Genomic DNA, 288,358 nt, shown 5'->3' with positions numbered 1-288,358 from the left:
GTCCTCAAGCTCCTGGAAAGCTATCTAAGCTATTTCCATCACAGCATCTGGACTCCCCTGAAAAGGTAATACAGAACAGCTCACAGTGCTGCAGCCACAGTTGTGATGACTTCTTAACAAAGCACTAAGCTGTGACAAATGAACCCCTGCTGTGTTTCATCAGGTAGTAAAGATTGTTTCTTCACTCTATTGTGGCAGACTTCTTTTTACTTCATATCACACCCTCCGGCACCACTTCTTCATTTATTTCGGTCAAATCCCCCTGGCTGATACTTTGAGGGTTTACAGCTTTACCTAACAGCAGATCTGGAAATTCAAGCTTGTTTTTTGAGCAAGAACTGTATCTTTGAATGAGGCTCCCACGCGCAAGATAAGGATTTTTCCAGTAGTGCACTAAAACTCTCGAGTATCATTTCTAGGTATTCCCACTGGAAGATCTGAAACAGCCAACTGCACAGGATGTAACTGCTGTCGGATGCTAGCGGTCTGCTTTCTGCAGAGCTCCCGACGTCCTGCCAACAGCTGCCCAGGCAGAGTTCAGGCTGTGCATCATGCCCAGCAGGTTCAGCAGCTGAGCGGGCGTTTTCTAATGGGATAGTTGGGGAACATCATTCACACCAGCAGAAACACTTACTCTTCTTACCAGACCGATAATTTGTTACTGAGCTGAGTTCAGACTGGTCACCTACCTTTTCACAGATTCTGAAATGAGCTCCTGAAGCGTGGGCCTCCAGCAAAAGCGCGAGTGGGAAACTAACATGGTGAAGTACTAGACTGGGACTCTGGAGGGCGATGCTCCATTCCCAGCTCTCCCGTAGACTCCTCAGAGATCTCAGCTAAGTCTCGGCTCCCGACTATGATCCCTCCATATTTCCCCAAGAAAAATACTGTTTTCAACCCTCTGCCTTTTTTCATTTCCTTAGATGTAAGCTTTTAGAAACAGATACAACTTCTTACAGCAGGATTTTACAGCATCAGATGCATAGAGGTTTGCAGGTACTAATGGAAAGTAAGTAATAACATAATGCTGCCTTCACGAACAGCCTTTGTGGTAGTGGACTCTGCCACATAGGAGATCACCGATCACCCTGCAATAACATTGCCTATATTGACATAGTATCACATGTGTAATAAGTTATTTGGAAGTGAATTTCTTAAATTACATCTTTTCAGTTTGTTCTCTTCAGCCACGAAGAAGGTACATACGTATTTTTAGAGAGAGCATGCATATATGGTTTAACCACACCTACCAACAAGCTTGGAGTACAGGTCTGCATTGCTGTTGTATGTTTTCCACAGAACTCTGTGCTCTGAAGAGTACCTCACAGAGATGGAAAACTTTTATATGCAGGTTGAAGCAGCATAAACTTGCTGGTCTCAATCCCACTTAAGCTTTGAGATTCCCTTAAATGACCTAATTTATATATGCCCCTCTTCCTTCCACCTTTGCAAAAGGCGAGATAAAGTCAACCTTCAACAGAGGTAAGGAGGCATTAATCAAAATTATATGATATACTTACCCAAAGTTCTAGTCTTTGGGCCACCCCTTCTTTAAAGCTGAATTCGGACTCCATGTTTTCCTAAACCTGTATTTTTTGGCTCACTGGATGAAGAAGTACATCAAATAATGCCATCTGTGACAGTTGCTTTGTGGATTATGGATTTACTGACTAGGAACTGGGCTTGAGTCATTCAGTCCAATTGCAGAAGCCCTACAATAAGCCCTGGGGTGACAGCAGTGGTGGTTTTCCTGGTGACTTGGATTAGATCTGAATTGTGAGCTAGAGCTGAAAAGGTTTCCCCTCATGCCATGGCTCTCACGAAAGGCTGTTTCTGCCCAGGCATCTGTGTGCTGCTGAACTGCACGTGGAAGGGGCGGAAGGTGCTGTAACTGTTGAGCAATTTCTGTTAAACTGAAAAGGGAAGTGTTGCTCACATCATTGGCCATGAGATTATCAGCTTTTATGGTCACAAGTAATTGAATGTCCAACCCAGGATGCTGGGGGCACATTGCTACAATACACAGTTTATTGAGCAAACCAAAAGCAAGCAAGCAGAATTTAGCAATAACTTAAGAGCCTAATCATTTAACTCCTTTCTTTCTTCCACTGCAATGATGCTAACACAGATCATATCAGCTTGGTTCAACAGGAAAGAATACCACTCTTGCCTCCAAGCTGGAGAAATCAGATATTTGGAAACAGAGAACAGTAATAAGCAAATTATAAACTGTGTTATCTCAGAAATTAATCTTTCAGTTAAACCAGCCAAAGTCAGAGCCAAGATGAGGTTAGATAATCTCTTTGCGTGATACACAGTACTGCAACGTGTTAACAACCAGGACAGGGGAAACGAGCAAAAAGGCAATCTCTGCAGAGTACTTAACGTGGGCCCCCTGCACTGACGTCTTTGGAAGAGGCTAAGCGAAACTCAGCTCAGCTTTTAGTTGTAGCTGTACCAGAGAACTGGAAGAAATCTGCTTCAGAGCCAGTCTTCCCCTCTTGCAGGCAACCATCCCACAGCATCTCTTTTGGAAACAATCAAGCTTTATCCTAAAAGCTATTTACAATTCTTGTCGTCATTGATGCTACTGCTTCAGAATCTTACTCAAATGACGGTTTGAAATTTTTCCTCATATCTGGACTAAAGTTACTAACAGGACAGTTTTTACCTAATTACCCTTCAGCCAACATCACCCTTTCACGTAGTTTCCCCCCCTATGCTTTGCCCTATTACTTCACGTTACCTTTACAAACAAACCAGCTTCCATGATTTTCATTTTCATCCAATCGCCTCTGTACCAGATTGAGTTTGTTATTTTTATCAATCTATCTATCTAAAAGAAGATTAACAAAATTCAGTGCAATGCTATGAGTTGTTACATGTCTATGGTAAAAATATATTGTCCAAAACATCATAGGATTATACTTTCTGACAGCCACATCTTATTCTTGGCTCCTGTTTATCCTGTGTTCAGCTAAAACTCCAGCTATACTGCTTTGTCACTTTCAACAGATGAGCTCTTAGAGTGCCTTCTTATGAATTCAGAACTATATGATCTTGCACATCATACTATGAAATTTACTCCCCCACCTTTTTTTTAACTCCAGTCCTTAACTCCGATACATTCTTGCATAATCCTTCTTATTGCTTCTGTAAGTTTATTACATGCCTAATTCTCATGCTACCATCACTACTGCAAATATAAACAGGTGTACAGCCCCCACTGTGAAGAATTTTCCTATAAAACTTCTTCCACTCTGACAGCTTTTCTTTGTTTCCCTTGTCTCAGTTCGAGTTATTACCCTTTTTCTTCCCGTATTGTATACTTTACTGATTTACAGGTAGGCTGGATCTGCCACATTTCTCCTGGCTATGAAATCAGTTATCACAAATATATAGCTCTGAGAAATAAACTCACATTATATTTTATCTAGTTTTGTGAAAAAGGATAAGTTTTCTATTACGGAAATAACACAAAGAGCACATGCGTGTGAAGTCTCAAGTAAGCAATTTTAGAAAGCACAGCAGCTTTCAGCTAACTCTAAGGAGTCTGGGCCTCAGGCGATCAGTTCAACAATTTCACTGTTCAAAAGGCAAAATAGGAAACGCAAGCAAAAGACACAAATGCGCTAGACTTCCTGGAAAAGCCAAATACAGGAAAAGGCTTAAAGCTATTTTTATTTTGTTTCTTAAAGGAGAAGACTCACATATGAAAGTATCAAAGCCCCATTATGATCACACCAGGCTCAAAAAAGCTGAGCTTGCTGAAGATAAGCTCGAAAGTAAGCTATGAGGCACACACATAATTTAAATTCCTCATATGACACTCTGCATCCAGCACAAGTTAATGCTACTGCAGAGCTTGCTTCCCGCTCTGCACTTACCACAAACAGGCAGGGAGCCCCTGTGAGGAACAGGAATGGCTTTTCTGAGACCAAGCAGGAACATGCTTTAGCATGTTAAGAGCCCAGAAGTATTCAAAAAATGCTCAGTAGTAGTTCATTTTTGGAGAAAGCAGTGATTGAACTGATGCAGAGAGGCACTATAAAAGCCTTCTCTAAGTATCAGGACAGATTTGCAGCTTGGCTCACACATGTCCAAGCTGTACATTGCTGAGAAGAGCTGGAGGTCTTTTGAGAGGCAGTACACAACACAGCTGACATACACAAACCAAATAAAATCTCAATTTAGTGATGCAACCAATAGCTCTTTAGGCCACCCAGAACTCAGTAGTCAGTCCCAGTCCTATTTTAAGTCATCTATGTACAGCTGATTTTGTTCTAAACTGACAACACGCTTGTTTGAGTTGTACATACTGGCTTTCTGATGTTGCTGCTTTTCATTGCTGAACATCCCTCTCTGTGATCCTTAAAGTCATTTGAAATTCATTCCCATCTTCACGTGAGCTTTATGCATCTGCAAGACACTTCTCAAGAACAGTTCTATAGAGAAGTGCACAACCCCATACTTACAGCTGGGCCAGGGACCAGAACGGGAGCCAGGGAAACGCCACGCACAGCTCAAGGAAGGAGGCAGCCCCTTCCCAGATGCGTAAGATGAAGGACCTATGTTTCAAGAAGTAAGATCCTACATAAATAACAATATTGTGTGCAGTATCTTTTTAAAAATCCTTTGTGAAGACATTTCAAACTGGGTTTTGTAGTGCCAACCTTCTAAATAATACAGTAGTTTCCATTCATGTGTATATTACTACTAGCAGAATATGAAGAGGACACTCCTAAAAGAAACAAATCCAAGGTTTAATAAATTTTTTGCCTATGACAGCTCATTGTCCAGATGGGAAGGTAACAGATATTACAAATCTGTGAACTGCAACGCTAGAATGGTTTTGCAAATTTTTGCTGTTAATAAAATCATTGAAGCAGGAAGACATGAACAAAGATAATCATCACAATGTACGGCACTAAACTTTAAATTTTTCAGTGGAGTGCGTCAGTGCTTTTTACAGTAATAATGGCACGGACTCTTGTGCCAGTGTACATCTTCGCTACAGTAAGCTCCATTTCTCATCCTCAAGATAAAATGCTTTTCAGAGTTCAGCAATGAAACAATGTTGATTCAGAAACACACAGAAGACACCCACAGGCATTCAGCTGGCATCCCATGCTAGCTGCTGAAACACAGCCGCCCCTCGGAAACAGGCCGTAGCACAGCGCTTCAGACAACTGTAAGACATATGGAAACCCCAGGATGTCCCGGGAGGTGGAATGAGAAGTGTTACTTGAAGACTCATTGTGTTTTCATTTTACAAAAGAATAGTTCAAATGCTACTTCTTTATTTGAGAAACTATTCTATGTATTCGTTATAAAAAACCCGAAAGGAGAAAGGCAGAAGCCTACGCTTAGTTTGTTTTTAAAGTTTGGAGTCTGTTTTATTTTAGTCCATGCAACTACACACTTGGCAAAGGACTCCTCCTGAGCCATCAGTCAGAAATCTAGGCAAAGACTTTACAGTCCCATAAAGAGCCAAAATTATCCTTGCCCAGGCACAGAGACAGAGGAGAGGCACCGTGTGACTCCCCTGTTTAGGGTCACTGGAGATGCAGGTGACTTCCATCACGAAACATATTAGGCCTTCGAAACAGCGCTCTCATGAGAGAGTCCCAAGGGGCTTTTTCCTGGAATGCAGAAAAGCCAGAATGCAGGTTTGCTTCAAACCCGCCATGGCGTAAGCCTCGCTGGAAACGCACCTTGGATCCCAGGCTGACACAGAGGCGACACGAGGACATTTTTCTGGGCAGGACTAGAAAGGGCAGGACCGCTGCCCTCTACCCCCTGTCAACAGCAGCATCTAACGAGCTTTCAGCAGGACCGACAATGGGATTGAATAAAAACATATCGCAAAAATGTCAAGATGGAAAATGTCATAGCTCAACACTACTCAGGAGATAAAAATTAATGTTCATTGAATACAAACATGAAAAAATCCACTAGGCATGTAGCAAATAAATCATTAACAGTGCTGAAAGTGGAGGGGAGGAAAGATTTCACTACTTCAGTGTTTGACAGGAAACTCCAAAACCCCTTTACTTCTTATCAGATCCCGTGACAGTTAAACGTCTTAATTCTGGCACACTTATTCATGACTTTGTGTTACAGGGAAGGTTATTGCAGGCTGAAAACCCCCTTTGAATCTTCACAGTGATTTTGCAGAGAAGGGGTTCTGGACGGATTCTTAAAGGAGAACAAGGGGACAAGACCAGTTAAAGCAGGACCAAGAGCTGTGCCGGGGGGTGGAACATGCTCCTTCCATTACGATTTGAATTTGGCCCCGGGGACTTTGTCCGAAAGCAGTACTATCAGGCGCGCAGGACAAATTCTTCCTTTAGGGACTCCTACAGTGGGGGTTATTTAGGATGCTGCAGCAAGCCCAGATAAGCTCAGTCAGAAACCTGCTTTTAAATGTTGCTCATCAAAACAAGTAAAAAGAAACAACATATATAACGATACAGAAGCAGAGCTGATTTTGAGTTAAATGGTTTCCGAGTTTCCCCAGGAGATCTCTGAAGCACTTAGGAAGGAAAAAGCAGCCTGCGCTACCACTGCACTGGAAGCAAGTGCCTTCTATCTGGGAATAGCTACTTTTTTTTTTTTCCTCCACTGTCTGTATTACACAGGGATTTGGAGGGGAAAAAATAAAGGTGACAATCAGGAAGCTTTCAGAAAAGATGGGAGAAGGGTAGCGTCAAAAAGGATCCGTGCTACCAGTCTCAAAATTTAAGTGGAGGATTTAAAAATACATTTAATAATAATAATAATAATAATAATAATAATAATAATAATAATAATAATAATTATTATTATTATTATTATTATTATTATTATTATTTAGTAACAACGGAAGAACAGAGCATTCATGGCGGAGCAGAGTTACTCATGAAGACCTGAATTCTTTTTACGGTGTCTTTGGCTTATTTTCTAGAGTTCCTTGCAAAACACTGTCATTACAACACATGGCTTAGTCTCCTGGGAAACTGCAGCATAGCCACCACTGCACAAGTAAATTCTATTAATCTCAAGCTTTAACTATACTTTAAAACCTACCTGCTTCTTAGCACAGAAATCCCCCCAGCTGGTAAAGCCCAGCTGACAAGACAGGCAGGTCTCAACAATGACAAAACCCATGCTGATTGCAGGGTAAAAACACTAAATCGTCCAACAGTCCCATCTCCACTGAGCTATATATGCATAGCAAGGCACAGACTCTCCCCAAAACGTATGTTTTTTAAAAAAAAAAAATCTAGGTTAATGCATTAGAACAAGAAAAAATAGAGACTGTGAAGGAAAGCTAAAAAAGGGCTTGTTAACAGCAATTTGTATGTACCTGTTGAAGACCTTGGGATAAGAATTTGTTAACTAAGAGCCAAGTTAACTCCATTGCTAACAGAGCTCAGCCAAATACTTTCTTATCTCTCTAATCACAGATGGAATGAAGAAACTAGGAATCAAAATGAAAAAAAAATTTATGCAAACATTTGCATGCCTTTGGTTCTCCTAAGTATCAAAAACTGGCAATAGACTCTTAAATCTTTTTTCCTCTCTGCAACAGGAAGATTCACAGAGAGACTTACTGAAGTAAGCTTAAAGGCATAGAAATGTTTGTTCTCTCAGGAAAACTGCATCATCACGCTTTTCCTAATCTTATTAGGAGGAGGACCTGACCGCAATATGCCGGAGTATATTTCTTTAGCAAGAAGCGAAGGACAGTTACGTGGGTGCTCAGCTGTGTGGAGACAGGCAGAGTCTGTTTAGCAGCAGACAGAGAAGGTCCCGAGCTCAAGGGACTGAAATGCCTGAGGAAATTAGACACTTGGCTAATGTCAGCTCTCGCTAAGCACCTAACAAGAGGCATGAATGCAGAAAGTGACAGCAAAGGAACTGCTGGAGACCTGCTTTAAGGCTTTGTGACACCGGGCCAGGTAGCACTAAAGACACACCAGTCTCTCTCTCCCTGTGACCTGCCATCCTGTATGCACGGGCTGTCTTCACCCCCACTGGTAACAGCTATTGACAGAGGAGCCGCTTTCGAGAACTTTGGACTGGTATTAACAGCTTTTAGAAAGAACTATGAATGAAAGAATGATTTAAAAGGATAACCAGGTAAAATGTTCAAAATAAGGAATTAACAAGCCAAAGTACTTAAGATCTCAAAACTCATTCAAGTCAAGAAGAGAGTTCTCAAATGTCTGACACTCTACAGAACAGGATTTTAGTTGCCAAAGGATTTTCCTTACCTAATAATTCATCTCCTTGCTACAGACTTCTTGTACCTGGGAAATATGTTCCAGCTAGCTTGAGGAAGATCGCTACATTAGAAAACAGAGAATGTATTTGTGAATTAGGACAGAAAAATGGTCACTTTCTGCCCCCCATTCTGGACAGCATGCAAACCCGTCTCTTGTACCTTCGTCACCCACACATTGATTAGCAGCTTCTTCCTCTATGAAGAAGCCCTCGACAGTTTGCCAGTGGCTTATTTGGCTCTCTTCTCACATACATTAATTAAACCCGCATCCGAATGAGGACAGGAAGATGAGCCCTTTTCCCTTGTAATGCTTTAAAACGCAATTAACTGTAAATGGTATGTCTAAAATATGCCTAGACAGACACAGGTTCCAGAAGCAGAAACATTTGCTGCAAGCAATGTTCGTTCTGGACACAAGGTGATGCACCAGGGCAAGCCAAGAAACAATTGGGCTTAATTAACTTACATTTAATGAACGTAAGACCTAGACACCATACTCCGTAACAGCTCTGTCTCAAACACTGTCCGATCAAATCCCTTGGGCTGTGGTGTAACAGTCCTTCCCCTTCCATGCCACTCGGACTCCTGCTGTTTCAGTGATGCCTGGGGCTGGGCAAGATGTATTCCCCAGCACTCTGGTAGCCTGCTGTACCCTGGGAAGGAGCCAGTTCACCTGAAGCTGCACCAAAACCAGCTCCTGTCATCAGAAGGGCTTTATCCAGTGGCATCCCTCCTGCCACTTGGGGTGAGGGGGAGTTGTTTTCAATAAATTCTTTGGGAAAAAGGATATATTATCTCAGCTGCTTCACTTCCGTATTAATTGGAAAATATATATAAGCTGGGGCAGATATAAATACTTCTGACAACTGCATACAAGACACAAGAACATTATCTGGATAGTACAAGGCTAAAATTTTGTAAGACTACAAGCTTGCACACAAGTTAAAAACACTCTTGTAAGTCCAATTCCCCTTTCCCATTCTCATCCCCTTTTGGTTCCTCTGTGTAAAACAGAGCTGATGAAAGCTCAGTTTCTTCAGAATGAGTGCAGAAGGAATATTGATGATTTTAGAGACATTTGGAGACATCTCAGAAGAAACTGAGGGGTTGGCAGGAGTTAAGGGAAGTTAGCAGTCTACCTGCCTGTATAAGCTTGAAACAACCCTAAGCCACATGCTGCTTGACCCATCTAGTCTCAAAATCCTGGTGCCAATCTACCAACAGTTCTTTTTACTCTACACGTTTGCAACACTCCCTTGGACCTTTGGCAACTGCAAATCACAGTTTGGTAACCATCATCTGAAACAACAGATAAGCACTGTAAAAAAGAAGTGACTACCCAACATATGCATATTTTTTAAAATCCTCTCTCTAATTTCCTCCCCTCTGGCGTTAAGCAGGCACACAGTAAAACAAACAAAACATCCAACTGAAAAAAGATTTTCTGTCTAGGTAGCTTTTAAGAAGACTGAATGATGAAAAAGCCCAAACCCTTGGCACAGAGAGAGCCTGTTCTAGTGAACAGTCGTAGAGAAGGCAACGCTACAGAGTGAAAGGAGCAAAGTACAAAGGGGATGAAGCTGTCAGTTCTGGCAGATGGGAGAGGCTAAGAAATAAACTTCCAAAACCTAGAGTAAAGTTCAGGATGGAAAGAATCAAACAGAGTCAAAGCCAGGTTGTTCCTGAATTTGCATGCAGCCTATAAAAGGCCTGACCAAGATAATTTATCAGAAATAAAACCTGTGAGCCTTACTTGTGCAAAAGCACCACTATGAGTTTGAAGGACCAAAATTCAACTTGCTACTTTTAGAAAACCTATACTGCTTAACTCACTGTGCATCCTGAGCAATACAGATACATTTAAGTGTCCCTTGGATCTGGCAGAACGAACACCCTTCTGATCTGCAGAAAAAAGAATGAACAGTTTGAAGTGGATTTGTTTGGAACCATATGCTGTTCTATGCATATTTAAAAAAAAACAAACAAAAACTCCCAAACCTTTCTGTGGCACACCAATTGTCACTTTAAAGGATTTTTTACACCCCTGACCACATCTGGTTCCTTCAGAGGCTGCTCTGGATGCAAAATAGGTATGCTGTGGAGTAAAAGCTACTTTACACCATAATGTTGCCATTATTTGTTAACATCTAGCTCTACTACTTTTTTTTTTAACTCAGCGTAACTTGCTGCACACTCAACCATAGAGACCTGATGCAGTTTATTCAGCTCCTGTACTGCAGCTATTTCTCCACTAGCTGCAAATTAACTGATTTCAGTGGGTATCTGAACACTGCGCCATTTCATCTGGGCCTACCATGAAATTTTGAAAGGAGTCAAGTAACCTTGAACAAAGCACCACAAAGAATTCACAGTTCTCATGATGACAATACTTTTTATTAGAAAGAATAACAAAGTGCTTTCCATAGGATTAATACAGAATTTTTAAGAAATATGATTTTTCCTTTTTATATGGACAGTTTCGACGTGATGATTTTTCAGTGCAAACAGAGTTCTCCAAGATTCTCCTACATGTAGAGTTTCTTCTCTGTACACAGTAGTTCAAACATTTATGCCTTTGGTGGGTGTGAACCAGTACTGAAGAGTCCATCCTTTAAAAAACAGAGGTTATGTAAAAAGCTTTCAGTATGTTACACTGACCAACAGGAATTACATCATTTGTTGTTTAACACAGGTTTAAGGGACGTAATTCCTTCATACAGTCCTACGCACAGATGCATAAAGGTGCTTTCGGTTCTATCAAGAATAATAATCATATATACCAATATAAATTACATTATCAATTTTTACTATATAGACAAAAGTGAAATTGTCTTTTTTTTTTTTTAAATTAACCTTCTGCTTTTTAGCTAGAGACATCCTTTGAACGCTTGGTGCTTCCTCTGCCTTGGAACTACATCTGGATGGAAGGAAGAAGACAATGCAAGGACTGTTCACCCATTCCCCCCTCACTTTTGGCACACATTTACAATCAGATTTCTTTTGACACATACATGCATCATTTTCATGCATTCCATCTCCCACTCTTTATGTCTGAATCTATCCCAGTCCCCGTTTTTCCTTAACTCCTCCTTCCTTTCCTGCAAATGACAGGGAGATAGTATAGCAATAGCACAGAACTGGGACAGATGATGCGGTGCTAATTCTTATATATAATGGAATGTAAGAAACCAAACAGGCGAGGGCTATCTTCCATGCAATACATTATTTTTCTTTTTCATTTTCGGTCAACCTAACTCCATTAGGAGGGATATTTTTTCAGATTTTTAAAAATGAAAAACTTCTATGAAGGACAAGACGTCGTAAGTTACCCTTAAGAGAAACCATATAAAACATTCACCATACACAATCTTAGTCCAAAAGCTACATTTCCCTAGAGTACATGTATACAAACATGAACATCAAAAGAACTGAAATGACTTCATGAGTGAAACAGTCATAGTTATGCACATAGTAAAAGGTTACATGCATATAAACAATTTCCTTACTGAACTTGGCAGTCACACCCTTGGTTTATTGTTCCCTATTCCTTACGTACAGAGCAAAATCACCACTTCAGAAATACTACACGCCATCTCACAGCACAGTGTCTTTACACAAGAGTACTACTGCAACAAGGATATCACAGAGACACTTTTTCCTACAGGACAAAAGGAATTGGACGAGATCCTCTGAACAGTAACTTGACTGTGGGAAGAAAGGATTTTTTTTTTTTTTTTTAATGACAAGATGCTTTTGTAGTACAGCCCTTATACAGGAGAATACACGTAAACCCACCATTATATTTATACAAATATGCAAAGGTGTAAAAGATGTTCTGCTTTCTAAGGGGCTTGAAACAAACCCAAAGTTTACCCCTAGGCACTTGCGAGTACAGAGCTCCTGCCTCCGAGTTCAGCCCATGCTTGCTGTTTGCTTTGGGACTTCCAGCTGTGAATAACAAACCCCTGTATCCAGGAACACCTTCTGTTGTCAAACGTTCCCCTGCCATCAGCATAACTATTTAACTAGGTGCCAATCAACCCCGGTTGCCATCTAAACACACAGCCAGGCCTCAGTCCCACTCCTCTGCAGTCCTGCTGGTTCAGCAGAGCCTCTCGGATCCACAGTCAAGGCCATGTGAAGATCTGGAGAGGAGACATGGCTCCTCAGAAAGTAACTACGCATTCATTAGAAAAGTACAGAGACATGTCTACAGATGGCATTTAGGCACATAAAGACTTTAAAGGAGCTGGGCCTTCATGTTCACTGCCCTAAATAACAATTATTTCACTAATAGGAAAGTCTGTAAGGACTGGGGCCAAGGGTCCTGGAAATAGAGCCCAGCAACCAACATGATCCACGTAGGCATAAAATCGGCCTTCAGAATCCAGTTGCAGGACTGGGACCACAGAGAAGCTCCCCTTAACTTGAAAAGTCTCTGGATAAGACAGCATTTTCAACTAATCTACTGTTGATCTCTGCTAGTATAAAAACGTTTAGGAAAAAAGTCACTGCAAAAGGTTAAGCAGTTTTCTGTAAATTTCACATCTTCCATTACATTTCTTTAAGTAAATGTATAATTTCACACTACCATAGATGAAGTCAATTTTGCAATTAAGTTTCTTACTAAAAGTAATGTACAGCAAATATTAAATTGGTAGCCTATTTAGTAAAGATTCTGTCTCATTTTACTGTTTTTCTTTAAATGAGCACATTCAACTTGGAAATATTCAATACACCCTTGGTGTGGCTCCTGGGAAGCCAGAGTGAATTTTGCACTTACTCTTGAATGTATATATCCTATTCTCCGATTTGTGTTGCCCATGACATGCACCTATAGATACGCATTTTTGTTGCCTAGCGTGGAAATTAATCAGTTAAGACTACTAAATAAAATGACCACCTGATTTCAACTACATTCTTGCCTTGCATGAGGAAACAGGTCTGATTTGCTTACGTACACAAAGCTTCTAGCTCATGTTGGGTCCACACTGCAGCAAATTAGGGAAGCGTTGAGAGATCTGGTCTGATATCTTTCTGGCTGTTCAGACACTTCACACACGACCCAGGGGAAGCAGACAATATTTTAGCATTGCCATCTGGAATGGCAACTGTCCAACACTGCAGCTGTAACTACCTACAAAGTCCATGAATTATCCAAATGTTTATCTTCAGAAGGAAGGCTGGGGGAGAGAGCAAGTATTAAAAAAAAAAAAGAAGGAAAAATAGCAGCAGGAGCCGAGTACATTTCCATAAACAAGGTAGAGCTACGTTAGACCATTTGGCCAATATAGGACTGCAATTCCTCCTAAACAACAGCTGAAGCCTTGTGTGAAGTCACTAACATTAGTATAAAAGCATTTTGCTGGCATAGCTTGTTTCCTGCGGGAAAGCTTGCTATAAACTACATTAACCAAAGATGCTTTTGTGTTGGGAAGTTGTATTCACCTTATGAACGTTTGTCATTGTAGGTTTGTTAGCAAACCTCCCTTGTGCAGATTTAGCTTTTCAGCAAAAAAACCAGCAAATTATGCACATTCAGGGAACAAACAGCACATGAGCCCCCCCAACAGTGAAACAGGACACTCACATCAAGTGTCCTCTTAAAACCAGACAGGAAATTTTCACTATACAAAGCAAGAACATTGGCAGGGGGGACAAAAAGCCAATCCTTGGACTAAGGCCCCAAGAGTGCAGAAAACAGTACATTGGACACCATTATATTACAGACATCTCCTTTTTTGCCCTTCAAAGATGTAGTAGGACATTGCTGACTTTGCTTAAAATGCATAATTTTAGTCCCCGTCACCCCAAACATTGGAAGTTCAGCAAAATGCAGTTCAAAGCGTTGCAGCTTTTGATATGCCACCCTTTTACTTAAACACATAAATCCACTGGCATAGTGACGGTGTTGAAATACATCATCCAAACAGCATCTATAAAATTTTACTGTTGTACATAAATAATGACAAGGCACAGAACAGCAACCAGTCCAAGAGCTTGTAGGCCAAGAAACCAGAGCATAACCCAGAAGAATATAATTATTACAGGTTCTACTATCCGTTCTCCAAAGTACATCCTTGTGAAGCCTATTCTGATAAGGCTTTTGTTTAGTTCGCCAAAGAGAGTCCCCATCTTTTTATAGTCATCTATTACAGGTTCTGTGGTGTGGTTTCTTTGTTCTTGCTGGACCTGCACACAGAAGACAAAATTAGGAAATATGTTGTACAATCGGTTCTTATTACTGTGATTCTGAACAAGTCTCAGCTGTTTCCATTTGAATGTGTAAAAATAAGATATACATGCAATAAAGCTACTCCTTAAATCGAGAAATTGAAAATGTTACATAGCTTGTGACTTTGGTACAGCGTTAAGGATGACACTCACTTGTCCAAACTTGGGACATCTGAAGTGATACTACAAACACATGACAGCCTGTCTCCCCTCCAGATGCCAATCTAGAGGGGTAAAGCTCTCCTGTAGGTCATACATGTTACCTGTCTGTGCAACGTGGATGTCAGGGCAACCCAAATGGAATTGGATGCCTGTAATTTCAGGGAGGGGATTTGACTTAAGTAGATTTGTTATAAATTATTTCCAGAATACTTTCAGAACCACAAAAATGATACAAAACTATTAAGCACGAACTATAAAGTATTTTGCACCAAAGCACAGGGAGCTGAAAAGCTACTATCACCACTGAAAGAGGGGCACTGGATTCGACCAGAAGGCAAACATCCATCCTGATGTTGGCATAGAAAGCCGTGCAAGTCAGGCAAAGAAGACAGACCCAAGGACCGCACAGACGCAAAGCAGCAAAGGTGAGGGGAAACAAGTTCTGCACTTTTTCCCAAAAGAAAAATGATGGGGCAAATGCATAGGAAGGCAGACGCACATCTTTAGATGAAGATACCATGTTTAAATATCGCTACAGAAAATATGCGACTGTGTCAACATGTAAACTGTAACTAGATTAGAGCTTGAAATCCCATCTCTCCTTCCCCAGTGTCCAGAGATCCATTGCACAAAACCTTATTGCCTTGTATTTGGGTACGACAGGGCGAACACGCTTTCAAGGTGATGAACATGAGTTTTCTAATCCTTCCATTAAGCAGCAATGAAAACACATGCAGCAGCTACTCATCAATATTTCAGTCAACAGATCAATAGGTCCAGTAGATTGCCTGCAAACTCTTATGTGCAATAAGTCTACTCCTGGATTCAAAGCAAACATCTATCTTTAGTTCTGTCTTCAAGGATGAAAGCTATTCTGCATCCCTGGTTACATGGCATGGTCTCGGTGGAGAAACAAAAATTCCTTCCCACAGCAGTGCCAGGCTCTCCATTAGACAGCAAGTAATAAAGTGAATTCCCATTCCCACAGAAAAACATCCAGCAGAGAGCAAAGGAAGCCAATATTTTTTTTCTAGGCCAGACTTTAGGCCACGATGAAGAACCTTCTGACTGACTGAAGGTTGGGTAAAGCACCACAGCTGCTACTGAAAAAAAAAAACAACAAAACCCCTACAGTCCTTCAGCTGTGTGTGCATGGGTATTTTTTTATTGGCTTATTCATAAAGATTTTGGTTTAAGCTTCAGTACTGAATCCCAGAAAGGGAGGGGTGCAGGAAGCCTAAATAGTAATGAATATTGTATTCAATTTTTTTGTGGTTCTACAGAAGAGCCTGAACTTGGAGAACTGCAGTATTGGAGGTTATGTACTGACAGCCACCGCCCTGTCTGTTTTCAGCCTGCTTCTCAGGCCCAGGTTGTTTTCTCCCCCTCACTGGATACAGAAACCCCAGTTTTCAGCATTTTGGTTTAACTGTGCTTTATTTATTCAAATAAATGTTGACTCCTCTTTAATTCCAGTGTTTCAAGATTAGTCTCTTCAAGAAAGGCAGAGCCTCTTGCGAGCCCCTGCAGACTTGGCAGGGCGGGGTGCTTGCCATCCCGGGAACACAATGTTGTTACACGAACTCTCATCCCTCTATTCCCAGAGCACAGGGAGACAAACAATTAGCCTAAGTAGTATATTGATCACAACAATTAGGGAAAAGAGAAAGGATGTGCTGGAAAGGGAAAACATATTTGCTTCCTGCATGCAGAGATCACAGGGTGCATGTGCCTAACGGGATGATGGCAGAGGGATCAGAGCGCAGCTCACATCAGGCGGCGCAGAGACCACTTGTGAGAGAAGCAGTTAACACGTGCAGGAGAAATCACTAAATTTTCTAGCAAAGTAGCTTAGGCTTTGAGCCAGTGGCTGGTGCAACCAGGCGGGGGAAAACAAATGAATCACTTCTTTGCCTCTGGATTATTAATTGTACTCAGCACAGAGCAAGCAGACTGCAGCACTTGCAAGGAGGCCGCCAGCAGGCACATCTCCACGAGCTCTGTCTCACCGGGCCAGCTAAGCACGTGAACTGTACGTGTCCACACTGACGTCTCTCCTGGTATGAGGCAGCTGTAAGACACGGGATTTCCCTAGCAGCCCCATTCTGCTTGGATAAGCTAACAGCAAGAAGTTGTACACAGTCTCTTAAGCAGGGTACAAAGTAAATTCCACCTTACTTAGGCTGTCCAGGTCTTTTTTATTTATGGGGTGATTTTTTTTTTTTTTTTTTTAAGCAAGACTATCTCACCCTCTCCTTCTCAAACAAGGGTAGATTTATGAATCCCTACAGCGATTACGCAAAGCAAGCTTCTAGGTGCTGAGACTGACAAGTGTGTGTTTAATTACAAAACAAGTGTCAAGTTATTTTTCCAAATATTTTCAAGAGCTTACAAAACCTTTCAGAACAATCATGGAAATTCTCAAGATTTCAAAGTCTGCTTCAGTTAATTCAGGCTGAGTATGTCTTGCTTCAGGCGACTCAGCAAAAAACAAGTGAAGCTGAAAACAGACGATCAGCCATAACACACAGACGGCATATTTTTCTTTACTATTGCATAATATTTCACATGCTGGACAAATACGTTTCTTCAGAGGTATAGCCAAAATAAAGCCAGTAGGGCAAACACCAGTAATGTTACAATGCTCCAAATGGCTAAAAAATATTAAATAAGCTTTAACATTGCAGCTAGAAGTTCTCTCACTAATTTTCAGGGTGACAGTCAAACAGCATACAGTCCTGCATATGTGCCAGTAGCTCTCAAACCATATCCTTAGAACCAAATACTACTTCCCCCCCCCCCCCCAAAAGTACTTTTCTACACATTTTTAGAAATTGGCTATCTTCAGCAAGCACACAGTTCCCAGCTGACTCTTAATTTCCACAGGACTATTTTCATACTAAATCTTGCTGAATCAGCCTGAAGCTAGACAGACACTACCGTAACAGAAAACCACTGAAAGAGAAATGTACCCATTCTGAGCAGCACACCCCCCCAACAAAACAGAGCTTCCTCATTTAAAAGCCAAAGAAGTTTCTGTTTCAAAGTTGCTAGTTTTAAAAATCAACAACCCAGAGGACACCAAGTTGGACGGGAGTGTTGATCTGCTTGAGGGTAGGAAGGCTCTGCAGAGGGACCTGGACAGGCTGGATCGATGGGCCGAGGCCAACTGTATGAGGTTCAACAAGGCCAAGTGCCGGGTCCTGCACTTTGGCCACAACAACCCCATGCAGCGCTACAGGCTTGGGGAAGAGTGGCTGGAAAGCTGCCTGGCAGAAAAGGACCTGGGGGTGCTGGTCGACAGCTGGCTGAACATGAGCCGGCAGTGTGCCCAGGCGGCCAAGAAGGCCAATGGCATCCTGGCCTGTATCAGAAATAGTGTGGACAGCAGGAGTAGGGAAGTGATCGTGCCCCTGTACTCGGCACTGGTGAGGCCGCACCTCGAATACTGTGTTCAGTTTTGGGCCCCTCACTACAAGAAGGATGTTGAGGTGCTGGAGTGTGTCCAGAGAAGGGCAACGAGGCTGGTGAGGGGTCTGGAGAACAAGTCTTATGAGGAGCGGCTGAGGGAACTGGGGTTGTTTAGCCTGGAGAAGAGGAGGCTCAGGGGAGACCTCATCGCTCTCTACAACTACCTGGAAGGAGGTTGTAGCGAGGTGGGTGTTGGTCTCTTCTCCCAAGTAACTAGCGATAGGACGAGAGGAAACAGCCTCAAGTTGCGCCAGGAGAGGTTTAGATTGGATGTAAGGAAAAATTTCTTTAGTGAAAGAGTGGTGAAACATTGGAACAGGCTGCCCAGGGAAGTGGTTGAGTCCCCATCCCTGGAGGTATTTAAAAGACGAGTAGATGAGGCACTTAGGGACATGGTTTAGTGGGTGGTGGTGTTGGGTCGACGGTTGGATTCGATGATCTTAGAGGTCTTTTCCAACCTCAATGATTCTATAAATGAGCCTTGGCTTCATAACTTTTAAGAATTTTTTGTGTATCAAGAGGGAGCAGAGGGAATTTCTTTACCTGCACTAGCCCCAGAGAAAGCATGCTTTCAAGGCCTTTACAGCAGCTCTTCTCCTCATAGCTAGTATGTGCTATGCAGGGGACACCCCCAGACTTCATTTGCCACAGTGCAGGAGGGAACGTAAGAGAGGTCTACTTCATCTACAGTAATTTGTTTGCCTTTCCTCACTCTTTGAAAGACAGGAGCGATGAAGAAATTCAGAGGGGCCAGGGGAGCATTTGTTTCCTAACCTAATGTTTCTTATCAAATTGCTGTAATGAATTACTCCTTACTGTAATTTAATTTTAAATCTAAGTGGTTTTTTTTTTTTTAGACATACTGGGATCATCAATGCCCTTAAAGCAAATTACGCTAGCAGATTCCTTTACAAATGTACAACCACTGTGTATGACTTCATTGCCTCAATTTCCTTTTCATTTTATATTCCTTAAATGCTTTCATATAGTGTAATAATTTTTTTCATTTAAAAAAGTATTTCATAGAATCATAGAAGCATAGAACAGTTTGGGTTGGAAGGGACTTTTAAAGGTCATCTAGTCCAACCCCCCTGCAATGAGCAGGGACATCTTCAACCAGATCAGGTTGCTCAGAGCCCCGTCCAACGTGACCTTGAATGTTTCCAGGGATGGGGCATCCACCACCTCTCTGGGCAACCTGCTCCAGTGTTTCACCACCCTCATCGTAAAAGATTTCTTCCTTTTGTCTGGTCTGAATCTACCCTCTTTTAGTTTAAAACCATTACCCCTTGTCCTGTCACAACAGGCCCTGCTAAAAACTCTGTCCCCATCTTTCTTATAAGCCCCCTTTAAGTACTGATAGGCTGCAATAAGGTCTCCCCAGAGCCTTCTCTTCTCTAGGCTGAACAACCCCAACTCTCTCAGCCTTTCTTCATAGGAGAGGTGTTCCATCCCCCTGATCATTGTTGTGTCCCTCCTGTGGACCCGCTCCAACAGGTCTGTGTCTTTCCTGTGCTGGGGACTCCAGAGCTGGACATAGTACTCCATACTCCATTTCATATTTAGTTTCTATTTTTGACTTTAAATTATTTAAAATTAAAAATAGAGTTATCACATGGAACACAAGGGGAAGTGCCTGATCTATCCTATTGCTCAGCATGTATGCACAATGTTCTTCACAAGCCTATTGCAGTACCCGAAGGTTCCTACAAGCACCCAGTTTTCTCTTGTCTTTTCAGATATTTGGTGCTATAAAATTTCCCTCCCTATTCAAAACAGCATATTTTCATCAGCAAAGCTGTTGCCTGCTGTCTCCCACTGTTTACTGGCAGAAAGTCAGCACTTGAAGATCCAAACTCTGAAGAACTTTACTACAGAAACTTTATAACCAAATTTACCCAGCTGTTATGGCCAAATGGCTGAGGGGCTTGCACACTTTAAGGAGAACCATGACGTGCCTTCTCAGGTGCAGGATGCCATAAAAGGACCTTTTTTCAGAATGAAGGCCTCCAAGGAGGTCGCAGAGGAGATACTAAGCACAAGTTCTGTCCACTTCCAGCACAGCTGGTGCTCCTACATCCTTGAAGTGCTTCTGAAAAAAAATATCCCATGTAATTGAATGTTTTCCTGGACTAGCTTTAAAACAACAGAGAAGGTAAAGTCAACTCAGCCTACTGAACCCAGCGAACATCTGGCTGTGGCTTTACCAGTTATGTTCTTCATCAACATAACATACAAAGTTACGTGTGTTCTGACCACTAACTACCCTTGCTTATGGCAAAATTCCACCACATTCACTGAAACTCACTGCTGCCTAAATTCAGGAAAGCACACGGTAAGTCATGATTGGAAGCCACTCCACACCAGTCTGACAGCAGGAACTTTTTCTTGCTTACCCCCTTCCCATCAAGGGTGTTTTGACCATGCAGAGAAACATGAGATCCCATCAGAACACCCACCACCCCAAAGAAACCATCTTTGCAATGATTCACATGCTACTTACTAGGAGAGAAGGATAAAGTTAGCACTGAACTTCTCACAATCGCTTAAGGCTGATCCCTGTCTGCACCTCCTACATATAATGTAGCCAGTTCAAGGTCTTTTCCCCACAAATTGCTGGGAGCACACAGTCCCTGCCCCTGACCATTTACAGATCGTACCAAGTAACTTTGCCAAGCCCTCAGAGGATGTAGAACACAAATGGATCCGAAGGGGACACAAACCTACCCAACACGCTTGGGAAGTTACTTTCTTGTGGCTAATCAAAGAGAGCATGGAAGCACAGCTTTAGCATTTCTTTTTTCTGCTATCAGCAACACTAGCTCACTGAAGGACAGTATCAATGATGTCCTTACACAAAGACTAGATGTCCTTACACAGCATCACCAACAAGCTCTGCCTGGAAGTCCCTGCAGGGGCACAGCATGGCTGCTGGTGCAGCACTTTCCTCGGCAAGCGATGGAGCCCGGTGCCCACGCTCAGGACACCCCACACTTGCTGGACGTGGCAGATTTGCTGGCCATGCGCAGATCACACGCGACAAACTACTGCAACATCTGCATGCAGGTGTGCTCAGGGTTGCCGCCCCTGCCAGAACAACTTGGGCCTCCTGGGGCTCATCCCTGGAAAGAAGAAAGTGGTCTGAAAGGAGTGACCCAAGCTGCTCCGGCAGCTGGAGCCAGTGCCTCCTGCCAGCCTCCTGGAAGAAGGACAGCCCTGCCTCATCACATACCCACCTGCCTCAAGGCTGGCGCGATGGGTGAGGCGCTACGGGGCCACCAGAAAGGCAGCAGTGGGCTGGATGAATTGCCTGGGAGGACCACAAACTGAATGGCTCTAAAGTGACTGCAACATTTCTCAGTCCTGTAGCCTCACCACTGCACTAGCTGTGAGGAGAACAGGCGTAGTTATGGTCTTGCCTTCCAGGCGTTTCATCTGCTGACGCAGCAGCTTGGTCCAGAGTTTTCCACACTTAGCCTACGGATCTTGAGATGGTTTGTTTGGTTTGAGAATTTTTTTTCCACACATGCAAAAAAATCCAAGTAACCGACTTGAGTGAAATAATTGGATGAAGTTCAACAGCCTTCGTTCTGTGGGAGGAGGGAGTGGATGAACATAAGGAACCTGCTCCACTTCACGATTCAGGATAAAAAAAAAACGAAAAAAAATTCCATTCAACTACTCTGAAGGTACAAGATTCTTCAAAACAAACCAAATAACATCCCTCTTCTTATTTTTCATTATTAATGAATTGAAGAAACCCCAACAGTCTTCTGTTGCTCAGACAGCTTGAAAAATTCCTACCCCGCACTCAACTTGACAACAGCACCGGGCCGAGTACAAGTCTATCAGTTTCTCTTTTCTTGCATCAACTGCCCAAAAGGACATTACACAAACATGAACTCCGGCAACGGAGGAGAAAAGTCCAATGGATTGGGAAAAAAACTGCTCTCCATGTAAAAGTTTGTGATTTTACAGTCAAAAAAACACTGCTGGGCAAAGAGAGAGGTGAGTAGGAAACAGGTATCCCCTAGGTTTGTCTCCAACACAGAAAAGCAGCAGTGTCTCCAAATTGTTTGTAACATGCCTCAGATCACAACTGGTCACATTCACAGTTATAAAAGAAAGAAAAAGAGATGGCATATTTAAGAGAATTATTTCCACATTAGATAGAAAAGAAAACCATTTTAAGTTTAGTAACAAACACATGTTTAACAACATCTAAATGATACATTAAAAAAAGTGTAATAAAGAAATGCAGGGATATCACATTTACATACCCACCTGCACGTTTTCCTTTTTTCAAGTAAAAAGTTTCCTCTTCAGTATTTAACTGCTCACTATCTATTTTACTCCAGTCATGGTTATTTTTACTCCAGGGAACAGGTGGTGTGTCTGATAGCTGAAGCCCATAGACACTTAAATGTCAAAAAAGCCACCGAGATGTGACTTTAGGAACATGCTTACTTACTGAAAAATATTCCTGTATTTTTGAAAGCTGGAACATTAACGTTCAGAAGAGAGCCTCACGACGTCATCTCTTTTTAGAGGATGCAAACTAAAACTGAAAATACTTCAAGCTCAATCTTACAGAAAAAATATGAGAAGAAAGCGAGCAGATGACAGAGACCACGACGGAAGAAACCACCAGTTCCCTCCCCTCCAAAATAAGAGACCAACTTCTGTTGGGTGCAGACGGGAACACATACCAGCCAGCACACAGATACAGATATTTGATAGTTAGGTAGCCAGCAATGTAAGTCCCGGAGGAATAAATTACCCCACCTTGCCGGTACTCAGCCATCTGACCGCCCAGTGTATTGCCATGGACAGGCTTTGGAGATCTGCAGCGAACGGCAAGTTCCCAGGTCGTGGCCTCCTCTTCCTCCGAACCACAGCCTCACCCCATCGCAGGGCACCAGCACGAAACCCTGTGATGCATGGTTTGGCCGGGCGCAGGCTTTCTGCCTCCTGCTCCTCCACATATGCAAACTGGACAGTTTCGTTACTAGTAACACCTGGCACATGACCAGGATTTCACTCTGCTTTCTCATCCTTAAAAAGGTCTCTTACATTTAATTAAGAGAAAGTGAAATTTGCCCAAGAAGGGCAAATAGTTTTATTGGAGATGTTTCTGATTTTCTTCCTCTCCTACCATAGCAGGAAGAGAACGGTATCCCTTTGCATCCTTTGCTAGCATGAAACTAATGATTAGTATTTGACCTTGTAAATGTAAGCAGTAAAAAGATCTTGATACTCAGCCAACAGACTATTAAGACAACAAAATTAATTTCAACTGTCTGGAGAAGAAAAAAAAAAAAACCCCAGGTTCATTTCTCTAGGCTAATTTTAATCTGATATTTAAATATGAAAAGATTAATAGATTAGGAAATGAGAAAAAAATCATACCTCACTTCCAGATGAAAAACAAGACAGAGAAAAACTAAGTTCAACTTGTTCCTCTGGGAAAAAAAATGCAAATGCAAGAAAATTAGAAAAATTCTTAATACCAAAATACTTTACAACAGCTACCAATAAAAGTGACATACTTAGAGGGAGTTTAAATTAAAAATTGCAAAACAAAGATTGGGTTAACGTTCATTTCATAGCAAGAATCTAGACACCATTTATAAAATAGAAACAAGATGTTTCTATAGAAACAAGCAACAACATAAAAAAAAGCAACTGCACTGTATTCCCTTTACTCAGCTTTTACAGCAACTCAAGTTTAGTATCAACAGTTGCTGGAACAAACTTTGAAATACGAGGAGCAGTTTTGTGTTAAGGAGATGAAAAGGCTTTTCCAGATACTGAACTTGTGCGCGTGCAGAGCAGAGAAGGCTTCAAGAGCAACAGAGGCTTCCCTCGATAAGCTGTGTTTGAGTCCCATAATTTCAGGAGTAAATTTCCCCACTACTATGGCACCAGATGAGAAAGTGTCACAGACAAGAACCCAGCACGGGAGGGTCCAAGGGAGAGGAAGCCTGCCCGCCCCCATGTTAAGATCTGCTGCCTCTCTCACCCATTTTAGGCTGCTGTCTGCATTCTTCCTTACACTCCTACTACTGTCCCACCCATGCTGCAATTTTACATAGAAACTAGATCAAAGCAATTTCTAATCCATCTTTTCCTTACACCTGCAACACTTAATTTCCATAGGATTTTGTTTATCAAGGTTCCCCCACTAAAACTGGTCAGCTTGACCCAGCAAAAGGCTTGCAATCCACCATATGTTCAGCATGGTATCAATGCATCGGCTTGCTGAAAAGCAACAGCTGTTAATTTTGCCTTTTAAGGAGAAGAAATTTCTATTCGCTTCTATCTCCAGAATACTTTTTTAAGAAAATGGGATCTTCACATTATTCAAGCAGAGCACGCTATCCTATCTATTGTAGGTGCTACAGGTATGTCTGAAGGGGCTTTTTTTTGTGTTTTTCTTCAAATGCTGTCAAGCCTCAGAAAACCCACTAATGCTTTTTATAAAGTTATTACCACGTATTATTACGCAGCTATGAACCTCTGCAGCAGAGTTAAATCACTTGTAGAGCCAGAGCAAATTTGGGATTAAGCCCTCCCTGTCAGGTATTACTATTTTCAGTTCGGAAACAAATCGCAACAACTGCAAGCAGGAGAACCCTCCAATTTTCAGATTATCTCAGTGTGGAATAAATTAGAACTAGGTTTCCAGCCTTAGGCACCACAGTTTCCACACATAGAAGGTTACTTCAAAACATTCTTGGCCTCTACTGACTTATGACTGAAATGACACCATTCCAGGCAACACGGCCACATCCATCCTACAGTCCAATGAATAGTGAAACATTTACATGAGGGATACCACAAGTCTGTCGGCATTATCCTCTAGCTTTGTTTCTCCTCATTCTTTCCATGCTGGAGAAATACTAGTGATATCGGAAACTTACTCAAAAAGTTCAGGACTTGAACTTGGCTAAGACACCCATACCTCTTCAACATAACTCTCAATGGGAAACACCAAAACCCTTTTGTAGTAGCTTCTCTAAATCTGAACCCGTCTATTAGAAGATAAAATACTCCACTTATAGAGATAGAACACCGTTCAAAATAATAATAAAACACCCCAAAGGGTTACAAACTCAGGTTGATGAAAAGGTGATTGTCTAAGCTAATCTATCTACTTGCAAATACACATATCACATATTAACTCTGCATTTAGACATTTTCTAGGAGAAGCGTTGGTTTTAGCCTAGCTGTCGGACAGCACTTTGGATTCTGTGTATCCTAAACCAGCACTGGGTGGAGATCCTGGCCTCACTGAAGCAACTGGGAATTTTGCCATTGCCTTCAACTTAGATTACAAGAGACTAAACCCCATTACAGACCAGACAGACAATTTTCCGTACAGAAGAGAGCCACAGTGCCACAGCGCTCAGGAACTCTGTCTGCTGTAACACAGCTTGGCTTCAAGGTCCCTATGGATGGACCTGCTAACACCACCTCATGCCCTACTGCAATGCAGGACTTTTGCCTCACCTTTTATTATTGCACGCTCGCATGCATTCCACCTTTCTATTCTTATTTCATGGTTTAATTTATAGGCGTTGATGAGATTTAGACTGTAGTAATATGACAAAGGCTAACCTATTTTAGAAAGTGGGTTAGGGAAGGAGATTTGAGGTCCTTAACTCTAGCGATATTGAAAACACAAGGACAACTTGTGCGCCTGACTAACTATCAACAGTTAGGAAAAAACTGTGAACGTGCAGGGTGACGCAACAACCTACTCCCATGGCTTCAGGAGCCGCTGAATCTTTCGGTGCCTTCACATACCGCTTGTGAACACCAGCAATGCAATACAGCAGAGGTAGAACAAACTACCCAGGTTCTGCAGCACTTCGAAGACTAAAGTAAGGGTAATTATTCTCATCTTTGCATGCAAACCTACAAAGGATATTAATCACATTATCATCCAGTTCAGCTTTTAAATCTAATCACTGAAGTAGGTAATTCTACAGTCTATTGCAATAATGAATTCCAAAGGCTAGGTATAACATTTAGTAACATATCTTTCTATTCTTTTAAAAATGTACCTGTCAGGAGTTTCATTAAGCACGTCCTTGCTGACATAATAATAAGCTTCAATAGAAAATTAAAGCCAGAGGGTTTGGCATTAAACAAATAGATGTATTTCCTACAGAGTACTCTCATTTAAAAAAAACATTAAAGGGTGCATACATTATTATTTAAGTCCTGCTTGTCAGGAAGGTATTCTTTTAGCATTATGTTACTAGGTATGATCTTACACAAACTGAGTTTATTTTGGAGGAAATGGGAAAAAGCAAATCACACCCAGGTTACCAGCCCCAGATTCTCACCTAAAAAAAGCTCTCAAAAAAGGCCAAAGGATTTGCTCTCACGCAGGCTTTACTTTATACCAGCTGAGAGAAGTAAGAATTTACACCATCATCAAAGCAGGTTTTGACTCGTTTCTTTCGCATCGCACGTAACACTAAGGTGGCGTGCATATTTATACTTCAGAAGAGAACACGAAACAGGAAGACACAGGCTGAAGACCAGCAGTTACCTTAACAGTGGCACACACCCTCAGCAAACAGCAACAACGCTAGGCCTCCACAAGGGACCCCAGGTAAGGACCCAGCCTGGAAACAGGATTCCTGCCTGCTGGAACAGCAGGGTTCAGCAAGAGCCCCTCCATGAGAGCAGAAAGGGCAGGGGGAACCAATCGTTTTGAGAGAAAGCTGGACACATGCATGAAAGCAGAAAAAACGACAGCACGTCACTAGGCTTGATGACCCAGGAGCCCCTCCAAATCAAGCTACATGTCTGTGCTTCTCTTGAGCAAGAGAATCTGGGACCTTCTGTCAAAGTTTGCAGCAAGTGTAGGTACCGCTAAATCCTCACCTAGCTTTAGTCTTCCCTACACATAATAAAAATAAAATACTCCTATTTATCAAAGTATGATTATTTTTACTATTATATACATATTAAATGTGAATATTGTATATTAAATAAAGGCAACTGATATTCCTTATTTCCAAATCTAGTTTATTATTTGTCCAGCTGCTGGCACCTCAGTATGCAGAAAAAATACTCCACGCTATGACAGTGAAACATTTCCAGTAAACAGGAAGGATTTTCTCTTTCTTCCTCATGGCCTATTTAAAATTTCTGCTTTGCTATCCTAACATTATGCCCCAACTTGTCAGAAAGGGCCACGATCACTACCTGTGCCTGAGCAGAGCAGGAAGAGAGTTTCTCTGCCAAGTGTGCCTGTGGCCACCCAAGGGGTACCTTTACCAACGTCATTTTAAAATGTGTTTAGGCAACACTGGAAAGCAGTTCTTCAGCCCACACCACCCCCTGAAACCACACCAACACGCTGGTCACCAAGAGAGCAGCAGTGGTAACCTGCAGGGAGCTCCGTCCTTAGTGAGGAGTTACAACCAGTTTGACAGCAGTAACATCCGAGATGATCTGATGCCGCTTTTTCACCTCTCTTGAGGGAAGGAAGACAGCAGCTAGAACCAGGGAATATTTCTGAGTCTCCTCCTGCAATACCCTGCAGAAGGGCTCGTGGACACGGAGAGGGGAACTGCTGTAGCTCTCAGAGCATCCGGCCTTACCCTACGTTTGGGTACGTGCCCTGCTCTGCCCCATTTTTTTGTTAGAGAAAGGGACACGGAAGATGCACCAACTTACGTAAATGGTCACCGAGTGAATTGTCAAGTACCAGTATCTTGCAGAAGTGGCCTGCTTCCAGCTGTAACGTCAGGCAAGTACTACCAGACGCTTTCAAATATTAAGCTATTCTAGCTGTGAAAGGGCTCGCTTATGGTTGAGTGCAGTCACAACCATCTTATAAGAGTTTTCAACATTAATAATTAACAAATTAAACAAAACTGTCTGGAAGTTACTTTGGGATGTACTCCAGCAGCTCTGTTTGCCCCTGTGCAGTTATCAGTGCTAGTGCATTTCTCTTACTTAATCGCTCAAGGCATTCAGACCCGATCATTACATTTAAGTATCAAATACAAAAAAAGGTTGTGTTTTTTCTTTAAATGAAACATCAACACATGTGCATTAAGAACACTGCCTTTGTCTAAGCACGGGGACAAGGCTGTCCACAAAACAAAGAGTGCGTGGAAAGACATTTTACAATTAACAACAGGGGAATGTACACGGCTCCTTTCATTTCCCAAGTGAAAAGCCCACTTCCATCCAGCATGCCATAAAAATGCATACCCTAAAGAAAGCAGACAAGTCAAAAAAGGAGTCGGTATTTTTCTCCAATTACAATACATTCAATTTCGTAAGTAATAGACTGGAAGCTTAAAATATTTAAGTGAACAGGCTAAGTCTTCGAAAGAAAGACCGAGGGCTGAACCACTGGGGAATTCCGGGGATGGCAACAACAGCACCCCAATTATTTCCAGGAAGATGTTCACCACGTGGACGCTGTGCAGGGACCACCCTTGTGCAGCTGCTCCCATCCTCTTCCACGGGGACCGAGCGTCTCGGAGGGAAGAAGGAGGGCCGGAGGTGGGGGTGGTACACCGGGGGTTACTCCGGCATCACGCGGGGGCAGCCCCACGCAGCTCGGCTGGGTTGCGTAAGCCCCGCCGCAATGGAGCGCTACCCGGGAGCGGCTCGCACCACCGGCGGGCTGTAACAGCAACGCCACGGAAGGTGAATCAAAAGGCGTTTACGGTTTTCTCTTGCCTGACGGCAGGGGCAGCCCCGGCGACGGGACGGGACGCCGGGAGGGGGGCAGTCTCCCCCCCCCGGCGTCCCGTCCCGTCGCCGGGGCAGCGGCCCGCCCTACCAGCCCCCCTCACCCGCTGACACCCACCTGCTCCTCCGGGCGCCGCCGGTGCCGGGCGGACGCCACCCCCGCTTCCCGCTCGCATTCCCCGAGCGGCGGCGGCGGCGGCGGCAGCAGCTCCGCCGCCGAGCCCATGGCTCCTCCGCGCCGAGCCAAGCCGCGCCGCGCCGCACGCTCCCCGCCGCTGCCGCCTGGCGGGGCGGGACCGTCACGGGGTCCGGGGGAGCGGCGGGAGGGCGGCGCCGCGGGGAGCGAGGAGGCGGCCCCTGGCACCGGCCCCGCAGCGGGGTTGCGAGGGGGCCCGGGAAAGGGAGTCTCCTGTTGCTGGGTCCCGCCTCAAGCGAGAGCCGCCGAGGGCCTTCGGCCGGAGAAACGCTTTGCTGCTAATGAAAGCAAAAAAACCCCAAACCCGCCAACAGCCCCATTTCCCAAGCTTTTATTAAAACCAGGAAACTCCAGGTGTTAACAAAGCGTTAACTTTAGCACCACTCCTTGTTGGTGTGTCTCTGAGGAGGAACGCCTGACTGGCAGCCTCTTGGCAGCACGAGATGCGGCATTTGCTGTTCTTCTCCAGAGAAAGAGGAAACACTGGCCTCGCTCTTCTGAAGCTCTCTGAACCTGGTCCTCTTTTCTTTAAAACAAGCTAGCACACACGAGGAAGAAGGAAATGCAACGGCAAACCCAGAAGATAAGACTTAGTGTCCAGCAAAGCTCTGGGGGGGTATGGAGGAGTGAAAAGTTAACGAGGACGTGCCACCGCACAGGGGTGTGCCTGGCTCCCGCTCCCCGTGGTGGAGCGCCCCTATACCTCTGCAGAGAGAGGCCTCACTTCTGCCAGCCCTGCACGCGTTATCAATGCTGGCCACCCCAGTACAGCACAGCGAGGAGTGGGCCTGAAAGTGTGGCTGGATTTCAGTGCGTGGCATTCCCAGGCTGTGGTGGGACCACTGGCGGCACCCGCACGCATCTTCTCTCCTCATCCAGAAGCCAGTTCATACATTAATTGTGGCAAGTCTGATTCTGCAAGGCTTGGCTCACTTTTGTTTCCACAGGCAATTATCGGAGGCAGGTTGTGTGACAGTAGGATTCTGTGGAAATCAGACATTTCGTATGAATTTTATATGGCTTTCTGGTGGTTGGGTGTGGGTCCCACTGTTACTTGGAGGGAATTCTACCTGCTTTTTGCTTTTCCTGTCATTACTGTTGCGCAAAGAACAGCAGTAGCTGTAGCAAACCTAAAACCATCACAAAGAAACACTCAGCATATTGTGGGGTACTCACACCTTCAGGCTATGAGCAAGTATTTTTTAAAAATGCAGAACAATACACAAGCCACACCAATTGTCAGGCCCCTCGGTTTGGCCGCCGGGGCTGAGGGCCGGCACAGGGACAGCTGGGACGGGGCACTTGTTGACAGGGCCACTGCTGCTGCCCGCCTTGCTGTGCTCGGCTGTGGCTCCCCTTCCTGGCGGAGCAGCTGGCCCCGGCTGCTCCCCGAGGTGCAGGGTGGCCAAGAGCAGTTTGCCCTGATGACTTGACTAATTGCTTGCCCAGAGTTCTGGTCCATGATCCATTTGTTAGTAGCATGGGGACAGGCTTGGAGGAATATCAAGCTGTTGAAACAGGGCCCATAAACCATTGCAATCATGCCGGCATGGGGAAATACTGGGCAACAGGAAAAATCCTATGGACTTCACCACTGCGGGCCGTGGGGATATATTTCCGCGCACAATGCGACTGCTCCGTAGCAGCTCTGTAAAACATCCCTGAGGCTCTCTGCTCCTGAGGTGATTTGTGAAGAAATGAAGTGTCACACATAGTACTGGCATTCAGTGAACTCTCTCTGGAAAAGAGGTCCTAAGTAAAGCATTGATTAGGTGTCCCTTTCAGTGAGCTTTTTAGTACACTTAAATCCATAAACCTTTGCTGGTTTGTGGATCACAAAAACATGTATTAGAATTTTTTTTAGAAAAAGTTGATGCTGAAGCCACCGTTGTTCTTTACAGCGCGGTCTCTGATCCTTGCTGCCTCTTGGGGACCGGTGACCATTGTGCCAGGGGTACTATAACGTGTGCTGGCTGGCTTGGTGCTACGGTTTCCTCCTCACCTATCTGCAGTCCTACTGGTTTGATGTTGATGTCCCCGTAGAGGAAGATTCTTCCATAGCTTCTGCAGTGAAGCAAAGCTAATTGTATTTCAAAAAAAGCCACACTCCTCCCTGCTGCAGCTATCAGCCTTTGGCTGCCTCTTCGCACCCTGAGCAACAGCCAGACGCTCAGTGCACGGGGACTGCCTCCGGCTCCCCGGCACTCTCTGTGTGGGGAAGCACCTCCAGGGGCAATAGCCTCAGTGCCCAGGGGAAGAACAGGGACTCAGAAGCCGTCACTGAGATTTCTTAGGATGCAGACACCATTAGAGCCTGTGCAACTTCAGTAACCTCAAAGAAACCCGTTCCCCTTTATAGGAAACACTCATAGAAAAGGCAATGCCACAATCACATCACAATCTCTAGGCTCTCCTTACAATCAGCTTTCCTAGGCTTCATGTGCTCTGAGCACTGGTGCCTGGGCCTGTGCATGTAGCTGAGCTGCTGCAGAACTGCTTTGAGTGACTGATGTTTTGACTTTGTCTTACTGAAATCAGGATTCTTTCCAAATATTCACAAGCATGTAGTAGCTTCATAAGGATTTAATCACAGGAACGAGTTGAAGGATTTATGTCACCAAAAGACATCCCCACAACATAGCAACTTTCCTTTCAAGATCACTATCTGAGTGAAATTTCCCACACTCCAAGTCCTCCGGACTTGACTGACTTTCTGCCCATGGTGCCTTCTCCCAGACTCAATAATTTCAGAAAATGCCAGGATAAATCCCAGCATGACTTAGTCATAGGCAAAAAAGCCATGTGCCAAAGAAAGTGCAGAGATGCAAGTTAAAGGGCAGATTCTGCAAAAGAATTCTTTGTTTTGCATGGGGCAACTTGTGGCCAATTTGTAATAAATGTACAGACAAAATATTTCCCAAGAGGTAAAGAGAGATCTTCTTGCACGACTCTATCATTTGGGGGTCACTAAGGAGAGTCGGAACCTCATGATAAAAGTCTGTAATTAAAGGGTTTTCTGGAAAAACAGCTGGTTGCAGTAGGAGGAAGACTGAATGCTGCAGCTTTGCTCAGAGCTAGGACAGGCTAAGCGCAGTGGCCTTTCTGAAACCCTCTCTGGACCGCAAAACATAGAAACAGCTGGATGGAGTGAGACTAAAACTCCCTCTAGATGGGTATCTGCTCTCTAACCGTAGCCAATAGTAGGTGCTGGGAAAAGAGTAACAGATGCTGCAGCAATACTTCTTGAGAGTATTCTTTTGGCTTCCAGTGATCAGAGGTTGAAAGACTTCCTGAGCCCAGGCGCCGAGTTGGATAGTGAGGGCAGTATTTCAGTGGTGGGATCAAAGGCAGCCGAGGGAAGGCATGCTACCACGGGGATCAAATGCAGCCAAGTCATACAGAGTGCTTATACTGGTCTTGTTGCCCCGGGGAATGTATCCCTTTCATCCTGCACTTTTTTTTCCATGTCCCTGGCATTCACTAGTGCCTCCTTAGACTGCTGTCAAGGCTGGGGCAGTGAGCCCCCCCTCCAGGGATGTCAGCTGCTCCTGCCCACAGGACTTTCCCATCCCAGCTACCCACCTTTTCCATGAAGGCAAAGACGAAGCCTGCCAGAATGCAGGCTGTGGTTTGAAGGTACGATAAAACCAGTTTTAGGCCATTTAATTGCAGATTGAAAAGGCCATAGCCGTGTAACACAGAGACACCTTGCTGGTTCAAACAGGTCAAAAATTATTTGATTGGTTAGCCCTGCGTATACAGGTCTTATGCCAGAGCGGGTGCTGTGTGTCCTCTCTCTCAGCTGGCAGAAAGCTGACGCGAACACCTACCACCAGCTTAAAACTGGGCCTTGTATGCTAGCCAGTTCAACAGGTACATGACTGTGTGCCTGCATCTGCTCCAGACCAAGCTGGGCCTTTGGGGTTATTCTCAACACAAAACTTACCCTTGTGGGGACTCAGAAAGGACAGAGACAGGATACAGTGGATGTGCTGAGTTCTCACCTGCTTGCTACCTGCTATTTCCTATCGGTGGCAACTCAGCTAACTTCCTCTAATAAGCATGTGGTTAAGGACTTCAGAAAAAAAAAAAAAGGACTATTTTTTTTTCCTCTTTATATGCATCTAACAGATCTAACTGACTTCAATATGAGATTCACTCAGATTGCTGAGTGCACAGTTTAATCCCGAATCTTTCCAAACTCGAGAGTTCATCTAAATATTAAAAGGCTTGGAAAAAACAGAGGTTCTTTAAACCTCTGGTAATGGAAACTTTTGTCATAACTGGGAAGAGGTCAGTGTGGTTTTGTACAGTATAATGGATTTACTGATGAATGGAACATTTCAAACTCTCTGATGGGTTTTATCTACTTTACATTCCAGATGTTAATATAAGTAAATTCTCTAAACTCTCAGACAATTTGTCCAGTATGACCATGCAGCTTATGGTGGCCATTGGAGCTCTTACACGGATTTCTGAAGTAAAGCTGTTAAATTCTGTAATTTTCTTAGATCCTTCAAGCCTATTAAGAAATACAAGAAATGGCTTTTCCAACACTGGATACAAAGTGAACTGGGAGAAACTGGAATTCAAAACATGAAAATATATTAGAGTATACTGAGTAAAAATGAAATAAAACAATTAATTTGGTTCCTTTTTCTTCTGTATATAATGACAAAAGGACATTGAAGATCAGCCCCCATTAGCAATCCCTATTCTCCAATAGTTGGTATATATCATGCAATCTCATTTAAGGGCCAAAGCAAAAATATACATGGGCTCATACATACGGGCTCAGAAAGAGAGAAACAAAACAGTAATGGAGAAGTTCTATTACAAGAGGTCACCTGGAGCACTCCCAGGCATCGGAGGGTAGTTTTCTGCGGTAGCTTTTCTAATGCACTCGCCAGTCTAATTTTTTTTTTTTTTTAATGTCTCAAGTGAATTCTGCCATTTCCCTTGGATATTATTTCACAGTATAAAAAAATCTGACAAAAGGCTTCCCCCTGGCTATCAAGTCTAAATTTTCCCTTTTTTATTTCATTCTATTATTAGGTTAAGTTAATTTATCATCCTTGATGAAAGCCTGATTTTCTGCACAGCCTGCTTGCATGATCAATATTTACCTCTAACCCTATTAGGATTAGTAGCTTTGCAAAACAGAACCTTAATTTTGCTTACTTCAATCGCTCTGATCTTTCTTAATTTATGACTGTTCTTATTGGCTACCATTTGAGAAGAGTTTTGATTTTTTTTCTTGCCATGAGCCTTTTATAAGCATTTACTCCACTGTAGTATAAGCTCAAAGCAGGCAAAAAAATGCTTTAAAAATGTATAGACAGTCCAAATTCACGGCAGTGTATTTATTTATTTGTTTATTGCTGCAGGACACTGGAAGCGTGGGTCCAATTTGCTGCTTGCTGCCACTCACAAAGCTCTTGTGCTTCCAGCAGTTCTCCACAGTAATACAGCCTTTTCTCTTTGCAGTCCTCTTTGCTGTGTTCAATAGCAATAAAATTGTTCTCTGAGTTCATCTGTAAGTTGAAATAAGTCTGACAGGTTACTAATATGATGCTTCGTCTTTACAGTGCAAACCCATTTGCGTGCCATACCAGTTTCACCAGTCCCTCCCTGCCTCTCCCTTCCTCATCCACCCTGGTGGCCCGTTGCCCTCCCACGGCTGTTCCTGCAGGCTGCACAGGGGTCCGTGCTGGGGGCCTGGGCAGAAATATGTCGGCCAAGTATTATAAAGGGCTCGTGATCATTCCTAGCCTAGTCCCATGAACAGTTTTGTTGCCACTAAACCAGGATGGTGCTTTGAGTCATAGGAACAGAAACAAATGGCTTGAGGCATGAGAAAGAGAAGGGAGAGGGAAACTCCTTAATAAGACACTGGTGCTGAACACTTCACATCATGGATCTATGGCCTCATCCCTAACGTTTAATTATGCTGCTTCTCCTCCACCGCGAATCTCTTTGTGTTTACATGAAACAAATGCGTCTTTTTTTTTTTCATTTTGAGGACAAGGATATTTAGGCTATGGGCACTTTAACAAGTATGGGCTTGTAATGCAAAATTTGTTAGGCTAAAATAAAACCCAGGCTTTCCTTAATGGTGCACCTTGTGTTGTCATTTGTCCAAGTAAGGACAGGCCAGAATAGCAGGGTACTGTATGGGGGGGTTTGTGTGTGCGTGTGTGTTAAATCTCATGTGGACAAATGAATTATGGTTTTAAGTAATTCTGAGTTTATAAAACTTAACTACAAAAAAACCAAAGGGGATGCTAGATATGTGGCAGCAGAAAAGGTCTTTTTGTTAAAACTGGGAAAGATTACATTAATTCCTGATTAAAATCCTGAGCATCCAGGCAAGCAAAAGGGATTGCGGTAACCCAATACTCTCCAAGAAATAGCAATGAATTTATATGAGCACGAGGTAGACAGGCTAAAATGAAGAGGAATGGCCTTACTCAAAGTACTTAATTGAGAAGGCTTCCTGGCACCCCAGAGTGGGCAGATGAACAGACATTGGGAGAAAGACTGACAAAACCCCCACACAATTCGTGTTTTGTTTTCAGCCTGGCTGGGCCTTTTATTTTTGTCTGCAGTAGAGACAGTATTTTATTTTCTGACAATAGCAGCCTGTGAGAAAGCTCTGTGTGTGTGTGCACGTGTGGAAGACTCAAGCTAGGCCTGAGGAGTCAGGGCTATGCTTGGTGATGACTTCAGTTTACGTGGCCCCAGTTTCATTTTCTGCAATTAATTTAACATAACTACAAAACTGATAAAGTTCATCCAAGTGAATGAGTTATTAAAGACTCAGAAAGGCCTCAGCGATATGCTTTAAACTTAATTTTTTTTTTTTTTAACAAAGCCCAGTTATTTGAAGCTCTGACGTACTCTTGTGCTTCAGGGAAGGGAGTAATAAATAATGATCTTTATCTTGCACTAATTTAAAGTTTTCCATAAAATTACGTGAATAATTCATAATGGATAATTTATCTGATGAATTTTACCTCTCTTCTTTGCTAATTGTCCCTAAGCAGAGCAAGTTTTCCTCAAATGTGTTGTTCTTGAAAGTTATTTGTTAAGTCTTTCATTTAAATAAAGTTCTGAGTCTGCAGCTCATCCATGAATAAACCCCTGTGAATGTCTGACAGTCATCTTGTGAGACAGGAAGGTGGAGCAGGGTATGTTTTCCTGACCGGGGTCTCTTGTTTACTGAGTGCCCAAGTCCCTCAGGTGGGGACCCCAGTCGGAGTGCTCCGGGGTCTCTTCTGGCTCGTGCGCCCGTATTTCCTTCTCAGAGGAACCAGATGTGGCGAGGAAAAAGGTAAAGTGATAAAAAACTCATCTTGTCAGCCTGAGAATGTACCTGGGAAGTGATCTGCATCCCATTGACTATTTGGATAAAATGTCCGTTACGAAAGGTAAAGATTGTGAATTCAGCGGCTGTTTCTGGGGTATATGCCAAAATAGCTGCCTAACGTTTGCCTTGCTTAACACTGCAGTACCCTTGGAAAGAGGATGCAAGGGTCAAGAACATAGCTGAAGAGTGTTTAGACACCTCAGGATGCAGATAATGCCACACCGGGATTTTTAAAAGTGGCCTGAGATGTTTGTGAAAATCCCAGGGAACACCTACTTGTACCTTTGGGCACCTAAATAACCTTTGAATCTGGTTAAAAGTAATAAGAACCATCATCCTTTGAAATTCTCCTGCTGTTTCTTCAAGCCCTAGCTATCTACATTTCAATACGACTGAACCAGGCACTTCCTAAGGGCCAAATTATAACAGTTCTTGGACAAGAAGAAATTATTACAGATCAAGTCTTTAATAATTTAAACTGTAGAGAGTGCTAAAATCTCAGAATTCTCTGCTGGATTGAAAAAACAATACAAAGCAATGCAGCAGAGACCTGTTGTGATGACAGGCTATACTTTGACTAAATGGCAAGACTTAATTAACACTGCCCCAGCCTGGGTTCAGAGTAAACTAAAGCCTACTATATGATTAAGTCCTTTGTGCTTTAGTAAGAGAAAGGGACATTGCAAATGGAAGCATCTGGCGCCTTTCAGAATTTAATTAAAGAAATGCAAAGAAACTACTATTGCTACTACAATTTCTCCTCGAGGCAACGTAAGACAGAGTAAGTGGGAAAGGAGAAACTCGGAAATGTGAAGGAAAAACCCCCAAACAAATCCCAAATAATTGAGTTTTTCATGGCTGTCAAGCCTTCTGTTCCTCATCTCCAGAGCAAATTGGTTTAAATATTATCTCTTAAGATACTGAGAATACTGAATGAGTTCTGCTTTGAAATGACTACAATTTTTTTTTTACTTTGTTTTTCCTTCCACATCAGTGTTGGAGAGCTAGTATAAAAGATTATTATGAACTTACATTAGAGAAACAGCTGTTAAGTCTTTAAGAGCCACTCAGGGATTGTGATTCGGCTTCCGTAGAGGTTGTACTTAGACACAACGAAAAGACTTACCATGCCTAGATGACTTATCGTCTAATTATGGAGAGCTGAAGTAGTTCATTAAAAAACTAACTGAAGCCTTTTAGCTTTTAAAATACCCTAGGATTTGTTGCCTTTTCAGATTATTTTTGTACTTCATATTCAGGGGAGACATCCAAACAGAATGGAGCATATTTATTGCTACCAAAGAACTGTAAGTCTGCTCCAGTGCTGCATGTCTATTTTACTTGTTAAAAAAAGGAAATAAAATGACTAATTCCAAGGGGAAAAACAATGGAAAAGGAAGTTACTGAAAAGCTTTTCTAAAAGCCAAGTTTCATGTTCTTGTTCATGTCCTCATTCCTCCCTTTTTAATTACTAAAACTACATAGGTCTTTAACTCTAAAAATATCAGAATATACTAGTACTGGAGTAAAGCTATTTTATTTACTTTTAATAGGGTTTCCACTCTGGACAGCTGTCCTGGAACATTCATGGTAAGATAGCTTATTCTAGTCCATGCCTGTTGTTAATCCAAAGTTCTGTTTAAACTGTATGATGACCTTCTTGGACACATTTAGCACCCTGTAGCCTTTCCTTCTAAGTGTGGTTCCAGTGTGACCCGAAAGCCAGCTGCCAGGAAGAAATGTGCTGCTCATGCTCAATGTGGCTAGAGCAATAGCAATCAGAGGAGTAGCAGGCAACAGCACCGTATTTTGAGGCTTGAAGGAAATGTTTGGTGCGTGATTGTTAGGGAGGAGAGCTGACACTAAAAGCTACAGACGTGACACAAGTCTAATGTGACATTACAGCCTTTGACACTGCAACTGATCATTTGAAAAGTGCTACTTTACCTGCAATACTACATATGGAACCTCAGCCTGAATTCACTGACTGTAGAACTTCCCAGTCGGCTTCATCACTGTCATATGAGTGAGGGTATGACCAAGCAAAAGAGTAAGGAGAACCTGTGTTGCTCCAAAGCAGCAAAGCCTGTCTGTATAAATGAAAAATCCTTATTTTGGAAGTATTTTTGTAATGAGAAAATGTCAGAAATTTTAAGAAATGGTTATGCTGAAATGTTCCTAAATATATTATCTAATAAAGCTTCTGATCTTTACATTTGGAAAGGCAAGTGCTGTGAAATTAAACTAAATGCCGTTTAAATTCAAATTACTTGCTCAATTCAATGCCTTTCCTGCTTTTCTCCTTCATTTTGAATTTCTTATGAAGTTTTTCAGTTGAAATTCCCTGTCCTTCCTACCTGATTGGCTTTTTTCTCTTGATGTCAGCTGAAAGATTTTGTAACTTGATGAACTTTATAAAGAGAGGCACTTCTGCAAACCACGGTATAAAATTACGAGGTTGTGTGCTAAAAAGCTGCACTGAACTTTGACTATGGCTTTCATTGTTTTATGCAATTGTTTAGTAGTGGCTATCGTACACGTGTGATTCTATGAAACACCACTGAATCCTTTAAAATAGCAATCAAATAGTGCATACCACTGTAAGAAACCCTTTACTGATCAAAGCAGCCAAAAATACAGACATTATGAGACTTACTGTTGTATCGAGTTCACAAATGCGCAATACTGACACACACACGTTAAAAATGTGTGTAAGCTTAAACTTTGCTTTTAGTCCATGACTTGGCATGGAGAATGTGAAAAAATACATTGTCATTTGCAGCTCTGGGTTTGAAGGCAGAACCAAGTGTTCACCCATCTCTTTCCTTTGAAGTGAGGTCTGGAAGGGAATATATGTGCCTGGAGCAATATGTCAAGGAAATTGGTCTATGACTCCTTAGCAGTGTTGTTCCTCTGAGATCCTGGGTCAAGAGTCTGGCACTGGGTGGCATCAGGAGGAGTCCCAAAACATTAAGGGGACTGCCTGCTTCTCATCAACTTAAAATGATGTTTCTGAGTGTCCATGTCTTAGCCTCATCCTTAGCCTATTTTGTCACCTATCCCTCCTTTCTGAGTAGGAGCACATTCTCATCCCTGCCCTTTTTTTTTCTTTCCTCTTTGGAGATCCAGTCATAAAACTCTCAAACATTTAACTTATTTCCTCTTTCATGGCTCACAGATTTGTTTGGTGTTCTGCAGTTAATCAGACCCCTGCTCAGGGACCAAGTTCTTTGACATATCAGAAGTACAGGCTGAGGGAGCTAAAAAAAAGGTTACTGTCCTAGTTTTGATCACCATGGCAACAATGATAAAGTATAGTCTAGTCTCAGTTTTAGAGTGCCGTTCCTGTAGTACTTTTTGGACTCAATTTGTTAAAGGTAAGAAATTTTCCCCTTTAATTCCTTTTGTAAAGCATTCCAATATTAATTCTGGGTTGAGGGAGAAGAATAAGTAGGGTGGAACTAGCAGGATGGGAGGTATGAAGGGAGGTGGAGATGACAGCAAAGAGAAGGTTAGAAATTGTTCCTTTGCAGAAAGGTTTTACATCAGGAGATGTTCCCCTGGGATATATAATGAAGATCCGGGCAGAGGCCCTCAAACACTTTCAGTGTGGCCTGATATTTAGAGTAATACAACTTGAGGATCTTGAGGATCTAAGGCATAGCAGATAGAGCAAATTTTAAGGGAAGTAGCCTATCTCTGTAGGCAAGACCCAAGTGTCAGTTTTCATTTCAGTATTTGTTTTTAACAACTCAGCTAAAACTCATCATGAGAACACTAGCGAAGTGTTTCAGATCAGAAATAGCAACAGCATGATTCCAGTATGCTGTTATGTTTCTGGGAATTGCTTATTACTTGAGCTGCTTATTTCTACAACTGTACACTAATTGGACCTATCATTTCCAGTTCAGCGTCTGCTCCTAGTGACAGTACAGGGTCAGGCAGATTCCTACCGCATAGCGTAGATTAACACACAATTGCACTTCTTTGTAGAAAAGCTGATTTAAGCAAATGTCCTGGAAACAGTTCTCCTTAACAGAAACAAATTGGTCATAGTAAATGGGACTTTTATGCCAGTTTTGTGCATCGACAAGATGAAGCCTTTTATTTTTTCTAAGAAAGAGAACTAGGTTATCTGGATACCTTAGATACTGTTTTCTTGTAGGTGCTCTTACAATCATTACTCATCCACCCAAAGCCTTTTCCAGCTCACTTATGAGCTATTGATATTAAAATGTGCTTTTTCAGTAGAACAACACTAGCCAGGGTTCAGGAAACGTTCAATAATTGTACATGTATTGCACTAAGGAGACAAAAACTTTCATTATTTTAACAAGCAGTAATGTATACAGAAGTGCTTTCAGCAGCCTCTGAGAAGCCTGGAAAGTAGATGGAGTAGCAAAGCACAAATGGTTCTAAATCACCCTTGATGCAAATGAACAGAAATATAAGGCCATAATGTGGACTGGCTAGTCAGGAAATGAAACCTCTTCTCCAGTTCCATGTCATCAATATGATATTCCCTAATTTCCAGGTGAGACAGTGTCAGAGACCTGTCCTAGTACAAAGGCCTTGGCAGATCTTCTCTCTGATCTCACTGTATTGCTTCTGGGAAAGCCATTACTGTCAGAGCTTGTCGTGGTTTAACCTCAGTCGGCAACTGAGCACCACGCAGCCGCTCGCTCACTCCCCCCCGGCCCCGGTGGGATGGGGGAGAGAATCGCAAGAGTAAAAGTGAGAAAACTCGTGGGTTGAGATAAAAGCAGTTTAATAATTGAAATAGAATAAAATACTACTACTACCACCAATAATAATAATAGTAATAATAATAATACACAAAGCAAGTGATGCACAGTACAATTGCTCACCACCTGCTGACCGATGCCCAGCCAGTCCCCGAGCAGCGGCCCCCCCCGACCAGCTTTCCCCAGTTTATGTACTGAGCATGACGTCACATGGTATGGAACGTCCCTTTGGCCAGTTTGGCTGTGCCCCCTCCCAGCTTCTTGTGCACCTCCAGCCTTCTCAGTCGGTAGAGCATGGGAAGCTGGAAAGTCCTTGGCTAGTGTAAGCATTACGTAGCAACAACTAAAACATCGGTGTGTTATCAACATTGTTCTCATCCTAAATCCAAAGCACAGCACTGTACCAGCTATAGGAAAGAAATTAACTCTATCCCTGCCGAAACCAGGACAGAGCTGCTGCGGAAAGAGAGGAAAGGATTGACAAGGGTCTAGAGGTAAGGCTTGAAGTCGCCTTTCTGGAATCGTATTGGTTGGGGATACTGGGGTGCACTGACTGCTGCCACATGAGGTGGATCTATTCCACTAGGGAAACAGTTTCAGCTTCTATCAGCGTATTGCACATCACATACACCTTACATTCCTACATTTACCTAAACATACTCACACATAATAATGCAAACTGGTCAGAATAAAATGTTTTTAAACAACATTAAATTACAGTTTTTGCACAGATGACTGTTAAAAGGACAGTTTCCAAACTCAAACTGTGCTGCCCTCACCAGAGAGAATTTTCTTCCTCATTTACACTATACTAATGTCTGCAGCTTAACTTCCAGCTGGTATGGTGGAAAAGGACCATCAGAGGATGTGTGTGTTGGACTAAAACTGCATCAAAATAAAGGTTTACAAGTTCTATACTAGGATGTTTTCCATCAGGGCAGGAAGCTCTTGCAGAATGAATTGTACTGCCTGTTTGGCTTATTCGTCGTCCAAAATTCTGAGTTCGTGCAACTCAGTGATTGTCCCCTTTTCCATTTCCCTTCTCTGTTGCATTAGATATAAATCACTCACCATCACTCATAAGCTCTTCTAACAAATCAGAGAGAAGAAAAATAGTCTGTCCTGCACGCTGCAAATAGATTGTGTTTCCCTAACGCTTCTACCTAATTGAGGCCAAATGGCTTTTCTTTTAAGTCAACGACAGAAATCCCATTCCCTTCATGAAGATCAAAATCCCCTTTCCAGAAAAGATCTGGGTAGATTACGTTTCTAGGAACAGACAGGACCTTGCTCAATAATACTTTACACCTCACATAATCATAATCTAAAGCCTGTTTTGCCCTCCAGGTGAGCTTTTAAACATAGAAGCCCGATGACGAAGTGCCACCTGGTGGACAAAATGACATTGGGTTTTTTTTCTGTTCCACACCTAACTGCGTACTAAAATTTCTCCTTCCAGCAAGACCTGAGCTACAGAAGCCCCTAGGGAGGAGACCTAAATCAATTAATTTTAAATTTCTCTATCTATAGCTAGCTCTACATATAGAGATGTTGGTTTTAAAAAAAATTTTAGAAGTAGTCAAGGTGCACATCTATTTCTCCTTGCTACTATAACTCCTGCCGTCACAAAGAGTGCTGAGTTGTAGTAGGAGGAGCTTCTGCGGCAGGCATGCAAAATGCCAAGAATTAAAAGTCATGTAGCGTGAGTACCTGGAAACTCATCTTCCTGAGGAGGAATCCTTTCCTCCAACTAGCTGTTGTCACTGTCAGCTGCAGAAGTAGTTTTTACTGCTGGTGTTTTCCTCTAAGCTTCTGCAAGAGCTTGATTTTTTGCTAAGTTGTATATTGCTGCTAGAATCCATGGCATGGGGTTTAGAGGAAACAGGAAAACCTGGAATTCCTGAATGATTTACACTTGTTCAAGCTCAATACGCTCATGGGCTTGATTTTGTGAACTTAGCCAGGTACAGGAACTACAGCAATGAATGGGAAATAGATGCCTGAGGGCTTACTGTGTCTGAATCCGTTACACTGAGCAAGATAAACTCTATTCACCACTAAGCCCATGAATGTTTGGGCCACAAGAGCTTTGTAGGAAGATGCAAGAAACTCCTCACTGGACATTTATAACATAATCTACCCCAAGAATGTTTCTTTCTAACGATTAGAACTGATAGATATCTCAAACACGATGACTGAAGTCCTTCTCTACAGTTCATTTTTAAAGTAATTCTATCTCAAACCATAACTATGATAAAATGGAGATCCTGTTGACATTAAGACTGCACTCAATCACTAGTAGTGCTCAACATGAATATTAGTGTCCTTCAACATGGAAATTTCTCTGGTCCTGTGTTTGGCAACACTGTTACTGTGTGGACATAATATACATAATATGGTTTCTAAAAATGAATGAAAATAATATTATAACATACATAACTACTATATATCTGTATCCATATATAAAACATAGTGAAGCTGTACAGCAACTCATTTAGATCTTAGCCACTAGGCGGTAGTATAAGATTAAGTCATGTAAAAATAACCAATAGTTTTATATTCATTTTGTAGCAAACTTCAAAACACATGCCCGCTCCATAAGAAATTTTGTAAAACATTTTCATGCTTCTTTATCAAATCAGCAAGACACTTTGAATAAAAATATGTCTCACAAGATTCCACAATGGGTTAAGTGCATTATTTGAAGCCAATTAACCACAAGGACAAAGGGTACATAAAACCCCCCGTCTTTTTCCTTCACCTTACCTGTTTGTGATTAGTAAGGTTCAAAAAATGCAGTTTAACCATTTTGGAATCTTATTTAGATTAAAGAACTACAGTATTATCAGCTTTGTTACACTGTGCCATCAGTCTTACACTGGAGCTGAACTAGATGGACTAACTATAGGGTAAGTTCCTCTTTTCACATGGCTGAGGCTGGAAGACGTCTCTGGAGGTCATCTAGTCCATGCCTCCTGCTCAAGCACGGCCACCTAGAGCAGGTTGCCCAGGACCATGTCCAGCTGGGTTTTTAATATCTCCAAGGATGGAGACTGCACAACCTCCCTGGGCAACCTGTGCTAGTTTGACCACCCTCCGAGTGAAAAAGGTTTTTCTTGCGTTTAGACTTCATGTTTTTTAATCTGGGTCCATTGCCTCTTGTTCTGTCAATATGCATGACTGAAAAGAGCCTGGCTCCCTCTTCTTTATTCCCTCCATCAGGTGTTTATACATATTGATAAGATCCCCTTTAGTTTCTTAATTTCATTTTTGCTAGTGTTTCAGATGAATATGGAAATTTCAATTTGGGTCTAATATGACAATTTTATAGGGTTAGAAGCATAAAAAGGAAGATTATATGACTACAGGATGTTTTAATAGCAGAATGCAATACTGAGTACATTTTGGGAAACTCCCAGCTGTAATAGAGTAAGTCAGCCTGGTTCACTTCCTCTGCTGTGTTTGACTTCAGCACGGTCATGTAATAATGTGGTTGATTGCCTTCATTGACTGCTAAAAAGGTTATGCCAAAGTGAATTTGGGTAAGTAACAAAAAGGCTAGGTATGCAGCATTTTGGCTCTTTTTCACACAAATGAAACAATCAGATCTTTCTGCAGTACCACCTGGGAGACCTGAATTCATGTTTTTTTCAGATCCTCATCTAATGTTCTTTGTTCTACCAGGTATGTATGGTGCCTTCTAAAATATCTGGGCTATTGTTTATTGTAGCACTGTACTGCACTATCTCTGTTGGATTTATTTTTTATTGATGGGTGAATGCAGGGAGATCAGCAGGAAGAAAGCCCTTTTTAGATTTTCATAATTTAAAAAAATTTTCTCTGGTGGGAAGGGGAATACAGTACATTATTAGGAAGACAAAAAAGTTTTCCTCAATTTATACTTATTTTGCTGAGAAAAGACTGACTTTCCTTTGCAGTGTATTTTTCAGAAGGTTTTGGGGTTTTTTTAATGGTTGCCAACATCCTTATCAATGTGCATTTTGTAGAGTGCTGTGTGGATTCAGAGTATTGTAAAATGAATTTTAAACCAAGACTGGACATAAGCCATGAAGTCCAAAGTGAAACAGTAAGGTGTTTTAATCTCAGGGTTTGCTTTAGCCTGTTACACAGAGAGGAGCCAAAAGCTACATGAGATTGTGGGCTCACCCTTTTTGAAGAATAAATTCTATAAATGTTCTCATTTGACTGGAGTTCTGCCCTTTAAATACAAACAAATTCATGAAAGCTCATGCTCTTTAATTCTGAAGTCTATATATTGGTACGCATAACCTAGCGATCATGAAAAGTGTAATTATACTCCAACTAAAACTACCTCAGACTTACAAAACCTTTCCCACAGATACTAATTTCTACTAGCTTATTTTTGACCTAAATTTGAACCATCCTTGATGAATGTTTGCAAAATCAACCAGGGTTCTGTCCATTTTTATTTTGGCACAATATTTTTGAATTGTGGGACCTGATCCCTCAAGGAAAATGGAAAGACTCACAGCACCTCTAATAGTACAGGATGAGATCATACAGACTAATATGGAAAAGACTTTTTTCCATCTCCTTTCATCCATTTTAAGCCTGATGTAAGTCATGAATCCTCAAGACCCATTTCCTTTTTCTTTTCTATTATTTTTGGAGAAGCTTCATCCCATCTCCTCCTCTCTCTCTGTTGAACCGTAACATGAAGATAGATATTGCGGTAAGTACTGTGGTGGAGGGGAATTAAAAAAAAAAAAAAAAGCTGTCATTTGCTTTTCTGTTTTTCTCATGAAGAAATTTTAATAAGCATAGGTCATGGTGTGAACAACAAATATGTGATGCTGCAGTTCCCTTTGCAGTATGATAGTATAGCTATTTCCTGGTTTTGTGGGTATTGACATACTACATTAAAAGGCTTGAGGTAATTTCCATAAAATAATAACATGAAACCCTTGCATCTTAATATATTACCTTGAAAACTCAAAGAGTCAATAGTTATTTTAGGAGGCTATCCAAAGGTTAACCAGATAAATCTAAAATTATGGTCATAAATAATCCAAACAATGACCAGCCGTAGAAACAGATGGTGCTTCTGGAAGGGCCCAAACCATTTCCACCCTTAATTCAATGTAAACCTCCTGTTTGGAGCTCTGCAGTTGAGGTCTTTCGTGCCTGCCTTTAAATGCATTGTTTCTTCAAAGGTGAGATTTGTGATACAATGCGTGAAGCTTCTTTAACCAGAAACAGTGCTAAGCCCCTGCACGCGTGATTGACAGAAGAATTTGGATAGTTCTCCTGAAATCAGAGAGACTGTTTATGTAACTACAGTTACACAAATTGCAACCGAAAATTACAAGCCCAGTCAGCCTTAGTTTCTACTGCTGTTTGCTTACCATTTGTAGCACCGATCAGTGTCTGTTAATGGCACTGAATTGTCTTAGTTTAACTTATTAGTACAGATTACTCCATGACTGAAAACAATAAATTTTGATACCCACTTTTGATCTTTCCCTAGTTTTGTTCTAGTACTGCTTCATTTACTTCGGTTACCGGATTTGTCAGAATCAGATGTGTGGTGCTTGAAAGATACCAAATTACTTCGGGGAATGCTCTGAAATAGTCAGCTAAGTAAAATAAGTTAAATAACACAACCAACCCCAGCCAGGGGTTGGTTTCTTAGACAACATTCGAGTTAGCTGAATGAGGATGAACCCATACCCAAAGGATTATGCGGATCAGGCAGCGGTGGTGTCCTCCAGCAGACCTACTTCTAGTTATAGGGCTTTTTTTTGCCAGTTCCTGTCGGGGGGGAAAAAAAAAGTGGGTGTAGGCTTAATGCTAGGATGTGTTCACTGGGCAAGTTCTTGCCAAAAGCCCTCTTTATGGAACAAAAAAATCATTACATCATAATAATTTTAAAGAATTATGTGAAATATGTGCAGGATATGTTCACTCCATGTAATTTATTAGTTCCTGTGCTTCATCAATCTTTCAGTCTCTTCTGCAACAGCTTATTTTTTACTTCCATGGTACTGAGGTCTGCCATTCCAAAAGGAGGTAAAGTTAGCCAAAGTGGGAAAAAGTGTCTGGGAATTTATGAACTAGATACATGGAGACATAAAAAATCATAAAAAGATTAAATCCAAAGAAGTGGTGCAATAATTACAACTCTGGGGCAGCATAAGGTAGGAATTAAAAGCACTTCCTCCTTTTTTAAACATATATTGGAACAAAAATTTAAGAGTCAGTTGCATAAACTTACTCTTGTCTAAAGTGGTTGATTATGGTTGTCTTTGATCTCATTCAAGAGCCAGGAATCAGCTGTATTTATTTATTTGATTGGCTTGTACCCATTCAGGATATTTATAACCATCGATAAAATATGTAAGTCAGTGGATGGAGATATTTCATACAGAATAATGCCTAATGAGTCACTGAAAAAGAGGGAAAAATCTTTTTTGCAACCCCTTATAGTGTCAAGGTAACATAGCAACATTTGCAGCTCCAAAGACTAGATAATGTTTAATTCATGTAGCTGTGGAGTTTCAGGACCGTCTCTTGAATAAGTTAAAAGTAAATACCTTTCAGGACAAAGAAGTTAATATGTTTTACAGAACATGGGCAGTGGGAGGAGCAGAGAAAGAGAGAGAGAAAGAAAGCATATGTGAAGGGAATAAATCTGTCTAGACCCCTGGAGTACTCCAGAGGAGATAAGTTTTAAAAGCTCTCATAAGAACAGCTTCCAAATACTTGTGTAAAAGGCCTCTGTCACTAAGGCATCTGAACTTTAAAACAATACTAAGTAAATATACCTTCACAATATTTTAAAAGAGGAGGAACTGAGCTACAGGAACACTAAAAGCCTGATTTCCCTTTCCCTTCAAGTAGGCTTACACCATTACAGAGCCATCGATGTGAGAAAAAGCACTTCATGTTCGCAGCAAGATGAGCGGGAGATGCAAGCAGCCCCCAGCCCGTGCCTGGCCCTAGTTCTTTTGGGGGGCAGCTGAGAGTGCCAGAAATGGGACCCAGTGTTGTGTACGTGGAAACCATTGTGCCCCTCAAAGCCTGAGCTGCCGAGCGACGTTTCTCTGTTACCCCACACGTGCTTATCAGCTTCTATTGGCCAAGTATTATCCATCGCTGTTGTAGTTCTTGTCACTTACATCACTGTTCATTATTATCTTTTTATGAATTAGTGATGCAAATTACATCCAGCATACAGCAAGGAATACTTGTTGTCCCTTTGAGGCAACATCTCTAGATGAAAACCGGACTGATCTCGTGGTGGCTGTGCGGACAGTGAGTTCCTCTGAGAACTGAATGAGGTGGATTTTCTCTACAAGAATTATTAACTCCCAAATGCTTCAGGGCAAAATGCGATTGCTGTGTCTCAGTGCACATCTCGGAGCTTAATGAGGCATTTGGTGTTCGGAGGATGAGTAATTTCTGTTACAGCAGCGACTTTGCTGAGAGCTCTCTAAACTGATGCGAGCTTTACTAGGCGGTCAGTATGCTATTCCTAAGTTCGCTTTAGAGCCTTGCACAGTAGTGCCTTACCTCGAGTTGTGCTCCTGTGCACTACTGTAATATAAATATTTCCTAACAATATAGTGGTAAGTCAGGATGATTCAGAGCATTGCTGGCGTTCAGAGGCAGGCCCAGGCACTTCAGCATTTTCTCTGTCTGTATCGTGGCAGCTGGTCCTGAGAGAGCACATGGTCTGGTTTGCCTGAGTTGCCTTCAGAGCCTGTTAATTCTCCTGTGCTTTGGGGTTCTCTTGTTCCTGATGGTTACTCAGCATAGTTGATCCAGAGAAGTGAATTTTAGTTACTGATGATTGTTTTCTTTTGCAAGGTTACTTATACATAGATAAGTTTATACATAAATTTAAACACATATATGTATTTATAAAAATATGTAAATGTACATATGTAGAAATATAGATATATATCTGTTTCTCCAATGGCCAAAGGAAAAGGAGAAGGAATACGAAGAAGAAATAATGGAAGAAGCACAAAAATGTCAAAGAATGATGAAAGATCAGTTTCTGGTTTAGCGAAGGTCAACTTTATCTTGATGACAGTTAAGACTTTGCAGTAGCAGGAAACACCAGGCTTTTGTCTCATTGAATGAGTGACTATAGTTTAAAGATTTTATATAGCACATTTTCCTAGATACTCTTCTAACACCGAGGTAAGCCCGACAAACAGGCCAGTAAGAAAAGTGTTAGCATTTCTATGCAGGAAGAGAACTGTGTGCTACTTTCAACCTTATCTTTCCACTAGCCAGTCCAAGAAGCAGCAGCTTAGAGAGTTTTCAGTATCAGCACATCACTCCTGCATCTCCCTAGCTATTAGTATTACTGAAAATATTTAATTGTTACTGCTACTTCCACACAAAATGTGAAAATGACTGTTCTTTTCATTAAAATGGAAAAAATTTGAACAAAGACCAAGCAGAGACAGTTTTTGCCAAGTAGGAAAGCTTAAAATATGTTAAGCAGACTTGTTTTCAAAAAATTATTCCAGCTTTAATCCCGTGCTAGTTTCAGTGCTGTTTTTCACAAACACTTGTGCCAGCTTTCTCACAAATAATCTTATGTGTCAATCCTGTTTTCTGACAAACAATGACCACAGGACTACCTCAAAGGTATTTGAGTTCTCCTCCTGCTTATAAATATTTCTATCACCTAAGCAAGGACTGCAGAATACGATAGAGGTGTCAGGTTAGCATGAGCATTTACAGATGCAGCCAGTACAGCTATCTCACGATTATCTTTGGTTAAAAATATAAAAAGAAAGACCCAGTTGAAAATTAGACCAGAAAAGAATTTTCTTCTAGCGTGGCTTCATTAATTCAATGGAATTACATTGAAATTAGTAAGTTCAGCCCAATCATCATACAGCTGGAACAGAAATCACACTTCCCACACTTCTGCCGGTGTCAGGGTTACAGCTGAAACAATTACTGCATGAGATGATTTTTAACTTCCACGAAAGCTGTGCTTACTGATTCAGCACTACATTTTAAGTTTACAAATCCAGTGTCAGAAATCAATGGCATAATGTTCTTATGGTAATCTAGGGAAAAGCCTTTTCTAAACCTAATGTACATTGTATTTATTCCTGAAATCTCATCAGCTAATCCCTTAGAAATAAACTGTTGTGCTATAAATGTCATGTATTTTCCTGTCTGTGTTTTCAATTCAAATGAATGTTTCCTTTTCTGAATTCTCCCACAGAGTATCTTTTACCTTGCTGGAGCCAAAGAAAAAGCGTTAATCTTCCAGGAAGATGGAAGACTCCTATGCAGAGTTCATAATGAAAAGTATGTATGCAGGTATTACACACCTTCAGCTGGGTAGATGTTGCGCACAGATCATGTAAGTTGTTGACAACAGACTTACGCTGGGGAGCCAGTCTGCTATAGAAAGTCCAGTTCTATGTGGTACAAAAGCAACCCTAAACCATATGGAATTAATCTGGCATGGATTCTATTTGTGTAGCTCAATGGAGTTTCAATTTGTTTGTACAAGATTCGACAGAAAACCCCGATTAAAAAATAGATATATCTTCTTCATTGCACTGTTCCTGAGAAGAGAATGGGCAAGCATTAACCCTAGTATCATTTTAACCCAAATCACTAACAATATCTTTTATATATGTGCATAAGCTTTCTATTGCAAACACTTGCCACTTATTTTTTGTGCTGAAGATTGCTGCCATCTATTACCACAAAGGACCTATTTTTTTCCTAGTGCAACTACGTCTCGGTCACCACTTTATTTCATGGGTGAGTCTGGGACAATTAAAATTGCTCAAGTCAGACAAGGAACAGGTTTACAGATGGCTACACTTCCACAGAAATGATCTGAAGGTATTTTGAAAACTATATATGTGTGCGTGCACACACACACACCCAGAGTCATGCAAACCTTTTCATTTTTGGACTCTGCAAGGAAACTCCCAGCAATCCTCAGGGATGATGCATTTGCACGCCTTGCCTCTCAATGCCCAAGCATTAACTGGCCCTCCGGCTGGCCTTTCGGTAGCGCAAGCTCTCACCCTAGCTGTTAAGCTACCGTAGCTCTCAGGAAGGCAGGATCTACCACAACACATCAGATGATTTTTCCATCAAGGCTGGTATTTTTCACTTGCAAGTAGTAAATATTCAATGTCCCAGAGAAAAGTGGACAATCCCATCAGACTAATATGGTGTAGAAATAGAAGAACATACCAGACTGATGCTGAAATTTGACTACCTTTCTAAGTGTGCTAAACTCTGTAATTACAGACAATTGGATTGGTCAATTCTTCTGAAAATTTCGTTATACAGCTTAGCCAATGGACTCCTCATGGGAACAACCTCACTGAGATTTTCTCAGAAATGGCAAAGATGATCTACCATTCCCTTTGTCACCTATCAACTGCAGAAACAAATTCAGATTCAGCTGCTAAAACTTTATTCCTTGATTAATGGGCATTCAAATCCAGAATTTTGGTTTGGGCACATCTCTAAACAGAAAAGTTATTCAAACAACTAGTACCCCGCTGAAGAGTCATCAGTGCAATAACTGTGTTGAATAACAGTGCTTCACAGAGCTGCTTCACCGTCCACCATCAGCTGTGAGAGCCTGCCTTTAAAAATGACTTTGCGTCACTGATCTAAAACCCTACAGGAACCAATGGGAATTGAAGATTTAGTGCAAGAAATCGTATTCTTCATTGTTTGACAGTAAAATGGCACTTGGCTCTAATAATTTTCCTAATGGCTTAACTTGCCAGTTGTAGTGCGTTACAAAACTAAACTACCCAGAGAGTGATTGCCAAAATTAACAAACTATGAGATCACTCACTTTTGAAAGAGAGAATTGAAATTCCGTTTGCAGTAGAAGTTCAGACAATTAAAATGTGCATTCCAGATAGGACCACAACATTAGCGTCGCTTCTTTGTGCTAGCTTAGAAGCCTATCTTTTAAAATAAATTATGTATCCATAAGAGGAGTCGGTTCTGAACCTTGTTCCACTTTTAAATTCCTCTCTATCAGGCAGCTCAGAAGCCTGAATGCTCTCATTTCAGATTTGGCCAAAAATAATGAAAATACAACAGATAAAATAAAGCTTAGTGGTATATTTGAGTATAAAATGGCCTCATATAAAATAAGGTCAGCTTGGCTTATGTTATACTCAGAGCATAAGCGAACATGCTGAACTTTTTTAGTTGTTCTTTTTGCATGCTGTTCTTTATATAGTATGAAAGGCATTTGTGATATATATTGTCATTTCAAGTATCCTTGCCAAGCAGTTTCTTAGTCTTTTCATAAATTTAAAGAAACTTTATAACAGTTCAGCACATTTAATAAACATACTTTATATGGAAATAACTTTTTGGATAGTAGCAAGATAGAGTTTATCTTAGAAAGTTCTGCCTTAGCTTTACAAAAGCAAGCTAATCATAATCTGATTTAAGACCTTTTGCTAATGATAACTTAAATGCAAATGCAAGCATAAATTGTCTGCACTGATAGTCCCTTACTGCACTTTAAAGACTGCAGATAAATCTGGAATGTGCTCAGAGACAATGTTTTAGTGAGAACTGAGAAATATTAAAAAAAAATCTAAGTTTGTAACAGTGATGGGCTAAAAGTATACTTTGCTGCCATGGGACACAGAATATAAGATGATTCAGACAAAGAAAAGAAATATGGCGTGCCGCGCAGTAGGGGAAAAAGAAGTACACTCACTTCAATTCCCAGCTTGCAACAGAACTCTTGAGCACTCTTTGGTGAAAAGAAATGTAAGTGTCTATTTGCCACAGAATTTCATGGGAATGAAATTCACCCAGTTTGCAGTGGGTGAGATAGCTCAGCTACATGCAAGAAGGCCTGACAGAGAGAGCAGCGGTGGCGAGGTCTCACACCATGCTGGCTGTCTTCTCAAAGCCCCGTGCAGCAATGCTTCTGCGGGGAATGATTTCTCGGCATTGCTGCTCCCGCAGCAAGATCGAAGCTCTCACCCTGTGACTGCTGTGACCCTGGAGCTGCCTCCTCGTGGGATGCTCTCTGAAGGGGATCACTCACAAAATGGGACAGAAGCTATGAAATGTCAGCAGAAGGAACAAAGCTGCATATTCCAGACTGACTGTTGCTAGGAAAGGATCAGAGAAGATGGAAACAACAAAGACTCGTAGCTCTCCTCCTCTTTAGCAATAAATGCAATTGTTACTTATTATTTACATGATGGGCCAAAGTATACTGGGCATTGTACCCTAGATGTGCCACATTCTTATGTCTTCTTTTAATCTGCTGCAATTTATTTTGAAGTGTCATGTTCAAGTATTACTCCATGATTTGCCTCCTGCCTTGTTGCATTTCCAAGGCTTGATTAAGCAGGTTATAATCCTTAAGAAGATGTCTACTCAAGGCTTAGTGAATGCCACAACATCTTGCTTTCTTACGTACTCATGCAATGCTTGCACATTTCTAATATTTATTTTCTAACCGCCAGCAAAAAGTATTAAGTGCTTTTTCTGGATCAGACTTCCTCTCACCCCTTCCCTCCCAGACCTTTTGTGAAAAATCTCTTTACAAGAGGGTACTGGGCATTCATCCAGGCTTAGCTATACTTCTTTGTGAACTTGATAAAAGGGAAGTGAGGGCTTTATAGTATGCACCACTGCAAAACATTCTGCTGTGCGATTTTGATACACCTTAATTAATCAACACTCTTGGTTAGAAATTAAGCAAAATCTAACGGTTATTCAGAATATACTACTTCCATAGGGATTTGTATCCTACTGCTTCAAGTAGGAAATTGCCTTGCTGAATTTTTACAAAGACCCCCCACCAGATGTCCCCCTTTCCCCACCAAAGTGATGACAAAAGACTGACTGGCAGTTTAAACCCCTCCGTAGTAATTCAGTTCTTCATTATGCTGTATATCCTGTAAAATTAGTTACCGTACTTGCACTTTGACACAAATAGTAGCTGCTTTTATGCATGATGTAGTAAGAGCCTCAGCCTGTAGGAAGAGTACGTGATCTCAAAGTACGCTTTACATTTAGAGAGCTTGAGCCAGGCAGAGCAGATACCTCCCTGCCTATCTCACAGCGCATGGGAAATGATGGGATACTTCAGGTGCCTGTTTTCCAGCACTGGCAATTACATGCAAACTGACTGGGATTGATTTTAGTCACATATTTTTAGGGAAGTGAAAGAAAGATGAAGGGTACGTTTTAATCTTTTGGCCTACTCATTAGGAAGTTTTGATTTCTGCACAGAAAAATGCAAAAAGTGGGCTGAGCTTATGCATCTTTACATAGTTTTAAAAAGCTGAATAAGAAATAAGAAATGAAATCTCAGGGGCAGAACTATCATCTTTGATACTTCACAGGAGTACTACTTGGAATATTTATTCTAATTTGTCATTGTCATTTGTTAGGATGGCAGTTAATCAAAGGTCATGTTTTAGCATTTACTGTACCACTGAATATGACAAGCTAGTTGCTATTCTTACTTATCCCCTTGCTAGCATAAAGTGGGCTTTCTGATCTTAAAAGAAAATGCTTTCTGACCATTAAGAGAGCAATGCAGAAATGAGAGAATACAGACTGAGGACAGAGAGGTGTAAAGTTTGATATAACAATGCCAAAATATTTCAGAGACTCTTCAAGAAGTAATAATATGTAACTGAAATGGGCATTGCCATGAGGGGAGAATTTTTGAAGTGCCCTTTTATTAACATGCTTGCTGGCACATATGTCACTAGCCATGATGGTGCACAAATGAGCCTGAAAAATTTTGGTTGCACTTCTCAGCCAGATTTAATTTCATCCATGGCTGCAACAATCAAAATCACTCTTTCAGATATAGCCATCTTTCTTTCTCTGCATACACCTGTTTCCACTCATTCTGACAGTTTGTACTTAATGTGGAAAGGGCAGCAGGGCCCGACCATAAGATCATGCTTACATTCCACAGAGTCCGAGCCGAACAGGAGAAATGAGTCCATGACACCTATTTCATAACGCACGCAGAATAATGGGATGTTTCTGGTGCTTGAGTTCTAGACGTTGACAATTAAACGTGAACTCTCATAAGAAGTGTGCTTATTTGATATCTTGCCAACTAAACTGTGAGGCAAGATGCAGTGGATTTATTCTTCTGGCACTGCTAGGCACAATGTGAGCCAAACTCAGAACCTCAGTATCACATGGGGTAAATTGGTTTAAGGGAGTTGAGAGCCCATGATGAACTTCACCACTTTTTAGACACAGTTGGGAACACAATAATATGTGCAAGCCACAGATGGTGGATTAACCCATTTTTCTTATTTTCCTATAAGCTGGAACCTCTGTGTTCCAGGTGGGATCAACACTGTAAATACACCGCCCCCCCAAAAAACCCCCAAACCCCAACCCAACCCCCCCCCAAAACCCAACCCCAAAAATCTGGGAGCATGAAGACAGTGAAGTATCTTTACTTTGTCTGTACCCCAGCTGTTTATGTATATAGCAGAATTAAGGATATTTCTTTCATCCCACCTTTTCTCACATTTACACTGTCCTTGTACATCCCTTAACACAGAGGAGGTCTCCATCTGATAAACACATTGGATGGTTCAAGTAATAGTAATAACAAACAGTGGGGACAGCTTGACTGACATAATCTATTTACAGACTCAAGGTGTAAGGAGCAATCTTGCAGGGTGCTTATCTGCCAAATCAATGGCCAATGGCACTGGGCATAGACAGTATTTTGCAGGCTTAACCTCGTAGTTCCCTTCTCACTTTCTTCATGCAGAATTCTGTCGTGTAAAATCTGACTAAACTCAAAAGGCTACGAGGAATAAAAAGGGGAAATCTGGTTAATAAAAGGATTTACTTCAGCTATTAAAAATAAATAAATTCCCAAACCTCCACTGCAATTGAAATGGACATTTCAAATATTCTAAGATAGACAACTACTCAGTTATAGCTCTAATGATTATGATATGAGCTTATGATTTGTATAAAAAGTGGCATAATTACTGTGAATATCCTACTGGATTTTGCAATAAGGAAAGAAGGAATTTTCATGCTTTCTAGGTTAAGGATAAACATAATTGATTTATGATTAACATGAAGGTCTAGGCTTATCTTCCAAATATATTGTATTTCACAGAGAAATGAGGATAAAGGCATTTTTCTCATTTATATTGAAACAGGGTATTTGCAAGCCAGAGCAGCTAGAAGCAATACTGGTGAGAGGTCCTACTAGATGAAGACTTGACATCGTTCATGCTAGATTCAAGTCCATCTGTTGTATGGCAGGAGAAAGATGAATAGGAGGTCAAAAGTCTAAGGAATAACATGAACAAGGTTTTTAAAGGACATATTTATAAAGTAACACAATTAGGAGAAAACAGGTCCACATCTTCCTGTCAGTTCACTACAAATTAATTAAGCAACACTGATCACTAGGCATTTCTTGGGAACTAGTGGGAGTCAGAGGTTAATAGTCCAAGCTTGTGCCCTAGACCACCAGTTCTTGCCAACTTCGCATGCCACTGACGTGCCCCAGACTAAGGCTCTCATTGTAGTTTAGGTTAAAAAACAAAAAGGGTGCAAATATATTCTAATTTTGGGAAAGCTGTATCAATCATGGAGCAATAGTTATTCCTAAAGGGATGTAGGTCTGATCCTGAGAAACATCATACCAGTTCCCATCAATCCCTCTGGAACTCTGTTCCTCAGCGGCTGACAGAGGTTCTGGCAAGTCTCACTGAATCACACCCTCAATTTCATGACTTTAGTAATCCAGTTCAGATAATAACACAGAAGATGACAACATCTTCAGGCATTTCAGGCATCCTCAACCACCATGAGTACTGCAATCAAATCACAGCAGTGGGTCAAATTTGGCACTCTGCACTCATTTCCAGAAACTCTTGCATTACAGGCAACCCTCTCCAAAAAGGTCTCTTGCAAGGCCACGCAAAATCAGACTGCTTCAGAGAAAGTAAAGAAAAAGTTCCAGAGACCTGGTGAGTGCTGGAAAAGGCCTGTTCCCTCATTAAACCCGGTGGCTTACATTTTAAACATCTCTCTGGAGTACTGAATAATTTTGCAGCATCCTGCCTTGTTCAGCAGCACGGACGACTCCTTGCAGGCATAAGATGGATGAAAAAATATGTGTGAATCCACTGTTAGAGAAGGATAAATATGATTCTGACCATCCCATGTGACAGGATGCAAAAAGCAACTAGTTGTCGTCTCTGTGTACGTCTGATCCCTTACTCTCTCCAAAGGTTAGACATGTTAACTGTGGCAGGATAGCCACTCCATGTCTGTATGGCTGGCTGAAGTGCCACTCAGCTACAGAGGTCCCTGGCATTAACGCTTTGTCTTCAGGAGTGTCCAAATTCCAGACACTAGTTTAACCCTGACTAAACTACCAGTCTGACTCTCACTGGCGTTGATGACAGCATTAGCTACGGCTCATTTCTTTAAGACTTCCTCGGAAGCTTCCCTGCTCCCCCCCTACCCTGGGATGATTCCTGGCAGTGTATAGAAACCAGCGATTTCACAAGGTTGTTTTAAACACTAGTCCTTATATTTAAAATCTCTCTCTTGTTAGCTTTGCTAAAACGCATAGCACTCGAGTCCTGGGTGCCTTCTAAATGGCTATCAATGGACTCTGCACTTAAAGGGCAAATGTAAAAAGAACAAACTGAACACATATATCATATACCTTTTAGGGCTGAGACATTAAAAAGCAGAAGCCTAATCTTTGGAATTTTTTGGTATAAATAACTGAGCCTGTTTATTCAACTCCTGAAAATGTCTTCCACACTCTTACGTGAAATCTTCTCTAGCTCGTGCTTTGAGGGAAAAAAGGTCTCAACTTTCCACGCTATCATTTTCGCTGTTTTCAATTTATCAAAAGCAAATGTAGCCTATTAAGAAGTTACTCCAGTGTATTGCTCTGTTTTAAAACACAAGTAGAAATACAAGGCACAGTGAGAGAACATTCTTCTTTCTTGAAAAATTAATTCTTTGGTACAATTCATCTTGTCCATAGTTGTTGTTTTTATTAAGAATGACCTTCCTGACTTCTCCAGTTTGACATAAAAAAATCAAGATGGTAGCCACAAAATACCACAGAGATGGTGGCAGCCTGCTCTGTCTGTTCCTTATCTCCAGAAGAATTGAAATTATGGCCAATGAATAAGGGTAAAAAGCCATATGTAATGCACTTTACTGAACGTTGATCTCTGCATATTTTTCAGATGTCACTAGACAATGCTTGCACAGTGTTTTAAGCGTGCAAAGTGTGGTTTGAAAAGTTGATAGTATTTATTAAGTGCTAAGACCTTCTCTAAGCTAGTATACAATGAAACGGAGAAACTCTGTCTTTAGAAGAGTTGTGCATGTATTCAATTTTAAGAGCAGAGTAGACATACTAAAATATGTGTGATTATTTAAACATTTCTAGTTAATGATGTTGCCCTACAGAATAACAGGGAAGGAGACTTTATAAACTGCAAGGTAGAGCCAGTCAACTGCGTGTACTCCACAGTTTACAGCCTCTTTATTGATTAATAAGATACATAGGCCTTAACCTACATTCTTACTTAAGCCAAGCTCCATGGCATTTTGGTTGAATATATACTGCAAGGTTGCATCCCAAACACAGAGAACACTTGTCCTTGGGCATTGCTCCTACTACTGCAAGTGGGCCTTGCTGACCATCAGTGGTGTAACTCAGCCAGGTAGAGCTGAGTCTGCCTGTGCTTGCAGAAAAATTCTAAAATGCTGCTGAAGATAAACCTAATTTTTCTTTAACTTTGCAGGCGTCAGGGAATTTTCTGAGCAAAGGAGATGCGTCCCTTCAGTTGGCAACTCAATACAAGGGATATGACCATAGCTGCTCCAAACACCAGTAACAGCCAACCTCAAATGAGCATGGAGAGAGCCAAGGGAGCTGGCTTTTGTGAATGCCTCTCACACCACATAGTCAAGTGTGAAGAATGACAGATAGTTGTACTCCCAGCTGAAGTGAGCTTCACGCAACTGCCAGTGAGGATACTTTCATGTGATTTCTGAAGTATTGAATATTTCATTCTGGAGTATGCACTTGTTAGTAAAACTTGGTAGAAAGAGAATAAAAACTGTTAAAATATAAAAATGGAATAGGTCAGATTTGGGTTTCCCTTCTACTTCCATGGTTAATGTAAGCTAAACAGTAATGTTATGGTTTTCAGCTTAATAAATGCATTGACATGCGAAGTTTGTAAAAGATGAATGTGTTATATGTTCTCATATGCAGCAGGGTGAATATTCTTTAAAGCTGCTGGTACATAGTCTATGATTTTGCCCTAGGAAAGAAGATGTGAAGTAGCAAGAGAAATAAGGGATGACTTTGGGCTTGTAATAATCCTGTAAATTCTAACACCAGTGGGTGTTATGCTTTTCTTTGCTACTCATACTCCTGAAGAAAACTCTTTGTTATTCAAAATATTGTGCCATGGTTTAGCATGAATGATAGATTTATTACTCATTGCTCATTTTGTCTTTTTTTGGGATGAAATTCTAATTCTTCCCTTATTATTAGAAAGTGCGGCCAGGAATCTGAGGAAGGACTGGTGCCCAGGAACTGAATTAGAATTAGGATTCTGTGCCTATGACTTCTTTCCTCTTCTATCTATGCCTTTAGGGGAATCTCTACTTTACTTTCCCTATGCATAAAAGCCTACATATCTGCAAATTTTAATTAGATGGAGTACAACACCTTCAGGATTGTAAGTGCCAAGCATTATTATAATCTATGACCTTCAGCTAATGAAGGAGTGCCCTGCTTTCACGTAAAGCATGTCAGCTATTAGATCGTGATACTGTTTGAGCGCTCTGTCCTTCTGGCACAAGCTGTGCGTGACCTGCTGTGTTGGTAAATCCTTGCAACACACATATGCAACACCATCGAATTTTGTCAAGATACAGTGTTTGGTGCAAGTCAAGGATGTGCATGTTGTAATGTTTATATTCAGCTTATGCAAAATCAAAGCCTTTTACAAGAAGCCCTGTAACAGATTTCAAAGTAAAGGAGTATGATAACCTCTAATTTAACATATCTCAAATTACAAGATCAAATGCAGATTCGGACATGTTGGAAGAGAAGTTCTGCACTGCTGATGATAGCTAAAAGAATTTAAAACATGTGCTCTGATATGGCCTTGGGACCTCTTACAATTTCCATGGAGAGTAACTAATTTTTCTTTATTTCTGTCACTTTTTCATAGTTAAAAGATTTTTTCCCTTCTCCCCTAAAGCTCATAATGTGGTAAAGAAGCTGTCGGGAACAGTTAAATCAGTGTATAAATCCCCATGAGAAAGAGTCCATCACACATTTTGCATATCTCAGGGGTTCAAGGACAGTGGGCAGGAATCTGATCTGTGTTACAATAATTTAAAACCAGTCTAATTTCATTGAACTCACTGGCGTTCCTCCAGATGTCAGTTAGAATAACAGAGAGCAGAGTGTGGCTCAGGAAGTGAAAAATAAAACAGAAGACCTGTGTCTTTCACCATAGATGCTCTAACTTGTGACAGAAACCTTCTCTGAAGCAGCGATGTGCTGGTGTTCCAACCATGCTGAATTCATTTACTTTGGCAGTTTCTTGATTGTTCCACTGTCTATTTATTTGAAATGGAAACCAAGTCATGTTGCCTGCTCCTTCTCCCAGCATATGATTACACAATACATCTTCCATTTTTTGCAATCAATCACTTCCAGTGCTATTTTCCCATTGTGTACCACAGTACCTGGCTTTTGGAGAGGTTTCCATTTGAACATGAGTGTAAAGGAAAAACTTAAAAATAAGAGAAAGTGTCTATGCATTTGCAGTGTGTGAAGAATGTCTACGTTGTTCCATGCATTTGCTCGGTCATTTAATGACAGCTGATTTGGAACATATGCTTCTCAGACATTCAGTGTGCTTCTCAATTTTGGGTGTCAGAGCCAGAGATTTTAGTGTCAGATAAGCAAACTTTGTTTTTCAGAAAGAGTCAGGACCTGTCATTATTATAGACAGCTCCTAGTTGGCTAGGCACAACCCCCATAATGTGGCTGTTCAATATCAGAGACATATGAACCAAATGTTTGGTATTCTCTGGATTCTAGTCAAATTGTTCTGCAGTCAAATAAAGTAAAAACTAAAACAAGGCCGGTAAGAGACAAGTCACATCTAATGAATTATACACAACACTTGTTAAAATGCATTTCAAATGGAAAGGAAATGCATTAGAAGATTGTTTTGATTTTTAAAACGGTATTTTAATCTATTTAAAATATTTTTTCTCTCTTTTAAGTTCAGAGGTCCCACATGTTGGTTGATAGAGCATCCTTAGACAAGTTATTTTATGCTTATTATACAGATGTAGAAACTGAGGTATGTAGATAAAAAAAATGCCCAAGATCAACCAGCAGGCCAGTGGAAGAGCAAGGAATAAAATTTGAGAGACAGGAATAAAACTGAATAAAGGCCATATTTGAAACCAAGAAAGGTCTCAGATAGTGGAAATATGTGTTGCAGGTGGCCACTGGCTTCATCCAAATGCTGACAAAGTTCCCTTCCCTGTTGAGGCACAGCTATGTCTGCCAACATCTAAGGAAGGGCACGGATTCTGTCAGCAACTGATCTACCTTGGGCTAGTGCTTCATCCATCTATACAAAAGCTGCAGTAAATTGATCAACTAATCACTCAGGAAAAGCGCTTCTGTCACCAAGAGTCTGTCATTCTCAAAGGGTTGGGATTTCCTCTCTTACCCCACTAAATCTCTCTTCTCTGTCTCCTCGATGGCTGGTGTTTCTCCCCACTGGCCATGCTGACCTTTTGGTCCTTTCATGACACAGTATCTGCCAGTGTCCCTTCCCTGTCACCCGCTCCTTGTGCCTCTTTGTTGTCTGGACTCCTACCACTGACTCAAGCTGCTGTTACCGTCTCCTCTTTCTTGACCTGTTTCATTAACATAGGGACTGACCCTACAGCACCATTGTTTGTTCTCTGCATTTTACTTAGTCCCTCTGTACCTCCACTTATTTTGCTGGTAGAGAACTGATGCTTTAAGAGAGGAGCACTGCCCGATTTCAAAGCTCTTGGGGACTGCCATTGTATGGAGGCACTGTTCAGTGCCTCAGACGGGGCAATGGAGGCTTCTTGCATCATTCACCTCTGCGTACAGTGGCCACAACCTGGTCTCTGGCTGCAGACTCATCAAACCTTCATAAGTGTTGCAATCACAAATTACTAAAGAGCTAATTTTTCTAAAGCTGGGCCCACATCCAACAGCTCTCTTCTTTGACAGTTACAATTGCAGGGATTGCACATGTACATGTACTCCAACTGTGGGCGTAAAGGGCACCACAGACAGAACAAGTGAGATTTTTTCTGGAGACTACAAATCGTACAGACTTGAATGGAGCAACCTGGCAGACACCTGACCCATGCACACGGCTCATCGGGCTTAGAAGAAAAGATTTGCAGTTTTGTTGCCCGACTTCCTGAAAATGAAAGGACAGAGCCTGGGCAAATGTAACTTGGGACAGTGTTGTTGCAATGGTGAGAGCGACGTTATCATGCTTCCCAGAGGAGCTAGTTTTATGTCTTCACTGTAGTGTTAAACCAGGTGAGCAAGTCAAATGAATAAAATGAGAACTTTAAAAGGAAAACTAACCAACCAAGAGGATGAACTATTTTAAAATGGGTTTGTGGTTAATCCCTTCTATGCTATTACCAGGGAAGACTGCCACAGCTGCAGGGTATGTACATCTCAACCCACTGACATGCTTAACTGGAAGTGAAAAAGCAAGGGGTGAAACCTCCACTGAACTGGCATCTAAATTACACCTTATTAAACAGAAAGGTGACATGTGGAGCATATGAGTTGGGGCTTGCTTTTTTCAGCATCTGAACATTCATTTGTAAAACTGGTTCTCTCGTTATTGTGTCAAAATGAGAGATTCCCAGCAGGCTGGTTGACAGGTTAGACAAAGAGTCCTGTTCGGTAATAAAATAGTTATGCAGGTGTTCTCCAGTTTTCCCTCCAGCATTTGTACAGAGCATATGAACTGTGCTCGGGCCTGATACACTCTTGTTCTATCTAGGATTTTATAATTATTGCTATGGAAGTTGAGAAGAAGAGATGTTTGGACTAGCACTACAATATGTGAAAGAAAATAAGAGGGTCAATAATATTTTGCTTCTCAGGAAGGCTGGTGACATGTTCACTGTATCCATTTGTTGCAGTAAATGCTGGTAATGTTTTCTGCATTAAGCACTGACTTCAGAGATTCAGTCTATTAGAAAGATCATTTTTCTTGAGAAACATCACGTGCCATAGGTACAGGCCAGAACTAAACTAGGGATGGCATGGAGACAAGTGCAGACCATCCACAGCCAAAGCTGTTCCCTTCTTTTATGTCCTCCTCCTACTTGGTAAGTGTTGCTTGTAGCCTTATTTTCTTTCACATAAGTACAAGCCACACCTAGCGCAGACAAGAATTTGGCTTACTTAAGGCATATTGCAGTTAAAGTTGCAGGCTCCCTGAGATGGGCTTTGGAAATAACCATTTCTTGGGATAAGCATTCAGCTGAAGAAGTTCTAAAAAAACAGTCTGAAGTTCCCTGATGTGTGAGTTTCATCAGTTCTTGGGTTCTTTGAGAGTACTGTGCACTGTTACAGCAAATTATTCAAAGCCATTCTCAAAGCAATGTAGAAGAGTAATAACTTGACTGACATGGATGGAGCTATCCAGGAGCAAAACAGGCATACAAGAAGTGGACCAGTTGGTGTTACATGGAACAACTTATGTTTAAAAGAAACCTCAACTTGAACAAAATACTGAACAAGGCCCTGAGTAAATTGAGCTAGTCTGTTTTGCTTTGAATAGTGCATTTGATGAGGTGACTCTAGAGGTCCCTGCTACCTAAATTATTCTAGGATTCTGTGAAAAGTATGCTACGTGTTAGAGACAGAAGATGATGTTGCTGTTCTTCACTGATACAATACAAAGCTGCATCTGTTAGCATCCTGCTTCACAGACACCTTTGGAACTGTTACCAAGTTACTAAATACAGTTAGATTTTTTTTTTTTTTAATCAGTAATATCTTGTGCTTATTAGCCATTTATTCAGTAAACAATAGCTTCTCAGTCCAGTTAGTCTGCACATATACGCAGCCAAAGCACTAGGTCTTTCCAGCAAGCAAATCCCTTATGATGTGTTGCCCGTACTGGTGTCTAGCATAGTGTGGTGCAGCCCAAGTACGAGTTCACACTCTGTGATTATTTGGAAGGCAACTGTGAAACAGTCAGTCAGTAAAGATGGAAAGTGCATTGTTTATCAAATCACTGGTGTCATCTCATAGAAACACTTTGGGGAAGGGAGAAGCTTCCTATCCTCCTCTGCTTTCATCCAAATGCTTCTTTTTATATATTACCAAATAGTTCATTCCTTTCTCCTCACCTTGTTGATGACTATACATCTTTTACAGACTTAGGATGATTCCTCCTTTCCTCTGTCTCTCTCTCTCTTATCCACAGCTCTCCAGTGGCCCTAAAATTTCGCCATTAATACTCGGCCAAGCAAGGCCTACACTGACTAGCAAGACCATCGCAAAACCAGCCAGAGCAAATAACCACAATGTAGTAATCAGGAATTAAAAATTGCAAGCTTTTTAGCTTCTCCTGTCCTCATCAGTCCAGGATATGGGAAAAAGCCTGGCCACATGACTTTGGTTCAGACCTGCAGGACAGACCATAGCCACAGAAAGTAAAGCAATTCACTGGGAAGACCTTTGTCTTTGTATCTCGTGTGTTTTGAATTTCATTGCTTTTGGTGTTTGTCACTCTGCTGAAGATGCAGTTCTGTAAAAAGGGAATGCCGACTAACACACCAAGAGCATAGGTGGCCTACCAGTAATACAGTAGAAACCAAAAGGCGACCTTATAACTATGTCACATTCTTCTGAGAAATGTCAAATATGATGCTTTTGCAAGCACTCTTAGATTATGACACTACCCAAAGCTCTTTCTTACCCGATACCATTCTCTAATAGAGATAGCTACAACCAAATGATACATCATTTCTGTCTGAAAAAAAATCTGGTGTTTGCTGTGCAAAAACTACCAGTAATGGGACAGACATTCTCACATACAATTTGAAATGGAAAAGGGAAGAAATTGCTCATTCTTGCTTTCAAAACCTATATTTATATTGCATTTATATTTGCAACCCTATCAGCTCAGGTAGCGAGAAACATAACTCTCCCTGAATATCTGCAGGGGAATACTTATCTGTATTTGAGATCACAGGACTGGGAATGCCAACACTTACTTTCTCAAATGCCAAGAACCTTTAACTGTGAGCAAAGCAAATAAAATAAATCATACATGTGTGCTGGAGGTGTGGTATGTAAGGGAGAAATGGATATAGTGATTATAGTTCATACTGGAAACAATGGTAAATCTGGATGCACGACTGACAGAATTTGTGAAAACATTTCATCTTCTTTGCTACACTTCTCCCCCAGCATACAAGGCCAGCTAGCCAAGAGGAAAAATGGGGACTCAATACACAGTGTAAAGAGACAGGAAAGTATCTTGATATAATGCTGGAGAACTTGTGGTGCTCCACCTAACCAAAGTAAAGCCAGACCTGCATCTGAGGTAATTGGCAAAGATTGGGAAGTACATAACCAGCAGCTGGGAGAAGACCAACATATAGTGACAATTCCAGGAGAACAAAGACATTTGTTAGACATTAATGGGATTGCTATAATTTAACAGGTGGTAATAAAAGTTCAGACAGAAGGTACAAATGCCCGGGGGGAGGAGCAGTTGATGAAGAATTACAGTGTAGTAGCCACCAATGTCTTGTGCATTGGTGCACATCACAGTGTACAAAGGACAAGCTGCAATAATTTCACAGAAATGAGCCCAAATTCATTTAAAGAATTTAATGAAGTCCTAGACAGTCACAAAGCAAAAAGTTATGAAAGTAAATGGTGATGGATGAAAGAACAATCTAAGACAGAGACAGAATGGTAAATTTTCCACATTGCAAGATACCAAGCAATGGGATGTATCAAGGATTTAATCTGATGAATTTAGTAAGGATTTACTTTCCATTTCTATGAACACAAAGAATCATAGGGCCACTGATACTGCTTATATGCCCAATTAAACATCAGGCTAGAAAACATAATCATACAGACATCTGGTGAGAAATTTTTAAGTACTCAGTAATGGTTTAAACCCTGTGTAACCATTGCTGATCTTTGACTAAAATGAAACAAGCCAGCTCTGAAGACTTTTAAACTGGCGTCAATCACACCCACAGCTACTGCAAAACCCCACACAACCCCCCTCCAAAAATTGTTGGTACAAAATTAGACACTAGTTATGACCAATCTGAAAAATCAGAACCTAGTTATATGTTTTCATAACTTTCAGCTATAAAAATCTACAATTATTCCATGTACCCATTCACTGCTGTTACTAATTTTAAATATATAAATTGCCCCCCCCCAAATAACAGTTACCTGAAGATAAATAACAGCATCACTGACAAGACACTGTGTACTTTTTTCAAGGACATTTATTGCATATTTTAGGAATAAAATGCTTCCCTGTTTCTAAATATTTGTTCCACATTGGGCTATAACACAAAACGCTATATGGGCATAAACCATAGCTTTGATATAAAATTAATTAGTTCATAAAATTCAGGTATGGTTTATTATTGCAGCTGAAGTGTCTGCCTAAAGGAAAACTAATATATTAAATATTTTTCCATAGAATAGTCTCCATAAACTAGGATTGTTTGAAATAAGCCTGATCCTAAGGAGATGTGAAGGAGGTGCTATTTTTAACATGAGAAGCAAATCATAGCTTCCAGTGTTTGACTTCCCAAATCCCTTTTAAGTTCCTCATTGAGTTTCAGATTGGTCTGTTTACTAGATCTTTTTCTCAATAAACCCGTATTTTATATATTTGGTGTGTTTGTGACATGACTTTCTGATCTTTCTTAATTCCAGTCCAAACCGGTGAGGCATTCTGGCAACTTGAAAATGAATTTAAATGATCCTTGCCTTCATTTATATGAGTATTGTAAACAAATATTTATGTCTTGATAAAACAAGGCACTTAACTACGTGCATAATTTAATCACATCCCTATTTCCTGAAATATAAACTCTCGACTACATGGAAAGGATCTGAGACTGTTTTCCCAAGTCGCTTTTAGCTGTTTCTTTTGTTACTTTGATATTTACGCATGTACTGGAAAACATTCACAAAAAAGTTCAACACGTGGACTTCACGGGGTGATCCACAGAGTGACAGCATAGTGCTGCTATGGACACCTTGAAGAGACAAGTCTAGTGCATTTGCACAGCTCTGAACAGCAGTGAGGGGAGATTATTGCAGATAATTGTGCCTCTCCCCAGACTGGGGAGCAGCAACTAAGCCCTGGGCCTGAATTTAGCTGCGTACACAAGTATTTGAGTTTCCTTCCGCTGGTTGACTATTGTCAACGTTGAGTTACAAGCCCGTTTCCTCTCTGCAGTACCAGCTCATGGCTTTCCTTTTATGTTTGTGCTGCCTTGCTAGGGAACACCTGTCTGTGCCGCTTTCCTCATTTCCTTTAAAATGGGACTAATAGATAGCAGCCTGCCTCTGAGGTGCACTGCAGGACGTTCCTCTTTGTACAATGCTTAGATCTTGTAAAAGCCTGATTTAATGCCGTCAGACCCAACAGAACCCATTCCCGTTAACGTTTGTAGTGTCTTGGAACATATGACAGAAAAAGTGCTGTCTCAGCCCCACCGGTGCTATTGCCGAACCTCTCTGCTAACAGTAGCACAACAGCTCTGCATTTAGACCCACTAGTTAAGAGCAGGAAACAAGAGTATTTGTTTGTTGCCTGAGCCTCCACTGTTTCTATTTCCAAAACTCATGGGAGAGTGTGATCTGGCCAAAAGTGTCTTTAAGAAAAACCTGGTACCCCAGGATTCCAAATTTAACAAAAATATGACAATTTTCATTGTGATAAAGCGCTCAGATCTCCAACAGTAGTTTAGTCATGCACAGTTTTTGTTACCTTCCAACACAGATGCATTAAGAGGTCTGTATCTGATCTAATACAATATTTGGAGAATATGATATGCTGGCAAAGAAGCAATTTTCTGCTAAGATTGATGCCAGACTATCAAATATTTAGATTATTCATCCTTTTAGAAGTATACAACAGTACATATGCATCTGATGTCAGAACTAAAGCATAAGTTATGCAAAGCACAATAGCTTTGAAAATATATTGCCTACTATTAAGAAAAAGAATAACCCTACATAATTTCAGAGACCTTTTTTCTACAAACCTTAAAAAAAATTCTGGACAAATTGCCAAGTTTACAAATATGCACACACATTCCACATATGGATATACTTTAGTAATCATCTTTACAAACCTTTTAGGCTACACATGGCTCTAATAAATAACCCATTCACAAACAATATATTATCATCTAAAAAAAAGGAAAAACCCCAAACCCTTTTCATATACAGCCCAACAGTTCTAGCCTTCACTTTCAACCCCCAGCTTCATGATCAATCATTACGTCAGTGTTCATTTTTCATGGTTTGGTGTTGAACAATAAATGGAAAAGAAAATGACTGAAATAATTAATATTGTCTCTGACAATGAGCAAAGCTCAAGAAAGAGCTCGCGAGCGACAGCTGAGGACAGTCTGCCCTCTGTAAGTTGCAAATGTAATAAAATCTTAACTTTTTTTCTCTTTTCTTTTTGAACAAAGTTCACATGGGCCAAACTGCATGATGGGAAGGCTCACATGTCAGTCCCTTTCTGTAAATAGTAAACAGCTGCAGTTAAATGTTTTACCCCTTGAAGGACAATACTTATTAGCTCAAGGTTAAGAGCCTTGCAGAAGGTCAGCCTAGCTACTGCAGAGATGTGAAATATCATCCTTCGGCTATCTGCTGACACACAGTCAAGGGCTAAGTTATGCGATATGGGCAACGCAAGCTTCATTGCTCAGAAGACGACAAAAAGTTGTGTTCCCCAACCCCCAGATTACTGGGGCAGAAACTGCTTCTGACTGGTAAGACCCTTTCTCATCCTTGATCCCATGAGTTTTCTCCACTCCCAGGTCTCACTGGATTCAGTTACTTCTATCACAAATGTATGCTTCTTGTGTACATGACAGCCAGACAAAGACCTTTTGTCTATGCGGCCTGTTTTGTGCAGGGATGGATGCAAGCCAGGAGGAGCGGCAGAAGAGTCCAGGAGAACATATGACCAAGTGGCTCAAGTTGTTCTCTCCCTGTGTGTGAGATCCTGCGTATCAATCCAGACACAGGCAGGCCTCGTAACAGGGAAAGACAGTCGTGCTAACAGCAGCTGGGTAGTTATGCCTTTCTGGATGTTCTTTTTTGAAACTGGGGTGCCCTTATGGGAGGGACTAACAAAGCCTTTCCGTACTGTGGATGTGGCGCGGAAGCAGGAGACACTGGGCAGTGCGGTGCTGGGACGGAGGGAGGTGAGGGCCGTAGGAGAGCAAGTGCTCTTGACAGCTCTCAGGACCAGTTGCCTGAGCTGGGAGGTAACGGCATGATCTTGACGGCGCTGTCTCCATTTGCCCCAGTGCGGTGATGCAGGTGGTGGGGAGAGAGAGGTGACGCACTCCCCCACCTTTCTCCATTTAAATCTGTGCCTGGTATATCTAGCCAAAGTGCAATATATCATTTGTTCATGGCCTGTGTTAATACTCCTTCTTCTACTAAATCGCACATTAAAATAATAGAGGGGCATAATCTGGCTAATTTTTTTCCCTCATGATTATGTTTCTTACGTTTAATGAGGATTCTGACTTCTCAGATTTGTCAGAGTTAACAAGAATATGCACTTTTTCCTTGTCATGTAGGACTCAAACTTCTCATCTTAGTCTAAACATGCCCAAAAATTTTTGTTTTCTTCTAATACCAACACATTAGACATCCAGCCTATCCCAAGATATGGAAGATGTATTTACCTTGGCAAAGAAACCGTTCTGAGCCTGACTGATGCCAGACCCTAGGCAGTACTGATTATTTCTCTTTTTGGTGGTATGCAAAAGTCTTTCATCAAAATTAAGGCCCAGGGCATTCAAATCCTGATATATTTTAGCTGAATGTGACCATAGTTATGTTTCTGGCACACTGAGCAGCTTTTGTCACAAAAATAAAATGTTTTCTGTGGCTCTGTTTTCAGTCTGTATCATCACTGTTTATCTAGTGCCTAACAACAGAGTATACCCGCCTATGAAACTCAGTATGCTTCAGGGTACAGAGACCATTTTGGCTTTCTGCAGGTTGTTGCAAACTACTCCAGTACTCATTTCATGTACAAATGCTACTTGTTTGATTGATGAAATACACCTCTGAATGCGGAAGGCAGGTACGCAATAAAAACAATAAATTACTAAAATTCTAAAAAAAACATCTCCACCGTAACTCTTCCTATCTCAAATCTGACTGCACAACACCATTTCCCAGGCAAAAGAGGAAGTAAAAAGGTGTCTTGAGCTGCCAACAGGTATCAGTTCCCTTGGACTAACACCATCCTGATGCTCCTCCTCTAAGAACATCTCGGATTTAGACTGGGGTCCTGAGCACTGCAGCTGATCTCATCTTTCTCCCAACAAAAAGAATTAGTGTCTAATCCAAACCAACTTCTAGAGAGTGAATCAAAGCACAAAGGATGAGTTTTTGTCAATGGGTGAGTAGTACCAACCCCTTGTGTAAGTTTGACAGGGATGATAAAGGACGTCCTTATTGCCAGCAGTTACAGCAGGTTCTCCTTTTCCTCCACAAAAAGAGGTTTTAAGGGTCTGGTCTCAAGTTCTGATTTTCATAAGTGGCACTGCAATAACTGTAGATAGTCTCCTACTACTGGTCCCGTGAGAAATAACCCCAGCAAACCCCGCAGCACTGAGCCCTGTAGCACTTAACTGGAGTAAGGCTAGAAGGGAACCGGGCCCTCTGCCTGTTGCTTGCAGTGCATGAGCTCATGCAGTTCGGAGACACAGAACAACATGCTCCCTGAAGCTAACAGCACCGAGCAGGTGGGCAGCCACATGTCGCACTAGCCTACATTTCCAAGTGACCTTCACTAGCAGCCCTGTGCACAACATATTGCATTAATCCTTTCTGGAGGTCACAAAATCATGGCTAAGTGTGCTGCGGTACAGATCCAAGAGAAACAGTTGCAAATGCCTAGCCAGATGCAGACGGAAAAATGTGCTTTTCATGTAGCCTGTTCAGAAGACTGAATAATTTATTAGTGCATCACATGCTATTTTTCGAAACTATGCCACTTTGAAGGAAATCATATATTTTAAATTATAAGCAGGTCCTACTAACAAAGTGAATCACAAATGCCAAAGCAGACAAACCATTGTGTGTCCGCCAATTCCATGTCAAGTGACTTTGATTACATCATTGCCAATGGATAGCTTAGAGAGAAACAGCACATCACAGTAATGAAACAATTACTGCTGCTCAGTTCAAACATAACTTGGTGCTCTCAAACCTCGATATAGAGGCCTTGAGGTAACCCTTCCCGGAGTGCCCCCAGTACCTCCACCCAGCCTCTCAGTTATAGACTATCAAAGGCTGCATAGTGGATTAATTCCAGTGGCTTTTCTGGAGTTGAGCGAGGCTGACAAATGAAATACAGTTTGCCTGTCTCAGTGTGGGTATTGTTTTCTGCACTGTAATGCAGCACAGGTGTTGCAGGCCAGGAAGGAGACGCGCTGGCAGAAGTGCGATACGGAAACTCGCGAAGAAAACCGTGCCACGGAAAGTTGGGGAGAGGAGGCGAGGCGAAGGGCCCCCCGGCCCCCGAGGGTACTGCTGGGCCCTGGCATTCCCCCAAGACTCACAGCGTATCTCTAGGTACCATATGGTTTGAGGATGAACTTCCTGTGCTTCTAAGGGGTGGAAGAGAAGGAGGAAACGTCTACGTACGGGGAGAATAATTGCTTCCCTCTTCCGCTCCTTCTCCCCCTGTGCCCCGAGCATCAACTTTACACCACCATAAGGACGAGGTGCGGTCTGATCTGCAAGGAGGCATTTGTAGATAAAACCTTGACTAAAATGCATGGGAGAGCAGAGAGTAAAAAGAAGACAGGATAGCACCCTGAAAGCACATGATGTATCTCACAACAGCAACAGCCTTACTGGCATTTCTTGGTAAAATGGACCGTGGTTCAGAGGGCCCCAGATCATCAGGAGCAGTTTTATTCTGGTTTCAAGAAGGGTCTGTCCTATGTTTGCACCACGCTGGTTTTGTAGTCATGCAGGAATCTGTGCTTTTGTGGCCATACATGCAGTGACAGAAGATTTGTTACTATCTGCAGCCCAGCCTGCCTTATCATACAGTTTTATTGCACAGAACCACGTCAGAAAATCTGACAGTCCTCACCAAATATTATTATAGTACATGATGAGCATCATTTGTGATTGGAGCAGGATGTGAAAAATGGAGGCAATGTTGTTGTGATGTGTAAGGATCTGTGTTATTTCTATTAAGTTAGTTAGAATTCAATTAAATTTTCAGTAGTGAGGACCGGGAACTACGTAAAAAAAAAAAAAAAAGAGAAAGTAAAGGTGAAAGGGCTTGAAGTCTGCAAATGCACTAGTCTATGGAAACTCCACCTAGAGGCAGATTTTCACACACATCTGCCAAAAAAAGCAACACAATATAGGCTCAGTTGTGGCAGTGGCATGGGTAACAAAGGCACTCAGTACATGCACAGGTTGATACATTGCTCCCTACCCTCATTATAACCTTAGTCTCCAGATTACTTATGCGACTCCAGACAACATTTTTTCATTAGCAATCTGGATATGGTTACACAGAGAGCTTTAGCCATGTGCTAATGAAAAACAAAGAAACCCTGCTGGTGGTCAAAAGTAAACTGCTTCTCAGGAAATTAGAAATTATATGCAGTAGTGTCTGTGTCACATGCTTGTCTAACTTCTCCGAAGAAACTTCTTATTGACAAGCACAGGTGTAGCTCTCTCGTGTGGTCATTTTTTCTTGATACCAGAGCCAGAATCATACTCAGAAGGTTGTTGTTAGTCTCTAGTTTGAGCTGAACTGGCAGGATCTGGCCCTTATTCTAGGACAAATGTCTTTATTTGAAGTGATGATCATTCATTCCTTTATATCTGTAGGGAACTTGAAACGTGGAATGACAATTTTAAAATCCTATCTCAATGAATACATTCAATCAAATTACCTTAAACTTAAAACTAATAAAATTATCCCTATCAAATAGTATCTCATAAAAAAAGGTTATATCATTTTACATATTTTGATACAGAATTAGCAATTCAATCTCAAGGTTTGAACTCATCTTTTCACAAAAGCTGCCGTAGGATAGCTCAGCTATTTTGGTGTGCTTGCAATGTCACTGGAGGTGATCTTTCTGGGTCAGATTTTTAGAGCTGTTCAAATGCTTAATTTCCAATGAAATCAATCTTCAAAAAGCTGTCCCACCTTTTTCCAAATTAAAGTGGGGGAAAAAAAAGAAAGAAAAAAAGAGAAGCTTATTTGAGAAGTGTTTAAATGTCAAATGAAACATGGTAACGCAGACCATAGATCTCTTCCTCTTCTCTTCGACTGCTCTATTTCAGTGTTCTGCCCTAGATGACAACCTTAGCCTTGGCTAGGTTGGCAGAAGGCTGCTCCCTTCTTTCCTCTGAACAGGACTATCTGCTCAAGCTTTCACCAGTGTGCTGGGTTTCACTCACACCACTTGCCTACCCCTCCAGTTAAAAAGTTGGACTTCAACAAAAAAGTCACACCTTAGCAAAGGTGTGACTGCATGTATTCTGTGCGGCATACTTAAATATACATATCCCAATTAGTCTTTTGCTTTGCTTTTACATTAATATAAGTCAGAGGATTTCTTTGAAGTCCCACCAGAGTCAGTCAAGAGTAAGAGGAGTTAAGCTCTTCATCCATACCTGGTACAAAGCAGGTTTTGTATCAGATCAGGAAAAACAGACTCATAGGAAAGACAGTGTAGTAAATCCGTAATGCATTTTCAGTTTTTGTTTTGATTTTCCTTTTTTTGCCTTCTTTCAGCTCCTCTAAGAGCCATACCAAGCCCCTTCCATTGACATCTGTGGAACTTATTGCAGAAATCAAAGTAAATCTGTGGCCCACAAAGGACAATTGTCATCTGAAGGGCATTTTCCAGCATATCCCAATTAACAGAACTGTGAACTTAACAGTTCTCCAAACTTTACTATGTCAAGCTGATGAAAGGAAATCCCTCTTCCTACTTGATCTTCTACATATTTCTGTGCAAAGCATTTTACGGCAAGGAAACATTTCTAAGCTAGATGCACGTAAACTTTTAAACACAAGGGATTAAAAAATTAACAGTTACGTCCTTATAAAATACCACTGTTTTTTATATTGATTTCCTATGTCTTTTCCTTCCTCCTCCCTTTCTTTGTCATCCTGTTTTCCTGATTATTCGGGAGACTGAACATAAAGGATTTTTATAGAATCATCGGGTATGTCACAGATTCACTGTATTATTGGCAAAAGCCACATTGAAAAGGACTTTGAAAAATAACTCCTTTCCAGTGGATTCAACTTTCCAAATTCCAAATGTTCACATCTCTATTTACTGTTACTTTAAATAGTTTCATTTCTGTGGATGGCTGATGAGCTTCCCAGATGGAATATAAAACTTCATGTAGCTCTTGAGGTGCTCCTTTTGCTCGTTATGAAGAATAAAGGAAGAAAAATACCTTTCAACTGGTAGGATTTTATGAAAAATAACTGTTCAGAAAATGGAAATATTTTCAAACTGACCAGCTGAAGATTTTTGGCTGTAAAATATTTGGTTTGCTTTGATGAAAGTTTTTAATTAAGGATCAGACTATTTTTGTGCACAAAGAAAAGTAGCAGCATGATAGTACCTGATGGATTAAATGAGTGCATAGTATGCTCTGTTGCTTCACTGTTTTTTCTTAAATCACTTAAAGCACAGCTGCTGCATGCCTAAGAGTTGTGAGGAACATGCTCTGCCCTTGCAAACATATTATTTTCATTCTTAAACAGCAAGGAAAAAAAAAAAAAAGTCATGTTTCTCCTCTATTCCAGCAGCTTTTGATTGAAGAGCTAGAAAAATAATTTGTCATTGCAGCTTTGGCTGCAACCCAAGCATTGAAGTCAATGGAAACACTCGCAGAAGTCCAGCCTGTGATTCCACCCCCCATTATAAGGGCCCTCCTTTTACAAATTGGGGTTTTGGGTAGATTGTCTTTGGAGAGTTCTAAAGATTTCCTGAAATTCTTGAAGAAATTTAAAAGTGAGAAGTGAAGAACTGCATCAAGGTGGAGTGTTTGTCTTTTAGTTCAGATAGAGCAACTAAGTCAGAAAGATGTCATCTGGCTAAAAGCTGTGTTTAAGTGTCATGGTTAAAGGGCTTGCTCCAAAGACCACTGAAGTTAAAAAAAAAACCCTCTTAGTGTCTTCAGTGCAGTTTGGAGCAGGACCCAAGCATGAGGAAAAATACTAGAGTTGCAGACTAATCTTCTGTTCACATTTGGGATTAAACTCTGCTCCATATGAGACTGCTCAGGTCCATAATAAATAGTTAGAGGCTACCACAGAGATGGGAAAGCAAGGGAGATTAGGGGCACTCATTTTTATTTCATTTGTTCGTAGCACAGTCTGCAAGACAACAGAAAGGGGAAACAACTTCGTATTTATTATTATGGCTGAGCTGCATGTAATAAATTATGGAAGAAAAAAGACTGAGGGATAATTGACTGAAAAAACAAATGTCAGTTAAAGTAAACACAGCAGTTTCCACTGAACCTATTTGTAAAAATGTCAAAGGAGTTGAGTTGTTTTCCTTCACAATATTTGTGCTGGTATAAAGGGACTGTGGTTTAATTAAATTTCCCCACAGAGACTAGGTATTCCACTAGATGTCACTTTGAGACTTTGCTAAGATGAAGGACAGCATCCTGATGAGTGGATGCAGCATCCCTCACTGAAAGGAGGATGGGCTGAGAGCTGTCTTGCAGCAGGAGCCCCTGATTGGGAATGTAATACTGGGGTATATTAAGCACAATGAGGCTGATTACAGATACTTAACCACCTGCCAGAAGAGCTGCCATCTAGAAACGTGTACTAGCAAAGATTATCCAGCAGGTAGAAACTTTTTGCACTGCTCTCAAGGGAAGGAGTGAGGAGACCACTGTCTTTGCCAACAATCCACCCCGTCCTCCCTGCAGCGACACAGTGGGAACAGGGTCAGGCTTGGTAGGAAGGGGGATGGCTCTTGGGCAGCGCCCCTGAGCTTCCACGGGAGATTTGATGGATCTAAGCAAAGCGCTGATCCAGCAACCGCCCCAAACATCTCTCATCCCTCAGCAACAGGAACAAGGTCCTGGTCCTGATGTGGACATTTCTTCCCAGAGCACCTTACAGGCAATACGAAGCAAATTAAAACCACCTCCAAAAAAGGGAAGTAGATGACTGAACCTTGTTTTGGAACTGCCCTGTTCTTTTGGCAATCAACTGTTATTTAATACACCAAAAAAAGGATGTCAAGGTTTCTCTAAATATCATATTCTGAATATTGAATAACAATAGGGAAAGTAAAATATAGCATGCTTGTTCTTTTAAAGGCAGGTGAAAAGTGAATGACGTGTCTCTGTTCCCAGTAAGGCAATAAAAGAGTCATCACAGTGGCAGAATTCTGCCTTTTTAGCCCAGTCTAAAGAGGCTTAATATTAATCAAAAAAGGGAGAGCAAACCAAAACAAAACCCAGTTCATACCCTCTAACAATGCTGGCACACAGATGTCTCTGCGTGGAGCAAGACCTTGTGTTTGCACCTACACTCAGCTGTGATAATCACACAGAATAGGCCGCTGGGACACAAAAATCCAGGAAATGTTAAAAAAAAAAAAAGAAAAAGGCAAAAAGCACAAAGAAATATGTCTGCGCATTAAATACGCTCTACCACATCTACTGCCAAGGGTGCCTGCCCAAAGCTCCAGCAAGCTGCATACTGTTTGTGTTGTCAACAAGCAGCAGCTTTTGTACCTACGCAAGTTTGTTTACTAAATATATGAAAACAATGGAGCTCAATTAAAAGTAGATTAGCCACACATGTACCAAAGGAATGTGTACTTAACTGGCTGTGGTGAATCTGGCTCCAATTCAATCCCCTGGAGAGGCTGCTCTGGCATGTCTGCTGAGGCCTTATTGGTATCCCATCTAGGCACAGCGGTGGTTATGGCTCCTCTAGAATATATTAAATGAATTGTATAATAACCGTTGGGCAGATGTTGCAATAGCAGAAGTTTGCTGCAAACGCGCAGATGGGGCGGCAGATTATCCTGGGAAGGGAACCATGAGTTGATGGGTTCATTTCCATTATTGCCTGGCAACGCACCCCACGCGTCACCAGACAGGCTGGAAAACCCCTTTCAAGGAACCAAAACGAAAGCTTACACGGGGAGATGATTTATAAAGGAATACTGTCAACTGTGCAAGCCTATGGAGAGAATGTCCAAGGGGATTTCTACTTCTGACTTTATTAATGAGAAGGAAAGAGAGTGCAAGCAAGCAAAACAGCAGGCTACGAAAGTATATCTGAAAAATTATAGAATTAAATACATCTCCTGCCAAAGACTTCAGGTCCTCAGTAACTCTGAGTCCTTCTAAGCAATAATCTGAATTAGAGCTGTGTTCAACCCAGCCCCTTTGATCTAAGCAATTCCTTCTGTCAGAATATTCTAAATTAAAGATTTTCAAATAAATCCAAGCTTTATGCTGACTTTGGTCAAAATCTTTCCATAGTTACTGATGGAAGTCTGATTTAAGATTAGCAACTACTGGTTTGAGATAGACAAAAGCCACTTCAGTGATTGTTTTTTCAGATTCTCTTGCAAAGGGCTCAGAGAAGAGTTATATCCCACTTTCTTTTTTTTAAAATTCAAATATATGGAAGAATATTCAGGTTATTTTAGAATTCTTTTACTCACCAAACCAACAACTTTTATTACTCAGAAATATATGATTAGGATAATAATTTCAGCGACACATTGATATAAAAATTACAGAAACTGTATATGAATTAGATAATCATCTCACAAAAAGGTTTTTCCTTTTTTTTAAAAAAAGAAAGATTTCTTGAGGAGCTGACTTCACATGTGAAAAAGTTTTGTCAGCCATAATTAATTGCTTTGTTGCTTCTGCTGATGAGCACAGTTTCCTAAATGATCATGGGGCCACAGATTTGTGTAGCACTGCAGAAGTATTTCTGGTATGTGACAGCTGGTTTGCTGGGGAACCCATCCCATTTTTTTGACAATAATATTACAACACATATCTGCAATGCTACATTTGAAGCATTCTACAAAGAATTAACTAACCAGTTTAGCAACCCTACCACAATTGTTTTTATTTGTCCACCCAAGTAAAGCAGATGAGTCAAGGAGAAGCTAGGGGATACTCCCCAAAAGAACAATTCAGTGGTAGTTAGATGTATAATCAGAAACTCATACTACTGGTATCCTTTTCTAATGACTAAAATGAATTCTCTTTTCTTATTGAGGTAACTTAACTAAACTCCAATATTTTAACTTAACTAAGCTCCAATAAACTCCAATAGTTATCCAATACTTGTTCTAATAAAAGCTAATATAATTCTGCCATTACCTTTGGTAAAAGTCCTGTAGGCTCTATAAAGAAAGAAATAAACGTGTTTTGGAAAAAACCAAACCCCACCTTTCAATGACATGCTCAGTTATCCCATCAGTGTAGTTACAGAAGTACTTTCATCCTCTAAAATTCAATAGCTTTGGTTAGCATTTCTACAATACAGCAAGAAAATGATGTGGAGGAAATCCAGGCTCCATTTAAGCCACTGGAAATTTACAGGCTTCAGTGGAGACAGGATTTTACCATGCTAGGTTTTGGAATAACATCTCTAGGCGTGTATTAAATTTGCATACGGATTGTTGGGTCCACATCCTGTACCTTCTGTAGTACTTTCCTATAAACACTCAGTTTCCTTGGCTTTTGGCACAAAACGAAGATACAGTATTTTGTGGTGTGGTGTGTGTGGGAAATATAGCACATTTATTTAGTAAGCTATACAAACATGTTCCTATTTTCAGATTAGAAATAGACCCATTAATTTGATAGGACTGGCTATGTATGTATAGAGAAGGTGAAACTAGAACCTTTATGAAATGAAGGAAAAAGTTTCTTTGTGCATTACCATTTTTAGAGAAGCAATGCATGTATCTTCTGCGGTATCTTTTGTGTTCTCAGTTACTGAAGAGATTGATCAAGCTCCCATTGGAATCTAAAGGTAAAGGACTGGACCCTAAATCAGGTCTGGGCTTTTCTGAAATAGTTAAAAATGTCAGCGAACAACTTGCACTTATTTCTCTGAAGTACGTCTGTAGCAATGATGGTATGCTTTCAACTCAGTTTATTCCATTACATAGATGTTCTGTATAAAATTCAAGATTCCATACTACGTTTTTGTGCACAGCTTCTTTCTATCATCATATCAAAATGATAGTATAAAAAATAGCATTTCTTTTCATACAGTGGGAGATAAAGCGGATGAACTGAATGCACTTTTACAAATCTGCTTTTCCCCCTTTCTCTTCCTCTTCCCATCAAGGGCTGCATATTATTCCAGTGTTCAACTGAATAAATGTACAACTATGAATAAATTTACAGTCACATGGATTCCTTCCATATTACTCAGAATAAAGGCCTAATACAACTCTACTACCGTTAAACCTACAGCTAATTAAGTCTTTGCTACCTCTAGTATCTTCTGCAGCATAAATACATCTTTGGGCACAGAGAGATGAAGGGTTAAAATAAAAAACCCCACTTACTTCAGGTAAACCTAGTGGGATTATGACCAGCTCAGAAAAGCATCAAATACTCCGAAGTTCTTAGATAGCTAATTTTCAAATGGATAGGAAACAAACACCAAAAACTTGCCTTAAGTACAAAAGCTCTGGTCAAATTACATTGCTGTCAAAGTTGGTCAAAGTTGGTCAAATTTACGCAATGAGTATAATTTTAAGGTGTATATATTAGCAGAGTTACAGCTATTTGTCAAATAAATTGTTGGATGAATGCTTGCTGTATTTGTTGTAATACTTTATTAACAAGCATTTGGAAAACTTTACTGATCATTTTTAGGTCTAAATCTTATAACTGGACAAGAAAAAAACCCCAAACTTTTAACCAAGTAAGAAAATGACACCTACTTATATGTTCTAAAAGGACTAGTGATAGATTTATTGAAAAGATTTTTATCTATCTTATGTCTGGTCGGTGGAGAAAATGACAACTTATACAAAAGGACCTTTCACATATACCTACACACACAGAGAAGCAGATCACATACATCTACTTAATACGCAAACACACATATAGCAGTTCAGAATAACAGTGATCTGATCAGCAGGCTTAATAGAAAATAATTGTGAAGACAAAAGACTGTATTTTCAAATGCCAAACATACTGATATTTGGCAGCCTAATATATTCAGTTTAGTTTATGATTCTAGAAATGATCATATTATCCACTACCAAATATCCTGTTACGTAAACAGAGATCCCTTCTGGAGACTCTAGAGGCAAACTATATCCCAAAGTGTTTTGAAATTAAAAAATCAATTATTTCAAACATATTACAGAAGAAAAAAAAAAATCTATTCCCAGATCCATTTCACTGGTTTATTCAGGCACTGCCACTGAGAAGAAAAACACCCATCGGACAACAGAATTCCACTCTCCTCAGTATCCGAGGAACACCTACCTCATTTACACTCCTGCCAGCATATGAAATTACATCTTTCATTCTCACACTGAATGATAGTCAAAAGGCCATTCTGCAGGCCTGATTTTGGGAGATGTACCCTCTCCAAGATTTTTAGATATTTCTTCTCCTGCATGTTAACATTTTCTCAGTGCTGCTCTCTCATTTTACTCATTTTTGTTTAGCCACACATGCATTTTAAAAATTGATTTGACTTGAGCACTTTGGGGTCTATCTGCTGACAGAAAGACATTCTAGTGGTTGCAATGCAGTTTCAGTCTAATTTAGATATAGGTAAATGTACTCTTGTCATACATCTACTCTGCCATTGCCCTACCAGGATTCATTTGTTAGACACTTGGTTCAATCCCAATGATTTTCTTTCAACTTAATATATGGGGGAAGTGGTTATATAAGACCATTACATTGGTTTAAGAGATAAAAATTAGTGTAAATGGTAAAACGCTAGCAGGTCTTTGAAAGCTTGTGGTAGATACAATTGTTGCCTTTTTCTTTTTTAGCACAGGGAATGATGCCTGAAGATGGAGCTGTTTACAAACTTCTGTAGGACAAAAGGGAACATAGCTATTTGCAACACAAACTTCACTGAAACAAGCACTGTAGTTATTTTTATTATGTATAAATAGATCTGCAGGTTTCCTAAACACTGTAATAAATTTATAAAGTAGGGATATTCCATACATGCATTTTTTCCACAAGTACTTATAAAATGTTTCATTCCAGAAGTGAAGAAGTTAATGAAACATTAAATGAATGTTAACTGACAAGAGGCTTGTATTGTTACCAATACAATATTTATGTATGATTTCTAATAGTGCTCAAAGTCTCCAATCTGAGTTCTTTATTTTTTCATATTTTATGCCTATGTGTGGTCATACGGATTAGATTTTGTCATCATGTCATATTCATAGCTGACCTCTTTCCATTAATCATGCCAGAAAAGCTGTTATGCGCAGCTACAGATGTCAATCTTTTCTTGCCTTCTGCAAATCCAAGTTTATCCCCATGAGGGAGAATTTTCAAAGCTGGTTCAATGTAGCCACAAAGCAGTATGCTTGTATAGGATTTCTTTTTTCAGCATGGCCACTGGTGCAAGACCTACACTCTTTTTTGGTGGCCTTTCATAATCCTTCAGTGTGCACAAATGATTCACATGCTGAAGTTAAGCAGTGCATAAATACTGGAAGAATCAGGGCCTAAGTAATCATAAAAGCTGTCCAAGTACACATATAAACATGTTATATGCATATTCAACATATATAGTCTCTACTATGGTTTACAGTATCTGCAAGAGCACACATACCTTCCTAGAAACTTGAAAAAGGGTTTGCCCGGGTCCCTGTGTTTGCTTCACTGACAGCCATTATTATCACCTTAGCTTTTCATGTGGTTCTCACCTTCCTTCCGACAAAACATGCAATGTAAGCACTGCCTGAAGGTGCTCAATCCATTACTTACTTTAAATGGATTATCTACCCAGATTATCTACCTAGCTGATGTACAATTATTATTTTTTGTTGTGCTGTTAGACAAAGTTTTGGCTTTGTAATAAACTGTCCTATTCTCACACAAGCATACGTACACACACAATCACATGCTGCCTTTTTCTTTCAGTTGCACCAGTTTAATTAAGAGATTTTAATCAAGCTCCAGTGCTGTCATCAAAAAATTTAATCTTACCCACCTATCTGAATATAAGCAAGCTGTCAGCTAATTTTTTATCTAACTTTTTAAAGAGCACTGCATAAATAATTCAAAATACCATCTACACCTTGTCTAATTACCAGACTTAAATCCTGAAGCTTCATCAAGTCTCAAAACAAAAACAAAAGCGGAAACAATACCCAGGGTGTACTTTACTCTTTAGGGTAACTAGCATCAAACATACCTACAAATACTTTTTATTTTGGACCACGGCCCTATCTTTTGTACACAGAACCAAGAAAGCCCAGCGGTCATTACTGACATTTGGAATAGCCAGTGAATATAAAAGGTTAATTTGGTCAAAGGATTGTCAGCATTCACAAAGAAAATTCTGAATTCAGATCTGTGCGAGACCACATAGACTAAGTTTATGATTGTACCCTTGCCTTTTCTGGGCCAATGTCCTTCATAAAAAATCTGGCGGCAGCTCCCTACTCTCATTTCAATATTCAATATTCAACTCATTGTCAATACCAAGACGTATAACAACAATAGAGACACTGCAGTACAGCGACAGGAATGACTGCTGGATAAAACACAATTAACTGCTTAGGGTCTATTGAGAGAAGACAGACAGTACAGAAATCAGAGAACTGGTACCACATGATACGGCAGCACTGAGCAGCAGCCTCCTTGTTTTCCATGGTGTCTCAATTTTGCGCATAGAGCTAAGGTAGAGTCATGCAGCGCACTCTGTGGGAATCCATTCTTAAAGACAATGAAGATACAGAACACAGCAGCAAGATCTATGTCTGAAAGGAAACGTTTCACCACTTCTTCTTCCCTGTCATTCCCAATGTTCTCAAGGAAGTTTACAAGCCTTAGCTTTACCTTTGGGTGGAGGCAATGAGATAATTTCTCTGCATGTTTTAATAAGTCTTGCAGATTTTTGCTCGTCTCTCACCACTGAGATAGTTTGCTCTGATTCATTCAGTTGATGAGTGAAACAGTGGTTATATGGATTTACTGAAGAGACAACATCAGCAATCTACTGTGGCTCTTTCTTTTTGGCTTGTTCGTTTTTTCTTTCTTCTTTTTTTTTTTACATTTTCTTATTTCAAAATAGTCCTGAAAAATCTCATTTGCTCCATCATCATATCTTTTGTAATTCTACAAAACCTCTTCAGTCACTGGTATCTTGAGGTTTGACTAACTATTGTCCTTAGGAGATTATAGGTGGTGAGAGAGAAAAAGGAAAGGGAAGAAATGACTGTTTATAGCATACCAGAAATCTGAGTAATTGAAAATATCTCCATAGATTTCTTTGGTTATATGGTCAACAGAACTGTAAGATTTTCTGGTAATTATAAAGAGAAAACAAATGCTATTGTACTCAGGATCTCTGACCAACTGTTTATCTTGACTGCATGTGATTTCCCTTCTCTGCCTTTGTGAATATTTATCAGATAAACATTAAGATAAACAATTTGTGCAACACTCTTAGCTACTGATGGCTTGCTTGGGAGTAACTGATTGCAAGTTGAACTATGTGTTGTGAGCCTTCTAACAGGGTCAAGGTCAACGGCGTTACCGTAGGCAAAGATTGTTGTTAGCTGAATGAACCACTAAAGAAAATGGTGTGGTGTCATCCAACATCACTGATAAACCTGTATTCAGACTTATGACATATAATAGCCCCGGTAACTTTTCTACTTTGCTTCTCCCTTTTTTTAAAGCAAGCAGTAGGTAGTTTCGGTGGGTTCATGATATGCGTTAACATGCACTAAAATCAGAAGATCAACTGAAAATTTCATCTGGAGTTTTTTAAATTGATGCCATATTGTACAGACTTCCTCCTTGCGAGATTTATGTTGCAATTCAGACATAGAGGTCTCTAACAAAAATATCTTTGGAAAAATATTTGGATCCATAGTTCAAAACCAAGACCCAATATCTGACATGATTCAGTTATACTAATAGGAAAGACCTAAGACAAAATGAGGATTGAATTACCTAGCCAATTATGCTATTTTTTAATTTATTGCTCACAGATTCCCCAGGTATATGTCAACTGTCAATGCTATTGCTGGATTTCATCTGAAGAAAAATGTAGTGCCAGGCTTACAAAACTGCCTCCTTACCTGCCCTGTATGTAGAAGCATATCTGTTGTTACACCTCTAAGGAGTTTTTTACTTGCTGGAAAACAGGCTATTTGGCATTTATTTTACAGTATCACAAAAAAAGAGTTTTCATGCTACAATGATCAGTTTTCAATTTAAAACTTTTACTTAGTCTTATCTAGAAACAAATATTGAGGCTCTAGATATGAATGAAAGCAAGCAAGCCAGATGTGGGCATCAGTTTGTTGCTGATTTTTCAGAAAATACTTAGTTTAATGAAAGTTCTGTAATCAGTTCTTTAATCCCATTAGACAACTATTCTGGACCATTTACTCTGTCTGATGGACAATGTCTCTCCCATATCCAATGCTGAAACCTCATCATGCTTTATATTTTTCAGCATTCACTGAAGAAAAAAGTCATGCCTTTTCAAAGTTTAAATGTATAGGAGAAAGAAACTTTGATGGGCATTATGCATTTAATTACAACTGGAAACTTTAAAAATTTTGTCTAGCAGAAAAATTACAAGTGACATTCTCATATGCATTATGTTAGTTCTTACTGTTTTGTTATTAAAAGATGGATTAAACAAATGCATGTATAACTGATTTCATCAAGCACTTTGACGCTAGCAAAAAAATTTCAGGAAATAGTATTTTTGAAGAGTCTTTATAAGGTAAAAGAAGAATATCTGCAGAAAATACACAAGCAATATTAGCAACAAAGCAAGCTGTGCCCTGCATAGCAATATACTGCATTCAAGAATAGGAGAAAAGTGTTTTGCCAAAGCTGGTAGTAGGTGAATTTTCCTTGTCAAATTAAATCTGCTTTACTGATAAAGAAAGGCTGAAAAGCTGAGCGATTTCTGGAGAGGAAAGTCTAGATTTCTCTTGACCAAAAGCCTTCCTTAAACTTACAAAGTTCCTGCACCCACTTTGTCAGTCCCTTTTTGTGGTGGTGTCTGCGGTTGAGCTGAGAACTGACTTCAGGAATCCCGAGTCACAAGCCAATGCCCAAGCAATTGGCTATCCTTCCCATCTTCTACTCCTGAAAAACTTAGGAACAATTTTGACACGCATGTGTGAAAGCTTCTGAGGGCAGACATTCCAGTGCAAAACCCAGTCCCCTGTACGCCACAAAAACCTATCCCTCCCTGTGTGCTCATCAGCAGCTGCTGCCGTTGTTTTCCATGTGTCTATCCAAAACTTGTTCTAAACACATTTAGCTAGAGTTGTTTGAGCTTGCAATGTATTAAAATGTATATCCATGTATCATTACAGAAGATCAGAGAGAAGAAGGCTATGACAGAGAAAATTAGTTAAATTCAAATAAATCTTCATCAGTTGCAAGGAATTGCTGAGTTCCGGACTAGTGTATGAAGTTTCCATGTACCACAGTCAAAAGTAAATGCAATACTGTACACTGCTTTCTGGCCTATGAAGTACTGCAGTATGTTGAGTAAAATGTCTCATTCTTTAAACTGAATGCAGTTACTATGATTCATGAAAAAGTCTACTCTCAGTAGACTTAAATTTGTATTTTTAAAGACAGATATAATTGGCACTTGCCAGAATATAGTTTGAAGTCAAAATTATTTCAGCTACTTTGGGCCCAAGTCTGCCTTTTTTTCTTCTTCCCCAGTTGAGTGCTGTGCTACAGAAAGAGGCATTTTCTCACAGTGTACTCTCACTGTGCCAATACTCAGAAGTCCCAGGCAGAATATCAGTACTCGATTGTCTCTCTCTTAAGCCTTTCCAGACCTCTTTTTCCATCCATAGACACAACCAGCCACTCCTGTACTTCCAGGCAGACTCCTTCCCTTATCTTCTTAATGGGCTCTCCATAGACTCTCTTACCTTTTACTTCCCTGCATTGATTATTGGACTAGCTCCTTTCTGATTCTCCATGCACATCTGGGACCAGCTGAGAGAATCGAATATAGCATTGAATATTGCATTGAATATTGATGTAATAACCCCTCTCTCCCCGCCCCCAGCTCTTACCCATGTCCATTGAAGCTGTCTGGTGCAGTCCACATAGCTGCAACAGAGCTTCTGACAGACTTGTCATGAAGCCATTGTAGACATTGTAGAGTCATCAAGGTGGTGTTTTTTTTTTCCTTCTATCAGATTTGGTGACAGGCTAAGGAGACAAGGCAATTCTCTTCAGCATGGCTAAGTCTTCATCAAACATTTTGCTGACAGTCATATCTGACAAGCTATGTGATTCCTTTTTCTGCACTCCCAGCCAACATTAATGTCACTGGCAAAACAATCTGCACAGACATGCTCAGGAAAAGACAGTAGCAAGGCTTTGTGCTACCTGGGTTCAGGCATCCTGCCCTCACCTTCTGCAGCCATTCATCATCCTAAGCAAGGCTAAGTCAGCAAGCCAATCTGATGTCCTCTTTGGTCTCAGCTCTCTCAGTCAGCCCAGCTAGCGCTGTAGCCACATCTTTCTGTTTTCTTTTACCTTTTTGTAAAAACCTCCCACCAAATCCAAAGTAGCTTCTTCAGATAACTCATTTGAGCTTTTACCTGCTGCCAAATATGTGTCTGCTCAAAGAAATGTTTCCCAGTCAGTGACTAGCTCTCTTCTTGATATCTTTAATACTCTTTGTCTGTGCTCAGGTGCAGGGAGGGCCACCTTCTTTACAACACAAACAACAAAGGCCTTGGGGCAGGGGCAGGGGCATGGGCATGGAGTTTAATGACGCTCAATAGAAAGCAATAAAGAAAGAAGCAGATTTTCCTTGCACTTTTACACTGAGAGGTTGGTACTAGGTCCATGGTTGTGTCATACCAGAAAACTCCAGTGATCAAATCTTTAGAGAAACACACAGGCTTGTCATCCTTTTTGCGGTGGAGATGACAATAAGCCTTAAAGACCCAATAATATAGGAATGAAGGAGTCTTTCCACTGTGGGGTTGGTCTTGACCACTGGCTATCAAAACCTAATGATAGGTGTTTCAGCTACGCTGCTTTGGAGAGCTGCCTCACCACTTACTATTATTGTGCTGGCACTGCTCTTTAAATTTATAATTTATCTGCACTGGGAAATGAAATACTCTATTGAGTTATTACTACACACCTTGTGTATGAAAGGTATATGGCCATTTCACTCCACACTATAATTATTTGTTACTTCACAGGAGTTTGTGTTGTTTCATAAAGACTAAAACTGAAAAGTTACGCTGCTTGTAAAAAGTTGGTTTGAATGTTATGAACCATTGTATATTTCATTTAAGACCTTATGAAAATAGGATTACTACATTCATTGTTTCTTTCTGTTCCCCTAGTGACAATACAAATACGTACTGTGAAAAGATGGGTTTCACATCAGCATGGGTGAATCTCATCCTGGAACAACAGCTAACTTGCATATTTGGGGTAGAAGATTTACTTTAAAAAAGGTGGTTAAAATGAGTGATTAAAATCAGCTTTCAAGAAAAAATTGCATCCATTTGTCTGATTTCTTAAAAGCAACCACAACTTCTCTTAGGGTAGAAGTTGTTATATTTATACCTCCTTTTTTTAATACAGATACACCCATGAAACTGCAAGATCAATTTCTCCAATTTAAAACCACCACACTATTCATTTACTTGTCTTGTAATTATTCAATATCAGAGAGTCTTTAACTGCATGCGTACGTATTTCTGTTTCAATGTTATTCTCAATATTAACAATAAGGGATAGGAGTCAAACTAGTGGAACCTTACAAGAGCTTTTAAGTGCCATCTCTTTACACAAGTCCATGCAAAAATACACATTTTGAAAAAATATTAGTTGCAAAATAAAACAATCAAAATGATAACTTACAGCATTTATTCACTTTTATACAAATTATGCTTCAGTCCTTACCTGCATGGTCGCATATTTTCAACAGCCGTAGTTTGTTCACAGCAAGTTTGGAAGGACGCAACATATTTCTGTTTTTACTTTTGTGTGATGGGAGCATCTCGTGATCCACTGAACATCAGCCAAAAATCACAGCGAATGTTCTGAATGTATATTCAGACTGACAATGCAACTGGGAAGGATGCCTATTTGTATACACTGCATACTAGACACTCCTGTCAAAGCTTAGAAGCACTTTGCAAGGGCAGCAATTTTGAGATGGTCTCTACATATCCTCTGACCTTATATTTTCTTAATTTTAAATTCTGGAAAAAGAAAAGAGTACAACACATATGCTCTGAATCTCAGCTACATTCCATGTGCAATATCCACACTGTCAAATGGAGGTTCAAACGTTACTGATGTAAATACTTATTTCTGTGTTTTTACATGACAGCAAATGTAAGAAGAAGAGCTTGTCCCAAACTGGGATCAGACAGACATTTCCTAGCCAACCTTTCGGTGACATGCTGAAGAAAGGCAGATGCAGTCAAAAGTACAGCAGATACAAACAGGAAGTAACTTTATATTTGTGAAGCATATGTGCAACTGAGCAGCTATTTTGATACTGATACAGGGAGCTGTCTTGACATCATTTTTAATATTCTCACTAGATATGTGCATTGGACAAAATTTCAGGCTCTGGGAAAAGGTAGCGACAGAAAAAAAAATCGAGGACAGAATTAAGTATTTGTTTTTTTCAAGTAATAGCCTTTCTTTCCTTTAATAACAGTAGCAGGATTTTTCCTATTATTCACATAGCAGTGTGTTTTCATACATGAAGCCTCACAAACAGTAGATACATAGACAGAAGAAGAAGACTGACTCCCTGCCAACAGCATTACACGGCGAAAAGGTCCTTTACCTTCAACAGTCATTCTAAGCTTTACCACAGTAAAAGTTAGAGGAGAACACGGGAAAATGGCAGAACATCGACAACAAATTAATGTAACGAGGATAACTTTTCCCTTAAGGTTTTTCTCTAACCTTTCATCAGACCTAGCTCATATTTTCAAGTTTGATTTCTGTTACAGTGGGTAGCTTTTCCTCTACTTCCTATTCCTGGCACAGCAGCTATTCAAGAGTGGGGCAAAAAAATGATACTGATCACAGGCAGTCACATACATCTGTGGTTCAGACTTGGGAGGGCAAAGTTTAAATTTATCAAGAATACCACTCCTAGATGTCTGATCTCCAGACATTTGTTTTTCAGCAAACAGGACTTCTGTAATCAAGCCACACCTTTTGGAATAACCACAAACTTGTCACAGCAAGGCAGGAAGGGGCAGATCTAATCTTACTCACTCATAGCTTTGACGATAAGTTAGTTGTTAGGAAATCAGACTTAGCAACACAATGTGAACGTTATTGTATTAATTTCCAGAATGTAAAAAAGTTACAATGAAATGTCTGCCATTCTGAATAGTGAATATTGATTGTTTACAGAAAGCATGTACAGATGTCGAAAGGGACCTTTCTACTGTTGAGATAGGAAAGAAGGATTGCCATAGGAATAACCTGGAGGCAAAGAAGAAACTTTTGAGCTGCAACCACCATAAAACCTATTAAAAATGCTATAACAATGTTCCAGGCTGCATGGAAAGAGCAGCAATAACTAAACATTTTAATTTGCTGAATAGTAAAGAAATTAAAACTTTTGTCCTGATGAAAAAGGACAACTCTCTAATATGAAAGCATTGCTACTTTGCCTATCAGAATTTTGGGGGCAGGGCTGATGTCCTTTGAGAACATGCCCCTTTCTGTGGCTAAAGAGTGGCAAGCTAAAGAATGGCAAGCGGAAATCCCATTCCCTAGTAAGAACTGGCCATGTCACTGCTAGATCCTTGATTCATGGCCCAGGTAAACACTCCATCCCTGCGTTCTGCTATCGTGACCCTCATGCCTTATCAGTGAAAATGAACTATATCTCTCCCACAGTATTCTTTCCACAGATGGTCAACTATGAAATAAAAGATGTACTGCAGAGACAATGCTTCTCTATGAAAAGAATTAATTCCAAAGATTGACATGGTTAATTCAAATCAGGCATGTTAAAAACCAAACAAACTGAAAAATACCTCCTTTGTGAATAAACAAAAATAGCAAGAGTTTTTGTTGTTACTATGATTAAAATTTAAATGTGTAAAAAATAAAAAATACATGGAAAGTTTCACTTTCAAATCCTGTTCTGTTCAGGTTCTTCTTCCATTCCTATTTACATAGTTTTTGAGCATGTTTTGTATCTGAAATGAAGCTCTCATTGACCTTAAAGGAACCCTCAAATATTTCCTACAGTGTCCAGAACCAGGCCACAATTTGCTTACTGTGTTATTTCTGCCTCTCATGTCCAGACAAATACGTTTTTGATCCATTTTCCCAAGACCTTTCTTTGCAGGAGATGCAGATATTCTAAACTCTATGCCTATTTGCTGCCATCTGAGCCATCTGCTTATGGCAGAAGAGAGAAGATGAGAAGGAAAGCCCAATATTAGAGGTGAAAGAGATTAAAATACAAATAAATGACAGTATGTTTTAAGACTGCCATGGTAGTTTGTATTTGACAAAAAAGCAGCATGGCAGTTTTCCCTTGTTACTGTGACAGGTCACCATTTCTAATCTCAAGGTCATGTCCGAGTTCTCTCTTTCATAATTGCTTGGGCTGACATCTATTTTGACCTTTTTTCATTCTAGCCTCCCTGAATGAGGGAAGTCACAGAACCATAAAGAGGCAGAAGTTCCATAAAATTCCATAGTGATTATGAAATGGGACTACTTCTCCTCTGGCCTTTGGTATAAATGTATATATAATGTACCATGATATTTTAACCCTTGAAAGTTGCTAAAGTACACATATTTGGCCTGTTCTGGTACAATTTGAGAGCGCTACTTTTACAATACCTGCAGTGTTATTTGTTTGTGATGTAGTATGAAATATGTACTTAATTATAGGTTCTCCCTATTTTTAGCAAGGACTGATTAATGACTAATAAGCCATATTTGCTAAGAATTGATAGTAATTACAGTCAATATAATTTCATACAATTATTCCCTCTGCTATTCTGAACAGTCCCAACATCTGTCTTACGGGACAACAATCTGCCCATTTTGTTTGACTCTATTTTCTATTTAGAAACATTAGATTAAGGTCTACAGCTTTCTGCGAAACACCTAAGAACCTGGAAGGTGTAGAAATATTACACTGACCAAAATGCACAAAGCACAATTGAATCTCAGCTAGGACAGTTATGATGCATAAACTCTCCTTCTTGATTACCAGCTACACAGTGCTGGCTAGCTTCGTATTCACACTGTATTGTGATAAAACTCATAGTCAAATATCAAGCTGATGACAAGTGACTGAGAAGCAACTCTCAATAGCCCTTTGGAAAGGAATCTCTACAAAATTAGTGCTTAACAGAAATATTTTTACATATATCTATCTAGTAATTAGAAGATTACTTTTAAATAAGTGTATTATTATATAGTCTTACCCAAGGAACCCTCTGTAAGTCATTGATTACTACTGGTAATAGTAATTGGAAAATATAAAGATGTCTGAAGCACAAATATTTCGCTCATTACAGAGCTACCTGAATCCTGGAAACTCCCTTTTCTACTATGTGTTTTGTTATTAATACTATTCTCTTTTAAGATGACCTGGACTAGGGATGCAGCTATACAGCTCAGAACTAAAATCTGCTTAAGTATTAGTGCAGGACCGGGTGTGTGCCAGGCAGTCTTTGCTCCATTCAGTGATACAGGATCTTGTAATGCCAGAAAGGGTCAAGGGTTTGATCAACTAGGTACTACAGAGCAGGAGGAGGATGTGCTTTCTTCATTAGAGGGGAGAGCACAAATTCAGGGCAGGGTCATGATTATCTGGTGACTATGAGAATACGGTGAAGGGCTGTTCACATGCCAGGGTTGGCAATAAAGTAGATGCTAGGGTGCGACCATGACACTGTCATTGGGAAGGGAGCCCCAAGGGAAACTGAGGCGATGCAGTAGGGTTTTCAGGGAGGAAATCAGCATATTCTCTCACCTAGCTGAGCACAGAGGAAGGGTTTTTGGCACTGCCTCTTTCGTGCAGCTTCTCATATTGCAGACATGTAAGGTTGAGCAAGACGAATTTGAGCATCACAGAAGTAGCTCAGCACTTGAAGAACTCTCTATCTTCAATTTAGAGATGTATTTAGCTTCTCAGGGCTTTATCTATAGCCCATTTTGTCCTGGTATTATTTTCTCTCATCTCTCCTTTGCTCTTTCTCTCACTAATACCATATACTAGTAGTAAATAGCATTATTATAATCTGGAAAATAATTTCATATCATAGACAACTTCAAATACAGCAAAACCAACAGTGAATTAAATGTTTTACAATAGTAGGAAAAGTGCACTAAAGTCTGAAGTTGTCCAGCAGGCAAATAATATCCTTTTTAATAAATACAGTGCATAATCAAACACCCTAAATGATAAATTAAGAGTATTATCTGCTCAAAACCCCCTCCTACCAGTATGGTCTTTCTCAGACCAAGAATAGAACTTCTTGGGAGGTGTAACTGCTGAAATGAAGTCTGTAAGATCTGCAAGCACATGATGCTGACACAACATAAACTGATGTAGTTCTCTTATAAACAAGGCACCCTTGATGTTTCGCAGCCAGGAAGAGCCTTGCCCCAAATCTGGTAATATCCTTGGCTGCCTATATAGCAAAACATACCTCTCTCTGCTGGGAGCCAACATACTAAGTGATACCTTGTTTCTTGGTGTACATGTAAAAATACCTTACTTTTTTCGTTTAATCTTATTAGTAAACAAATAAATAGTCAAAGGTTTGTAATTTTTTTGACTAGTTCTCAGCTTTCTCTGTGGAAGAGTTCACTGTCCTAATACCGTACTAGTGTAGTCAGCACACTGCACAGATCATTATGCAAAACCCATTGCATATATCATTTCATTAGCTTTTAGTAAGGCTATATGTGGAAGCCAAGTGATTTTTTTCCTTAATCAAAGCTACTTATGGGATATGTTAGTACAATGATCTATAGATTATGCATGTAGTGTTGTTTAATGTCCTAGCCATATTTTCCACTCAGGAGAATTTGGAAAGGGTCACGTAAGGAGCGCTGGAAATACCTGATTTTTAAAGAATATGACCCCAAAACACCAGGAAAATAGGGGAGCAAGATCTTGAAAAATTAGTTGATTTGCCTTGGAACTATAGCATAGAAATATAACTTCATAGATCCATATAATTGTAGTTAATTCATATGATATTCTCTAAGGTAAAATAGAACTTGGAATGGGAATAAAACATTTAAAAACATGAGATACTAAGCATCTAAGCTGTATTTCACTGAAAAATCTTGCCTTCCCAAGAGTTCAATCTTAAATCCTCAAATTAGTCCAATGATAACAGAATAATTCTGTTACAATGATTTTCACAGTTTAGATATATCTTTTTTCTTTTGTTCAAGTCATGTAATTAAGCACCAGTAGATGCATTTTTGAGATTTGATTAAGTCACCCTTAAGTTAATATTGAAAAGAAGATGAATTGCTTTTCATGATTAAAATGTCAGACCCTGGCAAGGTCTGGGAATAGACCTCCTGAAAATACATTGCTCCTCTGTGAGGTCATAAGAAACAATGTAAGCACATTAGTGGAGTTTCCATGCAAACATACCCACTATTTTTATAGACTATACAATACTTTTCACAGTGCAGCTGCATCCTGAAAACTACTTGCAAATAGTCCTTGCTTGCATAAATAGCCCCGCTGGATTATCTGTAGCAAAGATGCAGTAGTCCTTACCCAGGCGACAAACCTCACTGATCCACACAAGTGGTATTTTGCTAGGGTGAGATCATAGACTTTGAAAAAAAAGAATAACATGTGTTTGAAAGATGAGTAGGTTTCTGTACAAAGAATTCAAATCTAACCAAACTTTGCAGGACAGAAATAAGCACAGCTGGTTTTACACTCCATATCTCTGGTTAATGTTTAAAACAAATGAGTGCTGAAAACAAGAAGAAGTAGTAACTCGGAGAGCCTCTTAGAGCTCTGTCAATGCAAACTCTATTCTTGCTTTCTTTCTCCTCTTCCCAACCCACATATTAAAAAAGGAATTTCAGATCAGTCTGGCATGTCATTCAGTGACAGGTTTTATAACATTTGGTGAGGGCAAAAAACAGATGCCAAAAAGGCTGGTTTAAGCCATTTTTTGTTCTTGATAGGCATTCTTTGATTAGAAGTAGCAATCCCTGAAGAAGATGGACAGGAAAAAGTCCTGATTTAGTCTTCATGGCAAGGTTAGCTTTGGTGATTAGCTCTAGATGTTGGGCAGCAGGTTCACCAGTGTGGAGATGGCTGTATAAGCTGTATGTACGTACTGCCTTCCACTGGGACTCAGAGCAACCCTGGTGGGGAACTATAGCTTTTATGGGGTAGACTCCAGCTTTTGTTCAGCAGTATAGTGAAGCTCTATATTATTTTTTTCAGAGGACTGCGGGAGAACTTGGTTTCTGTGGAGCGCAAAAGGAACTGTGGGAAAGTGGTGGAGGACTTTCATCAGACAAAAGGATTAGCCTGTTTCTCTGTGGTAAAGCAGGTGGCTGCCAGCTGAAGTATGCGCAGCATTTGTACTCTTAATTTTTATTGCATCTAGCCAGCTAGCTAACTCAAGTGGGAACACCAGGATATTTATGTGAATTAAGAGCTTGCATCTCAACTCTCCACTTAAGACTGATGAACATCCAGGAGAACGAACACTCATATCATCTGTACTGTTCCTAAAATGGAAGTACTTGTACGCTGGGGATCATATTGATACACTCCATTGCAAGCAAGTAATCGTGGACGAAAAAATGTCAGGTGAAAGAGACATGATATTTCAGCATGCAACCAAGAGAAAGAAGCATTTCTTAATCAATGAGGTGTTTACTTTTAATGGAAGAAAACAATGCCTAACACTGGAATCATACTAAAATGACAAGTAATTTCAGTGAGATCTGTCCATAAACAGTAGGAGATCATGCTTTTATTGACATAGGTACCCCCAACTCTAACCCCTGTAAATGTCACATGGAGAAGATAATTGAGCTCATCAGGATCTATGTCTTCATGCATTCTCACTCTGCAGGACTTTAAAAGCCTACTGTGCCAACTCACTCACCAGGAAGTATTTACACAAATTTTATATGCCAAGGAAGTTGAGGCCCTGTCTTGACACAAAAGCTTCCATAGCTGTGGAAAATCTGTACAACTTCACTTCAGCCCTCCTGTAGCCATACAATCTGGTACACAGTATTTACTTACCCTGTGTGTTCCAGGGGCCATAGGATAGATGATACCCACTTTACAGCAAAGTCATATCAGTCTTAGCGTCACTGTTCAGTGAATAGCTCTAGGCATTATTTACTGAATGTTATTCTTGATCTGATATGTATTCTGAATGATTCATTTCCTCATAGTCCTGCCCATACAGTATCCAGCTGTATCACAAATATTGACCTGTCATTGCAAAGGGAGGTGAATGGGGGGTAACAATATTCATTCACGTGCTTATCCAGTTACCCAGACTGAGAGGCACTGACTCCTGATTTCACAGTGTACTACAATTGTTTTCCCTCTTTTATAGTCATGCCTGGCTTGGACTTCAGATGCACTTGTGCATGCTCATTATTTTTACAAATTAGACCTCAAGCTCCTCTGTTGGATTTCAAGAAAGCGAATGAAAAAGTAGAAAACCCCCCTGCTTTTAAAATGGTTTTCCTATTACATTGCCTCAGGATGATTCTGTGGAAGATGCAAAAATAAAGGTCATTTGTCCAAGGAAGCATTTCCCTATAATAATTAGGTTAACATTCCTTCCTCTTCTTGCCAGTCTATGCTTCAGTTACTGCACATTTTTTAATTCCTAAAACAAAAGAACCAAAGGTTCATTCAAAACCACTTTTATTCTCCCACCTCATTTCTTCCTTCTCTGAGGTAATTTCAAACTTTCAGTGGACCAGCAAAACCAAGTCCCTGTTTCTCTACTCTCTAGTTATCTAGCTGCCTTTTCTGTCAATGCTTCCGTGGCTTGTCACAGAGATGGAACTTTACATCCTTTGTCCAGACCCAATTCTAGACCAGGGTAACAAACATTAGAATGGGTTGGGAGGCCCATTTTGCTGACATTTGCAGAAAGCAGAAGAATGGTGAAATACTGGAATTTGGGGCTCCATTCTGGTCCATGGACAATGTCCTTTGTTGGGTACAAACCATCCTCTGTACGTACAATTTTGCTACATTTAGCCTCCTGGGTGCCTTCTGCTTCAGCCTCTCTCGTTCTGTTCTTTCCCAATCTTCAATCCTTACTTCAGTTTTATCTTTCCTTCACCTTTGGCTAGTCATTATCTCATTTCCTCGAGAAGGTCTACTCAAATAGCTGAATTTGGTCTGCATTTGGATCATGAATAAATTTTGCATGGACTGCTCCAGACATAAGATGCTCCCTGCAATGCCAAGGGAAATCCCATGTTTCATACCGTTCTCTTAATCTCTCAGAAACCAATCACCATATGCTAAACTCTGTGCTGACCTGGAAAAAATGGAGCTAGCATATGCTTTCTAGCTAAATATTCTTGGACAAAAAGACCTGAATAGCCTTGTTCTTGGATTCTCATACTACTCCCTAGAGAGACTCATAGTCTCTCTAGGAACTCAGTGCCTTACTCTCTTTCAAATTCCCATTTACATGCTCCCAAATCCACTCTTTCTGTCCTTGCTCAGCCAGTCCCAGTTCTCCTTGTGTTGGTTCCTACTCCCAGTATTCACTTATCCATTCTTTCTGGCCTGTTCTCTGCACCTCTTTGCTCAGTTCTCCTCCCATAGCTCCTTACCACTTGGCCCTCTCCTTTTCCCTTGTTTCTTTTGTCCCTCCTTCTTTTCCAGTTCCTTTCACCCTCTTCCAGTGGTTCCCTGTCTTTGTTTTTAGCTCAATCATTCACATCCTCCCTCATCACTCCCTCTCCTGCCTCCATGCTCACCTATTCCTCCACAGCTGCTGGTTCCCTGTCTCCCACCAGCTCCCAGCCCCCTTCTCAAACTCTCTTTCCAACAAGTCCTTGGTTCCATCAGAGTCTGGTTAAAATCTCTTGTCCTAGGTTTCTCTTCTCCCCACAGCCTCAGCAGAAAACCAGTCTAATACTTGTCCCTCTGATTCAGATAGATATTCGACCACAGTGCTTCAGAAGTGAGAGCTGCTGAGACCATAGGGACGGCAGACTGTACTGCTTAGCTCTCGCACATGAGCTTTGCTCCATCTGATGCAGATCCTTCAGCAAAGGCCTTGGTGTCCCAGACCCACAGCTTCTCAAGCACGCTGTCAGACTGGCACTTGCATTGTCCAGACACAGAAAGGGGCTGAGAGAGGACAGAATATGCTCAGTTGGTCAATATCAATGACACATTTTTCAAAACCTTGATTAAGAATGGGGAGGTTTTCCTGGGGAAAAAAGGCACATCTCTCACACAAAAATCATTCTCCTGCTAAGTGTCATGTTTCATGCCAGCAATATAGAAGACGTTCTTGTGCTTAAAACAAATAGCCCAATTTTAGTTTCTTTTTGAGTCCTCATAATCAGAAACAGGTTAATCATTTTGACTAAAAAGAAAAAAGGAAAAAAAGAAATATTCAGATTGTGGCAGACACTTCCACTCAAAAGGTTAAAGTTTTGAAAAGTTAAAAACATGTAAAAATAGGTCTTATAATAAGAAATTGCAAGCAGCCCACGCTACCATAACAGAACCAAACATCCTTCCTATGTGTTAAGAAAGCTCTTTTCAAAAGGACAGTTAAGGGATTGGAGAACCCGTCCTGAGGAGAAAACCCATGCTGTTTAGGAAGTCACCCACCATTTTCTCTGTCCCACGGAGTTTGCCCTCCCAGGGGAATGGCATTAAATTTCTTGTGCTGACTGGAGGGAGCCCAGGAAGAGATGAGAAGCACCGAGTCTACGGAGTCACAGAACCTCTCCCAAATGTTCTTACACAGGTGTGCTGGGTTTAGCTGCGATAGAGTTAATTTTCTTCATAGACACTAGTATGAGGCTATGTTTTGGATTTGTGCTGGAAACAGTGTTGATAACACAGGGATGTTTTAGTCACTGCTGAGCAGTGCTCACACGGAGTCAAGGCCTTTTCTGCTTCTCACACCACCCCACCAGCGAGCAGGCTGGGGGTGCACAAGATGTTGGGAGGGGACACAGCTGGGACAGCTGACCCCAACTGGCCAAAGGGATATTCCACACCATATGATGTCATGCTCAGCATATAAAGCTGGGGGAAGAAGAAGGAAGGGGGGGATGTTTGGAGTGATGGCGTTTGTCTTCCCAAGTAACCGTTACACATGATGGAGCCCTGCTTTCCTGGAGATGGCTGAACACCTGCCTGCCGATGGGAAGCAGGGAATGAATTCCTTGTTTTCCTTTGCTTGCGTGCGCGGATTTTGCTTTACCTATTAAACTGCCTTTATCTCAACCCACGAGTTTTCTCACTTTTACTCTTCTGATTCTCTCCCCCATCCCACCGGGGGGGAAGTGAGCGAGCAGCTGTGTGGTGCTTAGTTGCTGGCTGGGGTTAAACCATGACAACAGGTCATAAAATATATGCAGGACTGCAGTCCTCTATTCAGATAAACGCAGCAGTTGCCTCACATCTTTTGGGAGCACCACTTACCGCAAAAGGCCCCAGGATAACGTGGGGTCATGGCTGTCTACTTATCTTCAACATGGCCTTAAGATACAAATATTTTGTAATAAAAAACAGCTGGAATCAGCTATAAATAATAAGACCCAGCAAAAGCTGTCTATACTCTCATGCATTGGTATTCTGATAATGTTGAAGTAAATGAGGTATCTACAATTGCCGTAAGTGGACTATAACTCCAGGTAGTCAACTTCCACTTACAACAAAACTGTAAAAGAAAAAGAAACTAGAAGATAAGGAAGTCTGCTGTGCTCTTGACAGGTACTATAGCTGAGATACCATCATTATGGACAGTCTGGTTCATTTGAAGTCAGTTTCTTTTATTTACAGATGTCGTACATCAAAATGAGAAAGAAGTGGTTTTGCCACTGGCTTTTCTTGAAATTTTCTTCTTTGAAAAAAACATAACTAACCACCTCAAGGTACATTTCCCTTCATCTTTCTATCCATACAGAACTCTCTACAGCCAGCATGTTTCAGTATTTTTATGACCATTTTGCTTAATTTAAGAGGTGATGAACTATTAGGATGGCATGTCAGTGCCATGATGTGGCATGCTAAATTTTAACACGATGCCAGTGATTGCAGAAACATCTGAAACACAAGTAAAGAGGTGACTTGGGACCTGCAATCAACTCTAAATGTGTTTGTACTGACAGCACTCAGCCATAATCTCACAGCTCACACTGTAGAGATTCCTAAATGGGACAGAAATTGTTGTACCTAAGCTCTGTCTCTTTAAACAGCTGAACAAAAAAGCCATGATCCTAATATTCTAAAATGCTTTTAAAAGCAGGTGTTGCATAGGAGGTAAAGAGAAACATAGCCCTCATTACTGTGGTATAGTCCATTTTCTTGATTTTTCTGACAGCATACTATAATAATTAAAGATGTAGAATAACTCATTTTGTTAAAAGTTATCCTCTCTCCCTCTCTGAAATAGCTGGGTCTTCATCTCTTTTCTGTATTTTATATATTCATTTACTCATTCATTTATATCAGTGTAGATTACTGCAAGCACAGCCATATGATAAGACCATTTTTACAGGGCAGAATTTTACACCCTTTTTTTCATGGGCCACTGTAGAATTAGCTCTGCAGGTATGCCAGGCTGAAACTGCACGTCTGTGAGCCCAGAAGTAAGACCTTTGAAACCAGATATCTGAATTAGGAATCCAAAGCACAACTGAAGAAGAAATGAACTTAAATCCAGGCACTTAAATCACTTGGACATTTCTGAAATTTTTATGCAAAAATCTCACTTTTAAAAGAATATAATCTAAGAAGCATGTTTATGAGCGAAGGATTCCTATGTTAATATCTAAAATAAATGAGCATTATCTCACATAAATGTACAACCAATCAGTCACCATGAATCTCTGCAAGAATACCATGCAATGGAAAGGTTTTTCTTTTTTCATTTTCTTCTTTCCCCACTAAAAACCAAATTAAAAAAACCCCATTCACTTAAGAAGCGATTGTCTGTAGACCTTTGAAGCCAAGGAGGGTGACAGCAAGGGCAAGAGGCTTATTTCAAGGGTCACATTTCATTTGCATAAGCAAGTAACCATAGGGCACTGTGGAATGTCTGTAAATGGATTTCATTACAGAAATTCAGCTTAAAGGGACTATAAATAATCCTCTGACAAACATTGTATATTGCTTCAAGTTCTTCTGTAATAAAAATATTTTAGTAACACAACAATCCGTGAAAGCAGGAAATGAAACAGGAGGAGCTGCACATCTTCCCCTTTTCTCTCTCAGGGCAACATTATATTGTAATATGTTTTAGAGGAAAAAACGTGATATTCGTATTATTTTAGCAAAGTAATCCTACAAAAACAAGGTTATATAATTCCATATGGCTGAGACGGGGTGGCTAAACAAATACCCAGATCTTTACTAGCTCTTCTCCCCTGGAGATCATCTGTCCAGCAGGACAGGTGTGCAGGCTGCATGGTATTCTGCCCAAAGGAACATCTCCAAATATATTCGAGTGTGTAAACCTTCTTGGATGAATTTCAGTGGAGAAGCCATTTAAAGTACACATTTTAATGGGTTGACCTTTTTTGACCATATGAAGAAACAGTGACTGTCTAAGGTCCCAGTTCAGCCAAAGCATTTAAACAGCTCACTAATTTGGTGCACACTTAACTCCTATTTACTTCAGTAGGACTCAGCTATATGGTCAAAAGCTTTCCTAAATGGGGAGGGATGTACTCACGTACTTAAGAGTTAGTGCATATCTAATGCTGCGTTGCATTAGTCCCCAGCACTGTAGGGTGTTCAAAGCTAGATGCAGCTAGGTGGACAGCAGACCACTCATCAAATTTCACTTCATGCACTGAACTTCTGTGAGGGCCAGAAAGTCACTGGAGCTTTTACAGTTTTCCTGTGTGTAGAAATACATCCACTGCAGTATCCTCTTAAAGAGACTTGGCTTGCCATCATCAGAGGGGAGTTTGGGGTATCATCTCATCACGACTTCATCCCCCTTGGGGTACTAGCAAGGAACAGCCCTATTCTGAAGGGCATGGAAGCTCTCCTCTGCACTGGCAGTCACCTCTGCTGGAGAGTTTTGGCAGTGCCCCAGTACAGTAGAAAAGGTCTCACCAAGTAGTCTGTCTCTATTGTTTCTAATAATATACTTGTAAAGAAAAGAAAAATGTAAAGATACTTCTGCAAAAGGCAGGAAAAAGTGGGCCTTTAAAGCAGTAATTTAATTTCCATTTATGTTAGTTTTTGTTTCACCTTGTTTACCTTTCTAACAACTACAATTATTTTCACACTGGCATTACTGTTTTCTCTGGAATAGATGTGCTCACAGTGAAAAATCCAATTGAATCAGAGCATGTAACGAGAAAATGTAATCCATCGTTATTAAAAACGACAGCTTACCTTTATCTGGGCGTTAAATAGTACAAATCCATGAGAGTCAGTGAACGTTTTGAAGTAAAAACGAAGGGCATTATGAAGGCTGAACTGGATTTGTCACTGAATTATACGAATTACCTCAGAAATGGACTAATATATGGTTGGGGAAACTATGTGTTTAGGGCTGAGAGAAGAGAAAATAAGTCCATTTGCTTGTTTCCCACATTTCCAGAGACACTGAATGACATTTTAAATATCAGGCTATTTTGTGGAAAATTGTGAGATGAAAAGGAAGGTTGTCCCTGAACAGAAATCACAGTTGTTTCACTATTTATACTTGAATGCTGCTGCTGACTATCTGTGTATCAGGAAATGTGAACCAACTTGCTGTATGTGAAGCTAGGCAGCACGGTCACAGGTACCAGCACAGAACGGCAAGTTCAGCAAGGCAGTCCCTGTCTGCAGCTCTCCAGACAACTTGGTCAAATCAATTAACCCTCTCCTGCTGTCTCCACCATTAAGGATGTAGTACGAGTTACTCATCTTTATGACATACTTCAAGGACTACACACCACAAGAAAGCCACAGGGATGCGACATGATTGTAGTACTTTGTGCATTTGTCATTCTGAAACAACAGTTGCTGTTGACAGTGGAATAGACTTACTGCACCTCCAGAAATAAAAATCTAGCATACTTCATTCCTAGGCTGAGGTTGTTTGTACTAGAAGAGTGTGGAGCACTTGTTACAAACTCTGAAAGGAAAGCAAAATGGCTTTACTGGAAGATTTATTTAGAGAGGGCTCAAGTTACAAGGCTTGAATGCTTGTGATGAAGGCGGGTGCTCTGGGATAGGGTTTTGCTTCAGTTCACAGTTGATGCAAAACTGGAGCTGGATTTCAGGTGGAGTCAGGCAGCGTTTGTGAACTCTGCCAGTTTTGAATGAGATAGGAGAAATTTACATAAAAGTCCTTGGATTCTAGGTCCAATTTTCAGAAATGTTTTTTCTTACTTGATCTACAAGTTCAAAGCAAAAGCTTGCAATCAAGCAAATCTGCCAAATGTTCAGTCACACGAAATATACATAAACATGACAAAACACTTGTGTGAATCCATGGTCCTTCTAATGCCACACACGTGCAACGAACGGCTGCCAGAAAGAACTGCTGAATAAAGCCCAAACTTAGCCTTGTCTCCTTCCTCACAAATTGAATGTCCCCCTTCACTCAATCCCTGATTGCGCCTTTTGTTTCAAGCTGGGAAGTTTATTCCGAGGAAGTGATTTAGGAAGTTTGGGGCAAGATCCTAAACTGTTAAATCTCCACATTTGTTGGCAAAGTAGTAGTAAACTTGCCGTGATGCCTGTGAACCCCTATTGTCTAGGTTCAAACCCAGCTCTTTGTTAGCTCACGGTTTACATAATCTTTTTTTCCCGGTGTCCTCAAACAATGCCTCACTCAAAATATTTGATGGATGTAGAGAAATATGTATGTGTTGTTTAGTTTTTCTACATATTAAGGATTATACTCCATGGAAACACAAGGAAAGATCGCTTACTCCTAATCTGAATTGCTCAGTACCTGGGCTGGCAAGGGATGAATTTATGGTGATACAACGTTCAAAGAAAACAGGTTGCGTGGTTCTGTAGTTACCCACTCGAACACTAGAAACAGCTCTAATAACTTCAAGAGTGAATGACATTTAGGTGTCCTAGATCAAGAAAGAGCACCATAACACTGAATTTTGCTTAGGACAGGGAAGAAGCACATGCTCAGGACTGAGTGGGAAAAGTTCTCTCTACTGGAGAAAACCTCATTTCTCATACCCAGGATCTTTAATTCTAACTTAGAATTTGCCTCTCAAACTATTGTTTTTCTGCTAACATATTTTCTCTGTTCCTGGTAGAAATCCATATAGGATAAAGATCCACAGAAACTTCTTCAATATAAGGCAATTTTGGAAGGTAGAAATGGTTTCACATTGACAGGAATGAATATTAATTAAAAGAGTAAAATTTCTATTGCAGTTTATATATTCTACAATTCATTTCTATAATTGATCTAGAAAAAAGCTACTCTTAGTAGTGACAGGATTCCCCCAAATCTTTCTTTTTTTTACAGATAATTCTAAAATTTTTGATCATTAAAGCAGGAAAGAGAATGACAAAATCTTATCTTTTCTATGTGCCCAGTGTCAAATGCACTAAATGAACTTTTAGTTTATCTGGAGTAGAGCTTTCTCAACAGAGAAAAGATGGCTGTAGCCAACTGGGAGGCACAACAGGTGCCAATATTTGGGTGGCAAAGTGTCCTTTTGACCTCTAAAAAAAGGTACATCATTGTATCCTCTGTTTATTATGACAGTACAGAGGGAAAAAGTATGCACATGACTCAAAATTAAGTGAGAGAATCATCTCACAGAAAGGCAAGATAACGAACATAACTGTGACAGGTTGGTACTCCTGGATCTTTTTAAGATCTTCTAGGGATAGGAACATCCCTGTTGCCAAAAGGCAACCTGGACACTTGGCCTTGTTGAACCTGGCACTGCATTTGACACACCACGGTATGCCATTTAGTCTCCCTCTTTCAAGAGCTATTTTCATTTGGTTACTGTTGTCTGTGAATTAGAAGGGGGAGGTGTACATGGCACATGCACCTGGAAAGGGAATGAAGTAAATAAAATTATTGCTGAAGGGGAATGGCAACAGTAAAGCTGGGGATCTCTGATTTAGAGAACAGGAAAAACTGAGAAGGGGTGCGGAGCTAATGTGATCAAAGAAATGGTTTTGTTAAAACATGATCAGCTCATGGACCATTTAGAAAAACAGGCAAATAGTGGTCAATTGTTCGCAATGAATTATTCACCCTGTTCTATTGGAACACAACGATCCCAGAATGCTAAATTAGGACTTAATCAGGATGCAATCTCTCACTCCTCCTGTCTGGCATTGCCATTGACCTTATTGTTAGAGAAGCTGTATACGGATACAACACAGAAATAGCAAAGCTTAAGCAGTATGCCAAAATGTTTAGGTTTTAGCTGGCAACATACCTCCTATAGCTAACAATCATCAGACAAACAATGATGAAAAATATCTGTAATATTTAAAGAAAGATGGGCTTTATCATTAATTACGAACAAAACAAATTCAAAGTTAGCAATTCCTCTCCCAGGCATTTGGTAGAAATATCAATACACCGGAGATGAGTAAATCTCACGGGGAAACTAGTGGGACTTAACAATGCACAGGATTTGCAAAGCGCAGGCCCAGGACACACAGACTGGCAGAGCATTATTCATGCTCTAAGCAGTGCTGGATTGTCTCAGAAGTATCCAGCAACAGATACTAGGAGTCCCTCAATACTATTCCTTCATGTAATTTTGGTAGAAACTACACCAGGTATGTACACAAGATGATTCTTTCCAGGACTGACAGGCTCTCCTGCCTAAACTGAACTCTCCTGTATTCTAAAGCCTCTGCTTCTTATTTTAAAGGTTTTAATCCTAAATATCACTGTTTTTCTAGAAGCTGCAAAAAGCCTGAATTTGGATATTTAGGAATACAGAAGTATTCCGTGTATTTCTCTAAGAAACATTACCATTAATTGCCAGAAGGCACTCCTGTTTTTGCAGCCTCATCTTCAAAGGTGTCGTAGACTCCCATTCACATTTTGACTTAGTCTAAGAAAAATGAACACATTTCTATTTGTGTATTTACTGAGTATTCTTTAGAGGGATAAGGTTTGCCTATATAAATCCCCATCAGCTTAAAGATTTGATGTCTTTTCAGACAGGAGTATCACTGCAGTTTCACCTGAGTAAGATTTCTCACTTTAAAAGGATCTACAACCATGCATCTGAAGCAAACCAGGCTTAATGTCAAGATGTCATTGCTTACCTCTGCTAGTTGGGCTCTGAAGTAAAGAAATGCTTTTAATTCTGGTCCTCAAAAATAAAATAGTAACCTTTCAGTCAATTTGTTTCTTTTCTCATTTCCAAGCACTCAAAAGCTCTTTGGGAAAGGTGTTGCACAAAAAAATCTTTTCAGAGGGGAAAGAAACGTGCTCCAAAGGAACATGTGAGACCTCTGTATGTAAACATATTTGTGCAAACAGGAAATGGCAACCCAGAAGGTATACAGCAGTCAGTCCCCCAGTCTCCACTATGTCACATCTTGCCCAAACCTCACTTTCCCTAAATTGTACTCATGTCAAGCCAGCTCTCGGAGAAGAAAGGGGCAAAGTTGCTCACCTCTGCTAATCTTCAGTTCTCATGGCTGGGCTGTTCTGCCAGATTCTGTTTGGATAACTGGCTTCAGCTACTGATTCAGCAGAAGGCTTGCTCTGTTCTGAGAGTATAGTTACATGCTCCCAAATACTCCTGGATTTGGAAAGCAAATAAGCTTTACTCTTTTCTGCTGTCTGCTTGCCCATGCGTCTTTGTGGAGTCAGGTTTTCTGCTTTACAATCAGTCTCCTGCTGGGTTCTGTAATTGGGCTTCCAGATAAAATAATCTGGAGCGAAAAATAGCTTGGAAAGAGTTCTTAATCTTCATTTTAGTGTTGTATGTTAAGACCACTTTTTCCTTTTCAGCTCCTGTGATCGGGGCAAATTTCCCAACTTTAGCTCAGATGTTGTTCCACCAGCATATATATATATAGCATATATGAGCAGCAATCATCATTACTAATTATCACCTATAATACCTTAATTATAAGCAGAAGCTCAATTTCTTACTTGAGGGAATAATAGGTAAAAAAAATGCTAATTAGAACTAGTTTTCCCCTTTGTATTCAATGGATAGAAAAGGATTTTATGTAATCAAATCCTTAGCATACACACTGAACAGCATCTATTCACAGCAACTTAGATGCTGGATCCAAGAGTATCATTTTTTCTCTCCGTGTTTGAGCATTCTACAGTTGCTTAAATATAATAAGTTAATATTGCATTCATTTAGCTGTCCAGCAATTCTAAGAGTATTTTTATATTATCTGTTCCAAGGACAGAAAGTCACACTATGTTCTTAAACCAGTAACTAAATTCATTAGTCAACATAATTTCCTCTTCAATAGCCTTCTCTTAATAGACTTCTTTTACCTATCTACTATACTCCAGAATAAAAATAAAGTAACAGACTAACAGGAAAATATGCAATTCAACATTAGAAAAAATACAGTGTACAATTTGCTGCCACTGGAATTTGCTATTTGGTGCAAAAGGGGAAGCATAAAGACAAATGTATGAGGACATCTGCCTAGTTGGATTACTTTTATTGCAAATTAATTATCAATTAACAACAGTTTGAGAAACTTGTATTAGCTATTGACCTTGATCTTTTGTCTCTGTATACTATTAAGGAAGTCAGAATACAAACCTCATAACACTGCAGTTATCAGTTTTATGATAAGGGTATATATAATGCATTCTTTCTATCTGTTAGGTATGAACCTGTTCCATGTAAGATTTTCCATGTAAGCATATCTACTGTGGAGACATTCATTAAAAGACTCATAGGTAGTAAATTAAACCTGACTTCAAAGACAACCCTTCCTCAGACAAATTAGGCTACAGAGATAGAAAAGGGCAGGAGCAATCATTAATCTATTGAATGCCACCTTCTGAAAGGTACTGTTATTTCTAAGTTCAATGACCATTTCAAGATTAATTGTTCATAATTTTACAATGTGTCTCTATAAATTATGCACTATTAGGTGATAAAATATTGCATACCGGAATCAGTTCTCCTTTATTCTACTTATCCTAGCAAGTCAATTGCTTTAATTCAAAATATATACAGGGTTACTCTGAACTCCTGAAGTTTAGAAGTTAATTTGAATGAAATGTTTTTCATAGTGAGGTCCACAAAGTTGAGTCTCCTGTGAGATGTTGCTTGGGTATAAACGAATTACTTTATAAATTTACTAGGGCTGCTTGTCTCATCATTTGCACCATCACTTAGAGTGCTATGAAGGGGGGAAGAGCACAATAATTCTGATTGTATCCTAGTCCATAGCAGAAGATGAAGAACTGGCATAACGTTTTGAAGAGGGTCTTTGTCCAACCTCCAAAACTCTGTTTCACACTGAAGAAAATATGAATGATAGAATTATGTGAAAGATGAAGTCTTGGTGTTATTGGCTAAGATAAATTATCAGCTCATGTTAAATCATAATGTCTTCCCAAACAGTTTAATAAAACAAAGTATCACTCATCTGCAATAATTTTTTTTTTTTAATTTTACTGTATTTCAGCTTCAAACCTTTCAAAGGATTTTCTCCTCTTTTTTTTCCTTTTCTTTTTTTTTTTTCTAAATGTAGGTCAGTTTTTAAAACAAAACCCTGCTGTTACAGGACACATAAATCTAAAGATTTCATAAAAATATAATCCTGGAGAAAACTGGGAGATCATTTGTTTATGTACAATACAGAAAGAGAAGACATTTGGCAAAAAATCCAGATCTCCCCACAAGCCTGGGCAGGATCATCTGTGAAGGGGCACTGAAGTGTCAGGCACGCCTCCACCCAAGACATGTGAATTGTGTGTCACAAAATGGTTACTCGCCCATGAATGCCTAATGTGGGATCTGCAGTCATGATCACCTTCACTTCCCAGATTGATAAGTGCCTGGGGAAACGCCAGCTGATTGGAAAGGCGGTATGGGAAAAACCACCACAGAAACAGAAAGGATGAGAACCAGCACTGTAAGGTGTCATTCCTCTCATCTTTATTTGTAAAATGGGTCAGGTGCATGACGGGAGTATGTGGCCTGTGGAACAGTTTTTCTATTTTTAAAAATATAAATTTTATATATATGTTAAATATTCAAATATCTATTATACATAATACATATACATATAGATTTAATACATATTTCACATTTGTGAATTTCGGTTGCTCAGCAGGATATTAGTTTTGTACACATTTTGGCAAAGCTTTGCTATTTCAGAATTTATTTCTAAATTAAGTGACTTCTACTGTCTGTAGGTAGCTCAGGCAAAAGGACTGAACTGAAAGCAACAACAAACAGACCCTCACTGCTAAATATTTTATTTTTAATTTATAAGAGATGTTATTTGCAGAAACACAGCCTGCCTGCTGATTCACTGAATGAAAAATAAGAATGACAGCTAAGTCTCCACCGATCTTAGGATTTCACAGTGTTCACTGGTGGGGTGGCAGAACGATGCTGATTTGGGCAGTAGAGCATGTTGCAACAATTCTTCTTCCCCCAAAAGTTTATATTATAAAAACAAAGCTAAAAGCTTGAGGCAGTACCAATGCTGGCATATTTGTTTACCTGATCCAAAGATGACAATGCAATATTAAAAAAACCCTACCTCAGCCTATAATATTTGAAACAAAAGGGACTGCAGCTTCCATTTGCTCTCCTAAGTCGTGCCAGTGAAAATACAAACAGCCCTAAAAAAACTCCTGTGAATTAAATACTTACCGTAAGAATAAGTGTTTTCCTAACCTTGACTTAAGTGAGTTTAAGTTATTTAAACAACTACGTTAAAAAATGAAACTTCAACACTTTTCTAGAGACAATTAAATTAAAATATCAGCAAACTCTACATACCTAACTGCCCATAAAAAATTTATTGAAATCTTGATTTAAACTTTATTGCTAGCACCCTGACTCTTTTCCTTTCACCTACCTTAAAACCCGAGTTGTATTAAACTTAGCATGAAAGATGGAGAGACAGAAGAACGTAATGAAAATATTATCTCTTTCCAGGCTCATGAATGTTGGTGAACACTTTAAAGCCAGTATCGTGTGTGTGTGTGTTGGGGTCCTTCTGCTTGCCTTGGCCTGGCCAAATATTTTCCATCAGTCATAAGTACAAGTTGGATAAGTAAAATTATTAGAAAAATGAGAAGAAAGATGCACAGGGTGCACTACTGACAAAGATGGGAAAGAAAATCCTGCCTCCCAGTGCCCTTTTCACTGGAACCCTCAGTTTCCCCCTCATTCCCATATATCAGGCAATTTTTTAAAAACTGAACAGTTTAGGTAATTTACAAAAGTACTCACAGTAGGTTCATTTGTACTTCTGGTACGTCCCTAAGCCCTTGATGGCCTACCAAATGCTTCCTTTTCAATTCCATTTGGTATTTTGAGTGTGCTGTATTTATTGACAAAAAAACCCCTCCAGAGATAGGCAGTTCCATAAAACTTGCCACGCATCTGTTGGATTTTTGTTTATGTATTGAAATGTAATTGGGCAACTGGAGAAAAGTGGATTTGTGAGGTGTTATTTTCCTAAAGATTACATTTAATAATGTTGGTGTACCCTCCATAATTTATTTGATTAATAATATTTGATCTAAACCCAAATTATGACTTCCCACATATATGACATAACTAATGAACTGTGAAAGGAAAGCTGTTCAGATGGTCACCAATAACCAATGCTTAGTTAATCCTTTAAATAAACCGGAGCTCACAATGTGTCCCTTTGAAGTCATAAATAATGTATATTTTTCTTTTGACTTTTAATAAGCCAGTGGAGTTCATCTCACAGTCTCCAAACACATATATTTTATTATGGGCCTCTGCAGTTTACTTTAATTAGTGTGTCTGAGTGCTTTGGGAGACTTAGCCCTACTGAAAACAAACAGAGTCTTACCATCTATAAAACATTAGCTCCCTTTGGTTTATCCTGATACAGCCGAGGCTCAGTGAGAAACACATGGTGTAAGTAAACACTCATAATTGCATTAGAATTCCCGGGTGTATTGGTAATTCAAACCCTGTTTCATGATATTGTTAGAGCAGTTAGAGCAGGTTTACCAATCTCCTCGTCTTCTGGGATTTCATGAAATTCCATTTGGAGAGAACTTTAAATGACAAATCTAATAGAAACAGCAACAGACAAAACAAGCCACAGAGGCTCTGAAAAGGAAGCACGCTGCTAAAAAACCCCTTGGTGTAAGTGTGGTTTGCAATGTCTCTGAAATGTCTCATCTCTCTAAGCTCCTTGCTGATGTGTTAATTTTTGCGTAGGGTGGGTATGCCTGTGTCGTCTTCCACTGTCCCCTGCAGAACTTTTGGTCCAGTCTGTCAAACAACCTGATATTCCTATTTCTCAGCTAATTTTCCCAGAAAATGACGCAGTCAGCTCCAAAATGAAACATATAAAACAAAACGAATACTATGGTTTTGGTAGTATGTTGAACACTAACAGGTACATTTTTTAAGAAGGGAAGAAATCATTGTTGAAGGCTTTTCACTGTAAGGAGGATTTAAGTAACTGAAAATCGTTCACATGCCTATAATTTGCAATTTCTTTTTCCAAAAGAAATAAAGCATCCCTATGAAACAGACTGAATAAAAGTAGAAGCAGACTGGTTTAACTCTAGAAGAAAACACAGCTATTAGACTTAAACCAAATATTATTCAAATTAATGTTGGTAACCAAATTTTACTCTACTTAGGCCCTTACCCCAACCCCCACATGTACTATCTCTGCATCTTCTGGAGTTCTAATGCAATAATTTTAAAGAATAAAATGTTGACTTCTTTTATGTTTCTTCCATAATGTTGATGTAAACATAGTGTGACTGCTTAAACAGCTTAAACAGGATTATGAATTCAGTATAAAATGAATTGCATGGGGTTTTACTGTTTGCCTGAAAAATATATTTTAAACGTACAGCGCTCCAGTATTTCTATGACAAAGTTTTCCAAACTACAAAATCTCTCCTCTAAACAAAGAATTTTCAGCAACATATAACTTAGTAGCTTACAAAAGAGCAGAAACTTTTATATAAAAAAATAACAGGAAAAAAAATTAATCTAATTTCCAAAGCAGTTCAATGTCAGGGATGTATATCTTTACATAAAGTATTCTGTCTTAGTGGGGCCAAATTGCAACGCCTACCACTAACAAGTACTACCTGTAATTTTTCTTATAGTCTTGCTACTCATGAAATACAGAAATATTTATTTCATTAAAGTGCTAAACAGTTCTGACAAATAAAATGAAAAGACATTTCATTCTGCTGTCTGACCCTTGAGATCCTCTTGAATCATTTGTACCTTTGTACTTGTACAAGCTGGTCCTTCTATATTTACTGGCATTTGTTTTAGCATTGGCTTTGTTGGCCATTATGTCTCTTTGGTTTGCACCTTCTGTTTTTGCTCCTATGAAACTCCCCTCTTAAACCTGTTAAGACATGTCAAAATCTAATAATTTTCCTTACAGGATGTTTATAAATCCATGCCATTGTTTTATATTATAATGATCAGTGCAAACAGAACACTATCAATAAAACCCAAGCTATATCCGTTGAAGGGCTGAACTCAGAGCTGAAGGTGAGTGGCGGGAGCTAGGCTTCCTGCACTGTCCCAGCGGGAGAGAGAATGAGCTGGGACTCTGGGGTTACCTGCAAAACACAGCGATGAGCTCTGCTGTGTCAGTCTTGCTGGCACCCCATGCTACCACAGTAGTCATGGCTTCCCCTCCTCCACTGTGGAGCCCCAGAGCTGTTTCAGGGGTTATAAGTTGAAGGCACGAACAAGAATTCACTGCTCATTTTCCCTTTAGAAATGCTATGGCACTTGTTAGCTGTAGCCTACATATGCAGAGCACAAGTTTGGAAGATTTACAACTGCATTTCAATGGTGACATTTTGCTCACCCTGCTACCCTGTCAGCAGGGAAATGTGCAAATGGGTCTTTCAACCATGTTTCTGCCTCTGGAAAACCAGAGTTGAAAATCATCAGCTCTACCGCCACAGTATACTGTTGGTCTAAACAACAATCTTTGCTGTGGAGAATTGGGTCATCTGGCCCAAAATCCATACCAGTTTCATGTATGAATTGTGCTAAGTGACTACAGCTGAATTCAGCTTGTCCTTAAACACCAATTAAACTTACATAAATATACAACCTCTGACGCTGAGACTCTAGCAAAGCTGCAGTACTACTAAGGTTTGCTGAAGCTATATTTCTAAACTCCTCTGCATGGAATATTTCCTCTTTATTATATTCATCTACAGAAGTTATGCTGAAATTAAAAAAGGACAAACCAAACCCCAGTTTGTCAAAATACACCATATTTCTAATATTAAATAATTGAAGCTATAAGTAAATATATAGTGTCGATAAAATCGAATTATCAGGCAAAGCATAATTGGGGGTTTATTTAAACTGTGATTGATTCCATTCATCTGTTATTCCAGTGGATATATAAAGATAAATTACTTTCTCGGAAATTGAGACACAACCTTTTTTTTTTTAAAAAAGATATTTTTCTTATCAGGTTTTCATTAGACAAGGCAGCCTGCTTTATATGTTTGTACAATTTAAGTAGGCTCTTAGTCTGTTTGTTAATACATCATGTTTATTTAAAACTCCTGAAGGAAGTTATTAATCTGTCAAAACTTCAAAGATTTGAAGCTGATAAATAAATGAACAATGCTAAATAATTCTTTGTGTTGTCTACAAAAACACAAAACAAGTCTTACTGTTCTTCTCTAGAAGGTGAAGCCTGGATTGCTTTGAAATTACTCAATATTTGCTTACACTACACAGCTGCCAAAGCCTGCGCTGGCTGGTAAGTACACCCACTGGCTTAAACAAGGTGCCTTTCTGACTAGAAAGGTTGGTCAGGAATCAAAATATGCTTTAATCCAATTTTCAATTTTATATCACAAGAGGTGCTATGGAATGGTTGCCATTTGCAAAAGAAAAAGACAAGCACAATTAAAAGCTGAATCTCTAATCCCTCTGCCTATGGCTTAGAACCGGAGCCAAAAGAAATACTGCCTTAACAGGTACATTTCCCCTGAGGGAAGCACACCCTTGACCACCTAGCTGGTGAAATGAAGAGATAGTAAGATGTTCGGGTGTATCAATGGCCAACAAATTGTGCGTTGGCTCCTGACAGAAAAGCCTAGAATTAGTGGGTGGCAAATGCGAGCTCTGTTTTCTGACAGTGGCTGTTTCAGCATGGTGGCAAATCAAACAGCGTTATTTTTCAGGCCCTGTGTCTAGCAGCCAAGTCACATACCAGGCCGTGAGAAAATCTGTGTGTAACTGACATTTGTCTAAAGAGACATTTGAAAGTGATTGAAGGGCAATGTGAACTGCTGACCACTAATTAGACTACTTAATAGTAAGGGTGGATGACAGCTATTGCAACACCACTTACGTTGTGTCTCACTACCTGAAAGAAATGTGGCTATTAATAATTTTAGTCTGTGAAGACTGGATCTATTACTTTAATACTTGGGAAAAGTGGGCTTAGAAGTATTTTCTCCAATTCACTGAGGAGCTCCCCTGTTCCTGCAAACATTCTGCTCACCAGCAATAACTCAGACATGGTAGGTGAAAGATTTTACTTCCTTTTAGCACAAATAATTTTTTTTCTTGGATCTGGTTCATCTACAAGATAAAACAGCAAATGTTTCTATTTGTCTAGATTAACAGACAGACCATTACATCTCGTTTTAACAGGGTGCAATTTTACATTTTTCATGTAATCTCCAGTTGAAACAGAGTGTGAATAAGATTCTGTGACCTTGGTGCAGAATCGGTGCAGACTTCAGAATGCTTTCTCATGGCAGTAACTGTGAGCATTATCAGGCCTTCTCCTAGACACTACAGCATGGATCCCTTACGATTAGACAGTGCCACTATCAAGTCAGGAATAGATAATTGTAAGAAATGGTATCAGGAAGAGATGGTATTGCCAACTTCCTCAAATTTCTCTTGTAACATCTGTCATTTTTTAGAGCCCTATCTCAACATGAGAGAACCTCAGCTCTCACTTTAAAATGTAAGTTACTACCCTCTGGCTTCAAGACAAAAGTTTGAAAATGCAAACCTGAAAGGTTCATAAATTATCTTGGTCACTCATGACAGAACTCCTAATGCTATCTGGATATACATGATTCAGGCACAAAATGTAGTAAGTATCACACAACTTTTGTAAAAAACACACTGCAAATTTTTTATTTGACAGAATGTTTCTTTCCTCTCTCAAAGTGTCCGTAAACAGACTGCCAGTTTTTTAAGCTTTCTCTATTTTACAATGATTACTAATCCTGTGCATAAGCCTCAGGCTGTAATAAATGGTCAACTACCATTACTCCAAACTGAGGTACTGAACAGGGCTGTACATGATCAGTTGTGACTGCTCTCATTTCACAATTCAATTTCGCCCCCCGATTCGATAGTCATGACTGACACAGAAACTGTGAAAATGGTTTAATTGCCCAGGAAGAGGCACAGAGTACCTCAGACAGCATGAGAGAATTCATTCTTATACTGCCTTTCTCCCTTTTGGGACTGTACTACCCTTGGCCCTTACGCCTGCTCTACGAGATTTACTAACTTACTGAAGAGTTAAAGTAACATTTTCTCTCAAAAATTCTTAAGAAATAACAGTTAAATCCCACTGTTATAAATATTCACTGTACTCTTAATTCTAGGTAAGCATATGCATGTGAACCCAAAAGTGGAGCCATTTCAGAATGAGAGCATTCTTCACCAAAATTGTTTTGTGGAATTAGTCAGCAGTAAGACTCGGGAATGTGATGTCATGCTCAGCCTAGATTGTGCATTTTCTGGGGTAGCTGTTATTTGACCTCAAAGCCATGTTTTGCCATTGTATAAATAAATACTGTGGGACTTTAGGGTCAAACGAGTATGGTCTCTGCACATAATGCAGAAAACAAAGCTCACTCAATTCAACTGTGGTCCATCTGTGCTTGGTAGTGTCTAAGCCACAAACTTACAGGATGAGTGCAGTTCACAGCATCTTTGAATCCCTTCCAAATCAAACAATCCAGGGAACTGTAAAATATTCCCCTTTTTCTGATGATGCACATTACGTAGCTTACATTCTGATAGGACCCTATTAAACAAATAGAAAGGCGTGAATTAAAGCAGAATCCATTCTTTTTCTTTCCATCTGATAAAAGACAACTGTTCATATAATGCTTTCCAGTTTAAGGAACACATCTGTTCAAACTAATGTCTCCCATGCCAGTTCAAACTACCTTCAGATTTTCTTGAATTCAATCATATTTCATTCACATGTCTGTAAATAGACATCTTTCCTGAATGTTCACTGCTGTTATTTTACTGTATGTTCATACTTACATATAAATCCACTTTTTTGCACATGCTGTCTGAAATAGAGGTTTCCTCTCAATTATATCTACATATATCTACAATTACTTAAACATGCAAAGAGCCTTAACTCTATTAAACTGACAAACTGTATTTATCTTGTGCTTCTTGAATTGGCTTATTAGACATAACCATAATGCATTCCTAGATAAGAAGGAGCATTGGCTTGCCCTGGTTAAAGGAGTGGTATTTTTCAGTTATTTTAACCTGACAACGTTTTCAGGCCAGAATAATGTGACAGTTCTCTCAAAATGAAGGCTTCCAAATGGTATGTAGGCAGCACACAACTCCTTTCTCTAGTTAAGATTTTATTGATTCAGACAACAGACACTGGGAGATATGCTCCAGTCTATATCCAGAAAGACTGCTTCCGAAACTTATGAAAATGGCTTAGGCTTTATCAACAACAAATGTAAATTAATAGCATACTTTATGATTCTGGACAAATAACAGCACAATTAAAATCCATGGGAATCTTAGAACTCATTTCTCTGGGATTGGAATGTGAATTTCCCTCTCAGAATGAAACCATCCCCAAATCCTGGGGCATTCATACCCAGGCAGAGGGTCTTGCAGTGATATGCAAACATGGATATAGCCTCTGAACTCTTTCACCTGGGAAGTTTTTTCACATTTTGCAGATGGGAGTACGTAGGGAAGCTAAAGGCCTAATGTAGAATAGCATTTTAACACCGAAAGTAGGTGTTAAGTGAAAGTTAAGTAAATAGGATCAAAATCTTTGTGAGCTGCTGGTTAATTGGCACGGCTTGCTCATTTTTAACGTGTAATTTCTGAAAGGATTGAGACAGTAGGCCCTTTTGTATTTACAACTCCCAACAGAGTGCAGCATTATCTACTTCTTAACAAAAATAGGTTTAATAAGCAGACCCCTTGTTCAGATTGCAGACAATCTAGGATCAATTCCCATCACTGTCTGAAGAGATTCAGATCTATTGCTGAGAGACTCAACCCTCCCATCTCTCTAGGGAGGGCTGCTCCCTGCTCAGTGTATCAGTGTCTCTGGGCCCTGCTCAGGGCACCATCCATGTCTGGTGGCATAATCCAGGCTTCTGGATTTAGCTTTTGCAGCCAAACACACAAAACTGTGCTTAAGCCTTGCCCTAAGGTTTCATAGCCAGCCAGTGATGAGGCAAGAACTAGAGCCCACATTTCCTAGTAAACAAAACTGTTTTCTAATGTTTTGATCTCTAAAAGCCCTCTTGCTTGTTCTGTGCTCTAAGCGCTAGGCTTCAATGCCTGATATCATCATACCCCAGAAATCCACACAGAATTATTCTAGAAACTTCAGCAAGCTGAGCTACTAAATACAGTAATCATTCTGATTTTTCCTTCAGACACTTGGTTGTGTCATACTGGAGTTGGTATGACAAAATGTAGAGTATTCGATAGCATTTATAACTTGAAATGGGAAAATTCAGCTGCTTCCTTTTTTTGAACAGTCAGGAGTCTTGATAGAGCTCATGTAACAAGCTGAACACTATCAAGATGAAATTTACAGCTAACTGGGGATACTCTCCCACTACATAAATTGTAGTGAAATCAGACCTATGCCTACATGAATGGTTATACTGGGTTTCTCATATGTTGTTTCTGACTCCAGTAGGAAGTTACATGTTAGGTTTTTTGTTGCTAATTTACTAAATAAAATTAAGTCCTCTATAGGTTGCTGGCAGAATTTCAAATGCTCAAGGTTGTCCATGTTATAGCCTGTACCTTGCAATAATGAACTGACTTGTAATTTTGAAGACAAATACATTCCACCAGAGAGAGGGAGTGGGAATGTGTCCTGTGCCTGGAGTTTGTGGAAACTATTTCACAATGACTTTTTTTTTTGAGTGGCACGGTGTAAAAATACCTCAGGGTATGCTGTGTATCTCCCATTTTTTTTCTGATTTACAACAGCAATAAGCACAGCATTCCTGAAATATTAGCAGAAATATTCAGATAATGACTTGGGTAATAAAAGGGATGATTTTATCCTTGTTCACTGTGGACATCACTATCATTAGACCTCTAAGGCTTTGAGGTCATTCACTGTGGTAAAGAAAAGACGACAGAGGTAAACAATGGAAGAAAGAAGGAAGTGGCATGTTCAATGCAAATAGGTAACTGTGAGACTTAGGACATTAATGAACAAACTGCTGAATTTTTATGAGTTTAAGAAGTAAGCATCCTCAGCAACCTGCTATATTTCCATAGCTCAGGCAGCAGAAGGGAGAGTGCTCAGCTCACTCTGGTCTTTCAGCTCAGACTGTCAAGGAAAATGGCTTTTGGCTGGAGGGCTGGAATTTATGCTGAGGTGCTGTGGCTCAGCTGGCTTTCCTGGGATGGAGGTTGCCACAGAGAGGTGAAAAATGGGGCAGGAACAGAAACCATGGCTGTAATATTTGCCAGAGTTCACCTCTCATTCCTCAGAACACCAGGTAAACCAACAAATAATATAAGAAATCACTGGTGCTGTCTGTAAGTAGTGTTTTTATGCATTCAAATATGGGGAAAGTGGATTATACCTTCACTTAAAGGCAAGTAGAAAGGGGATGAAATATTTCTTTCTACTCTCCACATGGCAATAAAGGAGTCACGGTAAGTCCAAAAAGCCTGTCTCTTTCAGCCTTTTCTAAAATGCTTAGTATTTCTTAAGGCATGCCCTTATGAATAAAATCAGGGGTGATTCTAGGTAATCTTATGTTGGTATAGCTCAGTTTTTCCTTCAGTCTATCAGCCTATACACTACAGCCATCTAGAGCCTTCTAGACAAAACAGAAATTACATCTCGGCAGGTGTCCTCAAGGTACAGGAATGGAGTGGAGTCTGACTGATTTAGGGAGCTGAGTGAAAAATAACACTATGGATGGCACAGCAGCAAAGATCAGAGTAGACTCATCCCTGAATTTGACTGCTTTGTATTTGAGTGAGGCTGGTTGACTGAAATTATAATTCAAGTTACTCTACTGAAGTATCAAAAGAAGCCCTGACATCTAAATGTCAGTGATGTTCATGTGATTTTTCTAATTCACATTGACAGGTATTTTGAACCTGTGCTACACTTCAATCCCTGTTGGGATGCCAATAAAGGCAGGCAGAAAATAGAAATGTCCACAGAAAGAGAGCAGTTATGTTTTAAAAGTGATATCAGCATTTCTAGGAAGACTTTTTATCTCCTTTTGCTGAGTTCCATGCCTAGGAGAAGCTATCAATTCCCAAAGCAAGAGAAATACATCATGTGAAATGCAAACGTTTTGTTTTGGAAATTCATGAAAGATTCAGTCTGAAGTGTTTTATTTTAATTCATGTAGATTAGAGATGGATTTTTTTTCCCCTATTTGCTTTGAGGAAGCAGTAATTTCTTGATTAAGATAAAAAAAATTCTAGTATTAAAAGCCTTCAGTTGAAAGAAAAGAGGAAACATTTAATAGGAAGAAAGCTTTAAACCTTTTGAGATTTCATGCACTCTTTAGTAAGATGAAAGTAACATTTTTAAGTCTTAGGCTCACTTAGAAACGTTTTGAGGTGTGCTGTTACCACATCTCATCAGCTTTTTGCACTCCAGAGCCATTTCAAATCTTATTGTGGTATGTTTGGCAATACACTTAAAAGATTACCACTTAATCTAGTTAAGTAAGTTTGACTTCAAGTAAGTGTCTATCTGTCCATCCAGCTGCTTATTACTTTTTGCTTCTTCGGAAAAGAAAGGAAATGAAAATCATTGAGGAAAAAACGGGACAACAAAGTCTGATCTTACTCAGTTTTTCTTGCAGCTGTGAATTTTACTAGACAGACTTTTTAGTAGATGGATTATTGCCATTAATTCCAGTGGGAGCAAGGCTGTTTCCGGAATGCCTCATTTTCTATGGTCGACTTTATTTTAAATGAAAAATGTTTCTGGCTTTGAAGAACCGAAGTGAAAGAAAGTTTTGCCCTCAAGTTCAAAGGCTGCCTAATGGAATCTGACATGCCACGTTTCCAGTTACTGTGGGGACGAAGGGAGGAGGTAGAGATGCACTTTAAGAAGGTGATAGGCACCTATAGGTATAGCAGTCATCTTTATGTGACAGAGGAGTAGCTATCCCGCTGCACAGCAGTCTTCTCTCTTGCCATTCAGAAAGTAACTCTACCTAGTCCTGATTTCAAATATGCTATCAGTTACTGTGGCCCATACAAGTTTGAAGTCCATAGATAACTACACAGACATTCTAGGCTTGTGCCCAGAAACTGCAGCCAGCTAGGGTCTGAACTCCAGATCCTCCAGCTTCTCATGTAGTTTGCTAGATATCCCACACTTCTCATTTCACAGCATCGGACTTGCAGAGACAGAGCTTTAATGAAAGACGGAAAGTAAATAGGAGAATAAAGAGAGTGGCAAAAAGTACTAGAGAATGGAAGTAAGGTTTTACAGACTGCCTTAACTCTAGCATTTCTTAAATTTTCACCTTACATTCTTCTGTAGAGTCATTAATTTCCTAGGTTTTTGAAGTGAAAAAGATAAGTAAAACTTGAAAAGATAGCACTGGTCTGTATGGTAGCAATAGAAACAGCCACTAAAAATTCTACTGGTTAGCTCTGAAGACAGAGCACTAGCACACCTTCTGTTGCTCATAGAGGGGCTGATTCAAAGTCCACCAAATGTGATGGGAATATTTCTACTGACTCCAAAGGTCTCTAGAGCTCATTCTGTCAGCACTGAACTTCTATTGTTCATACTTCATAACACAGAGTAGTGGGAAATAACTTTTAAATATATATTTTTTTTTAATTTAAAACTTGTGGCACAGGCCCAGGGTACTTAAAATCTTTCTAACCTTCAATGGATTTCACCAGAACACCAACTGAGGTAATAGAACCTCATTTCTGCCTTATCTTCAGTTTTCACACTTTGAGATACCAGACTTATTAAAAAAACCAAACAAAACAGTTGCAAACATTTTTTGTAACCACAAAAAGCGTGTGTAACTCTTTTGTTAAACAAAAGCAACAGTGAGTTGGGAGTTTTCTGTTTCTGTTTTTAAATCAGGAGATCTTAAATTGCTTTGCACAGGACAGCAATATTTCATAGTTATGGCAACAGGCAAAGTGACTGCAAACTCATCCGGTAATCTCAGAAGTGGGATAGAATTCAGGTTTATTAGATCCCTTCCTGCAGCTCTGACCACTAGACATTGCTACTGTCTAGTTCATATTGAGGAAAAGCTTAGACACATTAGCTCAGAATTAAAAGTGCAGTTTCTGCAGGGAGGAGGAACCAGGCCTTGGAAGTTTGACAATGCAAGAAATGGAAAAGGACTTTTAGAATGGAAATTCTTATGCTACTGGTACTTGTTCTTTCTATATACACAAAGGTATGTCTTGAAATAATTAAAGATAATTAAGTTGTTATACTGCTATTTGAAACACTAAGATTTCATTTGCATTAATAATTACCTGCATGTATGTACATGGTGTGATCCCTGCAAAACTTAGTAATTGTGCTTGGCTTAGACAGCAATGACAGTAAAACTTTGCCTGAAGGAAAGATATTGAATTGGAAATTATTTTACTTAAGCAGAATATAAATTTTAATTTTTTCCTAGCCAGCTTCACTATTTTCACACTAGATTTTGTGCATTTTCTTCACTGTGGAAGGTACAGCTAACTTTGTTGCAACAGCAACATACTGGTAAACAAGTCTTTTATGTTTCCACTTTCTGTTGCAGTCCGGGGTTTATTTTTGTCTCCCATGTAATGTGAAAGACACCTTCAAAAACACATTCTCTTCTATGTCCTTTCCCTAAAGAAAACCCCATAAAGTTGCCATCAACTGCCTTTTAATTCTCCATCCTTTTCCGCTACCTGTGATAGAAATCTGTGGTGATGTTGAACTTGGTGCATTTTCTGCCATAAAATCCCACCCAGTAGAGAAGAAAATGGAAGAAATAGGAGGAAAGTCAAAATAGAGTGGTAACATGAAATGGAAGACACGTATTAGCAAAGCAATGACCCTAAAATATCTTCTCTCATCTATATGCTAAACATTTGGATGGCACTTTCAGTTAACAAATTCTCGGAGGCTTCTATTCACTGTAAAAATAAGCACCACAAGTGCAGCCAAGCTAGCCCATTTAAATAAGCATGGAAATGAGACTATTTCGCCAGGTAGACAAATATTGTAAATATTTATACTTGTAAGAATAATAATGACAAAAACCTGCAGAAACCAACTACAGAGAGACATCTCATGCATGCATGCATACCTGTGTTTTCACCTGTGGTCTATAGTGGATGTTAATAGCAAGAATGCATTGAATCTTAATAGTTGTTACTGCTATCCTTGTTCCAGATCTCAAATAATAAAGGACACCTGAATCACCTGCTCATGATATCAGATTGTAGGAGAGCACTGTGGGCTAAAATTGCTACCTTCCTAGAAACAGGTTATATTGATAATACTGAAAATATTGAATTAAAGATAGTCTTAATAAATGTTCCTCTGATGCATTCTAAGAGGACTTCAGAGTCCTATCTTTTGACCCTACATAGAGCTCTAGAAAACAGCTATCATATAACTCCTCAGTTATACTAGCTGAAACTTCACAGACCTCAATGAGAGGGTTTTGCCCTATTGTACACCCTATTGAACAGGAATGAAGCCCATAGAGATAAATAGTCAAGGAACTTTTGCCTTTAGAGTTGCAGGCAGAGTTGATTCCACCCCCCCGCCCCGAGAGCTGGATTTGGCTGAAGAGATGAGAATTTTTAAGAGAACTTGCTCACTTAAAATAACCTGCTAACTTAAGTTCTTGCACAAAAAGTCAGATGGGCTTTGGCAGTAAGTTCAGACAGTCTGCGTTGTACTGAAGAGCACATCCTGTTCTCTGCACTAAGATATCTGACATGTCTGGACTCATATCTCAAAAGCTACTGTATTAGTGTCAGGAGAATGTAGGACACTTTCCCACTTTTTGTAGGAGATGGAAATGAGAGAAAATAATTGATCTTTTCTGGTATATTCTACATGTGACTGAAGTCTGGAAAATAGCTGGGCAGCTCTTGTAGTTATAAATAATGAAATGAAACGATCTGATTTTTTTAATTATCAAACAATATATCCATCAATTTTCACTATCCTGATGCTGAACTTCATCTAAGAGAAAGCTAAGACATTACAAATACCACAGGAAGAATCGTATGGAAAAGAAACTTAAAGAAGAAATATGTGAAAAGTCAGTCTGACAGCACTAAAATCATAAAAAAGATAAGGGAAAATAGAAATTTAAAAGAACTGACAATTGCACTGATGCTGTTTCAGTATGTGGTACTCATATGGAAGATTGAAAGAACAGATGGCAGTGAGAATGAATCCAACAGCCATTCAATATACACTTATTCGTGCCTCTAGAGACTATTGTTAATTTTTTCCTTATCCCCTACCACTGAGAAGGGTAGGGATAGGGGTAATCTGTTACTGCTCTAGCAATTTTGTCTTCTCTATCACCTAAGCAGAGCTATCAATACTAGAGACAGGCCTAAACTGTCTGATTAAGATCATGATCTGGATTTCAAATGTTCAACACTTAAACTATGGTTGGGAGGGGGATTTTTCTATTCAGTGATGCATGGATATCTACGGATATAGAAATGCATGGGCAAAGTGGGAAACTTGAATCTGGGTTTGGACTCTGAACACTGTAGTGTTTGGGGAGAAAATAGGTGGTATACGCTTGTACTTTGGTTCAGACTCCTCTTCTCAATAAGGATATATATGGAGGTACAATATATAACAATATAAACCAGTTGATAAACTATATATTTTGATTATTTTTTAAAATTAGAGAAATGGAGGTACAACATGAAGAAGGGACAGAGGAATCCTAGTGGACTAGCTGTCGCTCTCGAGAAATGGATCATAAAAGTCATAAATACTCTCCCAGGCATGTACTGCACTGGTCAATATGACAACCTGAAGTGACGGGGGACATCTGGTCTGAAATGTTTGGGTTTTAACAAGTGGAATTAATTCAAGTTAAAAAGAAAATCATTTTTATTACTTATAGGTATACTTTTATGCCATGTTAAGTCATAATCCTCCTCCTTCTCCCCCGCAAAAAACTCAAAGAAAACAAAAAGAACCCCTTGGGTGATGAGGTGAAGCTACTGCAATGAAAATATGTGCCGGCCTTCCCAGTCTGTAAACATATGATAGAAATTTCTCACTGTTATCTAGAATCAGCTGGAAGCTGATTCACAGGAATGGTGAAATAAAAGCAAGATGGCAGTGAAAGGTAACGCAGACATCTGTTACAGATATTTCAGCTACTTATGCCACTACTGACTGATTCTTCACGAAGGGTTGATTGCTCCCATTTCCAGTGGCTTAGGAAGATGTCAACCTCTTTTTTAAAAGACCTGTACTTTTGTTAGCCAACATTAAAAAAATACAGATGAGACCTGCTAGTAGTGAGCCAACTTGCCATATCTGGAAAACATTTCCTTCTCGGTGCAGCTGAGAACAGATGAGTGACACTCAAGGGCCAAAATAGTATTTTCAGGATATCAATTAAGTTGGGAGCACTGTGCGAGCTACAGTTTATCATGTACCTGACCTGCACTCTCCTGATGGAGCTGCGCTTCTAGGTCCTTATTTCAGTTAGCACCAGCATCGTTGACCTGCATCTGCTAAAAAGAGGGCAAGGAAGTGGGGAGATGAATTGCCTTAGTCCCTGTGAAGACCACGAGAGGTCACTCCAGCTATCTAGACCACAATTTCTCACAGCGTTTCAAAGGATTTGCTAGAAAGGACTGCCTGTTCCTCTCTGAGCTTGGGAAAATTACCTTTTCCAAACAAACAAATGGTTTCCATCACCTGAATGCATTTCAAAGGTTATTTACAATTGATTCATAAAATAAAGAAGCTTAAGGAAGGGTTTGTATGATTTAAATATTTTACTGATCCAAAAAAAAACAAATGAAGGACTGTACAAATACGAAATACTTGGATTTGAATTCTAACACACACAGACACACAAAGGTGGCATCATGTCTTCAGACTTGAAGAACTGAAGGTCTCCCTACCTATCTCTCTTGCTCCCTCCTCCACTTCACTGCTTTGCGCACCCCTGATATAGGTTTGAGAAGAAACGGGCTGGCGAACACCGCTTTTCTGTTCCCTTTGTTATGCCAAGCAGGGTAAGAGATGGTGGCTGTATGAGGAGGCTCTAGTGATTTGTGACGACTGGAAGTTTTTCCCAACAGGAAGTCAACAGACAATGTTTCAAGTTTTATATCTTTGAGGTGCCTGAACAGTACAAAGCCAACAAATCCTTATAAGACTCACCGCTCTAAAAGCAAACAAGCAAGCAAATAAATTACATTCTAAACAAATCCCAAAGCTATGCTACTGTTCAAAATCACATCTAGGGATGCCTAGAGCTCAATTTTTGTCTTAACTTCGATTTGTTGAAGCATCACTTTGACCACTTACCAGTTACACTGTGAATTTGCTACACTGAAAAGATAGCAAAGTTAAAGTCCTGGGCTCCTGGGCCTCTATTTATTCTGAGAAGCCTACTGTACACACAGCCAATGCACCACACAGCTTACTTAGAAAAACTTAAACTCCGTCCTACTGCCAGTTAGTCTTTTAGCCCTATAGCTGTCCTTGATACTGTCATCACATCTACCTGACATGATGGTAAGCTTTGCGATGCAATCGGTTGTTTGCTTAGACTGAGATCTCTGGGTAGCAAATAGTATGGTAATGTAACAAGATAGCTTCATAGACCTTCAGACCAAGAGGCATGACATTGACCCCTGGTTACCTACACAGCACGATTTTTCTAATTTCTGATCGAGCAGACCATCAGATCTGTTTGATAATACACACAAGCCTGAAAGAAAGATTTCACATGAAGAATTCATCACAGTTTCAGGTAAGCTATTGAAGAAGCGAAATCCTTAGTTAAAAAGCACGCATTACTCAGAAGTTGGCCGTGGACCTGGGTGTGAGACTCTCAAATCCACCTCCAAATCTTGGTTTAGTTCCCTGTGTGAGCCATTACAATTCTTCAGTCAGTATGATCTACCTGATAATCATACCATACCTGCTGTACACCTACAGTTCGCCAAGCAAACCTGATATTAATTATGCATTTTGTCAAATCAAAATGAAGCAAAATATTTCTTTTGTGAGAGAAAATGCCTCCAAAAAAGCACAATGCAAAGAATGAGATAGTGAGTTTGTACCTTAGCCAAGAGATTCACATAAAAATGGATTCCTAGCGCTTATGAAAACAACCAGAACATGAGCTCTTTGTCAGGCCTACTTCTATGTAATATACTTTGTAGTTTGGAAGAAAAATAGCTTAATTCTAACTGCAATCATACAGAGTACTCCATGAATAAACACCTCATAGAACGGCAGCTTTATGATGTTTTTTCTGCGGGTAGGATTGCTCTCACTCTCCAGTGTTAGCGTAAACTATGGCAACTAATGCACGCCCTGAGTTACTGCTGAATGAAAGACAATATGAAAATCTGATGAAGTTTTATCTGATAGAAATGTTTTATTTAATAATCCAACATTTACCACTGTTGTACAATTACACAGTGGCAACCAGATTCTGATAATGGAGTTTGGATTTTTCAGTGAAATTGATAAGTAGAACTTCTTTTAAGTGATACTTTTAAGTCATTTTTTCTTTGCAATTAGCTCTAATGCTTGAAGAACATTTAGTACTGTAAAACGAAACGAATGAATGTGGACTTTACCAAAGGCTAAAACTCCCTGTATCATATGAACTCTATATATCAAAAAGACAGCTGATGAATAACTCTGATATAGTGCATATGGTAGAAATGGCAACCACTCAACCCTCCAGCACTGGGTGAACCTCAGAACGTTTGAAAGTTTTGTTTTGATCACCTTCCAGAAAATGAAATTATTATCTCAACACAGCCCAACCTCTTTGAGTCTATAAATCAAATGTGTTATGAACAGGTTTTCTTGTAACACTTTTGACACTTCCTGGTTTCAGACAAGTTGAAAATGCCATGAGAAGAGTCTTAGAACTGGTATGTTCTAATTTTTATTTTATTGGAAATTACTCATTTACGAACCATTTACCAACACACTAGAGTTCACCATATTCATCTCATGTTGTGCACGGATGCAAGGAATGCAAACAGGCTTTGACTGCTGACATTTCATTTGACTTGTGGGATTAAAATCCTGTGCAGTTTAGAATTTTTGGTTTCAGTGACGCTCACAATTCTGTACTGTATTATGGAAACTTTTTTAAAAAAATTGCCAAGAGAAGTTGCCAATCACACCTAGCTTTGCTGCAAAAATTGTCCATATTTTTTGCTCATCAGCAGTCAAGTTTTATCTTCAGTCTGGTCTAAAACCTTATGTGCTGGCACTTGCCGTATCTGCTGGACTGTATTCCTGGGAGACATAAATATCAGACCTGTCACTTCTTCCTCCCCACCCTCCTCATCCTGTTTTCCTAGAAGTACTGTAGTTTGTCACTCTCAAACTAAAATGGCTAAATTTTACCTTACTCCTTCCTTAATTTCCACCAGCTGCTCACCCACATGCTGCTTTCTGCTCCAGAGAGAAAGAAACCACTTTTCCCTTTGCATTCATGTCCAGGATCTGGAGAGTTTGTGTCAATGCAAGGGGAACTGTCACGTCTATGTCAGCTGAGTTACAATAAGCTACAGTCCTCCTCTGTAGGTGTTTAACTTCTTTTCCAAACATTGACCAAATAAAGCCCTTATTAACCAAAGTATGTATGGCTGAGTATTGATGAGGACAAAGTGTCTCAGAGACAGGATAACCTACTTTGTTGAAAAAGCATCAACTTAGTGTGGGTATTATGAGCAAAGATGACTTGCAGTTGCTACTAGTGTCTTTTCAAAAATACTGCTGGACTGAGCACATATAGGAAAATCTGTAAGAGTTTTACTTTCACTAAGCCTAAAGAATGACTGCAAGATTTTATTCTCCTACAGCAGTGGATCTGCCTCTTCTATGAATACTCTTCAAAGGCAATGATCAGCCGTACTCTGTATTTCAGAAGATGTATAAATAGTCCTGGAAAAATCTTGTGCTAATTTTGCTATTTCCTTAGAAGGTCAAGTTCAGGCATCTCTAAACTTTACAGCTCACATCTTAACTGAACGGTAAAATTTAAGCTTCTCAAGGCGTGCACAGCTGTAATCCAGCCTCTGGTTTCTAGGGACCAAAGGTCAGCACATTAATCTATTTGGGATAATTCATAGAACCTCTTTGGAGAAAAGAAAAACATTAACATAAAAATAAGCCGTGTTTCCTGAAAATGAATCAGAACATTTTATGATATAAACCAGTACCCCAATGATGACCCAAACCAATTACTTTAGTATGTTCAGGCTCAGACTTACTCTACGCTGTTTCACTCTAGGTATTGCAGCTCTTTTATTAAAAGATTTTTTTTTGAATAAGTAGTTTTGCTCTGATTATGAAGTCAATTGCTTTGAAAAGTAGGAAAAAACCCAAGAAATGTTTCTGAACAGCTGTGATATGAAAATAGTCAAACCATCTCCCACTGCATCATAAACAGCAACAAAGACTTCAATACCAATAAAAATGTGTGTGAAAATTCGTTGTTCCTACCACATTTGAAAATGACTGACATTAGTTTGCAGGGAGTGTAAGAGGTTTTTAACAAATGCTTTTTGAAGTGGGTGTTAGTAAAGCATTACAGAACTTTGCAGAACCCAGCCTCAAATGTCTAGAAGTTGAAGCCGACATAATTTATATCATTTACATCAAAGATAGATTATTCTTAGACAGTATTTTCACCTAGCTCCACTTCTGCACTGAGGTTTAATTATTTCTGTTTTGTTTTAAATACTGCTTCTTGCTATTTTTGCATAACAATAGATGGAGATAACTGTTCTAATGTACAGTGATCAAATTTCCAGTTTACAAAACAAGAGCTGCTCAGCAATGACAAAAAGAATGTAGAGAAATAATCTATATGAGAATATGAGAGCGGGGAGGGATTTTAATTTTCAGATAGTGGGGTTTTGCTTGTGGCAGTTCTCGGCTACCGCATATGCATTTCATATATTAACAGAGACATGGAACTGATTTAGATGTGAAGTTCATCGTTAAGCTTAGGCTTAGTGTCAAATTAATTCAGTTATTGCTCATAATGTTAATTCCACTGATGTAAAGAGCAGAATTGAGAGCAAGAGCAAAAGATGAAGCATTTGCTTGCATGTGTATATTTATATCTGTTTGTGTGCGTTAAGGAGACTTCTTAACCTGTCCAGGTTTGTTTTCTCAGCTGGTGAAAGACATGTGATAGCTGTCACACTTATACTATCAAAAAAAAAAAAAGATTATAAATGGGCCAACTGACATCTCCTCTCTCCTTCTTCCCACAAATTCTCTAAAAACTCCAAAATCCAAAACTGGGTGAGACACAAGACCTGGATTGACACAGGCACAACTGAACAGGCATGTGGCAAGAAGCCTAAAATACTGTGGAGGTTTTGTGGGTGAATATTCCCTTCTGACTTAAGAATTGCACAAAAAAAAGTAACTGTTTTTAAACCGTGAATCACTGTGATTCTGGTGATGGGAATAAACCCATTGCAAAGAGCTGATGACCTAAAGAAGGTATTTTCCATAAAGCTAAATAACAGAAGTATGATTAACACATTTCCAAATCTAAAAACAAAGCCAGCGAGGAACCATGCAAGTCCTGAGGAACATCAAGATGTATGCAGGGCAGCCAGTGCCATGTAAGAATATGGTCTTTGCATCCATCACAAGTTTTGTTGAAGTGTTCCACAAATGCAAATGAACTACAGTAATTGTTCAGGGACTTGATTAGCATGGATCTATTTTTTCCAAGGCGCTTGGCTGTGCTGTGTTTTTACTGCTATGGAGAAGGATTGCTGAGAAGGCATATTTCAGAAGAGATTCCTTCTGCTGTGCAGTACCTTCCACAGGGGATCCACTAAGTCAATGAGAATTTTGCATGGCACAGCATCATTAAATATCTGAGGATTAATTCAGTTGCCTCACTATGAACTTGGTACAACTATGAAGAGAAATGAACAGTGAAGATGACAGAATGATCTTTTCTGAATCCCTGTGCTGTCATGCAACATGGATAAATAATGAGAAATAAGTTCTTGGCAAATGCTAAGTTTGGCTCCTGAGAGCTTAGACATAATGGTAATATGATACTCAAAGAGTGCAGTGCTCAGTCAATTAGATGAATAGCCTGTTTTTGCTCATCCTTGTCCAATAAATTTGAGAACAAATGACAATAAAGAAACCCAATTATTTCTGCAAACTAGGTGCTGGAACCTGGCAGATGACTGAGGGATATTAAATGATCTTTCATAGACATGCTAATTTGGAAGGGGGAGCTGTTTGATTGCAATGCAGTGTTAAACAAGGCAAGAAATGCCTCATGTAGCTACAGAGTTAATCCAAAACCTTGTTTTGTTGCCTTTTCTCTGCTGAAAAGCTCAGCTACTTATTAGCCCTAAATCAGACTTGCCAAAATGCAGAAACCTGTTGGTCTTTGCTGCCTAGCACTATGTGCTATATAGAATTCCTGTTCTGCTACCCTAAAGATAGCACACAAATAAGCTTTGACTAATAACGTTTGATCAATACACTTATATGAGCATGATCTCCTCCAACTGCCAGCTGCCCTAAGGCCACAAAGGGCAAGACAATATAAAAAAACAAAACTGACTTGTGCTAATTCCATATTAATTAAGCTTCTCTTGACCTGTCTAGTGTATTCTTAAAGAGACAATGGAAGATGTTTGCATGCAGAGCAGCAAACATGCTCTTTTGGGATAATTTCAATAATCTCACTATATCAGGAAGATTCATGCCCTGAATGCATGCCCTTAATCAAGTTGCAGCATGTAAGGGCAATCTAGAGAGGGTGAATAAAGCTATTATTCATTTCTGCATGAAAGCCAATATTCTAGCTTAGCACAAGGCAAAGGGTACAAATTTATATGTGCTTGACTACAAGCCTTTTTTTCCTCCACTGTACAGAATATGAGATCCCTGTTTCTTTACATTCTACCATAACTTTTTAGGCTTGAAATATTTTCCCCAGTTATTCACACATATATTATCATAATAAATGTAAACTGAGAATCCAGCTATCAGTAGGCCAATCTCTTAAAGGTTTGTTTACGGCTGAGGTAAACACATCAGCAAATATAAGGCTGTCAGCTTGTATGTTGCCCAAACACCATCAGCTCATGCCTCTACCTGAGGTAAGGCAGTGGCCTCTTATAGTGATTGATTTGGGCCATTAGCTCCAAATCAAACTCGGTTTCAGTTCATCCATCTTCCTAGAACCTCAGCAAAAATGTTATTTGAAAATAAACACTGGCTCTTCGTCTCTTTTGTCAAAAGAGCAGCAGGGAGCTGATCGACATGTCTCTAACGACATCTCCATTTCTGCTGCCACAGCAGCAGCCTCCTGGAAGCCGTGCTGCTGAATTTAGGTATTTTGTCTACTTACAGTCCTGAAGCACAGGTCTGGAGGAGGAGAGATTGCACTTCTTTCCAGTAGCACTGAAAAAAGGTTTCTCATGAAGTCAAGTCTGCTGAATGTAAAAAGCAGACTTTGATACTTAATCCCTCAGTCCAGCTGACCAACATTTGACTCACGATCAGGAAGTGGAGGGAAAAGGCATTTTTAAACCACTTTCGCAAACACTGGAGTATCAAAGCAATAACTGCCAACAAAATAAAGCACCTGGGGGATAGCTCTAATCTACAGCAACGTGACCCTGATTCCGCTTTGGGTGCTGAACACATAGGGATTCACAGGACACTGTAACCATGGTACTACCTCAACGTGACCTACAACAGAAATCAAGGTGGCCTGGAATAGAAGTGACTCTGCACCCCTTGAGGATTGCTCTAACAAAGGATAGGTTTACAAATGGCTGGTTAAAATGGAGTTAGCCACTGGAGTCTGTCCAAGGGCCTGGCCTGAACACAATTAATTCAGAGCAGCATCTCTGTCTGCCAAATCTGTGTTTGTAATGATAGGCCTGCAGTATCAAGTGTTTGTAGGTGCTTGAGTCAAGGATTAATTCTGGGGATGAGATTTAACATTTGTTAATTACTGAAGTTCTGTCTGCCATACCCTGGTCAAGCTGAGTGCCAGGGTAGGTCCAAGCCCCAGCTTGACGGATGCAGAAGCTCACCAACATCTCACTGCAGAGTTGTGTCAGGTACTGAGGTGAGGCCTCTCTCTAAAATGACTGCTATTTACATGTTTTGTGATGTTTCAGACATTCTTCTTTTTGCACAATTTTCCTTTTAATTTAGAAAATGATCTTTTTAAAAACGTGCTCTGCTGCTGCAAGCACCTGCAGCTCAGCTCAAAGGTTTTCTTTTTCTGTTTATAGCTGTTCACATTATGTTTTCACAAGTTTGACTAAAAGACTGCTCTCAAAAAACGTATAAATCAATATTGGAGTTGGGTATTCAAGTGTGGGGGATTACCCCACAGCCCTTTCTTCTTTAATATCTCCTTAACACTGATTCTTCATAACCTGTCTCTCTTTGACTGTCCTCCCCCAGCTCTGATCTGACCGGAGGCAGGGGGGCCTCTGAGACAGTGTGGGTTACCTGAGGACTACTTCTCCAAAGCCTTACTGCTAAGAGAGGGCAGTTTATGCTTGTGGAAGTACAGTAGTTATTTAAAAGAAATAATTTTTGATGGGGCCTTGTTACCATAGAGTCTTTTTCCTTTTGCATGTCTTCATCAAGAACAATGGCAAATTTCCAGCTTTTATTTTTGGCTGGGAATAGGCATACTCTTAAATCCAAACAAGCTAATTATTAGTTACTTCTGATGTAAGGAGCTAAATAAATGTGATGGGGAAGCCACCAAAGCTTGGGCTTAGCTTCACTGCTAGGCTCAGGCATTAGAAAAAGAGAAAAGGTTTCTTTGTACACTTTGTTGGATAAATACATGTTGTGAACTGCAGTCAATATTTTTCTTTAGCATTTTAGGAGCTGGTAATTGTTAACAGGAGGCCTTACAAGGGAAGCTTCAATGCTCTGGCTTATCCTTCTGGGCTACTGATTGGCTTGTCTCAGTAGGAAGATGTGGAGAGACCTCCTCCTGCCTTCTGTTGAGAAAAAAGAGGATTTACTACAAATTGAGAAGTCACCTCATACAGAGTGTCAAAAGTGACCTCATTGTAGTTGGTCCAGCCGGCTGAAGTCTGCTGGAGCCTGCCATGCTTTTGCTCGGTCAGATTCCTTGCCTTTTGTTATTTGAGCTTCCTTCTGAGAGCCTGGGCTGCCTAAAGGGGTAACGCGACGTTCCCTTTCTTTGCCCTTTAATCCAATCAGAGGGGCCTTGCTTTCTCACAGAGGGCTGGGATACACACTAAGGTTAGCTGAGCAGCTGTGAAAGTGAGGTGAAGATTAAGACTTTGACTCTGATCATACATTTCAATATGAATGAAGCCAATAAAGGGAGATTATCTTTCTTGCTACTTTTCAAATTTCTTATCCATGAGGCAGCACTGTTTACACGAAGCTTGATGCAGTTGACATGTCTTTGCCCTATCAGGTGCAGAAATGTTTGGTCTTCATCTTAAAAACATATTTGGAGAGAGTAGGAAGGAAGGGAGGAGAAGAAAAAAGTGAGAGAAAGTCAAGTTTTGGATCATAGCAGATGGGAGCATGTCAAGTAAGAAATGCAAAAGTACTCTTCTGGTTGCAGTCTGGCACTTCAAAGCAAAATGAAGAGGCATTTCAAAGAGGATACACATTATTATTTGATTAAGATTCAGCTTCCTGGATGAAATGTGCATACAATTATTAGCATGATGATAGTAGGTTTCATGAGAGAAGTTTATTATCTCTTTGTTATTGGTTCTTATTAGCAGTGGGTTCAGCCTCCTACCCTATGTATGAACTTCCACTCTTTTTTTCAATTTGCATATATGGATGGGGTGTCCAAAACTAGCTGTATCCTTTCAGTTTTGAATACAAGTCAGCATCACATGGGAGGTCTATCCCCAGATTTGGGGTGTGTAGAGAAGTTGTACTCAGACAATACTTACACAGTACCTTCTTTGTATCTCTTACTGATGGCCTTCTGCCTTCCTGCCCTCTTAGGATTAAGTTCTTATGATGAGGGTGGTGAAACACTGGCACAGGTTACCCAGAGAGGTGGTGGATGCCCCATCCCTGGAAACATTCGAAGTCAGGTTGGACGGGGCTCTGAGCAACCTGATCTAGTTGAAGATGTCCCTGCCCATGGCAGGGGGGTTGGACTAGATGACCTTTAAAGGTCCCTTCCAACCCAAACCACTCTATGAAGACTCAATATGCACTCAAACATAGGACTTTACCTCTTGCCTTATTTCCTCACACAGTTACCAACAGTTGTGACACTCAGGCTTTTTAAACGTCCTGATTTTATATTCAGTGTCTTTAGAGACAGGCCTGCTAATATTCCTCAAATTTCTCTTCTTCAGTCCTGCTGAGGACCAGGGGGAAGACTACTGCCTATATAAAACAGGCAGATTCTACATGACTTTCTGTGGGGGCCATGAACAGTCTGTCTTTGAAGCTTGCCAGGGACTTTTCACTGCTTTTCACCCAGCTAAACTGAGATATTTTCAATCAGATTGCAGAAATAACTTTAGGAATTCAAAGCCTGGACATAGCACTGCATTTTGCCACAGTTCAGTTTGCAAATTATGTTGCAAAAACATAATTTTTAAAAACTTAAGCATCAAGCGGTGTCAAACCCTGTTCCCAGTCAAAACAAATTTCTGAGGAATTCAATGGAAACGATTTTGTAAATCCAAACTTGAGGCCAAAAGCAGAGACAATCCAGTTCCTACAGGTTTTACTTCCCCCCCCAAAGCCTTTGTAGAAAATGACGCAAGTGTGAGACACAACACAGAAGTTCCCATTCTGAATCAGAGCAGCAGTCTGTTCTGCCCAGAGCCTTTCCCTCAGCAGCGGTCAATACCAGCTCTTTCTAAGGAAGAACCAACTGGTGGTCACAGATAGGCCTCTGCCGCAGAAAATTGCCTTATACCCTCTGCAAGTAGGTTAACTATGTCTAAACTCTTGTTTTCTCTCTTTTTTTTCCTTGTCTTTTAAAAACGTTTACTATTGCAGACATAAGGTTTTTTTAATGCAAATAATTATTCACTTTCTTTCACAGCCCTTCTGTCTTGTGGAAAGGAGTTTCATAGGTTAATTATAGTCTTGAATTACAAAAAAAAAGCTTTACTGGCTCTAAATTTGCTGCCTTCTGATTCTAGGAAAGCTCCTTTACTCTGATATCATGAAAGAAAGGAGTGGGAAACTTTCTTGTATTTGAAGTGATCACTGTTTTCAACACCCTTTACATACTTTCTCCTCCTGTCTAAAAAGCAAGAGTACAAATTTAAGCAGCCCAAATCTTATCTGTTCCTCTGTGCAACTCCATGAAATACAGACTTCGTAATGTTTTCTATGACTGCAGAATGAGACACTTAGTATTTAAAACACAGCTAATTTTGGATTGCTATCATATTAGAGGTTATCAATAAAATAATATCTTCTCCTAAACAGATTTATTTCATCTGTTTCTAGACATACTGCTTTCTCCAGCAAAAGCCGGAACAGGTTTGAAAAAAGAGTTTAAACCACCTCAGTGCAACCTTAGGTAAGGAGTCTCCATCAGAGCTCTCTGAATGTAGCGTAAAGAGAGCTTGTAAAATATCACAAGCATTAAGTATGAAATATAAGCTAAAAAGCACTGACCAAATTTGTTTATTCTTAAACTGGTCCTTTACTCTTCCTGTTATTTTTTCCTTGGCAGGGAGCTTTCTTTGCTTAGAGCAGTAAATATGTTTAAATACTTTCAATAGACCTGCTACATTGTTTAGTTTCTATCTTAACTCACATTTATAGGAAAAATTGAACAATCTGTGTTTTATTTTTCCCTCCTATCTGAAGATTTCCTAGTGACTCTACACTCCCAGTGGGACCCTTCTGATTAAAAAAGATGAACTGAGTGCCTAGTGGACAGGTACTCATTTAACTAAGGCAGCCATTCAGCAGGTATCATCTGAAGCTCTGGTTAGCTAAGAACTGATGAAGATGCAAATACTACATTATCCTTTCATACAAAGAGAAGGTCCATTTAGCCAACATCTTTACTATTCTCACAATTTAAAGTCTTGCAGTAGTGAATATAAATCACACTTATTCCTGTGTAAATGAGAAATGCTTATGATTCTTTGTGTAAATACAAGTTAGGTTATTTTTAATGCTAATACAGAAGCTGTATTTATCTCTGTATTTATCAGGTTTACCTTTGAACATTTTTTAAAAAAAGCAAATAATATTTGTGGTTGCATAAGGGAGCCGAGATGTGATGTCTCTTGGAAAAATGGAAGCAGAGAAGAATTATAGTAGAACAGTCACTAAGTTAAATTGACATTTTGGGGTTTTTTATTTTTCCAAAATAAATAACATATTTTGAAAAGCATCTATAAAGTCATGCTATTAAGGCCTGCCTTTTTATCATGCTATCTGCACAAAAGCATGTTTGTGTCCTTATGCAGCTTAGATTTACAATTTCTGTCTTGATGCTGTGGTAAATTTTGTAGCTTGATGTGATTATCACTTATTATCATTTAGACATGCTTTTCTCAGGTTTTTCTGTGTTTTGCTTTTGTTCCTTAAGATCAGATGTTGCAAGCTTTAAGACTGGTGCTACAGCTGGGCAGGTTTAAGATGAGCGAAAGAGGCCCCTGGAGTCTGATGGAAGTCACATAAGGCTTGTGTTTCTGAGATTCCTCACTGGATCTGGACTTGTCTGGTCTCTGGCTTGGAGTTCTTTGGATTCTCTGAAATACTGGTATTTTATATGTCTACTAAGTGAGCTGCATTTAAACTCACTGGTTTCTATGCCAGTCTTCAGTAACCAAGAGGTGTTTGAAAAAAGAAGTCGAAAGGGCATCTACTTCTTGAGCATTGTACTGGGAAACAGGAAACCTGTTTTTGAAAATCTGATTTTTATAAAATCTGGGAATCCCAAATGGAAAGAATTAGAATGCGAAGCCTACTGGGGGCTGGACAGAACAAGAGAAATACTAAAGGAATTTATTTTCTTAGCATAGCATTATGTCAACTCAGAGGGAAAAAAATCACTCGGCTGCTTGACTCAAAATAGCTGGACGTGAAACCACTGGTGCCATCCACTAGTTGATCCCACTGACAGATTTACTGCTTGCTGCAGAGCTGCTGCTGCTGCATGATGGAAATGGCAGGTGCACTCTGCTACAAAAGAGGATTTCTGTCTCAGACTTCATCTCCATGTGTGACTAAGAGCAGCTAGAGGTCACAGGGGGACAGCTCAGTGTTTATAGTGACTTATGAAGAAATGTTGCTATTTTCTTCAATCTTCCCAAGGACAATCTCCTTGCTATCCCACGGTTGTATCCCAGGGCAGGGAGACTGACCAATTCAGTGCCAGCTGAAATACACTAAAAAGTAGAAAGTGGCAATAATTATTGAACAAATAAACAATATGCATTGTGTACTATTTACCAAAGAAAAATATCTTCAGTTCTAAGGAAGATTTGGATTATAAACCTATTAAAATAGCATACAGAAAACTGTATGTTTCCACTGGAAACAATGGAAAAACTCTGAAATGCATTAAGGGGGGCTAAGTCATAGCCCAAGCTCTAGATAACCCCAAAGGCTTGTGAGTACTAAAAATCTGAACCTGGATTTAAGTAGTGATATTAATTGAAGATACCTCTTTGTTACTATGTAGATAATTACTGTATCTCAGTATTATCTCACAAACTACTCAGAGTTCAGTCCTTCTACTTGTTCTGAAATGATTGACTTGGCTATGAGTCCTTTGCAACTGAGTTTCCACTTGTACCAATCCAAAAATCTCTTGCCTTCATCCTGGCTTGACTTTACATCCAGTTTGTAATTTCACTGAAGTAGAAAGACTGTATTTGGAGTGAATTAGGTTGAAATTGCTCCATTTTGCTTTTATGTCAAAATAACCCCCCAACTCTCAAAATTCTTCACTCAAGGTCTTCTGAACTCAGACTGAAGTCTTATGTATAAATTTTAGAACTATATCCAGGTTTCAAATGCCCAACATTTGAAATACATGTACAGAGTGCAGAGTGGAATTTGCCTTATTTCTATTTGTATCTGCCCCAGATTTCTTCAAAGACTGGTGAATATAATTTCAATGAATTCTTGAGGCCAGTTTTGTAGCATAAAGATTCACTGGGACCAGATTCCAATCACCAGTGATATTACCTTATTTTTTGGTAAGCACAATATAACACCATTCTTGCAGAAAATAATAATGACATTTGCATACAAACTCCCCAGTGCACAGTGTCAGCAATCTTGCCGAGGATCCAGCAGTTCCAGGATATTATAATTAAGCCATACAGTCCTCTCATTACATCAGCTAGCATTTCTTGCACAAAAGGGTGAAACCAGAGATATCTTCAGAGTCAAAACCTAAGGACCAATCTTATCTTACACTATCTAATAGCAGTGTTATTTTACCATTTTCAGTGAGGTGCTTTCTGTAAGTAAAGTCAGAATGACACCTATAGGTTTTCATTTTGTCAGGTTTTTTTCATTACCCTTTGTGATTTAACATACAAGCTACAGGTAGCTTGTATATGTTTTCAATACCCACATAGTGCTCTGTTATCGGAAGGACAAGGACACTTGTATTTGTATTGCTCCTTTTTTGTTTGTCTCCTCACTGTCCTTCCAAACAACTGCCGTTGCAGAGAAAAGGCTGTGAGCAGCATGTGTGTGGCTTAAACAGGTACTCACGGGCTGCTGAAAGAGGGCCAGCAGGCAGATTTGGTGTGCTGTAGGCTCACAGCATTACCTCCGTTTGGCATTACCTTCTATAATCAGTCATCATTTCTTTCATGAAACTCTGTCCTCCGTTTATTATTACTTTTTATGTGAGATGGTTATCTTTGCTCTGCACTGCGGACTGTGCAGTACCATTCCAGAGCGGTGAGCAGAAGCCAGCTGCCCAAACGGCTTGGGCTTGCCATGTAGCTTCATTGCTCTCTGTCAGTGGATAACTGTGCTGAAGAATGACTGCCCATAGCGCTCCCCTTTCCTGGGATGAGGGAAACATGCAGCTGACTTAAAACATGCAGTCCTGTCATGACTGGCAATACTGGGAAAAAAGCGATCGACTTTGAGACACTAAGCTGTGAAAGTCTGGCAGGTGGCGCCACTGAACTGACCCCATTTTTGACAGCACATTATCATCTGTTTTCCCCATTTCTGTAGGCTAGGGAAAGAGGAGGGTAGCTGCTTTCATTTGCATAAATACTTCTTTAGTGGTTACCAACAAAAAATGCAAATTCGGATTTGAAAAAGTCTATATGAAAAGTTTGACACTTCCCATTACACCACTGCCAAACTATGGGAAGAGAAGAAATTAAGAGAAATAGGGCAACTGCTTGCTTAAAAGGAGTTGCAGTTGAGATGCAATCATCAAGAAGGTCACTTTGATATTCTCCACCCATCCTCTGGTATTATTTATACCCAGAAAAGACAAAAAAAAGCAGATTTCATTAACAGAACAAATGCCAGAAATGAGAATATGGCTCACTGTTTCTCTGGGATATTTTTGCTATAAGACAGAGACAAATATTTTTACACCTTTCCCTTTAAAAATCCATCTATTCATACCACACATCTTTCTGCCATGTGTCAAACCTCCCTTCCCTTCCCTTCCCTTCCCTTCCCTTCCCTCCCCTCCCCTCCCCTTCCCTTCCCTTCCCTTCCCTTCCCTTCCCTTCCCTTCCCTTCCCTTCCCTTCCCTTCCCTTCCCTTCCCTTCCCTTCCCTTCCCTTCCCTTCCCTTCCCTTCCCTTCCCTTCCCTTCCCTTCCCTTCCCTTCCCTTCCCTTCCCTTCCCTTCCCTTCCCTTCCCTTCCCTTCCCTTCCCTTCCCTTCCCTTCCCTTCCCTTCCCTTCCCTTCCCTTCCCTTCTGCAGCTGCCTAAGGAGGATCTCATGGAACTGGTCTGTAATCTTTCTGTTAGTAGTTCCACAGCAATTTCCATGCAATACATTGAGCATGTTGATAATTTCCAATGAGCTCTAAATATTTTAGTTCTAAATCTTCGTAAAAAAAAGATACTAAGTTTAGAATAATCAGACATTTCCAAGTTTGATCGTGGTAAGTACAAATGTTTTGCAAATGATGTGTGGTATCTGCTCAAAGAGAAAGGCAGCTCTGCTCAGCTAAACAACAGATTTTTCAAACACGATCAAGATATTCATAGGCAAAATCTAAACTTTTTATAGCCAAAGGAAGGCAGGAGTTCTCTCCCAAACCTAATTTCAGAGAATTTCAGAGTCTAAAACTGGGTTTTTACTATATTACAAATTAACAACTACTGATTCAACACAGAGGAAAGCCCCAGAGAGAGATATGCACATTTTCACTGATCACTCTGTACCGGTAATTTCAAACCCTACCTATAGGGCTCATAAGCCATCAAGGCCAGTGCTCACTCTTATATTTATGAATAAGCCATGAAAAATAGGCTGAATTTTAAAAGAAAGTATTAAAGAATCAGTGTGTACCAGTGGGAAAACCCCTCCGCTGAAGAGTTCTCCATCAAGAACAGTCTCTGTATGTTGACCACTCCTACCTCCGAGGCAGGTCAAGACTGAACTACCCACTGGTTCAAGATGCCTACAGGCATTAGCTAACAGGATGTTATTATTCTACTGCCATGTCTGCTCACATACCTCTGATCTCACGCAGTTACAAATAATGAAAATAGATTAATAGATTTTAAGCCCAGAAGTGACCATTATAATAATTTTGCCCTGACCTTGCATTTTAGTAAGGATCACAGGATATTACACAGTTTTGTGCTCAAAAAATGCCATTTGAACTGCAGCATATTTTGCATAAAGATGGACAAGCTTGCTTGATTGTATATGCTATTCTTAACTAGGTGAAAAATTGAAACAGGAACTGAGCAGTGAAAGAAGCTACCACAGCCTGCTACAAGAGTCTGTGGGGAATATATGGAAGGGTGAATACTGAGAGCAGAAGCTAGAATGACAACAGAAAAATGGATCTGAGCAGGACTTTGGAAGCTAACCTACAGAAGCATTTCCTCTCAGAGGCTAGAGTATTGCTATCTTAAAAGAGTGTCTGATTCACTGAATGAATGACAATTCCTGGTAACATCAATAGTTGAGGCCACCTTTTTTACACCATGAAGTAAGCATAAGGATTAATATATTAAGAGGATAAGAAAGGATTTTTTTTCCTTGGGGCAGAGTTAAGGATAAAGATCATGATTACGGCACACAGGTAATCTCACATGCTTCACAGCCACAATAATTGCTCATGCAGATTTGATTTAGCAGAAGATGTAACAATGTGTATTAAAGTTGATAAAACGTGCTTTGAATCCTTTACTGAATGACTTTCACTGACCTCTCTTCTTCAGGGAAAATATTCATTTGTGGATAGTTTTCTATCTGCAATTAGGAAGGTTTTATGTGGAAGCTTTTGCAAGAGTTCACTTGAAAAGTAAGGGTTCAGTATGCACTGAAGACAGAGGCTACTCATGTGAGTAATATTGAGCATACATATGCTGGATCTTGATCCAAGACCACAAAATCTTCTTGTACTATGCTTAAGACTATTGGATTTTTACTTTCTTTCTCCTCTCCTTAGGTTTTGTAATAGTCACTAATTCACACTGGTTAATATTCAAGATACAATTTTGGAGAAAAGAGAAAATCACTAAGTGCAAATAACCTTACCTGATAAAAAAATATTTCCTATTCTAAGAGCACTGGATATTACAGAAAGTTGTGTGATGCTAGTAAACAGGAAATAAAAAGAAGGATGTGGATAGCCAGAGAAAATTCAAGTCTCATAGGACCAATATATAAACATAATGAAGTGCTGGCGGCAATTTGGCATTTCTTTAGCTTTGGGGAATAGAAGGTCAGAGGTCTAATTGTGCTGCAGAGAGGAAAAGGTCTGCAATATGGGGATGTGTTAGGAACCATCTTAAGAGTTGGAGCTAGGGAATTAGTAAAAAAAGAAAGGGAACCAAACAGTTAAACAACAAGGTAATAAAGGACAGTGTCGTTTATGAAGGGCTGAGGCAAACAGACAGCCACTTCAATACGTGTCAAATGTACAAGATATGGAAATGTGAATATACTGTCAGGGAAAGATGTTATTTTGAAAGAATGACAGTTCTGAGGTCAGAGATGTGCAACTGGTTTAGACAGAATCCTAAACTGAGATTAAGGTGGGTCTGTGCTTTTAGGTATGCAATTCTTATGGTCAACTCCAAAAAAACCCTATTTGCTATTAGCATTAGGAATCTGCCTTGAGTCTTCTTTTTTTTCTGAAGATCTGCATCACCCAGTTCTTTGCTGACCTTCTGAGACACTTGCCTTGATTTTCTTCCTTCTGTAAACACAGTCATGTTCTGCAGCTTCTATATTCAAACCCATTTCCTTCAAAGCACAACACTGTTGCATGTGGTAGCATACTTCTCATAAGAGGTCCTTAAGAATATACAACAATACATTGGCATGGAGCAAAGCTTAACTGAAAGCACACATAGATTTAGAGACGGGATTGGAGTCGAGCAGAAGGGTACCTTACCAATCTATGCCAAGAACACAGAAATGCAGTCCTCATAACAGAATTATTACTGTTATTTACTGATCAATGGTACTATGTATGCACTGGAGATAAATGTATAACAAGAGAAAAAAAAGAGAGAGTGCGATGCTTTTGGACACTTCTGGAGGATGGCTGCTTCTCAAGAGAGCTTCTTTTCTTAAGAATGTTGCTCAAGAATTGCTCAAGTTGATTGAAAATGGCTGGTCTCACCTTGATCTATCCCTGTTGAAAGTTACCTGTGCTGCAGATTGCAGTAACTAGAAAACTGCCATCTTTACATTCACTTTGGCCAGTGGCTCTGCCCAGAGGTTGAAAAAATAGTCTCAGCATTTGTTGGTTTATCCTTGACATGTCAAGAAAAGAATAATTATTCTTAAAACTTCTCTAAAGAGGGAGTATTAGAGCTGGAAGAAGCAGCTTTGTTAATTTGGATATATTCCTCTGGCCAGTCCAAACCCACAGGCTCCTTTCCCAGAGAGACCTGATTTAATTCTTTTAGATTGGGAATAACAAAAATATGGTTAATGTCAAGAACAGAAGTCTTCCTTTCTTTTTTTTAATAGGTGCATCAAACTTGATAGATGGCAGAAGTCAGAATAAGTTTCTAAAATATGTAACTAGAATTCATGCTTTTTATAGCTTGATCCTGTTCCCAACTAAAAATCAAGAGGAGTTTTGCTGCTGACCTCTGCAAGAGGAGAGCAGGGCCTTCAAATTGCACAGTAAAATAGTCTTTATTCCTTTCTGTTTTAATGTCTATATAGATGTAGGCCGGAGTAGGATGAAAGTGTCAGTTTTTACATTTAAGGATTTGTGCTTTATGAGCCTTGATATGTTAATGCTTCCTCTGGGGCTATTCTGGATGAGTGCATTGCACAGGTGGCCCACTGCAATTTATAGACACAATAATTGAACAAGAGAAATAAGAGACAAGAGTGTTTTCAGCACATGGGATGCAGCTGGTTCAACTACTTTAGCAGGAGGCATAACTTTTGTATGACAGAGTCCCTTTCTAAAACATAGGAAAGGACTTTTTTCATGGAGACCCATGTGCTGCTTTTTGCACTTACCCTGCTTGCTTCACATACCAGAGCATGCTCTGAGAGTCACTTTGTCATGCCCTTAAATGAGCAATTTACACTACTATAATTTACACTGCTAAGGAACTCTTTTAAAACAAACATCTGTTAAATCAGGAGTTGCCTTGAGAAATGCATAACTCCCATGAACTGAACAGTCCCATGCCAAGAAGCATTAAACTTAGCAAAATGACGACATAACACAAAAAGCAAAACAACTGGCTATTACAGTTACTATTAAATAAAACTAAGCTCAAACTAACATTTTCATTGCTCTCCTATCAGCTGTTTATATGGTTAACCTGGACTTTTAATGTTGCAAACTGAATGTCTTGACATATGAAAGAAGTTTTTCTTGAGGAAACTGGAAGAAGATGTTCATCCATAGGCATTTGTCTTTCCAAAATGTAAAATTATGAATAAACAAACTACTACTACTTTTACAGACAGAACCTGCTAGGGAAAATTCTAAACTAAGGAAGGATATGGAGTACAAATAAAGGAAGTATTTAGGTTTCTGCTTTTTTTAAGGAAAACTCATATCTCAATCTTTCTGTGGATTTAAAAAAGGAAAAAATGTGATTTTATTCTATTAAACAATAACAGTTAAAAGATGAAAATCAAGTCTTGATTACCTAATAGCATGTGTTCTGATACTGCAAGATTTGTGGCGTCTTTCAGTCAGGGTTTGAGGATGGAGGCAAGAATCTGTTAGCATTTCCGTGATGCAAGTATTTTTAAAATTTATTAATTAATCTTACATGAAAGTATGCTGCCTTCCACAAATATTACAGTAATTAGTGTCCTTTCTCGTATCTTGATGTATATCAGATACAATTTCTGGTTGGGATATTTTGGAAAACAGAAACTTAATTACCATAACTCAGTGCTTACTCATAAAACCTGTTCTTATTGAAAAAGTTAATTAAATGCTATAGTTAGCCAGTTAGTTCCATGTTATTTACCACTTCTTCCTCTTAAAAAGTAAATAATTCATTGCTTAATACCCAGAAGTTTTAATTTGTCTCTTTGCATGTCCTGCAACAGTACAATTTTTAAGTTCTCCCCAATTCAATCCAAGTTTATGCTACTGCAATACATAACATGGCTAATTTCTGATATACTAGACATTTTGTCTTGAGGATGAAATGGGGGGGGGGTTTGGTTTTTTTTAAGCATTCTGCTTTAAATTCTCACACTTTTATTCTAAAGAAAAGGCAGAAGTACTGGCAAATAGTAAGTGTTCTAATCTAGAATTTACATTAATGGGGAAAACACACAGATTGGAGATATTGTTCAGCACATGTGGGATGAGGCCATGAGTCACTGACTCTGGTGTACTTCTAGGTTTAGACAGTTGTAAATGAGCATCAGTGTAACCCATGTTCTTGTCCCATCTGGAACTTAGTGCCAAGTTTCACAATCCTAATTTTGGCCAATTTTAATTATTATAATAATCACATGAGGTATAATTTCTTCTGTTTGACCACAGTTTACATAAAGACAGAGGGAGAGGGACCCTATCATCTTGTTTTGGCATTAAGAAAGTACTTATGTGTATGCATAAGAATTATCATTAAAATATACATTCATCACACAGTCTTCACAAACTTAACTTACATCAACAAAAAGAATTCTGCACACCAAAGTCAAAATAACATCATCACAACACTCACAGAGGTGGACAATTTACACATGCTCCACCCCTCATCCCTTTACCACAGTATAACAACAAAACTTCCCCACAATAATTTAAAACAGATTTAAAACATAAGAAAGGTTACTGAAGTCCATATGCTTAAACATCTTACTGAACTGGGACTACAGACAAGGAACTGAGTTTAGACAGAAAAAAGTACAGATAATTTCAAAGCAAACATTTTTTTTAATAAATAAGAATTTGCAACAGGCATGTCAGATTTCTACAAAAATGTGTATTTATAATTTTGTCAGAAGGATTCCTGCATTATCCCATTTACTTCTCAATAGCAATCTTTCCATTCTCTCATTGTCAGAAGGGCAATGAAAGGAAAATGATATTCCTAGATAATACCCTGATAATCTACAGAGGTCTATTCCATACCATCAGGATTTCAACTTTGGGACTTTCTATTTAATACAGAAAAACAAATTATGCTTGAAGTAAATGATCAGTTGGAATGATGCATAATCTTCCAGGGGCCTCTACAAATGTGATGGAGACTTGCTAAAGGTCTGCTATTAAAACAGGAAGTTCAGCACCACAGAAATGCCCAAGAACGGCAAGAGGATGTCACAGTGGTAGCTTCTTCATTTATTGTTAATTACTCATTTTAATTTTAATTAGGTGCTTTAGATGAAGGCTGAAAATTTTACACTTTGTAGTTTTTCTGGTAGGCTGCAGGAGTAGGGACTACACTGTGACTTACTTCAACTCGTACCACCCTTAAAAACAGAAAATTTCATTTCTGTTATGTATTATAATCAGCACTAAAACCACCTTCACCGGAAATAGTGATGACATAATTACGATGTCATATATCTGAGTGTATCTGAGTTTCTTTGAGTTCTGTACTCAGCCATAAACTTAGGCCAATGCACATCTCTAGGTCTAAGAGTTCTTCTAATTCTAAAAATAGATTCTTCACATTTTTTCCTGCATTGCAGCAAACTTACTTACAATCCAGTTAAATGCTGTTTATAGAAGAGAGATGAAGAAAGGAAATTGCTCCATCTCCATGCACTCTCCTTGCTCGGCCAGAAAGCAAACAATTCTGCTTTGCTCATTGATTACCAAAATAGTTTCTTGATGACTTGTTAATTTGATAGGTCAAGCAATTTATTAGGTGTTTCCTGTGTTTCCAGCTACAGTCTGCATTGCAAGGAAACAAGTAGTGTCTGTGGCATGGAAGATGAGTCTGTGTCTGATGAGAGCCATGTGTACCAAACTCCCATTTTTCATAAGTGCTGTCATTTTACAGATGTATGACCCTCTTCTCCTGGTTACAGAGGAGGGGGGGCTGGGGGAAGATAATGTACAGGGTTCAGTAGAGAAACCCTTGTAGGCAGAAACACAAATCATGTCATGCAAACCAGAACAGGCTACAGGAACATCACATCTCTTTGCAGAAGACAATAACAGATAGGACAGAGAAAGATGGAGTCTAAGATGATTAGGAAAACAGGAATGGTTAATGGATAACAGCAACGTGGCGCCAAGCAGTTCATTCCATGTCATAAAGATATGAGGCAACACAAACAGAGAGCAGGTAAAAGGTCTTTGAAATTCATCCAATCAATGCAGATGCAGATTTGTGTTCCCAGTATATTTGACAGAGAATAATACAGACTGTGGAAAAATTAATGTATTTCAGATTAAGTCTTTTGTTTTCTTAGCATCTCTTATTCTCAGTGTGCAGTGTATCATCTCCAATTTGAAATTACTTTTTTGGTTTTGTTATTTTTTTTGAACAGCTCTTTTCTGCAAATTCTAAGCACTTTCTTTTGCCTTCAAAGCCAGGGTTAACATGTATCTTTGGAACATCGTTTCTCTTTTACATCAGACCAGTAAGCTTGAGAACAGTCTGAAACACATGGGAGTAATTCCACCCCACTCCTCACCTCCTGTGGAGGTCCCGACTGTACTACTATTGTGCAGAATTTGACCGGCTCCCATTGCACGGCGAAGGCATAGAGGGATCAGTGCTGCTAAGCCCCTGACCAAGAAGGTACTCAAAACTCTGTTGTATACATATATGGGGCAAATTGAGATATTATACTTCCTCTGAAGATTTAGAGTCAGTAGGGAAGACAGATTAATCTCTAATTCTACTCTTCTTCATTTAAGGCACCTATTTTTATTTTCTGTTTCAGTAGAAAATTACTCACAAACCCTCAAATTTTGATTGCCAATTTGTGGCAGCCCAGTTTTGCAGTACTTGGCACACGTGTCACAAAGTACTAATCCTGGAAGAGCACTGAGAAGTTAATTTGTGATGATATTACTGTTCAGACATCAAGGGTTCAGCGTGTTTATACATGAAAAGTGCTTGGGACCAGGCTATGGCTGACTTAGCTTGGGTGTTCGAAGGGAAAAAAAATTCCCTGAAGTCCTCACTGTTCAGAAACTTGGATTCCTGGCACGCACAAATTTGCAAGTACATTATGGATCTTGTACAACATCAGGTTCTCAGCAGAAAGCAACAAGAAATGAAGTGAGGGCATGACAGCATCTTTTGAATCAGCCAGAATTTGTCTGAGAATCCAGTTAAAGAGCTTCTGCTCTTTCTTTTCACATAAACACTCCTTGTAAGAAAGGCAGTAGTGTGTAGTCGCTGTAAAGTGACCATCAGTACGTGGACATAAGTAACCAAAACCTACTAGTATTGGATAACTCTTCAAATCTAAATGACAGAAAATACAGGAACACAGCCAACAGGCACTTCAGTAACGTGCTTGTTTTTCACTAAATCATTTACTTTGGTTGCAAGTGTTTATCCTTACTCAGGCAAAGATTTCATTGACTTCAGTGGAAATTCTGACTGTACAAGGAATGCAGAAATTTTTTCCTCCTGTAAACAGAGGTTCTCTGGAATTGCAGCCTGCACATAGTAAACCTCTGAAACAATTCAGACCCATCATTCTAATTCACTGTGAACAGACCTTCAGTATATCTCCGTTAACAATAAACATAGGCTCTCCTCCCAGTCCTATTGAAATCTATGGCAAAACTCCCAGAGACTTCAATAGGAGCTGTAGCAGACCCTGGGGGTTTCAAAGACCAGACATGCGACGGTTTAGCATTCTGCCTACTCTAACTACAGGTCAAACCTTTCATTTTGTAAAATACAAAAGAGAAAAAGAATGCATTTTCTGCCTGGTTGATGGAAAAAAAATGTAAACCAGCACTAACAGGCATTTATAATAAAAAGTGCTACATGGAGAGCATGAACCTCATATCACTCAAAATCAATTTTATATACTCATCCTATAATAAAATTCAGTCAATATAATGCTTTCCCACAGGTTCCAAATCACTAAATGACAGTTAAGTAGCATCATTTGCCCCAATCAATTACATATAAAAGCTAAATAGATCAAAATAAGTTACATCTAACCTATTATAAAATAAAGAATGTTAATTATTGCAGAGTTAAGACTAGAATTAAACAAAAAATGATGTGGTTTGCTAGATAACAAAGTTAGGAAAACATACAACTAAATCTCTGTATGCCATGATTACATCACGTTTGATAACACTGTCCAAGATGCTGTTGTTTATTCTTTAGATAAATGTCCTAATCAATAGATACATGAAGACAAAATAAGAGTAATTGAGAGGTGTATTTGCCTCTCTATTGGTACGTATCTATTGAAAGCAAATCGAATTCTCATCAGCAAAAACTACTTTGAGTCTAATTTGCAGTTTTTCTTTTGATTTATAGCTTTTAGAAACATCATGCCAGGGATATGGCAAATATTCAAGCATTCGCTTAGCTAAAAGATAAAGGGCTATAAAGCCAGCTGAGATATGGCACAGAAAACAAGGTTTAGCACAGTATACTCAAAACTGCAGGTCACCTTTCTTCAAGACCAGAAAGAAGTAACATGGCCCCCATTGCACAAGGGTTTATGGAGAAAGAGTCTCTTAAATGCCTGGTTCTTCACATGATTTTTTTGTCATTGACCGCATATAGCGCAAATTCTAAAAGCTAACACCTTTATGCCATTAGTCCATTCAAGAAAATTGTATTAATAAAGGCTTATTAGGGAAGTTTTCACACCTGAATCGGCATCAAGCTTTCATTGTGCTAGGACCTATACAAATACCTAGGCTCACTGTGAACTGGCAGTACAGGAACAACCAAATGTTTTTGATTCTCGGGGCATTTTTAAACATATTTCCCCAGGCAGCAATGCCACTCCAGTTCAGTTTACTCCTACCTCTAGCAGTTGCTGCAACTGTCTGATGAATCTGCTACAATCCAGATCAGTAAAATTATCTAGGTTTAGAAAAAACAAAACACACTCAACTAAATCTTCCTCTCCCCTCATCTCACCTAAAAAAACCTGAGGATTTAAAACATAATCAGGATCATTTCAGTGGCCTGGTTTATAGCCTGGCTCTCCAGACAGTTACCTCAGCCCAGCTGAGGAGGGCGCAAACTGTGATGCGGGATTATGAAGCTAGCGTAGAGAAGGACAGAGAACTTTTCACAGTGGCTTTGCCACTATCAAACCCATGAAAATAAACTACAACTTGAGTCTGCTTTTTTACTTTGACAAACTACATACTAAGCAGAAATAAGCATGTAAAGAAAAGCTCAGCTCTGCTTAAGTCAGGGAGTCACTCATCACTTTGGTGGGGATTTCACCTTTTACATCTAACAGAATTTGTCTTTTTCAGTGAGGGCAGCTGAGGGTGATGGTATGCATATTTTCTATCAGCTATGAGTGCAGGGCTTTCCCTGCCCCTAAAGAAAACAGCTTCTGAAGATCAGACCCAAACATTCATTTTCTGTTCAGTATTCCTGGAATGTTGTCCTGCTTCCTTGGGCTTCTTAACTATTTGCACCTCACAATATCCTATCTGTAAAGTGGGTGTTAAAATATCTATCATCTCACATGGCATCGATGACATTAATATTTATGCTGAGCTTTGAGAGACTAGAATGAAAGTTAGTACAGTATTAAATGCCTGGTTTTGTTTGTACCGTTCAGAAAAGCCTTTACAAAGCTAATACCTTGCTTTAGGGATCTTTCTGATAGACAAGGAATGAAACTAGTGAATGGAACTACTGGTGTCACATCAAAAGAGACCCTCTATTCACCCCATCTCCCTTATTTATTTTTTGGCATTATCTTTTTCCTTCCTATCTTTCCAAGGCCCAAGGCATCAAAATTTACATTTTCTTTGTATTCTATCCTTAAGAAGAAAAGGAGGAAGGGAGTAGGAGGGGAAAGTAACAGAGATAAAAGGAACAAGCAGCTCTAGATATCAAGCAGTGTAACCAATTCCTCAAAGTTAGTCTGTACTTTTGAATAGTTTATAATTTATAAACTGGAAACACATTATGCTTTGATTTGCAAAGAACAGCCGAAGTCATATGCCTGTTTTAAACCTTCTATGGGATAAGAAAACTGATGGAGATAAAAAAATATTCACTTGTTATTTTCAGATGACCCTGGTGGTGTTCCAAATTTCTATGGCAGGTGGTGTGGAAGGGATTCAGGACGTGGTGGAGAGAAAGGATGAAAGACATTTGGAAGGATGCTTGAGAATAGTTTTCAATCCTGTGAAAATGGGTCCAGATTCTCCCCTTAATCACTAGAATAACACCACTACCTGTTGCTTTTTAAAGGCTTTATAGTTTTAATGGTGATATTAAGCTCAATAGCTGCTGTCAGGTATGCAAAATCATAAGACAGAGATTTTCTGCATTTCTTCAAAATTGCCATTTTGTGAAGTCCTACTGTGCTTAAGGGTCATATCTTTAATTCATTTGTGACAAGAGAGTGTGATCTGACTTGCCTTAATGTTCTGTAGTGCTCAAGGTAAGCTTTGTATTATAGTCCAAAATTCATTGCATTCAGTGAAGAAAGACTGCAAAGGAAACAATACACCACTAAAAGCAGGCCGATAACACATCCGTCTGAATGAGAAATTCAGCAAGATATTAAGAGGGCCAGTGCCTACTGAGATGATAAGCCCCCCTATCTGTGAGCACACCAGAACAGAAGCACTGAGCATGCACTTTACATGCAAGATGTGAAATAGTTCTGTCCCAACTTTCAGCCAGAGCGGCAGCATAAGAGACAGGCAGTACAGGGATACTGTACAACTTCAGCCCTTGAATTCTGCAACGATAAGGCAGACTCCCAGGATTAACAGCCTTGTCAAGGGTAACTCTCTGAAGTGCTTATTTGTTTAGAAGAACCACTTCATTCATCATTAAGGAGTGATAGAAATGGAAGCCCTCTGACACAATATCTGAAGTCTACCTGGATGTATGTTTTCTTGGTATCATAGAAAGCAGGAGATAAAACGTTGCTATCTGGTTTTGAAAACAGTATTAAAATGAAATACATTACTTGTGTTTATAATGTCTGGTTTCTAAGATGTTTATTTTATTGTTTTTCATAGAAATATTGCAAGCCAACTTGAAAGTATGTACTTTCCGTGATGAGCAGAAGTATACCTATAGGAACCCAATCTTAAGTACAGCAATACAATTTAATCTTAAATTAACCCCCCTTTTAAGAGAGACATTTTTTATTTTTACTTTCTCTGAACTTTAAGTAGATGTTTCTGATAATAAGTAATGACAGTTGTCTGGTAAAATCACAAAATTGATTTTTTTGTTAAGCTTCATTTACATAAAAAGCAAATTCAAATAAAAATTTGTAATATGAAAAACTTGAACTATTAATCCAGAGGTTTTTATTACATGGAGATACTCCATGAATGATCCTATACTGCTAAATCAGAATCTGTTTCTTTAGTGGCTTGGATTCCTCAAATCTGGGGTTTTATTCACAGCCCATCTTTCCTCTATATCTTACCTAAAATTATGGTGGGGAGAAAGGGTCTAATAAACAACATATTTTAAGAGCTGTCAATGACTTGTAGATACTTTTCTTGGAGGCCAGAAGACCAAAATGAGAATGGTAAGAAGCGACGGAGACTGAAGAATATGAAACACTACAAGAAGTGCTGGGAAGCAATCCCTCACTCTGTTGGTGGTCTTGTAGATACTGGACCTAACTGGATGTTAGGAATTAAAGATATCTTGTTCTGTCATTTTGACAACGTGTGTAGTGAAGCAAACTAGGGAAGCTCTTGTTTTACCAATATATGGTACTCCATTAAAATACATATATAGCTTTTCCAATTCAGAAAAACTGTCATTTACTGTAAGGGCAAGCATAAGATTTCAATAGAGTTGTGGTAGGAAATGGTAATTTTGTTTTGTTATCAGTCCCCTGTTTCATAGCCTGTTACCCTCTGCTAAATGTATTGGGAAAAGAAAAAAACCCAACAATCCAAACAAACAAAAAAACCCTTGTATGCAACATTTCATTAATTTTCTCCTTTTTTTTTTTTCTGCTGAACAAACATGTATAGGGAAAACTATTTTAAATGACTGTGCAGGGTATTACCACACTCCTAACCCATACAGGAGCAGTCTGGCAATGGAGAATTTCACATATTTCAGTAAGAGGAAAGAATTATGCAGAATCACTGTCTTCAACACAGTAATGGTGTGACTAGAAATACTAAATCCTGTCAATAATTTGGATTCAGAGTTGATGCTGGCACTGTTTTTAAAATTAAGTGATATATGTTGTGTACAACATGGTGTCAGTCACTGGACATCTGAAATCATCATAGATTTCTGCTATGTTTCTGATTTTGTATTTTTTTTTAAACATCTGATTACCCCTGACTATTCAAGAACTGCTCCCTTAGAAAGCGCTAATTAAGATACTGAAGAGTCTCATCTAATATTTATACTTCTGGTGTTGCACTAGATCATTTTGCAGTGCATGAACAGCGTCATGAAGAAGGAATTAGAAGCAGTATAGCTTTGAGCCTCAGATAATCCTTCACTGATTAGTGAGATTCGCATCATCACCTCTTCTGAATGCACTCCTCTCAGGACTTCCAAGCACAGCTACGGCTTTTCTACCCAATCAAAGTGAAACCCTCAGTTCACCTGGTTAAGCTAGCTAATCCTAAATCGGCTTTTAGATTGTCACTTAACAACTCTGAGGCACTCCAGAAGGATCCCACACAAATCCTGTGGTAAATGAGGCCTAGGCTGAGTGAAAATGAACAAACAAAAAGCTTTAAAAATGGACAGCAAATTCTTCATCTAAGACATATTTTTATTTCTTTAGAGTGAGAATTAAGATGTCAGGAGTTGGACAGTTCTGTTAAATTGGTCTTCAAATGATGATGTATGCCTGCTTAGATTTCAAATGATGACATACGACTACATATTAAACTGCAAATTAATGCAAATAATGTGCAGAGGGTTTGGTGCTCTGTCATTTTTGAATATGTGGATTACTAATAATATAAAATTACAAGTTTTAATAAAGAATTTGAAAAGTTTCAGTAGTTTGTACATATTTGTTGGCTTTAAAAGTGTCTGAACAATCTGAATTTATTGATGAACTCCCCAACAGTATGTCATCATCTTCTGATGAATTTTTAATCAAAAGTTACAGTCCTATGTTAATGGCTGCACCTTGCAGGAAACTCTATGCTGTCATCTAATCCCTAGGGCTACACACTATACAAATACACTATCTTGCTTTCGGAAGAAAATCATGTCTATTGTAGGCAGGGACCAAATGGAGGCTGGCAGCAGTGTGGCTGTAGCTGCTGATCAGCAAGCAGAATGCAAGATAATTCTTGCATCTGTTACTAGAAATGGGCAATAGGTGCTGCCCAAGTAGGTTTGCACTTAGGCTTCTTAGATTTCATAGGCCGTACTGTAAAATTATTCCACTGAATACACCGGGATTTGAAATCTCATACTGGAATGTGTAGTAAGGTTAATACAGGAAATATGCTCTGAAATTATCTTAGAATTAAGTGATAGCTGGAAATTGAACTTGTAACACGGAATTACTCAAGTTTTAAAAATCATCCTTTTGCAGTGAAATGAGGGACCAAGATGCCCAGCACTACCTGACAAATGAAGGCACTCACAGCAAAAGCTGTGAGTGGCAGAGAATAAAGGTCTTGCCATCTGAAGCAGATCACTCAAGTATCAATGCCAGATTAAATAGAAAAAACACACAGAGATCTAAGTTTATTATCTTTCATACTGAATTGTTTAGAAATAATAAATAGAATACACAAACCCTATACCACAGTAGTTTATTTTGTCTTGTGGGAAGTTTTAACAGTTTCTGGGATTAAACGGCTTTCCCCTTCTGTGAAGGGTCTGATGTAAACTCTTGTACTGAGGCTTAAAGTCTTAAGGTTGTTAGAAGTTTCCATCAGTCAGTCTGTACGTCAATGGATAAAAAGTTGGTTGCTGATCTGACCTGTTCATCGCTCTCTGGAAAGATGCCATCAAACTACAGACACATTTGGCAATGCTGGGGGAGGAGCGGGGAATGGGAGAATAGGGTTATTCAGTGAGAAATGTGAGTTTCTCTATGCATTAATGCTGGGACATTGAGATAAAACCTTAGAAAACTCCAAACCAATTTTGCACGTGTATGCTCATTTTGTAATTGAAGCCTCCACTTTATAAAATCCTAAGAATTACATATGTTTGCCTGTTTAACAGAGGAGAAAAAAATGGACTGTTTTTATTTCTTAGACAGGTTAAAACAGCCTTTGTTGTTTAACATGCTAGCTCCATGATTTTGCTGAACAATGTATGCTTGCAGAGTTACACATTAGTTCACTGCAGAACAGACCAGCAAAATGTCCAAGAAAACTGCAGTAGATAAAAATCACTGTTAAGTTAAAGTTATCTAATATCCATTCACCTGGATGAGAATAATAGTTACAGCACTTTTCAAATTTATTGTGAAATAATTTTTAAATAAATCTCCTAGAATTTCTGAAAGCTGCAAAAACTTCTCACTTAAATCCAGAGTATTATTTTTTTCTCTGTTAACATGCTATGAATTTCTTTCCACTGACGCAGTAACCATCTTTTACACTGAGATAGTTTTAATTGGTTAAATTAATCATTTTACCTGCTTTTAGTTGCTTTTCCAGAAGCAACAAATTGTCTGATTTGCAGATGTCATTTTGAAATGTCTTTAATGAGATTCAGCATTTTCTACCACCTGACAAACTCAAGTTCTGCTTTTGTTTCTCACTCTTTAGATCCAGATGTATCCATCTCTAAATATATACTTGCAAATATTAGAACAATCCAGGACCAAATCCTGAAACACAACATTTAGGCAACATTGGTTTTTTTTAGCAATGGGATTCTTGCCTCAAAAAAGAAGTGAGTAAGAAGGGATTCACAGCTTGTCTTCATTTTATTAAAACAGGTTTCCTGCCTCTAGTGATTCCCTTAATTCAGTTGTCAGCAGAGAGTATCTGTAGCAAGGATTTTACCTTCTTATTCTGAAGCATGAGAAACAGTGGCTATTACAGGCCAGACCCTGAGATTAGGTTTTACTGCCCAGACATTAACTTAAGGTATGTTTAGGTAGTTTAATGATCCACAGATCAGAGGCTGTTCTTTGCACACCAGTCCTGCTCTGCAAATTTACAGGAACCTGAAAGCACTGCTGTTTTAAAATATCGGGACCATATTTAGAGGAAGCTGAAAGCACTTCTAATTTACATATTTAAAAATATGGTGACCATATCCAGAAAAGAATAAAACAAAAAATAACAGTGTATCTTCTGAAAAAAAGGCAGCTTAGCTTAATTAAGGGAAAAAATGCAGCAGATGGGATATTTTCAATGTGGCCATATATCTTGAGGGATGTATTAATAGGCCTAACTTAGGCCTTACTGTATTAATAGGCCTAACAAAGGCTTAATGAATGGGATCCAGCTCACCTAACTTAAGATGTCCACACTGGAGATCAGAGTCCCAGCAGACTGCCTATTTCCTCTGTATAGTCTGTGAAGAGTTATAGACAATTTTCATGTGTTATTCATCTGATGTATTTCAACTGCTATTTCAGACTAAGATAGCCTGCACTGGTTACTTTCCTCTAAGCACACAGACTACCAGCAGCAACCAGTTTAGATGTGGATACCTGAATATGGTCAGATGAGTCCTACCGTGTGAATGCAATATTTGTCTTCCAGACTAGAATGGACAGTAAGTCCAAAGAGAAATAAGTTATTTGTTTTGTAGAAGTACCTTTCCATGCTGTAGAGGAAGCTATAGTAGCTTCCATAGCTATACTATATGGTCTGCTTTGTAGATTATGTAAATCATAGCTCATCCACTTCCAAGTAAAGTTTTACCACAGGTGAGAGACTGCCTAATGCATGTGTTTTTGAAAATGGCATTTAGAGATCAGCTATACCTATCTGGCATATAGCAGACATGTCACATGCCAGAAGTTGATGATGAAGGTGCTCAGGTCAGGGGTGCATCTTGTCGCACCTTGTTTGTAGTTGACCAAAACAAGCTAATAAAAGTTAACTAGGTTAATTTTTATAGCTCTTTCTATTAGCCAAATGCAGAGTTTATCATTCAGGAGAAAGGTAGTATCATGATAGATGGAAACCAAACATTAAGCACAGACAGCACAAACAGAAGCCAAGCATAGGTCATTGGACAATCAAATCAGGCAACAACAATGGTTTAGGAGTGACTGGGGGCATAGTTCAACACACAGGACAAACCCATTGGTTTGCAGAAAGTAGAATATTCTTTTGAATTTTACTGATTGATGTTTTTTTCAGAAGGAAGAGTTGAGGAGTCTTTTGAAACCTGTCAACAATTCATTTCTCTTGTCACATTTTCTAGAGAGAGGTGGAGAACTCCTATCACAAACCTTTGTGGTAGGTCACTCTGTGATAATCAGTATCTGATGGGGTGGAATAATCATGTTACACAATGGTGTAGGTTATAAAACCCCCAAAGAATCTAGTACAGACAGAAAGGGTCAATATACAAAGAAGAACAAAACAGCTGAAAAACTAGGCCCAAACCGTGTCACTGAAAATGGTTATAAAACAAGGCATGCTTATGTCTAATACGATAGATGTTCTTGGCCTTGATTTCTTGGAAAATTTCCCTATATGTCAGTATTGAACCAAGCACTTTGGAATAGTGCTAGGAATTTATATCCTGGGGATGCCATCTTTTAGACAAAATAAAATCAATGTCCCAACTAGTCAGGATTTTTTACTGCTTGTTCCAAAATGAAGTGTCTTTATCTCTGGTTTTCAACAGATTCCAGATCCTGTCATAACTCAGTTCTCACTGCAGTTTCACTTAGACCTTCAAATCTACATTACAGTCCAGTTACATTGTGTACAAAAGCAATTACAAACTCCTACTGCTCTTGTGGCACCGCATCGCTGTTTAGCAACACTGAATTTGCATGGAGTCATATTTTGTAATACATTCACAAAGAAAGGCGCTGTAGTATGCAGTATGGCTACTAAAAGTATATTCCTGTAAAATGACCATTTACAAACCACTGTTAAATCTTTCATCTGTTTTTAAATGTTTTATATTTATGAACAGACCAAGTTTACGTGACCTGGGCTAGCATGGTTTCTTCAATGGAAAAAAACAGGAAGAATATTACCATTGTAACATACTAGTGAATGAAAATAAAACCCCAACAGGATCAGAACCTAGGACTGCTGATATAAGAGGCAACCACATTTACTAAGTCTAAACAGACACTTGTAGAAATAAACTGAATGTATTGTCCTTTAACATGACAAGAAAGGAAGAGAAGGGAAGAGCTTACCATTATATTTAGCAAGCTGTTCTGGAATAGGTAAAAGAGAGAAAACTTACTGATGTTGATGCCAGCTCTATCAGACACATTTGACAGTTACACATTGTCTAGTTTATACGTGCATTTGTGTATGCCTATATCTGTTTATTGGCACTGCATATGTTCCAGCTGTTTCTAGCAAAAGGTCGCTTAAATGTCAAAGATACGCCTAGTGAGTATGGCAGAAAATAAATTATGGGGTTTTTTTATACCATCCTATGGTTATCTAAACCAGAATGTACTGTTAATTTAATTCCAAGCTCCTAATATATGGAAAACTTCAATTAAATCAAATTTAGTCCTGAATTTGTACTGAATCTAGAGCCATCTCCAGTCTATCAACAGTACAGAGATGTCAGAAATAAGGCATTTCAGGTTGGCGAGTTTTAACATAAACTGGATTCCAGGGGATGCTGGCTTGTCTGGAAAGCTGTTTTGTCTGGAAAGCTGCTTTAAAATACATTTGAAAACATGGTAAGACAAAAGCCCACTGGATAATGAAGCTGCAGTTTACTAAATCTGTGGCAAGTTTTCCACTGACTTCTTGTGATACCAAGTTTTCTTCCTGTAATTGCATGAATCTTAGGCATTCAGAATCTGTGCAACTTTGGTCTCCTTGTATTTGCATTAAAAAGAAAATGTATTTGTAGCATATATTGTGCAGTTTTCAGCTAAGTAGACTTTTCAACAAAATATAGATGCACACGAATATTAACAGACACTGTATCTTTCTTGTCTCTCAAGCCTGCCCTGAATTGCAGCCTCCCTTGAACAATTCTACCACACGCAACTAGGACTGGCTCACAGACCCAAATCTAATTCTGTGTCCAGCTCCTTCCCTCCTGCTTCAGCATGCTCCTCATCTTGGCCCCTAATAAAAATGCTACTAGTGGAAAACACAGGGAATTTTCACCCTAAAGTACTCAACCTAATTCTAACCATTCTAATAACATGCTAAGAGACACAAATAAAAAAAAAAAAAACCCAACCCAAACCAAAAAAGCACATGCCTTAGGATGGGCTTCTAATCCTAGAAGAACCTGCATTTCATGGCCAAATTTATCAGTTAAATGGGAACCCCCAAACTCCCAATTAAATCCATGGCTTGGGAATCTTACTACAGGTGCCGGATTTGTTGTTTTTAAGAACTCAAATTATAATTCTGAATCTTGCTACCTTAGTAATTGCAACATGAGATTGCGCTGGGATGTTTTATAATCATCCTTTTCCAATCTCATTACTATGTTCAGTGATTCTTGGAATAAGCACAAAGTCCAGACACATAGAATCAAAAATGAAGAGGAAGACAAAAGATCCCACCTGATTTTTCAAAAGCTTATATATAGTTTGAGGTTTGGCTTACTTCAAACCCATTCTTAATCTATCTTAACTATTTTGTTCACCTCTGTTTTTTCTAAGATACCACCCTCTCTAGTCATAATAAACAAGTGACCATACTGAACCGAAGAACTGTGAGAAGAGGATCTGGCAAAGTAAATAAAAAACCCTAAATAAGAGCAAAAATATCCTACTGCAGGAATGCAGAATTCTATTTTCATCACTGGCATTCTGGAAGGCTGAAGTGTTTTATAGGCAGCACCATATGCTAGAGAACAGAAGACACTCATGGGCATTTTTGTGAAAGCAGGGAATTTGCCTTTGGGAAGTTTTCATGTGTTTGTGGAAACTCACAAGCTTCCCATCATTTTCAGGCATCTGTGATTTTCTTTCTTTTTTTTTGGTAACATATGGAACTGTCACTTCAAAACAAGCCCTTGTACCGCTATGAAATGTATATTTCATTTTTCTAATCCTGTATGGCAGCCAGAGAGAAAATATATTTAAAAACATATTGTATTTGTTGTGTAGTTAAAGGGATAGCTTGAGCTTCCTGTATTGCAACTTCAAACTTGAAGCCTCCTCATCAATGAAATAAAAATGGCTGGCAAGCACTGCTTTTGGGCTGTGACAGTTAACACGTCTGGTGCTTAAAACTCAGCTAACATCATAACTGAAAGAACAAAGGAACAGTTAGTTTAATCTATGTAGGCTTTTGGATACAAATGTCAGTATTAAAAGTCCAGGGAAAAGTGTGAAGAAAAAAAGAATCTGTTCTGTGATTTCAGAATATTTTATGGTGTATGGCAGAACTAGCCTTCCTCTGACTCCATCATGTTGTGTATCGGTTATACTTGAGCAATTTATGATATAATCATACTGCAGAAAAGGTTTTGCATATGAAATATGAAGGATGAAAATGTTTCCAGGTGGAAAATATTACCAATGTCAATATGCATTACAACCGCTAAGAAAATGTCCCACTTATCAACTAATATTTAAAAACAGTATCGCTTTGTAAAATGATTTTCTTTGAGTTCATTACAGATCTCTGAAGATCTCTACATTTTTAGTTTGCATAAAAAATAGAGAAACATCTTTCTCTCAATTTCAGCAAATTCCTAAGTCACAGAGAACCTGCTAGCATTATATATGTTATAAATATACATAAAATACAGGAATGATTATTAGTACTTCTTCAAAGCACCTCCAGCCCCTTCACAGTTTTCAGATGAAAATACAAACTCATCCGCCCTGTAAGCACACTTCTCAGCAAACATGCATATAATTGGAAAAAATTAGGGTTCTCCCATACTTCTTTTCCACTTGCAGAACACTACTTAGGGAGAAGCAGCTAAACTATCCTAAACTCTCAGACAGCAAATGTTATTCAGGTACTTCAGAGGACAGACACAGAAGTTGCCTTATTTTTCTTCTCACATGCTGCCTACCTACATCATTACCAAGACAACATACAGTTCACCATTAACAACACACCATGTTAAAGAAAACTGGTCATTAAAAATATATCCCAGACAGAACTTGCCAACTCATTACATTGTTTTACACACCGACATTGAAACATACTATCTGTGTGAAACGAAAAAGTACACTTGTGACCATGCTTATTCCTTTGAACATTTCAAACTAGAACTCTGAATCACTCATGGTTAACTCTGTACAAATAATTTCAGTGAAATAAATGGGCATAACAAGGTTGAGCGTGTGTAGCATTATTTGCAGGCTCTTCTAAGTCACTAGTTCATAATGAGTCATCTTCATTATGCCCAGAGAAATGCTACTGCTAGCAGAGTTTTGAAAGTACCTACAAGAATTCATTTTTGCATTCAGGCTTAACGTCCACAGCTGAGTCTTTGAACACACTGGGATGTTTATATAGCTGCACACATAATATAGTGAGACAAGGTAAATCCCCACTTTTCTTTATTGTCTTTCAGGTATTTTCAGTGGTTTCTTTGTGTTTGTCATTCTATTTGAATTTTGCAATCCTAATTCTCAAAACCAGCTGAAGAGTAAACAGAGAGGCTTTGTGACGTGAAAAAAAGAGGCAGATGAACAATAAATAGCAAATAATGCAAGCTGCTTAGGCATTTCTTCCTTTAAACAAAATAAATTTAGAGTAAAAGCTTTTCTCAGAAAAAAAGGAAATGCTAAGGAGAAAACGTGCAACATGAAATAATTTTAACTGGCTAAGAAGAGGTATTCGGTATCTTTGATACATACTCAAAACCCTTTGTCAGGATTTTCTCAGTGTTTTTTTGCTCAATGTCTGTGGGAATTACTTGACTACTTTCAGTCAACAGCTGCTGGAAAGGCATCCCGATGGCTCCCATCTCTGACACTGCAGTCCATTCTGTGGTCTCTTGTCCAGCTTCTCCTGGGGCTCCCTGGGAATAAAAATCATATCACTAAGTAAATCATGCACTTTCTTTCTGTTTCTCTCTAGATGGCAGCATTTGCCTTAAGGACTTCCCTCTAGATGAACATTTCTCATACAGGAGTAACAATAAGGGCTCAAGAAAAATACTGTCAAGGACCGGAAATTCTTTGCCATTTGTTTTGGTTTGAATTTCATACTTTTCTCTGTTTCTTTTGCTGTTGGTTTTTTTTTTTGGGGGAGCATGCATAACTCCTCACATCCATAACTGAAGTTGTTTTAGCACAAATAGTTAGAAGCTAAATACCCCAGTGCAATCGTGTGTATGAAATCAAAATACAGTGGGAGTTCAATTAACAGAATAACAACATGCACAGAGTAAGCAAAATATATTAAACTGATATGGATTAAAATTCATGAGTTGAAAACTTCCCCCCAAATTCCAAACACATCTGAGACAATGTTTAAAGCCTGAAAACAGTTGGGCTAGCTTTGCTTTCAATTTCTGAACTCTGTATATTTGGTATAATTCAATATACTGAAAAATCCTGTTGTTGCACATTCCTGGTTTTCATACAGACTCTGGAAGAAGCGGATTTATAAAAGACTTATTTCTAAGGATGAACACACCTTCATATCTTAAAATCAAACTGAATCATTTGATATTTGCCATTTGCTAAAACCCTCATCTCCTACTCCATACATTTAGGGGAGGATCTCAGTCCAGTTGCATAGCCTCATTAATTTACAGGGACTAAACAGAGATCTTTGACTGCAGGCAAGGAGACTCAATTAAGAGACATAATCTACATTGTCAGGGTGCATCAAATACAGTATAACCAGTCAGTCAAAAGAGGTGATTATCCTGCTGTATTCAGCATTGCTGTGGCCTCACCTTGAGTACAGTGTGCAGTTCTGGGCCCCACAATTTAAGAAGGATGTGAAGGTACTTGAATGCGTCCAGAGGAGGGCAACAAAGCTGGTGAAAGGGCTGGAAGGCATGTCCTGTGAGGAGTAGCTAAGGACTTTGGGCTTGTCCAGTTTGGAGAAAAGGAGGCTGAGGGGTGACCTCACTGCTCTCTACAGCTTCCTGAGGAGGGGAAGTGGAGAGGGAGGTGCTGAGCTCTTCTCCCTGGGATCCAGTGACAGGACACATGAGAATGGTTCAAAACTGCGCCAGGGGAGGTTCAGACTGGACATTAGGAAGCATTTCTTTACTCAAGAGGGTGGTCAAACACTGGAACAGGCTTCCTAGAGAGGTGGTCGATGCCCCAAGCCTGTCAGTGTTTAAGAGACATTTGGACAATGCCCTTAATAACATGCTTTAACTTTTGGTCAGCCCTGAATCGGTCAGGCAGTTGGACTAGATGATTGTTGTAGGTCCCTTCCAACTGAAAATATTCTATTCTATTCTATTCTATTCTATTCTATTCTATTCTATTCTATTCTATTCTATTCTATTCTATTCTATTCTATTCTATTCTCGGGTAGACTACCATGTTTGTTGTTCTTATATTCCCTTATCCCACATATTCCTGGTGCTTGCTCATCATTAGAAATTACACATTTTGATAGTCCTTACTGTAGTCTTATTCATCCTTTTAGTAATTCATGACTAGACCCGTTATTCCACAAAACAGTTACACTGAAAACTGCTTATTTTTTCATTCTGAGGATGTGATATCTCTAGCCTGCATTAAATGAGAACTACCTAAAATGGGAAAAACCTAATTTATGATTAATGCATTTTTTTCAAATAAATGTTATTCATAAAAAAAAAGACACATATATTATTAGGTGTATGCAACATACAGTCTTGTTGGCTTTCAAGCAGGTCATAGCTGCATTATACATCCCTCTAGTAAATTTGTCCATCTGTAGCCTTCTCTGAAAGGATACACTGCAGTCATAATTAATCTGCATTTTTAGTGCATCACCACATGTATTCACAGTAGGAAAATAACACTATCAGTTGTGGTAATTTTTTAGTAGACATATATAACTCATTCCCTATTTACTGCCTTCCATGTACAGTCACTGCAACAATATTTCCAGATTTTTTTTTCTAACTTGTCCATCAGCCAGACCTTCACTGCCAGCTCTGTCTATACTCATACAAACTAGAGATTTTTTTTTAAATGAGCCCCATCTTAATTTTTCTCATGCTTCCTCTCCTCCTCCCCCCAGTTTGCATTTGTCTCTTAGTCCCCAGAGACTTCTTGACTATTAGTGTTTGACCTGGGCTGGAAAGCTGAGCCCATGGATCCTTGGCTGTCACAGCCATGGCATTCCCCTGGACAAGATGGGCCTGCTTAAGTTGTGCATGCCAGTCTCAACTAGAATACACGTCTTAAAAGGCTACGATGTAAGGGGAGATGATGGCATTCCACTACTCATTATTAACAATTGAGAAAAGAAAGAATATGTTAAAATAAAAACCCCTCAAATATACAGTACAAATGGGCCAAGTGTTAACTCATCTAGCAAAAAAATTTAAAGTAAAAGCATAAAAATTTAATGCTGTAGCAGTTTGATCCAGCTTCCCTATTTTATCTGCTTATCTCAGCCTCATCTGATGAATGCCTAGCCATTCAAGAATTTATTCTCCTCTCTCTCCCTCTCTCTCTCTCTCAGAGGAAACTTTTGTAATTATTTTTAAAAATAGTGTTGTGGAGACTTGATGGCCAAATGCCTATTGATCATGTGGAAAGATACATTCTTCTTCTAACTTCAAAGACCACAGTGCTGTCCAAGGAACTAAAACTGGCAGCCAAAATACCAGGGGAGAAATAGATAGGGGTAAGGACAGAAAGATTGTATCTCAGAGTGAGGAAAAGAAACAATCATCTTCAAGCTCTTCAATTCAATTACAGCAAAGGTACAAAGCTACTGCAAGGTGCCAGACTTGTTGGAATAACTTTTGAAGATAGTAAGAATTATTTGAATAAATGGGTTATAAATCTACTTGACAAAACCATCTATAAAGTTACAAAAGCAGCAGTTCTTTCTTAAGTTGATAGGAACAGAGCAGTCATGTTTAATTTAATAATCAAGCAATCTGTGGACATTAAAACAAATGGCATACTCCAGATACATTTTCAAAGAGGGCGGAAAAAGTCATCATATTGAAATCAGATGCCATGTGTATCACACATCATTTCTTCCTGTACTGTACTCCTGTCCTGTCCTGTTTTTTCCAGCTTTAGAAAGCTGTTTCTGTTTCTTCTCCCTCAGTTGATATGATCCAGTTAAATCCAAGCTTTGGAGACACTTGCATGAAACATCAGTGATTACTTGATTTCTCAGCATATAAATCTAACTACAAAACTTACTATGTAGGACTGTGTTATGAGGTAACTTTTCCTATGCAACATTTTTGCCTCAGCTGCTATCTGCCCTGAGACCTGCGTTAACATAATACTGTCAAAGCTGATCTCCATATAACATATTAAGCAATTGTTTTCCCAGAACAACCTGATAAAGCAACAAAAGGATTAGGTAGGGCCTTTCAGCTTTTCAGTAAGCAGCTTCAATGTAAGTTCAACTCCAAGTAGCTTTTAGCTTCTAAAAATCAAGGCCACAAATAGCTTGTTAGATACGATGTGCTTAGAAAGGAAGCTCTCTCTTTAGCTTGCCACTCTGCCAGCTTTCCCAAACCCTTCTCTGCTTCTCAGGACTTTGTCTGACACTTTTACACCAAGCAACGGCTCAATTCCTAGTCCCCCTTCTCTCCACCTCACCTGACCCCTGCGGCACAGATGATCTGCAGGAGTGAGCAGAAGGTGTCTGTGCATCTGAGCAAAGGGCGCAAGCAGACCACGAGGGCAAGCAGCAGTGGCACTAAGTGGCAGGCAGTCTTCCTGATGCTTAGTGGCTGAATTAATCAGGATAGGTCATACGATAAAAGAAGTTAATCAGACTAAGCACTGTCTCATCCCACGCCTGCACAATTTTGTCGGTGCTACCGCCACTTCTCACAGCATGGGAGGCAGAGTTGTGCCCTTGCCTTAACTATATTCTACTGTTGCATTTCATTCTGTCCATAACTAAGCAAATGTCCCGATTTGCAGGTTTTGGCATGCCTCAGCCTTTGCCTGGTAAACCTCCTCAATCTGAGCTGAGTGTAATACTAGGTTCTCTCACATTCATCTCCTAAGTTTATGCCACCAAAAGGGAACCCCAAAAGCTGAAGGGAGGACAGAGGTTGCACAGGTTCTGCCTGCTTCTGTGGGCACAGCCAGCCATTGGGAGAATTGCAGCACAAGTACCTGCACAAAACCCCATAAAACCTGAAGTCCTCTCTTCAGATGTTTAATTGCCAATGAAACTCTACCCTGGTATATTAGTAGGCAGTCAGAAAAGATCTTCAGCAGAAACTCTGATAAAGGCTTTACATACTAGGGAGGTTATTTTACTACACATGCTGTTTGTGTGCCTATACCTTGCTTGCTTGCTAAGGAGAATGTTGCAACGTGGCATTTTGAACAGCTATTGCCTATTACTGGATGTAAATGTTGGTACACAACTTTGGGGCCTAATTTCCAATTTGGCATCAGTTTACTATGCAGTATCAAAGGGGCTATATATTATACCTGCAGGAGGACAAATTTGAACAAGGTACTAGATTTTAATATCCGTGAATTGTGTAGTTCTGTTAACTAGAAAATAACCAACATAAACACAAATTCTGAAAACAGGAAGAATATTAGCCAAACTGATTCACATATACAATGCAGGTTATAGTACTAAGCTTATAAGTACTAATTTCCTGACCTGCTTCACACATAAGAAACTCTTTTTCAAAGTCATTACAATCAGTTAGCAGTATCCATATCTTGCTTTACTAAATTGAATTTTTCAAAAAACTAAAAAGGGTGTTTTGCATAGCTTCATAATTTTGCTTGCCAGTCCTTCCAAGAGCTCTAACTACATTTACTGCAACAGTGAGAACTTTAATTATATAAATATACAATTACTTGTTCAACATTATCCTTATAATTTAGAGATGCACAAAACAGATGATCTTTGTATGCAGCTGAACAATATATGCAAATACATATAGAGAAAAGCATAAAGGAGAAAGTCCAAGTAATATTTTTGCTCTTACACAGTTCAGATAAAAGTGCTTCAGAATAACCGTCTATCCCCTGGAATGTTTGATACTGTACTAAAGCTGAAGACAGAGAATGGAGTTTGCAAAGTAGCCACCTAATGAGCGATCTCAAAATCTGCATTTCTTTGTGCAGCTTGGTACACAGGATTGCAGTTAACAGACAAGGCTCTGCGTCACAGGCAGATGTGAGTTTAACACTCTCTGATCTTTACCAGATGCTCTGAACTGGCTCTGGTCTTGAACCTATGACAGTTTTGCCTATCCACTTTCAGATGTCACCAGCCTCCCCTAGTAATTAAGGGACTGTCTTTCCTTGCAAATGTATGGTTTTTACATACTGTTTAGATGACTGACCTTGACAGATCAAGAACTGATCCCACATCATTGTATTTCTACTGGCTGAAATGGAATTCTTCATGGTGTGAAAAGGTTATTTGTGAGATGTTTATTTGGCTCTCAGGTTGAAATGTATTAAATGCATATATTTTTTCATTTTGTCTAATTTTCTAGTTCAGGTCTTTTAAAACAATTACACTATGTGAAACTAAAAGAAAATTATATCAAATATTTGTGCGTGTTTGGTTTTTTTTAAAAAGAATAATGTAGAAAAAAAATTCCTTAGTCTTAACAGAGTGCAAACACAAAGTTGGGTTGTTCTTTCCTGTTTGATACTTCACCAGTAACAAATACTTCTGACTTCTACTGTACATATCTATTAAAGTGCTTATACCACCACACTTTTATATGTTCCTTAAGGCCAAAAGAGGTTTTCTTCTCCTCCCCTGCTTTTCACTTAACAAAATGGAAAAAATTAAATGAATACACCCAGTACTTCTTGATTGTCATACAAAATAGTTATTGCTTTTCAGCAGCCCTCCTCCTTCTCCTCTAAAAAAAGGCTTTCAATATAGGGAACTTAGTATGGCAAAAATTGGAATGCATGATTACACAAAAACATGAGCTTACTAATAACTGTAATGATGAAGTGATATTGAAATCACAGAAGCAGAATTTTGACAGATAAACAGTAAAGTCACGTCCCATACCTTTCATGGGGACTTAATTATAGAGTACAATATTAAGAAGGCAGAAGAGTCTGTTTATAAGACCCCAAAGTTTTAAAACAAATCTTGGGATTGTCTAGTATATGCCATAATAATTTCCATATTCTGAATCTCCTGAGTTTTTTAAAACTGCATTTTGATATCTTGATCCAAGAGTTATTCACAGTAAATTGAGAACTCTGAAGCTTTGCAAAAGACTATAGCAGCATTTCTGCCAGTAAAAATATAAGAACAAAATACAGACCCCACTTGGCTCAATTCATCTTTTTTTCCCCCCTTTTCTTTTCTAAAGTGCTCCTTGCTCATCTTTGTCCTGGGACATTACGCAGCAGACTGATCGCTGAAGTTCACATGCTTTTTATCCATTAATAGCCTATGCCAGAAATACTTCAGCTCTTCCTGGAGCTAAGACACAAAGGTTGCCAAGAAAACGGCCTGGCTGCCTGTGTGCTCCCAATCCACTAGGTGTCTTACTAGCTTGCCTGAAGGCAGCATCTGCACATCTCTCTGGAATGACATTGACCTTGCACGGTGGCCTCTCATCTCTGGCAAGATAGGTTCTTGTCTCCACCGCATAGTGTTTCAGTATGGGTCCAGGTGGGTCATCCTGCTTCTGAAAGAGTTCCCAGGTATGCTGTGGTATGGTTTTGCATAGCACTCAGAAGAACCAATAAAACTGTAAAAGAATATACCAACCCCCCCCCAAATTGCTACATAAAGGTGGTTGTTTACTGATGATGTTAAAGGAGAGGCCCGATACTCCATAAGGGAAGACAGCTCCAATCCCTTTACCCATAAATATTAAGACAAACAGTCCTGCATTGTCCATATCCCAGCAGTCCCTTGGGCTTTGTGGGCAACAGAAGGATTGACATGCTCCTTGCTGCCTAACATGAGCAAGTAATCCAGGAGGTCACTTTGGCAACTTGAACTCTTTAGGCTGATGCGGTTCCAGAGGTCTCCCTGACAAATAATCACTTCCCATGATCCACAGTGGCTTCAATCAATTGAGAAGAATGAGTTACTCTAGTAGTGAAAATGTACAGAAATTAACTGTAAACTGAAACCTCCTTCTATGAGTCGTGGTCTGTTCAACTGAGTTCCTATTTTAAGTTTCAGGGTTTTCATTAAAATATAAATGAATTTCACAGTTTCTTAGGCCATGCCCTTCTGGTGACCACATACCAAGCTGCCCAAGTAAGAAATTCCTTCAGGGGAGTTCTGAAGGAGCATGAAGTGCAGATGAACATCTGAAGAGTGTGATTTGCTGGAGAAGGTCAGGAAAGCTTATGCTGACTTTAAACCTCCAAGTTAGTGGTCTCTTAAAGTCCAGCAGCGTGGAAAAATTGAGCTTTTAAAAAGGTAAATTGTTGGTCTTTTCCCACATAGAGCTGGTGACAGTGGGCTATTTTCCAGTGTAGTTGTCCAGAAGATGAGGGGGTACCTCTAACTATGAAGCACTAAACAGTTCAAGAGAGAAGCTCTCTGAGCTCTCTCTGCTCCCTTTGCCCTTTTCTGCACTGGTATTCGTTCTCTTTTGTTTATCTCTTTCCTTGCAGCCACATCTCTGCTACATGTTCCAGCAGGGGAGTGCAGACTTTTGGGTGCACTGAGACACTCTACAGCAAATGCCTGTTCACAAGGGGAAAATTCACCCTTCCCTTTTACTCAAATTGATGGGAAATTGTTTTCATGATATATATTCTAAACCAGGCCTCTATAGGCATGGAAATTATTAAAACCCACTCTAGCAAAAGCATTATTACAGAACATAAAAGCTATTGCTGCATCCTTTGACCATTCTTCCTAGGCAAAAAAGGGAAAATACTGTGCCAACGTCTCAACAATTTCTGGAGAGTTTTGAAATGCAAAAGAGGGAAACATAACAAAAAGACTGTGTCACTTCATAAAAACATGATGGAGGATGAAAACCTGGGTTCTTATTTTCACATGCATGTCAATCAGGAATGTTTTTGTACTTTTCCAGTCTTACTATATCTTCAGCATGTAGCTGTGAAGTTTGTGAGAGGCCTGTATGGCATAAGCTGTACAAAGCCTGTGGTATGAATTGAATTTTTAAGCCAAAGATGCCTTTTCTTGCCTGAGTAAGAAAACTGGATTTATACTAGGAGAGGGGTGAAATGAAGGTGAGAAAGGGCCAATGGAGTATAACAGCTCAGGGAGTAACCAGAAAAAAGGCTATTTTTCCCATTATATTTACAAAAGTCAAGGTAGTTTGCTGCAAGCAACTGAACGCTTGCAGGCAGATGGATTTCTTGTACTGGGTCATACAACTTTTTAAAAGTCTTTTAACTTCTATTGCTATTTAATATTTCTATTAAGACACTGCCTTAAGGAAAAGGGGGCTTCACTGTGCTGGACATTGCACAAAGAGAAAATACACAAAGCTTTTCCTGACAGTTTTACAAAGTAAAAAAACTTTCTTGATTTAGGGCCAAATCCTGTGCCCACTTACATTCACATAAGCACATCACTTTGCAGATGGAGGATATAATAGAACTAGTCACCTTGTGTTTACAGTTTGAGATAATAATTAACAAACACATTAAGCAACATTGTATGTAGCATCACTAAAATTACCATTATGAGCATGGCAGCAAAAGGTGTGCCCATGGAGTAGCAATCACTTTTTGTGATTTTCCCACATCATGCCCTCATAATGGAAAAGGCCAAATTTAAGGAAGGGAACCAGTAGAGGAGTTAACTCAGACTAACCATTGGGATGCAAAGCTGTAAAGGCATGGGTTCTGGCTGGTGATTGCCCATGCTGGGAACTGCCCACAGGAAGCTGTAGCTCTTGTCTAGGCAACATGCCACATCTCATTTCCATCTGGAGTCAGCCTGGTTCACTAATATAGAAGTAACCTCTGAAGTACATCCTGGTGTTTTAGGCCTCTTTCAATAAATCCCAGGAAAAAAACTCAGAAGGGGAAGTCTTTCCCACTACACTGGACTTCTGATAAATGGATGTGACCCAAACCTAAATTGCTTAAATTAGTGTCTTTAAATGGCCCCTTCATGGTTTCTCAGCAGCGGGTAAAAATGGAGATTTGTATTTCTCTTAACATCAGCTATACTCTGGAGCAAAACAGCAAACTATAGCTAGTCTGTGACAGCTGGTTACTGAAAGAAGCTGACTATACACTGTGAAGCGTGGATGAATCTTAACCCCCATCAAAGTCAACAGGAACTCAGGGAGACTGAACAAACCCATAAATCAGATTCAATTATTTTTGAGGTAGTGTGTGCTGCTTTGATTCTCTACTGTGAACAAGAACAACTCTTTATCTTGCCTCCTTTCAATATCTGCCTGTTTTAGCAGGTAGGAGGCAAGATGGAGGCTATCTTACTGCTAGCTCCATTTTAGCAGTAAGATACTCCAAGCAAAGCATTTCTGGGGCATTTTTAGATGCCTTGGATATATCACTGCCCATGAAGTGCGATAATCCCTGAGAAATGTCTGAAGTCACTCACTGTTGTTCTGAAATGGGATACAGCACATACAGTAGGAAAGTATGGAAAAAAGGAAGGGAGAGTAAGAGAATGAGAGGGAATTTGCCACGTTCTGCCAAGTTTCCATGAAAAACACAGTGATCACATGCTAAATCTTGCGATGGCTGTCAACTGTAATGCTGTCAAGTAGTCCTCCACTGCTTGTAGAGCCAGAGATGAGACTGGTTTAGAACATTGTGGGTACCTGCACTATATCCTATTAAGTGAGAATATCTCTACATTTTCTCTTTATTACCATAAACTGCTGGAAAGAGAACCTCTGATTTATGTATGATAAATGAGTAAATGCTTGACAGTCTGGAAGAACACTGCTTCTGGGAAATTGTCATTGTGGGAGTACCAACAGACAGGGTGAGGTGGCTGGTAAATAAAGAAATGACCGGCATTAAACATCCATTGTCCTACCTGGATACTGGTTGCTGTTCTGATAACAAAGGATCTTCAGTCAGATAAATTTCATGCTCTTTACAAGATCTGCTGCCAAATATACAATTTATGTGTATACTAGATGAGACATTTCATTTCAGATCAATGCTGATTAATCTAATACAACATATGGATTTCACATTCTACGTTTTCAATTTTGTGCCTCAAAGTATCTGTAGGCACAACAGTTGGCAATTTGGCCTCATCTTGATTATTAGAGAGCTTTTAAAACCAGGCAGACATCTTTGGTTACCCAATTACACTGTCATGATATTATTAGCATAGTTGCACAGAGACACTTATAGACAGGCAGTGAAATAGAGAAGAATAATAAACCTATTCTTGTTACTATCCTGTTGCATTTTAATCTGATAGTAGGCAGGCCAAAATCATAAAACATTTCCACCAACACCAGATTAGTAATGAAAATATTTCACATTCAATTCCCAAGATAGATGTGGCTATAGTTGGCTTTACAGACATCTAAATCAAATCAAATGCAGTTTCTTTCTACTTCAAAAATTCAGCCTCTGAATTTTAGTTTTACAGTCTTTAATAACTCTAAGATCCAGTATACGTAAAACTAAGTCTATTTCACCTTTGAACTCTGTGTTGAAATTGCTGTAAATGCTAATTAAAGAAGGCTATGCCCACTTCCTTGTTCCTGTATACAATAAGAAAGTTTATTTCATTTTTCTCTTTGGAAATAGTATTCATCAATGTAAATAAAACTGCATATAGAAATAGTTTGTGAATACACTGCAAATTGCAGAGTAGAGATAGTTAACATGTATCCTTTCAGCATATATCTTCCAAGAATAAACTATATTGACATAATGGCTACTGCATTTACGACAGTAAATGCTACTGCATTTTGTGCACGTGTGTGACTGGAAAGTGAATTTTTCTTGTTGTTGGAACTCAACATACAGTTTGTGATATGTTTGTATTTTATATATATGAAGAAAAATATAAAATTATGCTTTTTCATGTGTATGCATATGCATATATCTATCTATCAATCTATAACTATCCTCCTCTAAAGCCAGACAGGTATATGAAGGTGAAGGATGATCTGGATAAAACTTAGCCATGAGCATTACACAATATGTGTTCTATTATCACTATATCACAGACACCATCTTATCTTCCAGTCTGTTTGCTGACTATATCTGTTGCCATTTTGAACTTTTCTTACAGCTACTATTTCTCTTTACAGAGTTTATCTATAAGGTGTTAAATTCCTTCATCTTCCTAATCAATTTAGAATGGTTTACTAGGACCCTCTGTTAAGTCTCATTTCTCCCCTTTGCCTTTGACCTTCCCAGTACGTATTATTCCTAGTATTATTAAATGGAATTGAGAAACATGCCAAAAACAGTGTTGGGAAAAAAAATTAACTTTATGAAAACCATTCTCAGTCACTACAGAAGAGATTCATGTAGGAAAGCTTACTTATGATCAACATGAACATCCTAAAACTGTAACATTACTTGGAAAATAAATAATTTTCTCCAAGAAAAAAGAGCCCTCTCCACACCCCTGCCCCCAAATACAAGTCTGCCAGAAAGAGTCTCTTATTAGTATGGAATATATTGTCTCGGAACTTTATGGCTATATGGACTTGATGTTTAGCAACTCAGTGCACTTACAACTCTGATAGATTTCCAATGGAACAGTACACATTTAACACTTTTAAAAAGATAAGTTCCTCCTAGAAAATTTTCACTTAGCAAAATACACCTTGTGAGTTGTTCATCATCCTTCCCCATCCCCCCTTAAATTGTGAAACAGCATTATATTCCATTTGCTTGGGCAACTGCAAGCTGATGAAAGTCAACACCTGCTATTGACAGACAAGTTGGTATTAGCTACATGACAAAATCTCTTCAGGGAGTGGAAGAAAATAATGACTGAGAGAAGATGAAGGAGAGGAAAGTAAAAGGAAGAAGAAGAAATAGTGCAAGAGGAAAAAAAATAAATAGTGCAAAAATTTCCTCTCCTTCCTGTCCTCTTTCCTATTGAAAGAAATATGTATTTGTATTAAAATTTCAGAGATAAAGTCCTTTTCACTTTTCTCATTAGGATACAGGAGCCATATAATTCAAAGTAAACAAAATTGTGTATAGCTATAGATGGCAAATATATTGCAAATTCTAGACAGGGACAGCTAACCTTTGTAGTAATACTTTTTCAGTTACAGTATCTGTTTTTACTACAACCTTTAAATTTTTCATAAAGTGATATATACAGTATAACCTATACGTACTGCAAGTTATATAACATTATATGAACATACAGTATTTTTTACATATATCTACTATTATGTCATGTCAATATGTTCCACATATAATATTAGGACATTATTGACACAAACCTACTTGAGTGTTTCTATTCAAGGAAAATTTTGACAGTTCTACTTTCCCTGAAGATTGGTATACATTTCTACATTTCCATTCTCAGCAGAAGTGAAACTGCTTTTCCAACCAGTGAAAAGCACTTCCATTTTTGACAGAAGACTTTCTCCTCTTTCATAGAACAGAGGTGGCCAACCTGTAGCCCTCAAGCCACATCTGGCTTGCAAGCAGTTCAGCTGTAATATTTGTGCTGAGACAAGAACATGTCATCAGCAAAGAGCAGCAGTAGAACAGACAATCCGTCACTGGTAGGAGGAAATGAGCCAGCAGACACTACTATCACCGGGTCAGGCTGGGGCTCAGCCAAACTCCCAAGCATGGCACATGTGAAATGGGCTGTGGGGCACACATCACCATTTGCCACACTCCTAGAGTGTGTGCTCAGTCAAATACAGCTCAGCCATATAAAGATTTGGTATGTGGCTTGTAAGGTCAGACAGGCTAATCATCTTTGTTTTGCAAGGTTAATGCAGTAACTGTAAAGCTAGAAAGGTTTGTAAGGAAATGCCACTTCCCTGTTAGTAGTTGCACAACTGAAGTCTGATTTAGATTACAGATAATAACCAGCAGCACGTACCCCAGCATGTCCAGCCCTGTGAGAGGGCAAACATTTCAAACAACACATTGACTTGATATTTGAATCATGCTCTGGTCAATGAACAGCACATACACCTTCCAAGAACAAGTGATTCTTGAAATGAACATCTTAAGAGTGGGGTTCCCTCCGAAATTTCAAATCAAGTGCACTCTGTTCCCAAATCAGAGGCTCTAATTCTCTTGCCATGCACTCCTAGAACAAAGATACTAGGGATTTGCCCCAGCACAACGCTCACTTATGTGGCATAGCATTAGGCAAGACAGCTCTATACTTAGCAGTCAGCTCAGAGTATGGCCAGGGAACGGGTGTATTTAAAGAACCTGTTTAGCTAATGCTTGGCCACAAAAAAACCTTCTGAGTGAGAAACAAAACCAAAAGGCAGAACTGTAATTACTCTGCATTAGTTTACCTTAGAGATTGGAAAAATTTCCTCATCATTTTGGAATCAGGGAAGAGGGGCTGTAAAGGTGGAATGCAGTCCTGTGTATCTGCTCAGCTCTGGTACAGCATGTACAAATTAATGGCAGAAGATACCCTTTTCCCCTCCAAGTCAAACTTCTGTTGTCAATCCCATCTCATTTTGTTCATGAAATGGGCATCAGACTAGAATCAAGCTCAGTCTTTGGATTTGCACCAACTCCAGCAGATGCTGTAAATTTGCACAGAAACTGTCTAAAACTTGGATTGTGTTCAGGTTCTTTAGTATCCTTACAAATCTATCCAGATCCACCAACTCATGTTTGCAGAACTCGACTCATTTTCATCTCCTCTCCTAGCAATATCTACATCGTAAGCCTCACAAGAGCATGATGTCCTACTGATGATCAATTCAAGAACATCTTTTTCCCACCTTAGGTGTCTCTGACTGAGAGACCATTTCTCCCATGCAGCTTCAGGCCCAGGTGGTCTGCTTCACTTTGTTCCCTCTGACCTTTGGGATTTTATCTGACTACTCATTTATTTTGGAATGAGACTTTGACAAATTATTATTCACTATTGTAATTGAACGTGTTTCAGTAGCGCTACAGGCCAGCATTGCAGCAAAGCAAATATAGATGATAGAAAAATCCATTTTGAAAGAACTAAAAGTACGGGTACCTCACCCACAATCACCAAAACTTTTAGTGGGAACAAACAAGTAAATAAGTTATTGTTAAGCTGTATTCAGCCTCTTCTGATGTGGCATTTCAGAGTAAGAAAAATGTTAGTACTTTATGACCACTGGCAATTCCCAGATATATGAATGCAGTCTCTGTGTGTGCATGTACCATCACATGATTTTTGAAGCCAAATATGGGACAGATGAGACATATGGTCACAATATTCTTCTTTTATTAATAGGTTGAGACTATCCAACTTTCAAAGGCCTGAATTAAGACGACTGTCTATCATTCTCCGGTTCCCATCAGTTCCTTTTAACAGTAGAGAGGAAAGGCACTACGCTTTGATGTGGTAGGCTGCAAAATAGCAGTCTGCCCCACCTGCCTCATATAGAGCACTTCACCAAATACTGTCCACTATCAAAACAGCATGTTAAGTCACCCAACTTCATTCTACCTGCAGGTCCTCCAGGTTATAAATACAGGTTTTTCATTTTGGTGCTACAAATAAACTGTAAACATAGCTCAACCAAGGAATTAAGCTCAGTTTTTTACTTTCTATTGTCAGAGCAGGAGAAAATAATTAACATCTGCCATAAAAAGCTATCTAACAGATACTGTGGATTTGAAATGGGAAGAAAAGGAATGGCAAAAGGAAAGAAAAAGAGAAGGCATTTGCTTTAATCATTAAGCATTGGGTAAGGCTATGCATAAGTAGACCCAATCATTTCTCCTTTGGTATCATACAGCCAAATTCATAAAGCAGTAATTCTAAACATAAATCTACTTCCAGACATGGCATTAATATCCATCCCTAAGAGATAGGTAGATCCCTATACAAAGAACAACCATGGTGCTTCTGATTGGTCATAGAATATCTGTTACACAAATTAAAAAAAAAGTAAGTAATTTATTAACTATTGTGGAAAATAGGATCACAGGGAACCAAGAAAAAGGAAACAAGTGGAGATTAAACTGGCAGTAAAATCTTCCAGTGAAATTCCTGGAAAGTACTTCCAGCTGAGTACTGAGTAGAAACAGTGTAAAGTCCCAAGAAGCCAAACAGTAAGTAATATTGCAGAATAGTTCAATAAGCTTCAGAGATTCTTTTTCCAAAAATAATCAGGATGTTTGATCTCAGCTTGACTGGAACATGCAGCTAGGAAAAAATTACCCCGTTTGCTGCAGGAATTGTAGTACTGTGTCTCACCAATAAGGATAACAACTTCCAGTCAGATGATCCCCTTTAACTGAGTTTTTAAACAATGTTGTATCAATCGGGGGGATACCTAGCTTTTAAACACGGGTAAACAAATTCTCTCTTTCAAAATCAGATGTCTATACTTTAGCACTAACTTACATGGTGTCATTAATAGTAACTAGTACGAGTCTACAAGAGTTGCGTGGTTTTCTTTCACAGTTGCATACAATGGATCAACACATTTTCCCACCTATATTTCACTTCTAAAATGTCTTAAACACTGAAGAGAGATACAATCCTACAAGAAGGATATTCAATTCTGAATGCTGGTTGTAGAACTTTCTGTGGAGATGTCTTTGACAATTATAAAACAAACATTTTTATGTAGAGAGAGAAGGGGACACTGCAATGACTCAGAGATACACTTTAATGACAGATTGACCAAAAAAAAAGGAATATTTTGAATTGTTTTTTGAACTTTGCTTTGTGAAAAAAGGTTAGTTATTTTGCTTTTTCATCTTAACTCAGGAAAAAACCCAAACCCATAACAGCAACATTATCTAAAGAAGGAAATTTCAGCTTTCAGCCAGCCCTAGTAGCAAGTTTAGTTACACATTTCTTATCCCTCAATCCCAGTCTGGATGGCTTGCCCCAAGCTCACTTTGAACTTGCATTACATTTTTTTCCTCTCCTCCCTCTTCCTCTTCAATTCCTTCTTTGCCTCCATCATAGATCTAACTTTGGGGAAGTGTTTCTGGATCCCTCATTCCTTTTTTAAGGATAATTAAAATAAAACATGGTACTTTGAGTAACTGGTATTTCACAATATGAATTTGTAAACAAGCTACCATAAAATAAAAAGGAGGTATGAACTTGCAGAGAATTTTTATTTTGCTGTAACAACGTTTGTACACAAACTTATTCTGTAGTAAACGGCAAGTAATTTTTTAAACTTTACTAGCTAACTTTCTAATGGGAACCCCCTTTTTTTTGCCTGAGTGCTCAGGAGGGCGTATTTTACCACCTGTAATGTCATCTATGTAGGTGACTGACAGATATGGAAATAATCTTTGAGAGACTATTTCTCTACCCTCAGAAGCTTAAGACCTGGATTAAACCATGACAGTAAAACTGAGATGCTCACTCACGATTTATATACACTTTACTCACTTGAGATATATGAATGTTAATACCTGTAGGAAATATTCTGATAACTATGACTGCATTTCTCTTTGTTTTAGGGGCTTACACATATGTAAAGGGATATGGATGTGGTTTTATGGAGTTCTATGTCCTACAATTTTCTAATCACTTTGAGCAGAGATTATAAAAAAATTAGGACTTTGGCACTTTGACAAAACTGGGCTATGAGGCCATTAACGTATTTACAAAGAGAAAAATTTGTCAGTAAATATATAAGCTTCTATTTTTAATGATTACAGTTTTTGCAGAGCTAATGGAAAGAGAACCTTGTTACATCTTTTCCCTTACATTTTCCCTGTTACATATTTTTGCTTTTTAGCAAAAGAGTTTGAGTTCCCATGTTAATGTTTAGATTTGTAATGCTCTCCATTCTCCTTTGTAATTTCTCCATTTCTGTTATTTCAGGATTAGTACAAAAGGCATGAGGCTACAAGCACAGCACTTTTGAAGAGGCCTATGTTCAAGGATGTAATGTCTGAGTTTAGGATGAATAAATAATGGTGGTTGTTTGCTTCAGGCAGTGAATAGAGTGCTGTTGTGCTTGAACATCACCCCTTGCAGTGGGAGTCTCCAAGAACTCTTTGAAGACCTAAATTTAAGTTTCCTGAGTACTGTCATGCAGGAAACTGATTAACCAGCAGCACGGCTTGGGGCTTTTGGATTGTTCATGTCCTTTGCTTTGCAAGCAATCTCTGAAATGTAATCTTTCCATTATGGGTGCGAAGGCACAAAAATAAAAAAACTTTCAAAAGTTTCAGGACTGGCCATATAGGAATTGCTTCTTTTAAAGAAGGGGATGTGTTCTATTTGTACTTACATAGCAGAACCCTTGTGCTTCTGAGTTTTCTCTAGAGCTGTTGGTAAAGCATTTGTTAAAGATGTGGGAACCTAAATTTGGTTTTCCTTCTTTCCAAAGGAGTTTGAATCCCTATCGTCAGGACACTGCTGTAATGAGCATGCAATATTTTATTAGAGAGAGGTTTTATTCCCCTTCCATTGCAAATAGAATCCCTTGTACCAAAGGCTGAAAATCACTCCAGTCTGGTGATAATGACACATGTCAAAAAGTTATTTGGTGGGGTGGGAAGTTTCATCAGGTATATTTCATCAGGATGCAGTATCAACTGCAGAGCATTAGAAATACTTGCTGCCATTATCACTTACTACTTATTCCACAGTAACTAAGGAACAGCCCAAGAAGTGGATTCAAACTCCATCTCCTCACCCAGAAATGCTGGCATCTAGTCTTCAAAAAGAGCAGCAAAAGAAAACAAAATCAAAGCAAACCAAACCTGAGAACCCTGGAACCTAGAAATTTAATGCAGTAGTATGTTACTTATGTCTTATTTGCTACTCTCTGAAGAAAATTCTACTTGTACTGGTAGAAGGGGCAGGAAGAATAAAAGGCATGAAAAAACTACTTCATTTCTAAATAAAGTAGGAGAGAAGAAGTAATGGCAAGACCTTCTCTCTATTGCTAGCTTCCACCGTTGCAGAATGAGAATCAGATTTAAAACAGGATGCAAGTTTCTCTGGAGCCATGGGAGAGAGCTGAAGGAGTCTGACAAATAAGGGATTACAGATGAAGGTAGAGATCAGTGAAGGAGTCGAGAATTTCTGAAAAAGTTCTGAGAAATTTGGTTTCTTTCTGTTTTAAGATCTTTTGCCTCTGTCCTTTGAGATTCATCTGTTCTTTTCCCCCCAGCCTTTCTTTCGACACTTTCATTTCATTCTTCTCCTTTCTACCTTATAAACCCCAAGAGACTCCATTCCTCCCCACCCCCCAACCTGACCTAGTGAGTTACCTGACCTGATATATGCCCTGATCTTAAAGTGTGATGTGACTGATGAGGTGTATGTCTCCAACCTGTCACCTTCTCTGGTAGCCTACTTCATTCACATCCTAACACTTGGGGTTTCCTTGTGGTTCCCAAGAACTAACAAGATCTGAAGACAGTAGCCTGCGCAGAAGAGATGGCTAGCCTCTCTGATACATGGGGAAGGATTTCAGCAAGACAGAGGGTTAAAGAGGACTACTGAGTCAGAGAGATGCAGGAAAGTATTTATCTAAGCTTTGATGAATCCAGAAACAGTTTGCATTCTGTTCAGTACAATGAAGATTGGAGTAGCTTTTAAAAAATTATTTCATCCATATCAAATAAAAAAAAACCATCCAAAAAAATAGTATGCGGGTAAGGAGTGAGTGAGTTGGAAAGAAAATAATGGCACATGCAAAAAGGTAAACTCGCAAAGGTTTGGATGAATTTGTATGTTTAAGATAAGCATCCTGTTTGGGGAGCCCTTTCTGAATTAGACCTTTCAACCTTTTGAGTTTTGGCTGTCACAAATGTTTACCTCACCGTGAAGCGTGCAGAAAAAGAGAGAAAGAGAGGGAGAAAGAGGCTGATTTATGAATCTGAATTCTTGGAAGGACAAATTAATTGCACTGTGGCACTTCTCTATAAACTAATATTGACTTAAAGAACAGCAGGAAGAGATGAAGACAATGAGTCCCTGTAGCACTTCCATGTCACAGAGGCCCATTAGCCAAATGTGTACTGAAGCAATAAATTTGTTTGGAAAAAATAAATGTACATCCTATAGGTGAGTGCAGTAATAAGCATTTGACAAGGTTCTATCCTTTACAAATACCCACAGGAAAAAGGCTTTTGAGATTAACCTTTTTTTTTCTTTTTATAATTTTTCTTCTCTTTATCTTTCTAAATACTTGTTTTGGACTCCTTTTATCTTCAGAGAGCTTTAGAAAAATCCCATTCATAAAATTGTATACATTCCCTTTACACAGACTGCTGTGTACCAGGCTATTTGTATTAGAGTATAAAAGAGTGCAGCCTCCCTGGGACTCTCATAACAACAAGACGGGTGTTCTGCTTAGGGCCATCTCCAGGAATAAAACTTTATATACAATGTTCATTTCTCACCAGAAATGTAGGAAAATAATGACTTACAAATTGATCAAAGTCTCTGCTCTCTGATGACAACAATACTGAAATATTTTAGGAGGAAATACAAGTAATATAAACCTGTACGTCTTCAAACCTCTCTCTGATTTATTAACTAAAGCAATGACTTCTCAGCATCATAATTTAGAAATCACCTCCTCACCTCAGGCTCTTAGCATTTTCACTGCATGGTCTTTTGCATTTAAAAAAAATCACATTAACCTGTAATAAGCTCTTACATCTCCAAATGAGCTCATTAGTTTCTTTTAAAAAAAAAAAACAACTATGGAAAGTGAAACCTGGTGTGATTATGTGAACTGACCTTGCATAGTCTGGGTTTGAGTGTATCTGCAAAAACATATATGATTAGAATTGTCAGTAGCACTTCCTGGAGCCATTAAACATGAACATATCTGCCAATGCATTCATTTGACAGCTTTCAGTGAGCTCACTAGAAATGCTCTGCAGACCTTTTCCCCACAGTTGAAAAGAAATTGCAATAATAGGATAATGCAAGAAGATTTTAAAAAGGAAGCTAAATTCTTAGAGAAATAAAAACTGTGGGGACTTCCATTGTCATGGAACTAAATATCTTATACTTCCAACCATTTAATCAAAAGGATAAAAATTTAGAAGATACTTACAAAAACGATATGGTTACATAACTTAAACTTGCATGTGTCAGCCACCATAAAACACCACTAAGTAAATAAATACTGTTTGGGGGTTATACTCTCTGTGAATGCAGAAAAGTGAGAGCTGGTTCCAAAAGCTCTCCTTCCTGTCCACCACAAATCCTTTTCCCACTTATATGCCTTACCATGTGACCAGAACTAATCATAGGTCCTTTGCTTTGGAGAATGAGGAGGACATAAGCATTGTTCTCACTAAAACCCTTTAAGGAAGATGCAACTAGGATCCAGGCAGTGCCAAAATGGCTTGAAACACTTTGTGCACCCCAGTGCAGAGTCATCTCCTAGAGAATAGTGTTGCCTGTACCCTTGTAGCTCTGCAAACAAATGCTACAATGTAGAGCATGAAACAAGTATGCCTCTTACAAACCCTTCCAGAAAAAATAAAAAGGCAAAGAAGATGAACCTCAGTCTAGAAAAGGTGATAATGGGAAAAAGAAAGGTGAGGAAAGGGAAGGGGGGTGAGGGGAGGAGGGGGAAACAGCAACAGGCTCCTGATGATCATGACATATCTACTAGTAATCTCAAACATTCCTGAAATTCAGTGATAGGTGATTTCTACGCTGTGTGTCATTTTTGTTGCTATCCTACTAGCTATTTGTCAGTTCGAAGTCTTCTGCTTCATCATTTGTGCCTATTTATCTCATTACTATTTCCATCATCATTAATATATGGTAGATTTTTGCCAGCCAGAAGTTATTCTCCTGAGGTGCTTAAGTAGTTGAGTTAATTTTCAGGAGTCCTAAACATCCATATGCTTGCATAGAAGTTAATTTTAAGTCCACTTAAAAGTCCACTTAAGTCCACTTCAAAATTTTTGTTAACCAAGTAAATATTTGTGACTGCTTCCATTAAAAGGCAGGTATGATCATTTTATAATGTCTGTACTGTGCCTGTGCAACTGAGTCCTAACCTGGCTGGCAGTTGTCACCTCCATACATAAATGCTTAATGAAACAATAATAACTAATAAGTAGAAATGTGTGTGTCAGAGAGAGAGACTGACTGTTAATATCAAGTTATTCCACAATGTACAAACTACATGAAGTATACTGGAAACAGAAAATGAGATTAGGCTTTGTATAATCCCTAGAATCCTTTGAATTATGTTAATAAACTCTCTTCTGTAGATGCCCTTATGGATCTGATGGAGAAAATACATTTTTGGCATGCCTTGCAGTCATGTGTAGGCACACATTTTGTACAGGACACACCACCTGGGATATTCTTAGAATCAGAGTAGTACTGGTTTGACCCTTCTGTCCATCAGCTCCCTGGATAGTACAGGAAGCACCATGTTATAGGCCACTGTGAGTGGGGCAATGTACATTTTCTGCTGGAATTATTCCCTTTCAAAAATAAAGTTAAAATGTGAGTATGGACTGTAATGCAGTGACTGGGCCAGAGTGGGACCCAAACACTGAAGATACCACACAATCACTGCCAACATTTTGCAAGTAATGGATGGGTTGTACTCTACTTCTTTTTAAAAAGAAGTGAGTCATGTACCTACCTCCAAGAGAGGCTTTCAGTGACAATGATAATGTGACCTCTGGGACTAAGCCCCTCTCTACCTGGAAGGTTATAAAATGTATTAGTCTTCATAGCTTTTTAAGATAAGTGGAGTAGGCCGCTCACCATTCAGAAGCTGGCTATTTTTACAGCTTTCTGAGGTACCCAGGCTCCGTGTACTGTACAAGGAAAGCCTACGGATTGCACTCTGGTAAAGCTAACTTGTAGCATTGCTTATGTCTATTTCTGCACTCAACCCTGAGTAAGGGACCTCACTCCGTAACCACAAGCTTTGCTGTCTGAGAATCAAACAACAATTCAACTGGCAGTGAAGCAAAATGGGAGTCTGATTTGCGTCCCTCATCATTATACACCCTTCCCCTCCCCGCTGATTTCAATAAAGAGACTACTGGATAGGTTTGGCATAGGTAAAAGACAAGGGTTGTCTAACTCTTGCCCAAGAAAAATGTTTTATAGTGAATCAACCATGTAGCTCATTAAAACAATTGGGTTAGAAGACATTGAACTAATGTATAATCCATGAATTTTTAAGCTACCTTGAGTCTTTCTCCTCCATGTAATTGCAAAACAGCACAGTACTGCTGTCGCTAAACGCAGGGGAGATTGTATCTTAACATTTCAATATGTTGATTAATGTTGCTGTAAAGATACACTAACAAACTGCAGAATCATTTTACCTCCAGTTTTTTGCTAACTTAGCACATCAACAAACCAATACTTGTAGACAAAGACATGCTATTTTGTGATGAAATGTTCTTAGACATTGTCTGCTAAATCCCTATAATTAGCATGGCCCCTGGTGAATGTCACTGGGTATTTGATGAAACAGGGCATGAACTCTGCAGCAACACCCAGGGGGGTCGGTAATGCTATCCAGAATGACTCTTGGAATTTTTAACTACTAGATAGGTTCTCCTTATCTAGGAAACTCAGGGGAGAAAGGCATTTGTCCGGTCTAATGACCCCTGTTAGCAGATTTATGCCACCTCCCTCTATACAAACTGTCTCTTCTCCCCTCCTTTTAGATATTTAATTTGAGCGTAACTATACTGAATAGTATTTTTTTGGAAGGCATATGGCATAAAAATGGTAAAGAAAGAAACCAGCCAAGTTCTTTTTTCCATTCTGCTTATGCCGTTGTTCTTATTCTTCAAAACACCACAAAAGCAACAAGTTCTGAGGGTAAGAAAAATAAAAATAAAAGACAGCATGGTTGCAGCAGGTAATTTCAAGTGTCCCAGTAGAACCAAAAATTCTTATTAAAAGACATCCTGCCCTAGGGAGAAAACTACTCTCTTTCACTACTATCAAGAACAGTTTTCCTCAGCTGTAGAAATATACCCACAAAATTGAAAGGTGCTTTCCTCTGTGCTGTGAAACAGTTTTCAGAATGGTAAATACTCTAAAAAGTGTAGAAAGTTCCGTTTCCTTATAGTTCCTAGTTGTCTGCTGGTTCCTAAAAGTTACCTAAGATTGAGAGACTGAGTCAAAAACCTGCTGCAAAACAGGCCCAGTAGCTGTAGTCCAAACCAGCATTCCTATGTCTCAGGTGAGTGCTCTAGCAGGCATAGTGTTAGCTGTTGAGACAGCCTGATTTTGAGAGAAACTCCAACGCAGACATGAGAAACCCTCTTGATAAAATTTCCATTTAGCCTGGCACATTTCTCTCAACAGTTTTTTTCTGCCATTCTGCATTTTGTAGCCTTAAGGATTTAATGGTAGTATGAATCTTGCTTTAGAAAACATCATGCATCTTCCACATTTCAAATGCTGGTAATTCTTACATGAAGAATTATCTTGGAACGCTATCAAATTATTTAAAAATAAATTTCAGAGTAGTTTAATATTAATGACATCTTTTTCCCCTAAAAAAAATTAATCTATGACAGAATTAATTTTGCAAATCTATACAATTTTTGAAAATCCATCTTTCTCATACTACGAGGGATTGGTTTTGTTTCAGTTGGGCTTGTGGGTGGATTGAATAAGAAATTCAATTTGGTCTTTTCCTAATTTTATGTCCTAAACAGTGCACAATATCAAAATGATGGAATGAGCTGCAGCTAGGGTTAGGGGGCAGGGGGGAGGCTGTCTATTGTGTTAAGGACTAACTCCTTGATTAAACATAGACTGAAAACAAATAACCTCTGTGCGCGTGTTAACTAGCCTAATTAATCTTCATGTTAGATTAACTTGATAAAATGTTGACCTAATTTGGGATTAAAAGATTACAAGTAACATTTTCAGCTGAAAGCTGTAACATGCCTCATGTCAACACAGTAATGACAGAATTAACCCTGCAAGCCCTCTCAAACCTGTGCACTGGATGTCACTGCTTAAGTAGAGTTTGGATGACCTGTAAATGCAGGCAGGGTGCTATATATAAAAAAACCTTAATATTGAAATACTGATCTCTCACCCAGAGTCTCACGGGCCTGCACATACTGAGAAATATCACAAAGCTAAGGGAGGAAGCAGAGAAGCATCATCCACGCACTCTTACAACTGGTAAATTTCTACAAATTAAATATATACTGTGTGTTTATATTTAGATGTAGAAGTTGGAAGATTGGAAGGAAGCGCATTATGAATTCAGTATCATTAAGAGCATAATGAAGATGAAAATATCTTTGAGAAATCTGGGAGATGCAAGACTTAGATGCAGGAAAATTCAAAAATTCAAAACCAGAAAAGCACTGCCAATTGTAGCCCCGAGGAGCCTGGTGGCATTGATCTGTGTGTGAACAGTGGAGAACTCTTTCCCGTAACATGTTTGGATGTGATATTTCAAGCTTGTATTCCACAAGGTTTTTTTTCTGAGTTGAGTCAGAAAAATTTGTGAACTTGTGAAAAGTATTTTGGTGATACTCTTTTCTTTTGAAAAAACATGGGGAAAGAACAGAGAGGAAAGAGAGAGACAGAAACTCTCTCACTTCTGTAAGAAGTTATTCTTTTAGCTCATGCTATTTTTGTCTCTTAACAATTTCATATCTGCTCTTTTCATAGATAAAACTGTGCTATCTCTCACTTACCACCTTGCAAAGCACTGGGGTCTCAAAGATGAGCTAGGCTCTTTTCAGCTCACGGCATCAAGGCTGTGGTTCTTCCCACAAATGGGACTCAGAACCTGAGCCGCCATCACATACACACAAAATACTCTTCCATTTCCTCTACGGCTCTCAGCACTAATTTTGAGACTACAAAATTCTGAGGTGGCTATTGAGAAAGTGAGTGTCTCTGGCTTTTGTTTAGGGTGGTCAGATTAAAGATAAAATTTTTAAAAAATGGAGCACAAGGTTGTGGTGTTACATACTGAAAACTCATTTCTCATGTTAGGTCATGGAACCTAATAGAGATAGCATGAGAGCGGACACTTTCCTCTGCACTGCTTCACCTGAGAGTGCACAGCTCTTGTCTGCTCACATAGGCTCTTCTCTGGTGTGCTTCTACCAAAGCCCTGGGAACGCATCAGCTCTTGCTTCAGTAGTGCAAGTGTAACCAGCTGGTAAAAGTCAGTATCCCTAATAATAACCCAGGACAAAACAGCATCCAGAAATCAGTCCCTGAAATACCAGGACAGAGCCTGCATTGCTAAACAAACCAGAATATTTGATCACACTATTTATTATAGGCACGCAGAGATAAAAAGAGCCTTTGCATGTGACCTGCAACAAAGCAGAGTAGAACTATAGTTCTAGTTCTGAAATAAGTTCTTATGCCTAAGGATTGCCTACAGGGACATACCAGAAGTCAGCAGGAGACTGAGTTAAAGACAGTGTGAACTGAATGCTGGGAGATGTCTTTCTTTTGAGGTGAGGTTTGGAACCAACAATGCAATTTAAACCTCACAGAATCAAGGACGATACACTGCAGAATAAAATACGATATACAAGTAATCAACTAAGGGAAAACTTAGGTTTTTTGCTTACTCTTTGCATCTCAACTTGTTAAAACAGTGTTAACAATACTGAAGTCATATTCTTTCAGTAGCTTGGAAGGTTTTTTTATTGTGCATAGCTAACAAATGCTTTCATATAAATAAGTCATGCAGACTTTTATTCCCCTAGAACAGGAGGATATATGCAATAGTTTTATGGATTTATTTCCATTAAAACTGTATGCCCCTTGATAATTTACTACTTCAGGTATTTCTATGTGTTATTGTCTAACTTTTCCTATATGAAAAAGGGAACAGGATATTAAAGTTTTCCTAAAGTTGCTATTACTAATGTCACAAAGAGAAGCATTCTGAAGTTTTTTATTATACTCTGTCACTTCCCATAAATTCACAACAAAGAAATCAATGACTAATCCAAGTTTGGTCAGACAACTTGGCCCAAAGTGGACAGGCTTAAAAGCTGAGTAACAGAATTAACAGCATTTCTCTTGTTTTTATTCCCATGGAATAACGATTTGCAGCCATAGCAAACTGTGATGTGATTCCCATCAGTTCTGAGAAGTTATGCAAGCCTGGAATAGACCTGTCTTCAGGAAGGACAAACTATAGCAACATGCAGCTCCTGCTGGCCATTACTTAGGTAGTATTCTTTCCTGGGAGAGCTTAAGAAACTGATTAATTTAAAAGATACTGCAAAATGCTGTGCTAATAGAACTGATGGCTTTTCTCTGTAGACTGATATTGAAGTCTTCACTATCATTCACCATGAGATATTGCTCTATATTACTGTGAGCAGCTGTTAATTAAATTCCTCACGTAAGTTCTACTGCATCTATGCCTGTATATTTCTGCAGTTTTCTTTGACCTTTGGCCCCAATTATTGTGTACATTTGCTGAGTTTTCACTTTAGTTCAGCAATAAATGAAATAACCACTTGACAACTACAGATTATGGAGGTGTTTATAAGCTATTTTTGAAACATGCAGGATGAAAAATGTCCCAGGCCTATTCACTAGTTCAAATACTCAAGCTTGTGAATATGGATATTGTGAATGTCCACAGAAACAGATTAATAAACAAGTGAATTATCTTAGTTCTTTTGTATATAAACAGTGTTGACAATATAGATTATTTAAAAATCTGAACCTGTAATACTTATCTTAGTGGAAAAGGACGCAAGAAATTCAAGAAAATAAATGTTCCTCATTGTGGACAATTGGTTACAAAATCGAAATCTATCTGTAGCAAATCATTTAATTTTTGTTTGCCTTTTAAACATATCCTTTGCTACCCTAGCACTCTCCTCCAGGTACTTTTACCTTCAAAGTGACACAAACAAAATTGCATTGCTGTCCCAATCTAATTGTCCGGTCATTTCAAAATAGTTGAAAAAACACTTGTAGAAGACTTCTTGATGAATAGCCATAACTAGGACAAAGATTTATAAAGCCACTAAAATTTTCTTCTGGATTCAAATTTTAGAGATGGAAGTACAATGTGACTACTTTTGAAAAGCTTGATTAGTTCTAAGCACTGACAACTATGTACAATTGAATCATTGAACTTTTATGCAGGAAAAACATCCCAAAGCATAATTTTCAGTCTCTACAACTTCTATGAAATACTATTACTATTTTCAAGGGGAAAGAGAAGCCCAGAGAGACTACATGGCTTTTACAAGACTTCTAGCCATTCAGCACAAAACAAGAATAAAATGCACCAACAACAGTGCTTCCAGGACCAAATTTAGCCACCCTAAGTCAGACAAGCAATGAAGCACATGCTTAATATTAAAAGATTATTTAACGTTTTTAAATTTGACATGCAACATGGCCCAAATTAATCCAGCCTGAATTCTACTCCTTGCTGTTGTTTCCTATTAAGGAAGCAGTTCTAAAGATCTAGAGAGTTAGCCAACAGCATATATGAGGTTCAGGGACACAGTCAGGATGAGTTTGGGCATAAACATTTTACTCTGTAGGAGATATTTTTACTACTTGCTTGCTTACACTCCCAGCTAGCCAACTAATACTTCTAAAAGTTTATATGGAAGATAAATGTCCTGAGATTATTTTATGAATAAGCTGATGTACATATGCACACACACTTATGTAGCATCTAATATTAAAACAGTGCTATTGTGTTACATCATCCACTCAGCTATTTTAAACTGAGGGGACAAGACTGCAGCATGGGAGCAGCTGTACAGAAGTTCCTTCTTTCCCCTTCCCTCAGCCAAGAGGTACTCTCCAGAAATTTTCTACAAAGACCTTATTATGAACCCAAAAATATTCCTTTCTTTTTCCCTTATTAAACAAGGCCGCTACCAGCCAATTGGAAATTAGCATTTAACTTGCACAAAACAACAATTTTATACATTGTAATCACAACAGTAACAACTGCCTATGAAAATGACACTTTAGAGATGCCTTGGTGTCTTACGTTCAGATGGGCTCACTGCAGCAAGGGAAAATACAACATTACTTTTAGCCAAAGCTGAGTTAATAACCAAAAGCAAATTCTACACTGATAAGTAAAAGTTGGCTACAGAAATTCCTCATACTTTTCTACTTACTTTTCAAGAATAATTGAGTAAACAAAATAGCTTGCAAGACTGCTTTTAGATAGAACACATTTTAGGGAAATATAATAAAACTGGGAATGTTAGCACCAAAATCTTTCTTATATCACTGATTAGGAGACAGAAACTTAATGTACATTTCATGCACTCACTAAAAAAGAACCTAACTCACCTCAAATTTGATATACCAAATAGCCACAAAATCCGCATACAGATGTAAATAGACCAAGATTAACTCATAGACAATGTTTACTGCCCTCTTCCAAAACCAAATGCATTGATTCTACATTTGGATAATTCATAAGCTGAAAAAACCCATTAAAATCTATCATACAAATGTTTTCCTGCAAATTATTTGGCTGTGCTATTACAAATCTAGTCCTAATACATTTATGAATTGTTTTACTCCGCTAACAACTCAGCAACAACATAATCCAAACAGCTGTAACTGATGAATCATTTTTTCTTGTATTAAGGATGCCATAAAATGGTTTTGGCATTTTAGTAAAAATAAAGAAAATGTGCGAAAACTGAACAAATCTGCTACAAACCTGGCTAACAAAGATCAAGGCCATAATACTTTTTACAGTCTTTCCCTGACTTTATTTGGTCCTTAAGTAGAGTTTATTTGCGAGCTTACATTCAGTGTGTTCCTTTTTTTATTATAACAGAGTAATTGTAGAAACCCCCCTTTAGCCCTGCCTGCCCCCCTGGGTACCTTCTGAAAATCAAATATGACTGAAGTTCATGAGCAGGAACTATTCTTCTGTAGCCAAAGAAGTCATTGTTAACAAACTAAGTGACATTTGCAAGGACAAACACTACTTCAATGAAAAATGATGCAATTTTTCTGGTGGGAAAAAAAAAGCTTTTTTGTTTTGTTTTGTTTTTTTTTTTAAAAAAATGTTTTTCCCCTCTTGTAAAACATTAAGTACTTGAGCAGTAAAATAATGAAATAACCAGATGGAAGAAAAACAGGGAATCAACTGTGTTAGTAATATTGGTAATGCAATTGCTTTAATGGAATGTTGCTTCCAATATTTTGAAGTAAATCATGATCACACAAAGGAAACTATAGAATAGGAAAAGTATGTAAATTATATTCAACTTTATCTTTCACCACAAAAAGACAGAGGAAAAACAACACCCCTCCCCACCCCCAATATTCCACATTAAGCAATCCCAGGTGTTATGATTTCTAGATATTTTTCTCTTTGGTTTGTACTGTACTATTACAATTTTATATTTATCTTGCCATCTGTCACAAGAAAGAACAGATATAGAACAGTGGCAAAATCATGTTAAAAAGTCTGTCTTGGGATAACAAAGAGAAAAGTTAATGGACATGGATTTACAAATTATTAATGATTTTTCTTGTCATTTCTTGAAAAATGAAAGCTATGCACGCTGTCTCTTTCCCCAAACAGATTGCATTTTATTCCTCTGCAGTTTGTCCGTCAGGCTTCACTCTGACAACATAATCCAAAACTAATCCAGAGCATTCAGTTTTCCTTGTTGGCTCTCATGCACACTGCTTAGACAAATCCTGCTACCTGTCAGCCCTCCTGTGTGTGCCAAACAGGCTGCCAGGTTAACCCCTGGGGAAGCCGAGAGACCTGCTGACTTAACCCCTGCTTCCCTTCAAATAATCCACTGTAAATACATAGGATGTTAACAGGCTAACTGTTCTAATCAGGGCTGGATCCCTTAAAATCTGTTTCATACACAACCCTTAAGAACTAGGGATCTAAGCATCACTGCTGGAAGAGGAAAGGATTGCTTCCAATAATACAAGCAGTAAATAAGCAGACGGATAGAACACACTGAAAGGTTTTAATCCCCTGAAGGAGTTTGAGAAAATATACACATCACTTCAATTGCCCACTTCATTGCTTATAAATTTTCCCTAATTGTCAGGACAAGATCAAAAATAATTTAGTACAATGAAAGAAAGTCTAATTTAGTTACAATTCAGGTTCTCGATGACAAACTTTCTACCCATTGCTTTTGTCCACTTTCATAAAAATTAGTTTCATAAAAATTAGCTTTTCAGTGCTCTAGGGTTTGTTAATTTGCATTTTGTGGAGATCCACAATGAATGTAATATAAGGCACTAGCTAAAAGCGATTTTCATAAACAACATACTTTACAAATAATGATATTTTAAATTACTTTCTAAAGACATAGAATTATTTCCCAGCAGTACTTAAAACAATTCATTTCTAATGCTTTAAGCCTGAAATAGAGAAAAATCTGAGTTACAAATCTTTTCAAAATACTCACTCTGTACTCAAAAAACCAAAATAAACCAACACCTTCTCCTCATTGGAATTCAAGGCACATCACTCTATCTGCTGCTGCAGCATCAACAATCCACAGCAGAAAATAACTTGCGTAAGCACGGCATACCGAGGAACACTTAAAAGCCACACTAAGCTTAGCCACATGAGAAATGTAATAAAACATCGCACAGCTCATTTAATGTTTGGAAGGCATGATGTCGTCCAGGTTAATATCTGAAGTGGGGGAAGGTAGAGTAAGCCACGGGGAGGGCTCCTGAACTCTGCCACAAACAACACTGGGAAGGTCCATTGTGCCTTCTGATAAGAACATTTATTTTACCTCAATTAAATTTCAGGCATTCTCTTGAGAGGAAGAAGAGAAAATTGTTCTTCCCTCCCACGCACTTACACACATTCATATTTATGCTTTACATATACATGCAAAGCACACACCTCGGTCTCAGGAGTCCTGGGAAATGTTTAAATGGTTTTCTTCATTCTTAGAAGTGTTGTGCTTGTGGCAGCTAATAAATAGATCTTATAAATGCTACAGATTCCAGAGATGTTTAAAATACTCTTGCTGCTTTTAAATGCAGGGATAGTTTTAAAATCCCACTCTTTCTAGATGTGTTACTCGTTCTAACACTTTTCATATTTTTTATACATGGAAGAAGTGTTAATCCTTAATGAGCATTTAAATTTGCCCTTGTTGCTATTTTTAGATCCCCACAAGCCCTTACCTAAGCAATGCAGAAAAAAGTATTTGGCAAAAATATTAGTTACTTCTAAAATAAACTGATCTGAAAAATAACTAAAGCAAATGTTTTCTTCATTATCTATGCTCTTTTTTCCCCAGCTCATCTCAAAACAACAGTTATTTTGTTGACAGAAAAGTTCATTAAGGTCTTAGACGATAGTTTGTCTTTGGGGAGTTGACAACTTTTGTTAGGGAGAAGGCAGTAGTTTAAAAGATATATCTTATCTCTCTGTCAGATAATTTTGCTCAAAATCAGAACTTCTTTTCATTTCTTCCCTATAAAGGCATTTTTTCAAGTAATGTATTCATTATTAGTTAAAACAAAGTTGGAAAGGTGAAATTGCAAATGGATTTTGGAAAATCAGCCTACACCCAACAATCCTTCTTAATTTTGTTTTTAAAAAATCCTGATTCTCTGCAAGTCCATAACAAAACTCCCATTGACTTTCATAGGACCAAGATTTTACTCAGTGTCTAGAAGGCATGAATCCTCCTGGGCAATTAATTGATACACAACAAAGTTGTGCATATGAAAGCACGTTCTTGTGCTTAGCCTTTCGTCTACATAAATTACAGGTAAAGTACTGATGCAAAAGAAATTCCACACAGTTCCGTAACAAATTTCAGTGTTATACTGTGCTGGTTTTGGCTGGGGTAGCGTTAATTTTCTTCATAGTAGCTAGTATGAGGCTGTGTTTTGGATTTGTGCTGAAAACAGTGTTGGTAACACAGGGATGTTTTAGTCACTGCTGAGCAGTGCTCACACGGAGTCAAGGCCTTTTCTGCTTCTCACACCACCCCACCAGTGAGCAGGCTGGGGGCGTACAAGAAGTTGGGAGGGGACACGGCCGGGACAGCTGACCCCAACTGACCAAAGGGATATTCCACACTATACGACGTCATGCTCAGCATATAAAGCTGGGGGAAGAAGAAGAAAGGGGGTGGACGTTCAGAGTGATGTCATTTGTCTTCCCAAGTAACCGTTACGCGTGATGGAGCCCTGCTTTCCTGGAGATGGCTGAACACCTGCCTGCCGATGGGAAGCAGTGAATGAATTCCTTGTTTCACGTTGCTGGCGTGCGCAGCTTTTGCTTTCCCTATTAAACTGTCTTTATCTCAACCCACGAGTTTTCTCACTTTTACTCTTCCGATTCTCTCCCCCATCCCACCGGGGGGGGGGTGAGCAAGCGGCTGTGTGGTGCTGAGTTGCCGGCTGGGGTTAAACCACGACATATACCCATAGGACCTCCTCTAAGATACTGTTTCTTCCTCAAAATACTTTTAATAAATTTACATTTTGCAAATGTTCTTAGGTTCCATTAAATGCCCTCAGGACCAGAATTTTTACAGAACACCAGACAGCTAGTTTGTTAATCAAAATCTAGTGCCACAGGAGTTACACTAGAACTTACAGAGCTGCTGCTCAAGAATTTGCCAAATAGCATTTAGTCCTCAGGGATACTAAGCAAATTTATTTAAAAATAACCATACCTCAGTTACCTAGGAAATGCCTGCTTTTAAGCTGAAACATCTCTTTGCTTTTGTACTTACTGTTTTGAACTAGGTTCATAATGGCAAGCAATGTTTGAAAAAGGTCTGTTAGAAAGCTACTAAGTTTATGCTATGGAGAAGTTCATTAGGCACAACTTAAAGGTCTGCCATCACACTCAGAAATGGAGTTTTAGCATGTTTGATGATCCAAATATACATGGTTCAGTGGTCAACACTACAGTTGTTTAAAATGCAGTGACTAATCTGTAACTTACCAATATATTACAAACCAACGTTGACAATGCCAGGGTCTTTGTTGATAATTTTTCCTTTATATAACACCAGCTGGAAGATGTTTCCCTATTATTGATCATGCCACTTATCAGCTATTCACAACATATTTCTTTGTACTTGGTACAAAATCTAAACAGTGTGGACTTGGTTCATTAACCTTTTGATATTGGGCAAAAGGGGGAGTAAGGAAGGGAGAAGAGAAGCACTAAAAGTAATTTCATTGTTATTTGGATTTTCATTTTGGTCAAGACATCCGAAGGGAAAACGGCACAAACTTTATAGGAATGAAATAGCACTTAGAACCTGGTCTGAAATCTACAGAAGCAAAAGGAAGGCCTTCTGCTGATTTAATTTTCACTGGTTCAAGTACTGAGCAAAAGGTAAGTTTCAAACGCTTAAAAATAAACAAACCCCCAATCTTATAGTGCTTTCCCTGAGGAGAGATTGGAAGTGGAGCTCTACAAGGAGTTGGCAGGAAAAAAACTGTAGAAAACAGAGACAGAATGTGTCTTGCAGTCTGAAAGTCAGAACAGAAATTCTGCAACAAACCTCAGTACAGGTTTTCAGAAAATATGAATGAAGTAACAGTTTAGAATATTTTAAAAGCTCTACATAAAAATTCGTATTCACTCCGCAGTATGTTTTTAATATAATTTATCAAGTGCAGAGTCAGACTGAAATTTAAAGTGTGCTTGCCAGATGAAATATTTGCATGAATGTCTGAATCTGGTAGGGCTCTACTTGTAAATACGTATATATCAGCAAGTAAACTGATAAGAAGAGGAAGTTAAGGTTGAAGAGCCAAGCATAACATTAACACTTTTGAATTCAAGCTCTTTACCTAGGAGGCAGCTCATAACGATCTGATCCCCTACAATCTTTTTGTCATTCCTCATCTCCTGCTTAGCCACACCCTGTCCCCAGTAACTTGGGGTCTTCATCCCAGTATGAACCAGTGCTCAGACCTGTCTTTTTTTTCCTGGAACTTCTAGTGTTTTTGCAAGAGGAGAAAAACAGTGATTCATATTAAACATTTTTGTGTGTGTAGAATCTGTATTGCAGAAAAGTCATAGTTTCAATAAAAAGGAAAATTAACATATCACATGTCTGACTCTTGTAATGTTTAATCTGAAGCCTGAAGTATTTCTACCTGTCAGTGCTGTCACAGGGTGCATAGGTGCTGTAGTTCAGCTGCCTCATGTCCCTACATCCTCTTTATGTGGAGTAGACCATCTACATCAGCCAATAATGCTCATGATGCAGGCTCTCAAAATAAACTGGGGCAGCCACATAAGCGGAACAGGGCTTCCCAAAGGCTTTGCATGCGGTAGTGCTCCAGCATTGATGCCGACTCCCGCCAGGGGATCACTGCGCTGAACTGGTTTGGATATTACATGGCCCTATCGCAACAACCCTATGCCCTGTGGAGGCACAGGCCCCTACTAATGCAGTCTTATGTCTCCTTACCACGGCTTGCCTCATGACCAGCTTGAAGCAGAAGAGCAGGTCCGCCTGCACCCATTCACACACAGTCTTTGAAGCAATTCTGCTTTATGTCTAGCTATCCTCCCTTCCCATCTGTTACTAGCTGCTAGGGTAATACAAGAAGCAATAGTTTTCAAGGTTTAGCTGAAATATTTCCTTCTCCAGCTTTTATAACAAAAATTTAGACTTTTTAACCATTTGTTTTTTCCCTGGCAGCTCTGTCAGCCTAAGTTAAATACAAAGCAGGACAATCTTGGCTTATAACTAGAAGACACTCTAGAATTAAGGTCTGTAATAGCGGTCATTTTGGCTTGTCAGAATTCAGTCTGATATTTAGGTGTCTGTATACTAATAATCCAGTCCTTATTCTGGCAAACTCCTGATGCTTTCAGCTCTGTCTCATGAGAGATACCATAGGAATTGATACAGGTTTCTCAGTTACTATGCCAAGGTAGATTTACTAGTCACTGTGGGAAAGACAGGGATACACTCTCCTTGTTCCCTTTTCTATTATTGCTTCATACCTGCATGGGTTTTAAGAATCAGCAGGGCCTGCTCCCTCTAGCACACTGCAGTGCAATCCAATGACTGCATGAGCATAAAAATGCGGGAAACTACTCCAAAACCAAATCATCTTCCAGACCATCAATAGCTAACCTCACTGTTACTCACCCCAAGTCTGCTTCCTGCCTTCTCCACTACAAACTTTTTCATTGTTTCCTCCTTTTTGACTGTTGTACAAGGTATAATCATACATATTTCAAGATCAGACTTAGTGGCAGGTAAACATTTACTGCATCAAGCATTTATTGTTTTGTTCTTTAATCTAATTAATGATACCTGGCTGCAACTTTTTCCATTAACATGATTTACATAAATAATACATGCAGAGCAAGTTAGCATCCTAGTCAGAGGTTACTCACAATTTAAAAAAACATCAGTACTTTTACTAACTCCCCCAGCACATATACTAGCCATGATCTTTAAACTTGTTCTGATCAAGTTTTCACTGACTGCAGTCTAAGTCAACTACATCAAGTGATACATCATGAGAACCACAGAGACAGCACTTACTAAGCAGATAAGGATTAATTTTATTTAAATTAGATTAATACATTAGTTTACATTTTACATGTACCCAAACCCATTTATTTTTGTTTTGTTGTGCTACTATGAAATTATATCACAGATCTATACATGTTCTTGGAAATACGCCTCTTCATATTTTTCAAGCAAATAATTCTAATTACTTACTAACCAATAACAAATATTTTCCTGGTATTGCAACATACCACATATCTTTTACTGTATTGCTTTGCAAATATAGCATGAATATTTAAAACACAGAAAAACTTCAGTGTATTTCTACCCATAAAGGATGAACAGTCTATCTACCGTGCTAACATCATGCAGTGCCCTGAAAAATCATGGCCAGGCTACTTCCCATGCTTAGTTCAAGCCTCCTCCTGAAAATATGGTTTTAGCTTTGTTTCCTGCTATTTCCTACAGTTTCATCTAGATTTTACAATGAAGGAAGGAGCAAGAAACAAAATTAAATCTTAATGTGACCTTCAAGACAGTAACATGCCTAAGGAAGTAAGTGTGTATTCTTCCTTTTGTCTACTTGCTCTCTCCTTCCATGGGCTCTTTTTCTCTTTTTCTTGTGAAGAAGATAATAAACTGTAAAAAAAAAAAAGATAGTGCTGAAAGACAGTAATGATTATGATCATTTCTGTAAGCTGCTCTGGAAGTCAAAGGAGACCAGAGTGTGAGAAAAGTAACATTGGCTTTAAAGCAGTAAAACTAGCCGTAATAGCTGCTGTAACTGCTGTCTGTTGTGTCTTTCTATTCTGAAACGTCCTTTGCATCCTTTCTGGCAATCTCACCATTGATGACATAAAGCTTCTCTTGTCACAACTTGTTCCTTCCAAAATTGGAATGCAATTCCATTCTACAATGACACGTGGACAATGTCTGGCAACCCATCTTTCTGCTCAAAGCAATATCCATTCTCATGCTCTTCACCCTCTTGCCTCAGTTTGCCCTGGCCATTCATGGGGGTTGCCTGGCAGCTGTAGGAACCTAAAGTGTCAAATTCTGGAATGAAGTCTTCCAGGACTGGAAAATTGGCGTTAATGTTGACCTATGGATTTGGCTAATTAAAGCAATATATAGTAGATATTAATATCACTGGCAGTTCCTAGTTAGTCAGCTCTCTAGGCACTAATTAGATGTTCAGAATTCCACTATGTGCCATCAGAGGAAAACATTCTTAGCTACTTTACAAAGCTTCATTAAAGAAATGAGAAATACTATCAGCATCTTAAGCTGCAGTCTTTTCCTGTTTTATTCAAATGAAATAACTGTATGTTCCATGGTTCACAATAGGCTTACTCTAGCTTAACTCATAAAAGCTAAAACTGCCCTTTTCTATCTGAAAAAGCCAATCAAAAGATTACTATGAACTAATATTGCCACTGCACTTTCCCCTGAACTCTTCTAGGTGCTTACTGCTGCAGTTCAGTTTCCATTTTATGTTCTTCAATCTCATGGGAATAGTTTGCTTAAGAATCTTTTGGACTAAAGGCACTGGCACATTCAACTATTTACCTCAATTCCAAAAAAAAAGTTGCTCCTCTTACATTGGTCTAGTATATTGGACTGTTAATTTTTTGCATTTTTGAGAGCAAAACCTAAATTGATCAGAATACAAGCATGTTTACAGGGAGATTTCTGATGAGTAGTTTTATGCAAGGGAAAAGGAGGAGGAAAGGGAACCATCCATTTTATTTTGCAGAATAGCCCAATCACACTAGTGACAACTAATCTGAAAATGTTTTAAGGGTATAAGAGTCCACAGAGAGAAGCTGCAATAACAAATGGAAATGGAACAGATAGAAACACAGAGTAAAACGTTGCATCATGTCACATTTGCTGTAATACTGTAACTTCAGCTGAGTTCTTAGAGTTAAACCAGTGCAAGGAGAAAACAGTTGACTCTCCTGCAGTGGTGATTACTATGACACACATATAGACTGCATATAAAAACCCAATCCAGAAGGCCAAATTCAAAGTTTACCAACTATGAACCTGGGCCATTTATTTTATGGGCTGCTACAAAATCTGTTTGGCATTCATGCTCTGTGTAAATGTCAAGGTAGCTATCAAGCGCAGTCTCCATTTTCACAGCAGCAATGTTTCCATATTCTTTCGGCAAGCATTGTGCAGGCAAAGTGTCACAGCAGCAGGACTGAACTAGACGCATTGTATTGTATTTGTGTATATGAGAAGTGAAACTTAATTTGTCTTCACATCAAGGGCCAAATGTTTTACAGATTTTAAATTAAAACTGCATAGTGCTTGCCATGCACAACTCAAAATGGTAACTACTTCACTTCTTGCTGTATGGTCCGATTTGTGTTCATGTGGATTACATTTTAATATTAGGCTGGAAGCTTAATTATAAAGGATTATTAGCAGATCATGAGAGTATTGCAGTGAGATGTGGTCATGCAGAGTAGAATATTAAGAGCTGTCTAATCTTTGACTTGTTTCTCCGTATCATTTTGGAATCATTGTGCAAATAGAGCCACTCACAAAACTGTTCAAGGCATTTTTTTTCCTGCCTTCCTCTCAGGGGGCTATTGCTGGATCTCCTGAAGCAGTATGATTGTTTTGCTGGTAGACTTTTTGGGACAGGGACCATGCGTTTCCTTCATGCTTCTGCATCTTGCTAAACATACCTTTGGAGTCAGACGGATAATGACATGCTTTGTATGTGGAAGTCCTGTGGCAGTAAAGGCACTTTAGAGTATAGGAGATAACATGTGTGAGGGACGTTTGGAGCCAAGATAAATTATGTGTGGATAGAAAGTCCATCTGAAAAAAGGTCATAATAAAATTACAGTAGAGCGTAGGACTAGTAAAGGCAGTTAAGCTTTACTTTGTTTGATAGGAGTGATCAGAATACAAGCAACACTATTTTTCTGTAAAGGGATGCAGTGCGGTCTTAAAATAGCACTTATGTTGGCTTTTGTCACATTAACTGTGGGAACTCTGGTGGAAATACATTTAGGTACTTGAAGACCATAAGTTCAGAGATAAGCTTGGCCGATACCGTGAACAGCTTGCCTGAGAGGTAAATTGCATGCAGAAACTAAACATGACAGCCAAAGATAAAACACTTATTATGATTAATACCAGAAGATGTAACAGGCTTTACTTACTGCAGCCCCAGGAAACCTCACTTTTACCAGATAATGTTTACAACTCCAATTGCACTCACAGGGCAACCACATGCTTTCTTAGTAGATGGTCTCTTATCTGTGAAACTTCTCATCCATGTGAATTTTAACTTCTGCATTATTCATGTGAATGTTTTAGGAGATTTACAAGTCTGTAAGATTTTATGCACCTATTAAAAACCTAAAACAGCCTGACAGCAAGACAAATTTTTAAGAATGCTGCGGATGAGCAATGTGACAGTCTTCTTGTGAGAGGCTTATGCTATGAAGATTGCTAAATAAACATTAATGTAGAAGATGGCAAGTGAGGTTCACTCCACTATGTATATTGTCCCTTGCAAATATCTGCACAAATGACCATACTGCATTCCTCGTCTCCTATACCTACAAATTGATAAAGTACAATTCCATGTAAAATGCAGAAAAAATTAGAAAATACCAGAATAAAATCTTTCCAGCTGAATTTTAGCATCTATTTTAGTTCCCTCTAAGTCATCCTAACTTAGATTTTTAGTTCAATTTCTGAAATTTATTTTGCTTCAGTAAACAAGGATAAGTCCTGTTTGAAAGAAATTAATGCCACTTCTTTCAGCTCAGCAGAAAAAACAAATTCTTCTTTCACTTTAAATTTTATTCCATAACCAGATAATAATCAGTATCTATACTAAAGGACTACAATATAAACCAGTAGAACCCCGAGAGGATTTTCTTCAATTTTTTTTTAAATGTAGCAGATAAAAAGAGAATTTTTATATTTTTTTCTTTTTATACAGGGTAAGTAAGTTTAACAGTCAACATATAAAAGTATATAGCAATATAAAAGCAACAGATAACCTATATGGATCATTAGTGGAGGAAAGCAATTCCTATAATATTTGAAGCATTTTGAGGTACTAGACCTATTCTACAACACTAATTCTGAGTAGCAGTTACAAAAAAAGGTTTTGTTTCCTGAGGGTTATAGATTGGACCAGAATGGTATTCTGACAATGACAAAATTAGTTAAAGAAATTAATGAGAGGACTCTTGAACTTTTTAATGGTGTTTTTACAAAATTATTTACCTATCAAAACCGTAGTGTACCTAAACATAAGCCAAGGAGAAGATCTCACCCTCTTCTCACACATACACACACAGACAAACAGAGGCTGTGTAGTTGAAGGAGGAAGTGCCAGGGAACAGATGCCCTCCTAAAAATGCTCCCAGAGCCAGGAATCTGCCCTCAGTCAGCCAGGAAGACAGGCTGACAGCGGTGACGAGACATGAGCAAACTCAAGGAGAGCAGCTACAGCCCTTTCTGTGTGGCAAATGGAAGCAGAAAGCAGATTGATAAGAATGATTCTGTCACTCTGGGACTGCTCTCAATCAACATAACCAGTGCTTGAAAAACCATGAGCAGCTGGATGACTGGAGGCTGGAGACATCACCCCTCCACCCCTTCATCCCTCCAGCCCCCTCTGACCCCACACCATCTGCGGGGCATCCTGCAAGTGGGGCTTGCCTGCGACCTGGGTCAGACAGGGCTGATGTCCCCATGTCACTCCCAGGCCCTTGAGAGTGTCCAGGGAGGCTGTTTTAGCTGATTTTAGTATAGGAAAGCTGCATGTAAACCAACGTCTTTACTACCAGTCTCCAACAGTCCGTCTGAAACACTGAAGAGTCTAGCAATAGCTGATGTTTTTGTTTCTCTGACTAAAAAAAGGCAATAAAAAGGAAACTAATCTCAGCTTGACCTAAAACAAATCTTTTATTTTAATTTATTGAGAAAAAAAAAAGTAAAATTTCTTTGATTCAACAATAACAAGAGAACTATTTCTCCTTGTTTTCTTCTGTTTGGGATTGTCAACGTTAACCTCTTTTTCAGAAAGTTAAAGCACCATAAACAATGATATAATTCTGAAACCAAAATCCAGAAGCATAGTCACACACTTATCTCTTTCCTAGTCCTTCCCAGATTGAACAGGCCAAAACTCCCAAACAAACGCAACCCAAATTTATTGTGGTTTTAATTCCACAGACCCATCTCCTGTGTGACCCCACAAGGTTCTCTCTCTCATTTTTATTTTCTGGCCAGTGAAGTACTCCACAAAACAAAACTTAACTCAGTTCCAATATTGGTCTCATGACATTATGCATGTAGCAGCAATGGAGAAGAATCCCATGAGACAAACTCCAACATTGTACTTAGAGCCAACAATACGCTATCTCCAGAGAATAAACCACATGTAAAATTGGATTTTATTTATCAGCTTAGAGAATTGCTTTAATTTCAAAATCAAACTATTCCCTTTGGGTAAAATAATATTGAACTTGTATCAAAGCCCAGATAACCATATCATTGCTTCCTGAATGTACAGTCCTCAAATTTTTATGCAAAAAGAAAGCAGCAATAGATAGCAAAATCCAAAGCAATGAGTCAAGGACGCTATACCTTTTTTCCCTTGATGCTTCTCCTATTCTTATTGTTTAATCTATTTTAACCAGTTCTAATCATCTGTAAATATATCTAAGAAATTGGTTAGACTAGTAGTTAATAATGATTTATTTTTTTTAAATGAAAAGGTTTTTTTTCTCCCTCCCTTTAGGAATATGTCAATTTGGCAAAACAATCCCGTGCTCCGTATCTTTGTGCACTAGTTTCAAAAACATTTTCAGTGGGGAGGGTTTCTTAGCATGATGCTAAACTTCTGGTCAAAATGGGCCATAAGATCCACCGGCTAGACAGTCAGTGGCATAACAGCTAAGGCATTAACCTGCTATTCTAGAGCTCAGCCTCAAACTCCAGCTTTGTACATCTAACCTAGCATCCTGAGCCTCATTCCCTGCTTTCTCCTGAATTTTGTTCCTTGCAAAGAGCAAAATTTCTTGGAATTCAATCAGAACGTGTCAGATTCTTCATAAAACAAAATGCTGTAAAGTTTATACAAATCATTTCTCTCCAAATAGAAACAACATAGTATATAATTTCCTGGCAATAACTAAAGTCCAAGACATTTTTTTCTTAATTAAATTAGGCATTAAATCATTGCAGCAGATTTATTTTCCTGTTTGTGTTTTTTATTAATTAAATCTGCACCATCTGCCTCTGTTTACCTGTTTCACAATCCTTTCGTCTAGCATTGTATGTTTATATTTTAAATGCATATTAGCTTTCATGATGGATTTTGTAACTGCAGAATGGTAGCTGCAAAGACAATTGTCATAAAAGGATACCCAAATGCTACAAAATAGCAGCACAGAAAGCACCACAGCACAGAAAGATAAGGGACAAAATCATATAACAGAATAGGTAATCAAAATAATGCTTCATTAAAGAGAACACATTTAAACACAGCGGCATAACACTTCGAGACCTCCTCTTCCACATGAAGAGGGATGTGGGATTAATTTAGATATACTCACGTTAATAATTCAGAATATAAACAGAAGACATTTCAGATCTGTGAATCTAACAGATAAAGCACACTTCTTCTTACTAAAATACACAGATCTCTCCCCAAATGGATATTAAATGGTTATGTATCCTGTAGTAGCATGTAAGTTACAGAAAAAGCATGGGTGTGTCTAACATTTACTCATGGACTTGAGCTGACTTTCATCATCTGATATCAATTTAGTCTTTATTTCTAGGTTTTTTTTCTCTTAGTGTGAACAAAAATATCTAAAAATTTCCTCTTGAAATTGCATATTGCATCTCTAAGTACCTGGATCATTATATGGAGTACTTAAGACCAGACTCATTTATCCTATTGAATTTCAGGTAGTCCCATTCTCCCCAAATGACTGAAGTCAAGCATTGTTTGCTTGACTTAATGGAGACAGTCTTGTAATGTGCTTTCAGTATGAAAAAATACAAAGTATAATAACTTTTAATGCTGAATGGCTGAATAATAAAACTTTCTGTTCTGATGTATGTCACTGACTGATAAATTATGAACTTTTACACAGTTTTAAACTATGATAAGAGATACTGGAGTTCAGCAGAAGTTATCTATTGCAAATTCATTTCTAGCAACATTTTTGGTTTTGTCAGGTAACCAATTTTTGATGAAGTTACATAGGCATACAAGACTCATGTTAAGAGTTTAGATCATTGTGATCTGATGCAACACAATAAAGAAACAGTCCCCATGATCCTCTAGAGGATACAAGTGATTTCTAGAGGTATAGGTCGTAGATTTAATGGTAATAGATAAAGAAAAGCCTGAGATTGTAGGGGAATAGTTTCTCAACCAGTGCTGATGGACAGAAGGTATACAAAACCCCACATCCTTTCTTTCTTCTTTTTATACAACTCAGTGAAATTAACTTTTCATTCAGTTTAGTTTGGAGGAGACTAAGGCATTTTAGTTGGTTTTTTTTTTAAGATCTGGAAAGATAACTTTTTATCTTTCAGCTAAAATGCAGAAGCCCCCTTAAAAAACAAACCCAAACCTCTCATCAAAATAACTGGAAAGCAGAAGCTTTAATGTAAAACTCGCATGCAGCACAGTTCATGTTTTCATTGGGCAGCTCCAAGGTATCATGAAATATTAATGAGTATGTGTTTGGAGGTGATAAGAACTGTAAGCACACATAACAGTAAAATTACGTATGAGTAACATTAACTTATCAGTCCTGTCCGACCCTTTCTCTAACAATCCTCTCCAGGCCGTTTACAACTACAAACCCAAGTTTCTTAGCTACAGGTGACTGTTATTAATAATAGACAGAGACACACAGAATGAGCTTCTAGAGAGGCATTATCTAGTTTTCTGTAATACCAGTTTGGAGGAAAATTCTACTGAGCAAAGGCCATCCAGTGGGCAATGATCTGTCTAAGCAGTTCTCACATCACTGCACATTACAGGTAGAAAAATGACCTTGGTATGTAACAAATCCAAGTCTCCACACTGATTTGGAGAAAGAGGAAAGTTTAAGGATTGTGCTCTGGCTCCTTATCAAGTTTAAATCTTTACCAGACAAGATTCCAGTGGAATCCAAATCCGCAGGTTCTGAAGGATCAGCATTTCTTCCAAATTACCCTCAGACAGCTTGAGACAGGTCTCATTTCACTAAACAAGTGCAAGCCATCCTTTCAATGTGCTGTTTCCATGTGTCCTGAGCTGTGATGTACATACCACAGCCATTCTCGCACCCCCAGTCAAAGCGTCCCACAGGTGCAGCTACGGCCCTGTTGTTCAGCAAGTCGGCCAACCAAATTCTTTCCTCCCCCAGTGCAAGGATCTTGTGCTCCTCTTGGCACACAGGAGGTTTGAATGCATACTTTTCATTAACTCGATTCATCAGTCCATTCTGAACTGTCTTACTCTATGCATAAAGAAAAGCCAAACCTTCATACATCCAAGCTCTCTACTTCATCACTGGCCTAACAACGTCTTAAGCTCAGTTCATGTCCTCCCGGGTAAATATACATGCAGGTTTGTTTCTGCCTACCAGATGTATTCTTTCTTAAATGTGGAATCATTCTAATTTAGGGCCTAATCCTGTAAAAACTTGCCACCCTGCCTTCTAGGCCTTGCAAGACTTTTTTTATTTATTTTCATCATAAGCACCATAAGCCTGTCAGCAGCTTTTTGAAAAATTGGGCTTTTTGAGTAACCAGAAATTATTTACTAAATCTTAAAAGGACAGTCCTGGAACTGTATTTTTTTAATTTACTTACAAAATCTGACATTATATTAAGAATTCTGTTTTTTTAAGTTAAGAATCAGTTCTTTCTTCTTCGGTTATACTTAAGGAGTCCCACTGATTTCATTAAAGATCTGTGGAAGAATATGGGACAGTAATTTTAGCTTGCACAATACACTATTCTTCCGCTAAAAATCTTGATTATTCATTGACTTTGTATGCATAATCTGCATTTTTATCATAGGCAAGAATAAACTGATACAAAACCTATACCTCAAAAACTCTCCAGTTTTGAGGCCAGCAAAACCTGAATCTAGCTCTGGATAAGATATTTTGTGACTTGAGCCGGGATTAAAACTAAAAATAAACCAGATGTAATAATTAAGTAATTGGTTCTCAGCTATGCATGCAATGAGTATCTTTAGTCACCATTTCCGCTTCAGCTTAAATGTATAAACCAGAAAAACAAACATGAAAATGCTAATAATCATATCATTTCGATTTACAGACCTCCAGGCCCCAGTTAGTGACAGAAGAACTCGGGAGCACTTAAACAACATGTCGTTCTACTTCCCCTCCTAGAAATGACACCTCCCAACATGGTTTTGAGCTAAGCTAAAGTGTTCAGCATGGCAAATGGGCAGAATCAGACCCTCATTGACTTCAGTGAGAGATTAGAAAGCCAAAAGAATCTTATTGACCCCAATATGCAAGCATAAATTAGACCTACTGCACATACACCCCCAAATTAGCATACAAACACATAGGCATGCAAATCATTGAACATGGTAGGTGGAGACTGGGTTCACTGCAAATCAGCTTTCTGTACAAATGCAAGGCCCAGCACCTCCAGGCCTCTGGAGACAATCCTGCTTGGAAACCTGCAGGTTTAAGATCCGGAATTCAGAACTCCCACACAAGTGCACAGGGGATGCACAGTAGCTGCAACATGTCTGACATAGCACTTGTGTACTGAAAATCGATCGTGGAGGACTGCAGGGCCTCATTGCAGGGCACTATGGCCCCCTGTCTCAAAGGAGAACTGCTTCCAAGACGAGTAGGTATTTCTAAATTATTTCTAGGATTATTAAAGCATGCTCTCCATACCAGATGTGAGCTCTGCAGTGGCAGCTGAACTCTGCAAGTCTATTGGAGTGCATTAGAAGAGTGGGGAGCTCTGTGACCACAGGAGGAATGTGGGGCTTGCCCATTTCTGCTCAATTTCAAACAGCACTTCTGTGAGTGTTTAGGAGACAGAGACATGTAGTTGTACATTTTTCTTTCTCCTCCCTTCACCCTCCCCCTCATCTTCATTATAGTAAAGTGTTTCATGCATTCGCCACAATATTTCCTTTAACAAAACTCTTCCTGCTGCCTCAGAACCACTCACAACCTGGCACTTGGGGAAAATTTTAGGCCATTGTACCACATGCATCATGTCTAAAAATAAATCTATGAGCTTTTTGACTACAAAGATAAAAAGGTCATCCTTCCTCTGCACAGCCTTTTGTTCACATTTGAAAAAGAGCTGCTGTGAAATACTACTGTGTTAAGTCTGTTGTGAAATGTCTGTAAATGTAGAACTGATTCAGACCTGCCAATTAATTTCATCTTACCATAATTTTACTCAGCTTTCAGGCAACAGAATTTCCTATAATGCAATCAAAATCTGAGCCAAATAAGTGACATTGCTTTTAATGAGGTGATGCACAACCTCTCTCTCATTCCTAAGTGCTACGCTGTTTTTCACAATGAATTTATTAAGGTGAATGGATTTATTTCTGGGCATAGTTTTTTTACTTCACATATTTACATATCTATTAAAATACCGTATATGTGAGTGATAACAGTATCTTTTTGTAGACTTTTCATTTTTGCTGATTTTACTCTGAGAGTCTGGCTAGCTTCACAAAGTATCCAGATAAGGAAAATTGCTCATGTCTTATGAACTGAGTATCTCACAGAAACAAGTTCTGCCAATGGCTTTTGTGTATTTGTGCCAGTAAATTGTATAATACTTTGAATTTATTATTTAAATTTGAATACACTATTAAAAAAAAATTCCAGTCAATAAAGAATACAAACAAATTATCAAGTTTCAGTTTGGGCTGAAAAAAAAAGGGTTAATTCTTATTTGTGCTAGAGGTAGCTGATGTTTCAAATTTATAGAAGCAGCCTGACTTTTTTCTGGACAAACTAATCAAGTAAGCATGTAAACAAAAATCAAGATTTTTCTGGATGTTAACAAAGCAGTGCATCATGGGGTACTTTAGAAATTATTTAGGAAGGTTGCTCCTTTTAATTCCTTTCGAAACCAAGCATTTCTAAATAAAAGCTACATGGGCTCTTGAATGAATTATGGCCTTTGTCAAACATTGCACTGCCAGGTCACAGCCCCCCATGAATCAAACAGGTTTGGCGAAATCTGTAAACTAGTATTTCACCCTCATCAGAAACACAGAGTGGTGTGGGATGGAGGTTTATAATCAGGACATTATTTTTTGGCGACAAGACACAAGCAGTCTAAATGACCCGTGCTTTGAAGGTGGAAACTGTGAATGACAACAGTAATGACAAAGAGTACTATAGAAGGACTAACAACCAGTTGAATGAAATCCTACCAGGAGTCTGACTCCCCACTGCTTTGCACCATTTCTTAGTCATAGACATCACTACAAAGCCAGTATGAAATGCTATCAAATTAGATAGGTTTTTACACTGATTTTGCACTGATCTCTCACACTAAAGGATGGACAAGCAGTTCAGATTTAGATTTAAATTTGTTTTGGCCTTTCTCATATTTGAGTGAGATATATATTGCTATATAGATAGACGGTTTATAGATAAAAGAATGCTATATATAGATATACAAGATTTAAAAAATACATGTTTTAAATATGTATCTACACACACGTGTGTAGACCTTCTTTATTGCTGAAAACTGAAGGTTTAACAAATCTTTTTCATACAAATAAATGAAGAGCAGCTTGAGTAACTGGCTTTAGTCTGTATCTACTGGATAATTTCCGTATGTTTGCTTCCAGTTTTAAGCCATGCTTGCATATTATTACCAGTGACAGTAAAGCACACATTTGTAGGTAATGCTCTAATCTCACAGTCAACTCCAATAATCTTGCACTGTGACAGACTTCTGAATGAAATTGTTTTACAGTCGATATGTATGTGAAATACAATAGTTGTGTATGCATGGCAAAAATTACAGCAGCATAGTTTAGGCGGAGTAAAAGGAAAAGCGTAATTAGTCAATGGTATGCAAAACTTTGCTAGATGCTCCCACTATTTCACAGACAAAAACAGGTTTTTGCTGCAAAGAGCCTGTTCTCTAAGCCTTTGTCTCAAGGGGGAACTCATTCTACAGGAATTCAGTGCGACTTTCCCATGTTGTCAATAATACATACACATTTTCTGTGTGAGCAGCTCTCTGCAGCACTTTTTACTCTGTTTTGAAAGTGGGATAAGCCCTCCTACCTGGAACTAATCTTATTATTATGTGTGCCTGTGGGGAAGCTAACATACCATAGCTGATACTCCATACATTCCCAGTTTACCTAACTATATAGCAACTTCCCTATGTAGAGAAACTGTAAAACCATGGAAGAAGACATAGTAAAGATACAGGTTGAAGATTTTCTATTTGAATTCAATTCCTATTTTTCTGCACTAACCTACAGCCTTCCACCCCTTTAATTTTTACGTGTTTTACTCACACGATCTCCATGTTCTTTGTTAGCAAGCAACGTATCTTCTTTTTATTAACTGAATAAATTACAAGACTCCAATCCAGGAGAGTATTTGTCATCATTGCTATGTTCTGCAAAGGCTTTTGCAAATAACTGAGTCCACATTAATAGACCTATAGACTTGCATAAATACATCCAGATGCATAATGTATTCTCATGATCTAGTCCTTTATATTATAACGTAATTTATGATCTAGTCTGTTACATTATAAAATCCCTTACACTGAAGTTGGTTAAATAATGAACAGACAATACCTATGAATAACGGGGCAAGTTCATTCTGTCCTTTATTCAAGGACCATGTTACCTATTTGTAAGCAGATGACTAGTGACTATTTACAGTATCCAGAAAGCTCTCTAATCATTAATCTCAAGGAACATGCATAATCAGAGAGTGGTAGGGCATAATGCAGTATTGTAAACTAATGCACAGCAGAAACACTACATAGACATCTAGGAATCATTTATACACCTTCATCCAAGCTGTTTGATTAATACCGCTGAGAGCATTAAGGCTAGTTTGTGAGTGACTGATTCACAGATGGAAGACAAAAGCACAACAGAAACACTTAGCAGGTTTTCATACCCTGCCTTCACACCACATGGAAGTGGACACCAAATGACAGAATGGCTGAGGCTGGAAGGCACTTCTGGAAGTCCGTAGTCCCACCCCCCCCCCCCCCAAAGCAGGCTCAGCCAGAGCAGATGGCTCAGGGCCTGCCTCCCCCAAATCAAGTGTTGTTCTTTTTTTTTTTTTTCCTCCTCCTCCTTTTCTTTTCCCCCCTCTCAGCATTTTGAGTTCTTTTGATTTCCCTTCTCGTGTTATGAAATTTTAAACTATGATCTGGTGGAGAACTAAAATCACATTTGAACCGCAGGAGAAGCTTACTAAAAACGCCCTGGAAACTAGGATTCTCACTTTATCACATTTAGAATGTCAAACATTAGGTAAATAAAAAGATATTATGAGACTTGCAACATAGCCATGAAAAATGGCCTTACAATACAGTTCAAATAGATGGAAATTTGCATATATCCAGTGGTCTAAATAATGTGACTAAAGCCAGTCTTTCAACTCCTATGTTTCATATTACATCTCATTGGACCCAAGAGACAGAAAAAGTATTACCTTTCACCATGTAATTTCACACTGAATTTCAGAGGAAAAGCTGCAGTTACAAACTGGGTGGCATGAATTCAAGAAAAAGATTCAGTGGACACTGTGAGGGTTTGGGGATAACTTTTCTTGTATTGAAGCTCTACCAACATCTCCCTCTTACAACAACACTGTAGCAACTTGCATAACATAGGCAAGTGCTTGGAAGCACATGTGCAGATACCAGATGTGAGGATGCCACCCCACAGTCACCACCATGGCTGGGCTAAGAGGAGCTCATTTAAGCACAGGTCATCTTGCACCTCTGTTTGTCATGAACTAGAGCTGAATTCATGACGTGCTACCCAGCATATGGCCACAATGAAGTCTTTTCCCTGCTTGCCCCCAAAGGATCCAGGGCATGTTTGCAGATGCAAAGTTGGTTGCAGGAAGAGCTTTCTAAGATGGGGGTAGAATGGACTCTCTCTCTCCCCTCCCCAACTCTGCAAGGCTCCAATAACTGCTTTAACTTGTGCAGAGGGTCAGATGGACACAGGGTAACCTCATGAACTGAAAAATACAAGCCACCATCAATGAGCCCTCACATCTGCGTGGAATGAATTCAGCCTCAAACGAAGGTATGTGGGGGCAGAAAGGCAAAAGAGAGCTTGCCAGTGAGAATAAACACTATGAAAACTGAGTCACTTCCTTTGGTTTTCTTCCTTCCCTGATTAATATAATCAGATAATTATATTAATACCTATAGCTCAAAATTAAAAAAAACACATTTTTCAAGAAAGCTAAATGAAACTATTTGGCATTTCTTATTTATTGATAACGAATAAGCTTGATAGTTGCTGATATAAAGCAGCAGTCCAGGACTGACATTAACCAGCACAGTCTGTGATGTCAATGTTATAAATCATACATGGGAGTCTCATGTTATGCAACATCCCACAAACTGGAGCACTAGCCATTTTTTAAAGTAATAAAGTTAAAGGGTAAGTAGGTTACTTATCGCGTTACAGCACTCAGACTTCAGCTAGTACAACACTTAAAAATATACAGATGGACATTGGAGTCTCTAAATCAATTTGTAATTTCTGAACTGGAATTACAGACGAAAGCCTAAAAAGCCATGTAGTCCTGAAGGAGACTTTGAAAAGTAAAACAGAAGAGGTATCATTACATAATTATATTTGGGAGGAAGAAATGCCGTAAAATGTTGTAATAGGATTCCAAAGCTAAAACTGTAGCATGAAGATTACCTATTTTAGAGCTAGAAAGGTTAGTAATATTTTTAGAGGAACTATAGGAAACCAACAGCTAAATGGCTATAGCTTACTTAAAAATATGTTCCACTTCACCAAAGTTTTATTTTACTGTTTTTACTGACAGGAGAAATTCAGAGTCGAATTGAATCTACTGAAAAATCTAAAAAAAACAACACCCCCCCCCCCCCCCAAACAAACCACATTTTCCTCTCATGCAGGGTTTCATATATTCAGCAATTCCCTCCATTTAAAAAGTGGTCACTTTAAGTTCCCAGGCTGCTCAGGAGCAGGAACAAGAACAAGTAAAAAGTAACTACCTTCATTTTCCTGTATAGGAAGGGGGAGTAAAAGAGGAAGGTGAGCTAGAAAGTTCCCTTTCAACTGAGCGAAGACACAAGCCAAAGTAAATCAGCTTTGATCCCTTTCTTCCTCAGCATCTTTACTGAGAGAGGATGAGAAGAAGGAAGAATGTGGCTGCTGGGGGATTTGGCAAAAGATGCTCCAATCTGGTGGCATGAGCAAGAGTTAATAACAACTACAACTTCATATCAGCCATTCCTTACTTCAGTTTCATATAAAATTTAATGTTGGTAATAAATCTAAAATTGGCACACAGCAAACGCTCAGTCTCTCCCCAGACTGATTTTATTATATGCATGGAAGCCAGGTTTCCTATGCCTTCATCATATACAGGCACTTGCATGTGCAGAAAGTCTATGCATATACTAGCAAATCGAAATGATGCATCTGTGTCATGTCAGGGCCTGCCCTTGAGAACAGGTCAAATGGTGATCTGGCAGAAGTGTGAGGCGGCACGCAGAGGAGCTGCATGCTACAAGGATGTCATCTGACATGTTGTCTTTTATAAGCCAACAAAGCATCCTTCCTGTAGACAACCCTTGCAGCAGAGGCTCACAGTAATTGCTAAATTTATATTATTGTATTAATGATGGACTACAAAAATGAAATAAAAAGGGAATTTCCCCCTGAAAGCAGGAATCTTGCCAAGTGCCCCAGAAAAAGTTTCTGCATTGCTTTTCTTTCTTAGGCTCGTTTTTTTTCTGACTGAAGTTCTTGTGTGACCTCGTGAAATCCTATCCCTTCACATGCTGACAGAATGATGATTATAGAGCTATTCTTAGCCTTATGACATATCTAATGACTGGTTTAGCTGATATTGCTTTTCAAATCATACAGATCAATTCCTCTAGGGTTATTGTGTTGTAAACCTGTTGCTACAAGTTTCGAAATATCTTGCAAATATTTGCTTTCATTTTATGTTCAACAGTCTAATACACTGTTAGTAATTTATAACTAAGGAATATCTAAAAAAATGGCCTCTAAAAAAAGCATCTACTGACATCTTGAATGATAATGGGGTGATGTTGAGGTTTTCATTTTGGGACCTACCAAATGCAATATTCATTTATGTGTCAGGGAAACATGTATGACCACTCTCTTGGGAAGTGTTCACAGGACCAGGTCCCTATTTTACCAGGTTGTGTTCTTTAAGGATACACTGAGCTGGCTGTAAGAGAATTTGCAGATCTACTCCACCAATTAAGAACAATCTTACAAAGGTCGGCTGCATAGCCTGCAATGCTCATGTACTTCTTGGAGCTTCAGAGGAATTACAGCGAAACTTGTTACTTCCCTCCTCAGAATCCCATGTTGCTGTTATTTCATTACCGTAAACAATCTATCATTTCAGGGTATAACTAGAAATTTTAAGCCAAAGGCTTTTCTTTAGCAAGTCCTTATTACAGATAGTGCCTTTGATACCTATGTTATTTTGTGAAATTCAGTAGTATGGGCCCTACTTTAAGTCCTCCGCACTACATCCAAACATAAAAACTTGGGATTTTTCAGTGACTCCAAGTGATAAAGGTGAGATTTATTTCAGCAATTGCTTGCTCTCTTTAGACGTAGCAGTTTTACAGTTTTTTCCTCTGCTAGCACCTCTGTACTGGGTTTTCTTAAAACAAGACTTCTTCCTACCTGCTCTGGAAGTTCCAGCCAGGGACTGTAAGCAGGAAATTGGTTTTCAGTTCTCTTCCCAATCCTCTGTGCTTCATGCACACACATACGCTCTTTTATCCTTTCCTTATCTCTCTCTCAGCTTTGGCTCATAATCCCCACTTCAGGCCACTTCCCCAAGTCTCTCAGGAAAACATGCTATTGCAAGTCTGACTTCATTCCTGCCTTTTTCCTCTGTAGCAAAAGGCTTCTCCTTGACAATCCTTTCCATCATGCAGAGCCAAATGTTCCTGTTTTCCACTTGGTTCTCTAATGAAAACCTGTGTTTTGCATTTGATGTAGTAACAGTAATTTTTGCTGTAAGACCCTTAAACTTTATTATTTTACTTAACTAGTAATGTCACCTTTCTTTAACACTTAATAGACTTGAGTATTTAAGATTTCTCATGAGTTCTCCAACTCTTCTGCTCCCTCCATGCAACTTTTCAACACCTACCATAGTTTAAACTGACACATACAACCAGAGAGTGCATAATGAGTTCTTGCAGCAACAACAAAAACCCACAAAAAGCAATGACAGTGACAGATATCTGTTTTAGTCCCATTTTACTCCAAAATTATTTTGGAGTAAGTCCATAGTACCAGATGCATGGAGACACTACACACTTACAGTATAATTTAATGGAATCACAAAAGACCTAGTCTGTAGATGCTTGTCATACTACAGGAAAGTGGAGATAAAGTTACAATCTTTTCTGAGGTAACTGCAACCATCTACAACTGTCACTATCATCATATAGGCCATTAAGATTACGCACAGATCATCTCCTGGACAGTCATAGCCCATCTGCTCTGCCTGTGAAAATATTCTTTTTGTTTATAGCTTTTTCAGCCCCAAATCAGATTACAGCAGAAGCATCTGCAGAACGCAGAGAAAACCTTTTCTCATCAAACGCTGCTCTTCAACGTCGAAGTCCAAAATGGGATGACATTAGGTTGCACCTTTACCTCTATCAGACGGTCCAGATTGCCAGGAGTATTTGTGACCGCCAGCCAGTGTTCTGGAGAAATTTGTGAAGCTAAGGTCCCTGCACCACAGGTACCATTCATGCAGCTATCTCCTTTGGTTGTCTTTCCAACAACTAACAAAATCCAATGACTTGTTTTACATGGCATGGTATCTCTAGACAGAGATAAATTCAAACCTGTAAACCACATCAATTTGAAACCAGATCAATATCACAGCTGGCAATCTTGCACAGCCCACAGAAAGCCTCGTAAAAGCACACTACAATGTAAGTAAGGAGCAAAAAATGTCTGTTTGAAGGGTATGATTAAACACATGCATTAAGAAAAGACACACTCATAGGCACGCTTAAAAACTTAAGATATTTATGAATCTCCATATATACCTCCTAGATAGTTAACTGAAAGGCAACTCCTCACGAAATTCAGGATGTATGTCCAGAGGGAAATCCTCATTATTCATACAAAACATTTTTATCCCAGTATGTATGTAAGGCAATATAACCGTATTCTCTAGCCATCAGATGAAGTGAAGCGAAGCTGTGCCACTGGCTATGATTCATGTTTCCCATGAGATAAACAACACTTTGATATGTATAAAAGCAGGCTGCTTAAGACTTTAGGTTAAGGCTTTTCTACATCTATTTGGGTGTAAAGGTATAAACAACTGTTCACAGAATTTATACTATATTAACTGCAAATGCAAAGGAATATTTTTCACTGATAAGCAACTCAATTTTACATACCTTTTTGTGTTACTTGGTTTTATTTTAAACTTTTTAGAAAATATAGAACAGACTGTCTGCACAGAATCTATTGCTCTGAAAAGCTTCTATAAGATAGTGCACTAAATTGTTTTTGTGGTGCAGTAGCATAGCAATAAGATTGTGAACTCAAGGATACAGAAAGATTCACCAAGATATATGAGAAATTCAATTATTCACAAGAGAAGGAAAATCACGTAAGTAAAACTGTTTTTGTCTTGAGTATACCAACCAATCCAGTGTGTATCATATGAGGTTATGCTTATTGGCAATATTCCCAATAGGTAGGAGAGTACAGAGGACAAATTTGGGAACATAGCAGACTTCTCAGTTGCTATGGAGGGTTTCAGCTTTTATTAAAAAGAAATACTTCCAGCTATTATGTCTATGGAGGAAAACTGCTTACTCAGAGCCTCATAAAACAATACCATGTATGTCAATGAGTGCTAACCTAGAGTGAAACCGTAATGCCATGATTTTAAAAGTCGAGTTCCTAACCATTTACTTGTAACAAAAGCTTGTAACAAAAGAACATCACATTATGCAAATTGACCCTGATTGGAGCACAGGCATAACAATGTTAGTTAAGAATGTATGTTTTAAGACTCCTGGCTTTTAAAAACACTGGGAGAGGTGCAGGTGTAGATGTCATGTTTTTCTGAATCAGTATTTACTTTTCTAAGCTGTGGGAGACATCAAGCTACAGCATTTGACAAAGGAAAATGCAGCACCAGTACTCTTCATTTCAGTTAAAATCTTGTTGTTGTTGTTAAAGCATACATCTGTGCAGACTTCAGCACCTGAATGAAGTCTGAGGGCAGTATCCCATTCTTGCTGATAAGAACAGCAGTGATGGTTCAAGATTTCCCAGTATTCATTTCTGTTTTCCTGCTGTTTATTCACAGTATGTGTTTCGAACACAGTCCCAATTGTGTTACAGTTTGTACAAATGAAACATAGGGGCAGCGGTCCCTACCCTGAAGTCTTGTAAACCAGATATAGAAGAAAGGAAAAGAAGCAGGAGAGTAAACAAATGCAGAGGTGACTGCTGACCTCCTCCAGGTTAACCATTTAGGTGTGTGACAGAGAAAGAAATGGAGCTGCCACCAAGCCTTCAAAGGAGCAGTTGTACGGCCACATTTCTATTCTGAAGTGATCATCTGTGTCATATCCCCCACACCGGGCAGCACTGGTTTTCCCTGTAACCTGTTCAGCACATTGGCAGCAAAACAGCTAACAGACCTTCCCAAAATAAACACAGCTCTGTCAGAAGCTTTCTTTTGGAAGCCATTCACACTGGACATTAGGATGAGCAGTTGCTTCCTTACAGTGTCTCTTTGAGGCAGGTTCTCAAAATTTAGCTTAGGCCCTTCGTATCCCAAGGGATTCAACAAATTGCAGTTTTCTTCTCGATAGCTGGCACAGGAATTTATCAGCTTGTCCCCTTCACTTGTGACAGGCAGGCACAAAGAACTTGAGCCTGCTTTCTGGTCTGCCCTGGTTAATGGATGTATCTGCTATTTTATTAATCTGTATTTTGTATGTAATTCTTACACGCTTCACGGGAATTGAAACAGACCTGTCCAACCACACTTTGTGGAAAAGTCCTATGACTGAGGGTAGTAATGAGTCATGACATTTGGGAAAGGAAGAACAACCACGCAACAACATGAGTTAAACTTAGACCAGCCAGTCCTACGATACAAATATACAGCTTTTTAGGATTGCTTTGAAGAATTGTCCAGGTAGAAGTAACAGTAACAAGAGAGTGTAAGGGAAAATCAGTTTAAATTGTCAAGGATGCAAAAAAGTCTATGAGTAGAACAGAATCCTGTATGAAAAAAGGTTAAACACAGATCATCGTTTTGCCTAGTGATTATTATTAGCATAGTGCTTCCTGAGAGAAAGTATACCTAGCTGGAGTTGTAAAAGCAGCAGTAGATAAAGCAGAGTGCTCACAACTTAGCAACAGCTTTGAAAGTATTGTCAATAAAGCTACAGTTTGAAATAGGGCCAAGTGATAGTACGTGATAATACTGCACAATTGAAGCAGCACTTCAGTATCTAATCTTGGGATTAGAGCAGATCTGGAGGTTCACACTATTGAAACCATGTCAAGGCTGAATTTATAGCTCTCCTTGGCAGATATAAATAACAGCTACAGATTATTGGAGGCAAACTTTGATATACTTCACCGAAAAAATGCCTATCTTAAAACCATGGAAACTTTCTGTTTCATCCAAAAAAAGAAAAAGAAAATTCTCAGCTGCAGTAGATGCTGAGGCATCTGTTTTCCACTATCACCATGTTTATATGAATGTTTCTAAGGATTGAGCTCCTTGATATTATGGTCTTTGATAAGTTCAGTTGAGCAAAAGACCTGGCTACAAACCAGCCTTTTACCACACACAAGGACTTCATATGCATGAGACAATCATCACATTCTCCCCTGTGGACATGCAGATATTGTAGCTGTTGAAGCGAAATATTTAGCATAGACAAATATATTCTGAAGTCACACAATTCCTTAGTGGTAAGAGTATTTAATTTTTATTTTTTCTTCAGTTTATTTAAAAGAATTTTTGTTGTGCATACACACACACACACACACACATATATATATATATATATAAAAACATCAAAAAGAGGAAGAACCTGAAGAGAGGATTGGTTTGGAAACCAGGAAAGCAAAATAGAAAAAGTAAAGGAGGAAAAAAAAGCTTGGAAAACAAATGGGGGTATGCTATATTGGAAAGTGGTCTTTCAAATACTGTTTTCCAAGCTGTGCTTAGAAGCTGTCCAGGATACAGCCAAATAAGATTGTATCTGTTGTACCAACCTCTCCCTGTCACACTTGGTTAATATCATGCGTGTGATACTCCAAGTGTAGTTACTGTTTGTTTTTCAACAGCTACATGAACCATACATTTGGCAGAAACGGTTTATAGATTTTTGTTTATTTCCGTATTTGCATGGAAATTTCAAAGTGAAAATTATTGCCATAAAACATGGTTCCTTTTTTTAGCCTGACTGACAGATGCATCTGCTTGAGCAAGAACAAAACTCAACTCTATTAAACCAGTAATCCTTCCATATGACATTGTCACACAGCACAGATGTCCTTTCATAGGATTTCTGTCAAGGGGACGGCTTGCCATTCCACACTGACAGGTAGGGCTGGGGATGATCAGCAAAGAGATCAAAGATTACTTAAAATGCCTTTCATCAAATTTAAACCAACCTTTATGCAATTCACTGTAGAGCAAAATTAATTATTGCCCTGCAGTAATTGCTTCCATTATACACACCTAAATGCTACCAAACTTTGGGAATGTGAAAGCTTCCTAACTGAACACAGAGCACCTGCCATTAACTCTTGAATATCTCAAGACTGGGGACTTCAAAGCAGTGATTTAAACTTGAAAATTTTTCCACCCTTTCCCCAATCCCTATCTTGTTGGAGCCAGAGTAGCTAGGATGCCTTACTTAAGATGGAAAGATATGCAAAATAGTCACAAAACATTTTAGTATTTTTAAATCATTCCTAATATAGTTTTCCTATGCTGAATATACAAAATACATGGTGTTACAATCTAAGGCAAAGGTTTTATTGGCTTGCACATGCCTTATATAATTCACCTGTAGCTTCACCACCCACAAGGATTTTGCCATCATCGAAAATCCATACTGAATAGAGTATGCATTGCTGCTTCTCTATGGACAATACAACTTTGACATTATAGTCTAGAAGCCATAATAATGCATGCACCAGATAAGCAGGCAAACAATACTGCAGGACAAGGAAATGCCTCATTTGGGTATGCTTCCTTGGTGCTCTTGAACCAAAACTGACCATAGCAAAGTAGAAGTACTTTTTTTTACCAGTCCAATATGTGTGCTTTCTCAAAGCATGAGCTCCCTTGCACAATTTTTCTCTTCTTTAAGAAGCTCCTTAAATAAAGAACAGCACGTTTTTCCTTCTTCTAAACAAGAAAAACTCCAGGCTAATCGAGAAACAATCAGACTTTTACTTCTTTGTCCTTTGGTATAAGAGAAGAAAGCTTTCAAAAAGACACATTTCTTTCATTTGCAAGAAATTAAATCCAGGTTTAAAGCTTTTCTCCAGCCCACTACTGTTTGCTTTCTTTGGAGGGAAGTTACAGCAGTGCCAGGTCCTGGGAAGAACTTCGACATGTGTTGGCAATCTTGCAAACTGAATTTAGAGTCCCTTAGATTCAATATTGGGATATTTATTAAGAGCAAGTCTTCCCTGAAGCTCTTTATGGGAGTTTATATTAAGCCACTGGCACTCTCTTCTAGGGTGAGTTTCCTGTTGTTTTTCCCTGATGATGTTTAGAGTAATGCTAATCCACTTCCTGGGGCATCCCACTGAGATACAAGTCAATTATTAACAGTTAGTAGTTTTGATCATGATTTCCAAAAGGGCCATGCAATTTGGTTCCTAGAATCTCCTGCATAGCTTTTCATTTAGACAAATCGCTGCTGGCTGGAGAGAAAAAGTAAAACCAAAATGGGAGAAAAATAGAATCTTCTATAGATAGCATTTTTGTACATGACCTGTATTCCCATAACTTTCAGCAGGACCACGCAAAGTGTAAGTTAGAACAGATTTTTTTTTTTCCCCTTTTCATACTTTGTAAACAAGGTATACTGTACTGGTAATCTATTACACATCTTAAAAAACAGAAGTGACCCTGTCAGGGCTCTTGTAACAGTGATTTGTGATCAAATTCCCAGCTAGTATGAAACTATCTCTGTTGAAATCGATATTGGAATCTAAAAATCAATGGAGTTACACCAATTTCCACAACCTGGGTATCTATCCTATGACCTTCACTACTAGCTTTTCAGTCTTTATGGAGATTCAAGCCCTGTATGCGCATATATATGTGTTCAAAGGCTTTTATGAAGAGGAAGCAGGATGCTTATTCATTCAGGCTTTCAGTTTTAATCACCACCTCTTACTATACTGGGGGATCATGAAACTTCCTGGGCATACCAGGAAGCTGGGCACAAGATGCCATTTGTGCCTTTGCAGCTGACTGACTTCATGTTTCTCAGCTTTTGAGACCTCCCCTTTACTTACTGAACAAGACTCAGAAGATACTTGTCTGCTTCAGGGATTTGAGACTACACAGAACATACTGGCTCTCCTAGTTTAGGGACCATGTGGGCAGCAAAAGCAGCAGCCAAGTTCACAGCCTTCCCTTCCTCTGTTCTCTCTTCGCTTTGGAAGGAAATAACTGCAGCCTTTGTTATGAACCTTATTTTCTCACTCTTTTGCCACACTAGTCAGGCTAGGGATGAAGTATAATACTTCCATGGTGCCATTCCCTCACTGCAGAATAACCAATTGGAATGAGGAAGAAAAAAAAAAAGATGCGTTTGTAGGTAATACCACTCAAAGAACAACCTGAAACCTCCACGGTGTAGCTCTTTACTCAATGTCTCTTCACTTACATACTCTGATCACCACTTCAGTGATCAATGAAATCGACCAGTGAAGCCAGCTGTTGTATCAGATACAAAATCGGAAAGGAAAGGTGCAACTCACAGTTGCACAGGGTGCAACTCGTACATAGTTAATGACATCAGACTCTGCAAACTCAGCTATCCATGGGCATTGCGCATTTCATATGCTGAAGTTCATGCACACACAGCCAAAACCCCAAACTCTCAAGAGTAAGCGCTTACATGGGGTCTTGCTACCACCAGAGGCTCTCTGTCTGCATGAGATCAGACTCCAGCCAGGCACGCCATAGAATACTATTCAGTGGAGCTACACAAGCTCATAGCAGCAAGTTTCTGTTTCTGCAGTCAACAAGAGAATACACCCAATCTCGTGTCCTTATGTCAGTCATCCTTAGCTCTAAACCACTGGGTCCCACCATTCTTGTTGCCTTTACTCAAGAAAGTTTTGTGCTCCTTTCCCCTTTCAAAAGCATTTCTTTATGTCCTTTCAGATTAAAGCGTACACTTATAAAAATGGAAGTACCATTATGTGAAATTAAGAGGGTAAGGCTACAAGCAGCGTAAGTCAGTGCACTAAAGTTCCATTATACAGCTATGACTGTTTACAAGAGTTACTCTGCCATAGCAATCACAGCAAAAGGGATTGAATTCTCCTTTAAAATGCATTGGCTCTGCCATGGTTGCCACAGCAAAACAAATTAATTTAAGCTTCCCTTAGAGGTCCACATGCAGAAGCACATACAACTCCCCTACCAAGAGAAAGGCAGAAATGAGGGCTGAAAAAGGGAACTTCAGATTCATGCTAATTTTTTTTCTCATTAAGTTTCTTTTTTTTTTTTCCTTTCAGTAAATAATTTGTGATTGCAAGTGGGACAAGCTTCCTATTGGCCTTGGAGGTATTCCAGTTTGTGACTCAAGTGTAGTAGCTCCCAGTTTGTCTCGTACTAAGGTTCATAAACACTCTAGTACTAAGGTACATAAATATTCTTAACCATTCTGCAACACCGTAATTTTTCACAGGTTGTGATGAGCTTGGTGAAAGGGAAGTTTAAAAAACCAAACCAAAAACTAACAAAAAAACCCCAACACATTCCTGCTAGTTTCAAACAGTGGATGCACTCTCAGATGACCCCTTGACATTTTCCAGTCATTGCAGAAAGGGCTGTCCCCTCTCTAGAAATAATCTAAACACTGATCCTCCTAACTGTCAGAAAAGAACCAGAGATTAGGAAAAAAAGTCTATAGACTTTTTCCGATCAACAACCTTCTCTTAAAACTGCCAATGTATAGCTGAACAAACGTTTGCTTTAACTGCTAACAAACAAATATTTGTGCAGGGTTACATCCCACAAAGGCAGAAATAGACTGTGGCTATGGCATGGTTATAGGAAAGAGTCCTCAGAAGTGGTAGCACTGTGAAAGTCAGATTGCCTTGTTAGGTGCTTCCTTTACCAAAGCGACAGTGAAAATTTGAGATCAACATTTTATCCTCCAAGTGGGACTGGAAAAGGTTATCACCTTTACATCAAATTTAGCATAAATACATTGCAGCATAGGATCTAAAGAAAACAAAAGTACAAGTATAGCAATAAGTATAGGCAGATAAGCAAACAACTCTTGAAGACCACAATTGCAACAAGGCAGTTGTACTCAGGGAAGCCTGAATTCAGAAAAAAGCTGACCTAGAACAGTACAACATATTCTAAAACTTTGGAGCAGAAAAGAACATAAACTACAGGAAGGACTGAAGCGGGATTAGCTTTATGTTAATAATTATACTGGTGTCTGAGCTCTTAGCAGAGAATGATACTGGATTTATAAAAGTGAGAAAGCTAACAAAAGAACTGGGAGTACTCCTACTTTGTTTTTGTTGCTCCCTCCTCCCTACACCCCCAGGATAGGTCATCTAGCAGAGCTAATGCTGATGCCTGACATCAACTTCATTATTCAATCTCCCATTCAAGAGCAGCATGGATTGTAACTCAAAGGGATCTAAAAAGGAGAAACGACGTCTTAAAAATTTGTTCATTCAGTGATCTGTAGAATTTTCTGTAACTCCTGTAGAGCAATATTTGTAGAAACCTCTGTCAAAAATTTGTAAGGGTAGAACACACATCTGTCAAATTTAGGTCAAGCTTCTATATATGAAACCTGAAGTACGCCAGGTAAACCCAACAAATATCAGGGAAATTTATGTGGAACTTTTAGTACAACTGTGGGGGTTAGATTTAAAAAAAAGAGAATTTCCATTATGGCTAGGTATTCCATTTTATTTTAAATAGGAGGTTGTATACAGGTGGAAGAAACTTCACTTGCAGTTTCTCAGAGACAGGAGAAGGCAATCATGTAGTACAACAGAGAGTCAGGTCTAGCCATGTACTGCTAGACTTTTCTAGGTTAATGCCATGTTACTAAGCAGTGAATGTTTTTCAGTTTATAGGGGACAGTGGAACTTCTGAGCCTCTGCCATTGTAGAAATGGCTTTAATTTGTTTAACTTTTATGGGAAGAGATTCGCCCCATTGAAAATTTATCATTTGACTAGTCCTTACGATTGTTAATATTTCCATCATTGACCTCAGAGAAAAACACTTGTGGGTCAAAAAGAGTTCACATTACAGGTGAGGGGAAATGAACAGTACAATAGAGTACAAAAAGGTACAATAAAGTACTGCCAGATTTCTTTACTCTAGAATGAAATGAGAAAGGGAAGGGGAAAGAAACATCAAATCAGCTCTTTTACCACTAACAGGGTATTTGCTGCATGCAGCAACAAAACATTAGATATATAGGTACAATCAGAGTTCCTTGCCCTGAGAAATCCATAAGTGGTTAAAAGTTACACTTTTCTAGTGTAGCTCTTTACACTTGTATTTTTACTGTGAAATACCAGGTGGGCGAAGTGCCCTACAGCTAACATTGGTTTTGTGCTTTTTAAAAAAATCTGATAAATAAAAAGGAACCTCATTCATTCATAATATAGCCTGAACTGCAAATTCTAATGGTGCGGAAGCTCAAAAACAGGGGATATTTACTTTCAAGGAAAGCAGAAAATAGTAAAGAACATTAGATGCCAAGAGGTGTTAGGAAAGAAAATCCATAGTTGCCAGCAAATGGTTGGGTCAGCAAACAAAAAAGAAAAAAGGGAAGGCAGACGAGACATCCATACCTTTTGTCAAATCAAAGAGGTTGGAAAAAATACTATTTGTTAAAACACAGGCTGTAAATGAGGAATAATCAAACGCTAAAGATGAATCATGTTTTACTTCACACCTGACACTCTATGACACTATACCTTTTTTTTCTTGTAGTTAGAGAGATTTTAAGAAGAGGTGTCACTTGAAAGTTGAAGTGTTATCAGTCTGTCTGGGAAACGTCTGTTTGAAGGAATTGCGCTGCCTCTAAATTTTTGTCTGTTGCTGTCATCAGTTGAAGTCTCGTATCTCATCTCCAAGAATTACAAGCCAGTAGAATTATTGAAGCTAGCGTGAAAGGAAGATGGGAAAATGTCCACTGTGCAATCCATCATTTGCCTTTTTTAGAAATGTTTAGATGTGAAGACTTACTATCTTATGCAGGGGAGTACTGCTGAAAATATCAATGTATATTCTAAATCTTGGAAAAGGGAAAAGTGTGGGGGATCAAATGTCTCCCAAGAGATAGAGTTGGCCACAATGTCCTTTCACCTTGAAACTGCAGTTTAAATCTAGTTCACCTAAAGTACTAGAGATGATTATGTTTTGAAGACTTTTCTATAGCTCACTTGGATATCAATTCTGCCACCTACCCCTAGCTTACCAGCACCTCAGCTGGCTGTATTTCACAACAAGCCTGGTATAGAGGAAGGAACAGCAGGAAACCTCCACTGCAGGGAAGATGTAACATTGCAAGTCAATGTGAGAAAACTCATAAATCGCATAATATCAGCTTCATAAATAATCTGATACTTCTGAAGACCTGTGTGTCCTCTGAGAAATGCCAAGTTCCCTGTCATAAATATATCCAGTGGATTCCCAGATCTTTATTTCAGGACCCCTAACATGTTTAGGGGTTTTTGAGAAACCTTTTTGAGGCTGTTTGAGCCCTTTTATGAATTTCACACGTGTAGCTTGCTGTAAACCAAGTACTTATCTGAACAGTTTTTGGAGGCCACTTAAAAATACCCTCTGAAGAGTTATGAATCACTGATTAAAAGTACAACCAATTAACTTCAAAACTCAGAATTTACCTATGGTAAGATCCACGGAAAGTTAACGTTTGCCAAGCATGACAATAGCATTCTGCAGGTACCACCTACTCCAAGACCAGAGAAAAGCGGGTGCATTCATTTATACCCCCATAGTACTTCACATTTTCAAAGTCTTCTGCAAACATTAACTAATTAATCTTCATCTACTCTTGACAAATACACTATTGTATTAAGAATTGACCTAATGTAACCTTAAATGTTAAACAAAGCAACAGTCTACAGAAATGATAAAGAAAAACTACTCAACGAGGGAGCTGGGAGGTGTCCAACTCATTTTTTGTTGCACAAACATTTAATCATTTTCAAGATATTAGCCAAATTGATCACTGGTTGGTGTACTAGGGCACTGCAGTTATACCAGAGATGAGGCTGGCTCACTAAATAGCATTTATCATCTATGGGGAACTCTGCAGCTTGCTCTTTCTGCGAAGATGAATTTGATTTAGTGACAACGGTCTCTTTGTTAGTGTTTACAGGTTTAAAGGATTATAGAGCTCTTTAGATTTCAAAACAACAGAAGATCCTGGAGGATTTTATTTTAAACTCCTGTTTATTTCCTAAAACATGAATTTAATACAATTTTTGGATATGAAATACACAGTGCTAAGTACTCTAGTGCTAAAGTAGCATAATCTGAAAAGTGAGGTTTAACAATGGAAACACTACGATTAATCTTTGTCTCTCTCTTGTTCAAATTGCCTTTGAGAAGCAGAACAAGAATCATCTCTGATCTTTAAAAGCATACTAATTTTATGAATACTATATTTTACTGAAGATTGATGAAGCAAAATGTATAGGCATAACTCAAAGATTATGAAAAGATTACTATGAAGTACAAACCTCAGTTTAAGAGAACTAACACTATCATTTTTCACCTGGCTGAATAACAATTATTAAAAATGCCTCAAGAGATACAGACAATAACTAATATACAACTACATAGCTGCAAATTCAATATACATTGTAATTTAGAAATGCCTCATATACTGTGAACATGTTAAAAATATGACAAAAGAAATTACACAAATGCATCTTTATTTTCTTTCCTGTAGAGTTTTCCTGTGTTTTGAATTTAATGGTGCAAACAGAAATTAGACTATATCCTGTCAATATTTCAAGGCTTCTGTATTCATATATTACCAAATTCATGAGCTGGCCCAACAATTAGCAATACCTGTTTAAGTTCCAGAGACATTACTTTGCAAGTTTCTCTATAGCATGTTATTGGGGGAAAAAATCCTATAAATACATTGTAAAATTGTTCAAAAATACTGAGTCAAAAGATATAACTGCCTCATTCTGAACATTTTAGGAACATTTATGGTTGTCTCAAAATTTAAACACCATATATTATAACTAAATCCACTGCTTCAGCGATTTTTCAAAGCTAGACTTATAATTAAAGTCTTTGGAGGTTTTTTTTGTTTTTGTTTTTTTTTAATATTATGGTATGGCTGAGGAGGGGGTAACAATCAACACTGCACCCTCTACACATTTAATGTTGTGTGCACACTATTGTATCAACATGACTCATACAGAAGCTCCTCCTGAGTAGCAACATGCCTCTGTTTTCCAACATAATAGATAAATGAGTAATAAAAATTAAAATAACAAGTACAGCAAACACTGCAACTGGTACAGTTCAATAAATAAGAGAACAGTATGCTCTGATAACAGTATTGTTGATATGAGGGCAAGGGCCTTTATGTCAGTATAGGAGAACAACATGAATGAGCTCTGGCTGAACTTTACACAGGCTGATGCCATTAATAGAAATCATTCAGTGATTTTTGCAACAGTAGTGTAATGGGATCAATAATTTCCAGATTTATAACTTCAGAAAAATATTATTGATCTTGGTTATCAACTTCCACCCAGTTTGTTTAATGCTACTGCTTATAAATAATAACTTTGTCTGTAGAGACAATAAGGCTGATATTCTGACAGACAGAATTCGACTTTTGTTTTCTAAATATTTTTCAAAAGGTCTTTTTAGGCTCAGATACTACACAGACCAGGACTGACATTGCATCTGAGATACTCCTCTTAAAAAGAAGCTCCAACCCTAAGTCATGCTGATCTTTACTGGTTCAGCTACAGAAAGACCCCTCTCACTTGCTCAAATTTCTCAGTGTATTTTGGTTTGCTGTGGATGCCTCCCCTTCTATGTAAAAATTCTTCTCTTTGAAGAGGCTTGCTCCCTGCAAAATCTATAGAAGGAGCACTAATAAAACATAAGTCACAGTCAGAAAGCCTGAGTGGTCAACTGCCCTTAAATAAGGGCAGACATGTTATGCATACTTGAAACAGATGTCCTGTTTGTGCACATCTGGATTTGTGTTGAGAGTTTCTTCTTCTGCCTGTTTCTAACTGTGGATAAGAGCCAGGCTACAAAACAAGAGAGGTGCACAAACTCTATGTTTCTGACCCATCTGCATGTACTCACTACATCTTCACTATGAGTAATTAGCATTATTTATGAGTAATTAGTGTTATTTATTAACTACTGTTAAATACGCTAGGGGCCTAAAACCTGGAGCAAATATAGGGGGATAATCTCAATTCAAAATAACAGAACAGTGTGGAACAAATAGGTGGGGAAACAAAGTCAAAGGTGACGATAATCTGTTAGCTGTTTTATACTGTTATATTGTTATAAGATCCTCAAGTTCCTGATACTGTCTCGCCTCCCCTCTTCCCCACTCCTTATTTAACTAGTCCTCAAATTTAAAGGTTTTAAATATGCCAAAGGGTCACTGACATTCCAGCATAACTGGGATCATGAAGGAAAGCAGTGAGATAGCTGTAGAAAGATGCAGTGCACTGAAGCTAGTGGAGACAATATAGAGAAAGCTAATCAAGAAAGAAGATCAGGTTAGAGAAATAGATAGCATGTACTGAAAAAAAGGCAACAAGAGAGTGCTAGGATGTGGAGGAAGGGAGAGAATATAATCAGCAGACAGGAAAGATGTCTGGAATTTTTCTTTTGCATTATTATTTTAAATATCAACCTAAAAGGATATTGTGCAGTTGCTCATGTGTTTGTAATTCATTGTCTGCTACTTGTGTTTTAACATGAGGGGTCAGGAATCAGTCTCCTGCACTTCCTTCATGGTCCTGTCTGCATCCTTGGGCACATCACTTTACATGCCTTCATTTCTTTATAAAAGATACATTACAACAGCAGTATGCAGCGTTTGGACTTAGGACTATTAATTCACGTTTCAGAACTTACAACTACTGAACAGGCACCCAGCATGTTCAAGGTTACTTCAATGTGAAGTGTTCACTTAGCATCTCAGCTGAACGCCGTCAAGAAACAAGGGGAAAAGACTCACTCTGCACAAACCAGGAACCTGGAGACAGGTCTGTTTGTGCAGGGATGCCTCTGCTCTCTTCCAATTCAGGAGAATGTGTCACGACTTTTTCACAAGGCCATCCTCAGAAAAAAAAAAAAGGAAAAAAAAAGTGCTCTGCATATGTGGTAGAGAAGATACTATTCTAAAATTTCTCTAACTCTTCTTGATTATTCCAGTGTGCATAGACCCATGATAAGCACTTGAACATGCAGATGCATTTCTAAATAGATAATTATCCCCTTAAAAAGATTAGTAAATTCAGGGGGTTTTACAACCGATTACATAACTATTCTACTGCCACTGCACAATCTCTCTTCATGTACCACCAAAATATTAACACTGTCCTGCTCTGTAATCAGTAAGCTTGAGTGAACCATCTTCTCCAATATGCATTTTATAAATCACTACTGATACTTTACATCAATGCTCACTCATGCTGTGCATAATCCTCCACCTCCCAAAATTTTAAACATTAAGAAGGACATGAAATTTGGAGCATAATTCTAGATGCCTTCACATAAGAGACCATATTGCAGGGGACACCTAGCTCATAACGACCCAGGAAAACACTGGGTGATGAAACAGGCATCAAGAAAATGCAGTTTTCATGATACATATGACAGATACACAAGTCCATCCGTGACTGACAGATTTTGCTCTATAAATCCACTATGGGTGGCAGTGGGTGAAAATCAATGGCTGACTAACGCACATCTTTGAGTGGCTTACTGCATTATAGACCACTGTATTTGGTCTAGGTGGCAGTATCTTGCTAGTAGTGGGGTGCAGGGGTAGCCTCTGTGAGAAGAGACTGGGGACGCTGCATGCTGGACACAGCCAGTTCCAGACAGCTCCAACGGACCCACTGCAGGGCACAGCTGAGACCCTCTCACAAGTGGCACCTCTGGGAAAATGTATTTAAGAAAGGGCAAAATACTGCACAGCACAGGGGGGCAGGGAGAAAAGTGTGAAACAACCCTGCAGACACCAAGGTGTGAAGGAGGAGGGCGAGGAGGTGCTACAGGTGCTGGAAGCAACAGATTCCTCTGCAGCCTGTGGAGAGGACCACACCAGAGCAGATGCTTAACACTGCAGCTCATGGAGGACCCCGCTCCAGAGCAGGTGGGTATTTCATGAAGGATTGGCCGTCTGTGGAGAGGACTGACACTGGTACAGAGGGAAAGCATAAGGAGGAAGGAGTGGCAAAGAGGATCTGTTATGAACTGACTGCAGCCCTCATTCCCCATCCCCCTGTGCTGCTAGGCAGGGGAAGGTAGAAGAGTTGGGAACGAAGGAGTGAAGTTGAGCCTGGGAAGAAGAAGGGAGAGTGTGTGTGGGGGGAAGGTGTTTTAGTTTGTCTTTATTTCTCACCACCCAACTCTATTTTTAATTGGCAATAAATGAAATTAATCTTCCCCAAGTTGAGTCTGTTTTGCCCATGACAGTAATTGGTAAGTGATTGCACTGCCTTTATCTCAATCCACAAACTTTTTTCCATCTTATTTTCTCCCTTTGTCCTGTTGAGTCAGAGGAGCAACAGAGTGGCTGGGTGGGCGGCTGGCAGCTGGCCAAGTTCAACCCACCGCACTTACTATTGCATTTCTGTGGTGATTTGAAGATGTGTACAAATAGCCCATGTATGAGGCACACTGGCATGGATTCTTACTACATTACAAAAAAAGGACAAAAAGGGGGAGACAGTTTGGGACCATTTCTGGGATTGCTGAAACCAAGCAATACAGAATAGTGCAAAAGATGGTCTGAAAGAACAACTTTCATTCTTTATTTTCATATCAGAAAATTTCACAAGATGAGGAAAAGATACCTTTGATATGTATTAGAACAAAGATGAACCATTATGCAACTATTAAAAGCTTGATCATCACTAGCTCCCTGGAACCCTCAACACCTATGCCAATTAAACAGAGAGAACACAAAATAAATATAACTGAGAACAGTCTTTCAGCTCCTAATTATGATGTTGCATACAGAATCAATAAGACTATCAAAGATTGGGTCATCACGTCTCATCAGCCACCCACCATATCAGGAAAGCAAGGCAAATAATCATATTCATTTGACGCAGTTGTTGCCTTTCCCATCTACCCTGCTTAAATACATTTATTTCTTGCCTTCTGATCAACCTTCTGCTCTCAAATGCCTTGTCCTCCTGAAAAGTATCACAATTCCCTTCTAAAACATCAGTGAAAATCAAGTGTAGAAAATCAGGTATCTCTGCAGCATATTAGTTCAGTTCTGTCAGCAAGATGTTTCAGATATCCAGAGTTGAAACGTAACAGAAAAAACTCTGGCCCTATCCTAGACTGGAGTGGAGAAGGAACAGCAGCTCTTTAAAGTGGGTTCAACTCTTGAAAGTCAAAAGTCAGCAAAAGCCTTCCTCAGCATACTGTGGATGTGAAGTGACTTAGGTGGCTAGAGTGAAATCATAGAGGTTTCTCCCACCTCTTCATATAGGAATTCCCTCCTCCTCTTTCCTAATAGTCCCTTAAACCCTCTTTATTGGCACTGCAGCAGAACTAGCTGGACTTGTGGCTGAGGAACCATGGGTGCAGGAGCACCTCTAAGGCTCAGATGCTGCTGGAGAGCTCCCCTGGTGAAAAGCCCCACATCAGGAAGCTCCACCTGTCAGTCCAGGACTCCTCCTGCTCTGTGCTGTGAGGGCTTAGACATTAGAGGCACAACTCACACATTGTCTATCACCTGATATCTCTATCACTCGATCACCTGTATCATGTTGTACAAAACAGCTTTTAAAACCTCTTGTCAACCTGCTGCATTATGCCACATGGGCTCTGAAAAGATCAGAAAAAATTCTAGGCATAGCAAATCAAAAAGACACTATGTGAATTTTTGCAAGAGTGGAAGAAAGGTATAGTGTGCCCCAGCTTTTCTAAAGGTGGCAAAATTAATTACATTGCATAGTTAGTGTACAGTCAAATGAAACCTGCTGATACTAAAAGATTGAGCTGGAACTCATGCAGGATGGGAAAGGATGCATCCGTGCTTCAGGACTGGGCTAATTTGACAGTTACATTTAAATGTGCGTAAAGCATTTGAGACCTGTTTTTAAGAGTGTGTTCATGATGGAAAGGCGTGTGTGGAAATGAGGACTTACAAGTCCATCCATCATAAGTTTTGGGCCACAATCTAAAGTAAAAAATGGCTAGCTGACAGGTTGGTATCAAGCATTGTAGAGATGCTCTTTTCCCAAACTGGAATGTCTTCTATCAGTTTAATGCAATTTTTCTTCCCAAGTACTTTGGGCTTAACCCTTTTTCTGTAGTTTGAGAAATTTTGCAAAACACATTTTGGACTACATAATCTAAAACAATAAGAAAACTCCAACCCTGAAATTTAATCTTCAAACCCTTAAATTAAAACTTCCTATGTGTGTAGTCTCTATTTTCATACTTTCTTAACAGATCATTTTAAATCTGAAGCAACTACACTGCATCCCTTTGGTGATGTTCTCTAAAGCAATGTTCTTTTCCTGTCCTCTCCTCCAACCCTCAAAAAAAGAAGAAATTATACACACACACGTATATAAACATATCTCTCAATAAGCATTTATAGCTGTGACAAATTTATTCTTACTGTCAATTTAATACATCTGTTTTCCATTTGAATTTGATATACAGCCTGGTGTTTTCTATTAGATCATATAAACAAGTGTTTGATTTAAAACAGGATTATTTTTCTTCACTGAGATTGAGAGCAGCAATAAACATCACTCTTTCTGGGAATACAAATGAGGTGGTAATTCCATTAAATATAATGATTAAAATAAGAAAAAAATCATTAAAGAATAAAAAAAACTTGACCACAAGCCTGTTTTGTCTACTGATCTTCTGGACAGAAATTGTTCTTGCATGACTGACTTCTCCAATGGATTACACCACAATGAGACATACTTCATTTTTCCAAGTGTGCGTGCTTGGAAAGGCCAGTCAGTCTGCTGTCGTTAGCAGTACTGGTGTGAAGCCCAAATCAAGAGCTAGGCAGGCACTTCACCACTCTATAGGATGAAGTTCCCTTTCTCTTCTATATGTTTTAATCACTTCTTAGAAAGATGGGGGGGAGGAAGCACTTTTCTTTTCCCTAAGTACTTATTTTTGTTTTTGTAAAAGAGGACAACTGCAAGTCTGCAGATGCAGTTTGGAAACTTTAAAACCTTAAAGGATTTGACTGAGAGCATGTCATCTGACAGTGAGGGATTAGGGCCATAATCAAACTTTAATGGGAAAAAACCCACCCTCAAAGGAGTAGTATGTTCTTAAAGGGAATAAGCTCATCTCAGAGAGGGGTATTTCATTGTCAGCATACCTTTAGAAAAAGGCAAAGCAAATGTAGATTCTGGCTGACAGACACCTCGTTATTCTGTCCAAGTAGCTGGCCCATGCAGGGAGAGTGGGCTGATGGTAGGTACTACCCACAGCAGCCAGCACTGCAAAAGGGAGAACACCTAAGCGAACCAGATTTTGGAGTGTGAATTATGGTCTGGCTCAACAAACTGCACCAAAGAAAACTATTCAATCATGTGGATGGAAGGAATAAATCAGATCATTTCTGTTGTTTTGCCTGATCTCATAATTGGAAATTATTTTACAGTGATTGTGATGCCCTACAGATCTAATCATAGAATCATTTAGGTTGGAAAAGACCCTTAAGATCACCGAGTCCAACCATAAACCTAACACTGTCAAGTCCACCACGAAAACATGTCCCTAAGCGCCACATCTACATGTCTTTTAAATACCTCCAGGGATGGGGACTCAACCACTTCCCTGGGCAGCCTGTTCCAGTGCTTGATAACACTTTCAGTGAAGATTTTTTTCCTAATATCCAATCTAAACCTCCCCTGGCACAACTGGAGGCCATTTCCTCTTGTCCTATCACTTGTTACTTGGGAGAAGAGACTGACACCCACCTCGCTACAACCTCCTTTCAGGTAGTTGTAGAGAGCAATAAGGTCTCCCCTGAGCCTCCTTTTCTCCAGGCTAAACAACCCCAGTTCCCTCAGCTGCTCCTCATAAGACTTCCCTCAGAGACCCTCATAAGAAGGGTGCTCTAGACCCTTCACCAGCTTCGTTGCCCTTCTCTGGACACGCTCAAGCACCTCAATGTCTTTCTTGTAGTGAGGGGCCCAAAACCGAACACAGTATTCAAGGTGCGGCCTCACCAGGGCCGAGTACAGGGGCACGATCACTTCCCTACTCCTGCTGGCCACACTATTTCTGATACAAGCCAGGATGCCATTGGCCTTCTTGGCCACCTGGGCACACTGCCGGCTCAAATTCAGCCAGCTATTGACCAACACCCCCAGGTCCTTTTCTGCCGGGCAGCTTTCCAGCCACTCTTCCCCAAGCCTGTAGTGTTGCATGGGGTTGTTGTGGCCCAAGTGCAGGACCTGGCACTTGGCCTTGTTGAACCTCATACAGCTGGCCTCAGCCGATCAATCCAGCCTGTCCAGATCCCTCTGCAGAGCCTTCCTACCCTCAAGCAGCTCAACACTCCCGTCCAACTTGGTGTCATCTGCACACTTACTGAGGGTGCACTCAATCCCCTCGTCCAGATCATTGATCAAGATATTGAACAAGACCGGCCCCAATACTGAGCCCTGGGGAACACCACTTGTGACTGGCCGCCAACTGCACTTAATTCCATTCGCCAACCTTCCCCAGCACCGAGGTCAGACTGACAGGCCTGCAGTTCCCCGGATTCTCCTTCCAACCCTTCTTGGAGATGGGTGTCACATTTGCTCTCTTGTGAATCAGGCTCTAAACAATTAAACTGAGCTTCATGTACGTTCAACCCAGACAGTGAATCATTTCGATATATATGGTGGTGGAATTAAACTGAGATTCAGCCTGTTAGGATGAATGCTTTGACACCACCTGTGTCAGGACTAGATCTGCTGAGCTGTAGTGATTTACAAAAGCACTACTGCTGATGGTAGACCATCTGTGATACATAGGGGGAAGGAATCGGGGGGAAAGGAAATAGGGAATAAAAATACAGAGACAAGTAAAATATGGATAAGCTATAACAGTAGTGAAATTCAAAAGGAGAAAAGATTATCTACCTGTCTTTTAGTATATCCTAGTTTAATACCAGTATCTGAAGAAACGTGGCTTCCATTAGAGTATCTGGTAAGAAATAAAGGCACAAATGAGGTTTACAACCTGGCATTATTAGGGTTTTTTTCCCTAATATTCAAACGAATATACAAAGGAATAATCATAAAATTAGAATCAAAGCAATTTATAGGCACTTGCAAAGTCACTTAGCTGAGCTTGTCCTAGCAAGTGGCCAATGAGTTAGAATAAGACTTAAAAGGTCTTGAAGGTTGGAGAAAGAACAGGAATTTTGCCAGTGTCTAGATACAGAATAGTGAGGTTTATATGACTCTACAAGCATCTTTGAATGAACTAAGCAGTTTTTGTTTACACAAGAAATGACCAGAAACAACATGTACACTGATCCAGTCTGCACTGGAGCAGGCATCAGGACAGATCTTTTGCAATCAAAATGAAGCAGAGCGGCTATGAGAATTGCACAGAGCTTACTGGCCTCACCTCTCTGCCTGTCAATCTACTCCTTGGCACTGGGGCCCAAGTAACCACTTGCAGAGAGAGGCTGGGAAAAGTTCTTACCAGTTCTTAGATCCAGGAGGAAAAATACAAGAGCTTACAAACCCTGGTATGTATTTTACAGTGCTCCCAAAGCGTACATGAATAGCATTTTCTTCTAGTGAAAAACTCAAAACAAGATAGAAATGGATATAATGCAAAATGAACCTCTACCCCCTCTACTGTTTGGGGTTTTTTTTAAAGCTTCATCTTTTCGCACCTAAGATTCAGAGTATTTTATTTCCTGATGCAGCAGATAAGATGTGGAAATCAAAATTTTCACTCAATACATCACACTGGACTTTAAGCCACAAGTATAGTACTGCAAAGGTTTCAGCTTAAATGATTAAGTACTATTTTTTATTTTTTTAGGAGTAGTTTAGCTTGATAAAGTTAATCTCAGTCACCTCAATAAATTATAATCTGTATTTTCATTAAACTGAATGTTTTCCATAGTAAAGCTAAACTAGCAAAAAAACACAGTAAATGGGATTTTTGTTTCTAGGAAAAGGTAGTACAGCATATGAAATATACCCAAACCAAATGGCAGTACTTTGGAATACCCTTTGGGGTTTTATTTGGGAGTGCCAAAACATTTTTACATGCTCTGCTAGGACAAAAACACCTTTTCAGAATTGCGCTGGTTTTGAGCCCCATGAAACCAGCTCATGGGGCTGTATTTTGCCTTGCCTTCCACTGCAAGAGTCTGCCCAGTACCATTACATGAGACAAATCCAAGGAAATAGGCTTGGTTTTCAATTTTGTTTTTTCTGGGATCGGGACAGAGATGGAGAAAACATGGGTAAGTATGAATTAGAACAGCCTTACATGGATTTCTTGTGCCACGCTATGATCGGAACTGTTGCTCCAGGAGTTCCTGTGATTTATCACTTATTATTTCCTGAAAACTATAGAGCTGATGGGTATTGAGACAGTCATGCTTTTATTTGGACTATATCTCCTCTGCCATCCATTGTAGCAGAGAAATGGACCCTGATAGGGTGGATGCAGGAAAAATGAAGGTTGCATGGATTCAAGCAAAGACAATTTGCCTTGCTGAATCATTACTATTAGTGATATCACAGGACAGAAAAGCAGGCTGAGTGCCAAATTGCTGAACCCTTAAGACCAACAGGTAGGGGGAAAAAAATAAAATACTGGTTTACTTATGAACTTGGTATTTTGACTTTGGAACATACTGGGACAGAAACATGGAACTCCACACACTCATTCTTCATAGAGGAAAACACATTACGGGAAGTCACATTTTCCCTGGCTACGATGTTTGAAAAACCTTGCAGCATGGAACAAAAGTACTTCCCATATTCCCAGTGCATATATGTCAGATATATCAATACAAGTAATTGTTTTGTTATCCTCAAGGGATAACTACAAATACATATACATTCTACATAATTTATAAACATATTAATACAAAGATAGCAAGGGAAGACATGGAATCATACACGTACTTCTAACAGGTCAGTAGCTGGAACAATTAATTTCCATGTTACCCTTGAGCTAGGATGTTGGCATTTTGTACACTTATTCTTTATGGTCAGATGAGACAGATGTGCAAACTGTAAAGCTTCCAGTTAAGGAAATGAAGGTCATATAACATCATGAGTTCTATTTATTGAGCCATCATCAAGACATTCTCTATATGGCAGGTGATTAGAAAAATGTTAATTTTAACATTGGAGATGTTTTACGGTACATTGTGTTGCACCATTCTGTCATCAAATAGCAAAGAAATGTTAGCACCAAAACACTAAGACTTTAATGCATTTTGAGTATAGCAATTTCTCATAGTTTAAGGAGGAATGACAAATAGCAAGTATTTTTTCAACTAAGGGTTAGTATAACCTGTCCAATACTATTTAAATTGTGGTAGAAAATCTTGCATCCCACATTTTTTTAGCATCAAAAAAATAAATTAGAAGTTTTAGGCAATCTAAAAAGGAAAAATCTCACTTAAGGTGATGACATGTTAAGTTCACATGGTTCTCTTACAAACCTGCATAACTGATATTTTGAAGTCTGAATGTGCCCTGTGAAAAGCTATGCCACTGCTGCTGCAATAGACAAGTTTTGTAAGTAACCTTTTGAACAGATGCATCTGTTTGTAGATCTGCATATACACACACACACATTTTGTGATAAACCAGAAGCATTTTACAAGCAAGTTCACGGAAAGAATGAATTACTGATGGGTGCCACATTCACACAGAAATTGAATTGGATATTACAAACAAATTACATCAGGAAATAAAGGGCATTCAGCACCATGAAGTGCATCTAGAGCATAGTCGAAATTTACCAAACAAAAAGGAATTAACTGTAAGGAAATACACTTCTGGAAGAAAACTTGTTTTACTTCTCTTTTATGAAAGATGAAAATGTATTAGATGCGTTCCTGGGCTTTTTTTCCTTAGTCTCCTCAGTGCTTCCAAAGACAGCAGTGAGTTGATTGACAAAGCTGCAGAAATTACACAGGATGGTTGAGAAGTTTCTTGCAGGACTTGTAACTTTATTTAATATTTCTACTAATAAGTCTGCAATTGTTGTGTAAATTAACTTAATATTTAATCCTACTCATAAATCTGGTCTGCACAAAAGGTACTTTTTTTTTTTTTTACTCACTCCAAGCATAAAAAGCCTACTTACTTTAGTGAAAAAAATATACATTTATTTCTTTTTCTTCTAACTAGTCCTGCAGCTCTGGCATGGAGGCTGGATTTTATTTCTGCTTGTTCATCAGGAACAGAATTGGCCACCAGGGATCTGATCTTTCAAACATGTTTAAAGTTAAACACATGAACAGTTCCACTGGCTTCAGTGGGACTACTCATATCCCAAAAGCTAAGCACATGCACAAATCCCTATCATTTTACACTTGTGCAAAACCAACACAAGATCTCTGTGTGGGTTTGCTCCCAGCTGATGATGCTTTCAGTGGAGGAGGAAAGCATGGTTAATTAAGTTGGGTGAAAATTTAGCATGGCTGTAGCACATCTGAGACCTGAACTAGAATTGGATAATATACTATTATACAGAATACAGAAACCTATTTATTTAGATCTCTACAGAACACATCACCGTGTGGTGTAGGGAAACACAGAGACTGACTGCTTCATTACATGGTAGAGTTGAGAGTTATGCTGCTTTGACCTGCCGGGTACCTATAACGCACAGCAACAAGTTCAGATAGGTTAATTCCCAAACCTGCTGAAGGTACAGGTCCTTGCATTAAATATGACTCCAAAATGGACCATCAGCTTCAGTTTGGGAAACAGCTTTCAATGCATCATTCAGGCAACACTTTATAGCGTGCCCCTTAGATAATTTGTATTATTCAATAAAAAGTACAAATTATGAGATACAAAGATGAGATACAAACATTAATGAAATAGGATGCCTTACATAAATCAACAGACAGGCAAGTTTAGAAGGAAAACCAGACAAATGACTGATGGAAAAGCAAAACCTAGCAGACAATTTTGGACCTTCACAGTAAATTTCTACAACTAAATCCATCAGAGGGAAAAAAGTTAGAAGTGATTAGAAGAACACCAAATTAAGCCAGTAATGTTACAAGAAAAGTAAGGACAGTGAGCAGATCTGTCTCCAACCAATGCTAGTTACATTATTACACAATTTGTCTGATGTAATTACAATTTCAGGACAGACGTAGAGGTGAACACACTTACATTTGAAGCAAGGAGGATTTAGAGCCACAAGACTTAAATTGACCTGAGGCTAGAAATGAAAAACACGAAAGACTAACAAGAGCCTATATAAAATAACGATAGCAGGAACAGGATAGAAATAAATCTCCCACCAACAATAACACAAAAGAGAAAGAAAAGACAGATTTCAAGACTGGCTCACTCAGACAGGCCACAGTGAAATAGCAGTAAAGGCAGTGTGCTAGTAACCTCTGATCCTGGCAAATCCCGTGCTCACACAACAATGAAAATTGTTAAATGGAAAGATGTAGCAATGCTTGTGGAGCTTGGTGGAGGAATGCACCTGCCTGCAGGGAACAGCCTGGAGGTTGACCTGCACAGACATAGTCCTCTACATAAATAACAAGCTCACCTGTGTACACACAACATTCTCCTATGTTTCTGTCCACACAGGTACTAAACGCAGGTACAAGTGTAGGAATCACATCATACTCTGATCCTAACTCTTTCATGGCCTTTGAGACCCCCCTGGTTTTTCACTCTGATTAACAGGGAGGCAATAAGGGTGGCTGGTTGCATATAATTTTTCATTATCATTATATATTCATTGGGAGAAGCAGTAGTTTTCACATCTTAGCAAATTTTTCATACTTTAACAATTTCCCCCAAATCACAGCAAGAGGAAGTCAAGTCCTTTCAAACATTTTAGGAGGGGGAAAGAATGAAGACCAAACTAATAGTCCAGTGGTATTTGTTGGCACATTTGCATTTTGTTTCTCTTACAGACAAACGGGAACCCCTCTAGGTAACTTGATGTTCTGAGGTGTCTAACTCTGACCAGAAGGCCTATTAGGAACGATCTCTAAATAAATAAATAAATTCAGATGAGAGTATACAGATTGATGAGTCATTCTGCAACAGAAAAGCTTTATGAACAAATAATCGGCCAGCTACAACTAAAGTGTATTGTAGTCTCTTGAACAGCACACTATTTTTCTATGAACTAGAATTAAAAAATTAAGGCTGTTCCAGCACATCTTTAAAGACTGAAACTTTGGGATATTTTGGTTCCAGATCTGCTTCTCAGGTTTGCATTAGTACTGTCTGTCTTGTTCAATCAGATGCTTACAAAAATCAGCCAAAGGTGAAGCAAACAGCATATTTGGGTTTAAACTGCTTGTCAGAATACAGTGCAACATAACATTGGCGGAAAATATTCAGTGATTCTGCAAATGATGCTGACAGAAGACAGATGCTTAAAAGACAGGATTCTATGTACCGATCTATGTAGGGTAAATATTTTCTTAGCACATTATATATATAAAAATATATATGTGTGTGTGTGATAAATGCTTACTTAGTATACCACACATTCAAATCTAATTAAAAGACTAATTAAACAAGTAGCCTAGTGATCCACAAGAGCATTTTGCAGGTAACATCGAGCCCCAAACCGCGATCATACTGTTGGGCGTCCCTACCGACTGTCCGCAGCAGCACCTGCCCGCCCGAAACTTCAGTTGTACAGGGAAGGGAGGCGTTTTGGGGACGGCCACTCCTGTAGGTGCCTTCAGCAACTGCTGCTTTACGCGAAAGGCTCAAAAGAGGGCGGCAAAGATTTGTCACCCTGTGCAAGCACTTGCTCTGTTTTCTTTAAGCCCAACGATTTAAGCCATGCAGGGGCTCCCTCTGCTGTTCTTTTTGTTTTCAGAACTATAAAAGGGAAAAAACCCACTCCGTTGTCGTTTACCTTTTGTGGAGGAGGAGGAGGAGGGGAGAGAGGCTTTTGACATGCTTCCAGTACACCACAAATTCTCTTTTCTGCTCCTCTGTGCCAACTCAGTCTCTTGGCCTCAACATTAGATCTCTGAATATGAGATAATTGAGACAAAGATATGGTATTTATATGCAAGTATTTACATAGCAGATGTCTTCTTTGGACAGTGAAAAAAGAAACAAAATAACTTGGCTATACTAAAAGAGCTTAAAAGGATATCTTCAGCAAAAATGGCAGTTAGCTGATATTCTACGTGAGCTGGTGGTTTCAAACCATGTCTTATTCTTACAGGTTTTACTAGGAATGACACTTGGGCAGCTTGATGTGGGAAATGTAAAAAAAAAAAAGTTTTTACAATCAGTGCTAATTGTGAAACCTCTCTGGGTGTTCACACCTCCACATCTTGCACAGTACAAAGAAACCACATCTCACACTGAAAGAACATAACAAATAAACTCTCCTCTACTTTTTAGTAATGGAAAAAACACCACCACCACAGCAGCACTCCCCACCCTCCAAAATAACCAAAGCTTTCTCCTTATTTCTGTTTAAAGGTATTTAGATGACCATCTAAAGCAGCCTTCTAAAACTTTTTGTCTTTCCTTGCTATTTTTAGTCTTAAAGTTTCAGATAAATTGGGTGGGAAACATTTGCATGCAAAAACATCAATCTAGAATCTTTAGTCCATATAGGGAATTATCTAAAGTTAACCCCAAAGACTTCTCTACAGTCATTATAAGGAAATACAAAACACTAAAAAAACAGTGTTAATGTAAAGAGAGGGTTCAGGACTTCCTTTTTTCACTTAAGTATCTGGATAGAAAAGTTTAAGGTCTTTGTAATTTCAACACATTTCTTTCCTGGCCACTAGGCAAAATGAAGCAAAAGAAAGAAAAAGAAGGGAGAAATACATTCTATCCATTTTCAACACACCTTCAAGTAGGTGAAAATCTACCCTTGAATTTCTACCTTAAACAAAAAGTATTAGTTTCCCCTTTAATCATAAAGCTCTTCCAAAAGCCACAGTAGAAAAAAAATTTGCTGTGCTGTCATTGGAAACTATGGTTTATAGCAACTTTGACTTTGTTTCATAAAAATCACCTGCTTTTTAAAACCCAAAAGAAAAGGACAACACCATCAGCATTTATATTGACAAGAATGTTCCTAAATGCTTTATCAGAGTGATTTAATTTTCCATCTGTCTGCTGGATTTGCTTTGCATAAAGATCTGGACACATACAAGAATGTGTGTGTTTTCTTTTTCTGCCATACTACTAAGAAAGTAACTTGGGATCACAGAGCAGCCTTTTGCTGCAACTAATCCCTCTGGATTTGGCCTAGCCTTTCAGGCTGCACTTCCTGTCTGAACCCGCCTATGCGCTCTGAAAGCAGAATGAAAAAAACCCAAAACTTCGGCAAAGAGCCATTTAATAAAAATACCAAAACATTTGCTATGCAGGTTGAACTTCAAAGAATCTTTTTAAAAAAAAACAACAAAACAACAGTGCAGAATCCTAGTTATTGCTCGGCTTCATCATACAGTGTAAGGGTCTTTTCTAGGATCAGGATTGAGCCCTTAATAGTGGGAAACCTCTTCTTACGGCGTTGGGAAGAAACTGAAGGGTTTGTATCATCAGAGCTAAACCAACTTCACTGAAGCAAGGCTGGGGGTTTGATTATTTCTCCTTATGAGCAAGAGTTGATTTAGAAATCCGTAAAATAAACCAAAACCTATTTTTTATTTCTCAGTTAAAATCATCAGTAAGTTATTTCAAAAATATGATTCTTCACAGTATCTATTTAAATACAGAAGTAGTGACTAAGAGATTTGAGTACATGTAGTAAAAACACACTTAATTAAGAACAGATCAAAATCTAGGACCAGACTGACCATCTCTCACACACAATGGAGAACTTCATGTTTGCAAATTTCAACTGATTCAGAGGACTCATCATCTGTAGACATGGGAGGCAGCGTAAGGATGGATGTGTGGACCTATACCTCTATCTTGTCCCCTATTTTAACTTCATACTGTTATAACTGACAAATGCGAAGTCTTCAAAGTGTTCAGCAGACTATTACCTCTATAGGTCACATGCTGTGTTTAGGTAAGCAGGCCTTACATAGAAGCGATCAAACAAATCTCACTTTGTGAGCACTCCCGCAAAACACCCTCTTATGATGGAGAGGCCAGCAGATCTCTCTCTTCCCCTGAATTTATGATCTACTCATGCGCACTGATCTGGCAACCCTTGCCACAACATGGCTAACTTCACACCCCCAATAAAAGCAATACAGAAAGCACCACAGTGCCTCAGAAGTCATTAACGTCCATGGGATGTCAATGTAAGCTTTTATAACAGAATCCCTATTACTATCCCGCTCTTCTCTCCCACTACGGAAAGAGAACATGACAGTAGGGCATTGACCAGACCATACATTTCCACACACAACTGATTATCAGTTGTACATTCTCCCTTTATATGGTGTGTCAACAACAAAAGTGGGAGGGGTTGTTTGTTTTGGGGCTTTGTGGTTTTTTTGGTTGGTTTTGGGTTTGTTTTGGTTTGGTTTTTTTAAACAGTATGCCAAGACATGCTTCTGCTTCCTAAATGGGGCATTTGAAGCCCGGAACATTCTGTTTAGCTCCCACGGCAGTATAGTTCTTCCTTCATTATTCTTTGGAAAAAGCAGACTTAAGTTTTTTTGACCTTTTTTGTTTTTCATGATAGGAAGGAAGACAGTTATTCTTGCCATGTTCTGAAGTTTTTTAAGCTTACAGAAGTGTTTATAAATAGAATGGCTTTAATTTTGATTACATTTTCTTAAGAACAGGGAACCTGTAATATTGCTGCAGGTAATGCAAGAAAGTAGCAGAAAAAACAGGCTGGTGAATATAAGAAAATCTCATCAGCATTCCTTCCTCACAATACAGGAAACACCTATTGCCCATACCACTTTTTATCATGGCCACTGAAGCAGGATTAGAAGAAGAGTGCTTAACCAGACTATTTAACCCTCACTGACAGAGAATAGAGCAACCCAGAAAGTTCCCACTCTGTCACTACCTATGCCCTCCAAACCATCTCCCTTCCGTGGCATGAAATACAACTAGACATTTCTTTCCTTCCCAGTGATTTACTGTTTTGTAGATAAACTTAATCCTTCCCACTGTCTCCCACATCCTTTTTCGCAAAAACTTGGACCCACTACAAACTGAAGTAATATAATGCAGGAAAGACTTACTAAAAGGAATACAGATTTGCTATTATAAAGGAAGGTAACAGCTCTACTGCCGCTTACCTTGTCTTCAGAGGGGTAGAAGTTCACTAGACGTTGCATCAGCAGGTATTTCTCTATATGCTTCTTGTAGTTTTAAGATTAAAGTACTCGTTAGCAAAACAGCTAACGATAATAGCAAAAGAGTATGATACGAATGTATTGTCATGCTGCATAATATTCATAGATGTGTGTTTTATACCAATACTGGTATTGGTATTATATATATATATATATATCCGTATATATGTAACGGGAGTATGAAACAACTGCATTTTTTGCTTCACCTTTACAGCTAATGAGACTTCTCAATTTTGTGGAAGTCTTTCTGTCCGATGAAAAAGAAACGGGATATTTCCTGTAATCGCCAAAGGACTGAGGTCTACTAGAGAGGCTCATTTTGCTTGCATCATCTTACAGTAACAGTCCACCAAGCTATATGCTGGCCAGCACAGCATCTGGAAACTCTGCAGCTAAACTTGAAAGCCAGAGCATACTGTGGCAAAATATTACAAAGCTATTTACAGTGACAATAAAGATCAGAGCATAGTTTTGGCACAGAAGAAAATTCAACCATCAACTTTCTTCATGTTTGCCAATACCATCTTTATCTGATCTAGTATAATTATCCACTTAAAAAAACTTTTATTTATTCATTTTAAGAAAGAACATAATGGCCTTAAGTATTTAATTACTACAGGAGACTAAAGAGAAAAAAAAATTCCTTAAATCACATCTTAAAAAAAAAAAAAAAGAAAACAACCCACAAAACTTTTTCAAATGTGCTCTTAAACTGTCCCAGAACTTTTTTACTGATATTTTATCCTTTCTCTGGAAATTCTCCTTCTGTTTCTCTGAAATATGTACAATAAAAATTCTAGACAAAAATTTAATAAGCAGGTAATACGTACCTACACAAATGTATACACATGTTCAGTACTAGAGACATATATATATTCTGTACCGTGGGAAGCGCACATTCCATGTACTTGCTATATAGCTGGATAGATAAGCAACTAGTTGAGAGGAGAGTACTAAAGAGGAAAATTATGTCTTGAAATCTGACTGGGCGATTATATTTAGACTCTGAAAGACCCACTGAAGGGGGAATCATCTGCTTTACTAAGTAAACCCCTGGAACAAACACTGGATGTACAGTATTAGTCTGTAACCTAGCAAATCATTGCAATGTAGGACACTGTGTGGATTACAAATGTGCATTAAATTACATATTGTTACAGAGTTCCCCCCCCCCCCCTTAGGATGCACTCAACACTTTCCTCCTTCCTGTCTGACAATATGTTGCCATGCTATAAAAGCCCTAATGCCCATTTCAACGATTAGCTGTACATCAGCATTACTACTTCAAATCCACAAGTTTCACATCAAGCATTAAATGGGATGAATATTGATCTGCTAAAGAGGATTTATTTATTTCTAGCTCTATCCAAAGATCAACTACTAGCAGCTTTCGGTGGATCTGTTGAGCTCTCACAGCACAAAGCTACTGCATACATGACACCGGACTTGACATTTCAGTTCTGGAAGAAAACCAAACAGTAAATTCACTGCAATAATCCTAGATAAATGAGATGATCACTGGAAAAGCTGAGATAGTTAAGTGGTCTATCAGAAAAGTCCAAAGGATGATATTGAACTGTTGCTACATAGTAACCTCTCTCATGACAACATGGCACAAGATCACCATATCAGATGCCAGTATCTTTGCCTTAAAAAAAGCACCATGTCTTCAGATTATCTTGGAACACTTCACAATTATGTTCTGAGCTGAAAACTGTATACTCAATGTAAGTAAGTGTAATCAGATACATATCAATATCACAATATTTACCCATTCATTCCTTTTTTGTACTGTTCAGTCATTAACACACTAATAACTGTATAATGCATTCAAGAAACAGATATGTATTTCAATCCTCACAGCACAGCTAGCAGGTTTCTAGTAATGTTAGGACTGTCCTTGAAATGTTCTTTTTAGTATATTTCGGTAGGGATCATTTTCTATTCCTTGGCACTGGTAAAGTAGAAAAAACATACAAATGAGTTGATGAGGATTGCAAGCAGATTAGAGATGAACTGGTGAGCTGCTTTGCCTTTTATATTCAAATGGCAAGGGCGCAAGAGAATACTATGTTTTCACTAACTTTGACAAGGAGCATTTGAAATGCCAGTGTAAGAAGCCATGAAATTTTTGCTGTGTCACTCACACAGGAAACTGAAAAAATCAGTCAAAACATTGCCTCAGTGCTATGATTTCATCAAGCCATATCATAACCAGTAGCTAATAATGTCATCCTAGTCATCTGCTAAATGTTTCACTATTTATCTGATTTCACCAATTTTCTCTTATGAGAGCGTATTAATTTACAGAACACATGGAAAAGAAACACAACACAGTGACATACAACGGGGATATTTGCTACCATTAAACATTGCCTCATTTTTGGCTTCTTATAAGACCACAGTTCTCAAAAAACCCCCACAAAAAAACCATCAGGAAAAAACCTTTGCAGCATGTTATCAAGAACAGATCTGAAAGCTGAAAACCAATGCTTTGTTTTGGTTGCTTGAACTCTGTGAATTCTAAACGTCCTTGCCACAGGTAGCACTCAGTTTAATTAGGCTTTTGTCTGTAGAACAGTGTCTACTTTGCCAAGGATGGAGGACTTTGGGCCAGTTCCAAGTGTCAATGAGAGAGAAACAAAATGTGTTTCAACATTAGCCCTACATTTAGACAAACTGAAATCATCTCTCTTTTTTTTAAAATATCTTCCATTTCATCTGTGTATAAAATAAACCATGCTACTGAAGACAGTGCTGGTGATATATGTTCAAATGTATTTCAAATATAGAAGCTTGTATTATTTCTAAAATGTCCTAAATAAACCAACTCAAAACAAGTCTGAAAAGTAATCTGAAATCTTTTCTGGGTGATTTCTGTCCGGATAACAATTTTAATGGGACAACACTGCGGAGCCCCCACAAAGTTTTCTCTTCCAACAGACTGTTTCATTCTTTTGTGAAAAAAGAACAAACCAAAATGAAACAGTGTAACTGTGAGTAAATAGTGATAGGAAAGTCAGTTATACCTTGCCTGAAGCTTTCAGGCTATCCGTAAATGGAACACATGAAATGATACCAAATTCATATCCTGAAAAGCGAGAATAATTTTCCTGTCTTTCGCATTCTCATAACACGGCTCTCTGTAAGCTGCCTTCTAGGAAGTATCTAAATTTGCAATATAATTTGGTAAAAAGCTAATTCAAGTCACTAATTCTTTCCATTTTTTCCACTACTAAATAAATTAAAAATAATGGAATGGAATGTAAGGAAAACTTACATAAAAGGATAATGTCTATAAACATTTCTGTAGTTTGTTGGGAGTATCTTTCACAAGGAAACAAAATCAGAAATATTTGCTTAACTCTAGTTTAGTACATAATGCTTTTACCTAACAATAACTCCTTTCTTCACAAACACTTCATAACACATGTCAGTCCGAAACAGATTGCAATGGTTGTGGTTTGAATATAACAGCAAAATTTCAGACACGCTGAAACCCTGTATTCTACCTTTTATCCTCCCCACGTCCTTTTGACAGCCCTATGGTCATTCCTGCCTCTGCAACTTGCTGTATTATTTTATTTAAAAAGGCATAACCTCTTTCTTCCTCCTGCCCTTCCCCCCGCCCTTTGCACAAAATTGCCAAACTGTTGAAAAATGATCACATTTTTAAATTATTTTATAGTGAGTTTAAAATAAACTTTTTTTTTCTTTTTTTCTCTCTCTAGATTTATTTACTCATCTTTAGAGCACATGTAGAAAATGAAAAGCAAAGATGCCATAAAGCAATACTCAGTGTTGAAATAGAGACACTGGTCATCACTGGAATAATCACAGACAAGGGTATGACCAAAGGCCAAACTCTCCTGCGGAGCTTCCATCAAGTAAAGTGAGAGAGAACAGCAGTAATCAATGCATAACAGCGTAACTTCTTCAGGGAGCAGCATCCCTCAAATGTGCCATATTATCATTTAAATCACAGATACCTTGGCAAGTCATATTTCCACACAAAAGAACATTTTACTGCCTATTTCATGCATTCACATGTTTCTTTTTTGGTACAAAACACCAATTTATCTAACTTTATATGTTTATTAGGAACTTTGTGAACAATCAGTCTGTCCCGTCCCCCCACCGCCAAGTACTCAGTTTTTTAGGAATGATCATAACCCAAACAGGGCTATATGATGCACTCCATGTAATACATGCACCATGTGAAATACAGATGAGAATTTTTTTTTTAGGTATTGTTTTACAAGTCACAAATTCTAACACTACCCAACAAAACTCCTAGCCGCATAAAAAGATGCAATAAACCTCTCTAACAGTAGCTGATTTGTATGCAACATTGACCATAAGGGTAACTCTTCAGTAAACCTGAATCTCATATATAATGCATAGCAGTTAATAAATCATAGTAAAATCAGGTGGCTTAGAGCCAACAATACCCAACTAGTAATGGAAAGGGGGGAAAGATTTATAGAGAGACAGACTCTGTCTGGATCTTGCTTTTAAGAGGCTCGCACAGTGCAGTGGGAAGATCTTGCTGTGGTTTCCAAGTGGACACATCTGTGTCATGCTGACTCACTTCATCCTTCCCCCAGCACTGCCCCTCACTTACCCCAGGTGATGCCTCTTCTCTCCAATATCTTCCTCTTTGACCTTCCCACTGGTTTCTTGTCTATCCGCTCCCCAGCATGCGAGCTGGAAAGGAGAGATCAAGATGAGGTCAGAGTATTGTTCCTGAAATTTCACAAAAACATCCCACACTAGATTTCAAACTTAAAGAGGAATACTTAAAAAGAGCCTCTTGAAACTGGTTTCTCAACCCCCCAAAAGCCACACTACAAAGTATTCAAAGTGTCACATATTTCCCAGCTTCAAAATCCAATTTTATAAAAGGGAGAAAATGTAGTTCAGTGTTTATGATGGGAAGAATGGGTTTTTTTGCTTTAAATATCAAGGGCAAAACTCTTCTCTCTGTTCTCATTGGAGATCCAGGAGAGCAGGATATTAGAGAAGATTGCTGCTGCTGCACGGATCTGAGAAAATACTTTTTTTTTTTTTAAAGCCTGTCCACAGCAATCAGAGGCCCTTAGCCAGACAAAAGTGTTAGTGCAAGATTAAGATGCAGCATCTCAAAGTTAAGCATACTTGCAGCTTCATCAATAGGTAGTGTGATGTTAATTACGTATGTGTAAAAACTAGCATGACATACTTATTTCTTGCGTTAAGAATCACATTCTGAAGTTACACTAAACTAATACTGAAGTTACTTAGTTTTCACAGTTACCTTCGTGTATGTCATTCACTTTGACTAAGGGGAAAACGCTTCTCTTTTTGTTTTGGTTACATTAAGTTTATGGTTGTCATTGCTGGGAGCATCCTGGTTCAGGATTTGGCTTGGGGAAACTGCAGCAAAGTTTCTAAATCAAATTAAAACTAAATCCTGCTTCCCTGCCCTAAAAAGCAAATTATAAAATGTGTCTATTTATGCTAGGTTCTCTAAATCCCTTTTTGTTATTAAAAATGCCTGAGTGTCAGATAGATACTACTCGACAAAAAGCTTTAAAAATCGAAAGCACCCTACAACATAAAATTCCAACACACGAATAAACCAAGACCACGCTACCAAAATAAAAATATAATTAACAGAATCTTGAGGCTTCGCCTTTTGCACAGGGAACGAGCCTTTACCGGGTACTTTCCGGAAGCCCCGTGACGAGAGACCGCTCCTCGCCAACGCAGCCCTGAGCAAGCCCTTCCCGTGACGGAGCCCCGCTTTGGCCGCACGGCTGAGGCGGCGGATGAGACGCCGATTTCCCCCGTCGGAAGTCACTCGGGGGAGGCGTTTCAGCCGGCGGAGGGACCCGGGCGACCGTTAGGGCCCGGGTGGCCGTTAGGGCCGCGCGCGCGGGGCAAAGCCGCCTCAGAGCGCGCCGCGGACGCCGCTGGGCGCCCCCCTCGGGGTGTGTCTATGGACGGTCGTGCATCGGCAGGGAGGGCCGCGCCGCTCTCAAAACGCCCCCGCTCGCTCCGAGGTTTGGCGGCGATCTACTCCCGTCGCCTCCAGAGCGGCGGTGCCCGCGGGGGCGCAGCCCCGTCCGTGGCACTAGATGGCAGCACCCGCTTGCGGAATGCCGGAAAATGGCGCCCGCCGCGGGCAGGGCAGGGCTGAGGGGAGCGGGCGGCCGCCGCCCCCGCCGCGGAAACGCTGACTCCTGCTACACGCCCAGGGTTTCAGAAACGAGCTTTAAACTTCGTCTCCAGCGTACAAGGCCGGGCTGGGCGTTCGGGGCCATACGCGGTTGTAACAACGGCCTCGAGTAGGCATGGCGGTACACAAAAAAAAAATAACCCCCCAAACACAGCGAGACTCAGACTAGAAACAAAATCACGGCAGCAAAATTGACGGAAATAATGTGAAGTCTACTATTTCAGAAGAAGATAAATATTTAAATATAGCCTACTGCCGGGGAAGAGGATGGGATTTTTTCCATTGACCTCAGTAGCTGTAGGAATGAGTTCAAAGACGTGAAGTAATACAGTTTTGACAACGTTGCTCTTGTGCTATCTTGTTTTTTACAAAACTTTTTTTTTCTTTACAAGACATTACTTATTTGCAACTTATTTGCAGTGTCAAGCAGCAGCAATGATAAATCCTTAAAAATGATGGCTGAAAGCCAGTCTCAGTAGTATTTATTTAGGATAACAATAAGGAAATGAGAGCTCTTAACATGTAATTCAAGTTTGTTCACCTTTTGTATATAGTTTGGTTTAGTCCGTCTTGCAGATTTTTGATGACGTAGAGCAACACTACAAATAATTACAGGTTTACAGAGCTTTCCATCGCTGCACTGCTTTAAAAAGATATGAAGTTAATTCACGTGAAATAACCCGTATGTAAAACTGTCTTGCAAACAAATGGGCAAGCCTTATAATTTTTGAGGTACCACATAAGAAAGGGGCTCTCAGCTGCTGCCACCTTGTCCTTCAGAGGGAAGGCAGGGGCCTGGCCCGAGCACCGATTGAGCCTGTTACCCCACAGCAGCTCTCCCAACACACTGCCCCCTGCAAAACCAGCTACAGGCAGAATCCACTCATTTTTATTCTTTTGCCTCGGAGTATTGCCCATCCAGAGGACGGTCACGGGAATCCTATCTCATGCAGGTACAACTCGTGCAGGTGCTGTTTTGTCAGAAGGGAAGGACAGAAGAAGAGAAGGCGACCACCCAGAAAGCAGCACCCACGCACTGCCACTGCGAGGAAAGCATCGCTGGAAGGCGCTGCATTTCTAATCCCTGCTACTTCATCAAATTGGGAACAACGAGGTCCAAAGGATGTACAAGCACAGAGTAGGCTGATGAATGAAAGCATACACTTCTTACATGCACAGCAACTGTCGACAAATAATCATAGCAAAGGTTTTTCATGTATCGATGCAAGCATCGGATTATGGTTTTCTGGCAAAAAATGTAAACCTACTAACTATACTCCACATTGTCTTTACAAATAGCCAAGAAAGTGTTATTCCAGAATTCATAGCTAGACTTCGTAATATTTTGCAAGGAACGGTCTGCTGGCAGACTCCGAGGATGTACAGTCTGTACAGTGTCTCGGTCTGCGGTTTGACTCTATAGCTCTTAGCCAGAATATTCCACTGTCACTCAATCCTAAACAGAAAAAGATACTGCTCTGGCTATTAAATAAAACCAAGAACACATATGAACTAAGATCAGATGAAATGGATAGCAAAAAGTAAAAAAAAAAAACAAAACAGGTCAATGAATAGATTATTGGAGAAAAAGTTTAAATAATAAATCTTTGCTCCCAACAAGATCCCCAAAACTAGAACAGAAGAGGGCAAAAATCTTAAATATCTTTTGACCAAAATTCCAGTAAAAAATTATTTTTTTGGTGGGCAGGAGGGGAAAAAAAATAAAATCAGCTTCTTCAGCAAGAGAGTTATGTGCTCCACGTTCAAGAAAAGTGCTAATAACACTACATGGGTGCAGCCTGTCTGAAATGTGTTTAGTTACTGTTTAATCCCCATTTATCACTAATGGATGAGACTCACAGAGAAGGTGGGGGCCCCTAAAGTCTGTATTGTTTGCTTCTAATATTTTTTGAAGTCCTTGATAGGCCATGTGTAGATTGTCAAGCAGATATAAAAGATGCAACTGAAAATAGTACATTAAGCTTTTGTATTAACTCCCATTTGGTAATGGTTTGTAATATGCGCTGTTTGAAATACTGGTACAAACTCAACAAAAGATGATGTAAGATTAAATAAAGAGGGTCAGAAGTTTGGGGAGAAGCACTGAACAGTAGCAGTGGAGCACAGCAGCTGTTACACAGCACACAGCAACACCACAGAATAGTTTATGACAGGAAGTGAAGAAAATTCCACAATCCACCTGAAGCTACAGTGGGAATTATGTAGGCAAAATATAGTTATTAAAACTGGAATGTAACCAAGACTTCAGGGGCTAATAACCCTTTTCTTGCAAGAGATAGCAAAAAACCCCAAGCATCTTCATTGACCACAAACTGCAAGACCACAGCTTTACATCTCAATTGAAAGACACGGCTTTTTCCATGATAAATTGTCACAAGAACGTGATCTTTCTGGGATGTGATTTCCTGGCCAACAGTCTCCATTTCCTTCCATAAACTGCAAAGAGAGTTAGTGATTTTGGGATCAAAACCAAAACAAAACATCTTGTACATATATACACCTTTTTTTTTTTTAATGTATATACACACACACACACATATGCGTATAAAAGAATCCTCTTTAAAGCTATTGCCAATGTTTAAAAAAATACGGGCTAGTCTTGATGAACTGTAATTTGACAGTCACAATGTGAATATATTTACTATTTATTGTGTCCATTAAATTTCTTTATGCTACAATTTTATTATTTCTTGCCTAGAAATAGACTTAATTTTGCAGGCCAAATATTCACTTCATGAGGAATTAAAGCACTTGAAAGAAAAATTAAACTACACAGAGCATGTAGTGCATTTTATGTCTGCATCTGTAAAACACATACACATCATGCACAAATACGTAGGTATATAAATGCACAGATTCTGAAAGTACATACGCATTAGGAGCATAAATACTCCCGGAAGTGGAACACATACATTTACTCAGTGTGTATTTGTTTATACGAGTATGACTACAGTACATAAATATGGATAAGCCTTGTGTGTATTATACATTGAAGACTCCTTAGTGTGGTATAAAAGATTCTTTTATGATGAAATTTGAGATGCATGTGTTTCAAGGAAAAACTATGTAAAAGAAAGCTTTCTAGCTCATCCCAGGATTGAGCAGATAATGGGTGCTATTCCAATTTTTCAGACCCATTGCATGCACTATATGTGCTAGAGAAAAATAATTTTTTTATGTTTATTTAAAAAGCAAACAAACTTCTGCTTGTATTTTGCTGCATTCAAAGATACGCATTTCTTGCAGAGACATAAAGCAGCTGTAAAGCAGTATCGATTGCCATTACGTCTTGCCACATAAAGGAGAAACATACAAGAGGCATTCTCATGGTAGGAACACAGCTTTAAAAATGGCAGCTCCCCTGTGTGTATCTAGATGTATGCTGGTATCAATAAAATTAGGTAGCTTAGAAACTTCAGTCAAATTGTACCCATAGTTAGGCCTGCTAAAGCAGCAGAAAGAATTTATTTTTCCTTTCTTTAAGTGTAACATGGTGAATGCTGAAGATGTTAGAAAAGAATTATTTAGAATGCAAAATTGAGTATTTGAAAGTTAGAAAATGCCATGTTTAGAACTACCAGTCAGTTCTACTTCTGATCTTTTATATATATATATAAACACCCCCCCATATAGTCTTTAATTATATGGAAATATTAATTTTCCTTGCCTCATTCAGTGTTTTGAGTGAGAGCACTTCCCAATGCAATTAATGCTGGATGAACAGATGCAACATTCAAGTGTTTAACTTTGCAACCAAAATGGCTTTCTTTTATCCTCAAGCAGAATTTTTATTTAAGATGCATGTTGAGTACATATATAAACACTGGGACTACTTTACTGTATCCTTCCTCCTCATAAATTTCTTGCCTTAGATTCTCTTTTGAAGATCACACTAAGCCCGCAGTCCTGGAAGTATACTCAGTTAAACATAATGGAGCTGCTGCAGTCTGTGTCAAACTCGAGCCTTGCCAGTTCTTGTCCATGTTAGATCTGACAGGTACACACCACCAGTGTGCCCATGCTCTGCCTTCACACCGCAGGCTGGCCAGGCACAAGCCAGATTCTGCCTGGGAGTTGTGTGACCACGTTAGCTGGCGTTACCGCCACCCTGCCTCCTGGAGTTAGTTACTTCAAGCACGGGGCTATTTTAAACACAGCTTTGAGGCTGGAGGTGGTTTGTAGCTTACAGCACTGGCTGAGGGAGCTCATGCTTACGCTGTCCACACTGCTCGTCTCAAGGAGAGAACTCCTATCAGAAGGTGCAGTTAGAGGCTTGTCTACAAGTACTCAAGAGAGTGTTCACCCAAAGGATTCTGTGTGAGAATTTGCCCTCTAGGTACAATTACTGAATTTGCCCCCCAAACTGCAGTATCAGGTGCACGCTTGAATTCTGTGCTTTCTGAGCATGGCTACATGCTCAGGGTTTTGAAAGTTTACCCATTATGCTAGCTGCTTAGGGTAGCATTACTCCCTACCCTTATGTCCAAACTCTGCTAATGCTTTTTTGTTTTTGTTTTAAGGTAATTATTCTTTTGATGCCTGCAGAAAAGAGGCATAAATAACTAGGGTTCAGTTTCATTCCCCAAATTATTTGTAGTTAAAGTCAGTTGGAAATTTAGCAGGCATTATTTGTAACTATGAATTGGGAACATAAACATTTACATGACCTTGGCATTCGTACCACAATTAACTATAAATTCTGACTCGACTCATGATTATTTATGGTCTTTGTGAAGTGTAAGCATATAGAGGCTTTCATAAGGCTAACCAGAAAACCATCCACAAGTTAAAATTGCCTTAAGCAACATTTGCAATGTAAAAGGTCTGATCCTCTGATCCTAAGGACAGCTATTCCCAAAATAATCTGATGGAAATACATAAGAGAGCTGATTCAAACAAAGATTATTCACACAAGGACATATTTTGAGGTTGGGCCTTAGTTTGTAATTTATTGCTTTGGATTGCAAAGCACAAAGTATTAGATTCCTTTGTTAGCACCGAGCTTCATAGCCCTTGTAATGCTTAGTTATTTGTTCTATTTTGTATTTTATTTTTAATTCTTTGCTCTGCTGTTCCCCCCTCCCCATACCAATCATTCCTGTTTTCTTTACCTTTACATTTTTACATACCTCAAGCAGAGTTGGGATGTTTATAGATGGCAAGTACAAGGGTGAGGGGATGAGCCCACACAAGAAGCAACTTGTCGGTTCAAACAGCAAGCAGGCAAACGGTTAGCAGATTTGGACTGCTCATCACAGAGCAGGGGCCTGGGCAAGATGACAGCAACAGCCTGCTTGAAAGCAGGTTGGGACCATTACTGGTAATTATAGTTAATCAGCAACAATTGTCTTGACCAAGATACAGATCAACACTGAGCACTAACCTAACAGGACCTAATGAGTGTAATGGAGGGTGAAGAAAGCCTGATTAAACTTGCAAGGCACTGAATGACCTGAGCAGATGAGGCATTGTAATTCCCAGCCCCTCTCCCGCTCTCCCCTTCTGCCTCCAGTCCCCAGTACGGGTGGCAACACCCCCTGCGTTAAACCCGAGTCTTGCGGCTATGTGGCACTACAGGCTGTATCGCGATATGCTCTCAATAGTGGTTAATGGGTCAGAAACACGAGAAACTGAGTTAAACCTAGCACTCGGATATGAGTGGATATAGTTATATGCAGGTTTTTTTTCAAGCAACTGCAACCGCTGACTGATTTTATTATATATAGCAGTTGTCCTTAAAACTAATCAATAATGTTGTTTAGCAGTCTAAGGCTGTTGCAATACCCAGAGCATTTTTTTAAAGCATTTTGCAGAGGTAATGAATATCTAAGCATTCAAACATAATTGGAAAAGGGTCCATGCTTTTCTGTATCCTTATTGCTATTTCTCTTTCCATTAGAGTCTAAATTGATCAGAAGGTTTTTTTCCCATGAAACTTCTGTGTGAGAACAAACAATTTTAATCCTTAAGATCCTTGTTAAGAGTACAGCATTCTCATAAAACACCGATTACGAGATATCTGTCATTTTTGCAGGTAATTAGTTCTATGTAAATTTTGATCTGAAAAGATTCTGGTTCAAAATAAAAATCTGAGAAAAATAAATTTAAGAAATGTATTTTGGCCTTTATAGCAAAAACTATATTGAAGCAGTAACTGCAAATTTTGCAAATTTTAAATTTAAAAAGGTACAGCTTCTCACGGTATATACTATGCAACAAATAGTAGTCTCACAGGAAAAACGTGCTATAAAATGATTTTACCTATTGACTCTTCAGGGTTAAGAAAGTGAATGTGAGGGAAAAAAAATAATTACAGTTCTCTAGACTTTCCCAAAATGTAAGTACAGACATATACACTATTTACTGAAACACTGCCCCATCAATACCCCTTGCACTTGAAAGGAAATTTGGCCAAAAGTAGAAGAAAACCTTTTTCCTCTCATTCAAAGCACTGTGGCAACATGGGCTTCTGGTGCAACACAAGTCATCAAAACATCTAAAAGCCAGCCAGCATTTGTTACACCTGTGTTTTGTCAGGCCATAATGACACTTGTTTCTCAGTCTAACCCTGTTCTCACACTGCATATATTCCTTACAGGAATTCTGTAGCCAGTTTTAGCAGGAGTGGATAGCTGAAAGCGGGTCCTTATTTAGAAGAGGGTCTCTGCTGAGTCTCTGTTGGCTGGTTGGGTTTTTTTGTCTGATACTGATCTGTTTTACTGAACTTCTAAACATACACAAGCCAAAAGGACATCATTATTACTGACATAAATACTACTACCAGTTCTGCACTATATGTATAGCCTGGTGCAGCCCAGCCTTTCCTTGCTATGCCTCTTCCTCGGTCACTAACCTCCCATTTCCCAATCTAAATCCTGCCCGATTGCTCTTAGCAGGCTATCTAGCTCTACTGGGCCATTTGCTCTAGTAAGGCAGGCAAGAGAGTTATGGAGTCAGGACACGCTACCTCTCTCCCATCCTCTACCCCAGCAAAATGCCAGAACAAAGTAAAAGTAAGGGATATGTTCACATTGGTCATGTTCAAAGTGGAGATTGTACTGTGGTAACAGGTCTCAAACAGCTGGGGAAAAAGGAGGAGAGAAAAAAATGAGAGGAAGAACTCCCTATTAGACCCCAAAGCCCATCCTGCAGGTACTGTCTTGTGTTATTAGTCCTATTGAATAAACTAGAAACCCCACAAAAATGGGAAGTAGTGCTATATCTTATCTTCTGAATAAAACAAGACAGGTTATTTTTCCCAGCATCACATTGTGCTGGAGCTTCAACTACAAAACAAGTCTGCCAGAGAAATTCTTCCCATCAAAGGGGGAAGGCTGATTACGAAGAGGCAGACACATACAAACCTATGACCACTCTCCTCTGCATGATACACTCAAATCCAACTCTCCTTTTATCCAAACGGTTCAGTAGTATCAGGGTCATAATATAATTTTGGTGCCAATATGTTGGCTTGTGTACTGTGAGGATAGGGCATATCACAACTATTATTCACGTGAGCCTCTGTGCTCACTTGAGCCCTCTCTCTAGGAAAGGCAATGCAGAAAAGCACAGATACACTCAGATTTTTTGTGGTGATACACCATGCTGAAATCAGTGAAGGGTAAGAAAAAGCAGCTCCAGGGAGGAAAGGAGTTTGCCATGAGATAGCCAAAAAGCTCAATTTCAACACCAGTTCAGGCCAGCTGTGCACCTAGTCTACACTGGCCTTTTGGGTAGACTGGAAGAAAGGTGCCAGAGACTGGGCAATCTTTAGGCAAAGTTCAGGACAAAAAAAAATCTATTCTTTTAAGATTTGGGGTGAAAGAAGAAAAACAGGCTGAGGTTTATTTTTTTTCACTCAATCATTTTTTTCTGCAAGAAATATGGGACAGAAGAAGCTATTGGCTGCTGTATCCTGACTCTAAAAAATAGGACCTGTAACCAACATAGAGAGACAAGGCAGACTAATTAAGCAGTTTGGAGAACCTCTAAAATTACTCAGGTCAAGGTTATTGTGAGGTGGTCCAAATCCCCCACTCTTATGAAAGATATTGATAAAGTGTATTAGGAGTACGTTGAAACACATTATGCAGATAAGGCATCCCATGGTTGTTAGCTTTATTTCATTAATTAAAAAAAAAAAAATGAAACAACAAAACATTAATGATCTAGGAAACATTAGTCTTTTACACTTTCCTGTAAAAGCAAGAAAAGTAACTTAGGTGCGCCTGCATTCAGTCCAAAAGTTCACGTTTGACTGCAGGATTTGTTTTAGAAATGTATTTCACCTTAAATATGATGACAGTAAAAGAGGGAGAATTGACTCCTTTGTTGCTGCTGAGGGTTTTTTTCTCCAGTCGATTATCTTCACTCAAACATTTGTAGTTCATTTTTAACTAGAAGGACATTGTTTCTTGTCATGCTTCTCTACTAGATTGAAAAGCCCTTTACTATCCAGCCTTCTGCTCCCCTAAATAAAGACGTTTAGGCATTGTAATTCAATGACACCTGTGTTCCTTTCGATGAACTAGAGGTCCTTAATTCCCTCACTGCAGCACATTTTCTCCCTTTGTCCTTAATTCATTTTTGTGTCCTTTTTGCCCCCTCCCATTTTTCAACACCATTTTAAATGTGCCGACACCAGACTAGACTACACCAGTAACACACAGCATCTAGAGACTGCTAAATTCTTAACCAAAAATAGAGATGACCTAGCCCTTGCCCCAGATGTTTTATACAAAATTTAAACATTGTAAGAGTATGATTTAGAGACATGAAGCTTTCGCACAAGAGATTTTTAAGGAAGAAGAGACAATCCACTGCCAGCGAGTCTTCAGCTGCCTGTGAATGGAGCTAACATGTGATAGGAGTCATGCTCAATAAGAAAAAACTGCTTTTTAAGATACAAGAGAATTTACCCAAGATGTAGCTCATAAGTCAAACATATTTTTAATGATTTAAAGAAGCCAATTTACTATCGTCAACATATTATTGCTAAATATTGCACGACTCTGATTCCTGTCCCTGCGTAGAACGTATTACGCTCCCTGAGGTCCACAGGAGTGAAGTGTTCTTCCTGGTCTTGTGGATTCTGTGCATTTCACTGGTGGGGCCATCATTCTTTCATGTGCTTAAATCAGAGGTGGGTCTGAAGCAAATATAAAAGTTTTGGATACCACGTAAGCCAGCCTGAAGAAAACCTAAGCTCTTACAAGAGTTACTATAAGGCCTTGTTCCCAGGCATTGACAGGGTGGGAATAGTATCAGTCACGTTTTCTATTAAATGTTCCAACAGGTTTCACATTTTTTTCATCCTGGATTTAATTATTCTCAACACCACCTTGATTGAAATTTTACCAGCACAAGATTATTTCAGTACAATTACCCCTCACTTGCATCATGTGAAAGAATATAATTCAGTTCACAGGACTGAATTAGTTTACATACACCAGTTTAACATGACACACAACTGCTTGTGGAGATTGCTTGAAACAATAGAGCTCCCCCTCAATATATAGCATATTTACAGAATTGGAGATGTGCATTATTTGAGCTTTCACTTTTCTCCCAAGCATCAAGTGCAGGCTAAAGTGAGAGTAGGACAGACCTAGTAGATCTTATTTCAGTAGCTAAGTAAGTTAATTCATGAATCTTGTTATTTGCTTATGTGCAGTTTATTCCCAGTCTAGGTTTTCAGTTTATGCTCTTCTGTTTGTGGAGAAAAAAAAAAGAAAGGGGTGGTGTCTCTTTACTGTTTATGAAATATGCCTGTCTTGAACTTCAGTGCCTCTTTTTATCCAATTATCCACTAGAATTATTCATTCTCTGAATAACTGAGAGATTCTCACTTCTACTTAAAGGAAGTGTGATTAAATGAACTACAAACCGTATTTAGTCATATCCACATTCTACACTTATGAAAATAACAGCATTTGTCAGATGTTGCTTCAATAATACGTATGTTTTTACTAACAAAACCCTTGCAGTTTTAGTGAATTCTACCAAAAAACCCCAAACAAACCCCAAACCAAAACCAACTAACCAAAAAACCAGAGGCCCAGTCATACAAAAAGTGAACGTAGCAGAAAAGGAAAAGCCAATAATGCAAGCACAGAAACATCCCTGACTTCAAGTTCCAAGAGAAATGGGATCAAAATACGAACACTTATGCGCTGGTGAATGAGAAGGGCACCTGCTTTATTCATATTTCTTGGCTTGCCGTTTAAAGGACCGAAAGAATGCAAATACCCACTGAATATTTTTTTTTCAGATTGTCCTTTTAAATGTGATATCTCAGAAACTGGCTTTTAAAAAATAATTGACAATCAAAGTCTGTAGGCTCTGCTTACATAAATATTGATGTAACAGTCCTCAATTCACTGCATCTGGAAATGATGAAATCAGTCGGCTTTTAACCTTGACAGCAAATCATTATGATGATGTATTTGTAGGAATAAATTCAAATTTCATTTTTGTTTTGTCCTTCCACAATGAATGTTTCACTGCACAGAAGGAATAACTGATACGCTGCATATTTAGCATAGCCAAGATGCTCAAGGTCAATTGCAACAAGGGTTTCCAAAGGAGAGAGAGCAGCGTAGGCTAACCTTAATTTTGGCTGCAGGTGAACCTCAAACATGAACTTCTAAAAATAGTGATATTCAGATTGGATAGGAATCCAAGTCTTGGTCAAACCTCTTGTAGCCTGAAGACCTAGGCAAAAGTCATGCTTCAGATGGCTTCCCGTAGGATCCCAGTTACTTTGTGCTTCAGGGAAGGACCAAAAACACCGTGCCAGTTGCCTTTTCCCTCAAAAAGTACAAGGGAAGTCAGAGATTAAGACCACAATTTTCCCTAATTTGACACAAGAAGTCATATAAGGGAGAAAAATAAAAGTACAGTTGAAAACCTCTTCCTAGCTAACACATTAACAAAAACTGTCCAAGAGAAAGTTTCCTTTGCTTCCTGGCATTATTGCAGAAGTGCAAGGTGTGGTGTGCCTGGAAGTACAGGGCACAGATTATGAATTGAAGAATTGACCTATCATGGAAGTAACAACTTCTGCTCCTTCTTTACATTCAGAGTTGAACATTTTGCCAATGAGGCAAAAAGTGTGCCCTACTGCAAGATTTAAACTTAAAGCTTTTATCACTTCTGGTTTTGGAAAAAATATATCTTATTAACAGAGCCAGATTTACCTTCCTGGGAAGCCAAATGCCACAATTAAGTGCGCATTTCTAACTTTAGTCCCCAAGAACAGCCTTAAAATTTGAACTGATACAAACCAAGGAGAAAGGGATTTTTTTTTTCAATTCCTCTCCCCCAGACAGCTGTAGTCCGAATGCTTGTAGATGAGGCGTAATGTTTCAAGTCCTTCGCCTCCATCTGCATTTCTTATTTGAAAGTAACCGGTTCTGAATGCGCCCCAAAGTACCTCCTCATTTTAAGCTTCCTGCTGCCACAAACCAGGCTGATATAGAAGGACTTCGCTTGGAAGAAATGTGCTTCTCTGTCCTGCCCCAGAATTAAAAGGCTAGGTCTTAATCTTTACAGCCTTCCTGAGCCTGAAACACAGCTGCTGCTCTCAAGTCCCGTAACCTTCTCAGGCTCATTTCACACCAGTGCTGGGACACATGCTAGGACTGGGAGCGGTGTATCATCTTTTCCCCCCCCAAAATACACATGCGTCCCAGCAAAAACAGCAGGAGAACAAAGGAGTACGGTCTGACCCCACACCAGGTTCTGCAGTGCCAGGAGGATGCGAATCGCCCCATCACACTGCAGGCTGGTAAACCTTGCCCCATTTTTGCAAACACATCCTCAGCTCAAATCTGCTTCTTAGAGAGGAAAAGCAAGAAACTAAGGACTTCCTACCACCACTACTGCCAGAAGGACTGTATCACACCGATGGCGAGAAAAGCCCTTTTGCTGTATATCCTTTGCTGTAATTTTGGCAGCATGTTAATTATCCCAAAATTATTCTGAGAAAAACAATACCCTTTCAGTTTAAATACTTTGAAACTGGCTGTGGCCAGCAAAAATACCGGACAGTTGCCACTGGTTCTTAGAAGGAACTTACACAGGAACTACTGAAGTCTACTTTCTTTCTTTGTTGGAAATAATAACAGCAAGTAGAGCTACGGCAAGGAGTCATGTGAGATAGGAAAATACCATTGGAAAGTAAACTCTTGCATATGTTCAAGAGTTTTTGCCCTAAACTTCAGTGGCAATGATTCATCTTAAACAAGGTAAATATAAACTGGTGCATAGAAACAGTCATCTTATTCAGTTTGTAAGTCTTACAGTGATTATAAATTCCAGTTTAGCCTGGGAAAAAAAAAAATCTATTTAGTCAGGACATTTACTTCATGTTTATAAAAACATTTTATTATTCCAAGGCTGAAGAATTCTCACTGGTATTAACTATACATAGATATAGATTAAGTAGGCTATATTAATTTTGGTTTTAAGCAAACAGATTTTTGGTCACCACTTTTCTTTTGTAAATGGAAACCATCTGTTTGATTTTTTTTTCAGGTGCTAGAAAAACGTCTCTTACCAGTTGCTTTTTCTCACACTTGAGTTAAAGAAAAGCTGATGCATTTTATTTACGGTTAAACAATACCAGTGTTTCCTAAAGGTAATTTTATGGATATACTTTCATTTTAGAAGTTCCTGACAAAGAGTCAATTGGAAATATCTGAATCAATTATAGTGTGTTCATACTTGTCTAATACCCTATTAATTCAGAAATAACTAACTCTAATCCCCAAAAAGGGAGAGTGCTGAATCTTCTTTTGTTTTACCTGTACTCTCCTTACCAATTACAAAGGCAAACCTACTGGCTCAAAGAGATTTGGATTGCCATCTGCCAGTACTGTGATGCCTAGTAATCAACTTACTACCTGCCACAGCTAGCCTTGGATTCTTCCTGGAAACATTAAATATTTTAGTGTTATTGCATCCCCCTGTCTCCCCTGCCATATAAATCACCCTACATTCTCTCTAACCTACTTTGGGATGCTGTGCAGTACACTATACATCAGATTTTAGCTTAGTATGTGGGCTGTGTGTATATAATTTTTCAGCTGCTTTGGTTGGTTCGTGTAGAGGTAGACCGGGTCCAGTTGCCAACGTTCACATCTGAAATGAAGAATATTCTTGGTCTTGCTCTACTTGTTTGTTCTGTCTGGTACATTCTGCCTGAGAACGCTGTTATAACTACATTTTTCAGGGTCCTCTTCTAGCAAAGTTTCCGTTGATATATTATTATTATATGGCTATTTATATAGACCCAACTGTGTTATTTCCATTTTATTGCAAGGACATAAAAGCTGGAAATCTACCAAAAGTACAGAAAGGAGCCTAAGAGCCTTGGAAAGTAAATGCCTTAGGGAAATACTGGGTATTAAATGAAGTTGATTTATAGCTGTTGCCAAAATTTGTCAAAGCTTAAGCACTCCTTAAATCCAAAGTTATCCAGAAGAGAAGGTAGAAATACTTAGGTTAGCAATACCAGCCATATCATTGTTAGATATGCTGGTTGGTCATTGCCAGCATACATGCTGGCATGATAAATGAAATGGTCTCAGCGAGAATGCTGCCCTCTACCCCAGCCCCAAACAGTTCTTACAGAGGAAGAACTAATGGAAGGTAGAAACATGGAGGTTGCACGAACAGAAAGCACTTGTAATACAGTGCAGAATAAGATCTGTTGGCCTAGGAAGGGTTCAGATTTGTAATAGAATTTGTAATATCAGAACCGACAGCAGTGTTAGACATGTAGGAAGAGGCGAATATGCAAAACTAGTCTTCATTCCCTGAATAGTTTTTCTCATCCATCCCAATGAGTTCTGTCTCTATTTGTCCCCTGGGGCTTGGCTGCCTAAGTTACAGTGATGGAACAGGTAACAGCAGCTGACCTGTAGTAACAAGTCACATGTAACCTCTTTGTCCACCTCAACTGCAATATAATGTGGTTTAGCTTTTAGTAATTCATGTGATCTTGCAGTCACAGCAGAGTTAGAGCAACTGGACGGAGAGTTGCCCACAGTAGAGTAGTGTAGTTGATGTGTTAGAACACGTAAAGCCATTATAACTGAATTGTGTCTCAGACCCCCAACCTGCACATCAGTTATTTAGGAAAAAATAAAAATATATATATGCCTCTGCTGTTAATCACTAAATCACTTCCCCCCACATTTTTAAACATCTTTCCCAGCCACTTCTCTGGTTCTTACTCCTCACAGTAATTATTACCTTCCTTTCTCCTTTGCCAGCTCCTCCTTCATTTATACTGTTTGAAGATTGGCTTCCATAGACATATGCTTTGAAGACTTCAGTTGCCCAGTTAAGGCAAGGAAAGAACCCTTGCGCCTGTTAAGTATTTCATTCACTGGTAGGCATTGATGTTCTGTCCTTCTGAAAGCACTCTCTCCATGTCTCAAGCCTCTGGGCAATGTCTTAATGCACACAAATTAAGAAAAACAAATGATAGAGATCAGCATCACATAGGCCGAATTAATAAAACAGAGTCTAATGACTTCAAGTTGGAGCCAATCTCAACACTTAAGTTCTTAGAATGAGAGAGTTTTCTCACAGGTTAGAAGACTAATAGTGTTTGGGAAATTGTCTTTTCGGAGACCTTGGTTTAGCTTCCATTCTGTATTATGCAATGCTCCAATTCATGCTACACGCTGTATGTCTGGGACAGAGTCAGCAGCAGACTTGGGACTTGCTGGTAATTGAAAACAGGTTCTGAAGCAATGATTATCACGCAGTAAAACTATAGTACTCCACATGCTGCACAGAGCCAGCCAGTAACCCTAGCCATTTTCTTTTCATCTGAGAGAAGAGAAGCATGCATTTGAATTTTTTTTGGCAGTCGAGCAGTAAATGCACTGTGAACTTCATTTTCAAACTGTGTTGATATCTCCTGGATTTACTAATCATCGAATATCAACTCTGCACTAAAACAAGATGCATGCTTACAAGTTCCAAGACAGTAAGTCAAAAGACTATTACACATTATGCAACTGTAAGCTAGCTAAAAAGCTTCCATCTACTTTGGCCTAGTGTCAAGTTTTCAGAGGTGTGATTCACTGTTTCTAAGAAAGAGGTTTCAGTCTGAATTGTATACCTGGATTTTGCAAAGCAGCTCAGCAAGTTCCTCAAAACAGTTCAAATTCCTATCCAAATTCACTAACACACATTTTAACTTAAACACTCCTGAGGATCTCCTTTAAGCATAATTCATATCTTGAGCTTAAAGCAAGAGAAACAAATAACCACAATTTCTTTCTTGGATTTGGATAGAAGCTGCAGCTGGAAGTCTTCGGTAAGACGTTTAGGAATTTGCACAGCCCTTACCATGAGAACCAAGTCAAGACACCCTCTAAAGATCCAGTTTCCTCTTCCAGTACAGAAGTACGATCCAGGGAAGATAACCCAAAAGTTACTGCAATGGATGTCTGGAGATTTGTCTACCAGGTATTTCCTCTCTCATCTTGAGCAACTCGCATAAAGCAGAGCTCTGCTCCCACCTCTGTAAAAATGGTGTTGCAGGATCCCAGCGCACTGTCTCTGTTCATTTCCAGTTTTAAGTGCTTGCCTACCCGGTAGAAAATGTCCTTTTCCCTGTCAGCTCTGCAGATTTCCCTGAATGTTTGCCATTCCTTTTTATTGCTACTACTAGTCAGTTTTTCAAAGGCCGAACAAGGCCATAGTTAACCGCTTTATAATGTTATTGCCACCTATGGCTGGCATGGACAGATGGAAATGAGGAGACTGTTGCACGGATGATACAGAAAGTCTGAACTCCCTTTCAAATAGCTGCCTTGGCTTTGCAGGGTGAGCAGGATTAAAGGGTAGTAAGAATTGATTTTCTCACAGAAGTCAGGTATAGCTAGCTACACAGCGATCAGGTTTCTGGAGCAAGAGAACATAATTTGCTAAGTGACTTGATTTTTCAGGCCAGGACTGCACCTGATATATGTCTGTGCTGTTTTTGTCTTTGTCTAGTGAACAAAGAGGGTGGCAGCTGAAAGTTGGAAGCTTGGCGTGAGACACACTTTCACAGGCAACTATTAAAGTGATCTTTTAGTATGTGAACTGAACTTTACAACATAATAATTTCATAGGGGGGAGGATGGGGGTTTTTGTTTTCACACTTGTAACCCTAAAATTCTGACAATGTGAATGTAAATTTCATTCCATATTACTGCAATTTATAAAACAGTCAATTTTATAGTCACTTGACAACCGAAGTTCTTCCTTAAATATTAGCATCACACAAGCAGCTGCACTAAAGGCATTTAAAATAACAGCTTTTTGGCCACTCTTTGTAGTTTAGCAAAGATGCCGTATGTTATATTACTAACTTTTGAACTTCGTAAAACATGTTAGAGTGTCTATTCTGCATTTTAGGTGTCTTTAAAGCCCTCTTTTAGGTGTTCTGCTATTGATGAAATGTGAATTGTCTTTTTCAGGCTTTCCATAACAGTCTGTAGCTTTCTCTGCTTCTTAGTCCTAAGTCATTAGTTTTGCTGGAGCGAGGTTAAAGGCAAAGGCAAAAGTTTGCAAAACTGGATCCTCTTGTAAACTTGTTTTTGTTAGCTGTTCTGAATTTTGTGATGTTAGAGTTAAGACAATGTATTCAACCTCTCAGCTCTCACTGGTTTTATTTAGTTATTTTCTAGCTACAGAGCAAAACAATTGTCAATGGCTTCTGTTGCAGAGACCTGTCAACCTGAGATCTAGAGAGTTTAATGAGACATGGAAAAAAGTAGTTTCAGACTTTAAAGATGGCCTGGGTGCTTTGCATGATTTTACAATCAACTTTTTCCTATTTTTAAAAGTTTTTCAAAATTTTCCTTTGTCTGGTCTTTTTCACAGAAAAAGGAGAGAGAAGGAAAGTTGAAACTGAAATGATTTGGGGAAAAGAAAAAGTTTTAAATAAGCAAAGTCAATGATCTAAAATATAAACCCACATTCTCTTGGCTGCAAAAACCTCTTTAAAAACCTCTGATGTTATTGAAACACTAATGGATAAAAAAGTTTCACAGGAAAGCACAATTTTCATCTTGATGGTAGCTATGCAAGTTGAGTAAGACTGGACATGCACCCATTTCCATGTTTCACACTGACAGAAGGCAGTGGAAGAGTTAATAATTTCTTCTTTTTTTGTGTGTGCCTTGGAAATTAGGGAAAGAACAGTACCCTGAAGAGATTTCAAACAAGATTCCAGGATTTAACAATCTTAAAAAGAAAAGTTCCAGTCCTGAAGTGCTACAGCTCCCCAAGCTCTGAAGAAGAGCTACATTTGGTGGCTCCTTGGCCACAGGGACAGACCTGGGATGATGATGTGCCAAGAAGGTGCAGTTTAGCAGGTAAAGGACACACACACTCTAGTGAAAGTAGTTCACTGAGAACTACCTCATTTTACCTGATGTGCATTCAAGTGATGCCCATCTAAACAATGTTTTACACTTTCCTGCTGCATTAGCATAGTACTGTACATCCTATAAAACATTGGCATGTGTGGGATAACCAGTGAACGAAATAGAGAGTACTACAAATTCCACTCAGTTTCATGGAAAGAACATCAACCAAATTTTTTTTTTCTGGCAGAAACTAAAGTTACAAAAGCAGGCATAAGAGCAAGTGTATCACTTCAATTTGCAGATGTATTAATACTTTCAAGGGATAAACACAATGCTATTGGAAGAACTGTCAGGTTTATTTTTCCTTCTGGTGTCAGTATGGGGTTTTAATTAAAGATAACTTTGATTATGCTTTATTAAGCACTTATTTCATTAAGGAATTGGATTAAGGAAGTTGATAATCTGGATTCAAATGATAGCTCTACCACAGACATCCTATGTGCTCCTGGGCAAGTCACTTAACCTTTCCATGCCCTGGTTCCCAATTTGTAAAATAAGAATAACAACACTTCATTATCCATCACTTTATACATCTTACGTGCTTACATTATAAGTTCACTGGAGAAAGACTCTCTGTATTTGTATAGTGCCTGGCACAATGGGGCCCGGATAATCTACTGGGCACTCCAGATATCACCATCACACAAATATGTTTATGCATATAGAAATTCTTAAAGGCTCTGTCAACTTACAATTCCTAGAGTACTGCCTCAAACACAAGCTCTGGGTAAGTCATATCTCCCTTTTGACAGTCTCGCAAATCCTTGTGATATGCATTATTCACGCTAGCACCATTTCTGATGTACCCAGTTCTCTTGGGAACCACCTCTGAATGTCATATTTACAGACTTGCACTAAAGTATATTGAAATAGGTATCAAGCCCAGGGAGCTAAATGCAGCAGTGGGTTAATGCATTAACCTTTCACACCTGGAGACCTGAGGTGAAACCCTGGTTCTGTTGAAGCCCATGGCAAAGTCTCACTGATGTCAGCAGGGCCAGGAACTGACGGTGAGGGTTCAAGCACTGCTTCAGTCATGAGTGAAGTAATTCTGCAGCACCAGCCTCGTCTCCAGGGAGCATCCACCCACCTTGCCCCGAGCTACCAAAGGGTCTGTGACACCACAGTGATTTGGCACGGCAGCATCTTCCCAAGAGCTGGAATAGCAGAGAGGGTTTGCCATTGCGACCTGAGGTATTGCAGAAATGCTTTGAGAAGCTTCTTGCTGGTTTCTTACAATATTTTCAGGCTTTATGCTCCTGCCTTTGCACAGATGCCATCCCATACACATATAGGCCATACCCTTTCCACCACACCCAAAAGTAAATGTGGTGACTGCCTGACTTATAAAAGAATTTTCACTAGAGAGAACAAAGAAACATATTCCATACTATCATTACCTTTGAGGTATTTGATCAAGAACTTTAAAACAAATTTACATGAACAGCAGAATTTAAAACTGCCGTACATTTAGCTTAGGAAATACTGTGCATCACAAGTCTAACTCTAACGCTTGAAATAATCTCCAGAGAACGTTAGAAAAAACACTCAAGATCTTTTGCATTTAAAAGTAAATCATGACACCAATCTGTCCAAGACTGAGAACCTGCATCAATAACAACATACTTTCCCTCTGTGACCACTCAGTATGATTTCCATGCCAATGTCTGAGACGGGCCTATTTCAGGAAAATGTACTCTAAGAAACATGAAGCTCAGGACATCACTTTCAGGAGAAAGTAATCTCTCCAATACTTTTCCTGACACTGCAGATATTCATTGACCCAGACAACGTATTTCTTCCTTGTACCTGGATAAGGTTAAGTCCAGCGTGGTGTGAAATGATCCCTCTGTTCTCTATAACATTTGGGAAGAAAACTTATCTAGATTTGGGATGTTTCTCTGGGAATCTTAAAGTCTAAAGCAATTATTGCAAATATAATGTTAAAAAAAATATGTATGTTTATTCATATTTAAACAGGAATATAAATTTTGCAGAATGCTGTTTTGAATAGTCACTATTTTAGTTATTTGAACAATAACTATTATTGAAAATTGCTTTCTCTCCCACACTCACAGTTAGTATTAAATTTCTGGCATTTTAAGCTGACAGCAAACTGACATATATCACTGGGGCATTTTTCTCCATCGCAAAGGATTCTGTTAGTGTATGTTCTCTAACCATCAAAATTGCCAAAGGCTTTGACGAAGACTATTTGATGTGTACTAGACATGAATCATCCTTCCTGCAAACCTTCTGCCAAGTGTCAATGACAGTAACGAGCACCCAGTTCATCAGCAGTTCCTTACTTTCATATGAATGAAAAAGTGTGACTTAAAACCCCATCCAGAGCTGTATTCACACTTCTGGTTCCGAGAGGGGGGAAAAAAAAATCTACAAACCCCACTGATCTGTGAAGTTCTTGTTCTCTCACAAATGCAACCTTCACGTGTTACAGTTACACCACGCATTTTGTACAATTAAGGAGTACAGAAAACTGAATAACTTGGGTCACATGTTTGTACTTCTGAAGTGATGTGAACTACTCCTGCCGTAGAAAACCTAAATTTCTTTAGGTTTTTCTTTTACCCATAAATGCAGCTAGCACATATGCAGATAAACCTACAAGAAACATGTATTTAGTACTCCATCTTCCCTTTGAAAGGGACAAAAAAAGTTTCCATTCCTACAAGGCTAGGACTCAGTTCACGGTTCAGTGATTTATTTTAGCCATGCTATATTCTGTGATAGACTAAGCACTGATAGGAATTAAATATTAGCATATGTTAGCTTTCAGGGATGAAATAGAGGAACAGGAGTTATGGGTAGCAATGAAATGCAAACCAGGTACAGAAGTGCTGGCATCAGCCGCACAAAGGCAATGATAGCATCTACAGTCAAGTACGTCAGCTGTAATACCCACAGGAAGCTGCTTAACAGTCATTATTAATTGCCCCCAGATACAGTTTCTGAAGCTGCACAGGCCTGGTTCTCACTTTAAGATTTTTAATCAGGACACTATTATTCCTGCTTTAAAATAAAGTGGTATACCTAGGTACTCAGCGGAGCTTTTTTTATCCCAAGGAATGTCTGTTTGAGAGGAATATTAAATATTTGCAACCTCATATGTCTACTCCAGCCAAGGAGGCTGTGCCTGTCCATTCTGATAGTCATACAATGTCTTATATTAATTTTGAGAGCAGCATAATTCATTGTGGCAGAATCACAGGACCTACCAGCAGAAGGAGGATGCTAGGCGAAACTGATCAACTTAACTGTGTAAGTTTGGTTTTTTGGACTGAACTCTCCCTATCCAGATTTAAATGATTCAAAATCTGAAGCTTTCACCACTTTTCTTGGGAAAGTGTATCACAGCCTGATGGAAGTGACATTAATTACCTAAATATGTCATGGGACATTAGAATATTTGGGAAAAAAACCCCCAAAGAACCACAAAAACCACAGAGGTTTTTGTGTAACCAAGTACTTAAACACTACAAAAGAGAAGCTGCACAGATGGTTTGCAGACTTTGAGTCCCAGAGGTATAACCTGGCTCACGTGAAAAAATACATATAGCGTGTTAGTAAACTGATTTCTCCTCTTTGTTTAAATTCATGCCCTTGTTATATGCCGTTGAATTACATTAACAGTTCCTAATTCTCATTGAAGCTTGCGTGTCCATTGCCATATCTGTGACACTACAGCTAGTATGTTAGGCATTGTGAAAATAACTCACCTAGTAACATAAAGTATGTATAAGAAGATATCTGTCAAATGGTTCACAAAACCAGCATGATATGTTTACATAACTTCATTTTGGGCATCTAAACCACTTTATTCATATAGTATGTCTAAGACGAAAGTAGCGTTAGTATTGTACTCCTATATACTTTATAGTCAAATAGCCTGGTTTGTTCTAGGTGACGGTTCATCCTCACGACAAATACAGGAACCAGTAGGAGGAACTATAGTTTCTTGGATCTGGAGAGATGATTTTGAAAGAACTCTGTTGCTTGAAAATCTCCCTGTTCAGCTGATGAATCACTTCTTAAAACTCTTGGCACTAAGCGCTGTTACCACTTTAGCTAAAGCCGTCTGCTGATACGCACCACGCGCACACATATATATACACATACACACCCATAAAGGAAACTAAAAGAAATTAAGTATTTAGCAAAGGCAATGTGAATTCATACTTTAACATTTTAAGTCAAGAAAAAGCCTTCACAGACTGATTACCAGCGTGCTTATTATTTTGAAGGAAACTCCTGAGTTTGCCAGTCTTTTTTTGACAGCCAGACTCAGAAGAGAACTGCTGGCCTGGGATGGAAATGGAGACATTGCTGATCATACTGGACTAGCAATTAAAACATGTTGGGACACTGAACTTACATAGGGAGTTTACTGACCTCATATGAGATGATTTCTGTAGTCTAACACATTCAGATTTTCAGGAGTTTCACACAACATTGGAGAGGATGTAATTTCCACATCTGCTGATACAGGGGGTAAGGTCTGGGCTTCAAGCTAAATTATTCACTGCTATCTTGATACATCATATAGAAATAAAAAAAATAAATGTAGAGAAGCAGCATGGAACCCCCCTGTAAAAATCAAGTTTCTTTCCACATCATATCTTGTACTCTGAACTGCGTCATCATATGCTCCTTTTAACACGGTAGAATAAAATTTTAACTAGCAAGTGCTGCGGGTAGAAGCCTGTGCCCATGAGGGAAGTTGCCTCAGCTCCTGGTTGGGTTACAGCAGGGGGAACAGGCTTATCTCCGAATGGAGAATCAAGCTTCCCCAAGGTTTCTACCGTTTACTGGGCTCGCCCTCCCCCAGCACTTCCCACCACAGAGCAGGAGGCATTTTCAAGCCCCCGTGACAGAGGGCCCTTTGTGAGGACCCTTCATCGAGCCACTAGCAACACTTCAGGTCCCGCCAGGAAGGTAGCCTGCAGAGGCAGGGGAAGAAATCAGGTCCCCATTGCAGGGACACCCAACACACAGGCACCAACATGCTAACAGCAGCCAGGGCTGAGCTCCCATGTGGTAATGGCAAAGTTCTCCTACTCAGTGGAAATGCATCACAGGACCTCCGATGCCAGAGTGTTAAAACCTAATTACCATAAAACAAAGTAAATGCTCTGATGTGGACAGCAATTAGTTGTTCAGAACTGATAACAGCAGACTCCTTTTAGCCATTTAAATCCCATCTGTTGAACATTATAGACCAACCACTGCACTGTGATTAATATTTATGATAGAGACAAACTTTTCCAAAAGGTTGTATCTCCAGCAGAATCTGAACATTTCAAACATTTTTCTCTCTGAAAGCCTGAAGAAAGCATCAATAATGAAGGGTCTGGTCCTGCTGCCACTGAAGTGAATAGCCAAAACTCTCCTACATTTCAACAGAGGGAGGACATGAGGCTCTTTGACTAAGCAGAAAAAAAAACAAAAACAAATAACAGCTGGTAGAAATCAGGCTGAACATAATGATCTTTATACCTGTCAGTCAAAAAGGTCATTCTGTCCTTTTTTATTTTATATACAAAACTAGCCAACTAAATTTAAAATGCATGAACTTTTGAACTTTAGAGAAATAAGTTGCCATTTTCAACTATATATTTTCAAAAAAGAATTTAAAAACATTTGATATGTGGACTTATTCTTTTCAGTGTCCTAATATTAATCCTGGTTGGTGGTGTCAAAGCAAGTACGTCTGTACAAAAGGAAAATTTGTTTGTGTACTAAACAAGAATCATTGGCATTTCTCAGTTTAACTGCCCCTACTATGTGTTTTTTATGATCCAGACCCTGTTTTCTGCATGTTGGATAATAACTGGCTGGCTGAACATAAGGGGCTAAAAATTTAACAGTGATTTGTTGCTCAGCCTGTTGATTAGTATTTGGCTATATGAAGGTGGGTGAGACTCACAAAACGTCATAGTAATTCTTTTTTTGACAGAAGAGTCTGTGTAAATCTTAATGTCGATGGGGAGAGACCTTACAAATGTGAAAGAAATTATATAACAGACTAATAGCAAAGCAAGCTGGAAGACTATGGACCCCAAAATTCCTGGCAGGAATTGAGACATCTCCTCAGATCTCTGGTATTCTACAGATCCACCCTTCAATGGAAATAACTTCACAAAATTTTGCCCCATCTTGTTGGGAACTATCACATTAAAGTCAGGAAACAAGGGCAAGGATGACTCCAACAACAGGCATGGATTTTGGATTCTGGTGCCGTAACCTTTTGCAGCTGCGAGAAAGGGTTCAGCACTTAAGGGGGTCTTACTGCTAGTTTTTGGCTTTTAACTTTGTACTTGCATTGATTTGTTGATTGCTTGTTCTAAAAAACAATGTTGGTGGTGGTGGGCATATGCATGTCACCTTTCTTTGAAAGTTTTTGAAAGGCAACAGAAGCCAGTGTAGATTTCTTTATTTTTCCAACCAGTTTACTATATTTCATTAATTCCTCAGTCCTACAACTATGTGTTTACCAAAGTTCTCACGTCTTGAAATAGCTGCTTTAATTTACTGTGTTTTGTTTAAGTACACAAAACTAAACAATTTGGCAAGTATAGTATGCTAACAGTTTTTGCTAAGTTCAGATATAAGAGCATGTCTATCAATTACACATTTCTGCAGACCAGAGGTTGAATTGCATTCTTCCGTAACCACGTTTAGTGAGATCGCTTAGATACAACACTTGCACTATAGAAGGAAGCACTGACTCCTTTCTGGAATCATTCATTTATGCTCTACTTTAATTGTAATAACTGCTCTGGGAACATCATCCTCCTCATCCTTCAAAGTTGCACTCATGTCTGCATATGTAGGTGGACAAAGATGGATATTCTTCTACATAAGACACGCTAGCAGAATGAGACCAGAAAAGAAAAAACTATCATTCTGGAAATTCATATTGTCTTAATGAGCACAATAGAAACTGGACAGAAGAACAGTTAACTTGTGCTAGACTATATAATAACAACGCTATTTTAAAACAGTCTTTCCATGCAGCAGAAAATGCATGTATATGCTATGTATTAATTCTAGCACACTCCACATTACAGAAATGTGGATAGCTCAAGTTATAAGGGTTTTTTTTGCATTATTTACGTGCCTTTAGAGCCACAAAACAGTTAAAACCTGTTTCCTGAAAGTTATTAGATATACAGCTATATTATCTACCACGTATGAGATGAAAGAAAAAAAAAATCATGTAAACTTAAATATCAAATTAAATAGATCTCCTTGGTGATGCAAAGCCAGATGAAAAGGTCTATTATTTTTTACACAATAGTACCTGTGTTTAGCTCTATTTCAGCTGGGAAATAGAGTCATGGTACTGCACCCAAACCTTTCCCTGGAAAAACATTATGTGATAGAATTATTCCTTTGAAAAGGGGATAATGCTTACGAGCAGCTTTTGATTCACATTGAATAACAGTAGAGTAGCTAAAAGCAAAACATGGCCTTTGCTGGTTTCACCCAGCAGGTCTCACTCTGCTTCCAGAGTCCCAATAGCATCTGTACAGAAGAGCTGTATCCCTCACGCACTGGGCAGCTCTGCAGCCCAATGGTCCTGGGTAATGTTCAGGTGAGCACATCATTCTAGCACCTTAACAGAAGGCGCATTTATATTGACGGTTGGACTCGATGATCTTAGAGGTCTTTTCCAACCTCAATGATTCTATGATTCTATGATTCTATGATTGAAGATATTACTTGAGGATGTTACTGGATTATAAGCTAATCAAAACACTTCAAACAGACTGAGAAATGTTAAAAAACAAGGAAGAAACACTCAGTTTTTTCCCTTATCAGTGGTGGGACATGTAGGTGTAAGAGCTGTTGCTCACTGCACTAGCTGCATGCCCAGCCTCTCAAAAATGTCCCATTTGTGGACTTAGACGCACCATGCTTTCAGAAAGGTGAGTGACACGTTCTTTTTACATATGAGCAAAGGAAGCCTGCACTTGTGTCAAACTCAGCTGAGTCACAGCTGTGTCACAGCTCTCTCTCAGCTGAGAGAGTTGCTGTGAAACATCTTTGAGCAGGAAGAACCTTCCCAACAAATGCGTGGGTAAAGGAAATAACACGTTGCACCAAGGAACAATTTGGCAGCAGGAGCTGTTTGAGATTTACCAGCATCAGGAGCAGTGCAGCTGGGGCTGAACTCCAAGTCCCTGCCAAGCCGCTCCTCTGCCTGCCCGCAGGGTTGCCCGAGCAGCTCCCACCAGCCCTGCTCCCACGTACATCCGTGCTCACAGTGGCAATGCCAACCAAGGGCTCGGGGAAACTCTGCGGCTGTTTGTTGGGTTCATTTTGCCAGAACACTCTTCTCTTCCAAAGCCCCTCCACTTCAGTTCTTCATACAAGTTTGTAAAACAAGACACAGTGAAGTGACCGAGTGTTCGTGAAGTTCAGGGAATGGAAAAGAGATACCAAAAAAATAATTAAGCCCATCTTTTAATAAAGGAAAATGCCGTCCCCTCCTGTTTTTCTTTGATTTTTTTAAAAGCTCAATTCTAAAAAGAAAATGTTCAAAGTGCTTTATTTAAATTAGACTCCCATAACAAGCTCTTTGAATATTTTCAAAACATGTTTCATACTAACATACTAGAAAGACACCTCAGAAAGGAACAAATTTCAAACACTACAGCCATGGCTGGTCGTGGAGGAAGTTAAATAGCCTTGATTCAGATTTGTGGAGGAGTGCTCTCCTCCAGATTTTCTCCAAAGAAACTGAGAAATGAGCAGTTGTGGAAGAAAACTTTTCAGCTACACACCCTTCTCCCCCTTTCCCTTTCTCTGTATATCTCAGTTGAACAACGTATCACACGCTTGCAATAGCTTTCATTATAATAACTCACTTTGCTTTCAAATGAAATATCATTATTCTTTTTTAATAGATATGGAAACTGAGTCAATGACTCATCTGAAAACAGAAGGGCCAAGGACAGGATGAAACCTACACGAAAAACCTGACAAACATTCACTGAGTTAAATCAAGAGACTTTTTTTCTGAGTTGGAATTAACCTCACCCACCTTTATATACTCAATATAGAGTGAAAATTTCCAAAACCCTTTTGAGCGAAGAATAAAACTTCATCAAGAAACAAGTGTCACAGATTCATTCATCCTTCTTACCCAGCAGGATCAGTTTTGGCTTTACATTTTTTTTATAAACTAGGAGCTAAATGCTTTCTATGTGTTTCTGCAAATATGTCCTACTTCATAACAACTTTATGACTGGGGATAAGGCAGATATATTGTGCACAAAATTATTATTTACATCCCCACATGAGATGGTTGCCCATACAATCAGTAGATAATCTTCCTGTAAAGGCATGTTTTCTGTAAACAGGAAAACAGTTTAAGGTCCTGATGAACACTTTGTATTTCTAAAATATAGTCCATCTCCTGACCCATAAAGAAAATATCAAAAGAAATATTATCAAAATTATGCATTACCAGTAGTAGATTATATTCAAGCCAGCGTATTTACAATTAAATATGTTCTAAACTACTATAGTTTATCAAATACAATTAGAATGCCTCTAATATTTTATCACCTATTGATTTCCTCAAATTTGAGAAAATATGTTTATAGATGTAGATGCATATACTACATGTCTATATCTAATCCTCAGAATGAACTTTAATGCATAGAGGTATGCATCATATCATTACAGGAAACTGGAAACACTCTGTTGGTGACAACAGTCTACTTCACTGTCCTATGATGTGATTTGAAAGATTCCCTTAAAATGGGAAATGTAGCACTTTTGCCCCAGTACCATGACTGCCATGTTCTTGATTTATATAAACATGTGACATTCTCAAATGCTCTCCCCTCCATAAAGCCATCCATGGCCAGCTGGTTGATGTTAACTAAGAACTAATCATAAACATCTGCTTAGTGTGCATAAATGTTGCTTTTATTCCAGATTTTCCTAAAAGAAAATATACTGTCAAGCTACATGTACATATTTAAGTCATCCTTCTTTTGTTAATTTTTTTTCCTTCTTTTTAACCACACAAATCCATTAATATACTTCGATCTATAGAGGCGCGTATTATTTGATCTGACACCAAGACTAACAAGCATACTATGTTTGAGTTTTGGTTTCCCTTTTCTAGCACTTAAAGAGGTCAAATCCCTTGTATCAATCTGTCCAGGTTGACAACACCTTTTTTGTTGCTGCCAGTCCTCCCGCAGCGTTGTGGTCCATGGGAGGAAGAGTTGACCCACTGCCTACACCCAGCACACACTTCTCATCTCCACTGAAAGCGCTCAGGTGTCTTAAAGAAAGTACTCAATGATTTTTGAAACCCAGCTTAGGAATGAAATCTCGTGTAACACACTACATCAGATACGAGTGCCTAATTTCTTTATCTTAATGTATTACACTTTCCTATTGAGGACTAGACCAGGTTCAGCCTTGGGCTGCTATGAACTACCTTCTGGAGACACATCACCCTATAGGAAAGGTGCAGTAGTACCCTAAATGTGACGTCCCTGTACCTACTCTGTATAACTGTAGGGCTTCCTAATACCCAGAGATGGGCTGATTGAAGTCCACAGTGCAGTTCACATGTAGCTGCGGCGATGACAGTGCAGAAGGTGGGCTTTTTCAAGACTGATTCATCAGTTATTTTCATGCATCCAAAATTCACATTGACAAGTTTTTATTAAGTTTTTACCCTTTGAGAAGCTGGGGATTTTTCTCCTTTGCAACCAGAGAAAGTATGTTAAAGTGAAGTCTAAACCTTCCCATCCCTATTGACCATTCCTATCACAAAACATGAAAACATCGTAAAGGGTGAGAAATATCTTCAGGAAGACCCCTTCCAAGCAGCTATCCCATCAGCTGTGCTGCAATTCCCTAAACACAGAGTGTGTTACCCAGTGTCTTGTACTACTTGTTTAGAAAGAAAAAACATTTTTATTAACTGTTTTGCTGATCTACAAAGCCAAGCTGCATTTGCATTATCATCAAAGACCAGGCTAGAGAGAGACACTGAGGGGAATGTGATAATTTGTTATTTGCTAAAAATTCAGCAAGGTAAACTCTGACTAACAGCCATTAATTTAGAGCAGGTGTGGTCTACTAAACCTCTTTCACCACATTTCATTTCTGAATGTGAACCTTAACTTGTGCTCTGCTGTAAGAGCAAAAGTGCCCTTCATCTTTCCACAAGAAGTGCCCAGGAAGGAATACAGACTCCGACAGTGAAGGAAAATTTGGTAAGACAGGAGGGAAAATGCATTTCATGCAGCTGAATGGCAGGCTGACAGTTTTGGAGCATGATTAGAGGACCCACAGCTGCTTCTCCTGCCTCTGCTGCTTTTTTGTTTATTTTTTTTAAAACTCTTCTTCACTCAGACCTTGTCACCTTGCTTGAGATTCGTAGTTAATACTGATACCGTTTCGCACAGGTTTCGTGCAATGCACACAAGAAAGAGACCGTTCGTTTTCCACACGTCCCTGTCTCGCCTCTGTAGGCAGAGGAGCAGCAGTGTGACAGACTGGGTGTCCCTGGCAGCCCGCTGCTCACTCTCTCTCACAGTGACACTCCATAACACCCCCTTTTTCCTTAGGAAAGGGGAATTCTTGCTTCATCCTCCTGACAGTGGTTAGCTTAGCCCCCGGGATCATGGCTACGGGCTGGTACTACACAGGTATTATTCTTACATGTTAGGAAAGAATAATAATTCATTTATAGAAATGTCTAAATCTTTCCTGATGCAGAAGATTATTTTCATTTACTAGTGGGTTGCACTGAATGCAAAATTTTGCCAGGGGAAAGGATATAAAATACTACTATAGGACTTCAGGGCTAGTCAGTATTCTGAACTCAGTAAAGTCTGTTTCTGCCTATTGATGGCACACGATAAAAACTCGCACCAAAGAGCTATCGTGGATATACCACAGTCTTTGCCAGCTTTAGGTTTGGGACTTTTAGGAGGAAGCTTGCTTACAGTATAAAAAGGCAGCAAATCTCCTACTCCTTTGAAATTCAATTGTATCAACTTCCTTTAAAGAGCATAAGCCATAATTTTAAAGCGTTGTGTCTGAATGATTTAGAAAATTCATCCAACAAGCTTGCTGAAATCATTCTGTGGAGAGGAATTTTATATATGCAACAGAAGTACATTTCTGATACATTGAATATTTTCTGAATGCCCATTTCTAGTAGAAAATTAAAAAAAAAACACAGCAAAACTTTCAAAGAGGACATCAAGGGCCAAATACCAATCCCCTGAAAGCACAGCAATTCTCCCACAGATATCAACAGGACGAGAATTTGGCCTTATACGAAATGTATTTCACACTTCCAACAGCTCGGGAACATTATCTATATTCGGTGAGACAGAGCTGTGAATACACTTCAGTACCACAGTTTGCATGAAATCATCAGCCAAAATTAACTAACAAGACTGTGAAAGAAAGTGAACATGTGTCCAGCTGCTTACTCTTTCCATTTGAACTTTACTTGGTGCATTCTCTTCAGTCAAATCAATTAATCAAGCACTGTAATTTGAACTGCAGGAAAACGTATGGGGAGAATTTATACACGGGGTGTCTGCTATCAGAAAGGGCCATTCACGAAATGAGTCTTGCTGAACCCATCTCTGTAATTCTTAAAAACCAGGGTGTGTGATGATGATTTAGTAAACATCTGTGACTCGGTGTCTAAAGCATGGTTATGACAGCCTCTGGGAGAAGTGTTACTAACTGCGCTGCCTCAAGTATTTTCCTGGCCAAAAGATCACATGCTGAGTCAAACACCATGGGAAAAATTAATGATCCTCCATGCTTCCATGGCTTTTCCTTCGCAGTCCTAGCCCACTGGTTTGTACACGTAATTGTTACAATTTTGTTTACCAGCGGCTTTAAAAGCTCACGTTAGACAACCCAAGTCTAACAGTATGTTAGAGCTGCAGAAGCAGAGCATGGAGCGCATTCAGGTTTCATAGTGTTCATAGGAGGCGCGGGAGTTTGTCACCATGCCAATAACATCTCCTCGCTCCCTGACACGGGCTCAGCACCACTTCGGCATAAAACAAACTGTGTATCCTTCTCTAGAGACTGATTACCAGGTGAGGACAGTCAAATCACATATTGTCTTAATCACTCCCGCTCTTTTGCCCTGGCATATGATCTGCTGCCCCGGGTGTTTGCGGGACAGCATGGGGCTCTCTTTGCCAGCAACATCTGGCCAGGTACATCTGCATGTCAAACTAGTGCAAGGAAAAAACCTCCCATTTCAAAAGTATCCACAAGCAGACCCCTTCGTAGTCTCTGTTCAGCTTGTACCACTGCGGAGATGAGGATCTCTTTTATGCTCCTGACCCATACACAAGCAAAAGGGAAAAAACTACATCATCTAATAAATGTTAAGGCTAACATTAGATACTACAGGTAAGAACACTTCAGGGTTCAGAAAGACTAAGCTTTTAAGTGAATGAAAGTGCATCTCAAGATAAATATGTAATAAGAATGCTTATGTACAATCTCTAATTTGATTTTAAAAATCATAATAGATATTTTACTAGAAGGCCATGGTAGGAGTATTTTCTCCTACAAGATATTACACATGCAGGTCAGCACGCTATATACAGTAACACTGAAAAAAACACTGTCTGGGGCTTTGCACAAGTCACACATGGCAATGACAGACTCTGCAGTGTTGTCATACAAGCCGCAGTGAATCTCAAGATTGCTTACAGCTATACAGCTCTAAGTGTGACTTGTCAAGCACCATGCTAATAAACAGAAGAAAAGTCAGCACAATCTTGCCCATTGCGAAGAGCAAGGTGCCATGTTCTCGACGATGCTTTCAGGAAACTCTGCTGTTGCTATTTCGCACAGCAGTGCTGAGCCTGCTTCTCCGTGCTTGGCGATAAGCAACACAACCTAAAATCTGCAACCACAAAAATAGTTACCTGAAGTAGCTAAGAAGCAGGAAGGATGAAATCCATATATTTGCAGTCATTACAGTTAATCTTATTTGTCAGTTGAAGAAAGTAAACTTAGATTAAAATACTGTATGGAAAAGAGTAGACTATTTTAGGTGTAGATCAATTCAACTGTTCTATAACATGCAGGACTGGCAAAGCCTGGTTTCCTACAAATTTGTGCTCTACATCTTCTTTAGTGATCCCCAGACTCATCTTTGTCCCCCAACATCTCTTCCCTTTCAAAAGCCGTAGCTGTCAAGTGGGCAAGTGACACGTATTGTGGCTGGACAGAACCAGCTCCATCCGTCGATGAGAGTAACTACCTCTCATAATGGGTAAGCAGTTACCACTGCATCTTTTTAAGAGGGGCGTGGAAATATAATGCTAATTTTGCATTTCATTCCCTTAATTGTTACTCACAGATTCATAAAGCTTGTGCAAGCATCGTCTCAGAGATCTTCAGCTCTTTGTCAGCTTGGGTCAAAATGGGCCAATGGGTGCAAAAATGTATGTGGGAGGTGGAAACAAAGGGAGCTGGCAAGGACAGGCGAGTGCCACTCTTCTGAAAAAAAGAAGCCTTAAAAAGCAAAAAAAGAACGAAAGCCTTGGCAATGAGGCACACTGTATTTGTATATAGGACTCTAACATACGAACTCAGCCTTCTGCAAGTTATACAAGAAAGTAGTGTGATGGTCTTGTTGTGATCCTTCTTGGATATTTGCCTGTAACATAACAACCCCATACAGTTTGGCACATGTTTACATGCCACTCTTTATACAGGAGAGTGAGACTGAGGCAGAACAAGCTTCCCCGGCAGGACAGGGCAGGGAAAGACAAAAGTAGAGTCTTTTGCGCTTGCTCCCTGCTTTTTCTTGCAAGCGGAAACTTGCACAATTTATGAAAAGGTGAGACAACCGTACTTGTTTCTCAAGCTGTCACTTGCACATTTATACTAAGACTGCCCTTATACTGTGTGAAAAAAGTGTTATCTGAATAACCACATAAGAGGCTAGATTCACTGGTATGCTACAACTGGCTTGCTGCAACTGTTTGCAGCGCTCAGATGATGCAAAGCAGCTGCAAACCTGACTTACTTGGAGTGTTAAAACTGAGTTTATGGCTAGGCCGCATTACCAGAGCTAAGCTGCTGGAGCTTACCAGCTAATCTTTCCCTGTTTTTCTTTTGAATTTATGCCCAATTGTTTCTTGTTTTATTATCGTTGTCCAGTACAAACAGTCCTCCTCCCTTTCCTATATCTGATTTTCTCAAAAATTCAAACACTTTCTTCCCCCTCTCTCAATCGGTTATTTTCAGACAGCTCTTATTTACTTACCTTGGGAAATCATTCCTTTATTTTCCCAGATCAGTTGACTTTTTGTCATTATTATTATTAAACTTAGTCCTTTTTAGGCAAACTCCCAGTAACTCAGTACCAATTTACAGAGATGAAGATCAAGTAAAAATAACAAGACTAAATATACTTAACTTTTAATTCATTAGTTGAGTCTGTAGCAGCATACTGCAACTCCAGTGTATAAAACTACTTGTGATCTAAAAAAAAAAAAAAAATAAATAGTTGATTAAACAGGATTAGTTCATTCTCAAACCAAACTTTGGGGGGGTGGGGTGGGGGGTGTATTCATGCTTGTGTAAGTGAAAAAAGTTTTTTCATTCTTAAATGATCGAAGTGAAGGCATCCTGTATTTTAGAACATAACTGTATCCTAATATGTACCAGAACATATATTCTTGTGTTTACTAGAGTGCCAGGACTCCTCTCAGCAGGTATTAAAAAGCTAACAAGAGCTATGAGGTTTTACTTGGAAATCTCTTAAGGCTCTTTTTTTTTTTTTTTAAACAAGTTATTTTTGTTTCTTTACGTCATGAGTGAAAAAGACCTCTTTCTTCTTATGAAGTTTCAAGTTGTGTAGGAATCCTATATCTACTAGCCATGCATAACCACAGGAGGGTGGATGGTTAATTAGCTTCACTTCAGCTTTGAACAGCCAATGTTTAAACTGTCTCTCACATCAATAAGATGGTTGCCACGATGATCATTAGCAGCACACTACAACAGAAAGCTTTCCAGCATTCCTGTTGACCTAATTCTTCATTTTTCACAGACTGTCATCAAAACCACAGTGAATGCAGAATGACTGAGCATTGTCATTTCCACCAATTGCTTTCTCATTTTAGTACAGTTTGATCTCTTTTCTTTGCCAGGTGCTCAAAGGGGAAAAAAGAGCTTGATTCTTTTGAGAGAAACCAGATCAACAGCATGAAGTCTTCATTTATGGACCATGAATGTGGCAGCAGAGCAAGCTATCCCAAACTGCTGCTCCAAAATGCATTGGGCTTCTCCTACAAGGAAATGCTTCTTGAGTTGAAAGGTTACTTCAGATTTCCCTAGCCGATATTCAGCCTGTGATGTGCAGTTCTGGCACCCTGAAAGCAACTGGTATTTTGCTGTTGACCAGAAGAGCCCAGGGTTTTGCCACTGACTCTGCCACACGTGTCAAAGTTACCCTACAGTGATAAATGATTTTTTTAAAATAGATTAAGTAAGTTCTCCGTTTCTGGCATCAGGCTGAGGTTAACAGTTTCTCTGTGAAAAATAATTGTTACCAGTGAACTGACCTGAGTAACCTCTTGAACCTATAACCTACTGAAAAGATGAAAGTTTTTTTTTTTCCTTTCTTTTTTACATACTGAAACCAGTTAACAAAGGTGACTAATACTGTTAGAGGTACACATTAGAGAAAAAGCTAGTATTTAAAGAGCAAGATTAAGGAAGTAAGGCTAAACTCATATATGGTCTTTTTTTTTTTCCCCGCGGGTTATACTACACTTTCTCATCTAATATAAGCTCTCACCTCTTACCCTTGTTTTTTCTCATTCATTCCTTTGCAAAGGAGAATAATTTATTGTCCTTTCTTCTTTCTGTGTGCAGCTTTTTACACCTTTACAGCCTCTTTGGCGGTATTTCCTTCTTCCTCTAAGTCCTGACACATAACTTAGTCTTTTAGAAAGTCCAAAAATCAAACTCTTCCAGTCATTACAAAGAGAACACTACCCATTTGAAAAAAAAAAAAAATCACACAACTTAGGAGAGCTGAACAACCCGATTTTACTCAAGAATGGTAACTCATCCCTCCCACTTAGTACAGACTCAGTAGATTTTTCTAGTGTATAACACAGATGCTACCTAAATAATAAGTTGTAGACACAGATAACATAAAACATTGCCATCGTTAGCAATGGGCTTACAGATAAGTAGTTAGCAGCATAACTTCAACTCCTCTGTTGTTGTGGGAAGAGCACCTACACACAGCTGGCTTCATATTTGCTGCTAAGACCTGCCTAAGTCTACAGTGTTTGGCTCAGCATTTGCTGCTAATTTTAAACTGGAATGAAATAAAATTAACAATTACCTATGCAATACACTGAGATTATCCTTGAATTGTATTTTAATGAAATTATTTCAAACACTAGTATCAGCAGAAAGGGCTGCCTCAGTACAGTGTTCTTTTCTGTTCTTGTATGATAAACTGTGTAACACGCATTTGTACATAAATGGATGTTAAAGATGTTTTCCATCCATGGGCTTACATAATTATGTACATAAGATACTGGCAAAAACCTCAGTAAAAAATAAACTCAGACACTTTTTCTTGAGAGCCTAGGCATGGAAGCCTTACTGGTAAACCACAAATTGCTAATGCTATGCTAGAGAAATATTGGAAGTATTTAAGAGAGTAGCAGCTATACCTGATAGTGTTCCTTTGCGTGTGTACCAGCCATCTGCAGAAGCTGCTTTGTGTTTTACAGACTTCTTTCTGCTCTACTCAATTTTGGCATGTCAGGGAGATAAGGTGCAGGCCTGTTCTGTCTACCAAACCCAGTTAACTGTTAACATTTTATGCATTAAAAAGGAAAAAAGGGCTTTCATGGCAGTCTACCTAGTCAAGAATTTTGTTGATGCTATTTCAATTCCTTAAACACACGCATGAACTTATGAAAATTCCTTGCCCAAACTGATAGAAACATGACTTTCAAGATACAGTTAGCATCTTATTTGATTATTGAAAGACCCCTGGATACACATGCATAATTTCACTTACTTTTTTTTCTTTAGTACTCCATTTTTGAGTGTTTTATCAAGATCTTGCTTCCCTCGTGAGGTTAGATGTTGTTGAAGTCTATTACTCCTCACAGCTTGCAATTCATCAGTGCATTCCCTTCCAGTGATACTATTTTGGAACAGACCCTTTACCTGCTTGTTTAATCCACATTTATCTTCCCACCTTATTACCCTTCCCCCCCAAAAAGCAAGCAGTGCAAACTGAAAGAATCAGTAATATGAATTTACATATTTTGGTAGCATCAGAAGTGGTGCAACATGTGCAGAGTGACATCATCTTCCTCCCTAGCATCAATCTGAAGAACTTGGCACATTTTTCTGGTGTGCTGTGTTGCAAAATCTACTTGTACAGCCTACAAGGGGAAAGTATACTATAAGGGAAAACATAAGCAAAGATTGCACTGAAAATGACATGTGAGGCTCTGCTGAAACTAGCCAATAATAAGATAACTTTGAAAAAAAGGCAGTGGGTAGGATAGACTCAACCTCTAAAGAGTTTAATAAGTTGTCTAGCCCCGTTTCTGCTGTCAGTTACTCTGGTGTATATGGGGGATCAACGCTTTGAACATCGTGGAGCTAACTCCAGATTTATACCTTGTGTAACAGAGAGCAGAATGCAACACAACAAATATGTGGAAAGGAAGGGATATTGCCTTTCTTATCCAATGTTATTTCAAAGTTTATGCTTGCGACTCCACAGAAGTCCATTAAAAACCTCTAAAAATCACAGTCCTCGCTTTAGGACTGCAATAGTTGACTTCAGTTATATTGTAAATAAAGAGCCTTGAACAGTAAATCTCTTCATAATCAATGGCTTTGGTATATGCCCAAACAAAACCTCCCGACACCTACTTAAGTTCAACTGTAATTTTTCCAACACATCCCTTCCCCCACTCTACACTTTTGGCTGGTGATAACGTAGCAGTCACACTGCTTGCCTTATCATGCAGCCAGTTGTCTCCTCCAAACCCCAG

The 288,358-nt window shown here is 39.2% G+C and overlaps 1 protein-coding gene across 5 annotated transcripts; it reads right to left on the bottom strand.

The window, feature by feature from the left end:
- Nucleotides 1-10,634: 10,634 nt before the first annotated feature.
- Nucleotides 10,635-29,117, bottom strand: FAM241A (family with sequence similarity 241 member A). Of its 5 annotated transcripts, XM_076336907.1 has the most exons (3): nt 28,986-29,117; nt 14,318-14,461; nt 10,635-10,878 (listed from the first exon to the last, which is right to left on the bottom strand). In XM_076336907.1, the coding sequence occupies exons 1-3, from the start codon at nt 29,091-29,093 to the stop codon at nt 10,837-10,839; spliced, it is 294 nt and encodes a 97-aa protein (XP_076193022.1). In that variant the 5' UTR covers nt 29,094-29,117; the 3' UTR covers nt 10,635-10,836. The 5 variants fall into 5 exon arrangements, 4 of the variants coding, with proteins under 4 accessions (XP_076193022.1, XP_076193020.1, XP_076193021.1 ...); XR_012995202.1 differs by lacking the exon at nt 14,318-14,461 and having other exon boundaries at nt 28,986-29,054; XM_076336905.1 differs by having other exon boundaries at nt 10,635-14,461.
- Nucleotides 29,118-288,358: the final 259,241 nt, after the last annotated feature.

This window comes from Aptenodytes patagonicus, chromosome 4 (assembly GCF_965638725.1).
Source record: "Aptenodytes patagonicus chromosome 4, bAptPat1.pri.cur, whole genome shotgun sequence".
Taxonomy (NCBI): domain Eukaryota; kingdom Metazoa; phylum Chordata; class Aves; order Sphenisciformes; family Spheniscidae; genus Aptenodytes; species Aptenodytes patagonicus.
This window is presented reverse-complemented; position numbering and strand designations above follow the sequence as displayed.

What these genes read in the sequence shown, in the direction of transcription:
- FAM241A (XM_076336905.1), bottom strand. Translation starts at nt 29,093, where the DNA reads ATGGGCTCGGCGGCGGAGCTGCTGCCGCCGCCGCCGCCGCCGCTCGGG. An exon ending in GGCGGCGCCCGGAGGAGCAG is followed by an intron (nt 14,462 to 28,985) that starts GTGGGTGTCAGC and finishes TTCTGTGTGCAG; the next exon opens with GTCCAGCAAGAACAAAGAAA.